Here is a 288,358-nt window from a genome sequence, read left to right on the forward strand (position 1 = left end):
CACAAGGATGTTTACCAGCTTCTTACCGGCTTTATCACCGTCTAAAAGTCTGAAGGACACCTTAGATGTTCTCACAAGCTCATCAAAAATATCAGCATCAACATCAACTCCTGCAAAGTCTTTAGGATCAAATTGGCTCCATGCGTAAGTTGAGCTTTGTTGAAACTTAGAGGTAGAAAGTACCATAATTAAAACACCACTTTAGTGCGATCACAATTTTATTTGGGATTAAGTCCATTTATAATATACTGAATATCTGATTTAAAAAGAAAGTTACGGATATTATGATTATTATGGCTTTTTTATATATGAGTAATAATAGTTAACTTCAACGTAAATAACACTAAGAATAAAATTACTCTAAAAGTGAAAAATGTACCTTCCTTAATGAATTCACAGAAGTCAAAACCGCCATTTTCACTGGTATTCGGATCCAGTTTGGGTTCCTTTAGACTCCACTTGAACCAGCATTTCTTCAGAATGAAACACTCTCACAGGATAATCCCAGTCAGTCAAGCTAACACAAAAATGCCTATAGTATCTACAGCTAACGTTAACTCATAAAAATAAACATTAAAAAGCCAGGTCTGCAGCACCCCTCGAAATAAACGTACTTTTGTTAATCTAACGTTAGCACTATACAGTGCATTTATACGTTGTTCCACAGACTATATTTAACAAAACGGCAAGCATTTCTAGCGACTAGCTAAAATGTTTTATAAAGCTGGTCAATGTGTAAGATGGCGCCCACGCTTCACGATTTAGGGTTTGTATGAACTCAGTATTTATTAATACGCTCCTTCATTTAGGAAATCCACGGACACGTAATTAGAGACCTAGTTTAGACCGCATCCACAATTTGAATGAACCTTACTGAGGTAACGTTATTAGTACAATGTGGTCCCGATTTATCTTAAAGTCACAAATTGATCAAATGTGACTTACACGACATATACTCCTGTGCATGTGTATAAAAATAACACTTATTTTAGCTATACCATGTGAGAACCTGATTTATCTGCTTTTTCTTCGTCTTCAAGTGAAATAAAATGGCGGACATAGTAAGTGGAGGTGTGGCTTTTTTGTTTTTACACCTCTTTGGGTTAAATTTCACAATGACACCGTCTTAAAAATAACAGCAGTGTAATTTTATCACCATGTAGTGTTTAAACTATGTCAACACTGTTCATTTCTCCCAGCCTGGCATAGGCTGTTTTTTTCAGTAGGTCCAGAAAATTTTACACAAGTGATTTTTTTTTGTAGAGGTTTTATTGAATAAAATGTAACTCTACCTATTCAATAACTTGAATATATTAAGATCAGTTTGAGGAGCTGACAGGAACGGTCTTTGTAAAGTCTACATTAGTATTCCTGTTTTGTGCGCTAAATTTATAATATTCTCCATCTTCATTTCCTCTGTTTTGTGCACACTTTTTTACAGTATAAAATTTGCTCCTTGGTTTCGTGTGTTAATTTCTTAGAAATTTGTTTTTCATTTCGTCCATTAAGTTTGCTCTTTTTTTTTAAACTAAGCTTGCTGCTCCGAGACTCTCTGGTGAATGGCTTGTGCAGTTTTGGTCATCCGCTTAATGAGCGAATGACAGCACTTCTAGGACTTTCAGAAGAGGGATTCCTGTCATCATCTGCCTTCCCTCCTAAGTCACTCTGCCTGACTCTGAGCTACTCCTGACATTTGTCCTCGTTGAAACCATTTATGCTGTAGGATCTCCTCAATAGTCGCTCTCTTAGTTGGGTCAACAGTCAGGCAGCGACTTATCAAGTTCTGCAATTCTGTACAAATTTTTCATTGGTTAGTCATGTGTGTTCTTTCATGTCCATGACATGCTAACGTTGTCAAGTATGGAAATATGTAGCATGTATTACACTTTGTGTGTTTAACAATCTTAATGTCACTGTGTTATTGGTAGTTGATTGTTCTCTCACCTGTGGATACTCTAACGTTAAAACTCAGACTGCCATGCATCATGTCTTCAGGACTTCTAAAGGGTCGACATTTGCACATCATTGTGTACATCATTACACCCAGAGACCAGACGGTTGTTGGCTCTGCCTTGTATCTTAAGTCGTTGTAGTATTCAGGCGGGCAGACTCCTCCTGTTCATGAAAGCAAGGCATATTCAGGTTACAAAATCTATTTGCAAACAAATGTCACCAGAAACTTGACCAAATGTCCATTTGTTTTCATTAAATCACTACTCAGAAGTTTGACTTCTCATTAGGCCTCATAGTAACGCCAACTCACCTATAAAACCACCCAAGTAGCCTGTACTTTTGACGAGGTCACTGCAGCCAAAGTCTATTAGTTGGACTCGGTTAGTCGTCGTGTTGATCAGAAAGTTATTCAACTTAATGTCCCGGTGAAAGACACCTCGGTCAAGACAGTGCTTGGCCCCGAGCACCGCTTGATACATCAGGCTACGTGTCTGTAATTCGTTAAGCCCAATGCATGTTGTTAACCACAAATTTGAGCAAGTCCTTGCAGGGTTCCGGATGTTCCAGGATGAGGATGAACCGATCCTCCTCTTCAAACCATTCCAGCATGTACACAATGTAGGGGCTTAATGGAGCCTGTTTCAGCAGCAGATTTGCAGCCACTTCTGCAAACAGTGGCTTTGAACAGCCAGGCTAACATTATAGAAAAAGAGTAATTAAAAGTTCAATATAACATTTCACTTCTGTTTGCAATGTAATGTAGTTGGTATTTAATTATGTACATTAAGTTATGTCAACTTACTAGTTCAATATAACGGTCTCTTTCACACTTGTGGATGATTTTGATAGCAACCTGCAAAAAATAAATGCAATCAATGAATAAATAAATGAAATTATAAGTATGTTACAAATGGGTAAACTGATTATATTGAATCTGCAACTTTATACACATATATACACACACATATATAGTCATGATCACAAATATTTCTATTTAAATTGATATTAAAAATGTTTTGGTCTAAGCACTGATCGATATCTTCTATATACATTTGGTGAATAAAGCGGTGATTCCTACCTTCTTGCGTTGATTTTTTGAAGTCCCCTCGTACACAGTGCCAAAGCCTCCTTGTCCAAGCTCATCTCCCACTTCATAAATCTCATCAAATGGTACTGCAAAAACATACAAAGAGAGCATGTTAATATATGAGATTCAGTCTGACATGAAACCCTGTGGCAGTGCTAGAATAAATACACACATGCAATTCACATCAGATACATGGAGAATAAATATGCTCAATGTTTGAAACTAATGCTACGCCCAAAATTGAACACAAAGCACGTTCAAATTCAAATGTAGTACCTACTCAGTATGAGATTTAGAGTTCACCGTAAGTCAACATGTAACAGAAGGATTCTTTCAATTGCTTTTAGTCAATACTACTTTGTCAACAGTTATCATTTACGTTTGGAATACCGTATGAGGAATTATACATACATGTATACGCACACAGACAAGTGGAAATAGACTCACCTGGAGTTGGACGGCTGAAACAGGCTGCTCGGGTTTGATCCTTGATTCGTCTATGCTTGCAAGCAGCTGGAAATTTTGGGAGTACTGGCTCAAGAGCTGACGGGCCTGGAAGAAGATCAGCTGAATCCTGCAGACACGTTGGTACAAAACCAGGCGGTTCTTGACCAGGATCAGGCAAACCAGACAGACGATCTTCTGTAGGATCAGTCAGATCTTGTAGAGCCATGGTTTCATGGACAGATGGATCCGACTGATGATCAGCTGAATTCTGCAGACATGTTGGTACAAAACCAGGCGGTTCTTGACCAGGATCAGACGAACAAGACAGATGATCTTCTGGTGGATCTGTCAGATCTTGTAGAGCCATGGTTTCATGGACAGAGGGATCTGACCGATGATCAGCTGAATATTGCAGAGCCATAGGTTCAAGAATGTTTGGATCCGACTGAGGATCAGCTGAATCGGAGTCGGGCTGTGCACAAAGAGGAGCCACTTTGTTGTGCTTTTTCCGTGTTGATGCACATTTTACAGCCCGCCACAATCTTTTGAAGAGTGTGAGAATGCGTTTCTTCTTCTTTGTGTTTGTTTGATTTTCTAAAAAAAACAGAAATGGAGAGTTAAGAATTATCACCAGATATTACAAGGCACATTCGAACATACTTGTAGGTATTAGATAAACACTCAAAAGTGGGAAAAACAGGACAGAATTGAATTGACAGTAGACATACCTTCAGCTGGCTCGGATCAGCTGGATTTTCATCACAGTCTATCGGTGTGATGCTGGACAGATATGGCAGAGGATCAGGTTGATCCTGTAGAGTTATTGGCTCTAGACCGGACGGGCCTGGCTGTGGATCAGCTGGATGACAGTGTGCTGCTGGTTCGAGATCAGAAGGACCACACTGAAGATCAGCTGAATCTGTGTCCGTCACAAGCTGAGGAGGGGCTGTTTTGTTGCCTCGACGAGTGCTTTTCACAGCAAGCCATGTCTTCTTGAAGAATGCACAAAGGCTTTTCTTCTTGTGTTTAGCTGGTTTTTCTAAAAAAAAAAAAAAAAAAGAAAAAGTCATACACACATTTAATATATTAAAAAGGAATTGTTGCAACAAAACTATTTCAGAGAAAGGAATTTTTCACAAGCTTGTTGTTCACCTGCTGGGCTGTTCTCCATAGCTGCTGCTGCAGGAGAAGCCTCTGGATTTGCTCTGAAGGGTCAGTGATGTTTTTTCTCCAGCTCTTATTGTATTATCTACTAATATTGAACTCTTTTTAGACTTGAGCTCCATTGATTACAGACAGAAACACTGGTGCTGTAATGAAGCGCTGGAAAACAGTTATTTTGAGTGTTTGTTCACGTGATAATCTTTCTGCTCTGATTCTCACTCAATTGATCACACTAGATTAGATTAAATGTGAGGCGACGATGAATTTATACTGTGGAATGCTTCACTGTGACGTCACGGATTTCACGTGACCTCACGTGTACTCTGCACGTGCAGCGCAAGGGCCTCGCATAAACCGCATTATTTGAAAAGAGTAGGCTATTATAAATATTTTAAAAACAATTGTTCATATAAAAAGCAGAACGCAATATATAATCGCAATTTAATGCTAGACTCAATAACACAAAAATCCCAAAGCGAAATAATTAAAGCTGCAGTTCGTGACTTTTTGCGCTCTAGCGGTTAATAAACAGAGCTTCTTGCGGAAGAACACTGCAGCCGGAACTACTTTTATGGGTACGTCTACGGCGAATCACGCAGGTATGGGGCTACTCCATGGCACTTACTTACCGAACTAGTCCGAATATAAATGTAACCCGTTTACCGGAATTATATAAATAAAAGGAGGAAAAATATCTACAAGGTCTGAGCTCACCAAATATATGCCTCGGGTTCGGGGTCTTACACTAAACACAGAATTGTATAAAAAAAATAATTGTGCTTAAGAAATGTGTCTGCACTCGCGATTCAAATGTCAATTCAGTCACCAACTGCTTGAATAAAAACACATACACAGAAATACGTTTCAACAGGTGTTATTTGTATTCAGTGTGCCCTCTTTTTGTTATAACACTATGCAGTGTAATTGTCACTTGGTTGACAAAAATATATCAAATATATCACAATTGAATAAAATAAAATAAAATGAAATAGACAGTCCAAACTATCAGAAGAAATGCGTAACTCCTGAATCAGGTCGAAATGTGTTTGCTTCAGTTCAAATTAGTGTAAGTGTATGAACGAATGCCTACAGAATCCTCGCCGAAACCAACGATGAAGAACCGTTCACTCCTCACGAACGAGTCCTTGAATCGTGCGATTCACTCGAGTGAACTCCAATTCGTCTCTCCTGGCACGAATCCAAAGATCGCAACGTGATGAAATCATCCACTCCCACCAAGCACACACAGCACACTCCAAATCGCTAATGCAATAAAAGAGTTCAGGCATACAATTAAAGAAGAATATGCAAGGATGGCTATGAATAAGCGAGGCGCATGAGTGACGTCGGCCAATTGATTTAATAACAATTAACTTGGATAACTTGAAGTATAACATTATTTTTCACAAAACGAGTCCATAACCATGTTCAACAATTCTTCTAACATAACAGAAAAAGTTTGCTCTTATTACTCTATGCACTTTGTCCGTTTCACGAACCGAATGATTCATTCACAACATCTTACAATAACAGAACATACAAATCAAATATACAGAAAATAAGAGTACTTGAGACTTACGTAATGCAATAAAAAGTTCAGGCATACAATTAAAGAAGAATATGCAAGGATGGCCATGAATAAGCGAGAGCAGAAGTACAGCTCGTATCTCTCGCCACGAGCTGGCGCATGAGTGACGTCAGCAACCATCGACACACCTCTCTAATTAGTAATTCAATTTGACAACAATCAAATAAAATATATTTATATATTTACTTTGCATGCCTGAATATTACTATACATTAGAAAGAAAAAAATACATATTCAATAATATATATAAAGAAATATCACTGACACCTTTACTAATTGCATAACTCCATTATTTGAGTGGGTTACATAAACACTTATTAAAACACTATTGGTGAACTCGCTTAGTAATTTTGTATATTCTGAACATAAAAACGTCTCAGACTGCAGCTTTAATTAAACTCTGTAACTCGACGGAATGTATAAATTTCACCCGTTTTCTAAAGACACTTTAAAACTAACGCTTGTTTATACAGACAGCTCTGCTCACACGAGTTAATAAAAAGCCCGCGTGGTTTCATTCATCCCGAGTGTGTTTTAACAATTAATTGAAACGACGAACAAACACAATGGCTTAGGTTTGATTTCGACATCCAAAGAGGAAAATAGCGGCTTAATGGAATAGCTAACGGTTCATGAATACAAATTTGTATTTTACATTAGGATTTTTTGGCTATCAAATAACAATTCTGTAATGTTGGTAACGCTAACGATAAGAAGAAAGTTTAACAAAGACTTAACTTCATTTTCTCTGTCAATCAACAAAATCACGTCAGCATCGCCACACTGCTGTTGCTATAGTAACGAATTCAGTTTTATCCTGCGTTTGATTGAAAGAGCTTTGTTGCTATATTTACTAGTTGTAGTCCAATTTAGTGCTAGCCCTTGAATGAATGTGTGTATGTGCCTTCCCCGTGCCGCTGTCCAAGATGGCCGCCGCCTTCCCAGAGGCGCTTCACAAGATGGCCGCCGCCTTCCCAGAGCCGCTTCACAAGATGGCCGCCGCCTTCCCCGAGCCGCTTCCCAAGATGGCCGCCGCCTTCCCCGAGCCGCTTCCCAAGATGGCCGCCGCCTTCCCAGAGCCGCTTCACAAGATGGCCGCCGCCTTCCCAGAGCCGCTTCACAAGATGGCCGCCGCCTTCCCAGAGCCGCTTCACAAGATGGCCGCCGCCTTCCCCGAGCCGCTGCCCAAGATGGCCATCGCCTTCCCAGAGCCGCTTCACAAGATGGCCGCCGCCTTCCCAGAGCCGCTTCACAAGATGGCAGTCGTCTTCCCAGAGCCGCTTCACAAGATGGCCGCCGCCTTCCCAGAGCCGCTTCACAAGATGGCCGCCGCCTTCCCAGAGCCGCTTCACAAGATGGCCGCCGCCTTTCCAGAGCCGCTTCACAAGATGGCCGCCGCCTGCCCAGGGCCGCTTCCCAAGATGGCCACCTCCAGTGCCCGCGCCTCGTGCAAAGCCTCCAGTGCCCACGCCTCGTGCAAAGCCTCCAGTGCCCGCGCCTTGTGCAAAGCCTCCAGTTATCCCACCCTCCCACCATCCTCTGCCCTCCACTTGGAGCTCGCCACGGGTCTGCCAGTCTCCATCGCCGCCGTGGGTGAAGGATCCCTCGCTTCACCGTCCCGCCACGGGTCTGCCAGTCTCCATCGCCGCCGTGGGTGAAGGATCCCTCGCTTCACCATCCCGCCTCCGAGTCCCGGACTCCTCCTCGTCTCGTAGACCCGTCGGCTCCCCCTGGGCTTCTAACTCCCTCCTCTCCACCGTGGTTCGTCATTCCACCAGCTCCACCAGGCTCCAATGTCTCTCTGGCTACGCCTTGGTCGGTCGTCGACCATCCGTCGCCTCAGGATTCCTCTCCTCCAGCTTCGCCTCGTCCCTCCATCCCTCCGGCTCTGTCAGGCTCCTCCCTCCCCCCGGCTCCACCTCAGTCCTCTGTCGCTCTGGTATCACCTAGGACATCCAATGCCTCTGTGTCACCCTGGCTCTTCGGCTCTCCGCCTCCGTCTCCTCGACCACCTGCTCCGCCGCTGCCGTCGGTCGGCCCTATGGGGTTGATGGCCGCATAGGGAGCTCTTACCTCTGGGTGATCGGTGATCACTTCCTCCGCTGCTACTTCCTGTTTAGGACTATAAATTCAGAAGCAGGTCACTCACCTGCAGGTTGCATTGTTCGCCTGTACTGTTGTTGTTTCCGAGTTTCCTTGTGTTTTCTGAGTTCTTGTTTCCCTGGTTTTGACCCTGCCTGTCTTCTGATTCTGTGATTGTTTGCTGCCTGACCTGACCACTGCCTGTTTTTGGATTTTGTTATTGCCTCGCCTCCTATACATCTGTTTGCCCTGTTTGACGCCTGCCTGTTTGATGACCTTGCCTTTCTTCAATAAAAGCCTGCACATGGATCCGCACGCCTCAGACCCCTCATTCGTGACAGTAATAGATCTCCAAACTGGATTGCACTGCTATACCCACACATTCAATTTAAATTCAATATTGATTCTACATTCTTACAACACAAATGTCGAAATGTAAACTGTAATGCTAATGCTATACATTTTTTTAGTCATTTTTAGTCAAAGATTTGTAAGAAACTGAAATTAATGTTAGTCAATCAATAGACATAAGGAAATAATAAACACACCTCAACTTGTTCACAGAAATAATGGATTTAAAGACATTAGGCTCTATTTTCAAGCATTCCTACTGTCCCTGATGTTGCAGTGAATACAACAGAGCAATATAATAGCATGTAATACAATACATTTATTATAATCCAGTGGTTTTCAATCCTGTTCTTTGGGATCCACTGCTCTGCTCATTTTGCATGTCTATCTTCTCTGACAGCTATCTTTTCTGGATCCCCAGGAATAAGTTTGAAAACCACTGGTATAGTTGAATCAATTTTGATTAGAAACATTCAAACCATTTTTGTAATGGTTAAAGTAAGGTACATTAAAGGCTTTTTATCTTTTATATTATTTTAACATTTTGTGTCAATTACCTGTGTCAACATGGTAGACAAGTTCTATATTGCTATATATCTATACTAATAATCCAGTATAAATTCAGCATTGTATTAGGCTCTGTTTAAAGATTTAAAGGGACAGTTCACACAAATTAAGATATGTTTGATGAAACCAGAGAGCTTTCTAACCCTGAATGGGCATCAATGCAACTGAAATGTTCCCTGAAAGCATTGACAGAAACAGCAGTTTACATCTGTGTGATTTAATTTGATCTATAAATTAAATATAATTAAAGAAATTAAACAGATTAAAGTTTAATTGATTTAAAGAGAAAAATATAAATGCAACGTAAATAGCTAGTAAATATTAAATATAATATTTAATAAAGATATATATGCATACATATTTAAATGTAATTAAATATGGATCTATTAATCTGCATTTGCATGGATTTTCATAGAACTTCGGGTTGAAGTTTAAAGTGACAGTTAGTTCAGAACATCTAAGGAAGCCAAAAAAAATGCTAAAATGAACATAGCATCGAGCGGGCAGTGTAAATTGAATGAGATTAATCTCCTCTCAAGAGAGTAATGAGTTGCTTAGTGTCTGTATGAGTGGGCAGGGCTGCTTAAATGGACTTTGATAAAAAAAAGAGAAGTATGGGCATTGGTGATTTGAGTTGAGGCTGAACCGTAAATGAGTTTATGGAAAAAATTGGATTCCGCTAGATATTCATTGATGGAGCTGACTTGTTTTTTGGTTTTTTGTGATATTAAGGTAAGAAATTAATTAAGTGATAGACAACAGGGAGAAGGCAAGTTATAGGTGGAAAGGAATGCTTTAAAGTAGCAAAATTGCCATGTTCTGGGTGAAATGGCTTGGAGAATCAAATCAAGTGAAGCTTCGAAGAGAGGTCTTAGGAGATGATTCAGAGGTATATTAGTTCTGGATAAGGAGGTGCTGGGGTTGGCAGGGGTTCTGCATCTAGGGCCAGCATGCTGAATTTCTGAGAGGATCTAGGTCCTGATACTGTTTGAGATGGGGGGAGGATCCAGAGCGAGGGTGTTCGGTGGCATAGGTAGGGGCGTGGCTGTGGATAAGGCGTAGGATTTAAGGTGGGTAAGGGGGTGCTGGAAGGAAAAAAGGTCATTTGAACTGATTGCAAAGGCAGGCTTGCACTTTGAAAGGCTACGGGGACAAGATTGGAGGAAAAGTATGGAAAACAAAGGGGGTTGTTCATCAGTGGAGGCGGCCTCATGCTTTGGCCAGCTCCGCAGGTAGGCAGAAAGCTAGGCAGAAGAAAGAAGTGGGATAGGGGGTGCCATAGCCTGTGCCATTAGTGAAGGTGGCCTTGCAGTATGGTCGGCTCTGGTGGCAGGCAAATCTGTGGGGAGGTGGGGAGGAATGCTCGGCCTGCGCCGGAGCATTATATTGAGGCAATGCTGGCTGGTGTTTGGGAGATCGGGAGCTGCTTGTGGCTAAATCTGGGAGTCGGCCGGGCTTCCTGAAGGCATTCTGCTGCAGATCTGAAGATCAAAGGCATGACCCTGGAACTGTAGTAGTCGCCTCGGGGCATTGATAGTGAGCATCCCCGGCTTGACTTTTCCCTGGCCTTAGCCGAGGGAGTGGGATTTAGGTATGTCGTTCCTGTTTGTAGCGAAGCGTATAGGGCTAGCGGGAGATGGCCATAGCCACATTTGTAAATGCCTGGTGCAGGACACTGTCCATTTCTCCTTGGCTGGAGTGAAGGAGAGAGGCATAGGAGGATGGTTGTGGAGAATGTGATCCTCTGCACCTAGGAGAAGGAGCAGTGGTGGTGCTGAAAGACCTATGGCCTTGGGATGCAGTTGTGGGATCAGCTGGACGTTGGCCTCTTGAACACCAGCTAGAGACACTGCGTTAACGTAGTTGTTATCTTCCGGATATAAAAACACACCAATGCTGAATCGAGAGATACCAAGGCAGGACATTCTAGATAATTTATAGCAGATTTCTATTGGACTGGAAAACAATATAATCACTAATGACATACTGGCTGCGTAAATTATTTGTGCATGCTTTTCCCAAAATTTGTTTATAAAACAGTTCTGGGATCTTTGTATTGACCAGCGCAATGTACGGTAGAAGACAACTGGCTCTAAGAAGCACTGTTCACAACATCAGGCAATGTGTCTGTGATTCATTTCCATTGATCGATTTGTGCACTCTTTTTCAGGGTTGAAGAAACTCCCAGATGAGAATGTAATCATTTTCCTCCTCAAACCAATCTACACTGTAAGGGCTTAATGGAGATAAGTTTCATTACCAGATTTATAGCCACTTCTGCAAACACTGGCTTGTAACATTCATTCTAGAGAGAGGAGTTCAGCAAAAGGTTAGCCGACTAAGGGCATGTTTGATTTTTCAGGACGTATCAAGAGTGATTTTACCTGCTTCCCATCTTTGATGTATAGAGTACTAGATTTATCATTTGCATTTGGATTCCTGGATAAGCGATCAGACATACAGCATGTGCATAAATACACAGACTTGACCCAAGGCAATCCAGTAGGGTTAACCTTTAATTGAGGATCCTGCAGCGTCTGTGGATCTTTGAGGAAACAGGGTTAACTTTGTTGCACTTCTTGCGTCGTGTTGTAGTATGTTTTATAGCTTGCTATATTCTCTTGAAGAAAGTCTTTTTTCATATTCATTAAAAAAATGAAATGCATAAATAAATAGAAAGGTTAGAAATTAACAGATGAGACCTGACGTGCAGATATTTTTGTGGGTGATATATGAGATATTTTATTATGTCTTGAGGATCACTTTGATCTTGTTGAGCGAAGTATTTCCCAGTACCATTTAAAGGGTTGCTTTGGCAGCGACGTCTAAGAAGTGAGGTAAGCCGGTTGACAGCAACGTCATTTGTGCACACGTTCAACAAGGGAAACAAAGAACAGGAGAATAGAGGACGCTGTGATCGGAGCTATGTTTTGTTGTGTCTCACGGGTTTCACAATAATGGACATGAGGACTATGAATCTCTACATCAACTGGCAGTGCTACATGTCACTGAGCAATATACAACAACAACAACAACAACAACAATAACTAACAGTAGCAGATCTACTCCTCCAATACCAAATACAGTAATATTGTCCTAACCTTTACCATGCTAAAATCTTCGGAGAGTTGTTCTAATAAAAATGAGGGATTTTGTGAATTGTGTGTTCCTGGAAGAAATCTCAGGACAGCAATTGACATGTTTAAGGGGGTTCAGAAGCAGTGCTTCCTGATAGAGAGAATAACTCACTGTTAGATAACATTATTAGGTGGTTTTGTCTGTTGCTCTCTGCTCTATTATTTCAGGTTATTAGTGGTTCCGTTCATTCTTCACCACAGCTGATTGGTTGCTTCACATACCAGTACTTCAATCAATCCTGTCACTCTGCTCTCCAGATTGCTTGCCTTACACACCAGTACTTCAGCCAGTCCTGTTATTCTGCAGATCTGGTTCATTTATATTCTGATTCATTGCTCGGACTAACCAATCTCCACTCTCCAGCTGGCTTTTAAAAGCTGGGTTTAGGGACTGATGGGCAGTCTTGAGACTCACTTTGTTTATGCAGTATTATCGCTTTGGTTGAAACCAGTGCTGGGTATTCAACATCCAACGTCTTCCAAATTCGAGTTTGCATACACCCCTAGACCATCATGGGGTCATAACGCTCACTTCGTAGTGGTCTTTGCACTTTACACTAAAAGAAGTTGAAAATAACAGGACCTCTATGGAGCCATACCACTAGGTTTAGGAACAAAGTTTTTTGAAACAGCCTGCTATTGCATTTTGTAATGTGCAGGTGTTTTATGTATGTATTGTTTACATGGTAGACAGTGACCATTGCTCTGCAGACTGTGACAGCATCAGTCAACATGACACTGAAGCCTCAGGCGGCTACAGCATGATTACATGTTAATTTGACTCTCCACACCTCCTCCCCACTATTTACTCCACCCTATATCTCTCTCTGTCTCACTATCCCTTGTTGCACCAACACGGACATCTCTCATTTTTCTTCATGTCTTGCTGATCTCCGTTAAATTCCCTTCATCACCTCTTTGATCTTCCCATCTTCTCGTTTTCATCTGTGTTGTTTTAACGCAGTGGTTTGATAATAATCAATTACAGGAGATGAAAAAGAATTTGTAGCTTTGATGAAAATGTGTGCAGTTGGGTGGAGGCTGTAGAGTGTGTAAAAGCGCTGATGTAAGCAGGAAAGAACAGGGACTGCAGAGAGAGGACCAAGCTAATGATGTATTGATCTGACACAGCCGCAAGGCACACACCTCTCTGTCGGGCTGTAATGTGTGTGTATTTGCATGCAAGGTGTGTTACTTCCACATCGGAATGGAGATGGCAGTGTGTCTGGGCATATGCGCAGAGGAGAGGATGTGAGATTATTTTCCTATTAAGATTGATCTCATTCGTGATTGCGACTGTAATGTTTCCCTCTAGGACCAACAAGAACACTTCCTCTGAACTGAGAGGAACTGAGCCCCTCTGGTGGTTGACTACCTGCCTGAATGAAAACTTAATTATACAATCTGTTGTTGTAAGAAAACCCACTGCTCTGCATGGTTCTACAGTCCTTTCATTTACGACAAATAGTAATGTTCTCCAATTTACTCCCATTCACGTTCAGATCACTTGCATATCCTGAAGATCCACTTATTCAAATTATGCCTAGCTTGAACAGGGAAGTAAACCTTTGGTGTTTTTGCCATTATTCTAATGGGCAGATACAATATATGGCACATCAAACCTGACATAAACTATATTTGTAATCTGGTCCAGATTACTCCCATTCACTCTGGATTCGTGTCACTTGCATATCCTGGGATCACAGGATAATTTTTGAAGGGTGAATATATAAAACGTAATGCAGCCACCATTATTTTAAAAAATACACAAATCTGTAAACTGCTTCAGATTACTTGCATCCACATTTACTCTGGATTGAGATCACTTGCATATCTTGTAGATCCACTGGTTCAAATTAAACCTAGTTTGATCCTTAAAGGGTTAATACAAAAATGTATGACTTTGCCCATTTGCATTCACTCTGAAATCAGATTACTTGCAGATGACTGCAGTGTGCATGTCAAGGAAACATGTAGTGCAACAAAATACACATTTAATAACATTTTTACTTTAAACTCACATCATAATGTCAGTCAAGTGTCTGAAATTACATAATTTTAACGCTTTTGATCATAAGAATCATTGTTTATAACTATTCTGTACATTAATAAAACATTTTAATTACCATTACATTACAAATGGACTTTATTTTTTTGCCACAGTTGTGTGTTTATTGTGTATATCCTCTTTTTTCTGAGCTACCGTGATAGTTGGGTGCCTTTTTCCATATTAGAGATTTCTTGGAACATTCTATTACATCTTTGAACTGAAGCTTAGAGGCAATGAAGCGCAACTCATTAGGAAACACTATACACAACTCATTAGGAAACACAATAATTCATGCTTAATTTTAAAACCAATTACTACGAACACTTAATTTAGCCTGCTTAAGATTGCTTTCATTCACATTCACTCCGGATTCATTCTTGATTCAGATCACTTTCAAGAGTTGACTCTTCGTTTAGTTTACAATCTAAAGGGTTGAAACAGTTATGGAATGCTAAATTCAGTAAATCTTACAACAGCAAAGAAGCTCTGCAGCTCAGCTCATTTCCATTCAGATGTTTTCTCCTCTGATTTAATTTCATTCACAACTCAAGGGCATAAAGGGACTGAAAATCTCTCTCACAGAGAATTTTATGAGCAAACGACTGTATTTAATTTGAGAGCGGGATAGTTTTATGTCGGCAGTCATATCCAACCAAAATCAAATATTTAGAAAGTGAAAAATAACAAAAGTTTGGTTTCTCGGCGCACTCAGCACAAATTGTATCTGGGTACAGAACACCCAGGGGTGCTGCTTATCAGGAACGATCAAGAGTATCCACAGCCACTGCTCCAATATTGATTTGGATTAAATCAACAAGCAGACGTGTAAACGCTAGCCCTAATCTCCATGAAACCGATTATCAGGGGATGAAGAGGAGAGGGGTGTTAAGAGGAAAATAAGAGAGAGAGATTTCTGTACCCGTAAGAGTAGTTTGTGCTGTTTATGTCGAAAAATTACTTGAGGCAGATTTGTCATTAGAATATTGATTGAGTCTGGGCTCTCTAGAGTCGAAAGCAAAACTAGATTACGACAGGAAAAAAACCTGCAGTGTTTGTGAGAAGCGCTCTGCGTATCTAATAAGATGCTGTTGACCAGACTATACTGTATAAATATTTTCTGGCAGATTCATGTTTATTTAAAAGCACAAGATAGATTTGATGCCGAGTCTGAGGTGAAATGAAATGGCAGCATCCAAAACATTTTGAATTAAAAAGAATAAAACACAAGCAGAAGGCTGTGACAGCATGTTTCTTAATATCTGCGATTCATTTATTTCTTTTCCTTTTTCTTATATTTGTCATTCAGCTTTGGCGTCTTAAACACACACGTTGGTTTTTGTGGTTTATGAGGACTCTCCATAGGTGTGTAATGGTTTTTATACTGTACAAAATGTATGTGCCATTGCTCCACACCAATCCTAAACCTACCCTCACAGGAAACTGTGCATTGTTAGAGTAACAACTTTTACACCTTTTTAAAAGCTTTTTGAATTATGGGGACAAACTGTAATACCTCTGTCATAAACCACAAATACACAAGTGCAACATTTTTTCAGTTAATTTTAATTGCAACATACTTTGGTGGCACATTTGTTTTATGCACAATATAGCTAAAGTAAATGAAAAAAATGCAGTAAAATAAAATTGAATTAAACAAGAACTTTCTGTTTCCTAAAAGATATCTGTAGTTAGCAAGATATGTTTTGTTGATAGCAACTTACACTGCCTATGTATTTCAAAAAAGCAAGAGACAATGAAGCCAAAATAAACAGAAATCAATGAACAAGTTTTGCGGTAGCTGATGCATAACCGCTCAACCCTAGAAGCGCTTCCTTTCTATAAAATACCATGCTTCCTCTAGGCTAGCTGTCATTATCTCAGAGAGTAACGTTGCAAGAAATGTCAGGGTTTTCTGCTCAAGGCAACATACAGTCACGACATGAACGTGTGCTTCTCACATAAAGCTGTTGGACTGTCCCTTGTGGAAAAGAAACATACTTTGCCATAAAGACTTTTTTAAAAAGAAACTGTACTACTGACAAAAAATGTAAGATAAAATAAATCATATTTTAATGTAATTTCTTCTAAACCCTGCTTGTGGTGCATATGTTTGTAAAGATGACATTGCATAGTACATTTTTAAAACTTAAAACTAAATGTTATAATCAACAATACAGCTAAAATGATAATACGATGATAATTAAGACACAGTGATGAAAGGGAACACTTTTTACTGGCCTCCTATTTCATTAATCATTATTACATGATGGTCTGCAAGTACAGTATTAAGATTTGAAGTACAAGTGGACATCCGATACAATTTAGTACACTTTTACTTTCTCAAAGAGCTTATTTAGGACAGTCAGTGTTGTAGTAGAGCAGGGAAAATCAGTGTGCCCTTTTCACCGAGGACAAGTTCTCATGACTGTGACACCTCAGCCTCTACTGAAGCTCTCCACAATCATCTTGTGTAAGACCCGCACTAGAAATCAAATGGCTCATGAAACATATTAAGTGTAACAAAGACATTTGCCTTGGCAAACAAATAATCACGGTAGCTATGTTTCAGTCATACTAGCTCAAGGTGATCAAACTATTTGTTGAAACATAGTAGCTGGCTGACCAGTAAATGGGTTTTCTGGCATGGCTGCTTTTTCCCCCCTCCCTTAGCCAATCATTTATAACCACCTTGCATCTCAGTCTTTGCTTTTATCTATTGGTTGTCGATGTTGTTTTCCCAGCCCCCACCGAATGTGACCAGTCTCCACTTTAAGCTGGTGAAGCAGCATTCCCACCATTAGCTATCAAAGCCTCGTCTCACAGCCGATTAACCTCTGCTGAGGTTGAGCCCACCTCTCTTTCTCACCGAACATCATGCCATCCATTTTTTTCCCGGTTTGACAAATATACTTTTGCAGAGTGCACGCTTGCTGTTTACACCTGGTATTAAGATGCGGTTTGATGAATCGATCACAAGGTTTAAACTGCTGTTTTAATCTGTTGTCTGTCCACTTTATGTGGGCTTTTTTTTCATCTTGCGCAATTTAGACATGAGTCACCAGACAATGTTGTTGTTGTTTGCTCCAAAGCTATTTTTAAAATGTTTAATGGAAATGTCTACACATAGTCAGAATTGCACTGATTTTTACGTACCTTACTGCATGTTTCACGTTTGATTTCGTGTCCCCCTTAAAAGTGTGTCGAGGTACATTTATGCCGTGAGACCAGGTAATGTTTTTCTTTTGTTTCATCAATTTGATATATGTTATTTTTTAAATGAAATCAATACGTGTAGGTGTTTTTGTTTTACTCCTATAATTCATTTCATTCACTTTTTCTCCTGTTGTTTACGCAAATTGTTGGAAACCCAGCTGTGACCTGATCAGCCATCAGACTGTTTTGGGACCTGAACCCCCAACCCCCTGGTTACAGGATAGACTCTCTATCCATTAGACCACAACTGCATCACAGTGATGCTTGGCATGTGTTTAGTCTCACATAGCACACTGTAGAAACCAATAGTGTCTAATATAAAGCAAAAGCATCACCTCTAAAACGCGTTAAACAGCAGTACTGTATATAAAATGAGGATGCACAAAGCTAGAGACATTGTATAAACATGTTGAGTTTCCAGCAGTAGTGCTCGTGTGCCGTAAACTCATAAATTTGATCTTTCCGACATGACTTGAATGCACATTTGATAGGATGTTTGGGCACATCAGGGTACTCATTCTATAAGCATTAGATTGGACTAAATCAGTGCAAGACGATTAAAACTTCAGTTGGTTTTTGCAGTTGTACAGAGACGCATCTATTTGTTAAAATTTCATTTGAACTCAGTTTCAGTTAAACTCATGGCTAACTCACATGAGCTAAAAGCCAAAAATACCCATAACGTAGAAGTAGGCTTCATGTTTTACTGAAGTGATCAGACTTTGATGTGATCTTGATATTTTCAAACTTGAAGGAAACTGTGCTATATCTAAAAAATACTGACAACTAAATTGCAGCCAGAGATGCTGACTTCAAAGCAGACTACCAACAGAGCGCTGATTTATCAGTCCGTTACTTCAGCATTTTGCTTTCAGTGGGGTCCATAACAGTAAGAAAAACGTCAGACTTTTCATTTACAGTGTTTGCACACGGTTGCTCGAAACATTCTGTTGTTGTCAACTTCGCTAATGAGGCTCATTAAAGAGATATTTCTCTGAGGAAAGAGAGCGAGGGAGGCAGAGATGAGAGATGGAAACAGAGGGAGATGTTTGGACATAGCTTGACAAAACCCAAGAGAAATCACAGTCATTTACTATTGACCCAACAGATCTGACGTCGTGATAATCTCTGAGCCTGAGGAGAGCTAGGAAACGGATATTACATTACACTCGATAGCCGCTCTGTCACAGCTGTCTTTCTCTCTTAACACGTAAGATCAGCTTCTGAAAGCAATTAATACCACAGAGTTAATAATACAGTTATTTCTGTAAATTACAATTATACAGAAATTGGAAGAAGTCTCTTATGCTGCAGCATTTCTTTGGCCAGTTAAATTATTCCTGTGTTCAAGATAATTTGTACGCCCAACTTCAATGATCATAATATGCAGAACAGCCAGATTTAATATTTTATATTAGGGGTGTGACTAGTCGCGTATCATGTAATTTACGATTATTACATTTCCGAATCATCAAAGTGATCATCCTTGTTAGTGGACACTTGAGTAAGAAGGGCGCGTCGTTTGGAAAGCACTTGTCAAAAAGAGCGATGTCATTTCTTCATTATCTTCAGTTGGGATGTTGCCACGACAACATTCATTTGCAACAGTTAGGCTAACAATAAAAAGACATTTATGGCATTGAAACAGCGACATCTGCTGACGCAAACAGTGCTGCGTTCGTCGTCATGGGAACATCCCAGCTGAAGATAATGAGGAAATTACATTGCTCTTTTTGACAAGTGCTTTCCAAACGATTACATGATGACACGCACATGCTCTGCTCACTCAAGTCTCCATTCACAAGGGGACAGGGATGATCACTATGATTTTGAAAATGACCATGAATCGTATGATACACCCCTATTTAATATACATGCAATGGGATTTCGGGACGAATCTATTTTCTGGCTGGCTATTCAAAGTCAGACCAGCAGAAGCTGAGAGATCAGCAAACGCTCATTGGACAAATCAGTCAGTAATTGTATTGTTTATTCACTATCGCATAATCCGAAATCGAGTTTGACGGTCGATGACATATCCGCATGAATATTCAGAAGTATTTCCATGTAAATGTACTCGGAGAGAAGCGAAGAGACAGACAGATGTACACATGCACACTTCTCTGCAGCAGTATCAGGTGGGTTGTTTAATGATTGCCTCATCCCCTCAAGCACTAAATAAATGATGAGAACATTGTTAAAATTCTGCTCATATTCCTTCTAGCTTTCTCTTTTTCTGTCTCGTCTGTTGCACAGACAGGTGCTGTAACTTCACAACCCTGCCACCGAATTTTAACCTCACAAAAGACACCGGGCACCGTCGCATGTTTTAGTGCATATTCAGCATGAAAAATACATTTGTGTTTTTAAGAACAAAATCATCAAGACATTTTCCTCTTCAAACTGGAGAGGACGCCGGTGCTATCACGGATTATGGACCCATATTTTGGTCAGATGTGACGGTTTAAAGTTCAAATAAATTTAATGAATATATTTCCTTGCAAACAGCTTTTCAAAGTATTAACTGGAGTGGTGTGGATTACTGTGATGTTTTTATTAGCTGTCATTCTGACGGCACCCATTCGCTGCAGAGCGTCCATTGGTGAGCAATTTATGCAATTCTAACTTTCTCCAAATCTTTTATGGATACCAAGCAGACTTCATCTTGGATGGCCTGAGGGTGAGTGTATTCTCAGCCAATGTTCACGTTTGACTACTTTTATTAAAGGCGCAGTAGCTGGTGGAAATAGCCATAAATAAAACAAATGCAATGCCTTCAGTTACCTCAATCTGATTGGAATTTACAGCCATAAACATTTACAAACTGCATTTGTGGCTGTGAGTAATACGTGCTCTTGATATTTCGGTTCACATTTCCCAATGTGTCTGTGTGTCGATGAATATCACATCGATTAATCATCCGATTGTGGGATTTGACAGTTGATTGGCTGCAGAAAGGAGTGGGTGTGGCCTGCTTACTTAAGATACTCTATTAAGCACTGGATTACTGCTCATTAGCAGCTGATTGACAGCTCACAAAGACTAAATGGACAAGACCTCTCATCTCTCATGAATTATGGAGCACCTGAAACTACATATAGGGTCAGTTCTGTCGCAGACAGCCGTGCTGAAAGAATGTATCCTAATATAGCATGTAGTTGACCCTTAATGGAAATGTTTATAACTGACTTTTGCTGCCGCTTATCAGTGAAGAGATTTTTAACAGAATGTCCTGTAGCTGGAGGAAGGGTTATCATGAATTCAGAAAGCAGACATGTTTTGCATCTGTTTAGGGCATGGCATTATATGCAGTACTAGCCATTTTTACACGTCAGAGCTACACAAATAATGTATATTGTCAAAAAAACCTATATAATGGTAATCATTTGCATTTCCAGGCTCCCAGAACGCTGTTGTCACGTAAATGAATGGACAAAATGCATAAAGTCTACTTCATTTAACTGAAGAGGATTTTTGTAGACAATTTGATTAGTTGGTTTATAATTTCAATAAATTATAATAAGGTAGTGTGTTCAACTTTTACGTTTGCAAAAATAAATGTACTTTTCTTCTGAAAAGTCCTGTAACTGTCCAACGGAACGGAACTGAACCCTAAACACTAACATAAACACTGAAAAACTCATAGAAAGAACACTTAATGCCTAAATCTACTCTCCTAATGCAGTCCCTTGTGAAGCATGATGGGAAGTACAGATTCAGTTAGTTATGTCAATAAAAATGGTTTCAGTTGTAAGTATAGTAAGTGTGCACAACTTTATTTTATTTGTACAAAATATCGCTTTAGCTCAGTTGAACAAGAGGCAAAAAAAATGTACATTTACAAGTTCGATTCTTAATTCTTAACTGTTTTTTTCAATCAATTTAAAGTTTCCACGGACATAACAGGTTCTTTGTGGTACCATCAGCGCCAAAAACAACCTTTATTTTCAACTTGCAGCAGAATGGCTCATATATTGATAAACATATGTATTTCTATGAAATATCTCCCAAAAATAGGGTAAATTCATCAATTTGATGTGCTGTGTGTCTAGCTGAGGTTCCCTCAGGACAGATAGAGTATGAGCACTCACACACAATCTGCCCAGCTCTAATCCTGTTACAACCCAACACCAAACCACATTAGTGTGTGTGTGTGTGTGTGTGTGATCGATCTATCATATTTCTGATTGTGAGTATTTCCTCCCTATTATTATTGTATTATAATGGTTAACCTCTGTGAAGTATTGCGTTGTGGTCTAAGGACAGGTTGGTGACAAAAACAATGACATTATTTGATAATACAAAGAGGAAAGAAAAGTATTTATGTCGCATTATCTCTTATTAATTTGAGTTGATATGCTGCTGTGTATCTATCTATTAACTAATGGCACGCACATTTGTGGGATGTTTTATCCAATGTTTCAGGAATCAGTGTTATGTCCATAAAGCAGTTCAGGTTTCCCTGCCTTGCCAAAACCCTCTGAGATGCCCTCCCTACACACACACACACACACACACACACACTAATTACATTACAGCTCTTGGCTGTTTCTCAGCTTTCATCATGGTCTCACACCTGTTACCTAGTTTCTCTTCTTCGTCTCATCCTCGTCCACTCATTCTTTCGTTTTACTTCTGCTTGCTTTCAGCTGCTCTTTGTTTCCATCAGCATAAAATAAATAGTCCTTGTGAATCACATGATGACACCGGCACATCTGAACACGGCCCCGGACATTAGGTGTGGATCTTTGATGCTCTCATCCGTACAGATGATAAATGATTCGTATTTTCAAAACATCTCAAACCTGAATCATGCACAATAGAAATGAATCCATGACCTTATGAATAGCACATCCATCCATTAGTATGCGGGCATTTTAAAATGCATTATGCAGCAAAAGGGATGTGTGTGTGTGTGCGAGAGAGAGATAGAGAGAAAGAAAGAGAGAAGGAGAGCAGCTTAATGTAATTTAAAATAAAATGAGATATTGTGTCTTTCCAGTGACTCATTAAAACTATAGTTATTTATTTAAGCCCCTTTTACTAGAAACACTTTTATTTTCCATTTTTGTGCGTATAGGGTTTTTTTTGATCAACATAATTTAATGAGAACATGTAACTAATTTGCAATGCCTGGTTGTGAATTGGAAATTTGAACAATGAGTCGTGCAATTTGTAAATATTTTACATTCCTAATTGCAATTTTTACAATTTCGCACAATTTTGTTGAGGTTTCATACAAATCACCACCATTTCAGATCATTTCTGAATCGATCACAACAACGCACTTTTGTAACAGAATCTTAAAATACATAACCTGCCCATAGAGGATAAAAAAAGAAATGTGATGAAGAATTATTTTTGCATTTAATTTTTATATTATTTTACAATATGTTAATTTCGTTAACTGCATTGCCACTTTTCTGTGTTTTAGTTTGCTTGTTTTTAGAAAAATCTTCAGTAATTGAACATTTCCCGAGGTGTTCGGTTTGAATGTTCAATTTTTTCTAGTTTAAAAACATACTTGTGTCCTGCAGATAAAGCTTTCTCAATCCGCTCGAAAGGGAGCATCAATAACCTGCTTTTAAAAACAGAGAGTGACAGAGATGCATAGAGAGGACAGAATCTAAACCAGAGAAACAGAAAAAGCAGAGGGGAGAGAAAGAGTGCGAGAAGAGAGAAAATGTGTGTGTGTGTGTGTGAGAAGGGCTAGAGAATGTAGATTTCTGTTGCATCCTAAAGTATTCCTCCAGTCAGTGCGAGCCCTGTGTGTGTGTGTGTGTGGTTTCACGGGGCGTTAATGTCTTTGTGTGCCCCTCTCTCTCTCTCTCTCTCTCTCTCTCTCTCTCTCTCTCTCTCTCTGCAGTGGGGGAGTTTATTCAGCGGCTCACAGGAGGGGACGAGACAGCAGCAGCAGCCCCTCACCTGCCTGCTCGCCCCTCTCCCATCATCCTCTCCTCCACCACAGCGATACTGCTCTGAACAGGACCGCAAATTCATCCCAAAACTGGAGGAACTGATGCAGTCTGGTGGCTTTTTTCCATAAACGCCGCTTAAGGATTTTTCGGGAAGAAAAGCATGCCAGCATGGATTACTCAAATCCTGGCCGAACAAAAGGACGCGGCACTCTTGGGAGAAAGAAGAGAGAGAAAGAGGGATGACACACCTATCCCTCATACCTGACTTTCTTGCTTTCAGAGTCTCATGCTCTTTTTTTATTTTTTCCTCACATCTCCCACGGCTTTGTCACACTTGTGGCGACTGAAGGGTGTGTTGATGTAAGATGCACTCTAGTTGAGGAATACTTTTGAGACTGTTGCATTGCATTTTTTTTTCTAATATCTTTCCCTCTAAGTCTCGCGAAAACTCTCTGAGGTTGTTTCAGGTGAAATGCTCCGGTCTTCTGTGTTTGCATGAGTGTGTGTGCTAACATTTGACCCGTCTGTGTACGTGGGCGTGCGAGGGCGACGCCTGTTAGCGTCTCAGTCTGTCTGGCACATTACTGCAGCATGAATGGCTAGCCTGCAATCTCAAACAGCAGGGCGCGTGAAACGACACCAGCCTTTTGACAGTTTAATGAGGTTAAAGCTGTCCGGTCTCTCGTGAAGCGCGTTCCTGTCAGAAACCCGTTTGTTTGAGAGCCAACATTTGGACAAATAGTGCCGTAGCTTAATAATAAGTCGAAGCTTTTTTTGGGGTAGAGTTTTGGACTTTTTCCTCAGAAATTAAGCAAGAAGTGAAGAGAAAGTGTGAAGCGGACCAAAGGAGGAAAGCTAAGTAGACCGGCTAAGAACAACTAGCTACACAATGTTTCTTTTGTAAAGACTGCTGCCTCAGATTTGAGCCTGCGATTGGATGAAGATTTATACGCACCTTCGGACAGCTCGGCTTTTGAACAAAGTGTGCTTGCAGAACCGCAAAGCGTTCGTTAAACCGAACGTCTGATAATTACATTTCGCAACCCACTGAGCTCCAAAGGCACCCAGCTGGTATCTTATTAAGAAAGCTATTGATTTCTATGTGACAGAGCACCAATGATCACTATTAAGGGCTTGTGTTATTTAATTGAATTTTCCTTCATTGATCTGAATTGTAGCTGTTGAAGAATTGGGTTAATAAGAACCGTGATGCACTGAGCTTTATTACAAAATAAGCATAAATGCTTAATAGTTGCTCTTTTTCGAAAATAAAAGTTCAATGTATATGAAGCAGCTCCTTCGAATGCATCCTGCTTAGTCGGATCTGGTGGGGTTTGTTGTCCCGAGAGAGTTTAAAGTGTCACAGACGGGCAGCCAGTCGAGGGAAGGATGTTTGCTGTTGTTCGCACCTAAGCAGAAGCGTTTAACGTGTACGTAGGAGTGCGTGGGATTGAATTTTCCTCAAGCACACTGACTCTCTCACCTCACGTTTTCATGTGCAACCAGTTTTTACCATTTCATCCAGCGCACAACGCGCGTGTTTATCTCACTGAACGCGATGTGCGCTACACAGTTCAGAGTTTTTGAAAGATGAGAGACTGACAAGAAACACCTACGTGAATCTAGAAACTCAAGCAGAAGTTCAAAGCGAAAAGCTCCCGGTGAAAGTGGAACAGGTGGAAAAGCACAAAGCCGAAGTGAAGCACTTAAAATCGCTCTTTATGGATATGTGAAGGCGTTAAGCAGTCAAACTCTTTTTCGGTATCCACAGCAGTTGGTTAAATCTGGGAGAGAATCATGGATCTCACTGTGTGTAGGAAATGCGCAAATCAGTAGCAAGAGTCAAGAATTTCATCCACAGTTTAAAACACCCGACGTTCATGAGGGCTTCCGCAGCAAATAGTTGTGTTTTGATGAAATCCCCTGTGTTGACCAATTGTTGTTTTTATTTTCCATCAGAAACATTGGCAGATTAGAATTTGGAATTGAACTGACACTTCTTGGAAGCTAAAACCTGAAACAAAGCCATAGATTTCAGCAAATACTGTGAGGCAAACGTAATTTCTGTTCTTGGAATCCTCCTCCTTGTTGGTCTCTTTTGACCAAGCATTCAATCTTTCCAATTATCCTTCCATCACTTTGGAATAAAACATTGAACGTCGCGCAGCCACGTACATGCAGCATTTACTGATTTAGGAGTAATTTGGATGTAGTCCCAGAAAAGCGCTGGTGGAAGTGGCCTTGATAAAAGCGTGAGAGCAAGCACAGAAGCGTAATTTCATGCTGAATTCCCTGAATTAAGCACATCAATGGGGACAGGAACAGAAGAAGTGCTGTACTACAACATTTCACATCAAGCACAAATGGACTTTTTTTACATACTGGAATTCATCCGTTTTCACGCTCCACAATAGACTTGAGATATGACAGTTTGGACTTCTTGAGTTTTTTTTTAGTTAGGCAGGATGAAATGGACTGTTTGAAAAGCAGAAACGCTGACATTTATTAAAGAAATGAGAAAGGCTTGTTCATGGGTCTCTGAACCAGAAATGCTTTGAACTCTGCAGTTCTCCTACTGTGAAGCCGAGTGCGTTTGTTGAACTGCGAAAGCTGACCGAACTGTCTGTGGGGATCTGGGATATGCTGCTTGGCTGAAGTGGCACAGCTGTTGCTCTGAGCAGGGTTCGTGGGTTCAGACGTCAGGATGGGGTGTAACATGTGTGTGGTGCAGAAGCCTGAGGAGCAGTACAGGGTCATGTTCCAGGTAAGAAGCAAACCTGTACATAATCGTACTGACTGCGGGGTGTAAACACACATCAACACATATATTTTTCACCTTCCACTTTTCTTGGATCATATAGTTTGTTTTCTTGCTTATACACAAATATCTAAATCTATGTTCGCCCTACAGGCAAATGTGGCCCAAATTTTTTTTACATCTAATGCGCAACACTATTTAACGTGCCACTTTGGTCAGAGCCGCAATACTGCTTATTTACATGACTTTATATTTCAATTAAAATATATTTTGATTAATATGATTATGCTTGCTGTGATTATAAGCTCAATCGCATTATTAGATTTCATTTGGTGCTGTGAGTATTTAACACATACTGCTGCCGCACAGATAGCCTGTGGCAGATCTATGCAGGTGGAGCTGGGGAAGGTGGAGGGTTTCAACTCTGAAAGCACACTGCAAAATGCACAAGTGGATGCCAACCGGCCATTTAAACGTAGAGCAGCAAGCTCATTGGCTGTCTATGCAACATGAACCAGTTAGCGCTATGTCCTCCATGTTTACTCCTGAATGACAGCAAGTGTTACAAAGTACCCATTTGTGCTGCTTTTTTCACTGTTGCCGTGGGTTGTTTTTTAACTTTGTGGGTTGAACGACCCCACTAACACAAACACTATTTTCCTCTCCCAGGATGCAATTTGGCTTCTTTTTGTAGTAGTTTTGAGAAACATTTGGGCAGATTTTGTTGTAAAATCCTGGTAACTCTGTTCATATCATTCTTTTGCATCTGTGGGTCAGTTGTGAACCATGATCTGTTCACACTGGTAAATGTGAACAGCAAATCGTAACAAAATGTATATACAAAACAAAAAATATGATATGGGCAAAAATGTTAATTGAGCACTCGAGATGTGAACATGTGAATGTTTGCCAGTGTCTAATCAGCTATTAATATGAGAGACACCATTTAGTGGAGTACTGAATGCAACACTGTCAGATTACCTAATGTCTTAGTCACTAGTGAGAAAACATTACAGTGCAAAGTATCTAATATTACGGCGCTTATGATGTATCATGTCAGCACAAACAGGCTACGCAGAGGTATGCTAATACACATTTTTTCATAATGTTTGGACCGAGCAACTTCACTGGGCAAACATTTTATGCTCCTACACCTTCTACAGATGTTATAAATGCATACAAATTGAAAATAACGTGCAATGAAGTGTCTGAAAACATTACATTCAATACATACTTCAGAATATTCTTTTGAAGCATATTATTTTTATGTAATGAGTACTTTTTTGAAACCACTGAATGCTAAAGCCAGTCGAGCCAGTAGAATTGGTCAGCCAAACACATTTCAGCTTTTCTATAGTACACCTACAAATTCATGTGAATTACTTAGAGCTGTGCTACATCTATACATTTTTGTCAGCGTGATTGTTGTTATTGTTATGTCTATATTTGCTGGAGTAACTTTTAGCAAGGCCTCTCTGGTTTCATTGCAAGCAACGTCCATGAACATGCTTTAGTCTGATATTTGTGCTCTCTCATCTCTCTCTCATAACCACGTCCACACAGCTTGCTTCTTCTACTGCTTGTTTTTCTCTTTTTTGCTTGTTTGCCTTATTTTAATGATATTTAATGAGCTCTATTATCCCTTATCAAAACATCCAAGCCAATCAAAACATTTCATTTTCAGGCAGCTTCATGGAAGTAGCACGCATTTCTCTGTGGCTTTGACTTACAACTCTTTTGGGCTGTTAAATATTTTATTTGGGTAGTAAAAAAATGCAGCAAAGACTAGCAATGAATTTTTATATCGTAGTCAGTGTCAGAAACTATAGGGGTGACTTTGAGGAAAACCATTGCTGCAGTACGTGCTTTTCTGATTGTGATTGATTAGCATTTTTATAAATTATTATGTTTGGGAGTACTTTCGTGCTCATGTGTGTCAGTATTAGAAAGTCTTGTCGATAAAAGAAGACCGATGCTAATGAAGCCAATTAGCAAAACAGCTAACCTTTAGTGCTAACAAGCCGCACAGAGAGAGAGAGAGAGAGAGAGAGAGAGAGAGAGAGAGAGAGAGAGAGAGAGAGAGAGAGAGAGAGAGAGAGAGAGAGAGAGAGAGAGAGAGAGAGAGAGAGAGGTGTGCAACCATCTAACTACCAACATATTTAAGCATACAGATTATTTATTGATTCATAACAAAAGAGAACAAATATCCAGTGGTGTGCTTACAGAGATTTAAGTGCTGTTTATAATATATATATATATATATATATAGCCACAATAATAGCAGCATCACATATGGAAATGAACCATTATATGTGACGCAGCTATTATTGTGGCTGTTCTGAGCAATATGTTGTTTGCAGTACTCGAACCGGCAGCTATTTTTCCTAGGAAATTGGCCAAAAGGTCTAAATCCATAATGGACCTGCTTCTGGCAGAGAGATGAGAAAATTAGCTTCAGTTATGCCATTCAACAAAGGTCAAATTAAATGAGGAAAAGTGCTGTGAAAAATACAACATCATAATAACACGCATTCTTCTCAGAGGTCAGCTGAGTTAAGAAAAGCAGTAGGTAATTTGCTCTGAATTTTTTTTTTAAAAAGGTTCCGTGAGGAAAAACAGTCAAGACGAAATTGAAATCACAAATTGCATTTGTGAAAGACAAATTTACCTTACTTTCACTGGGCAAACTAGTCCGGTCTGACTAGAGCTTTTCTCTCTAATCACGTTCAATACAGACATGAGCAAAAAAAAAGGAAATCTTTGCTGGTGGCGAGTTACCAATTTTTGTGTAAAATCTAAATTGACAATACAATAACTATTTTCTTGCATTTACAAAATAAGTAATCATTAGGTTAATACATTAGTTACATTAGGTTAGGTTCATGTTATATTGCCTGCGATACGGGTAAGGTTAAGACTTTAAAGATGGGTTTAGGTGATACAGTCAACAGTGAACTTATAAGATATAATTGCATACATTTATCACAATAAATGAAATACAAAGAAAACATGTACATTATAAGTCTGTTGTTTCAAATGATTGGTTTAAATGTTAGTACATAGTAGTTTGTCTTCATAAAACTGATTCCTCTCATACGTCAGTATGTGTTTAAATACATATTAGGCCAGATTTACCAAACAGGGCAAATAAGGTTGAGATGCAATCCCAAAACAGCACCGATGGGCTTGGACATTTCTACAGGTGATGTACTGAACAGAGACCAAACATCGCATTTCCATAATGACCGACGCAGTCTAGCAAGCGCAGCGCAAATTAGCGTAAGGATATGCTCTTCGTGCATCACAAATAAATACGTATGGAATAAAATACATACGCTTTCTGTTCTCTGTGCTTCTCCTAGCAACAACAAATGCAGCCGTTTCCAGCGCAAAATAGTTTAAGCTTGGGCGTTTAATAACGCATAGCGTGATTTATTTAAATACACTCCTGCCATAAATTGTGTGTCTGAAAATGGAAACTCCTACAAATGCCAAAGCTATCTTACGACCGATTCGAGGTGGCTGATTTGTATGAATTTGTACGACCTCGCTTTTTATATGATTTGGGAAAACCCCATGCAGTGACGGGCAGGTTTAGGGGCAGGTTTAGGTGTTGGTCATTCATACGAATTAGAGCGGGGGCTTGCTTTTGGTCATCTGTTGTTGATATACTTTAACCGAGAGAAATTCTGAGTAACAGTTCAACATATACATGTATGAACCGTTCACAATAAGATGGATAACATATTTTTAGAAAATGGTGAACTTTAAAAAACGACCATAAAAAGTGCAGCACATTAAACATATTCCAGGTCACTTATTATTCAGGTCTCGGCTTGAACCAGTGACCCCTAAAAACAGAGCGGTGTGAGGCATGAGGATGATGACAGGATAGGAGGAAAGAGAGGAATACATTACAGAAAAGAGCTGTTTGGACTCCATTACTGTTTGAATCAGATGGAGAGAGGAGCGATAAAAAGGTGAGCTGTAGGATAGAGAGATGAAGGATGGATAGATAGCTTTTTTTCTCTTCAGCTGTTTGCCCTTATACGACGACAGTAATTGATTTCTACGCATCACAGAGCAGGAATGAACTGGTGGACCTTAGTGGTTCCTCAGGACCCGGCGGGGGGCGTCCCGGGCAGCGCCTGACTGCAACTCTCACGTTCTCTGCCGAGTTTAATCTCAGTTTCATCTCACCACGATTTCCAGATCTGTCATTTTTTTTAGGCTTATTACTTGTCAAAGAAATGAGACGTGATCAAAAATGTCACGCTGTCGACTCTCAGTGTTTCCGCAACTCCTGAGACTGAGCCAAACGCGGCGATAGAAAAGATATAACTGCATGACAGATTAATTGAGAGAAGAAAAAGGCAGCAGTATGTATTAGCGCGTATTAGTGGATTGCAATGGCATTTCTGCTTTTAGTTAAATCCATTTAAATATGGTTGATATTAGGTTTTAGCAAGCAAATGCTGAATTAAAAGCAATTTGGAGCACAGGACAACAAAACATGAGCTATTTCAATTTAGTGTTTCTGTTTATGCACTACAAAATAATGTAACAAACACACACACACACACACACACACACGATTCATATTCTTAGAAATAAAACCATCCAAGCAGCTCACAACGAAACATGCCATCCAAGTCTGTTGCTGTGTTCAGTGTCTTTGACTTTCCTGGGATACTCGTTGCTGAAAGACCCTGCTAATTAAGCTTAATTAGGAGATTTTATTCCCTTTAATCCATCCAATTACAGAAATTGCAAGTTGTGCCGTACATGTGGAGTGGAACAGTAACCGTAATGATTTGATCCATCATGCCTTACGCTCTTGCACCTCAACCAGACTAAGGCTAATTAAATAACTTACCCTTATTTATTTTGTTTGGCCAATACGTTTCTTTTATGGTCTGTTTGTCTACGGTATTAAACCATGATGAAATGGTTAGGCCTACATTACTGTTAAATGGGGACAGTGAGATTTTATATATGAAATACAGTACTTTAATTCAGCAAAGTTGAGAGACTTTAGGTTTCAGAATCCTTTAAATGCGGTTATTTTGGACTTTATATCCATAACATGATCTTTAAAAAATTCCATAAAGATATGTTGTTGTCAACATTGATACAATAACTACTGTAAAAATAAATAAAAATGACTCTATTAATAATATTACCTTTTTTTAATTGGATTTATTTTATTTTTAAACAAATAAATGCCTCCTTTGTAAGACTACAATCTTACAGTCCTCAAACTTTCGACCAGTAATGCGTTTAATAGTAGTAGTTAATTAGTGTTATAGAAGATCAAACATTGCTATTAACTTTACACATTCTGTAAAGAAACGCATGCACTGAACGTGAATTTGCCGGCTGATGCTGCTCCGTGAAGCTCTTTAATGTGCATGTGGTTCAGTTTGCGCGCCGATATCACCCTGTGGTTAACTGAAAGCTCATTGTACCAGTTTCCGCTGTCAGTGATGTGTATGATTTCACAGCACAGTCATTTCATCTGAGGAATATGACAGCTCTTTGAGAAGGTGATAGCTAGAGACTAAAAGATTTAAGCCCAGTCCCATTTGTTTATTCTTGTTTCAGATTTATTGTACTCTCAAAGACGACAATTCATTTATTCTTTATATTGCGCCGGAGTTGCAGAAATATGAAAATTGCCATCGTTTGTTCTCCCTCGTGTCATTCCAAACCCATGCGACATATTTACGGGAACACAGCATAAATTTCAAGAATGTTTCACGGTGCCCTTTTTTAAGACGTTCAGCCACCAAGGACTGTCAAAAATAAAAACACATAAGTAAATAAAAAACAAAGCCATACAGGCTTCCTCAAATGGACTGCATGCTGTACTGTGTGAGTTAAATTATAACGGAGCATTTTGGGCCTTAAAAGTAACTAATCTCCACATGTTTTTACTGCATGGAAAAGAGCAGCATGGACATTATTAAAAACATCTTTCTTTCTTTTTTTTGATCGAGCAACTAACTATGGACTAATTTTGCATTTTTCAAAATCTGAATACAAATAGCATCTTAGTGTCATCGTACAAAATCCATTGATTCTCTAAACGTGACCTTGCTGTATTTACGATGTATGCCACAAAGCCATTTCCACGTTGAAGATATGATAACATGGAAATGAGCATCAGCGACATCAGAGAAAAGATCCACACACAAATCCTCTCAAAGCAGGAAAGTGTGTTTATCTGATGTGGGTGTTCAGTGTTTCTTCAATACGCCGAGGCACATGTGTAGCTTCCTTTCCACTGGCAAAACCAACCGCAGAATAAACACCATCAATCTGCCCAGCACACTAGCGCTATCCAGCACCCCATCAATCATTCTGAGAGCCCCTTCCTCTCTCTCTCTCCTTCTCTCTCTCTCTCTCTCTCTCTCTGAGCTGCATTGCAATAGCATGCTGTAACTATGGCAACCAGACTCATTAAGCAAGCAGAATGAGTCGTCTTACACTGGTTTTTGAATAGTTGCATTAGTATTAATGAACATATGGCACAAGTAAGTGCTCAAAGTGATCAAAGAATCACTCTGGCTCCATCTAACACACACACACACACACCTCCACTCGGCCACGCCCTTTCTTTCTTTCTGTCTGTCTGTCTCCTAATGCCAGACGTATCCTCACATCTCGTCTCCTCTCTCATATGCCTATCAAAAGGGTTTTGTTGAAAGTTACATGAATTTTTTATTAACAAGACGTTCAACTCTTGTTAGTGGTGCCGTTAGCTGTTAGCATTGCCATTCTTCTCGGGGGCAGCTGAACCTCTTTCAAGGATATTCCATTTTAAATCTGCTGTCTTTCCCATCACTAGACAAAAAACTGCCTAATCTGTAAGTGCCATGTGAATAACGATCACAGAGACAGAGAAAATCTATACTGTGATGGCCTTTCATTGATAAAAATGCTTTTCAAAATTGGTGTTTACGGTATTTACCTGCAGGGGTTAATTGGACCTTGCTAACTTAATACCGTTTGCTAAATGAAGAAACAAATGTACTATTGCTCATGCTGAGAGTTAGTAATTTGAAAAAAAGACGTTTAAAGACCCTTAAATACTCAAGGTGAATTTTTCTAAGGGGAAAAAAGAAGTTTGAAATAGCTGAAGAGCAGTTTACCGTTAGCAAACATCCCGATGCTAGCCACAATGCTGAGAGCGGTGTTTAGGTGAATAAATAGATGAGTAAGTATGCGCTGTGACAAAAATGACAGTGGTGAGAAAACGGCAGTTAAGAAAGCACCAGATGAAAGCAGCATGGACATTTTTGCATCGGATCTAGACTTTGGCGCTCCATTAAAGTCCAGTCACGTTTATTTATGAATATTGTTTTATAATAGGTTTAAAGAAAGCAACATTAGGACATGTGTCCACCAAAGCATTTTTGTGCTCTGCTGAAAACGCTCAGTTTGAGCACTTGAGAGTGCAGCTTTTTTTTTTTTTCATTGAGATGCTGTGGTTGCTATGATACGGAATATCCACTGAATTAATGGCAGACGTGTCGCGAATGAAATGTTTCTCCAAACATTACAGCAATTTGATCTAGTAAAGAAATAAAGGAGACAAGCAATTTTAACTTCTCCATTGTTGTTCAGCCGTAGTACGATCAGTAGTCCCACCCCTCCTCCACTGTGATTGGTTAGCTGACTGAAAAGTGACAGTGATGAGAGCAGCATTGTATCAAAATTCAGAAGTTTGCGCCATGAAGAAGATGCTTAGTGCTTGACACACTCCTGGCATTTAACAAAAAAAGTCACACTTCGCCTTTGGGAAAAAAACACCATCAATGATGTTAGTTGTTCTTATACATTTCTTTTTTGACTGAAATGTCAAATGCATAAGTTAAGCATACAGAGTACATGTAGCTAGAAAATCTGGCTGCAATTGTGCATTATATGGCAACTGTTGAGGAAATTTACTTTGCACGCTGTATGTGCATACTCTAGTGTACATATAAAAAGTAAAATTATACTTAAGTATACTTTAGTCTTTACACTTTCAGCCTGGCAGCTGATAAAACGATAAAATGACATAGAAAGGCATATCAAAATATTGATTCTTGATTTAAGCCACTAAGCTCTAAGCAGAAGCAGAGAAACACGCTAAAACACTCATCTCTTCTTAACACTGCATAGCAATCATCCACAACACCCCATCAATATGGTGCACCTCTCATACTTTTTCCTAGAACACATAAAAGTCAACTTGGAGCCGTTTCATCCTTTTGCATAATTTAGGTGAAAGGGATCTCCCAGACCTCTGAACACACAGACCTGTGTGCAGACGGCACATTTGTAGCAGATCATATCACAGGAGCGTGTTAATGAGGGTTCAGCAGTATGTGTGTCTAATTAATCCCAGAGGAATTAATCGTCAGGGGAGGGATCAAGATCTACTCAATATGGAAATGAGTGTCAACAGTGAGTTCATCCTTCACCTCATCAGTATGTGCACCAACAGGTGTATCAGACATGTGGGTGTGTGCGGGATAAATGAGAGGGTCAAAGGTCAAGTCAGAGGACTGCAATGCAGATTATCTATGTGCAATAAGATAATAGCCCTCCTCCAAAAGAGATAAAATAAATAAATAATTCAATATGGTGGGTGAGCATGAATGTCAATGTAAATATATTAATTCAATAAGAGTTTATTCTTGCAACAGAGTCACATTGTGAATTTAAAAACATGCTTAAGACAAAAACCAACCCAGTCTTATTGAAAAAATTGCTTGTATCAAAATTTGTGCAAAATTATATTGCTTTTTTAAACAACTTTTGTTTTAAGTGAAATTTCAAGTGAGTGATGCTAAAAGGACATAAAATTAGATTCAAAATTAATGTTTGTGAGAGTGGCAAAATGTTTTGTTGGTCGCTGTACATATTTGTCTGTTGAGTCGTGCTAAAATTCTCTATTATGCTTACAGCCTACACTAAACCCTACCCTAAACCTAAACAATAGTGTTAACAAAAGCAACCTGGAGATTAAAAACCAAGCATTTGCTACAGCAACCATGCTAATTACCTTGCTTCTACAAGTCTTTGAGCTGTTTATTGAGTGTCGTGACTTCTATTTTAAAGGACTGGTACCCAAGCGCTCCTCATCTAAAATGCAGTGCTGTACCAGGTGTGCTTTGAAGCAAGTTTACTCTGTCAGAAAATTCATACATATACAGTGCATCATAGTCAAAAACTGTCAAAATGTTTAGTTTGTTTACAATTAATGTGCTAGAAAGTATCATATCATAGTGTTTTGCAAGGAAATGTGAATGTGAGTCTTTAATATTCAATGATCTGCTCCTCTAGTCATAATTTTAGAGAAAAGCAATAAAAGGTGTCATTGGGGGCAATAGGTACCTTGCGACATATAGGGCCATTGCGCATTGGGTGTCCCAAGTTCAAATCCTGGATTGTGGACCTTTCATGATCGCATCCCTTGCCCCTCCCTCTTCACTTCCTGTCATTTTCTGTCCTAATAAAAAGGGTAAACACACACACACACACACACAAATCTTTAAATTAACAAAAAGAACTATGAAAGTTGTTGGTGTATTACAATCATTATGTTTATGTCTCTAACTGCATTTATAGGTAGCAAAAATTAGCTAGGGTGATGAACACTATTGGAATCTAAATTATTTAATTAAAATCTCTCGGGTACCCAGGAGTTCTGTTATCAAGATCGTACAGGGGTTGGACAATGAAACTGAAACACCTGGTTTTAGACAACAAAAATTCATTAGTATGGTGTAGGGCCTCCTTTTGCAGCCAATACAGCATCAATTTGTCTTGGGATTGACAGATACAAGTCCTGCACAGTGGCCAGAGGGATTTTGAGCCACTCTTCTCGAAGAATAGTGGCCAGGTCATTATGGAAAGCATCAGCTGGTGGAGGAAAATGTTTTCTGACTCTCTCCTCCAAAACACCCCAAAGTGGCTCAATAATATTTAGATCTGGTGACTGTGCAGGCCATGGGAGATCAACTTCACTTTCATGTTCATCAATCTACTCTGTCAGCAGTCTTGCTGTGTGTATTGATGCATTATCATCCTGATACACGGCACCACCTTCAGAATACAATGTTTGAACCATTGAGTGCACATGGTCCTCCAGAATTATTTGGTAGTCCTTAGCAGTGATGCCCATCTAATACAAGTACTTGGTCTAGGGAATGCCATGAAATTGCAGCCCAAACCATCACTGATCCATCCCCATGCTTCATTCTGGGCAGGAACAGTCTGGGTGGTACGCTTCTTTGGGGCTTCTCTAAACTTGCTTCTTGAGGTGCACATTTAATTCTGCAGTGAGTTGGGCAGCTGTGGTTTTATGTTTTTTGGATACAGTCTGGGTTAGCACCTGCACATCCCTTTCAGACAGCTTCCTCTTGCGTCCACAGTTCAAATCACAAAGACTTACTGTCTGGGTCACAGATGCACCAAGCAAGACATGCACCAACAATTTGTCCTCTTTTGAACTCTGACATGTCACCCATAATGTTGTGTGCATTGCAATAATTTCAGCAAAACTGTGCTATTACTCTGCTAATTAAACCTTCACACTCTCTTACTGGTGGAATGTGCAATCAATGAAGATTGGCTACCAGGCTGCTCAGATTTGGCCATGAAAGCTCCAACACTAAATTGCCCAGTGTTTCAGTTTCATTGTTACTATATTACAAGATTCACATTTAATGCAAACAAGGTTAGGGTTAGGTTTCCAATAAAGACTCCAAATAAACAGCCGCATGAGAATCTCAAGAGATTCCATACAATGAAGGTTACAATTTAGTCAGCCCCCTATATTTGTGTGAAACATGACTGTTAAGATGGTTTCTACCTATATAGAGCATTCCAAAGCTAATTTGGTTTTCAAACAAAGTAATGTTTTAGATATCAAAGAGAAAGAACTACTGAGAGCCGCAGACTAAACAGCAGAGATGTTTAGACTCCCTCATGTACTGAGAGACTACAAAATGAAACATTGAATCTCCGTTCAAACAAAAGCTGATTGCACAAACAATGCCTGCTGTAAAGTCATCCAATTGGTTTGTTTTTCAAGAGGCTTTCGTACATAACTTTGTATTTCATTTGAATAAATCCATAGCAGCAGGCCCACAGTAGGAAAAGATTGCTCCGCTTCATGGAGCTTCAGCAGATATGTATTCCCTTGACAAACTGTCTGCAGGGTATGATATGAGTTCTGCATAGTTAATTTTTACATACAAAACAGCCACAGCTTTCAAGTACACGCTGCATGGGTAATAAAAAATGAGAGCATTAAATCATTAATCTCAAATAGTTTACCAGCTGCTTTCTAGAATGGAAGTAAATAAAAAGACACAAAGCACGCATGTATTTTTAATGTTCAGATATCTATAAACTGTCAAGAATATGCAGATGATTTGGGACAAATTCGATGGAATGGAATGGAAATTAACCAATGCTCTAGTACTATCTCAGAGACAAAGAGATACGTTACTGCAGTTACAGGTTTAATAATTCAACAAAAGTCTTTAAAGGTGCATGTGAGAACGAATTGGTGCTCCCAGCTCTGTGTGGTTGTATCTAGAGAGCGTTTACTCTGTCAGACGGAAGTCCCAGGAGAGCGTGCAGAGCATTAGTATGCTTCCCAATGCCTGCACACTCTCAGATGCTGTGTGTGCTCCACAAAACAGGTGTCAGTATGCCGTAGTACACACACGAGGTACCATTAGATGCTAAATAAACCCTCTTAGAAACCCTCTGTTGCGCACAACAAAGATTTAATCCAAAAGACAGACCACTTCATGTTGCTCAGTATGGCAGCTCTAAGAAAGCAAGTTATGTCTTTCCACTTAAAAACTAAATTTCACAGATCTCACATCTAGAGCATTTAAACGCTGCACATAAATGTTGTTCTCCATGTTCACGGTTTCTTTAGTTTGCAGAAGATACTTTGAAAATGCACTATATGGCAATGTATCAATGGTGTTTTAAAATATGGGACCTCTGAAGCATTATAAAACAGAGTAACACAAAAAAAAACAAAAACAATAGTACTTAATGTTAATGTAAATGACAACTTAAATATTTTAGTTGACTCAACAAAAGATTTTTAGGAAAGGGGTAACAAGTTCATTCAAGTTGAAACAACTATTGTTTTTTACAGTGTATTCAGTAAATCTGCCTAAATTTAGACGATTTAAACCATTTCATAATTGTGATTTCGGTTCGGTGTAGATTAATTACTATTTCAATGTAAATTCGAGTTTGAACTCAGTAAGAATCTGATCATTTATTGTTACTATCATTTACTGAAGGAAATTTTTGCTGGACGGTTTACATGCAAATTATAGCTGAACCAGCTCAGCTGGTCTGAATTAAGTTGAAGCTGCAGTCAGTTATTATTCCACTGCTTTATATATTCCTACAAGTCTCCTTGTACCGCTGTGCTCCCGGAGACACATGCCGGTGGCAATCTGCACCCAAGACCATTTCTAAAACCTATCAGAGAGCAGGACTGAACGAGATAAGAGGCAAACCAGCCATCTCACCATTATTACTCATCCCATCAACTACTTGAGCCTCGGTCTCCCCGCACAGTGAGCTAGCACTGGCTTCTGATGCAAAGCTCGTTTTACAAGCAGCATAGGTATACTCCGTTTTGGCCAGACAATTACTTTATTTCGTGTGATATTTGTGTGTTCTGTGTATTTTCCTGTTTGAAAAATAAGTGCCCTTGAGAGAGGTATGATGAGTACGAATTTGACAGCAAGTTCCTGTTTGACATGGTATATAATTCAGACCTCTTTAATGACTGCGTGGGCTTGACTGCATTAGAGATAATGAGATGGGAAAACTGGACATCAAGTTCATACAGGTTACTTTAACAGTGAATATTTGTTTTGTACGTGACATTAAAAGCTTGCTATGCATATGTGACTTTGAGGCAAGCATTAGCGGAGATTCAAAATTAAACAGTGCTTATTGTAATACTAATGGGTTAATATATAAAATACAAATGATGATAGTCAATAATAACAATAGAGATAAATCTCAGTTTAATTATACCCATAGGTTGTGTTTAATAACCAGTTTGATGCGCGGGACCCCCTGTGGAGGCAGTCGTGGTTCAAATGCCGCTCATGCATGCAGTCGAGGCTGAGCTAGTCTCTGCGTATCTCCTTCATCGTGCTCCTATCCCTTCCCCCTGTTTTGTCTCTCTCTGTCTGTCACCTTCTTTGAACTTCCCCTTCCATCCCCCTTCTGTTCAGTTCTGCGGCTTCATAAGGAAAACTGCAGACCAGTCGCTGTCTTTGTGTCTTCGCTCCACACCTTAGCTCGGCTCCTCCGCAATCATTTATCTGTCTCTGGATGTGTAACCCTGCAGCCACGGGAGCGAGCGGACGTGCAGCTCGGGATGTAGCCCGCATTACGCACATCTGAATTAGCGTCTAGGGACACGGTTATGCCTCCGTGCTGGAGATGAGGACATCTCCTCTGTAATAAATCATTGCTTACTGTTAATTAAACCGTCCATCCGAACTACGCTCCAAGTATGTGTGTGTGTTTATAGCTCGGACTAGGGAAGACGTGTTAAACTGTGTGCATGATTGCGTTTATGAAAGCCAGTGCCCCTGACGGTCGTATCCTTGGAAATGATATGACAGCGGAGAAAAGTGGCCTTTACAGCAAGACTATTAAAAACTGGGGGGACGATGAATCCTCAAACCCAGCGTGGCAAATTTGGGCACAGCAGAGCAGCTGTAATATTGTGCGGAAATGGATTTTGGAGGGACAGACTGGTTTGTAAAGAAATCTCCAGACGACAGACAAGGTCATTGTCAGCGAATGTCCCACTTTGAGTCTGTGCCCATGCAATATTGTGGAAAGAACCGCAGATTTCCACAAAATTCAGACATTAAAGTCAACTAAAAGAGCCATTCGCAAATCGCTTTAATCTAAAGAAAGAACGAGACCAGTGATGTTTAAAAATGGAAATTGCCATTAGTCACAAATTGAAATATAAAATATTTGAAAGATTGCTGGTATGAATAAAAATGTGATGGTAGCTATTCTATGCCATACTATGGAGGTCAATGGCTACCGTCAGCTGTTTGGTTTCCAACATTCTTCAAAATATCTTCAAAATATCATATCTTTATAGTTATAGCATTTGGTGTGAATGGGCCTTTATAGTAGCAGTTTCATCAATATTATGGAATAATATTCCATAACCGAACCTTGATGACATCAGTGGTTTACACAGAACACGCAATTCTTGATTTGACAAGAAATAGTTTAAATAACACCAGCAAAATCGAGTCAGATGAATATTTTTCTTATAAAAAATGTATCAATTCGCAGCAGGATGCCTTTATTTACCCCTCGGGGCTGTGTGAGGCATGTTTTATTATTTGTTTATTATTTTGTTATGCTTTATTGGACTGCTTTTGCAATTTGGAAAAATAACACTCATTAACTGCTATTATAATGCTTCACAGAACCAGGACTTTATTTTAGCGTCTCTTAACTAGTTCGCTTATTAGCATGCATCTTACTATAATATTAGCCGTTCATTAGTAGTAATTAAGCACTTATTAATGCCTTATTCTACATGACCTTATTCCACATCCCTAATCCTATCCAGTAGTTCAATTTAACTACATTACATTAATAAGCAGCAAAATTAAGAATTTATGGAGGGAAAAGTCATAGTTAATAGTCAACAAGTGTTACCTATTCTGAAGTGTTAGGTAAGTGTTGGATTCATCTGGAGAAGAAAGTCGCCATACACCTAAGACGCATTGATGGAGAGTAAATCATGGGCTAATTTGAATTTTTTTGCTGTTTGAATAAGCATCATACACTTTGAAAACGTTACTTGAGCTTACTAGACTCTCAGGTAATTCAGATCACAACAAGCTCACACAAGATCTGTTTCTTGTAGACGCCTGACAAACGAAAACATATCTGTGTTAAAATCAAATATGTGTAATGTACTCCGACTAGACCGAATCAGCCTCTGAAGCTGTAAAAAATGTCAAATTATCAAAAAAATGTAGGTTCAGAATAGGTAACACTTGTTAGGACAATTCCCTCAATAAACTCCTATTTTGCTGTTTATTAATAGTCAGTGTGGTAGTTGTTAAGTTTAAGTATTGGATAGGATTAGGGATGTAGAATAATGCATTAATATATGCTTAATTAGTACTAATAAATAATATTCTAATAATTTGCATGCTAATGAGGAGTAACCGTAAAATAAAGTGTTTACCAAAAATAAAAAATACAGAAGTGTAGTGTATTCCAGCTACTATTTAGTTATTTTATTTGTTAAATATTTTCGTATGTGAAAGGTTTAACAGATTCAGTAGGTTTTGGGGATGTTTATGCAAAGCCTTCAAGGCACAAATGGAGGCAACTCAAGTTAAGTTCCTCAAGTTAACATCTTCTGTCCGGCCTTTTAATGCATGTGCGTCTGTGAGGAATAACTTCACCCATACTAATTCTTCTGCTCGACGCAGTATTTGGAGCAGCAGAAGTTAAATCCAGAGTCACTGGAGGAGGAACGCGAGGGAGGAGAAGTGTTTTCTGGCTGTTGTTTGATGAAGCCGCCCACTCTGACCCGAGCCAGAAACTCACGCTGTTTCCATCAGAATCCTGCTGAATATTATCACGCTAATCCCTAATTACCAGCCTCTCGCTGCAGGGATTACCAGTCTCATACCTCCGCACAAACACTGAGGAATACTGAGGAAGGGATCGCGGTCGTGCATACGCTAGTGCTTCGTAAGCCTCTGGGAAAGGTCAGAGGTCAAAGACGATCTCTGTAATCGCTTCACAAGCTCACAACAGACTAGCTCATTTGAGTGCAGGTATTCTTGCGAAGAAGTAGTGCTCTTAAAAATAACACACTTGTGAACTGAACGTAATGTTTTCGGACACTTGCATGCTTTTTATTAAGACTCGAGTACATCTTTATAGGCAGAAATAAAGGTACAAAAGCTGTCACTGAGGAGGTACCTTTTCAAAAGGTACACTTTTGTACCTATTAGGTTCAAATACGTAAACTTTAAGCACTAATATTTTAATTTAAGGTACCAAAATGGACCCTTTTTGAAATGTGCTTAAAAAGTAATGGAAGTGAAAGCTATTTAAATTCACGAAGTTCACGTGGCTATTTATTTATTCAGTAAATATTATATTATCTGTAGTGTTTTCAAATGATTATTCATAATAAATCGCATTTAAAATAAAAGTTTTTCATACATAATGTATATGTATGTGGTGCATTTTAATTGCTTCTATAAATTATATTTAATATTTTTTTTTTTGCATTTATAGATTTTATACGTAATAAGTTATATGTAAATAAATACATGTAAATACTTTCAAAATATAGCTATACATTTATATGCATTTATATATATATAATTAATCTTTAAAAACTTTTAAAAGTTTTTAGAAAAATGCAAGTAGAAATGCACATTTAACAATTAAATGCACTTCAAAGGTAGACAAGAAATGTACTTTCATGAAAATATATGCGATGATGTATTAATTACATAGAAATACAGTACATCTAAGATGTAAATCAGTCATTGTGTATTAACTAAACACCGTCTTAAATATTTTCATACTATAGGGTTTATCTGTAATATACTAGATGTGTGATATTAAACCCTTAAACACACACTTTAAAATGGTTTTCTCTGCAGATACTGAGTGTTGTGCTCATTTATCACCATGAGACTTCATTCTGCTGAGTTGTTTGTAATTTCCCGTATTGCAGTTTCTCGACTGTCTCCTCAGCACTAAATGAACCAGACTTTCTACTTGGATATGCTTTTTTCCCTCCTCCTTCTTAATTCTCCCTTCTCTTTCTCCCACAGAGGGGGCAGATAAACGGCATGCTGTGCTCTTTTAATGGGGAGGTTGGAATAAAGGTTTAGTGTTTCTGAGTGTTGCGTGGTTGTCGTGTGACTGTCGTAGAAATGTTTCGATGTCATACTGTGTTCAGTTCTCACGTCAAAAGGGCTAGTTTGCCCAAAAATGAGAATTCTTTTATCATTTATCCACCCTCGTGTTTCAAACCCTAATGAATTTCTTTCTTCTGTGGGACACAAATTAAAAAATGTATTTTTTCATTGGTTCTAATAGCACGGACAGTTAAAACATTCTTCACGGTATCTTTTTTATGTTCCACAGAAGACAGAAAGACATCGGGGTTTGGAAAACGAGAAGGAATAAATGATAACGGAATCAAATTTTGTGGTGACCTGTCCTTTTAACCACATTTGTGTGTTTATCACGTCTGGTTTATGTGCACCGATGACGCTCTATATTAATGTCTATAAATGTGTCTTGTACTAACAAACAGTCGATCGATGCATTTTTTATTTATTTTTTTTACATTGTGAATGCTTCTTTCTTAAATTATTGGTGATAATATTGATAAAATATTGGTGCAAGACATCATTCTCACTTGATTCATCCGTTACAGTATTATTGTCTGTACATTCTTCAACTTTTTTCTATTAAGTCTGTAAACTAAAACATCTATTAAGAATGATTTCGATCATTTAAAGTAAATTATAGGAAAAATAATGAATTCTAAATGAGAAACGGAAACATAACAGAAATGTTACATTTGTAACTGAAATAAGTTGAGGTTGAAGTCCTAAAATAGAAATTATTAATTCATTAATAAGACAAAAGCACATCACTAAACTACTAAAACTACTAAAATCAAAATAAACAATATACAAATAATGTTAAAATAACACTGGTAACAATCACAGTTAATTAGAATTCATTATTATGTATTAATATTTATATATTTCTATATATTAGATTCACACCAAGGTTATTGTTGTCACCTTATACAGACATGGACAAAATTGTTGGTACCCTTTGGTCAATGAAAGAAAAAGTCACAATGGTCACAGAAATAACTGTTATCTGACAAAAGTAATAATAAATAAAAATTCTATAAATGTTAACCAATGAAAGTCAGACATTGTTTTTCAACCATGCTTCAACAGAATTATTTAAAAAAATAAACTCACGAAAACAGACCTGGACAAAAATGATGGTACCCCTAACTTAATATTTTGTTGCGCAACCTTTTGAGGCAATCACTGCAATCAAACGCTTCCTGTAACTGTCAATGAGACTTCTGCACCTCTCAGCAGGTATTTTGGCCCACTCCTCATGAGCAAACTGCTCCAGTTGTGTCCGGTTTGAAGGGTGCCTTTTCCAGACTGCATGTTTCAGCTCCTTCCAAAGATGCTCAATAGGATTGAGGTCAGGGCTCATAGAAGGCCACTTTACAATAGTCCAATTTTTTCCTCTTAGCCATTCTTGGGTGTTTTTAGCGGTGTGTTTGGGGTCATTGTCCTGTTGCAAGACCCATGACCTGCGACTGAGACCAAGCTTTCTGACACTGGCTAGTACATTTCTCTCTAGAATTCCTTGATAGTCTTGAGATTTCATTGTACCCTGCACAGATTCAAGACACCCTGTGCCAGACGCAGCAAAGCAGCCCCAGAACATAACAGAGCCTCCTCCATGTTTCACAGTAGGGACAGTGTTCTTTTCTTGATATGCTTCATTTTTTCGTCTGTGAACATACAGCTGATGTGCCTTGGCAAAAACTTCGATTTTTGTCTCATCTGTCCACAGGACATTCTCCCAGAAGCTTTGTGGCTTGTCAACATGTAGTTTGGCATATTCCAGTCTTGCTTTTTATGATTCGTTTTCAACAATGGTGTCCTCCTTGGTCGTCTCCCATGTAGTCCACTTTGGCTCAAACAACGACGGATGGTGCGATCTGACACTGATGTTCCTTGAGCATGAAGTTCACCTTGAATCTCTTTAGAAGTCTTTCTAGGCTCTTTTGTTACCATTCGGATTATCCGTCTCTTAGATTTGTCATCAATTTTCCTCCTGCGGCCACGTCCAGGAGGTTGGCTACAGTCCCATGGATCTTAAACTTCTGAATAATATGTGCAACTGTAGTCACAGGAACATCTAGTTGCTTGGAGATGGTCTTATAGCCTTTACCTTTAACATGCTTGTCTATAATTTTCTTTCTGATCTCTTGAGACAACTCTTTCCTTTGCTTCCTCTGGTCCATGTCGAGTGTGGTACACACCATATCACCAAACAACACAGTGATTACCTGGAGCCATATATATAGGCCCAATGGCTGATTACAAGGTTGTAGACACCTGTGATGCTAATTAGTGGACACACCTTGAATTAACATGTCCCTTTGGTCACATTATTTTCAGTGTTTTCTAGGGGTACCATCATTTTTGTCCATGCCTGTTTCATGAGTTTATTTTTTTAAATAATTCTGTTGAAGCATGGTTGAAAAACAATGTCTGACTTTCATTGGTTAACATTTATAGAATTTTTATTTATTATTACTTTTGTCAGATAACAGTTATTTCTGTGACCATTGTGACTTTTTCTTTCATTGACCAAAGGGTACCAACAATTTTGTCCACGTCTGTATGAGCTTTATACAGTACACTCTTAAGAAATAAAGGTGCTTAAAGGGTTCTCTAGAAGAACCATGTTCCACAAAGTCAAAGAACCATCTCTTTCTTATCTTTCTTTCAGCCCAAAGAAGCTTTTGTGAAAAAGAAAGGTCCTTTATGGAACCATTTAGATAAAAAGAAACATTCTGTGGCACCGTGAGCACTTTTATTTTTAAGAGCATGTCTAATAACAATGTCTATGAACAATGTGGCCATTCATTTGTTAATGAAGCTTTTGGAGTCATGCCCTTACATTTGGAGCCGTGAAGGAACCCAGAGGTGATGCGGTGAGCGTGTGTGTGTCCAGGTGAGCAGCAGAGACCTGACGGGGCTGTCTCAGGAGCAGAGCCTGCACGCGCTGCGCTGCCGGAGGAACATGAGGTGGGGGCCGAGGAGGAGAGCGGCTGCGGCCGGAGCCGCTGCGGGGACGCCGGGGACCGCCGACTGCGTGGACAGCGGGACGCAGACCGATATCAGCTTCCAGCACATGGTGACATTAGGCAGACCCGTCCATCACAACAGACCGCCGTCGCCTCCTTCCCCTCCGCTGCCGCCCATGCCAGAGCCATACCTCTTCAGCCAGCTGTAAGTGAGGCTTTCAGAGCGCCGTTAGAGAACATCGCTTTGACGATCAATGCCATGATGAATATAACACAAAAATACCTCTTCAGCTGTCTGGAGGCTGTAAAAGGTTAATATTTTAAGACGTATCTTATGCACGTCATATCAAAAATAGTATAGAAATTTAAAATAGCTAATAATCTGTAAAACGTACCTTAATCTGGTGATAAGTATTTTCAGCATCATGGCTCCAGTCAAACATTTCTTATTATGTCGTAAACAGTTCAGATTTTTGTGTAAACGTTGTTCTATTTTCAGGATATATTTGAAATAGAAATATAACAAGATAAATGTCTTTAGTGTCAGTTTTGATCAATTTAATCAATAGATTCTTTCATAAAGGTAGAAATGGGTTTGTTGACATTAATGTATTAACTAACATGAACAAACATTGAACAATACATTAAATACAGTATTTATTCATCATTAAGTTAAAAACACAATCATTCCTTGTTCACATTAGCTAAAAGTGCATTAACTAATATTAACAAACAACTTGTGATGTTAATAATTAAGCATTTATTAATCGTTAGATTGATAAACGCTGTAGAAACATTGTTCATTTTGAACTGATGTTAGCTAATGAACCTTATTGTAAAGCGTCACCAAGAAATCTTACAGACTCCAAACCTAGTGTACTTTTTTGACACAAAATACTTTGTCAGATACTTTTTGTAATGTTTTTTCCTTCTTTTCGAAGCATCGGTGAGAGTCTGAACCTTCTGTAATAGCTGTATTTATGCGCCTCGGTTGTGCTCGGTGTGAAAAGATGGATCTCAAAATTACACAGTCATTGTTGGAAAGGGTTCAAACACAAAAAACACTCCAAACTTTGTGGGAGCTGAAGGATTTTTCTGAAGAACAGCGGGATGTTTAACTGTCCAGGACAAACAAGAGACTCACGGGCAACTATGACTAAACAAAAAACATCACGCAGCTAACAGCACTGTATTACAAATCTAGGGGGCGTGTAAACTTTTGAACGGAGTAATTTATAAATTCAGCTATTATTTACTCTTGTGGACTATATGTAATCATCTTTTAAGTAACATATCTTATTCAGGTCAGTACTAAATAAACAATAACATAACTTCGGTCTTATTTTGGTAAAATAATGAACATTTTGCACATTCCGGAAGGGGGATGTAAACTTTTGACCGCAGTTAAAAAAAAATGTAAATATCATACGGAAGTATTTAATTTATAGATTTTTTTTAATACTTGACATTTAATTTTATTTATAGGAGTAAAAAAATTCTCCTTTACAGCAAAAGCACAAAATTATTTAGTCACAAATCACAATGAGGGGAAAAAGGGAGCATTGATTGCCATCGTGGTATTAAAAATCATTGTGGTGAAAAACTGTATGTCATTGTAGTTTGACACTGTGTTTCTCCTCAGCCCTCCTATTGACCACGTGTACTACGACCCGACGGACTACTTTGACATTACTCAACATGAGGTGGACAGACAAGATGACCTGGAGTATGAGGTCAGCGGCGTCTCTTCAAACTTTGTTTTAGACTGAAATGCTGCTGGACGAGCGTCTTATCTCTGTTTGTTTAATTCTCTCCGCATCTGTTCTTCTTCAGGAGGTGGAACTGTATAAATCTTGCCAGCAAGATAAACTGGGTTTAACGGTGTGTTATCGCACTGATGATGAAGAGGATCTCGGTATCTACGTGGGCGAGGTGAGAAATGGGGAATAATGGGATTCTGCTGACCGATGAATTATGAATGAAGGCTGAGTGAGGACTGTGAACCTACGCCCTTATGTTTCAGTGTTTTAGATAAATCATCCTTTTAAAGGAAATGTCATATTAAATCCAAAACACTGTTATATCTCCTGAGAATCAATGTAAACAAGATAAATCCACTAGAGCTTGACAATTACAACCCATTTACAGCGTGCTATTTAATACATGGGCTAACAACTGTATATTATCTATCCTTGATGTAATGTAAAATTAGTTTAGTTTTTTTAATTCCATATCGAGAGACAACCAAGCAATTTGTGGGTTAATCGCCTCAGCATTGGTGCTTGAGCATTCGGACCAGTCTGACGCATGGCATAACCGTTATTATTGTTTTCGCTTGATTGCAGGTCGCTTTTAACCCTGCAGTGTTTATAAATCGCAGAAATCACACATTTACAGCAAGAAGAGATATTAAACATCACGGATGCTGCATCAGTGGTCGCAGCTAAATTTCTAATAATTCTATCGGTGGAAAAAAGGGGAAGTTTAATGCGGTTTAAATTGAAAATTTGCATGGATATTTAATATGCAACGGAATAGTGTTAAAAACATATGCTGCAAATATGTATTCCTGGACCACACAACCAGTCATGCATCATCTGAAAGCTGTATAAATAAGCTTTCCATTGATATATGGTTTATGAAAACAGGACAATATTTGCCAGAGACTATTTGAATATATCTTATTACATACATAGTAATAAGACAGTAGAGATGGATGTTCATATCGCTGTCCTGACTTATAATGCACTCCAACCGGGACTACTTGCCTGCTCATATACAGTCTTTTTATATCAGTTAACTTTTTTTATTATAATTTCTCTCATAGTGTTAGTGGCATTATTATAGATGCATACATATCTATAGACATACTGTTACTGACGTTCCTACTGCATTGCAGTAGACGACAGAAACATCAACACAACGTCAGATTCATCCAGTGTTTCTCCGCAAGGACCTAAAGCATACTTCCAGTTCTTTGGTAATGAGCAGCTTCGGGTTTGAGTTGGATTTAGCTGGAACAAATAATCTGTGTGTTCTCGTTGCAGGTCAACCCTAACAGCATTGCTGCTAAAGATGGCCGAATCCGTGAAGGAGACAGAATACTGCAGGTACGTCCTTAAATAACACTTTAAGTGGAGGTCAAGGTTTGAGGCTTGAACAGTATATATATATATATATATATATATATATATATATATATATATATATACACACACACACACACACACACACACTACCAAATTACTTCCAATGTTTATCATTATCTTTAATATAAAAATAATTATTTAGCACTTCCTTGAAGACCACATTGGACAGAATACATTTAAAATCTGAAATAACTAATTATCCTGTTTGCCTATTCTAAATAACATGTTTTACAGGCAACAACTGTTTGTAACTTTCTGTAATCGAGCAGATTACATTTAGCAGCTTAAGGGAACTAAACTAAATTTTATGATCTTGTATTAAAACGTTAGCTATAAAGGGTTAGAGATATAAACTTTATAGCCCAGTTTCACAGATGGGGCTTGGATTAAGACATGACTAGCCCTTAATTAAGATATTTAGGCAGCTTTTATTTAAAAAACTGACATACTTTAGCATTTTAGTCTGGGACTAGCCTCTGGGAAACCAAGGGTATCTGTGAACCTGGACCACAAGGTTCAGTTTTTCTTTTTATTGAGGTTAATACATCATCTGAAAGTATCATCTGAAATAATAATAAATAAGTTTCCACTGATGCATGGTTTGTTAGGGCAGGACACTATCTAAATTATATCTTAAAGTTTGGAATATCTTCATGAAACATGATCTTAACTTAATATCTTTATGAGTTTTGGCATGAGAGAAAACGTGATCATTTTGACCCATTGTTGGCTATTGCTACACTGTTGGCTATAATGCTACTTAAGACTGCTTTTGTGCTCTGGGGTCACATGTGATGTGAAATGATGCATCTGTGTTCAGATAAACGGGATGGATGTGCAGAACAGAGAAGAAGCTGTGGCCATCCTGACCAGAGAGGACAGCACCAACATCTCTCTGCTGCTGGCGCGACCAGATATTGAGGTGAGACTCACTTCGAAAAAGTAACCGAATAAAGCATAACAAACGCCGTCAGATATGATCGTTAATCGCTTTGGCAGTGTTCCCTACAGAACTGCAGCAGGAGGAGTGTGATCGAAAAACATGCAGTCAATTTATTGTCTCTGAATCATTTTGAAGCGACCAGCCTTTATCTCAGTTCAAAGCATGAATTCATAACTCGAGTAAATATAATTTCTTCCGCTGTGGATTTAGTAGTGGCACAGCGACGCTGAATGACAAAGCATTGCTGAAGCCATTAACGGCGACAGATTCGGTATTCAGACATTACGTGAAGTGTATTAAGGCCTGCTTATTCGAGCGGGACCAGACAAATGTGTTTTAGTGTACAGGTGGACACACGGCTCCATTCTGTTCTCTGTTTACAAATGAAAGCAGACAGGAAAGGTCAGAGTAGGACAGAAACCCCGACGAGGAAATAAATGGAGAGGAGAATGGCAGAGAAAAAAAAAAAGAAAGGAGAGGCAAGGACACACGCGGTCGGTTCGGCGGTCTTTTGTTCTACTCAAGGTTACACTTGAGAGAGAAACACACTTAGAACATCCCATAATAACACTTCCTACAGCGGAGAGTCACCGTGTCCATTCAATGTCCTTCGACAGATTTCCACGGCAGACAGAGTTCGGAGTACTGTATAAAAGTATACGTTATTATGCAACAAACAAGTCAAACCGTAGCACGGTATATTATCACATTCATCACAGTGTATACATAAACCACCTTAGAATTGGCATATTCATTACTGCAGATGCAGTTTAATTGCATTGTGGGATATATAGCGTTCCATGCAGTGTATTTTGACAAGGCAAATAAATCGGACGACGAAGCCACAAAAGAGCAAGGAGAGAATATCTGTGTAAATATTTGTGTAAATTAACACAAAAATGATGAATAACGTCTTTCTTTGACTCGCGCTGCGTGGGAGTATCTTTATTGATTGGTCCCAAACCTCATTGTCTGTCAACATGCTTTAACAACCAGATTTATCATCTTTAGCCCATGTGGAAGCCATAGCAACAGTCCGTATCCCACTGGTAAATATTTAAATAAAACATAATGCAAACCCCGAAGGAACGACCCGGTTCATGAATACAAATAGGCCAAGTCAACATTTGAAGTCTGAGGCATGCTTATGAAGTTCATTTAGCGTGATGTTATTTGACACAAAGCTGTGCAAGGAAAACAAAGTCATCTTAATTTTAATAATCCTGATATATTAAGTATGGAAAGGTGCTGATCTGGAACTCACAAAGACAAATAATTATCTTTATTAAAGTGCCTCTATTATGGATTTTTGAAAATCGCCTTTTATGTCACGTGTAACAGCTCTAAGTGAATGAAAACATCCTGCTAAGAGATATGTCTGAAAGTGCACCGTGTATGAAGTTCTTGTCTCGCAACAGAAAGAGTCGACTCTGAATCATTGAAACAAGTAATTTTTAAAACGATTCTCTAGCTGTTTGACGTCAACATGAAACATTAGTATATTGGCTGCCCACTTGTTGGTCTGAATGAAAATGTAAATTCATTCTTCACCACTAGGTGCTGCTTTTGTAGAGTTAAAATATCTGTTTCTACGGTAATGCCGTACACAAAGCAGCACCGAGTTCACAAACGCTGCTTTATCAGACGTTACACACATGATGAGATTAAAATGAGACCAATCGACCAATCACCAAAGATTAGAGTCACGCGAAGGAAGAGTTTGGGAAAATTAATCGTTGAGCGAATCGTTTAGTAAAATTAAACCCAAGGTAAAATTAAATGTATAAGACAAGTGTTTTTTGATCTTGCATGCTAAAATACGAACCTTTCATAATCCATAATAGGGGCAACTTTAAAACTTGATAAAATGTCTTTATGTACACAATTTGCCTGAAGAAAATGAAAATCCTGGCAAATGTATGATTTTGGCATATCTCAAAAATCTAACTGTACAGTTAGTAGAAAATGATTAAAAGCAGAGATGAAATTATTCCACAGATTCCCCAGTTTTTAGGATTTAAGGTCAGTAGCACACAAGTGTGTATGTGTGTGTGTTGTGTGTTTTACGGACGCTCCAGATGGTGTGTGAGCCCTTGGGCCAGTATATTCCCCAGCACAGGTGGCTCATTTGAGAAACGTCTCACGTTTAAATGTCTCCTACAACAGATGGGAAAAGACCCTACAATCATTTACAGTCTCCAGACTTGGGTTTACTCAGACATACAGTGCCCTCTGCTGCTCTTTTAATGTGGTTGCTGGAGGGTGACTTTTTTGGTTCAAATGTGTTTAATCTACCCCTGGACTAGTAGATCCCATAAGATAAATTACATGATTGCAATAAATTATTCATAAATTATTCATTAGAATTATCACTCAGGGGGTTAATTAACCATGCATCAACCAAGTCTTTGGAAGTCTTCCAAACATATTCAGACGCACAAATTCATGCTATTTCTTACTTGCATGTAATGTTGGGATTCCCAAACTATCTGAACATTTCCTGGGTACTTCAAGAAAATATATATTTTAATAATTAAGTATTACATTTTTCACATTGAATGGTCACATGACATTGCTGGTAATTTAATTAATTATTTTTTTGTAAGTTAGTTTTTTTTTTTAATGTAATTTTCATTTTACATTCTTGTAACTTACTGACTTTCATTAAACTCACAAACCTCCTGCAGTTCTGTGAACCTCAGTTTAGGAAATCTTAATGTAATATAATGTTTAATGCACTTTGTGTTGTTAATAACAGTACAGTTTTATATTTTCTTTTGTATTTTTATATCAGTATGGTACAAGATTATCTTATTTAAATTATTGTAATAAATGAAATGTAGGTCAAAAGTGATCTAAAAGTAAACCCAAATATATTACCCAATAACCCAACGTAATGTAATGAAATGTATTACTTTACTAACAACAGTTTTTAAGTAATCTTTACAGCTCTGAGACGGACATAAAATGAGTGTGTCAGACAAATGAGTCATGGAAGATGGAAAACCACTGCTTTACGCCAATCAGAATGTTGTTGTTTTTTTTCATTACCTGGAGCATGAAAGCAGTCATAAGTAGCACAGGTATATTGGTATATTTGTAGAAATAGCCAACAATACACTGTATGGGTCAAAATGATACATTTTCCCTTTATGCCGAAAATATTTTTTATATTAAATAAAGATCATATTCCATGAAGATATTTGGCAAATTTCTTACCATAAATATATACAAACTTGTAATGCTAAGAACTATACTTAGACAACCCTCAGAATCCAGATATACAAAATATTAAAGCTTATTAATTTAGTTTCAAATAAAAAAAACTTAATTTCCAAAAATTGACACTTATGACTGTTTTGTGGTCCAGGGTTACGTTGGTCTGCACACAATTCTTAGCATGATTTTAATATTTTCGTTTCTTATTTTGTAATATTTCTTACATGCGTTCATGACAGAATGAGGCAGATGATCTGGATTTGGAGTTGGGCGTGGGCCTGGATCTAGAGGACTTGGAAAATGTCTCGAACTCCCCAAGTCCTCAGCACCGCAGAAAAACCAGCTCTGTGTTGAGCGACATCAATGGGATCCGAGCTGGTCGGCCCAACCTATGGCACACGGCGCTCAATAACAGCCAGGAGCTGGACAGCGGGGTGGGTCGCACCGATGAAAGCACGCGCTGTGAAGAGTCCTCCGAGCTGGCTGACGATGCCACCAGCGCATGTACAACCAACGCCACCAATACCCCCGGCAGCTTGCGCAAGTTTCTCGCTGCTCAGCACGGATGGGAATTTCACTACAGCAATGACTCTCTGCTGGGGCCAGATGGGGTGGGAGTGGCGGATCACGGGGCCCCAGAGTCACTGGGCTCGGCGACCAGCAGAGCGCTGATGCCAGGGTTAACCGAAGAGGAATACGAACGCTACCGAGAGCTACTGGAAATCCGCTGCCTTTACGAGAAGAACGGAAATGCACTTTTTCTTTTGGATGGAAGGAACCACGGCGGAGGAGGTGACTTTGCAGGAGCAGGTGTTCCTGTAGACATGAATTGCAATGAGAGCCTGATGCAGCACGAGATTGCCCTTCTCGACGAGGAAATACGGCACCTGGAGTTTAAGTGGCGCAATGTTTTGCGGGCTCAGAAGATGCAGCAGTTGCGCCAGCGCTGCCTAAAAGTCTGGCCAGCTGACGAAGAGGACGATGAAGAAAAAGGAGCAAAGGCAAGGTGTGGAGGTGCAGAGGCCATCCACCACGACCTCTCAGATATCAATGAGATCCCAGAAAGGGAACGCTCTGATAAAGAGAGCACGAGTGCTTATAATACCGGCGGGGAAAGTTGCAGAAGCACGCCTTTGGCGAGCGAGCGATACCCTTCGCCGTCTGCAGCCGGGGATTCCAGTGCCTCTGCAACCATGCGACCTCGGACGCCCCGTCACAGAACAAGCCGGGACAAGAACCTAAATGTACCGTCAGACGCCAAGAAAAAGAGTGAAGAAACAGTGGACCACAAAACCTCTACTCCAGCACGGCTCCGGAGCGGCGGGAACAGTAGAAAGGGCTTGGATGGAGCACGAAGGGGGTCGCATACAAACGGATCTCTCACTACTGGAATCACGAAAGGGGGAAGAAGCGCAGAAAACAGCCCATACCTGTCCCGCCGCCGCTGCAGTACCACGCTGCCTCAGCGCTACCAGAGCTGCATGCAGTTGAGGGACATGTCTACAAACGACGGTCCAGAAGTTAGGGACGCCAACGAAGAGGCTCCTTCTCACTCCAATACCTTAACTAGAGACTCCACAGCTGCAACGTCTTTGATCGTGCCTCCTCCACTGCCTCCAACGTCTCCTCGAATGGAGTGGAAGGTAAAGATCCGGAGCGATGGATCGCGTTACGTCGCCAAACGCCCGGTAAGAGATCGTCTGCTGAAGGCTCGAGCCATGAAGATTCGAGAGGAGCGCAGTGGAATGACCACAGACGACGACGCGGTGAGCGAAATGAAGATGGGACGCTATTGGAGTAAGGAGGAGCGCAAGCAGCAGCTGTTGAGAGCTCGCGAGCATCGCAGACGCCGCGAGTTCATGATGCAGAGTCGACTGGACTTCTTGAGGGAGAAGGAGAAGGAACAAGACTCCGGACCTCAAGGACAGGCTTCCATACTCGAGCTGAGCCAGAAAAAGAGTATGAAGAAACGCAGCCGACGCATCTTGGACAACTGGATCACCATCCAGGAGCTGCTGGCACACGGGACCCGCTCTGTAGACGGGAAGAAAGTCTACAACCCTTTGCTGTCCGTGACCACTGTTTAATAATTGGTGTGGAATGAGAAAGATATTTGGATTAGAGAGTTCACAGATTATTTGCGACTGTCTGGCGAAGATGCCTTGCAGTTTAATCAAGAAAAGTCGATGATGAATATAAATGTACGAGACAGAAAGGCTAATGGCAAATGAATGTACATTTTTCGTAATTAACACGAACTCTGAGAGCATCTCTGTTTCTATACATTGCTTTACTTTGATGCTTCATATTTCAGATTCACTCTCAGACTTTTACAACTCTGTGGTGGTCTCGAGCATTTACAAACCTGCTTAAAACATGAGTTTCTGTCATAAACACTTTTCAAACTAAGAACATTTGTGACCCTGGACCACAAAACAAGTTAAAAGGGTATTTTTGTTTTATTTTGAGATTAATACAACATTCAAAAGCTAAATGAATAAGCTGTCCATTTATGTAAGGTTTGTTACGATAGGGCAATATTTGGAATCTGAGGGCGCAAAAAAAAAAACGAAATAGAGAAAATCACTGGGTCCAAATAACATTAACAATGCATATATGTAGGAAATTCACAAATTATCTTCATGGAAAATTAACTTTAATATCCTAATGATTTTTGCCCTAAAAGAAAAGAAAATACAGTGTATTGATGACTATTACAAATATACCTGTGCTACTTAGGTCAAATTTTAAAATAAAAAAGTTAATTGGTCTGTTGCTTGAACTGACTAATAGGTATATCTCTTTTCAAGACTAGTTAACTGAAGTTAAGAAGCATATTAACATATTGGCCCAGATCTAATATCTTTTGAAGAGGCAACCTGGTGTTTTGGCTTAATACGTGTGGGTTTTCTTTACTGGTAAATGTAAAAAGTTTGCAAAAGAACAAAAAAAGAACAAGGCATTACTTAACTGTTGACTCAATGAGTTGTTCACAATTTTTAAAGCACATGAATCCATTTGATAAGAACCAAAAAGCACACTGACAAAAAATACAAAAGCAGGAATTTTTCAGCACACGTATATAGGCACAACAAAAAGTAATGTTGTCAAACACTGACATTGTCCAAAGAAAAATTATTTGAGTTTATATTTTTGTGGTACATTTGTCAGCACTTAAGGAATAAATCAGACTCTATCGCTCTTACCCCTGGTTTCACAGACCAGGCTTAAGTCTAGTCCAAGACTTAAATGTAAATCTGAGCTTTCAACTGAACTGGACTTGCACTGACTGATCTTAAAACATGTCAGTGCCTTTGTTTTGTTTAAAATGCACCAGTAATGCTCTGGCAAAAAATTACTTAAATGTCCTAATTGAGGCTTAGGCTAAGCCCTGTAAATAAAACAGGACCTTAAAATTATTTTGTTTTCAGCTTGAAACCACATTTCAAACTGGCTCTTTGATATTGTAAAAAAATTGCATGTTGTCTGGGAAATGTTTAAATTATGTTGTGTGAATCTGTCGAGTGACGTTTTTGCCGTGTCTTCTGTAATTCATGTCAACAGGACATTAATATATTGTGTCCAAACGTTCATTTAACATCTTGCAGGTCTAAAATTAAGGAATTTCTGCTCCTAAATGTTTTTGAATAAAACTTTTGCAACTTCAACATCAGAGTTTCACCCATTATTTGTTAAAATCTTGAAACACTTCAATACAGAAATCAAACATAAACCAAAACACTACAACATGATGTCTTAAGCTAAAGACCTTTTTTAAATCAAATAAAAAAACATTAGTATGAGTGCTGTGAAACGATTAATTGCAATTAGTCACATCCAAAATAACTGGTTTTGCTCAAATAATATAAGTGTACTGTGTATATTTATTATGTATATATATATATATAAATACAAACACATGCATGTATATATTTGAAGTGATTATACATATATATACATATACATATACATATATATATATATATATATATATATATATATATATATATATATATATATATATATACATATACATATATATATACATATACATATATATATACATATATATATATATATATATACACACACAAGCATATACATGTAAATATTTTCTAAATATATACTGTATGTGCTTATATATATATATATATTTATACTGTACACAAACATTTATCATGTAGACAAAACTTATTTTGGATTAGATTAATCGTTTGATAGCACTAATTTATATGTAGTATTATTCTTTGACCACTTAAATTTTGCATTCAATGAAAAACAACAGGACACTGGATACCATCTCTTCATTTATTGGATGTACAATTATGAAAAATAATAATCATAAAAAAGACTGGAAGCCCAAGATTATTTACAATCGTCCTTTGATTCTGTGGCAAAGTCTCTCAGAGATTCCATTGTCAGTCTCATGCTCACTTGCATCATGATATGTTGAGCTTTAAAAAGACGTTCCTCTCTAGATATGACAAAAACATGACCAAAAAAATTAAAGAAAAAAAAATTACATACAGTACATACATATACATATATAGAGAGAGATATCTATAAAAGCAGAATCATTCAAGTATCAAAAGACAGACCACCCAGGATTACTTTACAATTCGATATCGTTTAGATTTGAATCATTTAGCCAAGAATATGATCTGAACGGTCACTGTTGTATTTGCTAACGTGATTAGTTGTGCAAACACTGCGGCTGTCACAGGTGCTAGCATTAGCATCTGCTTGTATTTAGCACTGCACCCATTTTTAACGTACCATGTTAAAAATGAAGAAAAATAAACACAAATCTAAATAAAAAGTACCAGACTTAAAATCCTTGTAAACTAGGGCTAAATGAATACAGGAATATTTCCCATCTACACCTCATATTTATGCATTATTATCTACACAAAACGTAAGCACAGGTTCGTCCATGACAGATGACTACGCAAATTAAATTGTTTTTCATGTTTTCGTTTCTATTTTATTAAATTTTTTTTTTTTTGAAGACATACCCTGCTTTCTGCAACTTAATCGTTAAAGGAAAGACACAAAACTCTACACATAAAAACAACTCGTGGTTGTTTGTAGTGTCACATTAACGCAATTATTTTGTATAAGAAATCACAGTATACGTGTACGAGTCACTACGAGTACCAGGATCCGGACTGTACCATCCTCATGCCATCATAAACGTATTAACTTATCATAATAAGACGTCACAACAAAGAGTATCTCCCACGAGTTTCTCCAAACCTTTCCTATTGAAACTCGTACCGTAGTTCATTATTCTTACGTTTGAATGGTCTCGGCCCATATTGTTTAGCTCGACAAACATTTGTATTGAAGCCTGTTGGTCACCTGACTTAAATACTGACGGTAAGAATCAAACCTACGGATGGATTGATGGTAACTGCACATCAAAAGACGAGACCGCTCTCTCTGATCAGTGTTTTGCTGAACCGGAATCAGTGTTTCTAACTTAACTGGATTTGTTTTCCAAGTTATCAGACAAAATAAAAGCATCGGCGCTTTGTGAGATGAAAGACCATCGGTTTAGACGACAAAAATCACAGACAAAACGGTAGCGTGTAGACGCTGCTTCACAATCAGAGTAAAAGAAAACCCGAAGAAATCAAAGCAGAGGCAAACGTCAACACTGGCTCTTGTTATTGAGGGAGAATACAGTGACTGCTGCGTTTCCAGTGTTTGAAACCTCCGATGTGTCAGAGATCTGATAAAAGCGAGATGTTTGGTGAGTGTGTGAAACTGGACGGGATGCTTTTTGTTTGTCTTTGGCTCGTGTGTTTAAGGTGGAATAGATGGGAGCTCACTGCAGACTTCTGACACTTACGTAGATCTATATAAACACACACACACACACACACACACACACACACACACACACAATACAAGTGATGTTTTATCCACAGTCATGCCGTCATTGGCATCCCAACTTTCCTTTCTGTTTGGCATCCGACACAGCGGTCAGCTACAAGGAGACATACACACACAGGGATTAAAACAAATCAAACTAATAAACGTGGGATACCATTTAAAGTTAAAAATGATTTTCCTAAAACCATTTCCCCTTTGGACCCCAAAGACTTGACTGGCGAATTGGTTATATGTGATATAACTAAACATACAGTTCTCTTTTTGTGTATATATATTTTGTGTTTTAGCTAACTGAGTAGACCTTTAAGAACTGAAAACACTGCATGAATTTAGCTCAGATTTTTACTGCGATGTAAAGTCTGTGGGATACAAATCATTGCATGATGGGTACAGACCCTGATTTTCAGACAGTATTTCATATATTTGCATTCATGTCACACCGTTCTGCCCACGCCAGGCTTTATTTTGAGACGACAGACATACAGCAGACTGATTATAGACTATTAAAGTACTGTTTGATTATCAATAGTTATGTGATCAGCTATATAATCATGCCACGTTGTTTTTGGGCTTTGCAAACCACTAGTCTTTGGGGTGCAGGGAATATGATTTTGAGGAAAGAAATGAATATTGCACAGAAGCAGAAGACTGTTAAGGGAAGATGAGGAAAACAACTGAGGATGGAGAGAGTGATGTTAGGCTGCATGAGATACTGATTAAACTTTATCCATATTTGACCTTTGACACTGAGCTCTGTTTTCTTTTTGTAACAGCCCTTTCTGTAGTCTTTGCTGTATTCGGATGCAACAAACAAGAATGGCTGCCAGTGTGTTGTTATATGGAAGACCATTTCCACCACAGAAAACTAATAAATTAAATTAAATTAATACCATAAATGAGATTAATTATGAGATTAAAAAAGTCAATGAGATAAAATGTTGAAAATTGAGGAAAAAATACATTATAACTTTAATTAGTCATTGACTTTTTATCTCATCTCCAACTTGTCAATTTCCTTTTTTTTTTTTTTTTTTAAATCAGATTTAATTTATGCCAACTTCCACTTATCATAATCGACATAATTTTACCTTTTCATATCATGTTTCTGATTTTTATCTCAAAACCGCATAAAAAGAAACTATACATAATATTTGTGACGATGTCCAAAGCATTCCTTTAACAAAACTGCTATCAGGCTTTCAGATCTTCATGATATGTGATGTGCTGTGAGTTTTTCAATAAATGCTACGAATTCGTAAATGCTTAAGCACCCATAATTCACGAGATCACACCGGGATTTTTTAAGGCTTGTGAAGAATATACCTAAATAATTCCACCTTTAATCCCAGTGAGAAGAAAATAAAATCCAAACAGATTTTCCAAGACACTAGAATGAAATAGCATACAGACTTGTACAAACTCAAGTTCACTACAACACTGATTACAGTCTGCTTACTGGGCACCTGATAAAGCCTGAAATAAGCAGCCAGTATTACTTTTTACTTGGATTCCTTGACACATTTTGAGCAGGCGGTCAGCTCAGACAGCTCTTTGTGATTTGGTTCAGACATTTAGGCCCAGCCTAGTTTGCCAACTCAGACTTAAGACAACGCATAATATCACAGTGCTAAACGCAAATCCATAAACTGGCAGCAAATTAAATTTACAGTGAGGTACTTCGATTCCAATTCAATTAACTTGTAATGCACTCTAGCACGCTTCTGCCAGCTGTCTAATGTCTCATCTGGTTGTGAGGGATGGACAGAATGTGTGTATCATCTATTAGATGTGCATAGTAACATAACAGTACTAATAAAAACCCATCTAGTCCTCACAGCCCATGATAAAAGGTTTAGATGCCCGTATGCACGCTAAAAGAAGCCCAACAAATGCAAACAAAGCTGACATCTGACTTTCCACAAAAAGGGTACAAAATGGAGCTTCAAACCCGTGAAGTCATTTGTTTTCTTCATAGCAAAGCGAAAAGTGGTGCTTGACTTCCCTGTCTACTGTATACTGTGCAGTTATTATGAGATGATTATGCAGATATTACTTTTATATGAATTGCTGCTTAAATATAGTTTTTAAAAACCTTATGTGTGTTTGATAGAATTAAACCAAATATAAAACAACAATTATTCAATAATTACGTTCAATAAAAATGTAAACAAAATCATAATAAAATATAAAAAAAACTTTGTATAAATAAAAAAATTATAATTGATAATAAAATGAAAAATCATAAAAGAAATAACACAGTGTTTTTTGTGTATGTTATATATTTTTATGTTCTGTATCTTTTCGCACATTACCATCTCTATAAAGGGATTGTACAGTACATTTCTTTGACAAGTGTTTAAAAATGTAGAGTCCTTTTTCTCCCCCTCTTTTATGTTTGTTTATTTGTTTTTATGGGACTCAATATTGCGATATACTTATTGATATTACGCCTTTGATTATGTAAATATGAAACATTGACAATGTTTGTACTTCCCTGTTGTGAATGGAAATTTCAATAAAAATAAAATATAAAAAAAAAGAAATAACACAGACTTAGCCTTAAAAAACCTGCTGCAGTTGTTAGCTATTTTACGGCATATTTTTTTCCTCTTTACAATAACTGAGTCAAATAACAAATACAGTTAATAATACATTTTTGTACTATACTTTTATACTTTTCCCTCATCGTGCTGTAGAAAAATGCCTTAACGAGGTTACAATTTTGTGAAAAATCAATCTAAAAAAGTAAATCAGATTGCACTCAAATTGTGGGACATTTTTTTTTATATGCTTAAATATGTATTTAAAATTAATTATCGATTTGGTCATTTATGTTTTAGGTTAATTAAAACATTGCTGTAGTCTGTCAAACGTTGGTCGTAATCAGAAAGCCAAGTCCTCTTTCCATGCTATGCTATTTTTACAACACACAACGATCTACCAAACGTATTTACTGGTTTCTCTTTAGGTCGTAAATATGTAATTTGTGCCTTTATTCAGAAAAAGTACCGCACCAAAATGTACCGTTTTCATGGAAAGTGCCTTTTACGGTAATCCTTGGCGGTGTGGACTGTTTTGATCTGATGCTACACGTTTAGTGACGTCCAGTTGTTTTAGCTCAGACCGAAGAGGAGGAAGAGGAAGTCTTCGTCGGTGTCTCATTGCGGTCGAAGCCTGGTGGAGACGAGCACCACAGAAGGAGAAAAGAAAGAAAGTTAAGAGAGTTAAGAGAAAGCCCATCAGCGTGGACGATGGAGGGAGAGTCCTTTGAGTGGAATGACAAGGAAATGTTAGTCTCTTCGCGTTTGAAGCAGGAAGGTTAAATGACGAGATGTTCTGGTCCTCAGCAGAGCTTTACTTTGGTTTCAGGCCAGTTATGATACGACTACAGGGCTCCTAAACACCCGCACCGACTTAAAGGGGAAATGTGTTTGTCTCGGCCTCGGGGAAAGGGTTGTTGGACAGCCCGAGCGGAACTAGGCTTCAGGACAGAAAGAGGTGAACGGAGAGCGAGGGGAGGTCTATCTAGAGAGTGAAGGCACAGAGCGAAAGGAAAAGGTGTGAGGGGCGTCCGATCAGAATATGGTGGTCTCGTACTTGGTGCTGACGGTGCGCTTGGGGTCTTTGGAGTCCAGGATCCAGGTGGCGCTGCTCTGAGCGTGAGCCTCCACATCCATGGCCTCCACCTGAAACGGCAGCGAGGACGACACGTGAGATATTAACATCACGTCAGGCGATCTTAGTGTTACAGTGGTTTACAGAAGACTAGTTCCTCTCAGGAGAGACGTGATTACGAGAGCTTTGGGTCGGGTTTCAGATTAAGGTTAGAACTGAAGCTTTCAAAAAATATTGAACTGTTAAAAATGCTGGGATTAGACAAAAATAAATGTGTTAATTGACAAGTCTGTATAACCCAGAGCGTTCAGCGATCGTTCAAAAGTTTAGGATTGGTATGATTTCTTTTTTTCTATGTAGCATCTTATGCTTTCCTAGGCTGTGTTTATTTGATAAAAATACAGTACAAACAGCAATATTTATTCACTTCCCTTTCTTTATTACTTCATTTGAATGTATGACTGCCTAGTTATTTAAATATTTTTGTATATGTAGATGTGTATTTATATTATTACTATATTTACGTTACTCTTACTTTCTGTCTGACCTAAGATGATCCAAATAAAAGCACACACACACACAAAAATTAAACCCATAATTAAAAACAAATAAAAACAGTAATACTGTGAAATATTACAATTAAAATGAACTATTTGGATATATTGTAAAATTGAATTTATTCCTTGAATTTTCTACATAATTATTCCAATATTCAGTGTCACATGATCCTTCAGAAATCAGTCTAAAATCATTATCATCAATGTTGAAAACAGTTTCTGCTTAATTTTGCTTTATTTAAGAACTGGAAACATTTTTAGTGATTTTTTTAATGAATAAAAAGTTCAGAAGAGCAGCAGATTTTTGAAATTGAAAGGTTTTTCACTTTTGGAAATATTTAGTTTTTTCAAAAAACTCCAAACGTTTGAACGTTCATATACTGTATATATCGTAGCCAATGCATTTAAATGTGTGCTTCTTCAAAGAACCAGCAGGGAGCTCCACAGTACTGCTCACAAAGATAGATATGGATCTGCCACTAAGTCATAGAAAGAGAGGAACCATGGGAATTTCAGCTATTGAAGAGAGGAGGTGAATAAAGGATGAGCTGGAAGAAGGAAAAATTAAAATAGAGCGATGAAAAGTCTCAAGAACGAGAACAAGAATACAGCAAACCAACAGAACATCTAAACAGAGTAGTGACTGGGCTACAAGTTCACACACAGACAGATGAATTTTGTGAGGATCAGTCAGGATTAGTGATTAATTGTGAACAGGGAACAAATTAGTAGAATTAATTTTCCTGAGAACATAATTGTATGTTCATGTAGAGTATTGACAGCCTTTACAGCCAGGGATCCTGAACATTCTCCATTTCAAAATTCCATACTGTACAGGAACCCATGATTAATACTTTACTTAGTGATACCTTCAACTAGCAGGGATGCAGTCATTTGATTAAAAGTGGGAAAAGACATTCATGTAATTACAAAACATTTCTATTTCAAAAGAATGCTGTTGTTTTGAGCTACCTATACACAGAATCCTGAAAAATATTTTCACTTCTCCACTAAAATATAAAGCAGAACGACTGTTTACAACATTGATGATAAATAATCATATATGCAAATCAGCAAATTTGAATGATTTCTGAAGGATCATGTGACACTGAAGACTGGAGAAATGATGCTGAAAATTCAGCTTTGCATTAAATTAGTAAATTACATTGTAAATATATATTATACAATAAAAGTTATTTTTTATAATAACTGTTTTATTGTATAATAATATTTCACTATATTAAATACAAGCACATATTTACATAAACACTTTTTTTAAAACAATTTTAATTGACCCCAACCAGTAGTGTACTTCTGATTAAATGTGCTGTATGTATGTTTCTGACTTTTCTGATGCCAAAAAAACGAGATATGTTTGTAGGTATTTAGGAAACATGTTTACATAACCGTTTCTCTGAAAAATAATGCTATATCCAGTAATTCTACTCTGAAATGTGTTTTGGGCAGATTCCTGGTCGGAATTGCGGTACCCATTTTAACCACTAGCTGGCAATATTAGGTACTGTACCTTTAAATGTCTCAAACAAAACACTGGCGTATTTTTTTTAAGATTCAAACAAGCTCTCAAAATGTATAAAAAAGTGTGTGTGTGTGTGTGTGTGTGAGCTCTCACCCCTGACTTGCGCATGCTCCCTCGTGGTTTGGGGACGGGTCTGCTGCTCTTGGTCTCGATGATCTCGGTGGGTCCCGCTGTGCTCTGCTGCTGTCTGGTCCTCTGGGCCTGTAGTGCCAGCTGATAGGCCACTTCAAACGCCTGTCCCAGCGTCAGAATGATCTCATAGGTCAGGTTCTGTCAGGGAGGTGGAGACACGGTAATTCACAATCACGACGAGGTGCTTAAACGACAATCAAGAAATGATCAAACGAGCTCAAATGACCTCAATCCATCTTCAGAAGTTTCTTTCATAGCCTCGTCAACAGAATCATACATCAATACATTTATACAGCCCTCCAACATTACCCCGCACTTAAGAAGCATTTAAACTCGTGAAGTACGTAATAACAAGCTTAGCTATGTCATACAGTGTAATGAAGAGCAGCTTTTATATAATTACACATCAATGAGTCTGCAAAGGGATGCCAGGACAGCTGTAGATACTGTAATGTGTAATGAAGGCTATGAGAAATCTCTTTGGGGTTTAGGTTTTTTTTTCTTTCCTCGACAAAAACAAACGCCACAATATTGAACAAACTCTCAGATCCTCCACAATATAATCAGGGCTTGTAACTTCAGACTGTTTCTCTTTTTTCACAATCTTTTGAAGATACAGAACTGCATATGTAACAAGTACACAATTAACATCATTTGACAAACTTTGCTACAAGGGAGCAAAACTCGCATTTTAGAGCGTCCAAAAAGTAATGCCTGGCCCTTTTTAAGCTTTTGTATGCAATGAATAATTCATGGCATCTAAATTAATAAAGCAGCAGGCTAAGCAAATAAACAAACTCTGGAATCACATTTCTCAGTGCAGTCTGGATTAAAACGTGATCCAATACGAACCAAACTTTTCGTATTAAAAAGTAATTCCAGTGTATGGTTTCGTTGTCTAATAACTCTTAACACACAGAATAAGCTACTTATTAATTCTTGTAATTGTAAGCTGATCATTTAATTATCAGTTCTATTAATCCCTTGATTGTTTAATTATGAAATGAGCTGCTAGTTGCTGCTCCACGTATTCAAGGCAATGATAGGTCTAGTGTGTGTGTGTATCATTCAGGCAGCTGTATGATCAATGTAATTTTAATGGGCTGCTGCTCACAACCTCTCCTATAAAACTCTTTGTGATACTATCAGATGCCTGGCAATCAGCCCACGGCGCTCTGCACACCACGGAAAAAGAGAAAGAGACTCTCAATGCCCAGAAATATGAGAATTTCAGAGCAGTAATTCTCAACCTGTGGGTCATTAAACAGGTCTGTTATGAATATCACAGACAGACATAATGTGAAATGCAAATTTGGTGGTTTTTAATCTAAATTACATCTGCAAAAAAGCTATTTGCAGTTTGATGGGGTTTTTTTTCCCAAATACTGTAAATCAGCATACAGAGCAGAAGGAAAGCAGCTGAGAACCACTGATGGAGAAAGAGCTGATCTCTTATGCGGTGGCATGATGGCGGTGGTGTTTGTCTCACCACATCTACGGTGCTGAAGACATGGCAGTAATGGTGGCTGCTCTGAAGATCTTTAGTGATGTAAGCAAACGTGCAGAGGTCCTCCGGGTCCTGAGCTGCACAGGAGATGTTCCTGATCTCATGTTCTGCGATGATGTTCTGCACACACAACCCAAGAGGAAGTGAGCCAACGGATTGAAGAACCTCAACAGAAACACATCACTGCTACTTACAGGAATAGATAAAACAATCAGTTGATGCTGAAAATACAATTAGATGGATGAGACAGATTGAGGGAACGATGGGAAGGGGATGGATGAACGAATGGTTTGGGTGAGTCGGACTGGGGGGTTAAGATGGAGGGATGGCATGGGATAGGATGGGTGGGTGGACTGGTTGCAAAGATGGAGGGAGGGACAATGGATGGATTGGGTGGATGGATGGGTTAGAGGGATGATATGCAATGAGTTGGGGGATAGATAGCATAGACTGGGTAAGAGATGGCTGGATGGATGGCATGGGAAAGAATGGGATGGCACAGAATATACTGGGTGGATGAACTGGATAAAAAGATGAGAGGAAGATGGATGTAGGGATGAATAGGATAGATTGGGAAAGAGGTGGATGGATGGGTGGGGTGTTTAATGGGATGGATTAGAAGGATAGGATGGAGGGACGGCATGGAATAGAATTAGAAGGATTGAGAGGATGGGATAGATTGAGAGAGATGAATGGGTTGGAGGAATGGCATGGGATGGATTGGGGAATAAATAGAATTGATTGGGGGAGAGATGGATGGATGGATTAGATGGAGAGATAGGATGAATGACATGGAATAGCATAGGATAGATTGGTTGGATGGATGGGATGGACTGCTTGAAAAGATGGATGAACGGAGGGAGGGAGGGATAATGGTTGGGATGGACAGATAGGATGGATATAGTGGATGGAAAAGGACAGCATGGCGATGGATGGATGGATGGATTGCAATGAATCGAATGGAGTAGAGGAATATGGCGGAGGGATAGCATGGAGTAGCACTGGATAGACAAATAGAATGGATGGACAGACAATCTCTCTGCTGGAAAAAAATTCTATTATTGTTATTTTTAGAATAACACTTAACAATTGAGGCCAATGCAATGTCTACTGACTCAATTAATAAAACTTTAATAAAAACAAATAAATGAAATTAGGAGCCTTTATCAGACACCCGTGTCCTTAAGCAATGGGAAAATGACAAAGAGCTCAAGATCAGCCAAGAGTCACTCAATAAATCTGAGGTCCTCAGTGTGCCTGTTTATCAGTCATGTGACGTGATGAGCTCACAGAGACGCCCGTGAGCCAGAGGGCTTCAGTTTAATGACCCGCTGTTTATCTGTCTGCTCGGGGCCAATGACAGAGGAGAATGATGTCATCACCTTGTTGGCAGCGTCAATGAATTTCACACCCTTGTACGTGATGGAGAGGATGATGGTGGGGATCTTCCTCATCTGCTCCGTCGACCTCTGAGAGAGAAAGAGAGAATTATAGGATGTTTGACAATGCAAAGAAAGAGTTTATTTTTACTCATAAACTGACATCTTGGACAGCTTTGAATAAAAAAAACTGTTGTTAAAACCCAACATATATTTACACACACACACACACACACACACACACACTAAACAGTAAACATAATTCAAAAGTAGTATTAGGCACCATGACAAAATTTGTTGTACTAAATTTTAATTTAAAATAGTGTATTATTACTATTACTCGTTTATAATTTAATATCAGTTTAAAGAAATAATGAATTCGTATTTTAGGTAATGAGGAATTGAGGGGAAAGGGAGTATTTAATTATTCTAAAATAAATGTAATAATGCTAAATGGTCCTTAAAATGCTATTATTATCATTACCAATTCTATTCAGGGGTGAGATGTGTAGTTTCACTGTATGATTCACCAAACAGCCAATGCTAATATTTAAGGGACAGATTTCTCCTGCCCTTTCTGGCTCCCTGTTTCAAAACATTGTGTTAGTTCTGACAGTTTATGCTTTTGTCTTTTTTTTTTTTCATTCAAGTGCCTGTCCCAACTGACTCAACGGTTTATTTTAACCGCACCCCTGCACTTACGGTTCTGCTTAATTATTTAACCACTTACACACCGACATAAACGGCTGCTTATCAGAACAGCCTCTGAAGTGCAGATCTGCAGTCTGTCAGTGCGATGAAGCGGAAGTCCACTTTCAACTTTCTGGACGGACCGCGTTAGTCGTACATTATGAAACTGTCCTTTTTTTTGTGCTAGTGCCCCGTAGAGGACTCTCATGGGTGGCGTTTTCCCTGACAGTGCTGCTTGCTGCCCGTTCCAAAATATAATAATAATGCGAGCGTCCTGGCGTGACTCCTCACAGGAGACCTTGAGCTCTCATTGGCCGAAGACTGTGTGAACACCTACCCTCATTTTAGCACAGGCGTCCTGCGTCGACTCCGTTCCTCTTAGTTCTTTAATGAGCATTGAGCCCAGATACTGCAGAACGAGCGGGTGAAGAGAGACAGAGAGAGAACTTAAAACACATAAACTAAACGCAATCAAAGGCTCGGGTGATTTCATAACCAGTCACCTAAATATGAATTACGACTGTTATTATGTAAGGGCGATGTTTATGATCGAAATATTATTACGTTGGCCTCGTAACCGCACGACTCAAAGATGAGCTTCTCGGGCTGATGGTGCCAGTTCTGGACCGGTGTGTACGGTGCCGCCAGACTCGGGGGTCGTAAGGTCAAGCGGGGTTCCCTCTGGCGCTCCTCAAATCTCTCCTGTGGGAGGGAAACGTGCTTTTAGGATAAACTGACCACAAAGTGCAAGATTCGGGCAGAAACAGAAGGTTTCGTGGAGCGGGACTCACTTGTGGTCTTTCGTTGGGCCGCTGTCGAATAGCCACGTCGTACTCAGAGTCTGGAGCTCTCCTCCTCCCAGAATCGCCTGCAGGTAACAGGGGGTCCATGGAGCGCGTGTAGGAGTCTGAGTGACTGAGAGGAGATGAGGTCTGGGACATCAGATCCTGACACTGCAAAAGAAGCGTTCAATGAGGGAGAGCAGCCAGCCAGAAAGATGTCCTTGCTCAGAAATGAGAGAGAGAGGGAGTTTACAGTGTACTGCACTTTGTTATAGACTCTAATCGGGGCTGATGCCAGATTTCATTTGTTGGGAATAAAAACGAGGCCGTGAGGGACAGAAGTCTGCAGTCTGTTCAATAAAGCAAACCGTTTTCAACCTGGGAGAGAGAAACACATAGAAAGCACCAAACGTCCTCTAAGCTCCTATTGGACAAATAGAATTGAATTTAACAGAATTTCGCATTGTGGTAAAGGAGTTAAAGTAAAGCTGAGTAAAGACTTAAAGGAATAGTTCACCCAAAAATTTTAATTACCACACAATTTACACATTTATTATATTATTATATATATATTTTTTATTCTCAAACTCAAATCACTGACTTGGAGCAATACTAAAACGCTGGTAACGAATTAAAAGTTGAAAGCTTCACAATAATAATGAATGCAGTTTACGTCACACGTGGAGTCAGAGGACAGGCTGAACTTGACTCTCTCATGATCACACATATAGCCGTTTCCATTTGCATTATGATTTTAAAACAGTTTGTTACAAAAACCCCTTGACCTGCTTCAGAAGACACATGTGATAACCCTCTGAAGGTGTATAGGTTAGTTTCATGATGGATATATTTAGTTTACGGAGCCTCAAAATAATGGCTGCTATCCACCAGCATTACCAAGCTTGGAAGAGCCAAGATACACTTTTAAAAACTCAAGAGTGTTTGTTTGAAAAATAAAAAGTCATATAACCCTAAGATGGCTTGTGAGTAAAAAAAAAAAAAAAAAAAAAAAAAAAAAAAAAAAGTCATTTTTGAGTGACATATTCCTTTAAAAGTTCCATGAAACATACTTCTACCTTTTTCATGCAAATGCACTTTATGTATTCTTATTTTAGGGTGAGATAAGACCAAATAAATTTCAAGAATTCCCTTCTTTGAGAGACACCTCGATGTCTGAGCAGAGGAAACAGAAAAATGTTGTCTCATACGTTTCTAAAGGAGCTGATTTAAAATAGAATTTCAAATAACACTTTTTTTTACAAAAAATTAAAGTTGTTTTTATTTTGAATTTTGAGAGGTTGGCTGATATTGTAATATTATGCCAGCTTCCTATGCTATCTGCATGATTTAAGAAGTCGACATATGAGGTTTCTTTAGACAAAAACACTCTTTGAAATCATTTGCTGAGAAATAGAATTCCCTAAGAGAGCTAAAACCGGCATAATTGAATAAAGTATTAGTTTAGTTTTAAAAGCGATATTAGAACGATTCTGGAAGGTCCTCTACTGCTTCATGTACTGTATCTCATCTCAGCAATTACTGAAAATGTTCAGCTTTTTTCCCCACAGTTTGGTTAACTTCATGTAGTTTGTCGCTGGTTCTCAGACCCCACTCTTTTTTCCAGTTGTTGACGTCTTGAAGACGTGAGGGTGGTGCTTCCTTTAGCCTCAGCTTGCTCAAAAAAAATGAACGGATGTAACTTTAAAAGCACTTTAACAAAGATGTTATTATTTTTATCATTTTTGTATGAGCATTGTGAGATTCACCCAATAACCCTTCTGTTCAATAGGTAACACGGTTTTCTTCCTGGATGATTCAGCAGAGGAAACAGAAAAAAAAAAAAAACATCTTGCAAATTTAAAATAAACTAAAACTCTGGAAAGCATGGACTGAGAAAATAAGAAGTGACCCAATTGTTAATCTTTCGAATAAACAAAAACTTTCGAATTTTTTTAAACATAATTAAATTAATATACATTTACAGATCAAACACTTGGTCTATATAGTCTGGCAAATTATTGTAGTTGACTAAAATTACGTGTCATTTCGGCAAAAATGTATTATATTTTTCTAAAGAGACCAAACAAAAAAACACTCAATTTTGAAGAAACCAATTCCACTCTTGTTTTTGTTTACTTCTAATAGGCCTAGAATGTGTATTTTTATTATATATTATAGCGTACAGCAGTACTTACTCTGATCTGAGAGAGCCGGGGTGGTTTGACCGGAGGCTCCTCGTACGGACGTTCAGCTAATGACGCAATAATCCTTTTCCTGTGGCCCAACAACGTGATCTTCAACACCTACAAACAGACAAAGACGAAAATTACTCAATGTCTGTTAAGCAACATAAATACTCCGCACTCAACCTAAAAATTGAGTGTCAAAAAAATTTCTTTTTAAATAAAGTAGACTACTTCATATAATACTTTTTCCATTTCAAAATCCTCTCGATTTTCCAAACCTCTCAGTATATTTTCAGACCACATTTAACACAAATGGTTCGTACAACAGTATATAGTTTTAGATTTGGTATATAGTACGGGTTATTTTTTTTTTTACATTGTTTTATTGACAACATATAGAGCCCTTAAAAACAATGATTACAAAAAAACCTGACTTTTACATGGCTACAAGAAACCTGCTTCTTTGAGTAATTATTCACAAGCGTATGGGAAGGTTTTGCATGATTACGCATTACAGTTTCTAGTTTTACATAACCTACTTCCTTTGTGCATCACTGCCATCTTACTGCGAATAAAACAAGAGCATGGGTGAGCATGAAATAAAAGATCTATGTGATCAAAACTGGGATTTTCTTATTGTAGTGTCTCTGATATCAAGGCCTAATTTCCAATTTAACACATCCTCTGCGGTGGCACACCGACCATGAAATGGGCTGATGGCATAAAATTTGCAAAGAAAAAAAATGGCTTTAGGTTAGGGCATCATGCCATATTTCAAGGTCGTAGGTCTTTTTAACGCATGCTTTGTGGGCGCCAAGAAACCACATCACAAAATGGGCTGAGAGCACAATAGGTGGCTCAATGTGCATCGCCCTATATGACAAGTTACTTTCTTTTCCGTCATAAAAGTGTGCATATATGGATACACAACTACTTTTCCATACTCTGCTTTCTTTGTTTCATGCTTTTCCAAACCTGGAAAATACTTAAAGGGTCATGTGATGCTATTTTAAAGCTCATTATTTGGTGCGTTTGGCTGTTTTTCCAGCAAGCACAGTCTGCTCTGATTGGCCAGCTGACACATTATGGCATTATGATTGGAGGAACACCACAAGCGCTCTTTATAAACGTAACGCCCATTTCCATAATTGTGAGTTCAAAATAAATCGCACGGTACCGCCCCTTTAAATCAAATCCCATGCTTTTCCAGACCCCTACAGGAACCCTGTACGCTGTAACAGTTTGAATGCATGGAGCGCTCACGTTGACGATCTCCAGCTCCCACAGGTTCTTCACACACTCGAGCGTGCGATAGCCACTGGACAGGAAGTTCTGCAGGTATTCCTGGAGACCCAGGACATCCAGCCACGCGGCGAGGGACGTGCTGCCGTCGCAGCCTAGCGCTTTCACCTGCGCACAGAGACCCAGAGCGGATAAACTACCGGCTCACAAACAACAGTTACTGTTAAAACCATGAAAACCTTACGAAGTGATCATTAGCACGTGACCATCCTCGGCAGAGCGTTGTAGACGCACACAAACCTTTGGTAGAGAACGTGCGGCGCTGAGGATCTTCCTGCGATGCGCCGGGTCCGTGATGCCAATTTCTCTCAGGTCCTGCTCTTCCATCACGTCATTTCCCTGCACAAACGCACGTAAACATCTTTACACAGAAAACAAGGTTTCATTCACTGTACAGCAGAGCGCCACAAAAAAACAGCAGCTTTAACGGTCATCTCTACTTTCATTAACAAACATCAGTCTCAGCTTTATGGATTAAGGACACTATATATATATATATATATATACACACATCAAGCAGGACAGAGGCACACATCTCACATTGTTTGTATGAGTGTGTGCGTTTCATGTTTCCTCATTGATCAACGCCATATACTTTAAACACAGCGTGTCTACCACAGCAGCATCAGAGCGATCGATGGAAGACAGCGCAGAGAGCAATCTGAGGTGCTGATCTCACAACACACACACACACACACACACTCAATGCCTTTATACACTCCATTCATTTAGCAGGAAGCACTGTGCTTGACCTTTCATGCAAATCAAATGACGTCTAGAATATAATAAATCTGATTCAGACAGAGTGACAGCAGTGAGTGCTGTGTTTTGAGATGTTGAACTGTGAACTGACGGATATCTTGTGCCCAACAAAGTGTGCCTTAGTGTTAGCGTGTGGCCATTACATGAACCACAAACTGTATGCTGTGGAGAAAATAATGACTCCTTTGAGCACAGTCTATCATTATGTGCCGATTGAGAGAGAAAGCCCGCTCTAACAAAGACGCACACTCAAAATCATTCGGTTGCAATCCCCACTTCAACAAGAGCATCTCACTGCAAAACCAAAAAAAAAAACATAACCATACCAAAACATAATAATAGGCCAATGATAATACAATTTTAAAAAAAAAATCTAAACAAAAACAAACAATATAACACTGACAGAGTAAACCACAAACATGATAAAAAACTAAGAAAAAAAGCAAACCACAACAAAAGGCAAGAATCAGCAACAAAACTAAACTAAACAATGGCAACAGAGTAAACCATAAAAAAAAAAATCAAAATATTAACAAGAAAAAAGCAAACCACAAAACAAAACCGACAAGCACTAAAACACTAACAAGAAAAAAGCCAACCAAACCAGTAAACAAAACCAACATCACGGGCAGCAAAAACCACGTCAAAAAAAACCCCAAGCTGCTAAAACAAAGGATACAGTAAAATGCAAACAAAGGAAATAAAAAGAAATGCGAAAACAAAAGAGGTAAAAAAGCAGACAATAATCAAAAGCTCACATCAGTGTCTTGAGAATGTACAGCATGGAAAGTGATCAAGTCATCTGTTTATCTGCTTTAAGAGTTCTACGGGAAAATATTACAGCAAAATCCTGCTTTGATCTCCTGGCACCTCGCTGGACAGCCAGAACTGTAAGTCATACCGTCGTGGCTGGTGCAAGAAAACTGTGCCACGGGTAATAATCATAAACGTCCTGTCCATCAAACTAACGCTTTCTGATCCAAGACAGACACCGAAGGAAGGTGCGGATCTGCTCCGAATCAAATAAAGACGCATCTACCGCTCTGACGAACAGATCTACACGGACACGCGCAAATCACGCCACTGTCCGTCATCGTAAACATCAGCCGTCCGAAGCGCTTCAGCTCTCATCTGCTCATTCTGTGATGAAGTGAGCGGGCAGATGGGGAATGAGCTCGAAGAAAACTGCCCGAATCATTTAGAGTGAAGAAACGGCAGCTGAATGCAGATCAATCCGTCTCCGTCCACTTCTTATCTCTCGCTCGCTCTCTTTTCAATCCACTTAACTCTTCTTCTCTCATTATCAGCCTTCACTGAAATCAGATCCGTGCGGTGAGCAGCACGCGTAGACGGTTCGTTCTTGTACGGATGGGATGATGCATCTCCTGGCTTTTCTTTCGATGCGTCGTGATTTACAAAACTGCGTATACTTAACATTTTAACCCCCAAAACAGCGAGTGTGCAGCGCCGATGTTCGCACCAGCTCACGGCTCCAGAGGTTTGAAAGTCTTGAAGAAATCGTGTTTTTTTTACAACCATCCAATTTCACGAAGACGTCGGAGAATAAAACTTTGATTCCACTTTTTGGAGAGATTCCTCGAGCCGGCTGAGGAGAAACACACGCAAAGCAACAGCTCTTTAAAAAAAAAAAAAAAAAAAAAGATATCTGCGGAAACCCTCAGTGGACATCTCCTTCGTGTGGAGGAACTTGAATTAACTTTGAAGAACGAGTGATGTTCAGACGGTTAGATGTCTTGTTCTAATGTTGAGAAAAACCCAATAAAATATATTGGATAAAAAAAAAAAAACTTTGAAGAACGACGCGGACGCTTTTACGACTACAGAGGAATTCGTAATCACTTCGTAATCACGCGGACGACATCAAGTGATGTCTCATTCAGAAGCAGCAATTAAACGCTCGCTAGTTCAGAGCACCTGCACTTCAGAGTCAGTGAGAGAAAAAAAAAAGAAAATCACTGTTAAACACGGATGTCCTGATGCCACGTTTCTGAGCCAATATTCAATTATTGAAGACGACATCTGCTGATACTGACGGTTTGGTGCTTGCTTTAAGACACTGATAACGACGCAGCTTCAAAGGGAAACGATTATTATAAAATAACCTACGAAAGGAAAGACTAGATAAGAAAAAAAAAAATTAAGTACTCTTACATTTTGAGAGAAAATATATTAACAATGTTTAACATGAGCAAACAATGAACAATGCGTTTATTAAACTGACATATAATGAAAATACAGTTGTTCATCGTTCACGTTAACAGACACAACTTCTTAAAAAAATTTACTAAAAGTGTACTAAAATTAATAAATGCTGTAGATGTATTGCTCATTCTTAGTTTATGGTTACTGATGTTACCGACGTTAGCTAATAAATCTTACTCTTACTGTACAACATTCTAGAAAATACAAAATAAGTTAGAAAAACAATAGCCATATTTTAAAAGTCCTAAAGGTTTGGAGCCAGTAATATGTTTATTTTGAAAGAAATCTGCATTTATATGCTCAAAAATTATACTAAAACCAATTAAAATTGTATGTCTCTTGTTTATCAAGTTTTCTTGTGGAATTCTGGATTATTTTATAAAAAAAAAAGTTTATATTTAAAACAGAAATCTTTTGTAGTAGGTCTCTACTTTTGATCAATTTAATGCAGATATTCTGAATAAAAATATATAATTAAAAACAAAACAAAAAAAACTTTCATATATGTAGGACCATACATGTATCAAGTACTGTATACATACGCAAAAAAAAAATCTAGCACTTAATTTTTTTTTTATTATATAAATGCAAAAAATTTAAAATGATAATTTTTTTTTTACTATTATTCTTTCTGGTATTTGCTGTTAAATTACCTGTCTCCCTGTCATTCACACACACTGGTTCCCATGTTTTATAAGGATAATTCATTTACGTGGTAGTTTTTAATATAGCAGAAACTGTATTTTCTATCCCTTTACCCTAACCCTCTCAGATTGTCAAACATATGTATGATTTATAAGAAGAGGTACCCACATGGTCAAAAATTATAGCATCCTTATGGATGCTACACACACACACACACACACACACACACACGGGTGGTACAGGTCTGATCATGATACCAGCTCTGTTCTCTGACCGGTCAATCTGAAGTACCATTCACTGACCCCAAACATAAAGCTAATTCCACTTCTCACCCTCTCTTTGAGTGACTTTGTAAGTCAGTGGTGAGGAGAATGCCAACATCCTCCGGCCCTAAGACCTAAGCAGAATTTTACATTTAGGATTTTTCTGCACCAAAAACATTAACACTTTTGCTGCTATTGTACCTTTAGGATGTCTGTATGTAAATGACATCGTTCTGATAGGCCAACCTCTCTCTGTACGTGAAAATATGAATGGAGTTCTCAATAATAATATAATAATAAGATACACTTCTTCAAAGAGACGCATCTCATTTCTTCAAAACACTGGCCTTGTTCTCAAATATCTGCTGAAACAAATGGATGTAATAACACTTAATTAACCCGTTTAACTGAATATTATGCCTCTACCTCTCACATCTGACAAACGCAAATTACAATTCCCATAATGCACCTCTCAAAATCCACTGCGTCCTCAGATTTTCACATTTTAAATGCTTATTAATACTCAAGCACGAGTAAAAATAGCAATTGGACGCGGAGTCTGCGAGACCTGAAAACACAGCCCGCTCATCTCAATTATTGATCAAATATCTCATCCGCGATCAAAGGCGGTCGCCTGCTTTGGGGTGAATTTAGGAGAAGTGGGATGCGGGGACGATGACAGGATGAGAAGACGGAGCGGAGCGGGACGCGGGAGGTAATGCACTTCTGGAGAGATGCAAGGCGACCTCACCACAGGTATCCGAATGAAAGCGGGACCTCCGAGTCTTACTCCTGCACTCCATCTCAATGCAAATGCATTTGGAATTAGTTGGGAAAGGAGGGTAATGGGGAGACCACCATGCCCGTCTCTTTCTAGTACAGCATGCAAATTGCTCCGGATCTGACTTTCAGAAAGTCTTTAATATGCGTGAAACCACATCGGTTAGAGAAGAGGTGCGAATCCTGAAATGCATGTTCTCCAAATAAAATGAACGCAGAGTAAGGCTTGCGTCAGTTCGGGCGAAACGTGAGCAAATTCCAAAGTATTTTTGGCAAATACAGCAGCATTCAAGAGATTGGGGTTTTTAATATTTGAATGTTTTTGAAATTCTCTTTTGCTCTCCGAGGCTGCATTTATTTGAGCAAAAATAGCATAAAATAAGTAAAAATATTAGAAGTACATAGAAATATTATTAATTTAAAATAACGGTTTCTTTTGAAATTTATTCCTGTGATCAAAGCTGAATTATTACTCCAGTCTTCAGTGTCACAAATGGTTAATATGAGTGCAAAAACAATGCATAAAACAAAATACATCAGAATTAATTATAAAATTATATATTGGTTATAGTAAGTCTTAAAAACCTAAAACATATATAGGAAAGGTTCCTAGTTCATTTTAAACCAGACAAGTTTTTTTTTTTTTTTTTTTCTTCCATCAATTGTCAGCTAATGGCAATCTACAAGGAAGAAAAAAAAAAAAAAAAAAAAAAAAAAAAATGGGCCATGCATGAAACCTTCCAGATAAAAGGTTGCTAGATTTTAAATGATTGCCTTTAACATTTTCTTGCATTAGCAACCATTAAAGTCACCACCCGAAGCCCAGCCTTCCTTTAATATATTGAGGAAAATACTGGAAGACTAAGAGAGGAAAGAGAAGAGAGAGAGAGAGAGAGAACTACAAAAGAAATAAAACATGTTTATGCATGTAAAAAAACAAGCTTCCTGCAACCAATATAATCTGAGAGAGAACATATACTCAATCCTCCACTCTGACATGAAAAACAGAGTCAGAGCACAGAAAGATGAAGTCTTCATCTCCAAAAAGCACTGGGGAGGAAGTGGAAAAAGGCACAAAGACGGGAAGCAGCTTTACAGTGATGTTCAAAGCGTTCTGCAGCTATTAAACACATCGACAGCTCAAGATGCTAAACCCGCTGAGCTATTAAAATAGTCATGTGAAAAATGCCTGCTTCTTTCCAATCAGCTCACTGTAAAAAAAAAAAAAAAAAAAAAAAAAGAAAAAGACTGACCTTTTTTGAAATTTCAAATGCGTGGAGATAAAATTGAGGCTTTTGCTTAAGAAGCTCAGTGAGGCTGGGCTACAGTATGATAGGTACAGAGCGGCATATAAACAAATCTAAGCTGAATTCATTCAGAGTGAAGTATGTAAGAGACTAGAGCGCTACGATCCAGCCGAGATTTATTAATCCTGCATATATAAATCAGAGCAAGTCCACAAATGCATTCAGGCATGGTAATCTGAATGCAGCAGAGACTGGACTCCTGTATCAGTAGAAGTGTTATAGTGGAGTTGTGCTGAACACTCAAATTCAAAGGACGTATTATACGCTTATGTGACCGCATCATGCCATGCCACTGCTTCTGAGCACAGCGTCACATCATGAGCCGACTAACTGAATAAAAAGAAACGGCAAGCAAGAGGTTTTTAATATTTATGAAAGTCGTCTCTTCTGCTTTACAAGGTTGCATTTATTTAAAAACATTAACTTAAATCTATTAATTTATTAATTCAATTTAAAATTACTCTTGTACTTGTAAATATATTTTTAAACAATTTAGTCCAGCTGAATTTTCAGTACCAATATTTTCTCAGAATTGAAAAAATAACTTTTTTTTTTAAATGAGAAATCTAAAGTCTAAGTGCCTAATAAAGGTATTGATTTCTTTAAAAAAAATGAATGAACAAATAATTAGTGTTAATTAGAATGAATACTGTTTATATATATTGAATTATATTTATATGTAAATTATATAAATATATACACATGTAAATATTTTACAAGTATATACTGCATGTGTGTATGTATGTATTTAATTATAAATAGTATACACAGTACACACACACTTATGTAAACAAAAACTTTAATTTTGGATGCAATTAATCAAAATTAACCATTTAACAACACTAAAGTCTTTTTTTTGTCAAATTGGATTAGAAAAATTGCATCATTGTATTGGCATCACTATGAACTACTTTATGCCTTAGCGCTACACTGGGCTTCAGAGTCATTATAAATAGCCTAGCAAGCATTAATGGATTGTAGCCTGATAACGCATCTATGTAAGAACAAGGAAATGATGTTTTGAAGGATCTGCAGAGATGGATGATGCATCAGGACAATGTGCACACACACACTCACCTACTGCTGACCAGCTTGGCTATAAAACCTTCATTACTCCTGCAATGAGGTGGCGCTCGGCGTGGAACAGAGGGCGACCAGGGACCCGTCTGTATCTCTGATTTACAACACACACATCGCCTCCCTCGGCCAGCTGAGCCTTTCAACCGCATCACCATCAATTCTCATTACCTCACATGGTAAAAACAACACAGCCCCTTAGAAGGCATCAGGCTTCTTTCATAAAGCCTCATGGGCTTCTCAATCTGGAGAAGAACCTGTTTGTGGGCCATGTTCCAATATATTAATCCTCAAAAACATATGAACCAACAGCCAAAAAGAGAGGAGCTTCTGTAGTGTAACCAACTGCAACTATAGTCATACACTATTTAAGAAAAGACTGTTATACACTGCTTAAGAAAACGTGTTGTTCTTCTGGACGCCCAAAGTCTCAACGTCAGTCTAAGACATCCTACTCTCTAGATATGACTTGTGTCTCCTTTCAAAGAAATATTTTGGCCTGTTTAATCATAAATCAGGTAAAATTCATTTAAAGAGTCACTTAAAGTATGACCTCACCTTTATTAAATAAAATAAATGAATAATTAAATTTGAGGTCTCATTCTTGAAACGCTTAAAATACCTATTTTCCAGAAGCTAGTGTTTTAACAGACTTATGTAGTCTATAGTGATTGAGCTGTGTCTAAATCAAACTTCCACTCAGAATCCAATCTCATAACAACGTACTAATTAGGTTGGTAATGATTGGACATTCAGGGCCTGAATAAAGACCAGGGCATCCGCCTTGATTAAGTGCATATATTTGCTGTGGCAAATCATGTTAAGACCAAAGAACTCCTGCTGTTCATTTGACCTCCCAGCTTAAGAATGCTGACAGTTCTGCTGCTGCTACAGAAGCTTGCTTGGCTGTAGTTTCACTCCGCTACGGCAGCATACTTGTAAACACTTAATGCTTGTTTATTCAAAGTACTAGAAACCTCTAAAAAGTGTTTGCATGAAGGCAACATCAAAGTAACTGGCCATGATCCATAACAACTAGAATCAAAAATGGTATGCAAAACATACATAAGCATTACTTAAGTAATTAATGATAACTTAACTTAAAGACAATCGGATTTTATATTAAAAAATGAATTTTATAAAAAAGAAAGATGCATTCATCTTCAGATACAACTTAAAAGGAATAATTCACCCCAAAATTAAAATTTTGTCATCATTAACTTCCAAATCTGTATGAATTTATTTGTTCTGCCAATCACATATTTTGAAGGACGTTTGTAAACAGGCTGTTTTGAGTCACCACTGACTTGAAAAAACATGTTTAGAACTACTTAAAGGTGAGTTAATGACAAAATAAAAATTTTGGGGTGAACTATTCCTTTAACATATTTTGGATGAAGATAAAGAGGCTTGTGACAGGCCCACTGACTGCCAGTAATGAAAACCTGTCAAGGTCCAGAAAATTTATCCGTCAAGTTCACTATTTTTGTTTTCTTATAAAAAAGTGTTCTCACTGATTCAATAACATCACAGTTGAACCACTGATGACAGATTGAATATTCTGACGAAATATCTTTTTATACTTTCTGGACCTTGAAAATGTTCAATGTAACGTAGGAGACAACTAGGTAGGAGTTACTCACCATGAAGCGCAGGTCGTCGAAGCCATTGAGCAGCAGCTTGCTCTCATACTGGGGAAGGCCTATATGCTCCAACCAATCCCCGACCGGCTGTTCAAGGAGCCTCCCGGATCCACCTGCAGACAGAGGAAGGCGCTTGAGCAGTGAGAAACCATTGAGACGGTAGCATCGGCACTCAGAGGAAGAGACGTGGCACTGCCACATCATCCTCGGCCAACAGTGCCGAGAGCACAAACACCAGGACGGTAGAGGCGACAGGATCCCGGCCGAGAGGTGTGGCCACTCCCACAGCTGGGGAGAAACCACGCTAGCTAAGAATGGAGTGAGCTGTAGCTGAACTTGAGAAGAAGATTTGGCCCAACAGTGGGACTGATCACAGATTTAGACTCCGCATGATGTCTCTGTTGAACTGGTTTACATTTGAGAGGCTACTATACAGTACAACTGGGTGCCAAGACTGGCAATTATCAAAGTTTCCATTTGAGCCCAGAAATCACCCTACAAATCAACGGTTTGATTTCACAACCCAAAACGTCACAGAAGATCATGTGCACCATTGTAATCAATCCAGTTTCCCAAACAGGCTAGCTTCGGTAATTTTGAGTTTGCAGATCAACATTTGAAAGTCCTAATTGACTGGGGTGGTTAAAGAAGAAGAGCACAGTAGAGGATCAGATGACTAAAAGTTCGGTATTCTCTCATGGGCGTCCATGTGAAGGAAGATGCACAAGTAAACTTCTCAAACAGTCATTACTCCCAAGCAATGTCTACCGATCCCTTGAACTGATTTGGAGTACTTCACAATCTCCTGATCTCCTAAGTGTGACTAAAAATTGCTATGAGACTCGACCATAAGCCTGGAAACTCTTAACTTGAGTACCACACTCCTCATGCAAATGAACTTCTAATCCAATCTCGTCGATAGTGCGACTTAAAAGCCAGGCAGGATTGCATGACTTGCACTGCACAAAGTCACTCTGTGATTCTTAGGATCAAAGCTACATGAGATGTGGGCAAAAAGCTTTTGAGTCTTGGCTCGAATGAAACTCTTGATATAAACTTCATTCCAAAACAAGAATGTCTGACTTTGATTAAATTTAGATGTAGAAATCAGCACAAAATGCAAGCCTCACAAATAAACGTTGGCGTAATCAAAACCAAATTAAAAGCGAATAGAAAAACCAATGAGAAATAGTATCCATCCGAGTCATTCAACTTAATTAGAGACACCCAACAGCAAAAGTACAAGACTTGCTTTTCCAACACGACAAAGTCTCCCAGAGTCTTATAGAAGTCCGAACGGAGAAAGTGGGTGCTTGTCCCACATCAGTCAATCCTCGGAGTACGTTGCAGACATCTCGTTATCCCTCCAGTTCCTCGAAACATCGGGGCTGCTGTTGAATTAGTAATGCAAGGTCAGTGGGGTGTTCGTCTGCTCCAGAGAATGCTGGTAGAACTTGACACACTTGCGGTGCGGACGAGTCTGGATGTTGTAAGAAACGCAGCAGTAATCCGAAGGTGCGGTCTCCTTGTTCAACCGGACGCTGTCAATTCTGCTCTGCAGCGCTCCTGCTCCGTCTCCTCCTTTCTCTCCCTCGCTCCTGCTCCCCCTCCCTCTCCCTGTCTCCTCCCCTCCCTGCCTCGCTCTCTCTTCCCCTAAAAGAAAATGCAGGCCATTATCTAAAGACTCATCAAACCTTTGTCCCGTTCATTGACCCAACCAGGACCATTATCAGTATCGTTGACTATGGTAACAACATTAAAGGTATTGATAGTGTTTACCCAGAAAGCAAAGCATAAACACAGAGGCATATGCAGAGCTTCTAGGCTGGACGACTTAGCTCTGGGTTTATTGCCAAGCTGCAGGGCAGTTCTTCTTCTAATTCCCCTGACAGTCATGCATGTTAATATTTTAGCACCTTTACTCACATAGACAGAAACATAGTGGGAAAACTCTGCCAACAATCCTGTTGCAGTAGTTTATTAATGAAATACTTCTTGTTCTTGATGTGACAAATGCCTTAAAGATTAATTCCAAAAAACACCAGTTACTGAGTATTTCAGAGGCAATCGAAGTCAAAGTTCTGTACTGCTCAAAAAAACAAAAACAAAATGCATTTTCACACTTTAGATTCCAAAAAAAAAAAAAAAAAAAAAAAAAAAAAAAGCATTTCGACTAGCTACAAGTGGATCAAGATTAGCATGCTTAGAGTGTTCTCTGAGGTATTTAGATGGTGGTTTGCTGGCTTTGAACAAAACGTCCCAGATTTATTTTTCCATTTTATTGCTTATCCAAAAATCTTAAAGCTGAGCACTGCTCCTCAACAAGCCACATGATTTATGGTATCATTTATATATAAAGCATAAACAGTGCTGGGTTTTAGCAGTATAATACTTTGTTTACAGTTTTCTTCAGATTTCCAGCAATAAATGCTGACTTTAGTAAGCACTACTAATAAAATTAAAAACCAAGAGTCATGTCCAAGTAGGATGCCCGCAGGAAACAGGAAATGAGGTCAGAGGCAGTGCCATGTGACCAAGGACAGAGAAAGGACTGGTCCTCTAGCTAGGCTTTGCTCTTATATGGGCCAATGAACCTAGTTGGAACACAAAGGCCCCTTGCAGAGACACACATCACTTGAAACAGTGTTTACAGATTTTAAGATACACTGATGTGAGAAAGGTGCTTTATTGAAGGCTTACAGCAGCTTTCCTATCCGTTTTTGCAGAAACTGCCAAACGGGGGCGAATGGTACAGCAAGCATGACGGCCCCTCTGGTCTCGGTTGCTGTAGTTTGGTTAATTCCAGAGGAAGGTCAATAAGCTGCCTCCATACAGAACAAGGTCACGCATCACCAAGGCGGAATCGTCAAGCGTCTCAGCGTCCATTGATTTAACTCTCAAGTGTCCCCTCGTCCTTCAACGGCACGCTGGGATTTCTCATTCTCCATTTAAAGGGCCAGCCAACCTCATATCTCCTGTTCACTAATGTAACTCTTGTGGACTTGGCCTTAGCCTTTCTCTTTCCCATCAATAGGTTATTGAGTTTCATTGCTGGATTGCTTAGTCAGGTCCTATTTCATATGGGAGCCGATGTGAAATCCAGGAGGACACTTGATGGTCAGCTATAGGAGGCCAAAGCTTTGAGCACAATGAGAACTAACTGAACAAAAACAAAACATTCTTTCTTCGCTTCTCAATTAAAGACAATCCTCTTCATTGCGACATATCAAATATTGTTTCGGGTGGAAACATCTCCCATATCTAGGGATGAAAAGGGGTGGAAAATTTCTGGAAACTTGCCAAAAATTCCCAGACGCTTCCAAAAAAATCTTGGAAAGTTTCCTAAATATATGGAAATATATGCAACCCTACTCATGTCACATTGCCACACTCTCGTTTCATGCAAAAGCTTCTGCTATCTTCCTTTATTATTATAATTCATTATATTACTATAATGGATGTAGTATAAACAACATACTTCTATTTTCTGCCGGATCGGTATCAGTCAGACAGGGTTGATTCAAATCCAATATTATGCATACTATTCTGTTACTATTAAGCCACACAAAAGGCATAAATGCATTAGAAACCACAATAAAGTTTTTTTAGGCTAAAAAATTTAATTAGGCTAACAGTTATTTTCATGTTTTTGCTAATAACCTAAAAAAAAATTGGTAACTCTACATAATAATGTATACATTTCATATTTCTAAAGTTCAGTTTAGAAACAGTTGCTTATTTATTTTAAACAAAAAAGATATACCTGTGGCAGGGCACTCCTGGTCTTTGGAGAAGTCGATGCCTGCTCCAATTAGGGTCATGATCTTCTCAATCTGTAAGCATAAAACAAAACACAGTGAAAGCAAATGAAGACACTAACCACAGCGCAGTTTGAAAAAAGCAGCTGCGATTTATGTTAAAACTTTGCATTCATGATTTCCCAGCAGAGCAGACGAAGCAGTAATGCAGCAACAAATCCGACTGTGAAAACACCATCTATCATCCCAAGGTTATAGAGTCATGCATAATGCAAATAAGAAACAGCGAAATATTCAGTTGCACCAGCCCTGACCAATACAGTCACAGGCGAACTGACCAAGTGTCAGTCAACTACCCATGCTTAACCATGAAAGACAATCTAGAGTCCAAAAACCCAAGAAAGTAAACACCAAGCCATACAGGTAACAAGAAAACAACATGTCCAAGATGCCATTTCATATAGTCACCATGATCAATCACTAGTCCAACCAGTTAAATGTCAGACTACAAGACACTGTCTGAAGCGAGATAAGGGTAAAAGTAGGAGTTCGGCCTTGCATCTGAATATATCAATGCAATTTAGCCAAGAAGACATTTCTAAAAGTTAGCAAAGTCTAACAACATGTAAGCAACTCTTCACTTGAAGTCAGCATTCATCGATCATGACGTCCTCGCCCCTCAGTGACTGACAGACTGCTGCGGTAACTGAAAGGACACTGATTACACAACATCAGCACAGTCTGGGCTGTCATTTCAATGTAGAAATTCATTCATTCAAATTGCAAAAAATGAATTCATAACATCAAAAACAGGATGTATCCCAGTCACTGAGATTAAGATCTGTCTTTAGCAGCTGATGAGTCTACTGATGTGTGGAAGCAGCTCCTAATTCTTCAGCACAACAGTGGAGTTATGTAATATGAAGACAATGAAGGAGGTGACGAGGCATTTGAAAATGCCGCACAGAAATTCTTTTAATTGGAGGATAATGCGTCTGTGTGGCTGATATTAAACACTGGCAAAAATTCGAAAAATAATGAACTATGAGTTAGTAAAAGAAAATGTTTCATTTTAAGTGACAGCAAAGCTGCCAAGCAATAGCTTATTCAAAATAGCAGGGTTGAAAAGACAGAAAAAGGAGGGAGAGTTTGAATCCACCGCTACTTGTTTCTACCAAGAAAAACTGGCCCAAGAGAGAGAAAGAGCTGTGAGAGGACACTATATATATATATATATATATATATATATATATATATATATATATATATATACACACACACACACACAAACAAAATCACAAAAATAAAGTTCCATCATGATTGATTGCGTTGTTCAAAACACATATGACTGACTTTAGTGGAACACAAAAGATGATATTCTGAAGAACATTCAAGCTGCTCTCTTCAGTGACTTCACAAGGACTTTTTTCGCATGAAAAAGAACAGCATAAACATTCTATCTCTTTTGCCTCACACAGAAGAAAAAGACATGCTGGTTTGGAACATCACAATCATTTTACATTTCACATGCTATTTTTCCAGTTTTATTTCTATTTTATAGTTTCAATCATTTGTAAGCATTATTTTTACATTTTTATTAGTAGTCTTAATGTTGCATTTCAATATAAAGTAAATAATTTGACAATTTTTTGCATTTAAATTAACATAACAGATTTATAATAGTTTTGGTTCTAGTTAAAGTGATAGTTCACCCAAAATGTTGGTAACCAAACTGTTTTACAAAAATATATAAAGGAAGTCAACAGAAACCAAAACCGTTATCACCATCAACATATCAATATATCTTCTACTTTCACAGAAGTCAGAATTCAAAAGACATGGTGATGAGTAAACTGATTTTTTTTTTGTGAACTACCACTTTAATAACAATGGAACCTTGTAACAAATGACTCTTGTGGGTGTAAACTATTCCTCTGCAAAACAAAACCTCTAATTAACTTTTCTACGAGTGATATCTGTGCAGAAGGGTTGGTCCTTCACGATCTCTACCAACCGACGAGCAGCAGAGCAGAGGAACAGCAGACATGGACAAGAAGCCAGAGGATGAAAGGGAGGGTCTTACTCTTTGGGGTGGCCGATGTCTCCATGGAATAGAGAGGGAATGCCTCTGTCTCTGCAGGGAGAAAACCAGCTTCTGTTCAATTGCTATTTTTTGCTTAAAGGGAGAACATAGTTTGACCCTTCACAACGGCACAATTGAGAAACCTTTTAATACATTTAATGGGAACTAAATATAAACGTGACCTCCAGGTCGCTTTGACACCTCGGTGACCGTGTTTCCAGGAATAAACCCTTTGAAGACGCGCAAACACTTGAATGGCTGTCAAAAAAAAAAGAATAGTCTGGGAAAGAGGAAAATGCTTTGATCCCAGCGCTCCGGCTCCATCTACAACAGGAGAGTATTTTTGATACAAGGATAAGCTGTGCGAAGTTTTCTCATTCCAGTCTCATCCAGAATCCATCAGAAGGCAGACGAGTCATCAGTTATGTCTGACATCTCTCTGTCCCGCAGCAGTTTTCTCATTTTCAATATACAGTGCATCTGCCAGAGCGCCCACCGCACATGAACGGACATTCACTTCCTGTCTTTTACAAATTTTCTCACCTTTATACCCAGTGACCAAACCAAACGAGTTAGCAGACAACTAAAACATAAACGCAGCAAAGAACAGCCTCAGTATTAATGAGTCCGTACCGATTTCACCCTGATTGCTAAAGATAAATCGATACGCTTAATGTGCGTTCATTTATGAACCGTGAATGCGTTATGCACTGAGGAATCTTATTTTGGCTCTATTTTTGTATTTCTCCGTCTTGAATAATGCAACGTTCTGTGCAGTGGGTTTTAAACATGATACAGCGTGTTCAATCAAGCTACCTTTCTGGTAGGGGGAAAACATCAAAATGTGAAACAAACAAGCATGTACGCGACAGGAAAGTGCAGAAGCTCTGAAAGACGGCGGCAGACGCAACATTTAAATGAAGCTCTGACTTTTAACCAGACTCCCCTGCGCCGCGGTCGCTTCGCCTCTTGTGTGTAAATGCGAAGTCTCTCATATTTATCTGCATCAGAACTCTTCGATATAATCAGCGTGTCTGCTGACCTTATCACACAATTGGAAATGAAATTAAGATGAATAACGAACTGATGTCTATGTCAGCCAGTGATATATATATATATCACTGCAGATAAATGCGTAAGTGTAATTAGCCGGGGCAAATGTTACACGAACAATTACATCAAAGTCATATTTCACCCCAAAAATTCAAATAAAGACTTTTTTTTGGAGATGATACTCTGACAACTAAGCTTATTTAACCCATGACGCCATATGGATTTATTAAAGAAGTGTCTCATTTCTGTTCCACCAAACGAAAATCATAATATAGTTGGGATTGAGCAAACAAAAGAAGAAAACTAATCATTGCCATCTAGAGGCAATTCAACACGGATGCTGGTCTAAATGCGATGAGACGGCTTCCTAAAAACAGACAGAAAAATCTCTCTCTTAAGTGTAGCTTACTTGAGCTTCCTCAATCATCTCTTCCTGTCTTTATCTCTGACTCTCTAAACAGAGGCGGAGATCTCCAGAGGACGACTCCACAAGCTGACAGGGTTAGTGCAGATGATCTGTGCTGCATTCAAATAAGGCAAGGCGAGTTATAATCACACGCGCGTTATGCACGGCTCAATTAATGAACCAAACTGAGAAATATTGCATGCAAGGGAAATAAATGAGTGAATAAATGCTAAATAATTAAATGTTTTCTGCATCAGCAAGAGAGCTTGCATCATACGGTATACTGCTTGTGTTTGCAAAACAGATCCCCCCCCAGCGCGCACGCGCACACACACACACAGACACACACACACACACACACTCTTCTAAAAATAACAAAATACTAGCTTTAAAGGGAATATAACAATAGAAGTGCACTGCTTGTGAAAGAACACTTCTCTGGGTCAGTGAGGGAGAGAGAAAAAAAAAAAATCTAAATCTGCACAATTCTGTGCAATAGGATTTAATATAATAAAACATGATCACTCAAGCTGAGCAATAACGCTCTGGTAGCACAAAGCTTTATCAAATTTGGAAAAAATTAAATAAACATGCAAATAACAGTGTAGATAACTGCACATGGAAACATGCAGCGCTAATATAAATAAATTTGAAATCTGACTGGTGACCAGATTACAGCAACGAACCCCAACCGAGATTTATTTTTAGCAGTATAATTATAATTATTAGTCTTTATTTATTGCCTTTGACATTTATTAATCGGGATTATAGTAATGGCAGGAATAAGGTGACAATTTTCCTGGTAATAACAAAAAAATACAATAAATTGTTGTAGTTATAAAAGATGCCATTGGTGTTTAAAAAAAACTATTTGCAAAGCCATATTTTATTTCGAATAAGAAAATAACCAACTGACATTCATAAAGAGGGTATTCTCTCTATGTATGTTTTGTCGACAGTTAATTAGTTGTGAATGTGTCATACTTCATATATAATTATGTGTAGCAGGATTTTGGACCAATGACATTTCCCCGTGGGCGGAGCTACTGAGTACAATGTAAGATAAACAGACCTTAAACGTGCTATGAATTATGTCCATCATATTACACCGTGCGAGGTTCAAATATAAATGATTAGAAACATGACTATTTACTGTAACAGGAGTTTGTTGGTAAAGCTGCCTGTAGAGCGGTTCAGAGAGTTGAGAGGTATTAGTTTAGTCAAGTGCTCCGCGGCCTATGAAATGTTCATGAAATGTTCTGTTTGATCTTCGGTCTGACACATTAAATGCGACTCATTGTCATGCATGAAGAATACGGCTCATGGGGTCATCCTATAAAATATCTCCATCCCATGACCCACATCAAACCCACAAGGGGTAACAGAAAATACATAATTGAATACAATCAGCCTCTGAGCAGACAGTGTTTAAATACACACACACACACACACACACGACCTTGAGATGCAGGCCACTCTCAACCAAATTGTACTGAAAACAATTCAGATTCCCATCAGCAGACCAGCAGACAGCATTAATGCAGCTCGGTAAAGAAGATAAACCAGACCTGAGAGTCCAGCCTGTGATCCCCACGGGTTCAAAACGCACACACACCTAAACAATGTTATTGATTCTCAGGGTCTGTAGTCAGTTTCTTGAGATAATGCAGAGAGCGATTCATTGTGAGGGGCCGGTAAGGGCCTCTTCATGGTAAACGGCTCAAACAATAGCCGAGTCAAAGGCCGTGGTGGAGTCACAGGTCGACAGCTGAAGTATAGCCGAGCCGTGGGGAGCGTACGGGGAGGACTGTGTGTGTTTGTGGCCCTCTTCAGAACAGATCAACGCTGTGCCACTACAAAGACCCCAGGCATCTGGCAAGGCTGGCACGGGCGAACAAAAGGGCAAAAGGACTGAGACCGAGTGGCAAGAAACGGTCACAAAAGAGCCGAGCTGCCATCCATTCAACAAGTCCAGACTCCTGCCAAGACAGGTGCCAGTCGACCCAGACAGCCTTTCTCTCTAAACAATGTTTCGTCGCAAACACCGGCAAAAAAAAAAAAAAAAAACGTTCGGGCACCAAAAAGCGGAAATCTTGTTCACGGAAGGCTGTTTCATGCGATAAGTGCTTGAATGTGCCTAATTGGTCAGTTTAGGACAACGCTAGGTTAAAGCAAAGACTAGGAAAAAAGTTCTAGGCAAGACAAATGAAAATATAGTTCGCATGATAGTCTTTGAAGCATGCAATATTCTGGCAAAAAAAAAAAAAAAGTGTTCTGTCGAACAACAAACCGAAACCCTAAATCTTCAAACGTATATGACAAACTCGTTTCAGAAGTTTCGAAACCATAGCAAACATTTAGGCACAACAAAAAGTAAAAAAAAACAAAAAAAACGCAAATTTGTTGTATTAAATGTTTTTTTTTTTTTAAAATAAATAAATAAATAAATAAATATGTATATAAACATCTCATTAAAAAGGTTTGGAGATTCAAAATTATGACAGACAGACAAAATCTGTAACTACAGTAAATATACAGAAATAAATCAAATTACTGTGTTTTGTCAGAAAGAAAAAATGTATTAATAAATGATTATTTTGCAAGCTAATTGCAGAAATGATTGACATTGGTGTTAGAAAACGTTGAGGGAAAATCTAAATGATATCAAACAGTTCTGCAACATGCAATGTAAATCACATTTAAAGAAATAAAAAAAAAAAAAAAAAAAAAAAGACTCGTTTTGATTTAAAATTAGTGTCAACCTTTGAGTAAACTCTCTCATTAAAAAACGAATCGACCAAAACAACAGCTGGGAGAGAAAAGATCCGTGAAGATGCCCGTGACATCATTCTTGCTGAGTTTTCTATCGCATCCATCTCTCCAGAGCCGACCATACTCTTGGATCCTCTCAAGACAATGTGTGGACGTCAGCGTTAAATCCCGCGTACACGGTAACGGTTTTAAAAGACAACGTCATCATGCGTCCAAAGCAGCCGATAGGTAGAAAACAATCGCACTCACAAACGCTGGTCGGGTGGCAGCCATTGGGCCGGGACGGGCCGGCGGGGGGACGAACACATAGACGTACGGACAGGGACAGAGGAGACACGACTCGCTCCTTCAAGTCCCTCGGGCTGAATGCACATCCACATCCAGACCAGACCTCCCCTTCCTAAACTTGCTGGCCCATACAGAGAGCTTCCCACACGGTCTAATCCTGGGACGGCCCAACCCCCTGCCACACACACACACACCCTCATGCAAGTCAAAATCTCCTTTGTATGAAAAATTAGACCGTGTGAGAGTGTGTGTGTGCAAAGAGGAAGAGCGTACGCACACACACACACACAGAGAGAGGGAAAGTGATGGGTGTTGTGCGTTCCTGCACCCACACGCTGTCACTCAGGGCAGTGAAGTGTCCCGGACCAGCCAGCCGTGACCGCTGGGGGAGGAGAAAGAGAGAAGCAGACAAGAGAAATGATGACAGACTGCTGTTTGGACATTAGGGACTGCAGGACTGACTGTCCAAACACAGAGACAACATATGGACAGAAACTCTGCTGCGACAGCCTTGTGTTGATTTAAAGTCAACGGGAAACGTTCGCAATCATTCCACATCTGAGATTTGATGCATTTCAGAGAGACTGAATGACACATTTTTAAAGAGAGAGATTTGGTCTTTTTGCCATCGGGAATTGTTTGGAGCATAAAAAAAATGTATGTTTCTCCAAGAAAGTGAAACCTTTTGGATTTAATGATGGGGAAAAGATTTTAAAATATATACTTTTGGTAGGCGGCTGTTTTATTTTTGCTTAAATTCTATTTTTCCTCAATGAAATTTTTCAATTACAATTTAATGATTGAATTAAATGTTTGCAATTTTTACAATTCACCAACAATGTATTCTGTTTTAAATTACTACATTTTTGTATGTATTTATCCGTATTAATGGATTAATTAAAATAATAATAAACAAATATCACAATTGATTAATTCTATTAAATTTATTTATTTTTTTTTTTTAAGAAATTCTGCCTTGTCGGTTATGGATTTATAATTAAATACATATGCATATGATAATAAAGCATGATTTGCTTTCAAGATTAAATTTAACTTTGGGTACATTGGGATAATATATACACATTAAAAAAAATCTAAGAAAATACATTTTGATTTCATGACGACTCCCTCAGCTGATTCTATGATTTGCCATAAATCAAGCAAGCGCTGAGGCTGGTCAATTAAAGGGTGTTCATTAAGAGCGCAAACTCTTCATGATTCACTCTGGGTGCTTGGCTTGCTGCTGTAACTCACTGAAGCGGCAAACAAACAGCCCCGGACTCATCCTGAGGCTTTCACAAGCCTAGAGTTTACCTTCACCAGAACAGAATTGATGATGGTCATCAAAAAACACTGCCTCTGTTCCTTTACAAGCTCCTGATAGAAAGATAGATGTACATATAGATAGAGAGATTCCAGCAGAGGGCAGGAGAGAGTAACAAACACGGGCAGAGTACGAAAGGAACAACGTGTGTTTTCTAGTGATTGGAAAAATTCCACCCAAATCTCAAATGATTGGCTCATGAGCAACAGAAACACGCTAAACGGCGTAAAAGAAAACAATGCAAATAAAAGAAAAAACTGACGCAGCTGACAATCGAAGAAAACTAAATCGTTATCAGCAGGTGAGTCTTCTCTGCTCCCTGACCTCTCTTCATTTCACATCCGATGTCTCCGAACAGCGAGCAGAAACACCACAGGTGCCGCTACAACATACTATTTCCAGACTAAACTGTTATTGTTAGAGGACATGTCTCCTGACCCACTGAGTGAGGTTGTCCACATGGTGATAAAGTCGTGAAAGAAGCTAAACGGAGGGGAAAAGAGAAACGTGGATGCAGCAGATCTGGCAGATTTTGAAAAGTTTAACACAATTTCACTTTTTTCACGAACGGCAAAAGACACTTTCCACCAAAAGGCCACAAAACGGGGCTTAAAAAAAAAAAAAAAAAAAAAACTTGTCTTTCCTTTTCGACAGACGTTAGGTTAGTTAAAGGAGGTAAATTCATGTTACAGATCTCATGTTAAAACAGCTCCTACTGCTTCTTATCATCTGAATATCGATGTAACCGAATCATTTCAGCTGAAAGAGTCAAACATACAGAAGCAACAGTCTCACAATTCCCAATTTTTTTCTTGCAGTTCTGACTTTTCTGACAAACCTGCGAATTATGGGAAAAAATTTGGAACTAGAGGGTGTATACTTGCAAGAAAAAAAAACTAACAAATCTGAATTGTGAGATAAAAACTCGCAATGACCTTGTTTTATTATTTAGTCCCGAAAACCGGCTTCCAATACAAACATGACTAATAAGCACCAAAACAGCCTTCGATACTTCTCAGCGATTTATCTGTGCACTTGAGTGTGTTGGTCAACAGTCTTGCATTACCTCCGACCGGCTCGTCTGTAAGAGTGTAAGACAGAGTGTGATGGAAACTGTGTCCCTCTGGGTTTGTATCCAATGTCTAGATCTTCAGATTGAAGCCAAAGCAATGGTAATACAGGATGCTAAACTCTGATTGGATTACAGACATTTCCTTTGACTTTTTTCCTCAACTGGACACATGCGATCTCTAAAATAATGGACATGTGTGATCTTTAAAAGGAATGATCCAGGCTGAGTTAAGCTTAAGCAACAGCATAAACAGCATTTAGCGGTAAAAACCTACAAAGGAAGCGTACTAAAGGTTTATGAAGCCAGAAATGTGAAGTAAGGTTTTTGTGGTGGGACTACTGTTGTAGGCATATGAAGCTTGTCATGTACCTAAACGCAGCAAACGGCTTTTGTTTGGACTGTTTCTGGCCATTTTTCATCATCTGACATCATAAACATATGCAGACCCCAGGAAGACGACAAGTTTACGTTCTTCTGCAGATTCAAGACAATCGTCTGGCAGACTACCTGCTCAGCTCCATGTAAACATTGAATTTACGGCACCTCCTTTCTTGGAAGCAACCATGCTCGGTTTACGGGCAACAATGTTGTTACGACAAAGTTGAAAGCTGGAAATAACGTAAATAATAAAGACAAGGTGTGTATTGAAGCCAAGGCATTCCATGTACAGCAGCGTGATCCACGGAAAGAATTCCTGTTTCAAATTCCAGGAAAACTATCACACAACATCAGATCTTAAACTAGAAAAAAGGATGCTTGTATGAACCTGCTTTCGCATGCACATTTCAGTACACAATGAGAAACGACACGGCGAAAGGTCACCATTTACCATTCATTTTCTGCATCTCATAAATTTCCCAATGGCCTTCTGGTTACTAACAATTATTAAAGATTCTGTGAATTGCTTTAGTTTTGATCACTTTCAATAAAAGATTTACTTTCAGTGACGCACCCAAGTGAAAAATCACATATGATTATATGATATTTTTAAATGTGACGTAAAAATTAAAGTTCCTCAAAAGCAATTTGAGCAATTCTGACAACAAACAACCTATTTTAAAGAAATGTCCCTGAACTACGATCTTTACAAATACTGAATTATTAGAGAATGATAATATTTCAATAAACCTTCAAACTGACTTTAATCTAATGCAAACTCTCCAGTATGCTACAAAAAGAAATCGATAAAGGATTTGTTTAGGATTTTCAGCTCATTTTCTCTATCAATGGAATTTTTGAATCTCTGATTTATTTCTATAGTTACACTTTAATTTGATAATCCACTTTAGACATTCTACTAACTATAAATAACTTTGTAACTACACGTCAACTAATTACTAATCTGCAGCTACATGTCTACTAACTCAAGCACTGAGTTACGCTGTTTGGGTAGGTTTAGGGTTAGTAGAAAAAGTTGACAAACTTGACCTGATAGTAACCTGTTATATGTTGTAGACCCATCAAAGTAAAGTGTTTTATATTTAGCAGACAGTCTACTAATACTCTAATGACTGCTAGTTGACACGTAGCAGCAATGTTGCTCACTGTCAGTAGAATGTCTAAAGCGTTATCCTATTCATTGGTTTAATACATCCGGGCCACAAGGGGGAGCTCTTACCTCGTCCCATTCTGAAGTGAACGAAGGTGATTTTTCCAGTCTTCTCTTGGTGGTGCTACAGTTGGACACTGATTCACTTCGGCCGCCCAGCCCCGTCTCTTCCTCACCGGGTGGGGACACTAGCAGGTCGGAGTCGGACTTCGAAAGGCTTCGCGCTAGCTTGAGATCGCCCGGTGGAGGCATCCTTCTCGTCAGCGGAGAATCACGAGCCGGTGAGCTGTGTTTTGATGAATCCCGCGGCTCTTTGTGGACCGTGGCATAGATAGCTTTGGGGTCAGTGTCCTGGAGAATGGTTTCCATGGCGACCGACGATTTGGGGTGGGCAAGGGGGGCGGAGCTGGCGGATGTCGAAGTGTTGGAAGCCTCGCCGGACTTCACTCCAGAGGACGGCAGTCTGAAAGCTTCCTCCCGACAGTCGACCACCGGCGAGGAACCGTGAAGCAGACCAGTGAACTGCTCAGGAACGGCAGCGCCTGTATCCTGACCGTGTGAGGAGCTCTCTGTCAAGAGAACAGAGGAGAGAGTGAGAGAGTTACAGACGGACTGGGGAGCCGTATCTAGACCAGATAACATGAAACCGCCCACTCCACTACTGTCCAGTGTCTGAAACAGATCTGTTTTTGTTTTCTGCCTGGAAAAAGGGAGGGAGAAAAAAATGCAGAAAGAAAGAAAGTAAGTAAGTTGGGCTCACCAATTCCAAAGTGCCCGTGTTAGAAAATTCCAAGCGCAAGCTATGAGCAGCTGACTTTTCTCCATAGAGATATGTTTGTGACTTGCTTGTTCTATTCCCTGTTTCTCTCTCTCTTCCTCTCTGTCGCACTGCTAACAAGCACACAGCTTTATAAGGCTTGCTTCCAGAGAAGTTATGCCTCACTACGGATTCCCTTCATTATGAGTGGCAAGCTTGAAACAGGATACCACAGAGATGACTGTGAAAGAAACACACTCGCTCTTTCTCGCAAACACCACTTTGCCACACCGTCATGAGCTGGGTTCTTAAAAATTAAATCCCTACTTTGTGATTATGAAAAATCCTTGTTCCAGAACAGCACACTTACAGATCTTTTCTTACACTCTCTCTGGCCTGAAACATACTATAGGCAAGCTTGATTTCAAAGAGGATTGCGTTCTCAGCCTCGCCACAGGGGGTGCTACAGTCTAAATTAGCGAAAATTGTCTTCTACGTTCACTTTTCTATTTTAGAGCAACTACTGTCGTGCCAGAGGAAAAGTTTATACAGAATCTATACAGTACCATACCCACCCGAGAGTTCCTAGTGCTCAAAACATTCTCAAGGTACTTCGATGTCAAACACTGACCAGTCGAACACACTTAATATGCATGCGTATTGGCATTACTTTGACCGTAGAGTCCACTTTCTCATACATTGGTCCATTATGTACAATGATTGTATGTTATTCGTCAAACTACTTTTAAATTACAAAAACTACTAAAAACTACCTTCAAAACCTGGCAAAGACGCGTCATTTTTAATCGAAGGAGAGAAACAAGCCACAGCACAGCTGGTTTAAGCACAAGTATTTACCAGAGTGGCTGTTATCAGCATCCGGATGCCAAATAGGAGACTTAATGCACTGTCAGTGGTTATTCAAGCATTAATGGCAAGAAAATGTAGCCATTTATAATTGAAAGTGGCCATTGATAAAGTGTTTCTTCTGTTCTTAGAAGGTATAGTACATAAAAAAATGATCAAGTGAATTTTACACACGACAGATGGCCCGTTCTGCGAAAAAACTGTTTCCATTGCAGTTCTGCTAAATTTTCCTTTTTTCGAATTGCTGGAAAAAACACTTAAATGTGACAGCAAAAACTATCTTGCAAAGTTTTTGTGAATTATGCATATTTCCAATGCCCATATTTCCAATTTGCAATAATTTCAATTTGAACAACTTGAGGGGTAATGGAATTGCGCTGACAGCAAGGTGGATAAAAGTATGTCAGAATTTAATTCATACTAGTCATATTAATACTATTTAGAACATGTTTTTTTTAATTAAATGTAGGAGCTACTCAGACCATATGTGATTTTATAGCTAGACATACATTTAGGAAACTATATCTGTGCAATTGCAATTTGTTGGCCCACATTCACGTCTGTTTCATGTGTGCTCTTGCATAAATGTCTTCTGGTGAGAATGCTAAATGAACTACAAAGAAAACACTCCAAGTGTATATTTGCAAATGCAACAAGTGAAAAGCACTTGTCGGGTTCGGTTCTCTTCTGCATATGTACTGCACTTCTTTTCTGGCAAACACGCACATACAGGCCAAGAGATAAATCCAACCCCAGGTCTGTGACACGAGCCAGGCTGCTGGGCAAACAGCCACCATACCAGAGATATTCGGGTGTCGCGTATGGTGTTTGGTGACAAGAAAACCAAGTCAGCCATGTCAGAGCAATCCTGAATATCCAGAGCAATCCCGCATTACTGAAGCGGTAACTTACCAAGGATGTGATACTGTTACTTTTAGATGCCAGTGTCAATATAATAGCTAGCTAGCTGTAAGCTTGTCAAAAGTTAAAGTTCAGCTTCGGTCGATACAATTGGATAAATAGCAAAAATGTTAATATTTCACTCCACTTTCACAGTAGGTTCACAGACCTCACATCCTTGAAAAGAGTGCATAAAACGACATTAGGAGAAAAAAAATATGAAATAACAAACAACACTAACCTTGGGGGTCACACTTTCAAGTCCAAAGCAAAATTTGGATCTTGAAGAGAAATCAGAGCACTAGGACCTTTGTTGCAACGTGCATTTCTGTTCAAGTAAACTCAACTCAACTCAGCTCTAATATTTGGTTTACGAAAACTACAATGCAGCAACTCTCTCCTGAGAACTTCATCTCTCAAGTTTTCCAAGGCACTGGGAGTGAATAAACCGCCCACTCTGTGAGGCACTGACGTGTGCGCTGAAGGAACACACAGAACCATGAGTCCAATCACCTAAATCACACACACGCAGGCGGCTCGGGACTCGAGTCTGTGTTTGCGACCCCAACCTTAACCTGTGACGTCAATTTAAATCAACAAGGCCCTCTGGAGAAAGTGAAGTCAGCACAGTTCTCCATCCAAACCCAAGGCTTTATCCAGCATTTCTCCAAGAGAAAGTCAGGTGTTTACTCAAACAACATGCCCGTTTCCAGTAACTACAAGCATGCACTGGTTAAATCATTCGATGTTCAATGAAATGAAAGCAGTGTGAGCATGTTCCAAGCCAAAAAAACACCATAGCTCTGTTTCTAAATCTAGTACACTGAAGTCTATGCATTGTCTTAATGTGCAAATCGCTTTATTTTATCACTTTTTTTAACCATTCAAGATCTTCTTAAGCCTGGAATACATGTTTTCATTATATTAGCCTTAAATTCTCCTGCATGAAGTCATTCATTAAACATCCAATCAGCTTTCGCTTTTGCACAGTTCTTTACAACCCAAAGCAGCCAGAATACTGATTACACTGCATGCTAGCTTTTCCATTTCGAACACGGCCAAGCACACTTGAGCAATGCTGACATCTGATGAACTGAAGTAATGTCACCCCTCAGAATGTTCTGGAGAAACAGGGCTGACTTCATCCTTCAGCTGTTGTGATCTCCTCGGCTAAGCGCTAAGAGCTTTCTAAGCGTGTGCCAACTGCCAGCGGCGTTTATTAAAAGAGGGAAGGGACGTCTAAAACACACAACATGATTTTGCACTTAGGGTGAAGCTTTCATCTCCAAAGCGCTAAGGTCAGACCCTCCTTCAAGTTTTCAATACATCGACGCACGGCGCCCGCTGTGAGAAAGACCCTGACGTGAGAAATATGACGAGCTCACGGCCTGTTATTTGGGTGTGTGTCTACAGGCTGATTTCCTGCAGGGTAACTGACAGGTGCTGAGCGCAGGCGACATAGCAATGGAGGTGGCAGCTGAGGTCTCTGAAGCTTGGCGAGGGACGAGAAAGGCAAGGAGATGAGGAGAGACGCTTCTGAACACAAGTTAATGTAAATTACACTGACGTTTATCACGCTTAATATTATAAAAGCGTAACCATGTTAAAACATTTTGCATCGTTCGACAATATAATGGTTTTACATATCGATGTTCTCTACGTTTCTTTATAAGACTCACCTTTAGAGTAGCAAGCGACAGAGTCGGAAGGGTCTTCTCACGGTAATGCTAACTAGAGTCGTATTACACCGAGTAAACATTGTTCTAAGTTAAGCAAGGATTTCTGAGCGATGACTGTGAGGATCGGGGAGGGACACGGAGACAAACCGGGACAAAACACATGTGTCCACTTTTGCATTATCCTACCAATATTCCTGTTGACAAATGTAGATATTTTGAAATAGATCGCCCAAACATGAACTACAGGACAACTTTTGTGGTACTTGTTAGTTTTTTTTTGAGTTTAATTTTTTTAAAAGAAACAACGCAAACATAGAAATGAAACACTGAATTCTAAATATTTTTCGTCATCTTATATTATTATTATCTAGGAACACAAAGTTACGCAAGAGGGCTCAAAAGTTTAGCGAGCAAACGTAAAATGTAGCCTGCAAAATGACGTTTAACGAGTAAACGTAAAAAAACAAAAAATTAAGTTTAGTGAACAAAACCGAAGGTTTACATTTAGAGAGCAAATGCAAATATTTATTGGACGAATACAAACGTATGGCAAACAAACAAAAGTTTAGCAGACAAAAAAAAGTTCAGCGAAGAAACAAAAGTTTAAAAAGTACAGCTCAAAATTTTATTGGAGGAATGCAAGTTTAAAAAGCGAACACAACAACAATTAAATAACTTCAATGAGCAAACAAAAGTTTACCAAGGAATGCAAAAGGTTAACGAGCAAATACTAGTTTGTTTGTTCGCTTCCGTTGTCCTCGTTTCCAAGTCGCTTTGTATAAAAGCGTTCTTTCTGAACGAAACGCAAATGTTTTGTAAAGAGAACAAAGTAACATTTTGCGAATGATTTGGTGAAAGGCACGAAATCTTTTCAAGCGAACGCAAAATTTTAAAATCAAGCAAAAAAAACTTTATCAATCGCAAAAGCTTTAGGAGCGAAACGCAAAGGTTTCTTGAGGAAACGCAAAAGTTGAAGTAGTGAAAACAAGGTTAACGGGTAAATGCTAACTTTCTCACATGCTAAGGGAATTTTGTCAAATAACGCAAAAGCACTGAAATACATTTGTCGCTTTAAGGGCTCCATATAAATTACATGAGGATGAATAAATAATATTTAATGAGTTATTCCTTTAAAAACAGCCCAAAAGTCTTTACCAGATGGCAAGCATTTTAAAGAGTAGAGAACATTTCTCAACTTTCTTGATATATTTTTGACTGCTAAACAGTATTTGTCACTCAAATGGTTATTGTTATTCAACCAAGGCAACAGCTCCGTAAGGAATAATTCAGATTTTTTTACAGCTCCATTAGCAAGTAAGCTCCTTAAGCATTCACACTCACCTCCAGACGTCTGTCCGGGGCTAAAATGAGGCGCAGGCGGCAGCAGACTGTTTGTGTTGGACCCTGAAGGTCGTAGGTCAATGTGTGCAGTGGTCTTTCGCTGAAAAAATAAAACACACACACCGGTGCCTGCATATTAAGGAATGTCTAGCTTTTTTCAGATGCACAATCGCACACAAAACAGAGTCTATAATCACACGCACAAAACAGATGCTGCATACAGAGATAATTAACTGTCTACTGCACACTAGACAGTGTTCGGACAGCGTGACAGATGTGAGACAGCAAAAAAAAAAAAAAACCAAGCGATTAAAAACAAAGCTCCGTTCCAAAACCTTATTCCGATGCAGGCAGCGTTTTTTAAAAGCGTCGCGGGATCCAAAGGGAAACTCAATTATGCTGCCTCTTAACGGACTTCTAGCCAAAATCTGTGGCCAATAACTGTCTTCTGCAAAGGTGGTAATAATAAAAATAATAATAAATTAATAATAAAAAAAAAACTCCAATCTAATGAAATTCAAAAGGGCAAACGAGTGAAATGTGGATTATAAATGTCACCAAATGCTTGTGTACTTGTAGGGAGTGAGGTTTTGAAGCAGCGAGCAGTATTCTCACCTGAGGTAGGACACTGTTGGAAGACTTGCCTGAGACGTCCGCATCTGGACAAAAATACTTAAAGGTTACTTAATAGAAAGATCGAAAAACAAAAGGCAAAATACAGCAAATAAATGGCTTTATGACAGTCGGTAAAACAGTTGGGAACTAGTTAAGTCTCACTAATAACTAGCTGCTGATTAGCAAGGCTATTATTGACACACTGTACTTATAAAGCACATATTCTGCACGATAATGGCCTACGATTCTAATAACTACACAAAACCTCAACTACCACCTTATGAACTATTAATAAGCAGCAAATTACAAGCTTACTGATGGAAAAAGACATAAGTAACGGGTTGATAATGAGAAGCATTGGACTTTTGGCGATTTATGACATCCTGATTTCTTCACCTTTTATTAAAGCATACACGCATCAGTTAGTTTTATATTATAGGCCTATTACCCGCAGTACTTCAACTTTTTTGTCAGCACTTATATTTTTTAGTAATTTACATAAAAACAGTAGCATACTATAACAATACCGTTTTGTCATCACCGTTTGCTCACTTTACAGACAGACTAGAAAGCATCTGTTCTAGCATCATATGATGTGCCAGCAGTTTTTTTCCTCGACGGCACCGCCATAGACGGGAAAGTCCTGAGCGAATCAGCTCGCGTTTAACAGACAAAGAAGCGAGGCAGACCTATGCGGTTTATGCAAGGTCTCAGAACGAGGAGAGCGAGCGCGTACCCGTTCTGCCTTGCGCGTTGTTGGGGATTTTGGTCTGCGCGGTGACTAAGAGCTCGTACGTGTGGTCTTCCTCTTCCAGAGGCTCGGGCCGCTCGTCCACGCTGCTGTTGGTGTAAACCGCCTGCAGAGAGAAACGGAGAGAGACTCTGTGATGCAGAAAACGCCAATATAAACGCCGCTTTTACGAGCCGTTTTAATAACAGCGGATAACAGCGTTGAGTTCGAATGGCTGACATTTATACGACACAGTCCGAGGAGTGATGCTTTGCTGACACCCCAAAAACTAAAAAAAAAATGTAAATAAGAAAGCTTTGTGTGAAGTCTGGCCCGCTGCTTCGGTTCGGGGTGGGAGCGAAGCGTTTTAGCGCTGGTCATGGGCTCTGAGTCTTTCAGACAGGAGGTTTGCTGTGTGTGACGGAGATCTGCTGCATTAATATTCATGAGGACGCTGTTTGATTTGGGTAGACGTGCGGAAACAGTCGGCGAGATGGATTCAACAGCCTCTCTAGTCGCTGTTCGGCTCTCTAGCTCGCTCCTGCTGAAAATCAACGTCCATTCAGCGCACCGTCATACAGAAACAGAGGGGGCCTCTGTGTAATACTGCACTTTCATTTTTAGAAACCCCTATATGCAGTTACATTTATAATCACACTGTTGACCCATCCCTTAGACCTTAACCCACCCGTATCAACCAAACCTGTCCCTAATCGACCCGTCTCCACCAGAAGTGTTTTACAACACAATAAACACATTGTACTCACTTCTGATGCAAGTGCATAGCAGTTAAGGCCATCTAATGTAAAGTGTGACAAGAAACATCAACAAAAAAGGATGTGGTGTACCGTGTACTGTAAATATTAATATATATATCCAAACACTATGGTATTACTACCATGATATCTCCACAGAACATGAAACCTCAACAGGTCAAAATAAAACAAATGAGTGATTATGAGTGAAGTTAAACGTCCTTGTTGGTATCTGAAGAGATGACTGAACATTTTTAGAGAAACGTTCTCTTTGTGAAAAGTGAAAAGGAGACAGATGCTGGGGTATATCGCATCCGCCTCGTGGAAACACCTGGCCATTTATAAGGGATTCTTGACTTGATTTGATTTTAGTACACTGTGAATCAAACAATGGATCTCTGAACTGGACTCTTACCTCAGAGCTGAGATCCTCGTCCTGACTCTGTGGAGGATGTCGCTCTTTCTGTAAGGAAAAAAAACACTAACTCGCTATCACTCATGTCTTTTTTGAAAGAAACGCTCGAATAAGTCACTGTGTGAAGGCTCCATCTAGTGGAGGAGACTGTGCTGCACTGGATCTTCAGACTTCAAAGACATTTATTAAGCATCAAAGGCTATTTTCATTAAAAAAAATACAGCAAATAGACCATTTTTAACATTAATGTGATCGTTCTAAAACTTATCCTAGCAATTTTTTCGGATTTAAAAGAAAGCTTTATCAAAGAACTGCTTTATTTCTTTAAAAAAATAAATAATAATTAAAATAGAGCAAGTTCAATTAATTATTATTAATAAGGACTTAATAATTAATGAATACTTCTGCCAAGCAATACAATTCATTAACTGGATGTTTACTGCAGCCAAGAAATACATTAGCTTTTCATTAATAAAGCATGCGTGCCGATTAATATTTTATGAAGGCTTATGCAGTCAGGGCTATAATTTTACAAAAAATATTTAATTAATCGCAGGCTCAAATCAAAACGGCCCCAAATGCAACATCATATTTCTTAAACAATGAAAGATTGATGTCAGGGAGCTAAATAAAAAGAAATACTTTGGTTTTTGATGTCTCTCACACACACACACACACACACACACACACCTTCCCGGCTTCGCTGTCGGGTCGTCCCGAGTCTCTGTCCGATGACTTTCCGCTGGCCAGGCTGTCCAGAGACACACAGGAGGACGCCTCGAACAGGGCTTCATACGGACTCTCTTCCACAGGCGTCGCAGCCAAACCAGATATGAGCTCAGTGACCTGCTGCTCCATGTCTCCTGTCAAAACACAACCTACGCTTCAGAACATCTGCAGAACATCTGGCACACCTGCACCACGAGCAGCGGCCGTTTGATTACATTAACTCTCACATCTGGACAGCTGGACATAAAGAGAAAAGCTACTTACATATACATATATATATATACACACATATACATACATACACATACATATATAGATACATACATATAAATGGGCATATGTGTGTGTGTGTGTGTGTATATACACACACACACACACACACATATATATATATATACCCTTGTTTACCTGAATACCTCCTAGCGTTTCGAGAAGCACCTGATATATGAAAGTGCGCTCAAGCTTCTGACCTTTTCTCTTGGGGCTCAGGCTCTCTTGAGGTGGAGGCACCGGCGGAGGAGGGAGGCCGGAGTCTGACGGCCGGCCGCTCATGTGAGCTTCGGAGAGAGAAGACAAGCGTGAAAACGCGGGCCTCGGAGCGGCTCAGGCTCGGTGACGCGCGTGATGTCAGGTACCTTGTATGAGAGCGGCGATCTGTCGGCTCTTCTGAGAGGGCATGTCTCTAACAGTGTCCAGCGCCGTTAGATTCTTACCGTCCACGATATTCACGTCGATACCTGAGAAACAGCCCTGCTTACAGTTTCAGTCGTCAAAACCACAAGCAATCTGCGGATCGGAGTTTGTTTTTTACCTGCGTTGAGTAGCTTTTGCACTACTTCCGTCTTTCCGAACAGAGCCGCTTCATGAAGGGCGCTGCCTTTCTCCGTCTGTTAAAGAATAAAACGATCAGGGTGAGACGTTTCAGACGCCCGGGTGAAGGTTGGTATCTCCCGTGCGCCGCGTTTTGGGTCAGTTGGCGGCGATAAGCGAGTCCGATGCGGCGTATCGGAACCCAACGGAGATGGGACACGGGCCGGACAAACTCGTTTTCACACTGCAGCGGCTTTCTCAGCGTGTTAGCAGATGGCGGGTTGTTACCGTTAAGCGTGCGAGCAGACGGGGGTGATCTGGCGGCGTGCTAAAGAGCGCTTTCTTTAAATCACGGCGAGAAACCACACTTCCCGTTTTGATCGAGTCATTTCATAGCCACTGAAATTGATCTACTGACGGATCGTGTGACAATTAAGACTGTAAGAGAGTAATGTAAGAGAGTAATGACGCTGGAAATTTACAGCAGTTGATTACATTTTTACAAATATTTAAAAAGAGCTTACATTAAAATGTTATTTTATTTTACAATATGTGACCCTGGATCCCAAAAGCAGTCTTAAGTAGGACGGGTATATCTGTACAAACAGCCAAAAACATAAATGCTATGCTCCATGAAGATATTTGGTACATTTCCTATCGCAAATATATAAAAACCAATTTTTTGTTTTGCTGAGAACTTCATTTGACGACTTCAAATGTGATTTTCGCAATATTAAAAAATGTTTTGCACCCTCGGATTGCAGACCAAACAGATATTCAGCTTTCTGACTGCTCCAGGGTCACATATTACGGTTTTTACTGTATTTTTAATCAGATAAATGCAGCCATTGCTGAATATAGGAGACTTTTTAACCATTAAAAAAAAATCTGGCCAATATTTTGCTGAACTAAACAAAAAAAATATATGCACGCACACATTACAACAGATGCTAAAACGACACAAAGGAAGTCATAACATGAAGTAATACAAAATTTTGACATTTTGACAAGGTCATTTTAGTTAGTCCTTGCATACAGAAAATATAAATAATGCAGCACAGTCAATACAAAACTAATCCGCTGTTCTGTCCCGTTTACATCTGACCGTGTTCTGCTGAGATCTCGCTCACCTGGTAGTTGATGTCCACGCCGGCGGCCAGCAGCACCTCCACCACGGGCAGGTGTCCGTTTCGGGAGGCCAGGTGGAGAGGGGTGTGTTTCTTGGTGTTGGAGCTGAGCAGGTTGGGATGGGCGCTGAGCAGGAGCTTGACCACCTCCAGCCGGCCGTAGAGCGCTGCCAGGTCCAGCGGCGTCTCGAACTTGTTGTTGCGCATGGTGGGGTCGGTCAGCTCCTCCAGCAGCAGCTGCACCACCTGAGTGTGTCCGTACTGAGCCGCACAGTGCAGCGGCGTCTCGTTGTCGTTGTTCTGAGGACAGGAGAGGGACATGATGATGGACAGAAAAGGGGGGGGGTTACTTCAGCACGGATCGAAAACAATCGGCCGGATCTGAAACCGAGGGAGACTCCAGTAGGGCGTAAAGCTATGTGACTCTCTGGCATAGCTTTGATGGCTTTTTGGAGAAGGAATCAAAGGCAGAGCAGAAGATTCATAACTTTTGGGACGAACCACAGCGGCCGAACACCTGACTGAATGGAGGAATTGACACGAAACACTGATGGCCTCATTCATCCAGTGATTGTACGGAGAAAGACACACAGAGCAGAGAAGAACATGCAAGCTTGACCGCATGCAGACATCGTGATCCACAATCATACAAAACATACTGTTCATTAAAAAAATAGTAATAGTTCAATGTTATTCAAATATGAGATATATGGATTTTAAAGTGTTCTTTTTTTCTTTAAAGGCACAGCTGAGGTTTCAGCTCCAGTCTTCTGTGACACACGGTCCTTCACAAATCATTCTAAGAGACGTGTTATTTGTGGTGTTGAAGACAGTTGTGCTGCTTCCTTTTTTGTGGAAACTGATACAAAGTTGAAATGGATGACATTTATTTGAAAAAGTAAAACTTTTATAAAAGTTGTACCAAAGATTTCTGTCCTCGCTAGATAATGTAGACTGAAGTATGAAGCTTAAAGCCCTTACCACTAGAGGGCGCTCTTCTATTTGCTTTGTTAACTGAATCTGTGAAATCTTCAGTGTGTGGATATGCAGTTACACACTAAACGCCCTGCAGCGCTTCAGCTCCGAGGATACACACTAGGGGAATGATTTCATACTATTTGATTGAATGTGAATGTGTGTGTGTGTGTGTGAGAGAGAGAGTGTGTGTGTGTGTGACAGCAGTAGGTACAGCAGCAGATGCCTGATGCACAGAGAAAGAGGTTGTGAAGGCCTCTGGGCGGCCAGCAGCTGGCACAAGCCACATCATGTGTGTGTGTGTGTGTGTGTGTGTGTGTGTGTGTGTATAGAGATTAGGGGCGTGAATGAAAATGAGTGGTTGTGTGACCTCACCCCAAAACTATCAATATATAATCAGAGAAGGTAAAGCATGCTGTAACGCACACACACACACACACACACACACACACACACACACACACTCCATTGCACCCATATTGTGAAAATACATAATGTAATTCATAACATTCATGTAATTATTTATTTGCTTTTACTATTATCTGAATATGGATGCAAAAAATATAGCACAATTTTTATATTTTCATTATTCATTATCATCACAAATTAAAATAACTGTAGAGTTTATTTTTAACATTTTAATCTGAATAGCAATCTGAATATGTTTATTGTACATTTTTATCTATTAATACAAATTTTAACCACAGTTTATTCAGATTATAATTTTTGCTGTTGTTGTGGTTATTGTTTCAATATAATTACTAGATAATTAACATTAATTTTAAAAAGTGTAGTATTTATTCATTATTATTATTGCTGTAGTTGCGGTTAATAAAAATTTTTTAATTATTAATTGTACAATTATTATTATTAGTAGTAGTAGTAGTGATACCGTGTGTGTGTGTGTGTGTTTGTGTGTACTTATTTACTTGATTTTCAGATTTGTTCTTGTTTTCTTTATGTATTATATAATCTTTTTTTCCTCATTCATGTAATGAACAAAGCTAGCAAGTCATGGCTCATGACTCAAACTGAATTCAATTCAACTTTTCTTTTCTGTTTTTCCTACATGTATAATATGTAGATTTGTATCTTCTATTTTATTCATGTCTGCATAATATATTTCTTGCTTTGGCGACGCTGTGATGTTAACAAAGCTCATTTAAATTGAAAAACTGAATAGATAGAGAGAGAGAGAGATAGAGAGACAAAGAGAGAGAAACAGAAAGAGCGAGGTCAATGGGACACCGAGGGAGAACAAAAAATACACCTGTCGTTTCCTCTCACAGACGAGAAAACCAAAACACAGCAAGCCCTTTATTCTCTGCGCTGAGAAAAAGAAAACCACAACACACACACACACACACACACACACACTAGAATCAGATCCTGTAATATCAGCTCTCACATCAGAGATCACAGCATCCCTCTCAACTCTTCACTTCTCTTCACACAACAGAACGACGAGACATGCTCGATTTCATGAACCCTGAAGGGAACCAGCTCTAAAGTGCTAAAGGACTAGCTTCAGCTATAAAGCCTGATGAGAAAGATGACACGGTATGTTTTGATTTAAAAGGATTGGTGCTCAGGAGCTGAGAGACATGCTTCTGGCTTTCAAGTTCTCTTCTCCCTCTTCTTCCTTCATATGTTGACCTTCTGCTGTTATGGTAATGAAAGTGGTACGAAACAACAGCTCGACTGAATTCTCTTCTCTTTTGTGAGTTGATTTGGATAAAAAGGGTCTTCTAAACGAAAGCCAGTCCTGGGAATACGTGGTTTTGCAAACATTTGCTAGCCTTAGCTGCTAAACGAAACTCAGAGATTTAAACGTCTCCATAAAGCCTCTGATCATAACTGCATGGAAAATGGCAACCAGCACATTTCTCATGATGTGTTGTCGATCATATGAGGGTGAACGAACAACGACAAATCATTTCTGTGTAGTCCTAGAGTGATGGGTTTTCCTGAGCTCAGCTCGTCTCAGAGAACCGTCACCCCGCATCTGGTCACATGACTCCATACGTGAGCACATGTGCCCTTCTGAGGGAGCACACCACGTAAACACATCACTACAACACACTAGAAAACACAGAGATGAGCGCGGCCTGGCGTGTGGGCATATGTGGGGATTATGATATGCAGAGAGCCAGGTCAGAGCACATGCGTGCGGATGAGGATAATCACTGCTGAAAGCTGACCCCCCACGTGATGTCATCCCCATTACATCATCAGCACATAACCTGAGAGAGGGGGAGGGGCGATTACATCATCAGTGTGTGCCTGCGGGAGCAGCTGCTGCCACCAGAGCAGAGCACGAGAGGAGCACACACACTCGCGCGCACTCACACACACACACACTAACACTCACTCACACACGCTCACTCACTGACACTCACGCTCACTCACAAGCACACACTCCCTGACACTTGCACACACTCACACTTACTTACACACACTCACATACAGACACACACACACACACTCACTAACACTCACACACTCCCTGACACTTGCACACACTCACACTCACATACAGACATGCACACACTCACTGACACTCACTTGCACACACACACGCTCACACTCCCTGACACTCGCATGCACTCACACACTTGCTCACAAGCTCACTCGCACTCACTCACTGACACTCGCTCTCACACACACACACACGTTCACACTCACGCTCACACTCCCTGACACTCGCACGCGCTCACACTTACACACACTTACTAACACTCACACGCACTGACTCACACACACAGACACACACACGCTCACACTCCCTGACGCTCGCACGCGCTCACACTCACTTGCTCACACTCACTTGCTCAAGCTCACTCGCACTCACACACACACACACTCCCTAACACTCACACACATGCTCACACTCGCACGTACACACACACTCAATGACACTCGAATGCACTCACACTCGCACACTCACTAACACTCGCACTCACACACACACACTTGCTCACAAGCTCACTCACACACTCATACTCGCTCACACTCACTGACCCACGCTCACACTCTTACACACACACTCACTCACAGACACACACACGCTCACACTCCCTGACACTCACTCACTGACACTCGCACGCACTCACACACACACTTGCTCACAAGCTCACTAGCACACTCTCTGACACTCACACACACTCACTAGCACTCACTCACAGACACACACACGCTCTCACTCCCCGACACTCGCACGCACTCACACACACACACACTGAATAATTCTTAAAAAAAAAAATTGCTCAAAATGCTAATCATTTTAAATATAATTAAACGTTTTCCTCTCTAATAAGTAAACTCTCTCTTTCTTTTAGGTTGAAATATAACCTAGACATGTTCTTGCCAGATCTCAGAAGTTCAGAGCAAAAAGAAAATACAGACTGACAAACAGGAACCTGCAGTCATCTCTCAGTTTCTGTAAGCATGTAAACACACGTGGCTCATATACGAGCGTCATCTCTCTGGAGGAGCGCTTTCACATTAACCAGAGAGATGAGGGTGTTTGGTTCCCACACATAAAAGCTTTCAGAGCGAACTTGTCCTCGCCACACAGCTGATGTTATTTTAAACAATTAATGTCACGAAGAGACCACGAGTCCTGAAGCACGCACAGTATAGAAAAACTAACAAGATCTGCTGCTTTCTTTCTGAATTAAGGTTTTTAGGTAAAACCGCGTTATGTTTTTACAAAACATTTAGCAGCACAATTGTTTTTTAACATTCTTAAGCAGCAAATCAAGAAACTAGATCGATTTCTGAAGGATCGTGTGTCACTGAAGACTGGAGTAATGATGCTGAAAATTCAGCTTTGATCGCAGAAATAAATTATTTACAATAGAAAATATTCATTTTAAATGGCAGTAATGAGACATTAAATATATTTGCAAATATGAACGTAGCAGAAAACAAGAATTCTAGCTAACTTAATTCACAGAATTATAGAATTATAGAAAATAAATTGGATCGTTCGAAACACCAGAGTTGGACTTATTATAATCTAAACAAATAATGCAAATCTCAAAAGGTGCATGTCTTTTAGTCCTTTAATATACTGTAGGTCTTTAGAAGGTATCTTTAGAGATAGACGGAGGTTTAGGAACAGACCCATCACGCCGATTAAGAATTATGATGACAAGGCGATATTTTCTGTAGGTTTTGACGCAGACGGTGCTAACTAGGTCATCTGAGAGAGGTTCCCCACAGACACAATCAAGGGAAGTGGAGATGAATGTTTCCTAAATAAGGCTCACAGCAGGCAGGTGAACTGAGCTGTATGAGCAGGTAAGTGTGTGCTTGCTTTTTTTCCTTCACACAAACTTTATAAAAGCTTTTTTTTTTTTTTTTTTATTTACTGTTCACATAGCTAATTATGTTTGCTGGCACGTTCACACTGGAAGTAGCTACGCAAGTCCCAGGTTCCTCCGTGATTTTAGAAAGATAGAGGTTTTCTCATTTATTATGCATTCCAATAGAGAGCTTTTCCAACATGAACGCATTCATCCTAGAAAACACCCAAAAAACTGAAAATATTCAACGCTTGCTGTGGTCATCACAATTAAGCAAAGCAGTTTTTTATTATTTATTGTATTATTTACAATATTATTTATTACTAATGTTTTTTTAATATTGTGAATTCTATTTTTATTATTTGATTTATTTTCATTTTAACAACTTTTCAGTTGTTTTGCGTTTTTAATATTTCTATATAGCTACTTTTAATTGCAGACAATAGAAAGAAGTGACCAATATGACAGCACTGACGATAATAATAATAACAATAACCCACTTAAAATATTAACAAAACTTTTTATAACAAAAAACTAAAATTTTTAGTTTTGCACTTATTATCATCATCATTATTATCATTATTATTAACAAAAACAACAACCCACTTAAAACATTAATAAAAAATATTTGAGAAAAATATTATTATTGTTATGATGATGATCATCCTTATCATTATCATTATCATCATTTTTATTATTATATTATTATTATTACTATTACTATTATTATCATTATTATTGTTATTATGATTATTATGCTGCAGGGAATCGGTATATTCTCCTCCATTCAGGATTCATGTCTCTCTTCTCCTGGTGTGCTGCCGGGTCCAGCCATGACACGGTTACCATGACTACACTCCACCTCTCTCCGGCTGCGTCTCTATCTCACCCCTCACACTCTCTCTGACACTGATGCAAGCCGACGGCTACACAGAAAAGCTTCTTGACTCTGTGTGTGTGTGTGTGTGTGTGTGTGTGTGTGTGTGTGTGTGTGTGTGTGTGCGTGCGGCGCAGCAGGTATGCTAGAAACACCATTTAACAATCACAAAACACCCTGAGTGACACACACTTCCTGTCAGCTCATGAATTATTCATCCGGACTTCAGTCTGTTCAGTTGTAACCCGGCTGACACACAAACGCTCGTGTACGACAGCGATCTAACACTCCTGTGAAAGCCCTCTGCGCTACTGAATGAAGATCTCCAGGACGTCCACGCATTCAGTCAAACACAAAATACAGGCTAAGACTTCTCAATGCTCAAAGCCATCTGACTGATGATTCAAAAAAACATATTTCTACCGCATTTGAAGTTAAAGGTTTTGCAGAATGCACTGACAAACATATACCATAAACGCAGTTCCTTTCTAGCCTGCCATTCATTTAGTTTGAGAACCCTGTTTGAAATCCATTGCTTTAGAAATTTCCTAAAAAAAAAAATGCACATTTGAGCTTAAATCACGATAAAATTTTCTTGCAGAAAGCAAGACTGCAAGCACAGCGGTCAGACCTCTTTATAAAATATACATCTTCACACATATACAGCATGTGGGTGCTTATATAACCCACATCAGTCACAAACATGAGGAAAGGGTGAAGCGGCGCGCACCATCCCGACACAAACCAGACGAACCCAGGCGTGGCGTACAGAGGTAAAGCGTGCAGGGCAGAGGTCAGAGGTCATGGGTACACACCTTGGCATTAATATAGGGGTCAAATGGGCCACAGCGTTTGAACTCAGTGTGGTCTAGAGCGCTCTGGGAGAGGGGAGAGAACAGGAAGGAGATGTGTTCACACACACACACACACACACACACACACACAAAATGAACACAATGACTCACTGTTAATGAATGGCATGATCAAACAGGCAAAAGAAACCACAGGCTGGCTTACAGTCCGTCGAACGATAAACGTCCCAAACATTTAAATGAAATTAACCGCCAAAGCGTTCTTCATTTGACCAATCGGACGAAGGACAATAAACCAACCTGCGGAAACGACAAAACGAAATGAAACAAATGATGCAAATTAATTCGCCACAAATTAATAATAATGAGAAACAATTCATGAATCATTTTTGGCTGCCGTTTCATTTCATTTGGAGACGTTTCGTGCTGCAACTCAAGCGATGACGGAGATGTTAAATGAAAACTGTGATTGTTGTTACTGAATAATATTGAGCGCGTCGCTGCAGAATAATAAACGCATGAAAGCCTCTCCAAATTATGCAAAACGAGAGCATTAGCAGACAGGCCGTCCCTGCTTTCCTCTGGGGGCGTTTCAGACAATACAAACCAACCCTGTACAATAGTAGGCGAGTACAGGTGCACATGAATATTCAGCTTCGTTTGCTGGAAATAAACGGGCAGCGGCTTCCAAACGGAACGGTCGGTGAAAATGTCAGAATTGCCCCGTGAGCTTCTTCGTGTTCCTGCAGGTAAATGCTGTTTACGTTGACAGGTGTTTAAATGCATGGTAACTGGACCTTCGTGGAGCTGGAAATACGTATTATCAACCAACGCCTGTGTTTGCTGTGATAGCGCTAACTTAGCCCTGTAATAAATAAACCTACTTTTAAAAGGTTCCCCCAGGATTTATTCACCCTCAAGCCATCCTAGGCGTATGTGTACAGCTGGAGATATATAGAAACGCAACTAGAGTTATATTAAAAGCTTTATGATTGAAGTGAATGGCTGTTGAAAATTTTTTAAATCCTAAAAAGTGCATATATCCATCATAAAAAGAGCTCCACGCATCTCAGAAGGGTTGATCAAGGCCTTCTGAAGGAATTTTTGTGAGGAAAAAAAATCCATATTTAAAACGTTACACACTGTAATCTCTAGCAAGGCTGTAAGAAAAATCACACACACACACACACACATCTAGGACGGCTTGAGGGAGTTGCTTTCGGGTGAATTTCTCTCTAAGTTTGAAACTAATGTAATGTTTTTGGACACTTAGTTGAATTTCATCTCCAATTAAATTACAAAAACCAAATGTATATTAAATGCAAAGAGTTCTGGGTTTTATTTGTGCTTTTCTAACCCACCCAAGTACATTATTCCAAAAATATAATGTGTTGGGTCGATAAATAAATGACGCGTTAAAGCATCTTTTTTGAGTTGTGACGTCGTAATAAAATTATGTTAAACCAACAAACTACATTTACAAGTTAGAGGAACTTAATTTGTATTTTAGAACAAATAATTAATAACGTTGCTTAATCAATACACACATAAACAAAAATGAGGTTTCTCCTGTTGTGGCCCTGAAACCAATTCATCTTAGTTTCGGTTAAAACCAGCAGCTAAAATAAGACGTGTGAAATATAAATTGTATGCTATAAAAACAATAAGTACTATTAACATTTCAAACAGTGCACTACATTATCGTCACATGAACTTTACATTAATTCATTAGAGCAATTCAGCAAATCATCACATCAAAGAAAAAATATATTTTATTCCATATTTGCATTGAAACTTGCACAATGCCAGTGTTTATATTTAAATATCGGTGGTTATTGGATCTACCTGAACGCGGTTAATCTACAACTACAGTATCTTAAAGTTCACTGACGCTGCATTGATTGAAACTTCATCAGCGGATGCAGGCAAAAGTAAAACATTCATCTTTAACTTTACACCAAATTTCGCATTCACCCAGATGGGTTGGAGTAAAAATAAACTACCGTTTTTACCCATAAGACGTCTGGGTGAATTTCTAATCATTTTTAAGGCTTTTATTAAGGGTGAAATGTCACTGAACTTATCTTTACACACACACACACACAAATCACACATTCAAACCGTAAATGAGAGCAGTGTGAAGAAGCTCTAGGAGGAAGTGACAGTCTTCTAGATAAACTGCAGCTATTTTTGAGACGCGTCAAAAAAAACGTCTGAGCTTGAAACTACCGAATTCACGCAACAAACGTCAACAAGTGGAGAAAAAAACGCGTGTATTCACAGCGCAAAGAGCACAGGCAGTGTTATTCTTCCTCTTTACCGCTAGCTGTAGCACAGAATAACCACGAATCCGAGCAGAATCGCGCTGCCCATAGATATTATGCTGTAAATATGCCTGTGACCTGAGGTGAAGGCTGCTCAGACCTGTTCATTGAGTTTGGGGTGAGATGGACCCTGATGGATGAGGAGTTTGACGATTCGCTGGTCTCCCTTCCACGCCGCCAGGTGCAGAGGGTAGCAGCCCTTGTTATCGGCGATGTTCGTCAGAGCCTCGTTCCGCAGAAGTACTTCCACCACCTCACTGAGAGAAACACAGAAACACGCGAATAAACCCATCTAAAACCAAACAAACGATTATCCTGGTGGGGGTCAGAGGTCATCTGGTCTCACCTGTGTCCATTTAAAGCAGCGTGGTGTAGAGGTGTGTATCCAGTGCTGTCCACACAGTTCACATTCGGGCCCCTCCAGATGCTGTCAAAAAAAAAAAAGAAAAAGTTAAAAGTAACGGTGCCTGCTAATGCCAACAAAGCAGTTTTTCATTTACTGTCAGAATGTTAGACTGATTGAGATCATGTGACCAGTAATGATGGAGTAACGATGCATCACTGAAATAAATTTCATTTTGCGATTTTGTAACAATATTACTGCTTTTATTGTATTATTTTATTGTAAACACAGCTATGGTTGGAAGACGCCTTGCAAAAAATTTAAAGAAGGACAATTATCCCAATAGTTTGAGCAATAGTGCATTCAGCGACCTGTAAAATAGCAGTGTTTCTTCTCTTTCTGATGAATATCCGTGACTTCTAGGGCGTGAACTAATCAATAAAATCCATTAATACCGATAATGTAAACGATTATTAGGGTCTGACCACAGTGCAACTTCATCCGGCCACATCAAACTACAGCACCGTGTAACGCACATCATGTCACTCAGCGGCCATCTTTGAAGGGCCTCTCGGGCATCCAAGTGCAGCTCCTACCTCTTTGCATTGGGAAACATCAAATTCTCCCAAACCGTACACTAAGCTTACGATTAAATTTCATATTCGAAATCCCCGATGAAACCTGACAACGCTGAAGCTTCTAACGGCAGATGCGGTGAAGCGCTGACTTCGCAGATCCGTGATTGGCTGTTTTATTTAGAAGGCGGGGCTTCTTGTGATCGATCGTCTATTTCAAACATTTCATTTCCTCCCCATTCAAAACTATACGAGCACTGGGTCTTCCGTAGTCTTTGTCTTTACTGAATGAGCGCCGACGAGGCAGACGCGTGTAAACAAAGAGTAGAGAAGAGACACTCATTGTGCTGAAATATCTGCTGCTGAATGTCAAATTAAGCTAGAAAAGTCGACATGTTGTACACTATTTTGAGGAACTAAAAAGACAGCATGTAATTCTGAATATAAATATTAGATGTTTCATAACCGCCTTTAATAAGATAAAGAAGTGACTGATCAGTCAACTCGTGATCCTGAAGTAAATGACTCTTACCTGTTGGTTACTGTTTTTATACGTTTTTATTCGTTCTTATATTATTTACATTTTAAACTATATTCACTATACAGTGTCTAACAAAATTATTAAAACAAAAGTTTCAACAAAATACGCAAAATGGTTTTTTAGCTTTCTGTATTGGTTAAGCCTCCAAAATTCGTAAGCTCTTTAGTAACGGTAGTTAGTTATTTTTAGCGATGTATTTTTTCAGATACCCAGTTACCTGAAACAATGAAAGGCATAGGAGGACATTGTTTAGCACCGTTTTATAGCGTTAGTACAGTCGACACGTTTGTTTGAAGGGCATTGCACAGAATGCGTTTGTCAATTAAAAAAAATTATTTTTATCTGATTAAGCGAAACAATAATATCAAAGTAATCGTTAGTTGCATCCCTAGAAAAGTCAGAGTTATTAGTTAACAAGTTTGACCTATTCTAAAGTGTTAGAAAACGAGCTTCAAAACGAGCTTAAACTAAAATGAGCTAAAACCTGGGACTGCTGAATGTTGTTGTGGACAATGTGGGGCTTTCGAGTAAAAAATCCCTACCATTTTGACCAAACAATTTTTCTGTGACTTCCTTTTATCATGAATCCTGAATAAAAAAATAAATAAAAATCATACAATTCTTTGCTGAAGAGAGTGACTATTTGTCATCTACTAAATGTAAATCATACTTGTATAAAAAGAGAAAACTTGAATGTGGCTCAGTTAAAGATTCAGTATTTTGAACCTTTATGCACACCGTAACCAGAAAAAAAAAGATTCATATAAGAGCTCAGAAGAGGCTGGATTGTGGTGCCGTCCCTTGCTAACCTTGTGAGGGTCTGGACTCTGAAAGCCAGTGTAATGTATGATTCATCAGGCAGCTAACGCCATGGGAATGAACATCACAGAACATCTCTGAGTCATCTTCCTGCAGGACGCTCAGCTCCTGAAGCAATCTGCTCTAGATGAACTGCTCTAGTCATACGTGAATCTGGTGCTATTGAGCGACCGCAGCGGGTGTTTGAGGTCACTGGTGGAAAACAGGTAAACAAGCTCTGCTGAGATAGATATATATATATATATATATATGTTGAAATAGACGTTCATATTCACAAGCTGACAAGTTGAGTGTATCAAGTGGCTTTAGTCAGAAAAATACTAAATATTGAGGGTATTGTGAAGGTAATGTAAACTGAATAATTATATATTCTATTATAATATACAATAATAAAGTATTTGTATGTGTAACCTAAATAGTTTTATTGTGCATTACAAAAAATAAATCATTTTATTAATTTCAACTATGACATTTTCTCGCTGATATGCCCCCAACTCGGAGCTATACACACATATACTACTTTTATTATTTGTTTTTGCTCTATTAAAAAAAAAAAAAACCAAACAAACATGCAAGCACGTTGTTTACAATATAGAAAATAAACAAAGCTTTCATAAAGTTTTCAGATCAAAAGAAAGAAATATATTTTTCAGCCTACAACTCTAATTTATAATTTATTTGTAAGCTAATTGTCAGATATTCGTTCCTCTGAATTTCATAATAATCACAAATATTGAAACAAAATATTTTTTTACTGGCATGACAAGTTTTTTAGCAGTTCATGTACAATTTTAAATTGTATTTATTTTAATAAAGTCGTGAGTAGTAATAACTCGACAGTTTTGGGTTTTTTTAATAAATGCACGCTAATTAATAAAAAATTGCTGATTCGATGCATTCCAATTCCAATGAATATTCAGATTTTATGTTATTTTTATTTATTGTTATTATGATCCAGCTCCTGTATATGACCGGGATCTCGAGATAACCTCAAAAGGCACTCGCATTCATTCGGATTATGTTTAAATAAATTAAATGGCCTTATCCAGATTCAAACTGATTCAATTTCAACATGACCATCCTCGGCCCGCTTGCAAATTGCCCGAACAACAAAACAAGCAACTCCTTGTCCGTTCCCAACCGCGCGCGCTGAAAACAGCCTGAGGCTCTGCGCTCGACGCAAATATGTTGACGGACTGGAATCGCGTCTCTTGCTGTAGCCGTACGCGTCTTGCATGGGATTCGGGAGCTGATTCCCGAAGACGGCGGCTTGAAGAGCAGAGCGTGATCACGTGACGTGCTGCCTGCGCTCGCTCGCCGTCAAGACAAAGAGACACAAATGAAGACACAAAGCGCACAGACAAAAGAGGAAGAGGAAAGGAGAAGCCGGCGGCAGAGAGGCTCTCAAACTGTGCTGGAGGCTCCACCTCTCTCAGCTTTTCTCGGAGACAAACATCTCACACGGAGCAAGAAAGAAAAAGTGCTGCTCATTCACAGAAGATGCAATCAACCAACATCATCTGCCCTGCTTTCAATGATATTTGACTTCAATGTAGACAAAAAAAACAGCTGTTGACTTTCATAATAATCAGAAATATTTACTGAGCTAGTGCATTTTATAATACGTTCTCATCTAAACATAATTGACTAAAAGACAAGAAGACACAATTAAATACTCTCTTTACGGCAGTTTTGTGCCGTGATCAGATAGGAAGTAACAGACCAGTGCGGTTTATAAAAGTCTGCTCGGGTTTCTCATGATTGTCAGGCTGAATTCGTAATGTTGGCGTATCATTAGCATCCTGTAGAAACACAAAACTGCAAAACATGAGTCATATATATATAGGCATATGAAACCCTGTATGAATCTGGTGAATATGAATATGAATATGGTCTCTCATATTGGGAAGTATTGTACATCTCCAGAAGCAGGCTAAATTATTGCATTAGCATTGGAAAAATTAAAAACTGAGACCCGGCTTGCTCTTTCTTTCTTGCGAGAATACCGTTTAATATACACAGAAAACTGTACTTGATAATGGGAGTAATGTAAACTTAAGCTATACGCGCTTTCGAGTAGTTATTCTCCAGCCAAATGCGGAATGAAAACTCATATTTCTATCATAGTCATCCACAGGAAATTATAATACAAGATACATTATTACCTATAGTAAAATTGTATATATTGTATAGTAACATTGTATTATGCCTTATTAAACCGTAACATATCTTGAAACTAAGAAGCTCTGAACACTTTTATCATAAAAACGGCTCATATCAGTATTGATTTGTCCTGTCATGTTACACTACCTCAAAATCTCCTTTAGTTCTTATTTCCTCACAATTTCCTTACATTGTGCTGCACCAGAAGTTGCGGTGGCCACTGATACTGAATATAGAAACGATCAAGTCTATGGTTAGTATAAAACAAAACTAAAAAACCCACTGTCGGTACAAATAAAATCAAATGCAATTAAAAAAATAAATGAATAACATGCATTTACAATCGTTTTAAAACTTTTGCACACTCTATAAAAAAATCGAAATTTTAACTGTGCCTTTTAAAAGCTTTCCTCTGATTACGTAACGCCTTCCAATATAGCACATCGTAATGAAAGATAAAGAAATATCTTTCAACAAAATCTGACATGTTCCACCAAAACGGGCATCTCCGGCCCGCTGTGCTGTATTGTAATAGCGCCATGGCAACTGGAGAGCAGAAAAGGGTCTGGCAGGCGAATGGACGGACCCCGTGAAGCCTCCACCATGACACTGCTGTTCTACACAAAGACTATTTTCTACTACCCCCCCAAAAAAGTACAAACCTCAATCGTTTCAAGTCTACAAAATGGCATGTAAAAATAAGCAGCTCCGATGCTTTGCTCGGGACAAAAATGCTTCTCCGACACTGGAACGAGGAGGGGGAAAGAGGGACGTCTACCCAGCATGCTGTGCGGCAAAATTGAATTCTTCAAGTAGTTCTAGCACACTTTGGAAACGCTGAAAGACTGAATAAAAGTTGAATATTTCAAAAGCTCTAAACACTAACAAAGTTGGACTAGACTAAACATACCAATAAAAACACCAATAACCGATGGCCAATAAGCACTATTCATAGCCAGTGTTTTCACTGACATGGCCGTCTCTCCTTCAACAACCCAAAACTACACCTTCTTTCCCCACACAGACATCTGTGGCCTCACGACCTTGCAGCATATTTCCTCTGTGAAAAGATCAGCCCATCACAATATATTAGGAGACCCAGCGACTTTGAAGGAAAGGCGGCTTGAGCTGGCATAAACGCCCAGAGCTCTGCCCTCGGCCAGCTTCAGCCCCACTGAGCACAGCTCTGACTGGAAGCCGGCAGGGAAGCACATCCATTCAGGACTCGGATTAAAATAATGAACAGAGAGAGGCACCTTACATAACGGCTCTCATAATGTCAACATTTAAGCCATTACGGAAAAAAGCTCTGCATGTGGGAAAAAACCGCATATGGTGGTTTCAGTGATGGGAAGGGACTTTAAAACTGCAGTTCGTCAAGCTACTATTAACTCCTAACTTAAAGAAACAAGAAAAAGAAACTGCAAGATATGCATTACGTTATTTCAGGAGATACTAATGCAATTTGCGTGCGTTTTAAGATGTTTAAGCAATATTGTTGCATGCATGTGTTAATAATAAGTGTTCTGATTTATGCTTTAAACGCAATACTGCACTTATATCTTTTTTTGCTCAAATAATGAAAACAGTTCCCGATGTGGTAACAGAAAATTAACTGTATTGCGCTATATAGTGCATTTGAGGGAGCAGCGTTAGGGAGAACGTTATCAGTTAATCCATTAAGGCCCTGCAGGGCACAGATCAATAACTAAAGAACCACTACAACGCACTGAAAATAATGCAGCACAAAACACTAAAGTATAATCATACATCTGCAGTTCTTAATTTAATACCAAACGAAATAAAGCGCAAATCATACTTGATTTGATACATTTTGATACAAAAGACAAGGTAAAATGTTACGGTGACCTCCAATGAATCAGTGAGGGTGATTCAGAGTGTTTCAGTGAATCAAAGAAACAGACTTCGAACTCTTGAGATACAAGACGTCAAACACTAGACAAGTCTGGAAGACCTTAATAAGCCCCCAAAATAAGCCTCAAGTCAAGGGCATGAGTCACCAGCACTAGAGGATCATCTTCATCCTCTTACAGTTCTTCAAAGATGAACCGAACACAACACAAGTGAAATAGAGGATAAGGAAAGTGAGAATGTTTTTTTTTTTTTTTTTGTTTTTTTTTAAGTGGAGGGGCAGTGGCTTGTGTGTATAGGACCAGCTTTAAGATTCTGGTGTCAAACGGAAAAGCTAATCCCTAATTTCCCAGTGGGGGTATAGGCTTCAACATCTAAAAAAAAAGGTCTAAAAAAGACTGGTTTGCTGTAATTTGGTGCCACTTAAAGCAACGAGGAAGCAAAAACAGCAAGAAGAAAATTCATATGTGATGCCACTTGCATGGTAAAGAAAGCTGTAGATATGATCTGGTTTAAAGTGAATTAGGGGTTTTTGAAAATGATCTGTCACACAGTGTGTAACGGCTCTATGTGAATAAAAACATCCTTCGAAGTTTAAAATCGGAACTGCGCTGTGTATAAAGTTAATGTCTCTCAAAAGAAAGAGTTGATTGTGAAGCACTGAAACAAATCCCAAGCCGTTTTATGTTGATGCCCACTGGTTGACCACCTGTTGGTCTTTTAGCGTTGGTCTGAATGAAAGTGCAAAAGGTGTCCCTTTTGGAGCGGTAAAACTTTTTGCGGTAACACTGTACACAAAGCAGCGCTCTCACATGCAGCTTTTATTATAAAAAGGAAACGAAATTGACTAATCACCACAGATAAGAGTCACACAATGAATCGTTGAGCGAATCGTTTGGCAAGTCAAAATAAATACATAAGCGTTTTTGACCTTGCATACATGTCAACCTGTTGTTACAGACTCCCAAAACCAAAATATGAACCTTTTACTACCCATAACAGAGGCACTTCAAGGGAGGTGAATAAGCTAGAGAATGGAGCGAAAACATACTTAGACCCGCCCCTCTCTACAATTCTCATTGGTCAATGAAAACGTGCGTCACCCAACTACTGTTTACGTGATGATGTATATTCCACTATATCCCGCCAATGCGCTATAACAGCAAGTGGATAAAAGAGAGGGAACAGGTGAGGACATGTCTAACGCAGACCCGGATATCTTCGTGAGCCAATTAGCTGGGTGGTGGACACTCTGCTGGGGATTAGCCATATCCCACGGCACATTGCCAAAAGAAGCCTGATACACGGTGCCCAGTGCCAGGGCATTGGAGTTTAATTAAGTGTACTGAACCCAGTGCCAGATGCATCACTGGCACACGATAATCAGAATTCCCTTCATCCACTACCCTGCGGTCTGTGCCATACAGGCAGCCTGGACGACTACTGTGTGCAGATTAGATGTATACTGAAGAGCATTGCTTTAATAGGCTTAGGCTGCGGTGAGATGGGATGGGTTAAGATGATAACGCAGCTGCTTATGTTAATGTGTCGTCAAGTTTCCAAACTTTCTGAACAAAACATTTCTGTAACATTTCCACACGCTCTATTTTCAAAAGTTGGAGTCTGTAAGATTTGTGAATGAAGCCGTCTACGCTGAACGCGGGCAATGTGGAGACGTAACACATGCTCAGGCCGTGGATATCAAACACGGCAGCTCTGTCGGTTCCAATCAGTTCTTCACACAGAGCAGAACAAATCAGTTAATGTCAAACTGTGTTAAAGACACTCAAATCAATTGGATATTAACATTGACAGCCCCAACAATTAGTCAACGTTTTGGACGACATGTGATCCGTACATGCCAAGCCCCACAGTTTGTCATACCTTTGATTTGCAGATTAAATTGCAGGTTGTTCTTGCAAAAATTTTGTTATGCATTGAGTGAATGTAAATCAAATAAGACGCGTGTCATTATACTGGGTCCATACATTCAGCCTTAAAGTGACAGTGTGTCAATTAAGTTAATCTAACAACAAATCACAGTTTTAGAGAAGATTCATCTAGGTTTAATTCATACAGTGAACACTATGCAGTGTTATTTTACGCTGAAAGGCATGGTAGATTTGTCTCAAAAACTTTTAGTTATGAAAGTCTCTTCGCATCCTGACAGTAGTCACTTTGCTGTGATATCAAATAGGAATTCAAAGGTGTACTGTAAAGTGGCTTTTTTTCTCTTGCGGTGATATGAAAAATGACCTGATACCTGATTCACAAAATGTATCATCAAAACTATGAATTTTGAACTTGGTTGAGCCTCTAATAATCAGACATCATGTAACTCTGTAGCAAATTTTCACAAGTTATATGAATTTTGTAGGCACTAATTCAAAGCAGCTTGGTGGATAAAATGAGTTTGTGAATTGAGGTACAGGATGTCCAGAGCGCATGTCTAGAGTAATAATGAAAGTACCAGAAACACTGAGTCATTGTGAGTTTTACTGGTGACCCTAGCACTCATGTCAAGCAGAAAACAGATTCCTGGTGTAGGTGTCAAAACGGAAAACCCACCCCAGAATCACTGAAGAGACCTCAGACCCGATGCCGATACATGATGACCAACCAAACGTCTTGCAACCAAAACCAGTGTCATACTTTAGACCAGCTCATATTCTCATGGTCTTGCCCTTATGGACTCAGAAGCATGCAGACTCGGTCTTGCTTTGGATTAGACCCTATTCTGGTCTTGGACATGGCTTGAACGAGCAGCTTTCAACTACAGCGCTGACCTCAAATAATAACATCAGTTCTTTAATTCAGACTGACCACAGGTGAGAGTCTGATGGACATCATTTTTGGAGAAGGAAACGACCCACTTCTCTCCTCTGGAAATAGAACACTTCTGTTCCAGTTTGGCTGCAGCTAAACCAAGTTTCGCGTTGCTGTGCCGAGAGACTTGAACAAAGTGTAACACACATACTCAGGTTGACCTCTTCTCTGACACAATTCAGCATGCAACAAATCAAGGGTTTGAAAGGCAAGAGACAAAAGCGCTCTCTAGAAGGACACAAATATGACATTTATTTTAGAAAACATCAACCTTTTTTATAAACCACAACCTCCGTAGAAAAGAGAACACCGTCTCTGAGACATAAAACCACGACATCCATGAGAATAGATAGAGACTTGAAGATACAAACATGTCATAAAAAACGGTCACGTGTTTTTCCCAACTGTAACATTGTGCTGACATTGAAAAAAAATAAATAAAGCAACTCGGGGATTAGAACAAGCTATCTAAACGTCTAGACAAGACTGTGTCCAGAAAGGACATTACAGAGACCAACTCTTCTGTGTCCAAATAAAACAGTGTTTGAAGTTGGTAAGTAGGAGTAGGTGGTGCTCACAGCAGGTGGGTTACGGCCTGCCAGGAACTAGAGGAAGCGAGGGGAAAAAACACCATGAAGGATGAAGAACGGTAAGCTGCTAAAGAGCAAAACATGAGCTGTTCTTTTAGATGGTTGCACAAAACTGTTGTTCAAACAGAAACTACTTATGCAGAATTTCTAAGAATCTGAATTCATTTATGAAGTTCCCCCATGTTTAAATAGTTTTTGCAGAATTCTGCCGATTTCCTCTAAAAATAATCAGTGGGTCAAGATGTGAAAAGCAGTTTTCAAATGACTACCCTTGATTTTACACATAAACCTTTGTATGAAAACCTATGAGCTGTTTTGCTGTCTACTGCCTACATAAGCAGCATCATAAAAAGAAACAGAACCTCTTAAGTGTTTCAGCATTGATGATAATCAAAACTGTTTTCTGAAGAATCGCGACACTGAAGACTTCAGCTTAGGATTCAGCTTAGATCACAGGAATAAATTACATTTGAATAATTATTACAGAATGAGAGACTTTTCAAATACTTTTTATCTTCTATAGAGTTGTGCTGATAGGAATCGACTTTAGTGATTGATTTGATGAGTCTGACATTAGCATTAGCAAAGCTAACATAACACCCTCTACTAGCATGTTGTCACATCATTCAGACATTGTTTAGTGAGAGGTGAATTGAGGACGTTCAGATCAACAAACACAGGAGAAGCTAACAGAAGCCAATGTTCTTCCCTTTGCTCAAGTTTATACTGAAACCAAAAAAAGGGGAACGTAAATCATGTACTGACTTAATAACTAGTGCATCAACACTTTTCCTTGCAAGATTAGTCCGCAGGATTTCAGATACGTTTTCTGTCAGAACATAAACGTTTTTGCACGTTAGCGAGCATTCTTGTTTTTTGAGAAATGGCCATTCTGTTTTTGCACTCCTAGAAAGAAAAAAAAAAAAGAGGATCTTCTCGTCCGGTTCAGTTCCTGGAATGCCATCCTGATGGTGTCAGATTCCTCATAGCCCATTAGTTGAGAAAACAACTGCTGAACTCTGAATGGAGTTTCCAGAGATGCTTGCTGTAATAACCACCTTAAATTCTCAAGTAACATGACTGAAAACTCCTAACAACTTTCCAGCAGTAAATGCATTTCAAAGTGAATAAACAAGGTATCAAACTATTTGTTTGGCCATCCACAGCAGTACAGTTTGAGTTACCAGTCAATGCACTCCAGACTCAATCTGTTAAAGATCTCCTAAATTTAGTTCAAACACAGATAGGGTGATTTGGCTGTCAATTACGACATAGCTACAGGAATAGCCAACAACAAGCTCTAATGTTAATGTTCAGTTCCTGATAAACCACATTCCAGTGTGTGTGTGTGTGTGTGTAGCCAAGTGAGGGTAAATGATTTCAAGTCAAGGATTTTGTCAGTCACTCCCAGTGCATTGTGGTTCATAACCAACAATCAACACAGAGCACTTCCTACTGATCTTATCCTGAAGCTTTAATACACATTTAAACGCACACCCAGCGATAAGAGCGTACAAGAGGAAATATTTAAATGCGAGTGTGTGGAAATAGCCACTGAGAATGACTCAAGGGTGTGAAGAGTGTCAAGGGTTGAGAGTGGGAACTGTTAAATGAGCAATCTGAAATTACCCTCGCTTAGTCAAGACGAGTCATTTTACATTTTAATAATTATTACCAAACTATTTTATATTCAGCATACCATATTTGATCAAATAAACAGCATTGGTGAGCACAAGAGACTTCTTTCAATATTTTAATGTGTGCAAATAATGTTAAAATCAAGCATGGTATAATCTAGGACTGGGCCACTGGGGTGGGGTTAGTGGTTGAAATAAAATACCTATGTTGATTTTACATTATGCATGAATATGTTTATTTCATGCTTTAAAAAGTGCAGGTAAATGCCAACTTCAGCCTGATAGCATTGAAAGTGTACTTCTGACCTCTGAATGCATGTTCACTGTCTGCACAAACCGGCTGCCCAGAACTATTTAAATACACATGTTGACGAGCAGATGATAAGATTTAAAAAAAAAAATAAATGGATGAATTAATGCTCTAACTGAAGAAATTAAATTTTGCACCATTTCCAAACCAGATGTGATCTGATGAGGTAAGATTCAAGAAATTGATACAGCAGCAAAATCAATCACACATAACAGCCAATAAGAACCACCTGTGGGCGGGCTCTGTCGGTGCAACCACACTACTGTCTCACTAAAAGACAAATAGAGCACATGTGAAACAACTGAAACATTATTCAAAACACATACTAAATGACTGCTACAATCTGACAGGAGGTTTTCTTTACAGCTGTGACTAACGATTTTGTTAAGTATTCGTTTGAATAATCTATCAATTACAAGCTCTTATGTGAAATCTCCCATTTCTCTTTTATTGTAACTATTTGAAAGCAATTTAAAAAAAGCTAAACTATTTCAATATTATGCAGAACACTTAAGTACCTCAGATAATAAATACTAGTGAATAATAAGTATTCATGAGTATTGTAGTTGCAACTAGTTACAACCAAAACTTTAACCATAGAGATTTTTTCTGTGCATTGGATTATCATGTCACGTCTGATTAAAAAGCAAATAGGTGAAACGACAATTGGTTACGGACTTGCTTAATTTGGTTGAATTGGCAAAAAAATGTCAGGAGCTAGTTTGCTAACTAGCATACCACACTTCCAACGCTAAACGTTTCACTGAGGCCTGTGGAACCTCATGCAAGCAGACGTCATCTTGGCTGGATATAATTGAACAGATTTTGCCCAAAATATAGCCAACGAGTGTAAAATGAAAACAGGAAGTGATACAGATCAGTCCTTGATCACACAGTTCACCACCAAACCACTCAACAATGAGGTGTGAAGCAGCCACATCAAACAGAGCTTTGTGTGTTATTCACACAACACGAAATCGGGAAACAAAACCTTACCTCTATAAAGCGCCAACTATCCTACAGCAAAACTCTTACAGGGTAGATACAGTATAGCGCATTTTAAGCTGCTTGACACATTTTAGGTTGAATTGGTCATGTCTTCTAATTTGTTGCGTATTAATATTTAGTAGTTTAGGTATAGGTTTGGATTACAGGATCTAAAATATGTTCGTGCAAAATAAAACGTTATAAGTACAAATAAACAGCCAATATAACAGTAATACGAATGCTAGTAAGCAATTTGTTAATGGTTAGTGGTGATTAAAATAAAGTGTTACCGTTAGTGTTGTGGAAAGTTACTTTTAAAAGTAATGCACTACAATATTGCGTTACTTCACAAAAAAGTAACCGTCGAGATGGAGAGAGGATTACTTTGCGATATTTTCTAGTTAATTTAAAAGTGAAGCATTACTTTATTAGTCACTTGAAAAAAGTAATCCAATTACTTAACTCAAGTTACTCGTAACGTGTTACCCCCAGAACTAGTTACAACTGAACTCTTTGTTGTTACAACGATTGAAGCTGCATGACGGTAATACCAAACTATGATTTAGCATGAAATATTCAAAAGCACGATCACCAACCGATTACGAAAAAAATAAAACAGCGAAAAACTAAATACAGCGGCTTCCTCGCAGTCTTAACGGCATGCCTACTGCGTTAAACCACTTGTTCGAGTGAGTTCAGCGCGGATTGTTTCTCACTTTTGCTCTCCGTTTCACCTCGCTTCATCTTGACAGTTCTGTCGTCCGCGTTAACAGCGCAACCACACTCCCGTTCGGTTCCCAGACGCTGCGGTTCTTCAGGAAGCACCTGCCCTTTCATGTCCCCCGCAGGAATCCACCACAACACTGGCCGTCCTTCAGAGAAACTTCCCTTCGCCAGGTTTTGTGGGAATCAAAAGTGACAGTCTGTGCGAACAGCATCTAACGTGATCTCTAGATAAATAACACTCAGCACTTTTACAGAAGTTTTGCAGACGGATTCGGTGTAGCACACGTAAATGGTTGAGGTTGAGGAGTCTTCCCAGCAGAGGAGATTGCACATTTGACTTTAAAGCTCTGAGCCCTTTGGTCGCAATGCATCTAATAAAACCTCTAGAGAATGTATTGAGAATTCAGTCCAGTCATACAAGCCTACTCTCATAACAACGTTAAAAAAACCTAGAGTCAAATGGCTCTTCACTCAATACATTTGTGTTATTTGATGATATAATTATGGAGGAACGTGTCATCTTAAGCTTAAAAAGGCACTCAGCACGTGATCTGGAGTACAGACAGCATCGATGTTTGTCTGATTGTTCGCACACTCCTTAAACTATTGATGAGTCAAGTAAAACCAGAGCAGTGAACTTAACTAACCTCTCCTGAGCTCAAACAGTCAAATAAATAGGTGGACAGTCAAGCATTTGACAGATGGACAGACGAGTATATCTCAGAAGAATGTTGAAAACACATGTGGACACAATGTGTATAAGCAGATGAGCTCACTTATGAACACCGGTGAGGCAGCGTGTCCAAATCTGCAGACGCCGCCATGTTAAAACGACATTCCAAGCAGGAGAGAGAGAGAAAACTCTCAAAACTCAGACTCTTTCAAAACAAAACGGCAAGTCTCAACTTGACGCCTCGTTCCACGCAGTACACAGAAAGCAAAAAAACTGTGCAAGTGCTGCTCTTTGGTTTCCATTAGAAAAACTCTGGTGCACAGAGACAAGTCTTTCCATCACTTTGCAGGTATGTTCACGGCCGTAAAGAGAGTTCATCCAAAAATTCCTTTACCACTTACTCACACTCGTGTCTGCTTTAAATTGAGTTATTAAACAGCTACATATTTCCATATTATGAATGAGAACCACCACAGCTGTCAAACAGGATTTTCAGTGATTTCTATACTCATTTCACACTGTTCCTTATACAAAACTGTCATGTGACTTTCAAAGACTTGGAATATAGCATGTGAGCTCTACAAATCACTTTTTTTGTCCTTTTTGGAGTTTGACAGCCATTGCTTCTTGCACATACACAGTGTACGTTCTCGAAAACATTTTTGGTGTTCCACAGAACATAACACGATACAATCGGAGCGAAGAGAGAAAAAGGAAGTGTCTAGTGTGAGGGAACAATTTGGGACTATCCGAGTGACAGGGCTTTGGCAAATGCAGGATAGCGTCCACAGAGGCCTGAAATGTCAGCATTCAATGAAACCAAAGCCACTCCGGGCTCTTAAATGAGTACAGATGTGCCACTACTGATGAGAAGAAGCTCATCTGAGAACCACTGCAAATACAGAAGCAGCTATCTGAGCATTTCAGGAGATCCGTCCAAAACACTGCTTACAAGGAGCCCACTTGCAGCTAAAGCATACAGATAAGAATGATATCTAGTGCTTCCTCTGTATATCAAGACGTATCAGATAATCACTTTGTGCTCATCGTTCAACCACTCTGGGTGGCCGATTACAGATTTAGTAGCTGCCATTTGTGTCAGTTTCACATCTACCAATAGCGCTCCTAACACATACATCGGTTTCTGATTCATGAAAAAGTTCATTTAAATTCAGTTTAAAGTTCATTTAATTTCCAGCGAATTGGTATACATCCCATCTCTGTGTGAATCAACAATATGTCAGCAATCAAGTACATCTTTAGTTACCTGAATTTGAATAAGTTACTGACGATCCTTATCAGTTGAGCACTAGCTAAGTCTACAATACCCTGGTAATTTCACATAGGTCTAATCCATTGGCATTGCAACATGGCGCATTCAATACGGCACAGTGATTATGACGCTTGCAGATCCCTGACATCAAATCTAAGAAGGCTACTTGTCATGTACAATATGACTGACACCGGAGACCTAAAAAGTGCGACTTTTAGTTTAAACTGTTAATTGTTGTTCCATTTCCAATTTCAATGTATTTCTTTCTTCATAGAAATGTGCCTAGACCCTGTATTGATTTTAATCCAAGTGTGTCAAACTCTGCTCCAACACACATACCACGTACTCTTCAAATAACCTGAAGCGCCTGATTAGATGGATCAGATGATTACTGCTTCATCAAAACTCTGCTGTGTTTGATCATTACACTATGCAGCACATACCTGTGGTGACATTTCTGGACATTATACTACTTCCTGAATATTGTGTGACATTTTTAAAGTCAGTTTACTCCAAAATAGATGGACGTAAATGTGGTTTTATATTTTTGCATGCGTCACAGCAGCTCCAATAAGCGGCAGTAAAAGTTTAATACTCCTATTACTTTTGAAAATAACGGACCACCTACAACAAACCTAGCCGAAAGCAACCGTTTTAGCTTACACCTGCAAGTGTTTGATCTGTGTTATCATCACAAAGGCTCCTGACTGCAAGTGCAAGGCTGTACCGGGTGCGCAACCAAGCAAGTTTACCATTTCAGAATATCCAAGGAGCTGATTATGTTATTCAAATGTTAATTCAAATGTCAAAACGGATTAGTTTACAAATAATTGTTCACTGACGAGCTGCTCAAATCCACTTTGATGAAATGCGCATTTCAACCATTATCGGTGCATCCCTACAATTAACCAAAACAAAAAAAAGACACAGCTTTCTTTATTTTTTTCTTTTATATCTGTTTCTTTTTATTTATTGTATGAAAGTAAACAAACTGTTATTGGTTGTTTGACTGTCAGTCAAACAGCCTCATGTGTGGGTCTTGGCCAATGAACGCTACCATGAATCCCAGACCATCTTAACTGACACTCGGTATAGCGCTTGCATATCATTGCCCTTTTGTTTATTTTTATTGCTTCCATTTCCTCAGTTAAGTCACTTTGGATAAATGTCTGCTAAATGTCTAAATATAAATGTTATAGTGTTTTAAGGTCACAACCTGAAAGTAAGTCTTTACTGATTTGCTTGAGTAATCATAATGTGTATTATTAATGCGTGTTTGATTGCCACTGATGTTCTGCAACTGGCCTTGTTATTAGGTTAATAAGAGCAGATTTGTGAGGGACTGAATCTCACTGCCACTGTAAACACAAGCAGAGTAAGACACACTCACGCCACAAAAGGCTATTGACATTTACAATACACACACGCCAAACGACAGGCTGCAAACACAGCACTCCCTTTAACACCTGCCAATAATTCAGTCTCTGGTAAGTAAATACAGATTGATGCTCTTAAAGATCTCTGGCCTGTGAGCAGAGGGAGGACAGACAGAGAGCGGTCTTTTATTCTTCTCCTGCTGGCACCGGTTCCAGACGATCATCCGTTTATTTACCTCCGACACACGCTGAGCCGGTCTTTCTCACCATAGAGCCCTGCCAGACATTGATCCACCGCGCCAGGCGAGACACACAGATGCCAGTGGACACAAAGACTTCTGACGGGGAGAAAGGCTGGGCAGGACGGATGGCACGATTTCTGGCCTCTGCATGTAGACCAGTTGATAAATTTGCGGAAGTAATGGGAAGATTCTGTGCGTGTGGGTCAAAAATGGCACGTGTAACAAGGTGGATAGTTACGAACGATAACGTATCAGACGTCCATACGGACGTTTAACAGGCAAGACGCAGCAAACCACATCTACGAAGAGCTCAAAATCCAGTCCGAGACATATTCAGACTGGACTTTGATATGCTAAACTGAATCAGAGCTATTCCAAAGCGGCTCAAGTGCATGCAAATGTGATCGGCTCTCCTTTCAAACACTGCATCGAGAATAATTTGCATCTGTATCACACTCTCCCGCACAGCAACATTGAAAATACATGTGCAGATCACATCTGGCAGGGAACGTCCTGTAGCTCAGTATTACGACATCGCCGTTTCTGTGCTTGGTAATGGATGGGACGACGGCGCACATCGCTCACGCTTTCGTGACTTAAAGAGGAACATGTTTACGTTGCAAAAAAAGGAATGATTCCTTGAGCTGCTTTTTTTTGAAAGACAACAGTAATGCAAGGGTTTAAGAAGAAGAAACGCACTTGCAACCAAAAATACAACAACAGGGGCTTTAGCTAATAATAACGGTAAGGTTTTGAGTCAAGATTCAATTGTGCTAATGGCCACTTTTTGACCACTGTCTACAAAAGCTACACTGACCACGGCCTACAAAACAAAAATCACATAGCACAGGTATATTTGCAGCAATAGCCAACAATATATTGATTACTGATTTTTCTTTCATGCCAAATATTATTAGTATATGAAGTAAAGAACATATTTTGTACCTTTCCTATCTTAATTTTTGATTAGCAACTTCATTTGGACAACTTTCAAGGCGATTTTCTCAATATGCTGATATATTTTACCCTCAGACTCCAGACTGTATATATGTGTGTGTGTGTGTATATATATATATATATATATATATATATATATATATATATTATTTATTTTTTTTACATTTGAGCGCAGTTCGCCTTTGGACGACTTCCCCCGGAGTGTGACAACATGCCCCGCCGCAGACAGCACAGCGTTATGCAGCTTGTAATGCTCTTTTTTTCCCGGGAAACGTTCACCGTTTGTATCGTTGGGACGGTAATGTCTGTGTGTACGCGGAAAGCGATTAAAAGCCTGAGAGGTGTCGGTGAAGAGTAAAGTGTGACAACTAGCCCCGCTGGGTCTCGGCGTCTCCTGCGCGGTTTTCTCGTCTTACCTGAGCAGACTGGAGAGCGGGTGTGAAGAGCTGTGCCCGCCGCTCCCAATATTCCCGGTTGATCCGGAGCCTCCGGCGGCGGCCGACCCGACCGACTGTCTCTTCCCGGACAGGAGCTTCTCAACGGCGACCAGATTCCCGGTGCGCGCCGCCTCCAGCAGTTCCTGCTCCTTCCCCATCTCGCAGCGAGCGGGAGGAGCGGCGGAGAGACGATCACACGGCCACACGAACCCACTGCACGCCTCTCCAACGCCGCAACACGCATCCACGCGCCGCACGACGCGCTCTCTTGCCGCTCCGGTGCGCTCGGTCCGGCGGCGGCGGCTGTGTCAGGGTTCTTCCCGCTCCAAGCGCATCCGCTCCGGGGAAACTTCTCTCCCTGCGCCGCGCAAACTTCCTCTGGCACGGATCGACACGTCACTTCCTCGACGGGCACGCTCCTCGGTGACGTCGCGTTCGCTCCGAATCACGCGCAGTCGTTTAATTACGCTAATGATGCTGGAGCGGCGTCCGCGGGTTTCATTATCGTGCTTGGTTAGTGGAGGAGGAAACCGGGACGGTTTATCGAGGGTGTATGAGAAAGAGCTGCGGCTGAGAAATGATCAGAGGAGTCTCTTATTAAAGTTCATTTACGGGACACACAGCGACGTAATAAGATTTCTGCATTTTGCTTAAAAATTTTGGTTTTGTGGGCCTATTGGTCCTATTCTTGGTAATTTTGTAATTAAGCCGTATCTTGAGGATTTTAATCTTATTAATGTAATATTATAAAAATGTGTACCTACAGCCAAATCGGTTTTTAGGGAAGTTTTGATGAAGAATTTAGGTAGTCTTATAATCATTGAATCACCAACATAAAGAAGTTAAAGTCAAATTTATTAATTAAACGTTTTACTGATTGTCCTTATTTTTGGATTGATTTTATATATATATATATATATATATATATATATATATATATATATATATATATATATATATATATATATATATATATATATATAAATATTTATTTAAGGGCTTTAATTTAAGCACAGATTCACAAGCATCACATAATAAAATTATATATTATTTGTATCGTATAAATAAAAAATAGATATTTCTAACAATTTATGTGGCATATATATATATAGATATATATATATATTATATATATATATATATATTACAACAGAAACACACAAAAATAGATTATTTGGGTGGAATGAATGGCAATAAATGATAGTTAATATCGAAAAATATAACAATGTGTTGAAAGAGACATTTCTATTAATAAATGAATGTAAAAAATATATATATATTTAAAATCCTCAGTGTGCATTACTACCCAATGAATATAACATTTTCTGAAATGCAATTTTCGAACATTTTTAAAATGTCTATTTTTTTAATTGTGTAAAAAAAATGTCTTCAAACCCCTGGTGAAGAAAAACCGCATGTCACGTGTCATTCAGTACGTCTCCCAGCGCCTGTCGGGATGGACGAATCACAGACAGGTTCGTGTTTTAAAACCTATGTTTTAAATAGCACGTGCGAATTCGTGAAAGTAATCGATTTAAACAATTACGGTTACTTTAATATGTTCAATTAGACGAAGAGTTGCTTGGGTTCGAAAGCGTTTTAATGAATGATTCGTCTTTCTGTGCCCCTGAGAGTGTTATTATGTGTCAGAGAGCGCCGCCCGACGCTTCAGAGATCTACAGCAGCGCGCGAAATTAATCCGTGGACGTGGACTCTTATTTTGAAGCGGACCGGAAGTTGTTTGTACCGAGTCTGAATTCCGTCTGGAGACGGGTATTTTGAGGAAGATACTTTTTTATTTGACTCCCTGCTCTTCTTAAGCGCTGTTTTCTACGCGGTTGTCGGTCTGAGGTATGTTATTAATTGTTGTTTGCGCAATAAGCGGATATTAGCATGCAAGTTTGTTCAAATTCAGACCTAATCGAATGTAAATGTCTATCCACAAACCTACCACAATGTAAATATCGTACTGTGTCAGTAAATATAGCAACGAATGCTTTGCAGCTATGAAAAACACTCATATCTCAACAGTATCTTTTCTGAAACAGCTACAATGAAAGCCTTAAATCATTTAATGTATTCAGTTATCGTCAGCTAACGTAGTGTATGGCTCATATCAAAATATGCAATGAGTGCCATATTACAAATAATACAGATATAATTTGAAAAAAAAAACAGCCTTGTCCCTTATAAAGAACAATGAATTAGAGATACGAGAATGAATTAAGAGGCTATATTGAACAAAAAAAGATATATATACATTCAAATTAATGTACAGGACATAGGCCTCAAAAATAACTTTGCGGTATCTTCAAATTTAAGTTTAAGTCACGTGGAAAAATGCAATAGATTTAGTCTTTGTCAGAATTATTGCACAAGGCAATTGAACCGTATCGTGAAAAATAGAATAAATAATGGCGTAGTTGGGATAGTTAAAGGGAGAGAGTTTTTATGTTTTTGTCAGCCGAGCATAAACTAAATGAGTGTGTTCTGCACTCTTTATTGAACTGACCTCCTCTGACTTTAATCCGTCAGCCCGAGCATGGCAGACCCGGCCCGTGTGAAACCTGACGCAGGGTTCAGAGAAGCAAGCGGGCCCACAGAGAGAGCCAAACCGAGCGAGGGGCCCGGGGACGCTCCGGGGGCCGGCGGTAAAGCCTCTGAACCCGCTGCTGTCCAGGCCGCTGCCAGAGAGGAGGGCAAAGCCGTGAGTCCGTTTGTCAGTCGCAGAGACGAGATATGATCCGAAAGAAATGCATTCATTCACGATTGATCCGCTTGCGCTTCAGAGGTCCGCAGAAGATGCTGCCGCCGCCGCCGGTGAGGAAGACGAAGAGGGATCTTCGTCACTTCATCCTCCTGCTGCTAAAAAACTGAAAGTGGAGCACGACAAGAAGAAGGAGAAACGCCATAAAGTTGATGAAGATGAAATACAAAAGATGCAGTAAGCTTTATGCGATATACGATGCTTCTTAAGTTGCGTGGGTTATTCTGTATTAAGATGCAAAACTGCTCATTTTGATCCCGTAGAGTTTTAGTGTCCTCGTTCTCTGAAGAGCAGCTGAATCGCTACGAGATGTACCGACGCGCCGCTTTCCCAAAGGCAGCCATTAAAAGAGTGAGTATGGAGTGACATAAGAACAAAAAAGATGTCTTTTGAACTTGCTATCGGGCAATCCGAGAAAAACAGGAACGCAACATTTATTATAACATACTAAGCGTAATAAGATCCTTCCCTATTATCCTAGAATTTCTAACATGATGTCCGGAATGTATTTTTGTGTTTTCCAGCTGATTCAGTCCATCACAGGATCCTCCGTCTCTCAGAACGTGGTCATCGCCATGTCAGGAATTGCCAAGGTGTTTGCCGGGGAGATTGTTGAGGAAGGTTGGTAAGACACTAAAGCACGATTCGGCTATAAAGCGCGTGGCTCATTCATTGATTTATTATTATTTTCGTTTCCTCTTCAGCTCTGGATGTGTGCGAGAAGTGGGGAGACACGCCTCCTCTGCAGCCCAAACACATGAGAGAAGCCGTCCGGAGACTGAAGAGCCGAGAGCAAATCCCCAACACCAAACACAAAAAGATCATCTTCCACTGAGCTCCAGGGCCGCTTGTGACTTCATTCTGTTTCAAAGGACTCTGGGAGTGTTTTTGTGGGGACGCCGAATGGACGCAGACATCTTTTTTCAGATATCTGTTGGGAACGCGCTTTTTGTTATCTGTCTCTGGTTTTATCCACAGTCTGGAGCATGTGACAAAAAAAATCCTGTTAATGACTTTTAGGATGATAAATATTGTACTATTCCTAGCTGTCGCTCGAAAGTAAGTATACCATTGAAATGTCTGTTGATTTGTTTTTTAATCTGTTTTATTTTGGGAGTATGCGTGCAGTGATGTTTTGTGTATTATATAAAAATGCCATCTTTGGAGTTGAGGCAGAAAAAATGAAAAAAATAAATATTTTGGTGAAAGTCGGTGTTTGTTTTACTTTAAGACAAGATAGTCGTAACGAAGCTAGACTAACCGATTATGTTTGACTACTAATAATACAGATCTATACCCTTTGGCTAGGTTTTGTTGCTTATTGCGACACCATGCTAAATTTATTATAAATGACTTATGTTTACATTATTATTATTATTATTAGTAGAAGTAGTGTTGTATTCAGATGTCAGTGTAGTTCTTAATCTAAATAACTAGCCAGGCCGATCAGAAAAAAAAATTACTTGCAGTACTTAAAATGTGTTTCACTGTTACATTAACGAACCAGCAAATAACACAAAATACACTTTTAATAAAACCGTTATTAAAGACCTTTGACAATGCAGGGCTTACACTAAAGAACACATCTCCCGCAGGAAAAACACACTCTGTCCCAGCTCAAACTGTGACCTAAAACACTTCTGTTTCTACTCTTCTACCCTCTGAAGCTGCTTCCCTTTAATAAAGGTCACAATCCAACAATACTGTACAATAAGAGTGTGGTCATATTGTTGTGATGTTATAATTTCTTTGCTTTATTACATTTTAAACAGATTATTAACATTTTCAAGGTTACATACACCTGAAATGATGTACCAGAAGAGCATACAGTTCTAAAATAAATGTATTAGTTAAATGTATTTGCATGCATTGATGTAATTGTACAGTTTCTGTTTATATCAAACATACAGCTTAAAGTAGTTTTGGCAGTAAAAAAAAAAATAAAACTAATTTACAGTATAATTTACAACATTTTTTCCCTCATCTGTTCTGTACATTAGGGCTTTATGTTAAAACTCTTGTTTGATTAATTAAATCATTTTAGTGTTGGGTGTCACTAAGCTATTTAAGTATCACACACAGTGTTTTTATCAAGTCTATTTACTATTGCACATTTCTGTATTTTAACTGTACACAGGTTCAAATAATAAGTTAGATAAGTAACATGCATATCATTTAACTTAATAAATGCTTAAAATAAAAAAAAATGTGATCACTACCATTACTGCAGCGGCGCTATTTCTCTTTCTCTTTCACCTTGCACAGTAGTTTTTTCTTTTCCATCTCTATTTTTTAAACCTCTCTGTCCCTTACTTGTACTAAAGCAAGCTAAATTTGTTTACCAACATTATTTACCAAGACCTGATGGGTTCTAAAAAGAGGTTTAGGAGAAGCCTATCCTGTCAAGTCCTCATCATCAAAAGTATTTAGCATCCATCATGTAAGTTCACACTTGATGATTACTTTCTAAATATGACTTCATGTAAATATGAATTACATCTCCTGATCCTGGCCTTCGGGACTGACCTTTAGAAAATACACCTCCTACCTTAAGACAGTGTAACAAGTGTATGTTCCTTACACCCATTAAATGGCCAATAAATTAACTAAATATCAGGGAGCATTAGCTTTTCCTGTTTATGACAGATAGCAGTGTTGTTTTGGTTTTCGTTTGTCATTTGTAGATAGCTTCAGGAGAGAGTCAGTACTATAAAATATTAAAAAGAAAGATTAGACATTTATATTAATTTCAGAGGCATCGATATATAATATATATATGTGTGTGTGTCAATTAAAAATGTAATTTTAGCTAAGTGAAAAGTAAAAAAGAGCAAATGTAAAAAGAAAAAAGTAAATGAGTAACTCACGGTAGTTTTTCTATCTTACAGTGTGGATCCATTTGTAGACCAGAATTCAGCTTTATTCCAGAATCACCTATTTTATTATAGTTCAGATTTAGTTCTTTCAGGTGTGTTTTCTTAGACCTCTTAGCTGAAACCAGAGCAGCACAACCTTCTTCTCCAATACAGCAGAATTCCAGCCTGAAGAACATGGAAAGATAATTTCATTAAAAATTATTCATTATTAAGTATCTGAATTATTATCTGAGTACTGCCTAGTATGCAAATTGTCTCAAAAGTGATAAGAAATAATTGCACTTTTTTATAAAGTCACTGTAAACAATATCTATTAATAGATGTTAATAATATTACAGTAACAAGTGGGGGGGGGGTTAATTAGTTTTGTTACTCAAAGTTCATGGCTAAAATTATTCTACTTGTCTTTCACTGAATACTATATAGAATGGACAGATCCTTACAGAAAAGCACACATGAGGTGACTGTCATTTTATTTAGCCTGTAAGTCTCTTTTCAGTCTGGTTGCCACGCTCAGGTAGCAGTTCTTCTTATTGGCATCAGTGCCAATTCCTCACACTTAGCAATTATCCAAGAAGCTAGGACTAGACCAGGAATTTAGAGACTATGCTGGGTCTATCCTGAAACATCTCCATCCTTGAACAAACACAACTGAACCAAGCAATCTTCAGGAGCACTAGATAATTACAGAACAGGGTGCTTGATCTGGGTTGGAACTTGACTCCACAGATAGGTAGATCTCAACGAACAGGATTGGGCATCCCTGGACCAATGCAAATATATATATATTTTCTATGTAGGTAATTCACATAGTTTTATTCAGTTTAATAAATATGAAACATCTGCTGAAAGTTTTGAAATTGTGCAGTTCAAAGATTAATTGCAAAATCTTTGGAAGAACAAAAACATATCACTCACTGCAGTTTCTCCAGTTTACAGTTTGGATCCTTCAGTAGATCAGAGAGCAGATTCACTGCTGAATCTCCTGTATTGTTTCTGCTCAGATTCAGTTCTCTCAGGTGTGAAGGATTTGAGCTCAGAGCTGCGATTAGAGCATCACATCCCTTCTCACTAATACTGCAGCAACACAGACTACAGAGAGAAGAAACACATCTTAAAGTTTTGGGTGAACACATTCATTTAAGAAAAAAAGTGTACTACAAAATAGTAATAAATAAAAAAAAAAATTAAATAGCCGCTGCAATTCCAGGGTAACTAATGCAATGATCGTTAAGAGGTCCAAGTATCCTTTGCAGTGTAAACACTAATATGCTTGCCATATGTCTTTATTAGATGTAAAATGCTGTTTTTGTGTGTTTGTATTAAGATTTAATACAAAAGGAAAGAAGGAAAAAAATATATAATAAATAAAATAATATAGCATGAGTGTACATAATACAATCCACTTTTAAAATAAAGCTCACTATAGTCTTTCCAGTTTACAGTGTGGATCATTCAGTAGATTGGAGAGCAATTCCACTCCTGAATCTCCTAGTTTATTCTCACTCAGGTTCAGTTCTCTCAGGTGTGAGGGGTTTGATCTCAGAGCTGATGCCAAAGAAGCACTGCCTTCCTCTCCAAAGCTGCAAAATTCCAGTCTGCAGAATGAAAGAGGGAAAACAATCTTTTTACACAACATATAGTGTCAGTGGTATGCTCAGATTTAGTGAAAAAAAAATTCTGTAATCAATTACATTCCCCACAGCAAAAATATGTGGTGAAAGGTAAAATAGTTAAACTTACTGCAGATTCGCTAGTTTACAATGCTGATCCTTCAGTAGATTAGAAAGCAGATTCACTCCTGAGTCTCCAAGAGTATTATTGTTCAGATTCAGTTCTCTCAGGTGTGAGGGGTTTGATCTCAGAGCTGAAACCAGAGAAGCACAACCTTCCTCTCCAATATTGCAGTGAGACAATCTATAAAGAATATACAGTTAGAAGAGCCTGTTTATCCACTGCAGCTGATTCTGTCCATATATTGCTCAATTAGACAGGAGACTGTCTGAACCACATTTAAAATGACAAAACTGCACTTCAGCTTCAGGCTACAACTAATGATTTTGAAAACAGGTTGTTCTATTGATAATCTCTTAGATTTATTTGATATAATATTGATGATCTAAAGATTCTCATTTGTCAGTGATTTAAAGTGCAGTAAAGTGATATTGGTTTAAAATCATGGTTTAAAGTCCAAGATAATTGGTTCGAATGCTCTTTTTGTCCCTTTGTTGTTGTTGTTTTTTTACTTTTGGATCTAAATTGGCTGTAGCAAATTAGTGTATTGCTTTAAAGTTGGTCCAAGATATAATTTCTGATGAGCATTACTATGTAGGTAGCAGGTCAGTGGTCAGTTATAAGGCAACGGCATGGTCATAATTTATATTTGACTCCTAAGTGCTTTAACTGACCGATAGGAATCAAGTAATCCATACTTGACTTGTTTAGCAACACAATAACAAGACCTAATACCTAATAACACTATAATATAGTTATATACTAAAAGAACGCACTGTAGTTTTTCCAATTTACAGTGTGGATCCTGCAGTAGATCAGAGAACAACTTCATTCCTGAGTCTTCTAGTGTATTCCAGCTTAAAATCAGCTCTCTCAGGTGTGAGGGGTTTGATCTCAGAGCTGCAGTCAGAGTGGCAAAACCTTCCCCTGTGATATTACAGTTATACAACCTGCAAAAACAGTAACATCAGATCAGTTCAATTTCTAAACTGTTTTCAAAAATAGCCTAAAGAGAACAGAAAACCCTTAGCTAAAAAGATTAGCTTAACGTCAGGATTGTAAAAAGAACAGAAATTCACAAAATGACAGGTAGCATGTTTGTCTATCTTTTTTTTTTTCCTAAAATAATATGCATATATGAAATCTGAACATAAATGTCAGAAAAAAAAAAAACATCCAATTAAATTCATATAGACTATGTTTCATTGATTTAGGACTTGACAGACCATGTCACTTTGCAAAACACAGAGAACAACTTGAATAGAGCTGGGTATTGTACCAAACATTTCAGTACCGATAATGATACCTTGAGTTCGATACCAGTTACTGAATGACACCAATTTTTTTAAATCAGATGACATTGTCTCATAGTTTTTTTTAGCTTGTTGACATTTATACAGACTCAGAGCCTCATCTCCTGAGCCACCGTACATACAAACACAATATATCCAACACTATAAACCAGTCCAAATAGTTTTAAAGAAGTTCAAATAGTTTTCAGTTTACACATCTGTTATGCTACCTTTACACTAGTGCGTGTTCATTTTAAAAGGCATATAGCTCAGACAGACATCATCATTTCTATTAATCTTCCAAAGATTTACTGATGAACATTAGCAGCTAAGCTGTATGCCTGTCTTTTTCTCAACACTAGTTCTAACTCAAAAGGAAATAATATTTTTTTTAGGAACATACATGACCAAAACACATATTAGACAGCAATCATTGAAAGTTATTACAAACACTTTAAGTAAATGCAAAATATAAATCTTATTTATTGTCTAATGAAGCATAATGCTACAGTGTGATCAACGATCATGTAACGTGCTTTAGGTCATGTAGTAGACTATCGAGGAAGATCTTTTCAGAAAAGCAGTCGAAATGCTAGTACGGAAAAGGATCATTTTAATTTTCTAACAATAATTCACCAATACTGTAGCTTTTGAAGGGTGTTGCGATGCATTCACAATATAGTGTCACATGTGAGCCACATCTCTGAGTGTAACCGGTGTAAACTAGGTGTGTTCAACTTGACATGCTCTGTACATGTTTGAATCGCTCTTGCAGATGTCAATCTGCGCTGTGACACTTCTAGCTAAACACACATTGGCTAGTGCTGCAGTCTTATTGATTCACTGATGAACGTTGATGAACAACGAGAGGTTTTGGATACTCAATGATATCAAGGCAATTCAGTTAGTACCTCAAAAAAAATTACAAACATGAGGATAAAATACGAAGTCATAAATAAGTAATAAATAATACAACAGACCCCCCTTTTTGTGAGCTATACTTGATTCATATGCTAAACAACTGAAGAAAAAAATAATTGTTTAACTATCCTTCAGGATATCTATGTCTACTTCATTTATTTTTCACACTATTAAATATATAATTTGTCTACCCTTATTTTTGTTTATCATACATTTAACCTTGCATATAAAAATTGCTTTACAGTCTTACTTTAGTGTCTCCAGTTTACAATGTGGATTCTTTAGACCATCAGAGAGCAGATTCAGTCTTGAACCTTGCATGTTGTTGTAATTCAGTTCCAGACCTCTTAGACATGACGAGCTTGATTTAAGAGCCAAGGCCAGTGCTGAACAGCTCTTCTCGGTCAGATTACAATCACTTAGACTAAAAGAGAAAGCATTACATTTATTCATAAATACCAATTTAAGTATGTTGTAGTGTCTGTGCAAATGAAGGAATGTTTTGTAAAACCACATTTTACGTGAAATACGCAAATTCTGATGAGATCACGTTAGTCAATCAGTGCTCTGCTGGAGAAAAGGTAAAATTCTACTACATTTTTTAATCAACTTGTGTAAATACATCTAAATGCCACCTTACATGCAACTTCTGCAAGGATGAACTTTGTTAATAATGATTTCATTTGTTTAGTAACAGCCTAAATGTATTATTATTATTATAATTGACTAATTAAATGTCACTGCAAACTGACCACACAGAATATGAAGAACATGAAATAAGAATTAAGAATTAGTCGGCTTTTTATGGTAGGCCTTAAGGTACCTGCACAATACTCAGCAAAATATTGTTTAATTATCTTTATCGATAAAATCACCAAAAATACTGAGATGTTATTTTTTTTTGTCAATGTCAGAAACACAAAAAAGTACTGGCACAAAATGATTTGCAATGGTCGTTTGTTTAATTCTTCTGCTTCTTTTTGGATGAAAGTTATAAATGGCCATTAATCTAAAAAATCCGTCCAAATTATCTGGTGGGTGAAAAAGTTAGTTTCAATCCCTTTTTCCAATCTAATATTAAACATTAATAAACAAGAAAAATTTAAGCACAATATTTTAAATAGTACAATACTTACTCAGCATATCTGGATGCCTTGACAACTGGCATCAGCCTCAGAAGACCTTCTTCTGATTTGCAAAATTTACTCAGTTTAAAATGATCGTTTTCTGAGTTTAGCAACACAAACACCAGAGCCGACCATTGAGCAGGACAGAGTTTGGCTCCAGAGAGACAATGGACACTTCTGCTCAGGTATTTTTGAACTTCCTTTACTAGTGATTGATCATTCATTTCATTCAGACAGTAAAACAGATTAATGGATTTCTCTGGAGATGGGTCCTCCTTGAGCTTCATCTTAATGTAATTAACTATTTCCTGTTTGCTGTCAGATCTACTTCCTGTCTGTGTCAGGAGGACTTGTAAGGGAGTCTGACTTGACTCCAGTAAGAGACCCAGAAGGAAGCGGAGGTAAAGGTCCCAGTGCCCATTCTTACTCTGTAAGGCCTTGTCTATTTCACTCTTCAATAAATCTGTGATGCTACGTTTAGTTTCATTATCTTGAAAAATAAAAAGTAGGTTGAATAAAGCAGCAAGAAACTCTTGAAAGCTCAGATGAACAAAGCTGTACACCTTCCCTAGGTACTGCCCAAGCTCCTCTCTAAAGATCTGGGTGCAGAGTCCTGAGTAAACGGATGCTTCTGTGACATCAACGCCACATTGCCTCAGATCCTCCTCATAGAAGATTAGGTTCCCCTTTTCCAGTTGTTCAAAAGCCAGTTTTCCCAGTGAAAAGATGTTCTTCTTGGCCTGCTGAAGATCCACCTCATATTTCCCATCATATTTCTGGGTCTTCAGTTTGATCTGATAAGCCAGGAAGTATGTGAACATTTGAGTGAGAGTCTTGGGAATCTCTGCATTCTCTGCTTCACTCAACACTCTCTCTAAAACGGTGGCCGAAATCCAGCAGAAGACTGGGATGTGGCACATGATGTATAAACTCCTTGATGATTTGATGTGTGTGATGATTCTACTGGCCAGACTCTGATCACTTATTCTCTTCATGAAATATTCATCTTTCTGAGGGTCGTTGAATCCTCGCACTTCTGTGACCTGGTCAACACACTCAGGAGGGATCTGACTGGCTGCTGCTGGTCGAGAGGTGATCCAGAGGAGAGCTGAAGGAAGCAGATTCCCCTTGATCAGGTTCGTCAGGAGAACATCCACTGAGGCTGATTCTGTCATATCACACAATACATCATTGTTCCAGAAATCTAGAGGAAGTTGACACTCGTCCAAACCATCAAAGATAAAAAGGACTTTGAAGTCATCAAAATCTTTTTTGCTGAGTTCTTTTGTATAATTGAAAAACTGATAAAGAAGCTCCATCAGGGTAATATTATTCTCCATCATCAAATTGAGCTCTCTGAATGGAAGTGGAAATATGAAATGAACATCCCGATTTGCCCTTCCTTCAGCCCAATCCAGAATGAACTTCTGCACTGAGACGGTTTTTCCTATTCCAGCAATTCCTTTAGTCATCACAGTTCTGATGGACTTGTTTTGTCCAGGTGAGGATCTAAAGATGTCATTGCATTCGATTCTTGTTTCCAGTGTCCCTGGTCTCCTGGATTCCATCTCAATCTGTCTCACCTCATGTTCATTATTGACCTCTTCACCCTCTCCCTCTGTGACATACAGCTCTGTATATATCTCACGCAGAGGTCTTGAGTTTCCTTTATTTGACATTCCTTCACTGATTCTCTGAAACTGTCTTTTTAATCTGGATTTGTGCTTTTTCATACAAAAGGGGGCATGTTCTGGAAGATAGAAAGTAAAATCTTTGCAGTTACAAATAAGTTACATTTGATCAAAATAGCATCAGAATTGTTTAGCATCAGAAAACCCTAATAGACTTATATAACCATATACACCACTACAATATACTGCTTATCACTGGAGAAAAAAAAAAAACATTTTTCTTGAACAACTAACTAACCATACACTATGGATCTTCTTTCCCCAAAGCCATATAATTTTCTTCTTAAATGAAAATGAATTATCTGGCAAAATTTACATTCATTCTTCCATTTTTTTTTAAAAGCAAGCTTTTCATACTTGAGATAGTCAATATGACTAGTAAGCCAATTCTTAAATAATTGCTATGATGGCTTTTGTTCTACACTCTTAAATGATAGAAGTATTTTCAAATTTAATGTTGATAAAGACTTTAACATTCATGTTGATAATGCAAACGATCCGTTAGGACTTGCATTTACAGACTTATTGAACTCTTTTAGAGTCAAGCACAATGTCACTCAGCCCACTCATTGTTTTAACTTATACAGTAAATATAATTTTATTACATGGAATTTATCTTACTGAAATAGGTAAGGGATGTAATATGACCAGAGCTCTTACTTATATGTAGATTGTTGGCAAGTTCTGTCTGGTTCATCTTCCTCAGGACATGCAGTGTGATCTTCAGAGTCCCTTCTCTGACTTGGTTCTGACCAACCTCCTCCTCCTGCTCCTCCTCCTCGCTTGCAGAGCATTCTGGGTAATCCGGACTCAGCAGTTTCTTGAACATCTTTAGTTCTTTCTTCATGAGAGAAATGCTTTTGTGCTCAAGCTCCTGAAATCAGTGGATACAATTATAATTGTAATACTCTTTTAAAATTGCAAATAAAATTGGAATTGGAACTTCTTCTGAAACCACATGTTTAGCAAACAACTGCAATGCCTATGGGAACATAGGTGGAAAATGTAAAACAAAACAAGTTGTTACAAGTTGTAAAAAACAAAACAAGTTACATAAAATAGAAAATCTCATATTTCAGACTAAAACCCTTTGAGTAAAAATTATAGAAATAAATAGTAAACTCCTACCTTAAAAATAGAGTCCAACTGCTTTCTAGTGGTTGGAAGGACATTTTCTGGTAAATGTCTATTCAAGGATACAATTCATACATGAATTTGTCAGTATTTGTTAATTTATATCTTCACATCAGTGTTCTCTCTCCAGGTATAAAGCATGAGTCTGTTCTCACCCCACAACAGCAGAGGAGTCTCCTGAACTGAAGTTTGTTGGTTCATCCACGGACTGGTCACTCTTAATGGACACACAGCTGGGTTTTGGAAACTGACTGTAATATAAGAAATGTAATACAATAATCAAATGCTATGTGAGATGACAATCTCCCACAAAAGTGCTTGTTTTATTGTAAATGTTCAAGTAGGCAAGCAATATCAATAAAAATACATAAATAGGAGTGTACTTTAAATATTGTTTTAAGCCATGAATATATTAGAAAAACGGCAATTATTTGACATTTGACAAAATTAGTATGAAAATGAATGTAAGATTAAAAACCTACCAGGAGACTTTTAAACAAACTTTAATAACAAGAAGACTAGTTCCTCAAAGTTTGACATCGTCTATCCTCACCTCAGAGCAGAGTCTCCTGACCTAAAGTTTGTTGGTTCATCCACGGACTGGTCACTCTTCACTGACACACAGCTGGGTTTAGATTTACTGAAATAAAACAGCAATCAGACATGTTTTCATCCTTTAAACTTACTAAAAACGTCATTCTCCTTTCTGTATCATGGTTTACAGCTATCAAATCCTAAAATGAATACATGTGTTCAAGAAATTCTTGTTATAATTCTTTTTAAAACTGTGTTTAAAGCTTCTCGGACAATTACACGTGTGGTCATAATTATCGTTACCCTTCGTAAATATGATCAAAAAGGTTATGAAAATAAAACACATTAGACACATTAGACAAATATACATTGGTTCCCCTAGAAATTCTTAAAAGATAAAATATATGTGAAGTATATGTAAAAATTTTCAAGCCATGGTTTCCTGTCTCCACAGCTGGAGAATTAAAGAAAATAGCAGAGTCTCAGGTCAGAAAACCTTTAAAAACTATATCAAAAAGCAGCTACACCACATGTTGTTTGGGAGGGTTTAAAGAAAAAAACTATTCCCTGCATATTCAGTTATCAGACATGACTGGAACCTCAAATGGGACTAGCTTCTATGTCCTGGTTAAACAAACAACAAAAAAAGCTTTTTAGCAGCAAACATTTCATCCTCCTTTTACACAGATTTGAACTGTTGTGTCGAACCGTAGTTACACAGGATTCGAACCAGAGCTCCTCGTCTCTCAAGAACATCTCAGAACATCAGTACTCCGTGATTTACCAAACAAACCTACCGTCTATGAAGAAAACATAGATATGAAGCTGGATGTGTGTGGTGATGATGTTTAAAAGCATCAGTTTTCAAATATCCCAGCATATTAATTTTGCCATAACATGATATTCTTCAAGTAATGGTGTGAAATTTAGGCTACATTTGTGTAAAAAGGAATATGTTTTACAGTTTTTTTCAGTTTCTTTTGAAAACTGAAGTGACTGTGTCACGCTGAAAATGCACCGAGATCTGTTTATGCCATGAGACCAGGTAGAACAATTCTGTACTTCTGTACCAAGTCATTTAGCTATGCAGTCAGGCTGGTTCCTCAAGCTGGTTCCTGTAAAGAGTCTTTCCTCACCTCATGACAACAAAAAAGTTTGTTGGTTTGTCAACTGATTCTTCACTCTTCATGGACACACAGCTGGCCCTTCAACTGAATATTCAATTCAACATTATTATAAATAACCACACACACAATATATGAGGCTCTTAAACTCTTAATCTTAAAGTTTACATTTGGTTTGTCTTTGCTTTGCTTTCTTGAGACAGAGTCTTTTTGGAGGCCATGACAATGTTTAAAATTTGGGTTTGGGGTTTTTTTTTACTGGAGAGAGACTGATCGCACACATGTATTATATTCGGATGAAAACTCAAAAAGACTCAATATTTGTTTGTGCTGCTGTTGTTTTACACATCAAATCATATCAAAGGCAAAACAATATACCATATAAAGCACTAGTATTAGACAACTCACTGTAGCTAATCATTTAAGATAGTTAAGATAATGCTCTTTAAGATTTATGGGAGAAAAAAAACTAAATTGTTATCAACAGCAGCAATTTAGAATTACTCATTCGCACAAATATTACAAACATATTACAGAATACCTACTACAGACATGTAACAATCCTTTATTTACCTGATTTCGTTCTCTCTTTTTTCAGACAGAGTGTAAGTCCAAGCTGTGATACTCACTGTATTTATCTTCTTCTCGAGTAATTCCCCAAAGGAAGTTCTTCTTGCTTTACCAGTTTTACTTTTGCTTTTGAGGAGGAGCGTAAACAACATTTCAAAATACAGAAAGTATTTAATGTGCTTAAGAGTTGCTGTGACGTGTTTGCTGTGGTCCACCTTTTTTTTTGGCTACTTTTCAATAAGCCACTGATGTTTAATGCTTTGCTGTGCATTAATACTTAATATCAGTCACGTTAAAGTGACTCTTAAGCCAGGCATACACGGTGAGATTTTCATCTGATTTTGAGCCAAATTATTACTTATGCTCTTTTTTTGAGTTTGGACGAATTTCCGCTTCGTTGCGCGTCGCTTGTCTTGCAGAGAAGCAATTAGCCTCTCAAACAAACAATTTACAAACTGCATGAGCGTAATGCCCGTGGAGTTTTAAAATACAGAAAGTAAATACAGACCAAACTTTCGGAATCTGTCACAGCATAAACGACACACATTCTCACAGAGGAGATGAAAGACACTGGTACTGGGTAAATCCCTTATGGCCAATATATGTACAGAAAAAAACAATGACAACAGAATAGAAGTATTTTGTGTTAACACATTGTTTTTGGAATTTCCCTGTCTATAATGAACGTTTTATTTCCATTGATGACATATTCGTTAAGATATTCAGTGTTCGGAGTCTGGACATAGACTAGGCTAGATCGTGAGCTTTTGGCTAGTACAGTGTGAGCTGATACCTTGCTGAAATCACAGAGTGTATGCCAAGATGAATTAGATGTACTCCCCTAGTTATGCTTGGAGACTTCAATATCCGCCTAGATCAGCAGTCGCCAACTTGATCCTGGAAGGCTGGTGTCCTGCAGAGTTTATCTCCAACTTGCCTGGTAGTTTCCAGTATGCCTAGTAAGACCTTGATTAGCTGCTTCAGGTGTGTTTGATTACGATTGGAGCTAAACGGCCCTCCAGGACTGAACTTGGTGACCCCTGACCTAGATACTCCTAGATCAAATTCAAATTCAAATTTTATTTGTCACATACACAGACATACGTAGTACGACATGTAGTGAAATGCTTTGGCCATCAACCCATCCACATACAGATACAAGATGGGGGTAGACATGACGGGATGACAGAAATAAAGAAGTACAGCATTACATGAGGAGAGGTGAGGCGAGAAAAAAAGCCAAACCCAGACTGTGCTCCTAAGGGACCACAGTGTGGTAACGGAAAAAAAACACCTCAGCAATAGAAGCACATAGTTTAGACACTTTGACAACATGTAAGACAAGGTAAGTCTCTGGGTTGTTGGGATCCTACACAAATAATCATGTTTTCAGTAAATATATGTACTCCAAAATCGTGACTCATATTTTCGTTTTACATGGAGTATTTTGATATAAAATGTTCACTTAGACAAGCATCATATCGTCATATAAATCACACCCGCATTTGCAGCATTAAGAAAATGTTTTTACTCAGAAACAAGAACCAAAAAAAAAAATGAAGGGAATGTTTCTCTGATTACCATCTGACATATTAAGGGCTGAAACAATAAAATTGTGGATTTAATTAATTTATTTAACCAAAAATACTGTAAAAAAAAAAAACGACCAGAGAGAGACAGTCCCATAAACATGCAAAAGATTATTAAAAAAATGCTACGCTTGTTATCAGGAACACAGTAAGTACATGCTTGTTTTGTAACGTTCGAACAAGGCTATCGGTGCGTCAATAAAATATCTTTAATGCTTGAGACGGGAGAATATGATATATTGGATGTGTGATATTTGCCTATAATACAGATTCAGAGACGACAGATTAAACATTTAACAGACATTTTCATCCAAAGCTATTTAAAATTGAGAACAATGCAAATAATCAAAATCAACAAAAGAGCAATGATGAAAAGAGTCTCAAGAATTTTTAAATCATATATTAAATAAAAATAAAATAGAATGGATAAAGTTATATATTGCATAAATAAAAATGAATATACAGAACGCAGGTAAAACCTACCGGTAGCTAATAAAACATTGCCATGTTGATGACTTCTCCGTTTAATAAGTGCACTGATGTTACAGAAAGACAGAAGACACTAAAAGCTCAACTTTTAGAAACATTTTATTGATCATCATCGGTCTTGACATATTTTCACATAGTTATGGTTCACAGAACCAACAAAATATCGGTTTAGTTTTAAATGTTTTGTTCCAGGACTCTAATGGCGATAGCAAATGTGAAATTGCGTTCATCTTAACGAAGAGATTGAATTTTTAACCGAAACCTTGAATTTTATCGAAGTGAAGAGCGCTGAACATCGGTCATTCGATAAGCAGAAGACAAAACCAAGATATGACCAAGCACAACTCAACTGAACAATATAAACCCCGATACTCACGCAGTCGTAACGTTCTGCTCCGAGACAAACCGCCAATCCGACATTACTCTCGATAAACAACGGCAAACCCCAACTGTACCGAGCGACCGTCTCGAATCCACATGCAAGCAAAGAACTGCTTACATATGGGCCTTTTCTCGAAAAACCCAGTCATTAAATCGAGACGATTGCTAACAGCAATACCAATCCTGATATCTCTCGGGTCAATCGGTGAGTTCGGTGAGAAATGTTTCAGATTTTTGATTGCTTGGAAAATCTGAGCTTGGGTTGAGACACGAAGCAGAACAAATGACATTTTTCCACTTCGTACGAACAGATCGACGTTAATGAGGTTAACTTTCACTCGGAGGTGAGCAGAGCAGTCGTTCAGTTCTCCAGAGAAGAAGTGTAACGAACAGAACATTCGTCGTTCTGGACGGATCGTTCGATTAAACGGCACACACGGAAACAGAAGTCAATTCAGTACCAACGACACAGCTAAAAACAATCAATACAATTAGCATAATCAGGTCAAGTTGCTCACAGGCGATACTCATCAACGGTACGTTAGCGATGACCCTTAAATAAAATTAAATAAAACAATTATATAAAATAAACAGCCTGTGACCTTCATGATGTCGCACTTGTGAAATATTTCAAGTAAAGTCATGCATAAAACACCAAATGTTTTTTTTTTTCTCCCATGCAGTGAATGAAGTTATTTTCGATCGTAAGAATATTATTTTCATTTCTACCGTCTACAGAAAAGTCTTTACAGTTTACACCATCGTAACCGTTATTTCTCCAAAGGTTTCCGGAAGACAGAAATCTCTCGATACACTAAACGGAGACTGTTTAGTGTGAGTGAATGCTACACGTCGCACTGGAAGCTGAAGCAGGGACACCACGACACCGGAAAAATGTGGCGTGTTTAAAATAACCAGACATGTTCTGATGAATCAATCCAAACGACTGAAGACGGCTTTGTTCAAACCCGCAGAGCGACACAGAGGGACGATCTGTCTGCTTCATAATACTGATTTAACGCAAAAATGGGTCCGGTGACCAGAAATGTGTCAAAATGCAGTAGCACCTGTGGTTCAGTTAGTTTTTGTTTACAGGACAGCGAACAGAAACACTCTCTTTACAAAAAAAATTAAAAAATTAAAAATTGGGGCAGCAAGACAATTTGTAAATAATAAGAAAAACTGAAATGCACCATCCAATTACAAAAAAAATTCTGTCCATAATTTGTATATAAAGTAAAAACGTACGCATTTCAATGGTATACTTCCAACAAAAAAAATAAATCTCTCATAAAGTAAAAATAAATGTGCATAAACGTTAATATTTTTCGTCTGAACTCTACAGATTAGTGAAACATCCCAAAGTGACTTTAGTGTAACAGACTATGATCAAAAAACACACATTTTTTCATTAAACGGACCGAGTGTGTTACATTGACACAAGCGAGCATCGTAATACTGAATAAAGCTGACTTCCCATCTGAAGTGCGTGTGACCGCCGGCATTGGCACTGGGGTTTCTCCGTGACTCTACACTAGAGGAGATGGACGCCACCGAAGACAGCACAGTGAGTACCATGACTCTGAGGATGTGTTGGTTAACACAAGTACCTTTTGTACACTGATCCTCAGACGAAACTGTGATATATACAGTGCATTTAAGTCAAAGTGCTTTTGTTTCAGCTCCTTTCATGAACACACACACACACACACACACCAACTGTACTTTACACACTGAACAGCAGCCGATAAGAAATGTACAACACACTACTTGAGTCAAATCCATAGCTCTGTTCCTAAACCTAGTAAACTTTAAGTGAACCAGAAGTGTCTTTGAGGGGAACGTGATTAGCTGAGCACCCAGAACACGTCTTATTACGATATCCGTTAAGCTGGTAACTGACACAGATGTTACAAATCGGTTAAATTCGCATTCACATTCTCTACATTCGATTCAATCCCACACCCGATTCATTTGGACATGGGCTACGTATATTTCTGAGCAGGCGTCCATTTTTTTTCTTGACGAGAAAATCCTTAACCAGTGCTGTGAACTTATAGTTGATAAATTACTTTAAAATTTTTAATATTAAAAGTTCTAATTAGCGACAATCCAAATGAAAAGTAAACTGAATTTTTAGACGCTTTTAAAAATGATACTTATGTTAACGCTCCGAATTTAAAATACAATGGATGAGACGGCACTAAAAGGTTTTTAAGTAAAAATATGCCGAATGTGATATGATGAAATAAGGGTTTTGCAGGACATATCGATTCTGAGCCTAGATTGTAACAGCAGATGGCGCTCTAATCTAGTTTGTATCCATACACTCAAATGCTCATGAAGAAGTGCTGAAGAGAGAGAGATTCCAGAGAAACCGTGATGCATTCGAAGGAAAACAAAAAAAACAAACAAAAAAAAAAAACAATCGATACTGAAACATTTCTCGATTCACAATGCGATTTTTTGGAGGCAACACTATTTAGTTTTGTTAATGCATTAACTGAAAAATCTGACTTAGAGATCAATTCTTGGTTAATTAAACCGATAATATCAGCCCAGCCCTACTATTTAGGGTTCTCTCTAGGTTCTGGAACAGAGCTTGTATCTACCGGCGTTACAGGGCCGTGGTACCAAACAACATTTAGAAACATCTACAGAAACTAAAAGCTGTACACGGTCCTTTTGTGAGACTAAAAAGGACTAATGTGCAAGAAGCATGCTGACCAGAAGTAAAGAGATGATCCAGTGTGCAGCGAAGAGGGTCTGTTTCATTGACTTGATTCAGTCCTGGGAACTTGGTGAACCGGTGTAGTGCAGCCAAATACAGGAAGACTCATGGAGGATCCACACAGAGACTGAAGAGAACTGGATGGCATGTGATTTTACACTCGGACGTTAGAGATTAAAAAGGTACAGCAAGGGATGGACGAGAACTTTGGAGTCAGAAGAGGCAAACCTCTTGTTCTTCTGGTTTATCTACAAGACATGTTTTCTGGTGCCTCATTTGGACAAGTCTGGTTTCTTTCCCTTTGAACATCATAAGGTGAAGGAGGGGTTGTGTTTCCTGACTTCCTGTAGCAGGCGCTCTCGGTCAGACAGAGCTTTCTCTAGAGCTGACTGGACATCAGCGAGTCTGGACTCCAGAGACTGGACCAACGGAGAAACACAAGCAGATGAGATTCTGAGATAGAAAAAAACGCTCTTTTGAAACGCACTATAAAGCCCAATTCGGATGGGACTAGTTTTCCTGTATATTTGTTTCACACAGATGTACGTTGCGAATAACGTACACCGTCCGAATCTGCCACGTCTGTGTTTTTCCTCACACAACCTTAACCTAATTACAGAGAGAATTATCTACTGTATTTTGCAAACTGGTCTCGAAGCTACCAAAGAAACCTACTGTCTATAAAAGCACAGATATGAAGCTGGATGACATCAATTTTCAGATCTGCCGGTATATTAATATTGTTATAAGTCATAAAACGATATTCTTTAAGTAAAATTAAGCGAAAATCGGTAAACTTTGTGCAAAAAGGAATAAAAGAGTTTTACTGCCTCCAGTGTCCATTTCTTTTGGAAACTGCAGTGATCTGTGCTTTCTGGTACGTATTTCATGTCTCCCTAAAAAGTGCACCAAGGTACGGTTAGGCCATGAGACCAGGTAGGTTTTTTGGCAAACTGAGTAAACCTGTTAGAAATCTAATCCAGAATGCGAAAGCAAATAAATAAATAAAGTAACCACACAATACCCATGTAGCCATGCAGCTTCACCGAGGTAATTTTACTAAACCTGCGGTTATATTAATGGTAATAAATCTGAATGACTATAAGCAATGAACGCATTCAGAGCATGTGATCTCTTAAATGTACAAAGCAGATCCTCCTATCTCTGTAATAAACACAGATGCTAGTCCCGTCTTCAACTGGTACATGCAGACGTGATAAGAAGCGAAACTCAAACGTATTTTAGAAACTAGTCTCACCCGAATAGGACTTAAGAGGGAATTTTAGAGAGCACTGTAGCACTACACCTTGACCAATAAATAATAAAAGACATTTAGGTTTCAGACATGTAATTAAGAGATCAAATGCTACTGCTGACATCGGAGTCTTCTCTCGCACTCGAAAGAAATCGTAGCCAAGCACTGGAGAATTACAATTACTCTATATCTTGTAGGCTGGAAATATATAAAGAGATTGTTTTATTTCTCTGAAAAGGAGCACTAAAAACTTACGGAAACCCATTCTGGCCACATACGAAAGCCAGGCTTTCAAAAATCACAATTATGGCATAAAAAGCACAATTATGAAAGTTTTACAATTGAAGTATTTTAAAATTACGACATAAGTCATAATTATTACATATTGGCACTGACCAAAAAAAAAAACAAAACAAAACTAGAAATTGACAATTATGATAAAGTTGAGAGGATAAAAAGTTTAAATTATGGGCTACAAAGTCAATCATTACAAAAACTTAATGACAATTTAAATTGTATTTTGTCATAAATATCTTTTGCCTTTTTATCTCAATATTGACTTAGTATGTCTGACTTTATTTAGTATTGACTTTATTTTTTATTATTATTTTCATGTGGCTACCACATAAAGCTCATGCGTGCTAGTGTATAATTAAAATATGGTGCGTCAAGATGCATCATTACATCAAAATGTCCAACCTGCCATCATGCATCTGGAACTGCCATGTTAAATTAGTTGTGAGTGAAAATAAGACATGGGAGCAGATGCTCATAATGCAACTAATAATGCAACATTCCATTGTGCGTGATCATTTTCTAATGATACCTTGTTTTGCTCCTCAGCTCTGAAGCAGGACGGGCCAGCTCTATCTTCGTCCCCGTCCGTCTCGATCCCTGATTGGCTCTGTGCAGCTGCATGCGTAAAAGTCCAGAGGAAGCAAACGTTAGTTTAACAGGTGACAACACAGATATCCTGCAATCTGAGCAGCTGCTGTAACCCAAACCCAAAGGACTCACGTCTCAAGCTGAGGACTCCGTCATCCAAACGCTCCAACACAATACCGTCCAGAGAGAAGAGCACAGGAACTGCTTGAGGAGCGGTCGGGTAGACACGAGGACCATCGTCCTGTCACAAACAGAACAGAAGAACGCATTGAATGATTATCTGGTGGCCCATCAAAGGGAACGCCTAGTCTTCCATTAGCTTCGATTATGGGCATCATTCTCACCTTTAGTGTAACAGCAGTGTCCCGTACCCACAGTCTCATTGGCTGGGGGTCTGCGCTGAGCTCATCTTCCAGAAAGGGTCCAAGCGTGTTTAAGGTAGAAGCCAGGAGCTCTGCTTTGCACCCAGTCAGGCACATTTCCATGAAGCCCACGCTCTCAGACAGAGGAGAGTGTCTACCCGCACGCGGGCCCATCTCCATCCTGAGGGCCGCTGCTGGGGCACAGGAGAGAGACCGGGGCCCGGGAGACAGAGGAGCATTTGGGGAGGAAGAACCAGCTGCTGTGAGAAAAAAAAAAAAAAAAAAAAAGAAAGTTAAGTGCTATACTGCATGTATCTGCACACGCTTGATTTTAACATCAGTTTGAGGATCAGTTGCCATAGAAATAAAGAGTGTGAGAGAGGAAATTATATGGAGTGGTTGCAGATCAACATATGGTTTGAGGAGCAGATTGCATGCTTTGAGTCGTGAATAATTAGTGGTTGGAGATGCACAAGTTCCTGACTTCATGTGCAGGGAGTGAAAAGGGAAATACCATGAGCACTATTGGTGTGTCACGTGATCTACACCTAAACACGATTATTCAACTTCTCTGTTTCGTACCATGTGCTTGCGCACAGGAATTGTACTTCTTAAAGGAAGAGTTCACTCAAAAATGAAAATTATTTCAATGGAAGATACAAGATAAGACATTTTAGCCCAAAAGCAGTGCATTTAAAAATGTCATGATAGATTTGTTTAATTAATGGACTGGAGTGGTGTGGATTATTGCCATGTTTTTAGCAGCTGTTTGGACTCTTAGTCTGACGGCACCCATTCACTGCAATGGAGGGCGAGTGATGGAATGGTGAACTAGTCCTTTAACTGGGTGATCTTATGAAGAAGATAAGTCTCCAGCATGTAGTAAGTCTCCAGCATACTACATTATTTTTGTTTTAGATTGGCTTTATTCAGTAAGAAAAATTTGTATAAACATATTTGTGCCTTTTCGTACTGCTAAATTTAGGGGTGGACCTTTATGCTTTATTTCTAATGTGATTTGTTATTAATAATTTTGTGCAAGTTCATACAAAAAAAATGTTGATGTATGTTTGCTAGGATAGACAACTACTTGAATATATGGAAAAAATATCTAAATAATGAGAAAATCACCTTTAAAATTGTCCTGAAAAATCATGAAAGTCATGAAACATGATCTTTATTTATATTATATTTGATTTTTGGTGTAAAAGAAAAATAATTTTGACACATAAAGTGTATTTTCGGCTATTGCTACAAATATGCCCGTCCAACTAAGAGTGTCACATTTATGTTCACATTTTTAGCATCCTAACCCTGTGTCAGTCCTGCCAGCAGGTCAGTGACTTTATGGTTGCCATGTTGTTTAGGCAAAAGCTCTTGGGCTTCCAGCGCCACCACGATATCTTCACCACGCATCTCCATCAGGCACCCCATTCGACTCAGACACAGAACTAACACAGACACCTGAGGGGGAAGAAAAAAAAAACCTTTATTAAAAATCACACAACCAACTATGATAAAAGTAAATGCTGAAAGATTTTTAATCTTTCCTTCACCGATCAGTAAAGTACCTACCTGGAACAATTTGAATGTGTTCAAATGTGACAAACACAGATCCCGGATAGACTATGTTCTGAAAGTCTGTTAACATTTTATTTTAGTTATCTAATTATGTACTTAGTAGTAGCCATTGTATTTACATAAAATAAAACATACTTATGTAAACAGCCTGTATTTACAGTTTGTAATTATGTAGATGTAACACTTAAGTACAATCACGATGCACTTTATTTTAAGTAGCTTATGTCAGTTTAATCGAATTTATGAATATGTTGTATACAGTGACAGAAATTCTCTATACACATAATTACAAACTGTAAGTACAGTGGCTACTACTAAATACATTCTAACTTGGTTTTACGGGCACCTTAAAATAAGCGTTACTGGAAGTTTTAATTTACAATGCAATTTAAAACTAAATCAAAATGTAAACTGTTTTCCTTAATCCAGTTCTTGAAGCTTCTGAAATAATTATACACGGTCGGGTAATTTAGGAGTTACAGCAAAAGACATAAATTAGAGAACAGGAAATAAGAATAAATATACAGCAGAAAAAATATATATATAGCATCAACAGTCAAAGTAATATAGTGTATAATTTATATTACAAAGAAACAAATAAATGCTATTTTTCAACGATTCTGCACAATTAAAACTGCTTCTCCATGCAGAGTGGCAGCTGATTAGCCATCTAGACGTGCTACAGATAGATATAACTCACCATATCTTGAGCAACGTCTTCAGTGCTCTGAGACAGAGAGCTGCTGAGGTCTGCTGACGACCCGCCTTCTGTTCCTGGAGCCGGGCTGACACAGCTGCCCGAGACCCCCGTACCATTAGGACGCAGAGACTCCACACCAGACTCTGAACAACACAAACACACATGACTCAGACACCGACGGTTACAGTTCTAGCTTTTAAAATAAAAGGGCAAGTGCTGTACCAGAGTCCATGAGGATGACGAAGTTTTCGCTGATGTCACTATCGACGGACAAGCCATCGTCCGCCAGACTACTTTCTAAAATGGCACTGTCACAGGAATTTTGGGAAGGCGACTGTTTCATGGACTGAAGCCGCAGGTTCCCCATTACGGAGGGACTGGACTCTTCTGGCCGTGCACTTTGCTCCCTACAGAGACATGAGTTAATTTACCACACTGTTAGGTAGAGTAGAGCAGAGGAAGAGCAAATGATTAAATAGTAAAGGTTAAGACAGTCAATTAGGTTTGTTATTAATTACTTATCTTCACGTCATTCCAAACCCATAAACTATCATTTTGGAAACACAAAAAGGATATTTGTAATGAAACTTGAAAAACTTCTCTCCCTCCGTTGAAAGTCAATTCCACCACAAGCACCAGACATTTTAAAATGTTTATAAAGACCTAAACGTTTATATGAATTACTTATGTCTTTACGAACATGAATCAAAATTGTTGTGCAATGGACTTTCAAAAGAAGGACAGAAATCTAGAGTGTTTCATTAAAAAATATCTTCATTTTTGTTTTGTAGACGAATACAAGTTTGTAGATTTGTATGAACATAGCAGTGAGTAAACAGTAATAGTATTTTCATTTTAAATGCACTCTCTCTCTCTCAAGGGTTAATAACATACGAAAAATGAACACATTTACTGTAACTAACAGTATATACAGCCCAGCGTGTCTAAATATAGACATTCACTAGAATAGCCACAAGCAGTATCAGCTCTTTTCAATTATGTACTGTGTGCACCGCATGTGAGCTCCTCTAAAAGATGACCAGACACTCAGAAACAAAAAATACACTGTTTCGAGCTTAACCACAAATTAAATGGCTCCGATCAGGCGATAATTTCTAGGATGGAGCCAACAATGGCTAAGTGATAGAATAGCTTTTTAAAATTAGCAACTGGCAGGGTTCATCAGCAGTCCAAGGAGATAAAATATGATCTGTAAAATTATCTGTTTCGGTCACCGCAACATATTCCAGATTTTCCACATGAGTAAATTCCATAATCATAGCTCTTACTTGTTCTGAGGAGTGAAGAGTTTAGTCATGCCAGATCCTCGGCTCAGGATGCTGAAGGCATCTTTCGTTATGGACAGCGCACCTTTGGTGAGATCCAGGGAGGCGCTGAGGGCGTCTTTGGTGACGCCTTTGGTGGCACTCAGGGCACTGGACAGCTCCCCTTCCAAGCTGAAAGTGGAGCTATGACGGGACAGTAAAGCAGAATTCCCTGGAGAAAGTGGAGGAGGCGAGGAAGTAACGGCAGCCTGAGCTTCTCCATCCTGCCCCGTTGGTCCATCCATTCCTTCTTCAACAGCTTCACAAGCTTCCTCTACCGAACCCTCCTGCTCAGCATCCTCTTGACCCTCATTCCCTGCTGTCCCGCTGTCCTCCAGCAGGTCAGGCTCACCAGCGAGGTGGGACGGTGACAAATCAGAGTCGGTTAAGCTAGGACTGTCCGTTTCCTCAGGAGAATGGGCTTCTTCCACTGGCTCGGATGTCGCAGGAGGAAGCAGTAGAGCAAGTTCTATGGCCTCCATTAGCATTGAGACACAAACCGAAGGGGGATCTGATGCTTTATGTTCAGGTTGTCCCAAACCCTGGACGTCCTTGGTCAAATGTCCAGCTAGTCGGGCAAGGTAGTCCTTCATCCGCAAAAGAGCTACGAACTGGTAGTGGTTGAGCCACATTTTGACAGGAGTGATGGACTGGGCTAAGATATGAATGGAGGCCATGGGAGAGTTGACTAGATGTTCGGTTTGGTGAACTTCACTAGATATGACATTATTTACACCCTGCAGTGAGTCTGGGAGGGGTCGTTTAGTAGAAGCGGTTGGGGATTTTAAATCGGCATCTGTACTTGAGTCTTTTTTGAAGGCAGAAGGGCGGCACATCCACAAGGACATGGCAAAGGGCTCCACGAATGGAAGAGCTTTCCCTCGGAGCCCTCGACGAGCCCCCTCAAACCCTAGAGTCACTCGGGACAGACTGACTGACCAGACGTCCTGAGAGCGAGATGGCCGTTTGTGCGCTAACGACAGGGACTCGTTTTCCAGACAGTGTTGAAGGAATGCAGATGGCAGGGGATGAAGGACGCTCTGATCGCGAGGGAAAGGTTGGCTTGGCTGGGGATGGAAGAAAGGGCGGGCGGAGAAGCTGCTGTAGGTGCTGTTGAGGTCCAAATGGGAACCGTGAGGAGCGTGGCGTGTGTTGCTCAGGACGATCTGAGGAAGACTGATGCTCAGGGACTGAGGGCGGTCTGGGTGATCCAAGATGGAAGACTCCAGAGGAATGATGAGCTGAGGAAAAAAGTTTCAGTTGAAACACTTGCGAGATGTCATCAAAAGAATAAAGATGTCTGTTTTAGAATGGAGGGCTTTTTGAGGCTTCATGTATCAATCAGGTTACTGAACTTTTTAAAGTGTTAAAGAGTTAAAAAGAACATTATTTTGTGTATTTGGTGTAATGTGTTAACATGGAATCACATTATTTTCCACTTGCCATAAATTATTGTTGCTCCTCTCTGCCCGGTCTTTCTGAATCGCATTGTTTTTGCATTTTACAAAGCTTAACGTTCTGAAATGTGCTCTGATCGGCCAGCTATCCAGCGAGTCGTGATTGGCCAATACCTCAAGTGTGTGACACAAATGTTAAGGCCCTTAACATATTTGGAAACACACAGCGTCTTGTTTTTTAACTTTTAGAAAGAATATTACTTTATGGATTTCGTCTATGTACAAACGGCTTGTAACGCTCCGAAGACAAACGAAAACATAAAATTGCATCATATGAACCCTTTAAAAATGCAAATATCTATAGCCATCACATGGTTTATGTGCATTTTAAAGTATCGCATTACCAACAAAATAATAAAAAAAACCAAAAAGAAGAAATGGAGAAATTAGCAAAACAGTTTTTACGCTCGCTTGAGGTGGTTTTTGATGAAAAAGGTTTAATGCGAATAATGGGAAATGAAAATATAATTACCTAGTTAATTCCTCCATGTGCAAAAAAAAAAAAAAACATGTGACATTGTGCTATGTAACATCTTGTTGCACAGCATCTGAAATGTTTTTGTGGTCATTTGTCAAAGTATTTTTTGACTCCTAGACCTGACCCAGACTGCATTCCAAAATCGACAGGCATCCGCCTCCGAAAGCCATGACTGCTTTTATTACGTTTCGTCTGCTCGGTCTGAGGTGCAAGTATTATATATGAAAACTAATATATTCAGTAATCGTATAATAGTGCCGGGTTATCAGGAAGTGGCAATTTCGTTCTTGCTGACTCGTTGGATGGAAAGGTGCTTATTTGCCGATGTTTTATGTGACACGCCAGTTTTGCGTACAAGTTAAATTTGCAACTTTTGATGGAAACCCGGTTTACGATGAAGAAAAGGATAATTCTTAAAAAGCAGCACCGAAAGCTTCTTAGGAACATCTTAATTTGCTGCAAACCACATAAGATCAGTTGGTTTACCTTCAGCTGTGTTGCATCCAGGCGGATATCAATGTGTTCGTCCGTCTTGCTGCTGTCCTGGAGGTGATAAAAGGCTTTGACCTGATCTAGCGTCCTGTGTAGACCCCGTGAGAACAGAGTCATCCACAAGACACTTGGGGCATCCAGACACAGCTGTAGACCATTCAGCTGGGCATAAAGATTAGAGCAGGGAACTAGAGAGAGAGGAGGAAATAAAAATGATTGATAATATGAATGAAATGCATTAACCATAGTGATCAGTGAACGTGAAGATCATAGCTAACGCACCGGGAAGTCCAGGGTTATCAGGGAAGTAGTATTCAGTGAACTGAAGGTGAATTGCAGGAGTGTTGTCTGGGAGATGTAAGGATTTACGGTTGCAGGAGAGGAGAGACTGCGTTCTCTTGCTGTGACGGCCTCCAGTGGACACCTACAGCAACAATGGGTCTTTAATAACGGATACGTTTTATTTATTGACTTTAGCTTCTCAGAAAAAATGACCAGCTTTTGTAGCACAGAGTGTTCTGAGATTTAGTTAAATCTGAATTATTTTAAGAAGCAAAACTCATCGCACACCACTATTTTAAAAAAATAAATATAAATTCATTCATTAATTAAATAATGTGAATTTAAATCATTTATCGAACGACTTTCCCCATCACATTTTATTCACCCTTGATCACTTCGCTTTAAGAGTCCACACTTATGTTTCATTTGAGCTCCCGAGACAACTGTAAACACGAGCAAACATGCATTATATTAGTGACAGCACTGACGAAATGTTGAAGCCCTAAGGACACATGACATTAAAAATTTAAAGTGTCACATTGTCTTGTCGAGGCAAATTTTTGTTATTCTCATGTTACACATGAATGCATCAGAGATTCTTTGCGCTCATTTCCTGAATTAGTGTGACGTGTCCAATTCATCTCAACGAAACTCATCAAAATTGTCATGTTGCCCTTGAACTTCCCATTTCTGTTCTTAATTTGTTAACCACAGCATAACCAAAGCATACCATCAGCAATACATCACATGCTGCTTTATCCTTCTGTTGCACAAAGGGATGACATAAGCAGATTTCATTTGTCCGGCGAGTATAAAAAGTTTGTATAAAAAGCAAGAGTATACAAACTTGTGGTAAAATTAAAAACAAATACAAAACTTGTGCTTCCTCTTTTAGCAGACTTTTACCTTTCCTGTGATAGGTTTAGATAAAAGTTGTTGAAATGACATTTTCCACAAGTGGGATTCAAAAATAACTGAATACATACTTTTTGTTTAAAATGAATTAAAAAAGACATTAATTTACAACAAATGGACAGATGGCCTTTTAATCTGAACTGTATATAAGAATATAAAGGCTGTCATTCTCAGTGGGTTTCCATGATTCTTTATGTCTGTGTAGAGGTGTCTCAGACCTGATGGATGTCCAGGTCGTCCACACGGATCACCATACAGCTGGAGCGAAGTCTCTTCAGTGAAGATCCTAAGGACGGGGCGGCTGCTGATGTCCGATGTGAGGTCTGAGACCGCTCGGGACTCAAACTGGACAGAGATTCTCCATCTGTGTAATACAAAACAAGACTAAGAATCTAACAAAGCAAACTCTCAAAACAAAACATAGCCAGAGACATACATGAATTTTTTGAGGAACTGATGAACCTGTTTTTGTGTTTAAGCTAAGACATTAAAAGAACTGTTGAGGTGACAAAGGTACAATTTGTTACACTTTAAAGGGGTCACATGATGTGATTTCAAGTTTCTTTTCTCTTTGGAGTGTTACAAGCTGTTAGTTCATATATAAGATGCAAAGACTAAAGTACCGAAACCAAAGAGATATTCTTTATAAAAGTTATGACTTGTCCACACCCCCCTAAAACGGCTCGTTTAAAAACGCTCACACTATTCTACGTCACAGAGTAGGTTAATTTTGAAACACAGCCCAAATATTTACACAAATAAAGAAGGCGGAGCTATTATTCTCGCTGTAGTGTTGCTGCGGGCGCCATGTTCTGGAGACGCTTTGTTTTGTTGTGAAAGCGGAACTACTTTTTTGTGCTTTCGAAAGAGGACACAACTAGAAATCAGTGGCAAGTTCCAGAACAGTATAACACCAATATTACAGTGTGTTCAGTGCATTTATGGAGGACGGATTCCTGAAACCTGTAGATCAGAGACTATAAAGGAAATTCTCACTCTGCAAGGACAGTCTGCTGCTTCTGACTCACAATCTTGAAGTAAGTTTTGTTCTCATGTTAAAAGAAGCTGCTACTTACTATTCAAATTCAAGTTTCTAGCATTGTAGTGCTTGTGTTTGTCATTTCTCTGATCACAACATGGTTATGTTTACAATGTGCAATGAAAAGTATTAAATGATTAAAATCACCAATTATGTCCCCACTGGATGCAAAAAATGTCTCGTTTGTGATGTGTTTTATTGTTTTGGTGACATAGCTCCGTGACGTGGCATTACGTGCTAAGGGCGTAACATTTTGTCACACGCTTGCATTCAGTCAATCACAAGGCACTGGATAACTGGCCGATCAGAGCACATCTTGCTTCTCAGAACAATGAGCTTTGTACAAAAAGAAAAGCGTGACTTAGAGGAGAAACTAGGGCTGGGCAATATACCGCACAACATATTCAAGCGCATCTCATCAGTAAAGCCGGTTCTTTGTAAATCTCCATCACCTGTTTTCAAATAGGAAGTTAATACACAGTCATAGATCACTGAAGAGCTAAGTGACATCACGTTCAGTGTCGCAGATGATTCATTTGCGTTACTGAACCCGTAGCTTGTCAACACAACAATGTACAATATGTGGAAAATAGATTGTATTTTAAACTTTACACCGCATAAACACAATGCATTACACCAAATACACAAAATAATGTTCTTTTTAGCAACATCATATGAACCCTTTAAAAAAAGACTGTAATGATTTTTATTTTCCAAATAACATGCAGATGAATTATTCCCAATAACAGCAACATTTATTGTTGGATTCGGGATGGGTAGACATTCAGAGAACGGTTACCCTTGATTTTTTTGGCTGGAGAGTCTTTCACGGACACATTTGGCTCTGAATGCGGTCCAGGGATGGCCAGGTCCTCCACCCTCCTCTGAAACTCCTGCAGAAGTTTGGTCGCCCACTGAGCATGAGACTCCATCGCCCCGCAGTGACGCTCCCAGTGCCGACAGCCATCACCTGTACACAGCACATGTCACCAATCAACGTCTCTCAACTACACATCTGCCTCTTACCCTACAGTCAAACATTCACACAATACACTGACTTCAAACACCTTTATAACACAAACATAAAAGCTGTAATTTTACTGTAATATGATCAAGTAAATGCAGTTTTGGCCAACATGAGACACGAGACGGTGTGAATTTTGAATGCTAATGAATATGCATGGCATGGTCTGAGGTAGAAAAGTAGAATGAAGTCCTGTGCAGAACAGCTGTGTGTATAATCCGAAGCTCGCATGAAGATTAGAGTCAGGTAGAGTCACCTGGTCTGTGGAAGGGGTAATAGTCACAGCCCAGCTTCCGGAAGGTCAGCTGCATCGCACCCTGTGTGCCTGGAGGAGGAGCTTCATCTGCGTGTACAGCAGATAACCTGTCATGTTGAAATATCTAACCGCTAACAACATAAGTTAGTTTAGCTCTTTCAAGGAACACTAAATACAATATTTTTTTAATTGTGCAAACTGCACTTTAATATAAAAATCCATCATTTAAATAAGCCAAAAGTGGTTTAAAACCATCTCGTTTCTCGCACCAACAGCCCCCTGACTTATTAAAGAGCAGCTTAGCTGAACGTCTTCCTGAATATGGCTTTGGAATGGCATTGATTCTCCGCGAATTCATTACCGCAATCCGAGGAGCTGTCGTTGCAGATATGCAGGTCGAGTCGGGAGATGAAAGTGTGGTAGGATGACTCTTTGACATCGTGGAGGTCAAAATAGTCGGCCAGCGTGCCGGGGGTCCCGACCGCTTCGGGTGGAGGAGGTTCAGTCCACAGAGAGTGGAGCCCAGGAGAGGGAGGCGCAGTCTGACGCACGAATACAATAAGACATAAATAAACACTCGAGCACTGAGTCATCCTGCTGAGCTGTTGTGTTCAAAAGACTCACTAAACCACAAAAACCTGACTGACGAAGCGTGTGCCAGCTGCAGCACAAGACAAGGGTTTCTTTTCTGTGCCAATATGAAGCTTATCTGGTGAATCATTAAGCTGTTTTCATAACAGATTGATTCAAAAGGCGCAGTGTGGCACCTGTAGTGTTTCAGCAGCCATGCTCTTCCTCTGCTGGGCGGACTTCTCCATGGCTTCACTCAGAGACTTGGCGTAGTGGATGATGGCCTTGAGCTGGGAGTCTGTGAGCACCCACAGCAGATCGTCCAGTATGAACAGCAGCTTAGAGGCCAAGACATTGCAGTCCTTCACCTGAGACGAAGCACAGAAGGCATACATTATTGAAATCACAACATGGATTAGTGCAATTATCATGAATGCTTTTATTTCATTAAAAATACGCACTGCATATTTCAAAGCGAAGCAATGCAGTGGTCATTTAGATGAATGCTGTTCATCATAACTTTCTGGACAAAAATGGCCAGGATCTTCCAAGCAAGATGGAAAAACTATGCAAACACGTGCCTGTGGCAAACATTGCTATTAAGAGAGAAAAAGCTTGAACGGTCAACTGTTTTCAAAACATACCCTGCGTTTGAGAGCGATGCGTATTCGTCCTTGATTGGTAATGAGGCGCAGGGGTGTGCTGCCCAGATCCTGCTCGTCGCTCTCAATAGCATCCGCCTCTATGCGCAGACTCTGCCAGTTGATCTCCTTGAACGTTAGGACCTGCAGGACGCCAGAGACCGTATGAGGACAAAGAGCATCAACACAGGCTCAGCTATGACACTCAGAACTGCCTGTTCATTTATTTTAAACCAATTATCTATGAATCATATCATACAATCATATGGGGTCTCCACTCCAGTAGATAATGTGACGTATTCCTTTATGATAAAACAGTTTTCCTTTTCAAATCCATCTTTATTTATTTTTTTTATTCATGCACATAAATGTCACTGCCATCAAATAACTGTGTAAACGATTAGCAAGATTTAAGAAATGCTGTACATTAGCATGCAAGATATTGCATTGAAAATGTATTGAAATACGTAATATTCTGTTTTTCGTCTTTTCTATTTCTTATACTGTACATAACAATATAAAAAAAATACAGGGATTTTCAGTAAATGACAGGGATGGGGTGATTTCGCAGATCTGGCATCCCGAATATACTCTACATATCTCAAAACGATTGGCCTGATTTCATCATCTAATGGCTGTCTGGAAAAGCAATTAAGCGGGGACTTTTCATGAGCATGTGCTTCTGCGAGCGAAGAAAAGCAAGCGAAAGAGGAACAAGAGAAGGAGAAGTGTAGAAACGCTTTGATCTGACATCTGTTGATCTCTGCTCTATGACGGCGCTGCTCTTTGTCCCCTTTTGGATTACGTAACCGTTGCTATTTTTTCTCTAATGATTCACTTGCTCTTTAAAATGAAGAAACGAACAGTTAAAGGTGCTTCACCGTTGGTTTCACCTCTGGGGGGATCCCTTATCATGCCATAAAGCCACATTTTTGCACTTCTTCAAGGTAAACGTGGCAACCTCTGGTGCTTCAGCGCTTCACATTTAGGACAGTTTTAGGACAGCCTGCTTTTACTATCGTTTCACAGCAGGTACTGTGGTGTACGTCTGTACCTCTCCTCTCTTGGGATGTGTAATGCGCGTGTAGCGCAGGTCACTCTTCTGCCATTTGGGATTGAGGCTGCAGCCCTGGAGCTGCCAGAGCTCGAAGGAGGCGTGAAACGCTCGGGCCTGAACTTTAATGGTGATGGAGTTGATGATCACAGACATTCCCTCCACGACCTTCTCAGCAAAGCCATATTCGCTGCGGAGACGAGAAACAGACCACAAACATCCATTAGACAGACCGGATCTGACCTTTAATCCAGTGCTGCTATCGTAAAAAGAAATTACATTTAAATTTTGCCTTGGGTACATTTTTACAATACTATAATTACTAAATCTGAAACATAAAAGAAGAAACATAAAAAAAAAATTAATAAACAAATAAATAAAACGATGTAAAATGAAACTATACAAATAAAAACTATTTAAAAATACCAGGTCAAAGTAAAACGAAACTAATTTTTTCATTTCAAAAGTCACAAAACAATAGTGTTATAAATAGTGCTGCCTAATGAATAGTGATTAATTGCATCTAAAATGATTATGTAAAATGACTGTAAAAATAACAGATCAATAACTCTGCAGTACAAATATGTTTTCCTGAAAAAACAAGTATAATGAAACGACGAACTTCCGCCTATAAACCATTATCAAAATGATGATAAATATATATGTAAATGCAATAATCACCTTTTTCACATTAAACCATTCGCAATTCCTTTTTATCTGTGGCCATATTTCAGACTTTTTGAGATATTTAAGACTTTTTACCTTACGTTTGATAAACCCGAATGGAAGACTTTTCAAGGACCCATGGGGACATTCAATGTTCTTAAGACTACAATGTTCTAATGATATTCGGTTCTTTACGTTTCCCTTCACAGCCTACAGATGCTCACCATTAGAGGAATCGTTTGTTTGTAGAACAAATAGTGTGATGTGTTTTACTCTGACATTACTTGGCATTAAGTGTCTGAACAAATAACAGTATCGATGCTTGACTTAGCAAGTAACCCTAATGAATCTAAATGTGCATAATGGAGAGGAGGTCGTAGGGAGGTTTCGCCACTCTCTGTGGATCTGGTTCACTGAAGGAATTACAGCAGATGATTCTGACCTTTGTCCTGCAGTAATGGCAATCGGAGAGGGGCCGTTTGGGGGCCGGGGCTCCTCGCAGGTCCTCATTTCAACTTCTACTTTATCCAGGAACTGCAGAAGGAAAGAGAACAGAGTTCAGGCAGAATTTAGTAGGTCAGAACTTCCGATGCTCTCGGTCACTAATTTTAAGATGAACTACGCAGCTCGAGCCATGAATTATTTATGGAATATGGAAATGCGAATCTCCCAGCAATCTCCGGAGCAGCAAGTTCTAGGAATCTAGATAGCATTAGCTACGTTTAACTATTTAATAATATCCCATGTTGTGGTGGTAGATTATTAACCATCGTAATGCATTCAAAATCTGCATACTGTACTGTCCTTTTGGATCATTAATATAATTTTTCAGTCAAAAAAACATGTATCTGATTAATACTTTGTCATTTCAAATTTCTTATTGCTTTCATGTTATTACTACATTTACATACTTTTTATAAGAAATGATTTTAAATGAAGAACATCTTTGAAATGTTACATTATCCACAAAAAAAACCACGGGGATGTAAAAATCGGGAGAATGTATATTTGTAAACATCTTCAATTTGAAATCAGTTAAATCAATTTATAACTCATGACTGATTAAAAAGACATTTATGAAATGTACACATTCACTCCACAGCATCAACGTACAACAAAGCAACATAAATATTACTCTTCAATGGTCAAATATTCAGTTTACTTTAACTGTGAAATTTTCATTTGGACAAAATTTTATTTTAAGCTGATCAAGACCTAGAATTACTTAACCTTACAGTCTGCAGTGGTTCACTGAAGTACTTCATTCATTCTCCTATACTTTTATTTTTGCATTCACTTTTGCTTTCCAACTTCTTATGATTTTGCTTATTCAAACCTAAAAACTCACACCTAAAACTATGGAAGAAAGAGATGTAGGCCAGGCCATTGAAAAGCCTGCAATCACTGTTGGACATATCTCATCGGATGCCGTAGCATTCGAGTGAAAAGCACACTACTAAAAAAAAAAGAGTACTTTTGCAGAAGTGAAAAAGGACAGAACATCATGTGGTAAACAGGGGGATGAAAGAAATGTGACAGAAAAAAAAAAAACATGACGTAAGAGGGAAACAAAAATTTCCCTCTTAGGGCAAAAAAGGGGAAAAAAATCTGAAATTACCAAACATATGGGACTGGTCTTCAGCTTTGTCCATTGTATCTGACAGAGAAAGCAAAACACGTTTGAATGCCAATGAATTAGCTTGAATCTCAAGGTGATCATTTATTACAAACTAATAGCGTATTAACAATAATAGCACGTACCCGTATAGCAGCTTTGTTGCAGTAGACGCGGGTGACGGCCAGCCAGGTGGGCAGATCCAGCATGTTCTGCAGGACCTCCTCATCCAGCTCCAGGTTGGACAGCTGTCCCTCTCCCTTCAGCGTGCTCAGGTTGATCTTATCCGGGGAGAGGTTCTTAGTGAACCTACACAAGACGAAACAACCACCCATTAGATGGTTTAGAAGTTATAATAGGGGGGAAAAAACTAAAGAACTAATTAAAATAAGTATTGTTGTTCTCAGCATTCTTTATATTTATGTCAGTTTCATACAGTTTTGAATTATTGTTTTTTTTTTTTAACCAGTTGGAATTTAATGACCCAAAAATGTCATGTGGTATAACCATCAAACCTAAAATAATATAGAATAATTAATTTTGTGTAAACTCAAACAGACGTCCCGGGCTCAATTTTGAATTGAGTTGCCAAAATATTAAATGGCATGAATGAAAATTGACTGAATATTGCCTATTTTGTACAAAATAAAAATGCACATTTTTATGCGAGATTCAGAGTCAACATTTAGAGAGGTAAAATGACTTCAGGAAGATGGCGGCATCACAGTGTTGTTTTTACAGAGGCTGTCAGTAAAATCGGTTTAGTTTAGCAATCTTTGTTGCATTATGTGGCAATAGTGGCCATTCCAAAACAGGGAAAGAGCATTTTTCAAGTTTTTTGTTTGCATGTCTGTAACTCAGAAAGTCTTCATTTAAGGCCCTATATAGTTTGGTTACAGAGATACTGGAATTTTGTCAATTGTATTTTTTTGGGGTAACTAAGGACAAAACTTAACAACCAATAAACTCTAAGCTTTTAGGTCATGGGAACACATAATAATCATATTCCTCTAGCTCATTTTCTCTCATTCCCCTCTCGATCATTTCTGATGCTGCTATATTTTAAGGTCCAATCACAAAGACGGTCATTGACTAACAGCGGGTAATAAGATTACACCATTCCTGCAGTAAGACTGCTTTAAGCCCACGGGAGCGTTTCTAACCCCTGCCCTCGAAACCTGCCGGCATCGCAGACACAAACATACAGAGCAAATCTAATATTCACTGCACACCGCAAGCTAAAACCGGAGCTCAGGGTGAGCGCTTCAAACGACTGAAGGGTTTCATGCATTTGAATGGGAAATCTCCATCTGTTCGAAGACTTCAAAGATTAACCCAAGCCTTCAGAAGACACCGTCGTACTGTATCACCACAACACTTTAGTCACGTTTCAGTATGCTTCGATTAACTTTATACGCTGCACTACATGACTGTGATATTCTATTGAGGATAATTATTCCACACAGAGAGAGCTTTTCCCCAAAACATGGCACTGGCAGAAACTAGAAGTCACTGTAGAGTTTGCTTTGCACTTTAGAAAGAAAATCACGTTTCCCAATTCTGATAAAGACGGAATATGGAACAGGCCATTATAGCGAACTAATGCCAAATTAACACTGCGATGGTGTCACAGAAGCACTTCTATGGCATTCAGAGGTCTTTACGCAGACAGGTCCGAGGTGGCATGAATGCATGTACATAAATACTACCGTATTCCTTGATAGCAGCGGATGAGGAGGGTCAGAGAAGGCTTAATTTAGTCTGGATCTTAAGCACCATTACCTTTACATAGAATTATGAGAGGCACAGAATAGCCTTAACACATACATGTAAAGATGTCTTAAAGTTAAAACCATAAAAAAACTACAGTACTTCAAATAAATAAAACTAATTTTATTTCAGATAGATGCCTACAATACTGCCATATAAGTAACAATACTAAAATAAAAATAAAAACGACAAAACGCATCGAAAACAGAAACTAACATATATACACCAATTATTATGCTGAAAAGGTCCATGATACTAATATAACGTGATATTAAACTAAACGGGGGAAGAGGTTGTAGAAGATGATGAAAGGTTTTTCTTCTCTGAGGGTTACAGAGCTGTGAGAACAAAGAGGACTATGGGACAAACAACAGACTGGCGTCTGGAAACCCAGCATCTCTTTCTGTCTCCTGAGAGTGAAGCAGCCAGGTGTGCTGGGAAGGATGTGTTTACCTCACTCTTTCTCTTTCTCTTTCTCTATTCTTCTGATAGGGTTAGACACTTCAAAGTAGGGCTGGGTGACTTAGCAAAATAAAACGACTACTTCGTTACATAAATCCATATGTATATGCTCATAATTTTTATGTATTAGATGCAAAATAAACATTCTTTTGTTTCACTGAATAAAGTAAGTCGTAATTTTAGTTTATGATTAAATATGCGCGACTAAACAATTAAGCTACATCCCTATCATGATGTTTCTCAGGAAACCTAATGCAAATAAAATTTACACTAAATTAATAACTTTCTCATCAAGTCCTCATCTTCACTTATGTGCTAAACCCCATCTATAGATATACATTTACCTACATACATTTTTTACATTTACAAAAAATGTTTCCTATAACTGTTAAAAAAAACTCACACTGTAAACCGTTATTTACTGCTGCGACGTAAAGCTGACTTATCATCATTACACCAGTCTTCAGAGCCACACGATCCTTCAGAAATCATTTGATTATTAACAAAGAGCTGAAAACCGTTGTACTGTTTCTTCTATGATGAACAGGAAGTTAAAAAAACATTGTATTTGAAACAGAAATCTTGTTTCATTATGAATGTATTGTCCTGATCAAACACGCCTGATCCAGAGCAGTTCATTAGTAGAGACTTCGAGACGAAATCCACGATCTGAGCTGTTTGGAAAACAGTTGAGAAACGGTAATGAAATTTAACGGCCAAAAAAATCCCGTTATTCACGTTTAATTTTATACTGCCAGCAAAATCATCCTAAATATTTGATACTTCAGAGTAGCGACGCACACACTGAGAGTGCTGGCTCACGTCTTCTCACACCATCATTATACATTCCTCCTTCCTTACGCTTCTGTGGCTCCTCCGTCCCGCAGACCTCAACAAACAGTGCGAAAACTAAACCGAACCGTACGCCAGACTCTCAGTAAAGTTCAGCGTTCTCGCTAAAAGCTTCCTTCCCGGAAAACTCTACAAACAACACATTCTTATAAAAGGACAGTTTCTGCAAGATTGCGGCATCAAAGCCTCGGGGTGCAACAGTTAAAAAAAACTCAAGATCACCTTTTCCTTCTTTTATTTACTAGGCCGGTCACATTAAAGGTGCTGTATTTTGACTCTACAAAGGCATAAAAATACTATATTACGTCGGTATATATTTAAGAAACAAGTTAAAGGAATTTTAAAGTAATATGGTTTAAAACACATGATTTCAGCACAATCAAAATAAGCATTTTCAAAATGATCTCTGGGGCATTTTGAGCTGAAACTTCACAGATACATTCTGAAGACACCAGAGACTTATTATGCCCATTTTCGTAATATGTAATATTATACGTCTCCATTATGGGGCTTGACTTTAATTGCCAATTACCTTCAGTTTATGGCACAATCACAACCCACCGTTTCCCAGTAACACGCGGTACAGAGGGAAGGACGTTCTCGTTCTAGGGAGATCTGACCCCTGTAAAGCACGATTGAATGCGTACGTTTGAAGGCCTCGACGCCGACCGACGTGGATTAAAGGTCACAAAGCTTCCCTCCTACAGCCCGAGAAGCAGAAGGTCGCTAGTTCAATCCCCAGATGGAGCGAGCCACGAGCTATCACATGACTAAAGCACTTAACCCTGAGTCACTCCAGCAGGAGCGTCCTGGATATCCGTATCGCTTAGCAGATGAAGAAGAAGCTTGATCTACTCCAGCGTCACTCACACACTGACCAAACTCTAAATGAAAGAAAAGCAAACCAACACAATGCTAAAGCAACGCTAAGCTGATACGATATACTGGTCTCTGGTCTTCATATTACCTTCAAAATCTGAGTGACACCAGTCATAATATATTTTTTTTTTTTTTTTTTTTTCCAAAGTGAATATTATAAAAGGTCCTGTATGAAATTCAAACATTTTTCTGAAGTTCAAAAAATTGGCATCTAAAGTTATCACCGTGTTTAATTCTGGAATAAATAAATTAAAAAAAATACAAACACAATGTAAAATCTGCAGCTGCCTTCAGCCATGAAATATGCAGGTTCAATTCTCTCGCTATGAATTTTGCATGCATATTCCTCAAGATCTGTGTTTACAAGCATGTTCATGAACTGAGTAAAACAAACAAACAAACAACAAATAAACAGCATAGATTAAATAGTATTTCTAACCATTCGGTAAACGTTTTTGGGTCAAATTGACCCGCAAATATATAATTACTCCTCCAGTTGAAATGTTAAACTATGGTAAAAAAATGATAAACCTAATCACATATGATCAAAAAAAGAGCAGCATGTCTGCTCCTCAACTAAAGTGGCGTTATGTCTGTAGCACAAAAATGATAAGCTGCTCAAAGTTTGATATTTAGAGATGAGCTCAGCTAAAATCAGTTGTATGACCACTAGTTCTAGTGAGGTTTGCCTTAGTTAACACTTCTAAGGAGAAGGTCCGTGTGTGTGTGTGTGTGTGTGTCAACAAGCGAGACAATATGATGGCTGTGTGACACAGTGAGGACGGAGGAGAGGCTGATCTGGCAGATCTTCAGGCCTGACTCAGAACAGCAGGAACCAGCATGTGTTTTTACTCCCACAGAGAGCCTGCTGGGTAATCAGAGCCAAAACACTGGAGTACAACCACTTCAGCCTTTTGAAGAATCTCGCTCTACTGGGTTATTTATTTTTACATCTCCGTTTCAGCGTTATAGCAGATTTTTATTAAGCGACTGAAGGTCAAGATATTACGGGGACGCAACCGCTGGAGCTACCTAAGGTTAAGTGACTTAAAGGATAAACCTGCGCAATTTTAACCAGCTTTGTATTATTACAATGTCTTTATGTAAACGGGCAAAGTCGTTTGACAGCTCCGAGGTTTTTTTCGTGAAGACTAACTACCAGGTTTTTAAATAACAAGGATAAACTGACGCACAGCCTTCACTTATTATCCAAATCTGCTCCGGGACAACCTTTCCTCTAAAACTAAAATCAGGGCAAAAGGCTTCGAGTTCAGCCAAACATCTCGTCTTTACTGTACAGCATCTCGCAGCTGAAGTTCACTCAAATAATGGGTATTATTGTTGAAACCGAAAAAAAAAAAAAAAAAGTTAAAACTTGAATAATAAAATGTAATATAAAATGAAAAAATAATTTAAATATATATATATATATATATATATATATATAAATTTATTATAAAATTATTTCAATAATATTCATTAAATAATATAGGAATAATAAATTGCTAGAAACATTATAAAAACATTAACTCATAAAATTATGAATTAAAAAACTGTCATTGTTTACCAGAGATACTGAAATCACAGTAAGCCAAATATGACATATTTCTGGACCTTCAGATCTTCAGATGAGACGAAAATACTATCATCTTGCTCCTAAAAGCAGAGAGACTGTCAGGATCTGATAGTATGGTAGGAGTGGTTGATGAACAAAACTCCAGGACGACAAAAACGGCTACCATCTCTATTGAACGCTCCCTTGTACTTCTGGTTAAAGCACTATCGTGCTAATTATGAGTTTTCCCAAGTTAACCCAAAGAGAAAGGCAAGTTTAGCCGGCCTCTGCTCTGTCACAGGCCCAGTGTTTGTGTTCTTGTGTGCAGGTGACCCGTGTTATTCAGGCAGTGATGCTGCAGTCCGTTAGCCCGTCAGCTAACTGGTCCTAAACGTGCTTTTATACTAAAGCCAGACGCCCCGAGCACAGGTTGTGCCCCACCGAGCGGCTGTGTGTTGTTTATTAGCGGCGTCCCGTGATAACAGTCCGCGAGTCGGTCGTCTGAGGCGGACACCGATGAATCAAAACACGACACTCCGCGCGTATCTTACCTGGACAGGTGCTTCAGGATCTGCTTTTTGATGATACCGGCCATCCCGTCAGACTAGCTACCTCTCCAGCATCTTCGGAAATCTTTCGCTGACACACACACTCTCTCTCTCTCTCGCGCTCGCACACACACTCACACACGCGCACAAACACACACTCACACGCCGCTCACGACTCGCTGCCGCTGGCTGCCGCCGTCCAGCGCCGCCTAGCGACTGCCAATCAGAATGACCGCTCCGGCCGCGTGTCAAAATAAAAGACCTCAGCATTGCCAAGAGTGATTGCACACTTTTACTTGGCAATAAAGCGCCCACACAGGGCGCAAGTAAAAAACATACAACAAATACAGTGTTATGGGTAATTTACAGAATATAGACTCAACCAGTAGAGGGCATCAGCAAACTTCCAATGACCAACTTCAAACGTGAAAGCTGACGTGCTTTAATAGAAAACAGTTAAGGTGCAGTCATTAGATATGAATTATATTATTGGATTTCAACTACCCAATTAATTTAGCGATTATCGTCGATTTGATTACAGAGACCGTCATTCTACTTATCGGTCTATTCTCAAGAAGAACAGTGTAGAAAATAACTAAGTAGAACTTTACTTGCATTATGTAAGCACTATTTTAAAATGGAAACTGTATAGCTTTGTAAATATATTTAGATTATTTATTCAGATTAATTCGTTTGACACAGTTTTTATTAAGTCAAAAGGCTTTTATTTTGAAATATTTGAACACGTTTGAGCGGAAGTAAGCTTGGCCTTCGCGCTTCCTGATTGACGTAAATACTCTCCGATGGATGCTAAGAAATATTCAGATCTCACTGTTATTTTTAGATGGTTGTGTGTTGAGTCAATTTTTTAAGGTGATACAGGAGGTATGCTACGTATGTGTTACTCGCCCGTTGTGTGCGCAACAAGTGTACTTGTACGCTTAGAAATGGAGACGTTAAATCTATTGCTTAATAGATGGGATCTCCATAAAGAGCTAAACAACAAGTGCAATGTCAAAGTATAAAGTCGGAAAGCTGTCATCATATTCTGATCTTTACATTTATATCGGCTTATTACTGTTCTTGTCAGGCTGACATAAATTAGAATTGATTACGATTATTAGCTGTTTTAGTGGAGATGATTTAATTTGTGTGTTGTTGTGCTGTCAGATTGACACTTATTGTGATTTATGATATTTGTAAGGATTAGGCACAAACCGTAAGACATCGTTGGAGAATATTTACTTTGCAAAACAATACAAGCATGTTCACTGTAGAGTTTGAGTTGATTTTAATCGGACTGCGTTCCTCTGCTTTTGCGGCAGGCACCTGAAAACCCCACAATGCCTTATTTTGGCTCGGAGGAGACGGTGAAAGAGCTCAAGCGAGCACTGTCCAATCCAAACGTTCAAGCAGACCGCCTCCGCTACAAAAACTACATCACCAAAGTCATCAGGTCCGTGAAGTCGTCACCTTATTTTTAATTAAAGAGACCGCTTTCATAAGGATTCATTAATAGCTTGAACGAATGGGGACTGGAGTTGTCGAGCACAAAAAGAACAAAACATAAAGAATCACGGGAAACCTGTAAATATCATATCCGCTATTTCCATTCCTGAAGTTATTGAAATTAATGAAACAAGGGTAAATGATGAGTTGCTTGCGTAGTGTGCCGAATATAATTAGTTTGCAAGACACAGATGGTGATGTGAGAGGGATTTAACAGAGTTAAGCCAAATACAGTTTTGGAGATTTTAGCAAAAAATACTTAAAAAACGTGATATAATTCAGCCATAATATTTCTCACCATGAAAATAGCCAGAGGTTAGACACAAACAGTTGTTATTTATTAGCAAAAAATAAATAAATAAATATATATATATATATATATATATATATATATATATATATATATATATATATATATATATATATCTCATAGTAGTAGTCTGTAATGCATATTTTTCAAGCCTTATGAAGCAGCAGCAATAGTAGATTCAATGAGACGCAGAACAACATTTAAGTCATTATCTGTTACAGTGTATATCTTTCCACCACAGTTAGAATGTAATAATAATACTACTAATAAGACAGAACTTGTGAAATGTTGTTTCTTCGCAGGTACATGACACAGGGCCTGGATGTCTCTGCTTTATTTATGGACATGGTGAAAGCGAGTGCTACGGTGGATATTGTTCAGAAGAAGCTGGTTTATCTGTACATGTGCACCTATGCCAGTGACAAGCCTGACCTGGCTCTGCTGGCCATCAACACGCTCCGCAAGGACTGCGCTGATCCCAATCCCATGGTGCGAGGGTTGGCCCTGAGGAACATGTGCAACTTCAGGTTCGCATGTTGTTTTTGTCTCCCAAAATATCATAGATGTGCCCTTTTCCTGGCACCTTAGTTATTACTTAACTATACTGTAGCAAACACCATAGCAACCACACAAGACACTCACAACAGCAGCCTAGCAACACCCTAACAAGCAATAATCTAGCAGCCATACAAGACACACTAAAAGTAATCAGCAACAGCCTAACAACCACCCAGAACACGGCAACAACATTCAACGTCCAGCAACTACCCAGGATACATTAGTGATCACTTCACAGTAACTTACCCAGAATACTGCAACAACATCATAGCAACAACTTAACAAGCAGCGCCCTAGCAACCATCCAAGGCACCCTAACAACCAGCCAGAACATAGCAAACAATGCGTTAGCAACAAACACTGCAAAAGTCGGCTTTGAACACTATAACAAGTAATACCCTAAAAACACCCTAGCAATCACTCAGCAACCCTAGTAAGCATTCAGAACATAACAACAGCCTAGCAACCATTAAAGACAACATAGACGTCACATAACAACCCCTTAGCAGCCATCCAGAACACCACAACAGTCAGCCTTGCAACATGCTAGCAAGTAGCACCCTAGCAACCCCCCAGGACACTTTTGCAATCACTTAGCAACACCCTTGCAACCATTCAGAATTTTACAACAACAGCCTAACAGCACCTTAACAAGCGATGCCCTAGCAACCATCCAATACTCCATAGCAACCCTTTAACAATGACCTAGTGACATCATTCAGACAATACTTCAACGCACACTGTCTTGCTCTAGTTTACACTCTAACGTGCAAAGCCCTAGCAACTACCAAGGATACCTTAGAACACTGTAACAAACCTTAGCGACCAGCAATCACACAGGACACTGTATTTAGCAACACTAGCCAACACTTAGAACACAACAACAGCCCAGCAACACCCTGAAAAGCATTAAAGGAATAGTTCCAAAAATGAAAATTACCCCATAGCCAGAGTAAATTTTTTAAAAACTCAGACTGTGTTTCTCTGAAAGAAGCACAACAGCAGCCCAGCAACACCTTAGCAACCATCCTAGACACGCTAAGAGTCATTAACAATCAGCCTTGCAACACCCTAGAAACCTCCCAGGTGACTTTAGCAGTCACTTAATATACACCCTGAGCACAACGACAACATTCAAACAGTTCCCCAGCAACAAACACTGCAACAGTTGACCTCGCTACGTTCTAATAAGCAACACCCTAGCAACTACCCAGGATCATTTACCAATAACCTAGCAACTTCCCAGAGCAACATCTTAACAAGTAACATCCTAGCAAGCATTCACGACACAAAACAACGGCATAGCATCTCCTTAGCGACACAATAGCAATCACCTAGCAACCGTCCAGAACACCACAATAACAGCCAAGGTATGTCCCAGCAACGTTCCACAACAGCGCAGTTTTGCTTCTAGCATCCAAACAAACAACGACATGGCAACCATCCAGAACTATCTTAGCAACGCCTCGGCAATCGATCGAGACACCTCAGCAACACCCTAGCAACCATTCAGAACACTGTAACGAAATAGCAAGCACTCAAGACATCGTTCAGAACAACACGACCACAACACCCTAGCAGTCGCCTTGCAGCCAAACAGCCCGGTTATTTTTCTTCTTTTATCTCGTATGCTTGTTTTTCAGGATGCCGGGGATGACAGAGTACATAGAGCAGCCCATTGTTGCTGGTCTGCAGGACAAGGCCAGTTACGTAAGGAGAGTCGCCGTGCTCGGCTGCGCCAAAATGCACAGCCTGCAGCCCAACAACGAGATCGGTAGAGCCAAGCGTTCCCTTTATCTATATTACTACGCCCGAGGAGGATAATGCAATAAATATTGCTTGCTTATCGTAACGCATGCATACGTAGCCAGAAGCAGAGAGATTTACGATTTTAGGTACGACTGACATTCCCTTTAAAGGAATCTTTCTGGTTGAGGACTAAAAGCACGTCTTGACTACAAAGAACACGTTTTCAACAGACACATACTTGTAAACAACCTGTTGGATTGCATTTTTGTTTAAAAAAAGCACGCTCAACCGCAGGACAAAGTTAGGAAATGTTTGTTTACAGTGGTATTTCCTATATTTCCTAAATATGCCGGGTTATTTCCTAGCCTTTCTCCAAGGGTCTGCTTGATGTTTTTATGTAACGAATGCAGAACCAAAAACCAAAACCCTCAGGCCATCCAGATGAGTCTGTTTCTTCATGGGAATGGATTCGAAGAAATTTAACGTGCGAGTGTCTGCCTGGTGAACACGCGTGAATAAATGAACGCTGTGTGTTTTAGACGGCGCTGTAGTGAACGAGCTGTACGCGCTCCTGAGGGACTCGGACCCCGTGGTTGTAGTGAACTGCCTTCGAGCTTTGGAGGAGATTCTCAAAGATGAGGGTGGTGTGGTTATTAACAAACCCATTGCTCATCATCTTCTCAACAAGTGCGTGCGGTTTTTGCTTTTGTGTTATGTAGCTCGCTACTAACGTGACACCCTCGTGCTGTTTTAAGAATGTCAGAAATTTAGTTTAAGGCAAATTTGACTTCATCTTGGTTCAGTTCTTACATATATTCGTAATCAGTATATTTATGAAATATCATTTGTAGATACCATTATATATTTTGGGAAGATGCTTCCAGCGTTATTTTAGTATATTTAGTTTTGTATGATATATTTGTAGTATATATATTTAGTAATATTGGTATATTTGGTTGCCAAGGTACTAAAAATAACCCCCAAAAATTATTTGATTCAAAATATTGATAAAAACTATAATGGTATCTAACTAATACAAAAATAGCACTGGTCCATTTGTATACTATTATAGTATTTATACGTTTTCCGTTTTTTTGTTATAGCATCTATTTTTAATAGTTTAAATAGTTCAATTTAATTTCCTGTTTTAGCCGTTTTAAGTATAAACACATTTTTTCCATCTCATAATTCAATTTTATTTTTATTCCAGCTTTAATGTTTATTGACGTGGTTAACCAATACAACACAGAGTGGCATTTTTGCAGGACAAAGTGTGTTTGACCCGTTTGCCTGATTTTCAGAATGAAGGACCTGGACAGTTGGGCTCAGAGTGAAGTCCTCACCTTCCTGCTGCGCTATCGTCCTCGCAGCGACGACGAGTTGTTTGACATCCTCAGCCTGCTAGACGCCTTCCTCCAGAGCGCTCACGCGCACGTGGCGGTATCCACGCTCCGCCTCTTCCTTCACCTGGCCGCCGCCCACCCGGCCGTGCAGGCCGACGCCCTCCTGCGCTCGATCGCGCCCCTGCTGGCCGCTTGCGGCGCCGCGTCCCGTGAGCTCCGCTTCGCCGGCCTCTGTCACGTACAGCAGGTCATGCGGAGTCAGCCGGGCCTGTTCGGCACGCAGTACAAACGCTTCTTTTGTGGGTACTCTGAACCCGGTTACATTAAGTTTCGCAAGATGGAGATCCTGGTGGAGCTGGTGAATGATGAAAACGTGGCTTTGGTTTTGGAGGAGCTGAGAAGCTACTGCACCGATGTGTCTCCCGAACTGGCCCAGGCAGCCATTGCCGCTATCGGTACAAGATGCTGCTTGTTTCTCTCGTTTGATTCAAATATATTTCCGGAGCAAATATTAAATTGGAGGTTGTAGGGCATTTTGTACAATCAGTGTGCACCCATTTTAGCAAAACTATTTATTTATTTATCATTCATTCATATATTTGAGAATATATTTGAGTCTGAATATAGTTCAGAATTGCATTCAGTAGTCACTATAAATGAACAGATTTAATTGTTTCATTTTTAGATTAAGTAAAAGGAAATAAACAAACACAAAAATCGAAAACATTAAGTATTTTTGCCATTTTTTTAAAAGAGAAAATCAAATAATAGCTGGCTTGCATCCAAAGTAATTTCATGTAAATGTTCCTTATCTGCAATTTTATTTTTTATACATTTAATTGAATATCATTCTAATGTCAATTTATTGTTAAAATGATAATACTTATTTAAAGCTATTATTTTTATTTTACTTTTATTGATATATTATTAATTATAATATTGTTGTATGATTTTAATTATTAGATACATTTTCGATCAATCAACACAGGCAGAGAAAAATATTTAAGGGTGTTAGTTCATGCTAAGATGATAATATATGTTTGTTTTCACAAAAGTAAAGGGTACCCTATTCATAGAAAGTGCAAAAATATGCAGAAATGCGTAATAATCGAAAAACGTAAAAATTAATATACTTAAATATATAGAATAGAATCCTTATTGATATTTATAAAATATTTATAAAATATTTACTGACTGAGGTTAACTTTAACATTTAATATTTATACTACCAGCAGTATGGTATTTTATATCGCTTGTACAGTAATATTAATCACACTCTGTAATTGCAACTTTGCTAAAAAGACTATTACCGTTAACTTTCATTTTCTTTTTTTTTGTTTAAGGACGTATTGCACGAACATACAGTGAAAAGTGTCTGCATATCCTGACCGGACTGCTGGCTCTGAAACAGGATCACATCACGTCAGGTACGAGAGAAACCGTTTTTTTATATCTTGTAGTTAATGAGTAAAGGAGAGTAAAGTTTCTTTGTTTGCTTCCGAAGTAGGTACTGTTTGCTTTTCACAAACCTTTTAGCTGGCCCTTTCTCCAGCCTGGATAATAGCTTTGTTTTGCTAACAGACATAATCAGTTCACAGAATTAACTTCTCCTGTGTGTGTGTGTGTGTGTGTGTGTGTGTGTTTAGCCGTGATCCAGACGTTCAGGGATTTGGTGTGGTTCTGTCCTCAGAGTACGGCCGCCGTGTGTCAGACCGTCGAGGCTTGTGTTGACGGTCCTCAAGATAGCGAGGTGAGACGGTCCAGCCGCTTTTTGTTTTGACCACGACGAAATCCTTTCTGAGGAATTTGTGCCTTGGATATCAAGGTTTTGTTTGGAAAAAGACACTTTTTCTTTCCAACTCTGACTTCCGTCTTTACAGAAGACAACAAAGCTTATAAGAGAAAACCAGAGGGACATCCGACCTCCTCGTTTAGAGAAACATCTTGATCCTTGACATTGCAAATGTGTGTTTGACCAATCAGAGAAGGTTAAATCCTTTCGCTGTTGTTCTCAGGGAAAGCAGGCTCTGTTGTGGCTTTTGGGAGAACATGGCGATCAGATCAGCAGCGCCCCCTATGTGATGGAGGGCTACATAGACGGCCTGAAGACCGAGCTGTCTTCGGCCGTGAAGATGGAGCTGCTGAGCGCCTCGGTCAAGATGTTCCTGTGCCGCCCCGCCGAGACTCAAGACATGCTGGGACGTCTTTTACATTACTGTATTGGTGTGTATTGCATTTTTACAGACAATGTCAAATAGAAGAACAAAAATAATTGTAATTGAGATCTTCTAGAAGTCTAAATAGTAGTCTATTAGTCTACTATGCTAGTCATTTATGTGCACTTACATCAGTTTTTGGTGTGTGTGATTCTTTCTGAGAAATGGTTCACCGATGTGCTACTTTGACACATTTGGTCTTCTGTAATTGATTTACACTATTGTCTGGTCCACTGCAGAGGAAGAGAGCGACGTGTGTGTGCGTGACCGGGCTCTGCTGTACTACAGACTGCTCCAGCGGGGAGCTGAAGAGACGAGGAAGGTTGTAACCGGACCCAAATCTGATCCGTCCATGAGTGTTCTCACCGGACGCCAACAAGAGCCCATTAGTCAGTGGGCCTCTACCTTCAACACACTCGGCCCTCTGGCTGGACGCGACTTCTGCCTTCACACGGCCGCTCTACCAGCCGCCGGCCAGCCATCCAGCGGTGCAGAGAAGGAGCTGTTGCCAGGTAAAGCAGATTTCTTTTAATGGCTTCGATTGTTGGATTATCTTAATAACTATGAAATAACATCTCAGTAACTGTGAAAAGTGATACTTTAGCGTTCACTCTATTATAATGTGTGTGTGTGTGTGTGTGTGTGTAGTTTTTATTTCATTTTACTTCAGTTAGAATGTGATATTATATATATATAAAGTGATAAAAATGTTTAAAATATTTGTAACGATAAAAATATCTAACCACAATATATACACACACACACACGCTCCCATTAAAAAAAAAAAATTTAATGCTTTAATAATAATTTTTAATTACTATTTTTTTTAGTTAACAATTATCCTGATATTGACGGTTACCTTTTTTTTAATTAATTTAAACTATTAAATTAATAGTGGTTTAAATACATCAGATTTCTAACATAAATATTACAATTATAAACATTACACATTTAAATGATAATTTTATAATAAATACTAATACAGCATCATACAACCCACTGGTGTTTCTCTGTCTAACAGAAAGTACAGATGTAACCCTCTCCAGCCCAGATGACACGGAAGAGGAGATCAGTCTATCTCTGGGTCCTCCTCTATCCCATGAGACTTTTGAGAAAATGTGGATGGACTTGGAGATTCTCCACACGCAAACTCTGGGTTGCCCCCGACCCAGATCGGCTCCGGATGCGTTGCAGGCTGCCTTACAGCTGGTGAAGATCCAGACTCTGGCCTTCACTCCGGGAGACACTGTGCCGTGGAAGGCCTACATCTACACCAGGAGCGCTGGGACCCTGATCCTCGCCGAGCTGCTGCAGGGGGAACCCCAGGGCCCCGGCCGTGATGAAAGCCTGCTGGTATCAGTCAAACAGCAGCCCGAAAACCAGCGTGCCACCAGAGGATTCGTTTCAATACTCAAGAGTGTGCTGCAGACTCTTAATGTTGACGGTTCATGATATTCAGAAGCTACTGCTATTGCTTTAAGGACGATGTGCAGTGTATTCCGGTACCCAAGCTGGAGCATCTCCAACTTTCTAAACACAAATGCCTACCAATAAAACAGTAGTTGGAATCACAGACCGTTTTTAGCACTTTACTGGTTTAAGCGCATTCAAATTTAGCACACGCGTCGAAATAAATCATTTCTTTGCAGGTATAAGGAAGTTCATCAGAAATAAGGAAGCTCAGAATTGCTTTTTCATGCAGGTTGCCCAACAGATCCGCGTTGTATGTCTCGCATGCTTTTCACAGAAATGTCAAACAACTTATAAATGTGTGGCAGCGGTCTTCTGTGTTTATAACAGACCGAATTCCAGAGCGAAGCCGAGTTTTAATGGTGAAAGCGAGGTAAAGGCTACCACGGTCCACATATACAGAGATATACTGGTTTCTCAGTAACACCATGATAATAAACAAGTGTGACATTGATTTACGTGGTTATTTATGTCCCGGTGTGATTGATTGAGTAAAGAAAGTCTATAATGAAGCCAAGAGATCAAAACTCCTTTGACAGCAGTGGTTTTTCTCTCTCTCTCTCTCTCTCTCGACGGTAATCCCTAACTCACATGACAGTCTCAACAACCTCTGAAACATTTCATTCAACCTTTGCTCGGCTGAGGGAAAGCCACTCCTCAGGACAGCTCTGGAGGAGCACCAGCACCGGGGTAAACGCGCGAAACACTTCACTGAAGGGAATAAAGACCCTATCAAAGGACACTAGGAAGTGAATGAACTCGCGTCGAGTCCCCCATACACGCCGTTTTCTCGCTTTACGTTAAATATCGTTTTGAATGGTGTCTTATATCGCTGTACAAGGCTGTGATAGAAAGGTAAGTGGATTTAATTTATACACGGTGTGTTAAAACCTAAACTGCTTATGTAGACACACACACACACACACACACACACACATATATATATATATATATATATATATATATATATATATATATATATATATATATATATATATATCCGTTTTCGATGTACTTTCGATTTGTTTTTGTTTTTTTACATAGTAACTGTTTCTAACGTTCTAATGAAATAAATAAATTGGCGGTTAGAATTTCGAATAGATTTTAAAACATTTCCGCATTCCGAATTTAAAATTCGTCATGTTCGTTTTTATTATTATTATTATTCTCAGTTAGAAATAAGAATAATTAACCCGTAAGAAACGAGAGATTGGTTCTACTGTAACAACCGCCTCCTACTACTAACAACAACAACAGGCTAATAATAATATAATAATAATAATAATAATAACGTTTTTTAATATACAGGATCAAATATGGTTAGACTGTTCCTTTCACGTATGCCCTGTAAAACCTTATAGAGGCGTTTAAACAAAACAGCTGCCCTCGCTTGTTTAAATTGCAAATAAACCTGGTTTTCAGAAAGGCAGCGTCCGAGCTCTGAATGTAGTATCTGACAATCTAAGACCAGTTTGCCTGGTTTGGTCTCTTTATGTTGTTATGTTGGTTCACTTATGGTAATCTCCTCAGAAATAACAATAAATGGTGCATCCCTGTAACCAGGTGTGCTCGCATTCAATGCAAATAGAGAGCATAATAGAGCAAAGTTCACCTTTACTTACTAGGAAACAGTCAGTCGTAGTTTAAAGAAAAAGCAGTGTTTTTATCAGTAGACATGCATGATGAGAGATTCTTTTCTAGTAAACACACAGTGATTCTTTTAACACAAAGCTAGTTACTTTTTTAGCCTTTTGAATGTTTCGCCTTTTCCGTAGATAACCTAATTTGGTTTTTCGAATCAGAATAAGTCTATACCTGTTGCTCATTAAAACAACAATAGCTTTTATAGTTTAAATCAGCTTTTGGCCTTAAGCAAGTATTGACGTGCTTTGGGGAAAAACCTGTTTATGTTAAAGCACTAACAGTTTCAGAGGGGTTTCGACTGCTTACGTTTTATTGACCAGACCGTTTGCTTACGAGTAATTCTTGCCGGGGGAATATTACATTCCACGTAAACATGTTTTTGTCTTACCAATGGGGAAAGTCACCAGGTTCCTGGTTTTAGAGGAGAAATTACAGTATCTAAAATGAGCAAGAATCCTAAATTCACTAAATGAGTCCTGGACATGTTTCTCAGCAGTATTAAACAGAGGAAAAACCACCAAGCGCTGAATATGCATGCCGAGAATGATCCTGAAATCAGATACCGTTGGCTTATGCCGATCTGCCGTATTTATTGATAGTAAATATGTTCGTATTTCACAGACACTCCCTTTGCAACTTTTCCCTGCCGTGTGCACGACTCGCTTGTTCCTCTGCTCTAGATGACAGTGTTGAATGTGTGAGCTGAATGGTTCATAATCGGCCATTAATTATTCAAACTGGGTCATGTGAATAATTGAACAATGCAGCTACTGATTAAAGATAATCAAACATATCGGAAAAACAGCATTTCGAAAAGCTCATCGCGCGTGTTTAATGTCGGCGGCGCAGCACTGAAGGGCCTGTGTTTCTCAGCAGAAGAAGGTGTGGGATGAGATGCCATCTGAAAAAAGTCCTCCTCCTAGCAGCCGGTCTTCTCGTTTTGACCAGGGTCTACATCTACATGCGGAGAGCAGAATCGGGAAACCTCAAGGTAACCGCTAGCGTGGTTATTAAAATATCGAGACCTAAAGGTGTAACATTCCTGTTATCATTAAACCCTGTAGGCACGCGCGTCAAACTGGTTGATCTTTTATCTGCAGAAAGGAAAAGGTGCAAAAGAATGTCAAACGGGTTTGGAATGGGATTAGGGTGCAGCGTCATTTTAAGAATCTTAAGAATCTAACGTACGATGAAATCTCAACGATGCTCATAGCATGTCAAGTTTTCGGTTCAGTTGAGTCATACTGCTGATGATTCACAGTTAACTTGGATTACAGCATCTCTTACAACGGGAGTATTTCCCGTTATGTTAAAAAGCAGTTTAGGAGAATAGTGACATAAGAATAAGTGTATGAAGCCATATATCAAGATAAAAGCCATTTATTTTTTTGGACTCCAACTTTCGAATATACACGACTTTTTTCAGTAGGCCATGTACCCACATGACAGCCCCTAACCACTGCAACTAACTTGTCACAATGTGAATTTCCTGTTATGTTTGCAGTTCTCTAATTTTAACCCCTTAAAGGATTTGTTGAAGTATCAGAATGGTTAGTACCTTTTAAAGGGGAAAACGCCTCAGTGGCAGACTCTGGACCTTTATTTCCATTTAGTTCTGAGCAGGGTAATTATTAAACTGATCATGCAAAAGTTAGAAATTGTCAGGATTTTTTTTGCTTTGGATAAAAGCGTCTGCTGAGCGAATAAATGTAGATGTAAATGCAATCTGAGGGCACACTTGGTCCCTTGGTGGTGCTATAAAAAAACAAACAACAACATAAAAATGGCTATAAATGCGCACCCATTTGTGCTATTTGCATAAAAATTGGCGCGTACAATCTCGGTCCAAGGTGCATCAAGCGTCTGTTAGGACATTTGCATATCTCAAAAAACTTGGCTTCCATTGGCTGACGAATTTTGATAAAATTTGTTTAAGCCAGGGTAACGGACACCAATCGGAAAATTGGACCAAATTCTGTGGGTCTGTTTGACTCACGGTCTGTAAGAAATGGGAGTAAAGAGCGCAAACATTTGTACAATGTGCGGTTTCTCGCACATATACACATTATTCATATCATACATATCCTAATTTCTGAACTTTGCCTCTAAAACCACTGCTGTCAGTCAAATAGCTTGGTAAATGATTGAGAAAAAGACAAAACAAAAACTTTTGCAAACTAGGTTTTTTTTGCTCAATCTGCAAACAAAAACACTCCCTGAACCTTCCAGATCAATAATTACGAAAAAAAATGTTTTTTGAAAACGTGGTTTTTGACCTGTCCAAATTTCCTAAAAATCTTATAAAGCTTCAAGTAAAACACAAAACTTTATGAAACCTGGTGAGCACATGTCACGGGTGATTCTAAAACAAGCATGCAAAGTTTAAAGGGCAGAGGTGGTGCTTTACCAGTCATAAATGTTATTGACATTGATAATTGTTTTAATGGTAAATTGCCATAAAAGCTTTTTTTAATCGAATTAAGTGGTTACATGCTTGCTAAAAAATACGTAATGTCTTTTTTTAGGTGCTTGAACCCTGGTAATCGCTGCTTGCAGCAATATTTATATATTGATTTATTTACTACAGGGGTCACTGACCTGGATCTGGGATAAGGAGACTTGGGTGGAGGATCTTAAGGGCCATTATCTCCATTTCAATGTTTCCATTAAAGTTCTGGCAGGAGTCTTCCACCCATCCAAGAGTGAGTTATCTACATCTATATAGATCAGTGGTGTCAAACACACCTGTTGCGTTTATTTAAGGTTGAAGCTTTAAAGGTTTGACCCTTGCTGAAATTGACAGTTTGATACAGTTTTTTTTGTTTAGGTTCTTCTTACAGTTCCAGGAGATGTTTTGAAGATGTGCTGTTTGTTCTGCAATTCTGCATAAATAGTAATATAAACACGGTACGGTCTATAGGGGCCTCGCCACATTTAAATTGATTATCTATGCACATGTAGGCAAAAAGGATGTCTTCAGTCAGGTTTTTTTGCACCGTTTTTTTCTGAGGTTGATAATGCTTCCTGTTAAAATGTGATAATGCAGCTATCTGTTGGCAGCTGCTACTCAGCTACAGATCTACAAGGTCCACACCTACAAGTTTTGTTCTCCAGTAAAACAGCAAACTGTCCTTGAAATAACAGCAATTTACTTGATAATATATCTTGAATTATAGGCATAAAGTGTGAGCGAGGGGTTTGTAAAGATTTATTTACTTCAGCATTTATAAGATCTACAAGTAAAATATGTAATATTGTGAAATATATTTAAAATATGCATGTTGCATGTGTCCCTGTGTCTTGTGTTTGTTTGAGTCAGCTTTGTATTCATCTTGGGACTCAGAATCAGTAAAGTAAAGTAAAATGAGTATGATGCAAGCTATGGTAACGTATACCATATACGTGGACTCAGATATGAACCTATCACGCTCATTTCCTGGACAGTAATCTGATTACCTTTTAGTGATCTGGACTCGATGAACCTCTTTTTACATAATGGTCTTGTGACGTTCTCAAGGGACATTTAATGAGTTTGTGGAGTGAACACTTGTGCCGAGCAGATCCTCCTTCACTGTGAGTGTCAAGATATGTGGGATTTGTAGTCTCGATGTCTGACTCAACTTGAAAAAAGGCTTCAATCAACTTTGGAAGGCGCAAGGATTAACTCAAAGCATGAGATTCTTCATCACTGAAGCAATTTATTGAAAATTTTTCTTCAACAATTCGATCCTCATTTGCTCATTTTCAGTGTTTTCTCAGATGCTTAGCCTTAGATACTTATTCTCAGATGCTTAGCTTAATAACCTATACAAACAAACAAACATGATTATATATATCACTACACATAGCATCATTTAAGATCATTTAAGCAACATTACTGGGATATTCACAGGTTAGATTTTAACACAGTTGCTAAAATGAGTCTTTATCCTACCGGTAGCGTCTCAAAGTTGATGGGTACATTGGGGCTTTTCCTGGATGTCCTTGAACAAACTCAAGTCGCTTCACCAAACTTAGTAACCAAGTGAAGGATTTGCATTTCCCTTCTTTGGTTTTGCAACCAGTAATAGCACCAACTTGGGTAGGATCGTGAAAAAAATCTGGAGAAGCACATCCACAAACACTCTCTGCACGTTGATAACTACACACACCTGCTTCCATGTGACATCACGTGCAGTTCCACCGGCCAATCAGCTTCCTTGCTCTTTGTTTGTGCTCACAACCAATAGTTTCACTTTTTTTTCCTTTCAGATCTTAAATCTTATTTTATCTGATAGATTTGTGTCTTTGTTTGCACAGTGATGAAATATATATTTTATTTTCCTTACTTGCATTTGGTTTAACAGTGAGAGAGCCTACTGTAACCGCTACAACTACAGCTCTGGTGGTCACAGAGCTTGTCTCGGCTACTAGACCTGTTTCAGGGCAGATGAGACTAGCATCCAGTGTGGAACTGCTGATGTTAGTGTGGGATCCAGCTCCACAATGTTATCCAGCTCTGCCCTGACTCCCTGCTTTGTTCTTATTTCCAGCTCCATCTGTTTCTTCCTGGTCTCCAGCTCCACTCTGGTTTCCTGCTTTGCACTGGTCTCCAGCTCCATCTGTTTTTTTTTTCTGGTCTCCAGCTCCATCAGCTCCACCCTGGTCTTCAGTTACACTCTGGTCTCCAGCTCCACCCTAGATCTCTGCTTCACCCTTTTCTTCAGCTCTGTATTGATTCCCTGCTTTGCCCTTGTCTCCAGCTTCATCTTCTTATTTCTGGTTTCCAGCTCCACCCTGGCTCCCTGCTCTACCTTGTTTCCCTGACCCTTTTGCCATGAGCCTGGCACTCCATCTCTTACCAATCCTGTTTCCTGGACTTTTATTTTGGGTTTATTCGGTTTGGTCTGGAACATCTGAAATCAGCTTCTTTGGAAAGGGGGGTTATGTAACATGTTTCATAAGTCATCTTATCATGGACTTCATATTGAAACTATGTTTCCAGTGTCAGCTTTTGTAGTCACATGTAGTCCTTTTGTTTATTGTTTCCTCCTTGATTATCTTCCATGCCTCTTGTTATCTCGTTAAATGTTTTAGCCCCCTGTGTATATAGCTTGTATATTTAGCTATATAGGTTGTTTGTATGTTTTATAATCTCTCTCTCCCTCTCTCTCTGAAAAATAAGGCAAAATACTGAATAAGAAAACTGTATATTCACATCCTTCGTTGTTTCGTTCTGTTTCTCAGAGTACCTGACGGTGGGCCTCTCGTCAGTGAAGAGGGAAAAGGGCAGTTATCTCCAGGACACTATTCAGTCAATCTTCTCCGCCTCCTCAGAGGAAGAGCTGGATCAAATAGTCGTCGTCGTTCTTCTTGCAGACTTTGATGAGAGCTGGATCCAGCAGACATTAAAGAAGATAACAGAAGAATTCCACAAGCAACTGTCCAAGGGTCAACTTCTAGTCATCCACGCCAACGAAGACAGCTATCCTCCCCTCAAAGGACTCAAGAGGAACTTCAATGACGCACCGGACCGCGTGTCCTTCCGATCAAAACAAAACGTGGACTACTCCTATTTGCTGCATTTTAGCAGTAATCTCTCCCAATACTATATCATGCTGGAGGATGACGTGAGCTGTTCCAAGAACTTTCTCACCAGCATGCGTGAGCACATCGGTTCTGTGGGCAACACGAAGTGGGTCACACTGGAATTCTCCAAACTGGGCTACATCGGGAAACTCTACCAATCCAGAGATCTGCCCATTCTATCCCGATTCCTTTATAATTTCTACCAAGAGATGCCCTGCGACTTCCTGCTGACGCATTTTCACCGATTGTTGATGCAGCAAAAAGTCATTCGTTTCCGCCCATCTCTGTTTCAGCACATGGGCACTTACTCGTCATTTAAGGGGACGTTCAACCATTTAAAGGATGAAGACTTTGTTGAAGAAGTTGCCGATAACCCTCCGGCAGACATTAGCACGAATATTGAAACCTATCAGTCCAATTCTGTGGACAAAGCTTACAGCCAAGGATTAGAGTATTTCTGGGGTGTATCTCCTGTTGGCACAGAAAACAGCATTTTAGTGGTTTTTCATGAACCGGTTCTCCTCTCTCGTGTCCAGGTAGTAACAGGATTGGATGGGAAAGATGAGCTGGTCAGTGCTGATGTGGAACTTGGCAAAATGCTGGTCAAAAAGGAGTCGGAGGTGGAGTGCTCTGGATTTGAGAAGCTGGGTTCTCTCCAGGAAGGCCGCTTTAATGAACCGGCTGTTCAGAAACTTGTGCCGGCAACCGTGGCGTGTTTACGAATCCGAGTCACTGCAGTCCAAACGACTTGGGTTGTCGTGCGCAAGATCCAGGTCTGGACTGTTAAAGCGGACCGGACCACTTGAAATATTTCTGCTGTGCATTTCTTATCATGACCTTAAAAGGCTCAAATTAGACACATTCTTGGTAATCTGTATGTGAAGCAATGATGTCATTACACTGCATAAAATAATGGAAAAAATATTTTTAAAACAAAATATATTTACTTAGGCATACTATATTTTCTTTAGGAAACTTTATCTAAATGACTTTTATTATGCTGTTCCCATTATAAAATATTTCTGTTGCTAATAGTATAAACATTTTAATAAACTTATTTTTTACTTAAAATGAGCTATTAAAAAACCTTTTTGGCAACTTTTTGCAAGGTTTTCCAAAATGATACACATCAAATTTCATACAAATAGTTTTTGTTCCGTTTTTATTTTAGGTAAAGGTTTGGCAATTTTCTTTGGTGTTTTTGTCAACATATCTGCATAATTTTTTGGGTTTTTAATCGACAATTTAATCTCATATTTTATTTTGGTATAAGTTTATTTTGTTTCAATGAATTATTATTATTATTATTATTTATGGTTTAAGGTTTAATTAACAATAGTAAGCCTATTTTGAACTCTTAAAATGCATGAGGCTTAAAATTATTTTTATAAAAAACATGACCTGGGTGTTGGATGTGGTAAAAGAGGATGCCAAGATTTAAAGAGCATTTTACAGTCAAAATATTTACATTTACAAGTCTTGTAAAAACAGAGGATGGTTTGTAAATTACGCCCCCTAGGGATGATGGCTTTGAATAACTTGAAATACAATTCCTTAGTTCTATCACTCCAAGCACCGACAAGGGCAAAATGCTTAAGCTAGTTTACATTCAACACACACACACACACACACGCTGGGTTTTTTGGGAACATTCCATGGGCATAACTTTTTTTTATAATGTAATATTATTCCTTTTATTAAGCTGTTTCTCTCATGGGGACCCACAAGGACTGAAAAATGTCCCCACAAGGATTTTGGACATTGCAATCTTTGTATTGTAGGGTGTGTCTTCGTTTTGCTCAGTATTTGTGTGCGCTTACATGCGTGGTATTAACTCTTGTTGAACGTTATACTGTATGTTTTCTCTCTCAGGGACGGACGGTAAAAAAAGAACATATGTATACTACGATTAAGAGATAATCGAACAGCTCGGCATCACAAACTGATATCATAGTTTTGCTATATTGTATACACAACAGCCAATTAAATTCATTTCATGTTTATCATGCACCCTGTCATCTTTTTTTTTCCTCATGTAGTCTGATGCTTTCATCTGTCTATCCATCTGTCTTTCTACATGACTTTATATATACTAGTGGCCAAAAGTAAAAAAAAAAAGATTTTTTCTTTGTTTTCTTTAAAAAAAAACTCAAAAACAAGTGAGTTTTTGGTGCTTTTTCAAACTAGGGTGTGTTAAATGTACTTTTATCAACTTCAGAATCCCAAAAAATTGTTAAGCAGCACAACGTTTGTAATAATAAGAACCATTATTATTAATTGTGTACCAATAATAATTGAGCAAATGAGCAAATTATGACGATTTCTGAAAGATGAAATACTGCAGGCAATACTCAGGCAATTCACCTTTGATCACACGAATAAATTTTGTATTACATATTAAAGTCACATTTCTTTCTTGTCGTTCCACGCTTTCGGCTGCCGGTGCGTATCGTGTATAGCGCGCATCTGTATTACGAGACATAAAATCTTGCGCATTCCCCGTTGACCTCTGACCCGGGCTGAAATGCGCTGGCTCATGTATCCTGGTTGACCTAGTTCTCCCCCGGAGCCCCGGCGTGTATCACGTTGCCCTCTAGCGTTAGCTTCCACGTCTCCGGGCTCAACGTGACCAGGTCGACTGCGAAAGTGACTGATTGCACAACCGTACATTGTCCTCCCGGCGTCCTCTGAGCGAGCTTTCATTTATAAAGGGCTCAAATGACATCCTAATTATATAAACAATTACATAAACGCTGTGATTATTGAGGCTGACGGCGCATAGACTGATTAAGTTACAGCTGGATTGGAGACAAACGCACACCTGGCCCCACGCTGAGGAGCCCGCTACGTCCCAGCAACAAAACTCTACAGCCTTTGTCTTTCTGGACATCGTTTTGAAGGTCTCTCTGCGGTGAAGCGAGACTGAACTTGTCTTGTTAAAATAGCAGCATTGGGGCTTTCATATTCGTATTTCCATTTTAACTAACTGATTAACTTTAGTCTGCTGTGTGTAAATTTAGGTTGCGTTGCCAAGTATAAAATATATAAAAATGTCATCCGTTTAGTCGTACTGATTTCATTCGAGTCAAAAGTATAATAGTAACGCAGATCTAACGCAACAGGCTGATACATATTTAATATGAATCAACCTGAATACTCACACACAAATATTCAAAATAGATGTTTTTTGCATTTAATGTCAGCAACATTTTCATCATACTTCCCCCTTTTATTTGAATCTTTGTTCAGAATTTTTATCTTTATTATTTTTGTAATAATTATGTTATTTTTATTAGACTTTCTTTTGCAGTTAATTTAATATATATATATATATATATATATATATATATATATATATATATATATATATATATATATATGCATACATATATTCTAAAAAACTATATATATATATATATATATATATATATATATAAGTAGATAAAAACCAAAGGCACAAGCTCAGATCTGTGTGTTATTCACCTGTTCGTGACCTTTAGTGTTAAATAGCATTTTTTATTATAGCATTCATATATTTTGCAATGAAAACACATACCGATCTAACAACACTTCATGAATAAAATTAAATATCTTTAACATGCAATCCTAGCTTTTTCATTTACTTCCGTGCAGCAAAGTAAATAACTAATGCATTAATGAAGTGCAGTTATTACCTCAAGTGCTAATTTGGTCAGGTCCTTTCTGTCATATAAATCATTTTATTGTACGATCGTCATATCGTCCTCTTTACCGAGCGATGTTTTGGATGTTGTATTTCAGGGCCGATGTTTTGAAGCATGCTTTGGCGGCACATGTCCCAGCGGCCGAGAGCGGAGCTTTAGCGGGGATTAGACACTGGAAACAGCGTCCAGGTGAACCACCGAACACGTGAAAACCACAGCCAACAGAACGTGACTGTGATACCTGCTGACTTCTGACAACTCTGTGACTTTTATAGGGCTGCCATACAATTAATAGCATCCTAAATTGATCACGTACGTATAAAAAAAAACACATTCATGCTTACATTTACGAAAAAAACGTTACTGTTATATATTAAATATATCTATATAATTTACACGAATGTAAGAGTACACATACTGTATGTACACAGATATTTAATTTTTTTCAAAATATTGCAAAACAAATATACGCAGAACACACGTTTATTATGTAAACCAGAACCTTACGTTGGATTAACCGCGATAAATAGTTTGGTCATAATATAGAACAAAATCACGCATTTATTCTATATATGAAAAATGCAAATAATATGATATATTTGAGTGATTCATAGCTGAAATTGCATTATATGCTAAGTTCGTATGTCGAGGTTTTCCTGTAGAATTGACGATATTTAATCAAACTGTTGAAATGCAGTTACCGTTGATAAATAGCGATGCAGATTCGCCCGTTCCCCGTGGAGATGTCACGTTGATCCCCGGCCTGAAGACCCTCCCTCCACCGCACCGTCTGATAAGAGCCACGCAGATCATTTGGGATTAGCGCGGGTCTGAGAGCACACCAGGAGCCCGGTGAAGATGAGGATGCTCTTCTGCGGCGTGCTGCTGGTGCTGGGAGGAGATGTTCTCCTGGCCTGCTCTCTGAAGAACTACACGCTGTACGTGGAGAGACACGAGTGCGGTCACTGCATGGCCGTCAACACCACCATGTGCGGCGGAATGTGCTTCACGCAGGTAAGAGCCGGCTGGCATTCACACCGGATCACGTTTTCTCTTTTATTAAGGAGCATTGTCGCTTTTGAGGGGTGTGTGTTTGTGTTAGAGAGAGAAAGACCTGTGAGTGAGGCTATAAAACTATCAAAATAGCATAAATTTCATCAAATAACTTTTTCTGGTCAGAGCTTACAAGCATATATGTAGAAAAACGAAAAACACCAATTATGAGAACAATTATCTCTCAAACTATTAGGAGATGAGATGTGAGATGTGTAAAAAATTAACACACACACACACACACAAAAACCACATGTTGAGTTTTATGTTAAATTGATATATTTAACATATTTATATTTATCTTTATTAACTAGCTATCGGATTATTTATATTACTAGTACAGTATATTGGCTGTATAATAAAGCAGCCTGTATATAAAGCAGATATTAATGTGCATTATTATTCTGCACCCCATACCTAATAACTCCAACCTGCTACTATTAGCAAAAAATGTATTCAAACAAATAATTAGTGAGAACTGATCTCCAAACTAAAGTGTGACCAGGATTTTTTTTATTCTTAAATCAGAAAAAGAGGAAAGTATACTGTACATTTTTCAATTAAACAGTCAAGCACAAATATGTAATAAGTGATAAACAGGCTCAGTATAAATACATAATATATAGATTAGGTATACTGCATATATAGATACTAGTCGCTTATTAGCATGCATATTACTACAATATTAGACACTGATCAATGCTAATTAAGCATATATTAATGCCTTATTCTACACAAAGCTATTCTAGGTCTATTAAATGAAATCACAGTTAATAAGTGTTATATTAAATTCAGTATACGTGTATTGTGTGTGTGACAGGACACAAACGTGCAGGGATTCGTGGGCAAGCGTTTTCTGATTCAGAGAGGATGCATGCATCGTTCCGTGGTCTATCATTCTGCTAAGATGCCCGGCTGTCCGCTCCACATCGACCCGCGCTTCTTCTATCCGGTGGCTCGCCGGTGTCACTGCACAAAATGCGACACCGTACAGAACGAGTGCGTCTACAAGCCAAAACTAACTCCTGCAAAGTGCTCCGAGCTGCTACGTGCCGTCTGAACCGCTACAAGGTTTCCTTCTGATTGCCTTTATTTCCACTTAATGTCTTGGTAACGTTTCCTTGAGGTTTTATTAGAAAGCGTTTCAGGTACAGGATGCATGAACTATATGGTTAGTTTTGCAACAGTGTTGTATATGTAACACACACACACACACAAAACTCAGCTATAGTGCCTCGCAGAAGAGAGACGATGTTTGCTGTGGATCTTTTGTCTGTTTCTTTTTCAATATAAACGTCTGCATTGATCACTCAAGTCTCATTTGCTTTAACTGATATTATAACACGCTGGTTTTGAACAGAAAGAGAAAAACACTATCACCAGAGCACCGTATACTACACAAAAATAGCTAATATAAATCCTCACGATATTAATAAAACATTCTTACCTCGAATTTGATTTTTAATGTACGAGAGCAGTTTAAAAAATTACATTTTTAGGTTGAATCGAAAAGACTTGTCGAGTACAATTTGTGAAAAATGTATCTTAAACTGTTGATGATGGCTTACACGTTTTATTATGGAGTCAAGTGTATGAATGACGCTGTGAAAACTGAAAAATAAACATTTGACTTTTTCATATTATGGAAATCGCATATGGATTTGGGATTCGCGTGATTTTGCTTTTCGGAAACGAAACCAGTTTTGATTCATAACTAGTACGGTCTGTGTTCATAATATATTTGTAATCCGTTAGGCCGTAACTCGAAAGCAGAAGTATTTTTATCTATGACACAGTTACGACATAGTTAACCAACAACAACAAAAAGAAGTTCACACCATACAGTGCAAACAAGGAATATGAAGATGATTGTGGGAAGGCAAATCGTTTTGTTAGTTAAAATTACATTTAGCATTCAGCAAACATCAAGAAATGTTAACTTTTTACTGTTTAATACGTCACTGACTGAACTACATTTGTCCAGCTTGCCAGATTGATGTTGTTTCAACTGTTGTTTTTTTAACTTAATCAAAAAAGGGACATACTATAACGTAACTAAATGAAATCAATATTTATAAAAGTTAATACGGTACGTTTTTTACTGTAACAGATGCATTTTACTCACAATCAGTCTACCTAAAATAGTCCCTTGGAAGAAAAAATATGCATCTCTAATTTGTACATTGTCAAAATCCATTATTTAAATCCGTTATGTATTGCGTTGACCTTCATTGAGTTCATCTTTATTGGTTTATTGAATATTTATTACCGGTTTATCTATAATTAGATGAAGCGAGATTAAAGAATAAATCGTTTGAAGTGTCTCGATGGATGGCGTAGAAGTAATTCAATTCAATTTGTTCAGCACTATTTATATTTATATACACTATTACATTTTCGAACTGAAGATAAAACCAACGTGAACATATGACGATGACTTTTAACGTACCGCTTAAGAAAAGTTCCAAATCTGCGCCATGAAAGTTTTCGTGGCAGTCAGTCTTTTTCTTCAAAAGACTAAACCTTCTAGAACTTATAAATGCATTTGAATGAGCTCATCTATAATCCCGAGTGTGTGTGCAGTAGTGTAAGTGTCTCCTTGCATGCTTACTGTAAGAAGATCCTGCTCCTCTGATTGGCCGCGCAGTCAGTCCCAGCTGCCTGAGGCTTCTGGGAGTGGTTACCGTATATAACCCTCTCTGCTGCTCTGCACAGCGACTGCGCCTCTGTCTACCTCAGTCCTCAGACCAAACCACAAAACCTCTCACCATGGCTCAACAACCAATCAGGTATGAACCAGAACCACTGTTTGTCGTGTTGCAGGGCTGCATTTCATTAATCAGTTTATTCACACTGGGACTGTAGCAATTAAATAAAATGGAGGTGTTGCGAATTAAATAAACGTGTCAACCTGACATTGCCTTTTCTTCTGTGGGTTTAAAGGTTTTTGAGGTATTGATTCATTCATTTGCACTATTGTGTTTCTCACAAGCCTTCCTGCCAAGCTTATCAATGGTGGAGTTGCTGGACTGGTGGGTGTCACCTGTGTGTTCCCTATAGATCTTGCCAAGACAAGACTCCAGAACCAAAGAGGAAGCCAACAGGTTTACAAAAACATGTATGTTTGCATTGCACATTTGTCAAATTTTGCAGACTTTCAATGCAAAGCAAAGACTTTAACACTTTAAGTTCACTCAAACATAAGATAACAGTTTCTTGGAAAGAATGTTACTGAAAGTAAGCTGTTCTTCCTGAAAACTCGTTTTTCCCAGAACACTGTGTATAAGTGAAAGGGGTGTGGCTTTCATTCGTGGTGACTTAACTATAACTATAACATATTATTTTGATTAGGATGGACTGTCTGATTAAGACTGTTCGGTCTGAAGGATACTTTGGAATGTACAGAGGTAAGCAGTTTTAGAAATTTGACCTTCATTTTTTTTCCCAAAAAAATCTAAAGCCCCTGAGGCCATCTTCATGATGCAACATAACTTGCATGTCAGCACTTTACACCATTTACATAAACCTGTGAAAGGCACCAATCCAAAGTCAAGCCTGTTGGTTCCTCACTTTTAGAGATTTAATATAGTTTAAAAAAAAAAAAAGTCTTATTAAGTCTTATTAATGTCTTATTCTACATGACCTTATTCTAGATCCCTAATCCTATCCAATACTTAAACTTAACAACTACCACACTGACTATTCATAAGCAGCAAATGAAGAATTTCATTCATTGAGATAAAAGTCATAGTTAATAGTTAACAAGTGTTACCTATGCTGAAGTGTTACGGAATTTTCTAACAAATTGTTTGTTTCAATACCAAAATTTTCATTTCAACTTTTCAAACATTTCCAAAATCCCCGCAGGTGCTGCAGTCAACCTGACACTAGTGACTCCTGAGAAGGCCATCAAACTGGCAGCCAACGATTTCTTCCGTCAGCGGCTCAGTCGGGGAGAGTACGTTCCCTCCGCTTCTATTGTTCAATACTCAATAACAGGTCAATGGAAGGGTTGAATGATCCTCACCTGTGTTTCAGACTCAAGCTGAGCGTGTTTCAGGAAATGTTGGCTGGCTGCGGAGCAGGGATGTGTCAGGTCATTGTCACAACCCCCATGGAAATGCTTAAGATCCAGCTTCAAGATGCGGGGCGACTTGGTGAGGCATAAAAACTCACCCAATACAATTTTCAGCTCCCTCTAGTCTATATTCATGACATAATCTGTCATCAAATACTCATTCCTGTGCTTTATGTCTTTCTTGTATCTAAATATTCCCAAACTAATTTTTGGACTCCAGGACTGGGGATCATGTCATGCATGTCTTCCTAATTTAATACACCCGATTTAGATCATCAGCTCATTAGAAAAGAGCTGTATGAACCAAATATGTCAGATAACGGAGACATAAGATATGTTCACAGCAGTCGAGAACCACTGATTTAGTAGACTTGTAAAGTTTGCAGGAAGTGACTTGACGGACTGTGCCCTCTTTTACGTCCAGTGGCCCAGCAGAGGAAGTTACCTGTACTCCACACTGTGAAACTTGGGACAGCCAGTCCGGTCCTGAACTGTTCGTACAATGTGGGTCCTGTGTCTTCGATCAGGAAAGTGTCAGCCATTCAGATCACACAGGAACTGCTTCGCACAAAGGGCATCCAAGGACTTTACAAAGGACTAGGAGCAACCCTTATGAGGTACGACTCTATCCATAAATGCTAATGACAATCTATTCCAAATTCAGTACTCTTGCTTCAACCCAAAAGAGAAGTACCCCAGTACCTTTAAACTGAATACCACAAGAAAATATTGGTGTAAAGCAGGGGTGCCCATTCCAGCTCCTGGAGAGCTGCTTTCCTAGAGTTTGCTCCAAAACATCTGCCTGGAAGTTGCTAGTGATCCTAAAGACCTTGTTCAAGTGCGGTTAGTAAAACTGGGACTAAACTCTGCGGAAAGATATCCCCCTGGGAGCAGGATTCGACACCCCTTGTGTGGGATTGACCCAAATTGGACATCATTGTTGGACCAGCAACAACTTTACCGTCAATAATTCAGTTTTACAGTCAAATTATGCTAGGACCTAGCCTATCATTCCTTTCCGATTTTAGGGGTAGATGGGTGTATTTGTTTGCTAGGTACATTTGATAAAGGCGCTGAACCAGGAACATCCAATTTCTTTGAGTTAACTCTCGAGACATTAGTAAAACAGACCTTGTGTTTTCTTCTTACAGGGACATCCCTTTCTCTGTGGTTTACTTCCCACTGTTTGCCCACATCAACAAGCTGGGCAAGACATCTGAGAATGATGATGTGCCTTTTTACTGGTCTTTTATTTCGGGCTGTGTGGCTGGATGTATAGCGGCTGTGGCAGTCAGTCCTTGTGACGGTGAGTTTTGCCGAAGAACACCTGTTTGAGCAAATCTTAAAGTATGTGCGCAGACTAAAGTTGATCCCATCTCTATCCAGTCGTGAAAACCCGGCTGCAGTCACTCAATAAAAGTGCAAACGAAGACACCTACAATGGCGTTGTGGATTGCATCAGGTAAAGCGACCCGGTTAATGGACATTCTGGGAAAAAGAATCAGTAACCATTAATGCAATTTTCTCCTGCTCTTTGTTCCTACAGAAAGATAATGCGCAAAGAAGGCCCGGCTGCTTTTCTGAAGGGTGCCGGCTGCAGGGCGCTGGTCATTGCTCCGCTCTTCGGAATCGCTCAAGTGGTTTACTTCATCGGCGTTGGGGAGTTTCTCTTGGGACAAACCCCATTCAACCTTTACTCTGTCTAAGCTGTGAAAACAACCAAATTAAACTTTAAAGACCAGCGCAGCTATGATGCGACTAATTATCTGAGAACAAACCAAACAATTTGTATGAGAAGGCAAAATCGTTCAAATCTGCGCCGTACAAAAACATATATCTAGCATTACAGGTTAACGTTATTTTTCTTTTTAAGTTTAAATGTTTCTATAACGACCAAGTTATGGGACATCATACACTCAGAAAAGGTACAAAAGCTGTCACGGGATAGTACTTTTTCAAATGTACCAATAAGTATTAATTTTGAAAGTACTACCATTCACTTTTCTCCGTGAGGGCACAATTTTGCCATCTTACACAAACTATTATGTGTCGTATAATTGTTAGAGTTGAAACAAATGGTTGCTGGAGAAGACTGTCAAAGGCTTGGAGTTTAACTTCCTGTCTTTACATGCTAACGGTAGCATATTCGACTGGCTTATTCAGGAAGCTATATCATTGCACATGTTTCTTTTTCTTTTGAAAATGTATGGTCAGAGAGGTCAGATTTATCCTCAGTGAGGATTGATTTGAAAGCGTACGGCCATGACTCGTGCATTCAAGGGCCAGAAAATTGTGTCATATCTTTTTTTTTTTTACATGTCATCCATTAACAGTTCTGTCCTACCTTTCTTGTGACGTTTTGCACATGCACAGTATAAAGGAGGCACTGCTGATTAATGTGGACATTAGCATGGAGACATACCTATGAGGACATTGTTATACAATATACATAACTCTAAAGAGACACACACACAGAGACAGGATGTTTGATTCCTGCTGAAGTGAGGCTTTGCTTTTACAGAATTAAACAACATTCTGTTCAACCTAACCTTGTTAAACTGTCATACTTAAGAGTCTGTGCAAACATCTTGAACCATTCCAGAAACTTGAGTGTGCTAAACAGAAGAAATATGGAACAAAAATACAAGAACAGTGGTTTGACACAAGGACCATAACTAAAATATCTGTGCGTTTTGTTCTTGTTGTGCCTAATTTTGAATGCATTAAATACAAAATACATTTCAAAAAGTTTCTTGAAAGTTCTCAGCTGTTTTTTTTAAGTGGAATGATACAAATGATGACTTTTTTTGGGGTGAGCTTTTCTCTATTAGCGCTTCTAGCTAATTTGGCTATGATTTAAAAAATGGAACACGTCGAACGCAAAACATTAACAAACCATTTTTAAGATGAGTGTACAGTATGTAAAAATGTCTGATAAGCTTTGTAAGCAAGGTGGCGACCTTAGAAGCAGAACTAACTCAGAACCAGAAGTTCAAGATAAAATAAATGTAATTGTGAGGTTATCAGTATTGTCATATAAAATCTGTTTTTATTTTTAGCTTAAAATAGAATGGAATAAAAGCTTCATACAGGGTGTATTATATTATGGTTGCTTTAATGCAAAATTACAAAGTTAAAGAGTCAAACAGAGCAGGAGACGCAGTCAAGAAAACTCTGAAGTGCTTGGTGAGTGTTAACTAAGAACACATCTGTGTTGGTGAAAAGTGCAAACTGTGCACTGCAGCTGAAACTTTAGACTGATTCTGCCCTAGCTGCTTCTTGCATGCACTTGGAGCAGACGTGCATTTCATGCCAGAAAAGTCCTGCTTTAAAGCAGCGATGTGGCCAGCGCACGTTTCCCAGCTTTTCAAGGAGGTTTATGGAGAGACCTTTTTTTTGTCTTTAATCATTTGAAAATGCGCAATTTTCCATTTAATCATTTAAAAGTTTCGTATAAAAACAACTACGGTATTTAACGTTGTTATTAATTCTCAGAAAGATTTACTGAGGTAATGACATAAAAAACATGACAAAATAGCATGATCTGTATTTATAATGAATTAAGTAGCAGAAGCTTTGCTTTTCCCAAGCTGGAGCCAAATTCACACTGTGTAGGCATTCACACACACACACACACACACGTCTCAATCCCATGTCATGTGATACAACATGGATTCAATAACATTTCACTTCCAGAGCCTCGCGCTGCAATCGGTATTGATGTCATGTGATGAGGCGGCCAGCTGAGGTCATGTGATCAATACTAGTCAGTCTGCTCGGGTCACAGACGGCCGGCAACATCAACGCAAGAAACTGGCAAAAACGCAAGAATCAGAAACTTCAAACAAGTTTATTTGTTCTCGTGCTGCAGTGTTCCTGAGAAACCCGAATGCTGTTTTGAACTTGCTCTCCAGAAAAATAAATTAAAACACACAAATTGTGAGCACTAACATCGAAAGGCTGCAGTGTTCTGTTTACAGTACAAAAAAAAAATCTTGACATTGCTTACACAAAGTGTAGGAATAACACACTCATAGTTTACGACAGAGCCTCTACTCGAAAGCCGCGCTACATGCTCCGTACTAGTTATCGTACAGCCTGAACAGGGTTGCTTTTGGGCACGAGGACGGATCTACTTGAACATTGAATGCGAACGGAACACTTGTTTCACGTGTTACACTCCGTTAGCGTCGACTACGACGTATCCTAATCGCTACTCTAATGCCATTTCATCTTGAGGAACTTCAGCAGTGACGCACCAGCAGAAATACATCTGACCAACCAACGGCTGCCCTATTATAAATAACAAAAAAAGAGATTTCGTCCCTTTTCCGATCCCTTCTCTTAAAACAACGACAACGTTCAACCGAATACTACGTTGTTTTTTCGGGTTGAATAAAAACAAAGGCACCTTCAAATGCATGATGTGAAACAAAAACGGCTGTACACTGGGCAAAACTGCCTCTATACACATTAACCGCACAAGACAGATGATCACGATCGCTACAACTACTATGACAACTCGTGAAACTCTCACAGATATGTACACAGAACGTAAGACTGAAGATACGCTCACATTTACCGTCGCTTAGGAACATTTTACAGGAGAAATGCGGTCATTTCAAGTTTGGGTGAGACAAACAGAAAGCTGCTTGGCTTGTAAGTGACTTCTCTTTGACATGCAATCGATGCTTTGATAAAACAAGACATTTTTGACAATGTGTCGAGAACATCTGGACTAAGCCAGTTTCTATATGCGATTAAATACTTCAGTGTTCATTTCAGAAACCTGGATTCGATCACTTGAAGTTGAAGACTTTTTTTTTTGTCCAGTACCAAAATTTTAGGTTAAAAATGTGGGGTTCAGACCGCATTGAAAATCGGAGAAACTAAATCCAATTTAAACCTCAAAAAAAAAATGGCACGGATGTGCTTTGAGTGATCCCTTTTCCCTCTCTCGTTACTTCACCGTCCCATCCGACAAAATCGCTAAATCAACTAAAAAAACGAAGCAAATGAACGTGAGTACAAAGGTATTCACATGGACAGTCTCCCAATTAGTCCACCAATGCATTTATAACTTACTCATGCATCTTATATAGATATAATAACAACTCTTTAGTCACACTTTACTTTAAGTTGTTCTTGTTACATGTTACACGTACTTCCCATTATAATAAAAAAATAATAATTATGCATCATTTCATGCAAGTAAGCCTAAACCTACCCAAACATGCAGTTCGTTAATATTAAAAGTACTTAAATGTACAATTACACTGTAACAAGGACGCCTTAAAAGTAAGCGAAACTAGTTCTTCTTCTAATAACTCCACTTAAGGACACTGCTTGAACCATCCTTGTTTGTTGAATGAATTAAGCAAGTGATTCAGATGTCGGTCATGTCTGATCCGTTTCATATTCACAGCGCAGATGGTTGGATGCAACCAATTATAGACGGTAGAAGGCACAAGACAGTGTCAGTGGATCTTCAGGGTCTTTACTTAGCTGCGTGTGTAAAATAACCAGGCAACTCTACACCATAAAATCCAGCTTGAGAATGAGAAGATTTGGCTCCATCGTGCCAGAGAATACCAGGCTGTACCGTTATCAGTGGAGGCTTCAGTTGAGCCAGGTTATTGCATAACAGAAACCCGATCATCGGTGTTGACGTGAGTTCAAATGCATATGCGAATATGTGTTAGTGTGCCTCTCCTGAAGTGGAAACTGCGTGGAGGGATTCGGAGGGCAAGCAAGACTTAAAGGGACAGTTCAGCTGAAAATCACCCTCGAGTTGTGACTGCATTTCGAGGAATGTCGGTAACCTTATAGTTGACACCATTGACCTGCATTGACTTCCATAGTATTTTTCTCCATACTGTGGAAGCCAATGTTTGGTTACCAACATTCTTCAAAATAACTTTTGTATTTAAAGCCAGAATAAAATAAAGTAAATGCACAATATCACAATTATGCCTTCCATTTCACAAGTTTGACTTTTTTCTCAAAACGTGCAATCCTTACTCTGAATTGCGAAACAAACTCGCAACTGTGAGAAATGAAGTCAGAATCGCAAGACCCGCTGTAAACCGGCAATTCTGACTTTTTTCTCAGTATTGCTTCATATAAACTCGCAATTGTGAGTTATAAAGTCAGGATTGGAACAACATGGGTGAGAAAGATGATTTTTGGGTGAGCTGTCCCTTTAAGAGGGCTCACTGGATGGTATGGACACAAAGGTTCTTCTGAAGATCACCAACATGTGGGTTTTGTGCGCATGTGTGCATCTTTCGGTAAGCATTTGTTTGCATGTGTCGGTGACGTAGAAGACCACCTTGTTTGTGTACAAACGTAAAGCGAAAAGCATCCGTGGGTCCTCTTTCCGCCATTCCCAGCGGCTGCGGGTTTGCCACAGAACCAGTGGCATCACATTACACAATATTTTTATCTGGCATGCGAAGCAACGCAGCAACAGCCTGGAATAGCATCAATACATAAATGTGCAAACTCTCTGAAAGAGCAGATCAGTGTGCACCAGAAGTCGAAATCTAAATTATATTAAAACGAACTCGTGTTTGTCGCAATTGGAAGATCCAGCTCTGCACCCAACCAGCAGGCATTAAAAATAAAGACGATCCAGCAATCTGAGTTTAAACAACTAGGACCGGACTAAACCATTGGTTGGTTGAGGTGTACAGGATTATGAAAGCGGAGTTTGTTCTCGGTTCCTGAGTGGCAGAAGAATACCTTGAACTAGGTTGGAATGTTCTAGTTGTATATGCAAGTCCAGCAAAAGTTAAGTGTCAAAGGTGAAAGGTCATGTTCAGGTGAGGAAGACTGCGTTAGATCACCTCCCTGCTGTTCCGGATGGCACAGCACAGGACCATACTGAAGATCATGCCAATAATCTGTAAAAAAGAGACAATTATAACCGACTTCCTTTTTAATCCACACTTTTCTGTACATACAGTGGGCCCCATTTACTAATTAACCCCCCAAAAAAGAGCGTACTTTCATATCTATGCAAAACTTGGAATTTATATATATTTGTTGTAGAGTGAGACTATAATGGTAATATTTACTAATATTGTAATATACATGTAAATTACAAATGAATGCAGCCTAACTGTTTGCGATTACAAGGCAAACGGGTGTTTCTGGGGAGAGATATTTTTCTCTTTCATGAGATCACTTCCTCTCTGGCCGGGCGCTGTTTGTAAACTCTAGGGGCGTGGCTTCTCAACCGGGGTGTTTTTAGGGGCGTGATATTCAAACGACGATTGTTTTCATCCTCCACATTTATCAACGTGCAATCATTCACGCAATGTGATTGGCGGCATACGAACGTTTCACGAAACACGCACATTTGCGCTTGTTCCTACGTTAGATTGATAAATGAGGCCCACCATTTGGGGTCAGTAAGATTCTTCTAAAAATGTATTACTTATTTCAGCAGGAACTTCTATTATTTTTATTATTGGATAATAATGTATTTTTTAAAAAGACGATATTTTAAACTGATATAATATTTCACAGTATTACTGTAATTTTGATTAAATAAATGCAGCCCTGACAAGCATAATTGAGTTTTTCCAAAAAACATGTATATATCAGTGTACATTCATATATTCTCACTATTGTATATTGTTTGGGGTTTGTAAGAGTTTTGGAAGAACTCCATACATACGTAACTCTCTCTAAATATGGTGGCTTCAAAGTTAAAAGTGTTTAAAAGTATTCAAATGATGATGTTTGAAAGTCAGAATCAGGATAAAAAAACGACTATATTGACATAACAGCATTTACCATGACTCCCGCGATTCCGATCCCAACATAACCCACGATGAAGAGCTTACTGTTGAAAAACTCTTCAATGGCCTCATGACACGTCTGCATAGAGTCAAACAGATCGATTGATAACATGCATCTCGGTACCACAGTTTAAACAGACGCTACTCAAGCGCTATACAGTTCTACAAGCGCCAAACATACTGGTGTTCTGCTAATTAGATAAAGAACGGTCCTCATCTGTGCTTCAGTCGTTCTCACCTGGTTTGACGCCGCGTCCAGACACACGCTGCTCGAGCCGCAGCAGTTTAGCTGAAGACAATGAAGCGATACAAATGTAAATCTTTCACGACAAGAAATTATATCACATTTATATCAGTGTTGTTACTGATAACTGAAACTGTGCAGTTTTTGGTAATTAATATGCTTTAAAGTTTAAATAAGAATATGAGAAATATTAACTAGGAAATAAAAAAAAAAAATTAAATAATTATTCAAATTAAATGAAACTAAAATAATACTCTAGAAGAAGCACGTTAGCTTTCTAAATAAGCATTGTACAGAAAATATTATTAATTGGAAATTGATTTTGTTAATATTTTCCACTTTATATTTGCTGTTCCTGATTAACTGAACAGAGAGGCAAAAAACGAGGTAGAAAGCGTTGACTCACAATGCTGTGGTAGGACTTGACGGTGGTGTTACTGCTATTGTTTCTTGCCGATTCGTCATAGAATTGTTTTATTTCCTTAATGATCTAAAAAGAGAAAAGTCGGTCTGATTTGATTTCGACTGAACTCTGAATCAACACGAGGGGGGTCTTTTGGGGTTTAGCGTTACCTCGTCTTTGTTGAGGAACCCAAACACTCCTGCAGCGACTTCTGCTCCAAAGATGACCAGAAGACAGGCGAAAAACTGCCAAGGAAGAGAGATTTCAAACGGCATTTTATTACACACACAAACATTCCAGGTGTTTCTTCATTTCTTTCTATTCTCAAATCAGAATAAAACAACAGCACGCTCACAAACGATACCGTTTTGTTAACTCAAAGTGAGAAGATATCACCCTCACCAATCCCAGAAGGCACTGAGACTCCCTCACGGCTCCACAGCAGCCGAAGAAGCCCACCAGCATCACCAGACCCCCAGCCGCAATCAGGATATAGACCCCTGCGCAGGACACAACAGCACACACACACACACGATATCACTGGAGATCCTTTTTAACTCATGCATTTCCAGTCGGTCCTGCTCCAGCCAAGCAACTGCCATTGATGTCAATAATCTTCTCTTTTTGGCACTACGTTGCTGTGGTTTCAGCAGAACGTCATGTACCGAGTCGCCAGCAGAGGGAAGCACAAGCGTTACATCAGTCTCTTCGGGAGATGTTTGAGCGCAGCGTGACCGCGCGCGACCTCTCAGGATGATGTCACTCCAGCATCTTCCCCCGCCTCGTTACGGCAAAACAGAAAGAGAGAGCGATTCCCAAAGCCACAAGTCTGGTGCCTGACAGCTTCGGTCAACATCAGGGCACGAAGAGCTTCCTCAGACTGAGCCGGTATAATTGTGCCACGGGAGACCTGGGACAGGTGGGAAGTCTGGAAATGAGATCGAAGCTCTCCTGAGAGAGACTGCAGGGGATAATGCAACCCTTTATCATTAAACGGCATCAAAAGAGTAATTGTTGCGCTGATTGCAAAGTCACCCTCTACTAGTGTATCACGTTCAGCATTCAGAAAGATATGAAAAGGTACGCTTTTTCCACCTCTTATGCTCATCGAGGCTGCGTTCGTTGGATTAAAGTTAAAAGCGCAAGACAACTTGTTTAGTCCCTGAATTAATAGGGTGGTTAACAAATCTGTGACTAACTCAATGACAGTCACTCATTGGTGAAATAACACTAAAGCTGCAAAAAAAATCCCTGTCACCAGTCACAAGCTGTTCAATTAAACACCAGCGATCCTCACGACCACATGATTTCAGGAGTCATTTGTATCTTTAGTCCTCTTAATGCTTAGGTTCGGGACCGTTCAAAAACCGCTAGCCCCACCGCACGTGCAATTCTTTTCGCCACTATCTCGAGCATTTGGGAAACAGAAAGAGCAAAACTGAGATGAAAGGAAACAAAGCGTGACAGAGAGAGTGAACGCAACCTTTGTCCTCCCTCCCGAGGAAAAACATTCTCGTCGCGCGCTGATAATATTTACACCGTTGCCACAGTAGCTGTGGAGAAGACAAATCTTTGTCATTGTGGACCGTAATCTAAAAGTCATGTGAAATGTGCGTGTGGACGGAGAGCACTACGAAGCCTGGTTAACGTCAATACTGTCAGATGGTTTATTCCGAACAATTAAGGTTGGGCTGGTTATCACGGTCCAATGAACCCTATTGGATGGAAGAAATAGCGGGAATACCGTAGACGCAACCATTCTGATTGATTTTCGAAAAGTTTCGAATTTTCTGTCGCTCGTCGGCATGATATCTGAGGCTAGTCAACCCCGGCGAGATATTATAACTATATTATTCTGGTAGCCAAAAAAACCCACCCAAAAAAAGTCCAAGACGTTCCTGAATCAACAGTACAATCAACCAATCGGATTTGAGGGATAATTTTTTAGGAAATATCTGCTCTGGGGTTACGCTAACAAAAAAAAAAAAAAAGATTTATGAATACCACTTTTATTTCATTTATACTAATACTAATATAACAGCCCCACTATGTTTTTAAATATATCTAAAATAAGTTAAATATAATATATAAGAGAGAAAATCTATGTTACCAATGTTACTATAATCTACCTTATTACTATGTTGCTCTCAAGGTGAATAAATAATGACAGAAACAGACACGGGCTAGTTTTAGAAAGTCTATAAATATAAATCTACGTGGGTTGTGTTTGTACCTAACTGAAAAGAACACAACTGTATGTGATGCAAATGTGACTGCGGTTAGCAGGCTGAAACGAGAAAGATGACAAGTTACGAGAAACGACTTTGACTTTGTCGCCGGGATCTGGTTGAGGTTTTGAGTCGTGCTCGTTCTCACCGGCTTCTCCTTTCTGCTTTAAGATGAGGGTGATGTCAGCACCCAAACCAAGCTTGAGGAGGCCGTTTGAGGATAAGAATATTTCCTGACATCATGAAGCGCCGTTCTCCTCTGCATCTAGATATAGCACTGCACGACCTTCTGTATCTCTCTCCTCCCAGGTTGAACTGTTGCTACAGCAAACCTGAAGTCTTGCGGTTTCCTCCATGAATGCGCAACTCAAAATGTAACTTCCTGTTTTCAGAAGCACCGCCCTCTGAAATGCGCTCATTTCGCAAAGAGCTCTTGAGGGCTGGGCAGAAGGCCGTGGAAACTTTGCCACCCTGAGTGGCCTCAGATGTTTCCATCCAGTAAATAAACACTAGAGGTCTGTCTGACGCTGCTTTTTTTCGGTTTTACAGTGGGCTTCAAAACTCTGAAACTACACAATTAAATGTGCACATTCTTATATATTTATATATAAATTTATATTTTGCATGACTGCAATATCTATAAAAATATCCAAAAAATGTTTATGTTTGTGTAATATTTTTAACATAACCTTTTAAAATGTAAAATGCATCAGCGTAAGAATATGAGTAAAAAGTCTATAATAAAAATAAGTTACATAACAGAAAGTATAATTTTTTAAAATAATAATAGAGTAAATATAATTAAAAATTTTATTATAAAATATAAATTTGAAATTAATAATAGTAACAATATTACGTGTTCTTCCTCTCTGTCGAATGATGTAAGTTTCCAGTTGCTAAAGAGTTTGTGGTTGTCTTTGACATATTTTTTGTTTAATGATTTGTCAAATGTTTCCTGTTGGTGAAAGATCTGGACGGCAGCAGGCCAATTCAGCCCCGGACTCTTCTACTACGGAGTCGCAAAGGTCTACAAGGCCTTCCCTGAAAAAGGCGTCATCTGGAGGGGAGCATATGTTGCTCTAAAACCTTTATATAAGCTGCCTATACCGTATGCACTTATGCACCCCCATACCATCAGATGCTGGCTTTTGAACTGAACGCTGATAACACGCAACATGTTCACATATGGCTTCCTTTCCTCTTTAAAAACTAGTTTTATTTGTCATCTGCAGATGGCTCAGTGGATTGTGTTTACCTACAGTGGTTTCTGGAAGTATTCCTGGGCCCACGAAATCCAAAAAAGGTCTCTGGCCTTGTCCCTTACGAGATTTCTCCAGTTTCTATGACTCTTACAATGATGTTATGCACAATTCGGCGTTGAGCGTTGCTTTTAAAGTATCCCGTAATCTTTTTTACGCACTCTTTTACAGATTGGAGAGCTTTTAAAGCTGATGTCACAGGCCTGATGTCAATTAAGAACTTGGATCTGAACCAAAGCTTAATTGGTTGCTAGATGTTCTCCCAACTTTTTTGAGACCTGCAGCAGGCATCGGATTTGAAATGAGCTGCTGTCTGCGTGAAACGAGGATTAAAGTGTAAAATGCTACGATCTCAACGTTCTATTGCGATTGAAATATTGGCTCACGTGATGTGAAAGTATTTTTGAAGAACTGGATGCTGCCTTATTCAATACTGTCTGTACGACCTTGCCAAAATATTATGAAAGATTATCAAACAATTACAAGTCAAGTGTCAAGTGGCTTTTCATTGCTTTATTACTTACCAATAAAGAAGGTATCAGGTCCGCCTTTTCCTAGAAGAGACACAGTATTTGGATCAAGCCTGAGCCAGAGGCCTACAGCCAGAACCAGCGAGCCGATCAACTGCAAAAACAACAGAGAAAAATCTTTAGAGGATGTCCTTTCAGATCCAGAGAACACAAACGAGGACGTTTTAGAAGAAACATCGTCGATATGTGCTAAATGATGTCTGTTCAGTTCCTCCAGATCGATTGACAAAAATGAGTTTTTGAGCAGATTTAAAGCTCTGTACTCCTCGTTCTTCCCGCAGTTATGGAGAGGTGGCACAGATATTTTCCACTCTGGCAGGATCCTTTCACTCTTAAATCTGAGAAATGGCAGCTGAAGGCCAAGCCATGAAAGGAAAAGCAGGCTGTAGAATTCAGCCACCATCACCATTAAACCGACCCTAATTACTGCTGACAAGGATAGCAGACGCTCATCTGTTAAAGCTCATTCAAAACCTCTTTCGTTTGATTCGATTTAAAACACGCTCTTAGGCTCCTGCCACTCCTGGATACGCGTTAAGGGTCCTTAACAGTACAACTACTACTAATAAAATGATTACTAAAGCGTTATTTTCTACCAGTAGAATTATAACAATACAAATAATAAAATAAAAAATAAAACTGAATTTGAGTGCAAAAGAAATTCCATCTGGTCTTAAAATGTAACTTTTGTTAAACGTTTAATAAACTGCTGTTTAATATTGTACGTTTTTTTGACCAGGGATGCACCGAAACCGAACATTCTGTACGAAATTGGCCCAAATTTTTTAAAATTATTTTATTAATAAATAAAATAGAGTTATTGTGTATGATTTTTTAATTAAACACAATTTGAATGAAACTGAATTAAAAAAAAACAAAAAAACACTTAAGCTTTTAAAATAACCACTTTTTACGGAAAGTAACAAAACTGGACAGAATTTAGGTTATATTAATAATGATAACACTTTACAGTAGGGTTCATTTGTTAACATTGGTTAACTGCTATAGATAACGAGCTAATGATGAACAATAGTTTATTAATTGATTTATTGCAACATTTACTGACGTAGTATTAAAATCAACAGTTGTGCTTGTTAGTCAATGCACTCTGAATGAACTTTATTATCATTAACTAACATTAAGATTGATTAATAAATACTGTAATAAATGTATTCACTCATTTTTATTCATTTCCATGCAATAGAAAGCAGCCGTTACGAGAGGGTATACTGTCTGTAACCTGTCTGCGTGTATTCGAGCAAAAAAAAAAAAAAAAAAAAAAAAGGAATTTGGAAAATGAAAAAAAAAAATGGGAAAAAATGTAACAGATTTCATAGGACCCTAAATTGGGTAAAACATGTTAAAATGGGCTTTTGTGTGACGCCAGCACCTCTGGGATTTCTCCGGTCTGAAGACTAAAGATGATCCAAGGCCGTGAATAATCAGATTACGTATGAAAAAAACTAAATCCACGAGGATGAGCGGCTCTTTCCTCGGCCTCTCCTGTCTCTACGGCTGTCATATAACGCACCCCCCCTCAAACACTCGGCAGCGTAACATCATCCCTCCAGAGATCTCCTCCGGCATCAGCCAGGGGTTATCTCTGAGACAAAAGACCAACTGTCTGTCTGTTACACACGCCACTGTACAGGACAATGAGCTCTGTCTGCACGCCGGATTGAACAATACATGCAACGAAATACAGACACTTCAAATATATGCATACATACAATATGTGTGTGTATGCAAACACATGCATGCATATATTATGAAAATATTTACATGCATATATTTTATATTATATATAAATATATTTCATATGTAAACATAGCATTTTTATATATATATATATATATATATATATATATATATATATATATATATATATAAAAGATGAATTTTAAATATTACTTTTTACTAAGTAATCATGAATAATTATAAATAACTCTCAAATAGTTTGTGTTAAATTTAAACGCCACAATGCATCAATAACAAATAAAAAGACAAGACAAATAAAAATAAAAAGAATAACTAATAAAAAGACAAGAAAGACAATTAAAAAAACTGGAAAAACACTTTAAATGAGCAAATGTCAGAATGCTAATATGAGTCAGCAGGTTTCCGCTCTTATAAATCGCCCGTCGGCTCGCTTTCGGCTTATTTTGCATATGCATATGGAAAACATATCGGTTTTTTTCAGGTTTATTGGGAGTTTTATGGCGTCCTTTTCTGAGAACTTTTTATGCAATTTCCATAATTTGTTGCAAAAAAACCCTAAAAAGACTCAATCAACAGACATCTGCGCACAATATAACCTCCAGACCCTGAGATCATACGTCTGCATTCCCTAATGGAGAACTTACAGCAAACACCAAAACAACAATCCTGATGCTGGGAAAGAAGGAGGGGCCCCTCAACATCCTTATGGAACAAGAAAAACAGAAAGACGGGAAAAGAGAACGAAAGAATCGGTCGAGCCACGAACCCGGGGAAAAGCTGATTAGATCTCCTGCTGGAAAACAGAATCGGGGAAGTTTCCATGAAGCACACACACACTGTACCGCTCAGATCCTAACACACTAGTTAAACTAGTTAACCATCTAATGTTAAAATACATTATGGGCTTAATATATAAGTAAATGCATTTTAATTGCAATTTTTATATCAGTAAATACGTCTGCCATTGTTTGGTCTTAAAATGCTCACGGGCGATGCTTTTTTGTAAGAACGACTTTTGTAAGAACAAAGACCTAATCCTGGCTTAATCTATTTCCTGTCCGCGGCTTGAAATATACGTGCATTTTAAAGATAATCGATCGCTTTCAAATGGTGTAAACGATCTATGAACGCATACGGTGCCCTTGTTGTTGTGACATACGCTGTAATGATTACGGTATTGAGAGCGTGAGGGAGGAAAGACAGAGATCTATTGTCTGATGAACGGGGTGTGGCAGAACACACACACACACACACACACACACACACACACACACTCCCCAGACCACCTGCTGTTCCCTCTGCCTGTATTTGTAGTCTTACATTAGCTTCTTACACAAGACTGAGGTCTGATTTGACAAACCCAAAAAAACACACACACACACTCACACACACACACACACACACACTCACACACACACTCACACACAGACACACCAGTTGTGGTAACTTCTGTCTCTGGACTTAAGGACTTAAGTAAAGTAAAGCAAACTCGCTTAAAACACTTGTATTTAATAGTATTTATAGAAGCATTGAACAGAATTGGAAAAAGCACACAAAAATTGACCATTATGTTTCATCTACAATTGCACGCTTTTTTCAGTTAAATGAAAACGCAATTATTTAAAAACAGTGATTTTTGACCCACTCACTCCATCTAATTTTAAATGAAGCATCTGAAATATAAAGCCATTTCTGTTAAAACGTCTATGTCATGTATTTAAATATAGTTAATTTCACCTTTGTAATGATGAAGTTGCAATTTAGTAAATTATATTATATTATACTATTAATGCAATAGATAACATACTACAGTAAATTAAAATAAAATATTTTACATGATTGCTACATAACACGGGAAAATATGAGACATTATTAAAACATTATAAATTCAATTATAATTAAAAATGCATGATTCGATATTAATATGAAGTGCACTTAAAGTGTAAAAAAAACCTCCCTTTTATTTCATTAATATAATGTTATCTACAGTTTTTTTAAGTTTGAAGTACAGCACATTCAATACAATTAAGAGCATGCATTGTTCACGCGTTTATATTATAAAATTGGAAAATATATATATTTTTGTAGTTTCAAATTGAACGTCTGGGCCCATAAAAAACTACAAAGGGCATTTCAAAACTAGCAATGACACATAAAGGGCTGTTAAAATTGACCGAGACCGTTATGAGGCTTTCATATAACAAAAAAACGAAGGATTGATTAAATCTAGAACATCAAGTGAAGTGAAGAAACACACACACACACACACACACACACACACACACACACACACACACAGACACACAGACACACAGACACACAGACACACAGACACACACAGACACACACACACACACACACACACACACACACACACACACACACAGACAGACACACACAGACACAGACACACACAGACACACACACACACACACACACACACAGACACAGACACAGACACAGACACACACACAGACACACACACAGACACAGACACACACAGACACACACAGACACACACACACACACACACACACAGACACACACACAGACACACACAGACACACACACAGACACACACACAGACACAGACACAGACACAGACACACACAGACACACACACACCCTACAGAAATGAAGTCATTCAAACGCCTAATGGTGTTTACCACAAAGCCACTCCTGTCCTGTTAGCATCAATTACAGGAGCATTATCATAACTCATGCTCCTCTTCCTCTGCTAATGTGCCGTTGTTCTTCAGATCAGGTCTTTACGGTCAATAGATCAGCTTGTGATTAAGATATAAACCACACCTGAGCCAGTCCAGTCCAGTTTCATTAATAAAGCACATATTAAAGCCCAAAACTTGGCATTTTTCCTGCTAAGATCTTCCCCCCGTCCTCCATAAACAGCGTGCGCTTGCTCCCAGCACGAAGCGGCTTTGATCAAACATCTAGACACACCAACTCCGGCGGCCTTTTAACATTATTTCACATACTAGTTATAACGGAGCTAACCAGCTCCTCGGTTTCCTCAGCTTTCACCCGAGGTTCACTAACATTAATCCAAGGGGGTCATATAGTTTTGCCCCTCGCTCTTTTATGCCTTCCTGTCCGACAGATGCACAACCTGCCCGCATCATTAATAATAAACGAGGCTCTCTGATTGAACACCCATCATGGGAACGCGACTCGCTCTCAGCAGAACAAATCATCCAAGATGAGACGATTTTCCTTCGGACATACTCGTAAAGACCAACAAGTGGTCGGAAGGCATGCTAATGTGTCACGGGCGAAGATCCGTGAGGTGAAGGTGGATCCAAACAGGTCGGACATCTAAACTCTGCCCATTTTCCACGACCGAAGCGCCAGATAAAAACTGTGACCGTTCGGAGATCCTGAACAAAGCGGAGCTCGCTTCTGCTCCATCGGCGCGAACGTTGAAGCTAAATTTTGAGGAGAAGCAGAGATTGTTAAATCCGAGAAAAAGAGGGCTCAAATACATCTTCAGCTCTTCTGTTTGATAAACGAAACCAGCATGTTTTTGACCAAGAAGCAGTGTGTTTTGGGTCACTAACGACACACGGGCATTCACGCTGGTTAGCTAGGCCAGGATCGTACCAACCGACCCTCTTCCATCCCCGTTCCCCGCTGGCCCCTTAATCAGGCTTGACACTCTCACACTTCTATTCTTCGATTCTATTAAATACAAAGACAAAGGCCCGGTCTGTCCACCGGCGTCTCCGTCCAGAGCAGCCCGCCGCCGGGGTGTTTTGAAAGGACACTCGATGCAGCGTGAAGGGAGATGAAGTGCCAGCAGAGCCTTAGAGGAACAGAGACAGGAGCTTACGGCCAGATTTGATTCACAAAGCCTCCTTCGAAACGTCTTCGGCGCCGATGCGCGGTGCAGGTGTGGAAGAGGAGGACGTTGCACTGGGAACGCAGGAGCTTCAAGGTGCGCACGTTTGGTAAAAAAAAAATTTGGATGAGCTCATAATTAATGTTTGGAATGAAATGCACGGAAATAAAGTGGGATTACGTCAAAGCAGAAACTGTAATTAGGCACTAAACGTGCCAACACCGAACTGTCCGACTGTGGCGGACGATCTATGCTTTAAAGTATATTTTGAGATACATTTTTAGGTCTCATTTTTATATGCCTCGTACAGTACAATCCCAGCTGAAGGAAAAAGTCACTTGTCGCAAAAGAACTCTGGCGAACGACAATGTGGAAAAAGCGGGGTAATGTAGTATAAAATACTAATAAATCTTTACAAGAGTGTTGTTATTGCGGAAACAGAAATGGTTCCTGAAGTTCTTATTTAATGGGAATTCGGGGCGTTTCTGTGCGACGCTTTAATGCAGAAACCTCGTTCACGTGAAGAGCTCCGGAAAAATGACTCCAGACTTAAAGACAAGTCTCTCAAAACCTTTTCGACCAATGGCTTTTCCGGTTGTTTGAGTGACGACTTTTTAAGTTTTAATTCCTTTCGGTTTGATCACTACTTGGAAATTACTATTTTAAAATGACTCTGTATTATAATTATATTGTATTATAACGTATTACACTTAAGAAACGCTTGAAGAAAAATAGATAAAAATAGAAAGAGCGATTATTATGACACTTAACGCATGATTAAATTCAGAAGTTTATTCGCTCTAGAAAACTCCAGGAAATGTAATGTTCCTCTGAGAAAACTGCTTGCCGTTCCATACGTTTTTGGCAAAAAACTGCCAGATTATGAAAAAATAGCCAGCCCTTCATTAAAGTGTGTTTATTCAGTCTCTCCTGGTTCAACCTGTCCTGAATAACAATATAATTTCAGGTCAAGATCATTCTTAATAATCGAATCCAGCATTTACCGAACGAGTCGGTTCATCTGAGTGAACGAATCGAGACCGTTTATGAATGGAGTGAATTAATGGACTGAATGAATCGGGCATAAAACCGGACAATCACGAGAGTCGTTTCGAGTGACTCATTCAATGCTTGATTCATAATAAACCGAGCTCACAGCTCCATCTACCGGCGCGACCGCGAGGGCTGAACGGGTCTGAACGAAGCCTCTCAGTGAAAGGAGTCGAGAGGTGAATCAAACACAGAGAGCCAGTGTCCGGCTGCTGCCTCCAAACAAACACACACACGCTGGAGGAAAAAGGGGCGGATTTTCCCCCAGTGGAAAATCTGATTTGAGTCGTGCGGCAGCGAGATCTCAGCCTGAATGCAGCCTTTGAATGCCTGCGTGAAGCGCGTAAACACGCACGCAAACACATAAGTGCACGCAAAACTCGCGCAACATACTAAAACACTAAAACACGGACGCGCTGCTTACCCAGAATATAAAGTTGAACATGAAGAGGAGATATTTCACGCACTTCATCCCGCCTTCGACCTTCCCCATGGCGTACGTGTGATCTGACGGGGTCTTCTTTCTGATCGGTCCGGCTCGCGGCGTGAAAGGCGGAGATGCTGTCGCGCCGCACGAGCTCTGTCAACATCTGCGCTACCAGCGGCGGCGGCGGCGCGTCGCTCGGGCCCCGCCCCGCGGAGTAATGTGTGAGGGGGGACTGCGGGGGGCTCGGACGGCCGACGCGGCGCAGAGCGGCACCGCGCGTCGCTCGGGCCCCGCCCCTCTGAATAATGTGTGAGGGGGGACCGCGGGGGGCTCGGACGGCCGACGCGGCGCGCAGTGGCTGCAGAGCGGGCGTTTAAAGCCTTTTTGTGTGCAGTGGAGAAATACTGAACACAAGCACATAAACGTTCAGAAGCGTTTCACAGACACTCCCGGTCTTAAAAACATTCTAAAGGGGCATTACATATGAAACATCGCAGCGTGAAACAGATATTTCTTCTTTATAAACATATTCTGCAGGTACTTGTTGTTCGGATTACTTTTTAAGTATCCATCTTCTTTCCTGGCCGTTTGTAAGGCTATTTTAAAACTGATATTTCTACATATTCATAAACATAAACCTATTGTTTATTTGTCCTGGTGTTTCCTTTTTTCCTTTTTTTTGTCTTTTCTCAGTGCCTCAATAACAATTATATATATATATATATATATACAGCAAAATTCAAAGTGTTAAATTTACACTAGTAGTGTGGAAATCAACACTTTTTCGGGGTTTATATAGGTCCACACTGAATCGAGTTAATTTTACACTTTAAAAAGTGTACATTTTTCAACTCATTTAGAGTGTTATAAAAACACTGTGAGTGTTCACATTTAACACCATTGGTGTGTTTTTCTTTTAGTGAAAGTTTCCATTTACACCTATTAAGTGTTAAAACTACACTAAGTGTGTCAATATTTTAACACTAATGGAGTTGTTTTTAACACTAAAATAATGTACATTACCCTAAGCCTAAGGTAAATTTTCTCTATACTCAGTTCAAATAAATAGTCACAGAAAATGTATTTATAAAAAAAAAAAAAAAAACAGATAACACACCCAAATCGACTTAACCTTTTATTTTTTAAATAAAAAACATAAAATCACGCAACCAGTCAACCAACCAGCTTAAACCAACATACAAAAAGGTACAATATATTCACCATCTGACCCATATGGAATTTGTAGATCAAAAGGTCTGTAGAATTTCAAAGCACTGGCCTTAAGAAGTCCACTCACACCGCAGCATCTCTGTACTTTAAATGCATGGTAATGTTCTGAGAAGTGTTCAGTAAAAAGCTGTTCTCCATCATCTACTCTTCTTCGGCGACTTGGTCCTCCTATTTCAAAAATCTCAGAGCGCCCCCGTTTTGGGTTCTTCCTTGACAAAGTTTTAAGGCGCCAAGAGATAAACCCGGTCCCCTTCTCTGGATCATAAAAATGTTCCTTTTAGAAAGATAAGATGTTTTAGTAAGGTATGACATCAGCATATATTCAGCAAAAAGCATATATTCATATATAATTTAAAATGTGTTCTTACATAGCCCTTTGCTGAAAATGGGTCTCTCAAAGAAGGAAAGAGACTAACAATTCCTAAAGCATAAGTCTCACGCTGTTTGCGGGTGGGGATCCTCCTATAAATTGCATATATATAAAATATTTATTTTTAATGTTGACAAAGCCTTTATGGGAAGCAATTTGTATTTATTGTGTTTGTGCACTGAAATCTTACCCGTAAGTCTCTGTCATGTGACTGACAACAATATTGACAAGTTGGCGTCTGGTGCTGTGCTTCAAAGTTTTAGTTGCCTGGTATTCCTCCAAAACTTCCTCACCACCAGATTGTTTTTCCAGGGCATCTTGGATAGACATTAAGCATGGTTGTAGTAATGTTGAATAAAAAATGTAAAATGTAAAAATAAACAAATAATAATAATAATAGTAATAATAATTATTCTGACAAATTAACCATAAGGTAAAACATGTATACATACCTGTTTTGCCTTTTCAGCATCCAATGTCTCTCTGCTGCAAGCCCGTGGAGACTGCCTGTTCACTGCTATGTCTGCCTCATCATAGTCAGCTGAAGAGACTGAAAGAGTATCAGTGCATGTGCTGGGGGTCGAGGATCTTGTTGGTGTATTCACTGAAACAAAATCAACAACAATTTTCAGGTTTCTGAAATGCCTTTTTTCTGAAAATTTCAACAACTTAAATTTTATTTAATTATATTTAATTTCCACTACTATACTAAATGTTTAAGGGCAAGTGTGTTTTTAGTCACCATTGTGTGTTATTGTTCAAGGAAAATCATTTGTTACATTTCTGATTTTAAGAAATAACATTTATTGTACAGATCATAATTGTCTGAAGTGTCACTGCTTGCTTACCCTCTGGCAGGCCAGCAGAAAGTTCTTCCAGACATTTAACAGTTAAACATAAATGTGGATTGGCTTCAATCAGTTCTTGGAAGATGTCCTCCTCCACATTGGTGTCTGTGTCATCAAAGACTTGAAGAGCTGCAGAGCTTGCAAACCCAAATTTGCTTTTAACTGAAAAATAATTATATCAAATACACATGAACATAAACATTTAAATTTGTTTTTATCTTTTAGTCAAAAATTAACTGATTTTATGCCTCTAACACAGCCGTTTCCCTCTCTTTCTCTTTAAATTAGCACAAGCTTACCTACTTACCTTCAGTGAGAAAATCTTGGAATGTGAAATCATTAGGCAATTTCACAAATTTCTTCACACCTTGACAATGCACTTTCATCAACATGATGATACTTGCTGATAGAAAAAGCAAAGAGTCACATTAAGATAAGCTTGAAACTTCCGCGTTTCAAAACGGAGGCAGCATGCATACGACGTATTTGTAATATTTCAAATGTTCTTCAGTTTAAACTAAACATCGCGCGCCACTGTTGACTAAACGCGCGAACGCAATATGAGGGTATAGCACGAACAAACATGGAAAAATATTATACCTGACCTGGGAATAAAAGTTTCACAAACAGTTCCTTGCTGAACTTAAACTGCGTTATTAGCCGTCTTAGTCTGTACTAAGCGCGCTCCGTTTCGTATTAATTCCTCGGTCCATACAAAGTTTCGTTCCGTCATTGCACATTAAGCGCGCGCACACACATTAGATATTTCAAATATAGGTTGTGTTATTTCCGTTCGTCTGTTTTAACGCGCGGTTTAATAGTTAAAAAATAACATCTGCCACACATAATCTTGAATATTACAAAACCAAGGTCGAACATAAAAACTGTTAAAGTACTATTAACTATGCTAGTAGTTGATAGTTTTTAATCTAACGTACCTTTGCAGCTCTCTCGTCTCGAGTGGGTTGTCTACTGTGTAACGTGAAATAAATGAACATTAGAACAATGCAAATAGATAAACATTACCATAAATGTAATATAAAAGTGTAAAATATAAACATTAATAATAAAAAAAAGCAATTAAAAGAATATTATACATCTTAACACTGCCGTCTTCACGTGGCCGTCCGCCATTAGACATACAGGAAGTAATGTGCAAGCACCGGAAATTGGATCTACTCATCAGAAGTGTTGTTTAACTTAACACGCTGTAATTACACTGACTCCTAGCATTGATTTACACTGCAAGTGTTAATGTCAGAGAAATCAACACCAGAATCAACACTTTGTAACTCTGAAAAATTAACACTGGAAAAACAACTCGATTGATTTTGCTGTGTATATATATATATATATATATATATATATATATATATATATATATATATATATAAAAACAAGGTTCATGTAAGATATAATATATATATAACACATGCATGTCATTTTATGTGCAAGACTTCAGAGCTATTGTGCAAAGCATTTCTTAAATTCAAGTCACTTCCTGTCAGCTGTAGCAATAGGTGTTTTCTCGCCGCCCTTCTCACCAGTAACTAACACTGATGCCATAGCTCGCTTGAAAATGTTATGGCAAAATTTTATATCGCACATAATAAGATTAGGTCACGATTTCACCAGTAATTGTTCTGGAAACCGGAGCCGCTTGAGACGATCAATAGTTTAAACGGTCAAAATGGCAACATGGGCGGCACTTTTAGTGAAGAGGACGAAAAGCCTGCCAGCATTACCAAACATTATCAGCATCGCTTCGGTCTTAGTTCCTGTTCACAGCACAAAAAGAATAAATGCACTGGCCACCGGTAACTCATTAAACCTTTTGTGAATCGCACTGGTATAAAGGGTTCATGCATTCATCATATAATCGTGTAGTGCCGAATGAGATGTATTCATTTTATTTTTTTTTTTCAAATTGGCCATCTGGATTTTTTTTGCCTTGACAGAGAAGGTGGGTGAAATCGTGTTTACTGTTTCCAGTTACAGATTAATGGAGGATACTTCAGAGTTCATTAGATTATATTTCTCATTGGATTAGTGTTGGTACGTGACCCTCCCGAGACACGCGTCCGTGCTATTTTTGATCAAAGCGGCCAGGGGCCCTGCACAGTGTCTTGGTTAATTTACCTTCATTACCGAACGAGCCGGGCAGTTCCTAATCCAATCACGGAGCAGCTGTAATTGACCTTTCAGAGCTCGCATGTCTCAGTTTAAAGCAGCGTAGATATTATGACGTAGCACCAGTCAGGACTGCACGCAGACGAAAATATATATCATTTCATAAATGACTTGTCATTTAGTTTAGGCAGAGGCTATTTGCACTAAGTGAAAATAGCATATTTTCTTAGCATAGATGCTATTTAGCATGGATTCTATCTTCACTCGTTGAAAATAGCAGCATTACTGAAGTGAAAATGGCATTTTCTGATATACTACTATAATATGTTGGGGACAAAAAAGACACTCTTCGAAATTGATTAACTAGGCTATATGAAGTGCTGTGAAATATACATTTTCTGCCTCCACGTCTTGAATAATAAAATGGCTACGTTATATTTAAACAACGTGTTTTTGAAGTAACCAAGTTACGACTTTATTTCACTGTTTGTAGGGACAGACAAACAAATGCAGACAAATATATTGAAGGGTGAGCACCAGAAAGACGGAAGTGACCAATTTCACCAACTTAGAGTCAACAAATATATAATATATAACATTTATTTTCTGCTGTGTTTGCTGTCAGGGTGATAAAAAAAAACAAAAAAACAAGACAAACTAACAAAACAAACAAGCAGAAAACCCGCCAGACAGCGCTCGTCACCGCCACAAGGATTCAGACGGCCAATCACATCGAAGAAGGGCGTGGCTTTGTTTCAGCGCAACACCGCGGCGACAGTGTGTGAGGTGAGTATGAAAACATTTGTTATTTCATTATTTTATACAACAAATATACTTCATACAAAATGTTAAATAACCAACAGTATATTGGTATACACGAAGAGGTAACAGTAACGTTCTGTCACGCAAACTACTCGACGACCGTTTGAAATTAGGGCAAATCGTTGACGTGATTCACGTAATTCGTAACCGAGTGTCGTAAAGAAAATGTAGTTGTTTTGCTTTTACAATAATTACACGAATCAACTCCTAACTGTATGAGTATTTTCGAATAATATATTATTTCTGAATAGTTAAACGGATCACGAAATTTTTTTTTTTACAAATCACCACATCTCACCACATTGTTTACTGTAAAAAGTAGAGACCTATTCATAGTGGTGACCCTCAGGTGACTCTTTCTTGGTGATATGTTGTATAATCAGTAGGGGGAGACAAACTGAGTCCTATGAATAAGTTACTATCACACAACAGTGATGCCTTCCTTTTCTTTTTTTATCAGCAGGTGTGAGTGAACTGTTTGCTTTGCTCAGTCGTCCATTGAGCAAGAAAGGTAAAAAATTAATGCTTATTCTAAGACGTTCATGCATGTCAACCTGTTGTTGGGGACTCCCACACCAATGAACATTTCATTACCCATAAAAACAATTGTTTGCGCCCTGATTTGAAACCAAAGTACAGTATACACAAGATGTACGTTTTTGATGAAATAATGACTTTATTCGCCCTTTGTTGTTGAAATACTCTTAATAATAAAGCCATGAAGTTTCCACGAACCTTCAACATCCTTTTCAACATACAGAGGTTCTTTATAATGGAAAAAAGTTTATTCGGATAATTAAAAAAAACCCCTTTACACTAAGAAACTGACCATTGTGACTGATTTTGTGGTCCAGGGTCACATATATCTTCCACAGACCCCATTCTGATAATCCAGAGGTTAATGTGGCATCGGCTAAAAAATACAAACATCATTTAAAAACACAAGAAAACACTGTCCGCTCACGGGGTGCTCTGTAGGTCGCACAGAAGTCGACTTACTTCCTTTGAGAAAACTCATCCCAGAGTATGATGGGGCCCGTATCCTGGCAACAGGAAAGCCATATCCTGGCAACCGCAGGAGAGAGAGAGAGGGAGAAAGAGGGAAGACCGAGGGCAATAGTTGAGCTCGTCCTTTGAGATTCACAGAAGAACAGACAATTATCCATTAAGAGCTCTGCCTTTATTTCTGTAACAGAAGAGCCTAGAATACATTACAATGAGTGTAAATGGGGGTCATGGGAAGAAATGGGAGGCGGAGAGGTACGCTGACCGGTTACATCATCTCTGTGCACCAACTGAAGTGAACTGAAGGCCAGAATACTAATATATATATATATGTGCCTCTCACTCTGAAGAAGAGTGTTTTCATGTCTCTATAAGTGGGCTCTTGCCTTTTCTGGAGCGACAGAACGATATGAGCAGATGTGCTGTTAACCCCTAGAGACTGGAAATAAGATAATCACGTAATGATGTGCTGCCGCGAGTCTGTGTGTGTGTGTGTGTGTGTGTGTGTGTGTGTGTGTCTGTTTGTCTGTGTGTGTTTGTGTCTGTTTGTCTGTGTGTGTGTGTCTGTCTATGTGTGTGTGTGTGTGTGTCTGTGTGTGTTATTTTGTGCAATCCTGTTTATAGAGGACATTTCTCATGAGTGGCACTCGGGTCCAATGACTGTCTGCTGCTGCTCTCTTCAGTGTTACTTTCAAACCTAATTTATCACAGCAGCAGGTTCTAATTCCTAACATTTTGGTAACGGAAGCTAAACTTAATTAAACATTTCTGCAACAAATCAGTAACCTTATCTGTCTTGTGTTACCAGTAAACGCTCATGCGAAGGCTGGCATGCTTGAAAGTGAAGACCTTTATATTTAGGCTCAGAACAACAAATACAGGATTTCAAGAAAGCCGTGACTGACTTTAACAAGGAGAACTCACCCACTAATACAGAAATATTTACATGTGAAAGACTGGAACATGATACGTAAACCTGAAACACAAAACCGTTTCTCATATTAATTTGCGACAGTGTTATAGTTAAGCACTCTCAATATAATGGGATAAGTTAATTTTACAGTAGATATACCAAAAACACACTTGAATAGGTTTAATTAGGATTTATTTTTGTTAGAAAGAGAGATGTGTTATATAGCTTTGTACAACCGGTTAATGTGATTTTCTGGCCTTAAAGCGTTATGCTGCCTGATTTATTTTTATTTTATGTTATAGTTTTTCTCTACAGAAACTTAACTTGTGGAAAAGTGCTTTTTTTGCAAAAATCCATACCATTTAAATCGTAAACACGCTGCGAGACGCACCTTTCATTCAGAGCAGCGTGGACACGTTTGACCACAAGATGGCGGACTTACTCCATTTACAGCAAAACCACAGCCTTCAAACTCAACAGTTTGCTTTCCTAATAATAATATTTGAATAATACTGTTTTAACTGTTTCTGCTGCCGTTCAGGAGAATGGCATTTCGATGAAAAGCCATTTAGAGTTACGAACTAAGCACGATATGAAGCCGTTTATACAGGACACGTCGTGCGTGAGGCGCGTGAGGCGGCGTCTCCTCAGACGAGCACAAGCCTCGGCTCGACGCAGTCCTAGCTTCTCTACACTGACAGGAGAAGGTAGTGAGCGGCACATGTGTCTTCGTCGTCTTTATGTCATCTAATACTGCTCTATTGTTGTGTGTGAAACTCTGACAGGACTCTGAGCTCGCACGGCAGGTTACCGTTACATCTGAGGTGCGCTTCAGCGCGTTTAAGGGCTTTAATCCAGTCATAGCGACACCGACACTGAAATAAACCGTCGAAGGCGCTTTTGTTTAGGACTTGTGTGCATGCCCTCGACTTCAGAAACTTTACAGTACATATGCTGAAGTAATACTTACTCTGTAGTCATTTTCATAATGCATGCCACATTAAGATGCTATTATTGGTGACTGCATGAGACACGCACCCTCAAGGTATTCCAAGCCTGTTTTTCTTCACAGAAGTGGATATTTTGTTGAGCAAAACATTTTTAAAGCAGCCACTGACTTCCATAGCATTTTTTTTCATACCATGGAAGTCATTGGCGTCTAGTTTGCTTCCCAACATTCTTTGAAATATCTTCTTTTTGTGCGTTTTATCAGAAGCTCATATATAACATAGCAGCGTATTTAAGGTAACACTTCAGAACAGGTAACACTTGTTGACTATTAGCCATGATTTTTCTTTAATAAATTATTAATTGCTGCATATTAATAGCGTGGCGTTTAGGGGTGTGGAATAATGCTGTGTAGAATAAGACATTAATATGCACTTAATTATAATATTCTAGTAATATGCATGTTAATAAGAAACTAATAGGTGCAACTGTAAAATAAAATGTTAATGAGTATACTAATGTAAAAGAATAGATCTTATTGTGAGGAGTCGTCAGTTATATTCACATATATCTGGCTCTTATGTTTTGTGAAAACATGTATAATGTAATATACACAGTACAGTATTTTTGTTCATTAATGTCTTTACATGCATCTTGTTATAATTATTTTATATATACAGTAGTTGACAGTAATTACTATTGTACGTTTGGATTCAGAAGGGATGTTGTGTTTTAGATAATAATTTGTTACTTTTATTCAAGGACGCATTAAATTGATTAAATTTGACATTTATTATGTTACACGTGGTTTCTATTTTGAATAAATGCTGAAAAAAGTTTCACGGTTTCTGCAAAAATACATTTTTTGACAGCAATTATGTTCATTTTGTTGCAGCAAATCAGCATATTAGATTGATTTCTGAAAGATCATGTGAAGACTACTGATGCTGACAATTAAATTACATTTTACTAAATATTCACGGAGAAAACAGATTGGAATAATATTTTGCAATATAAAATAAAAAAATAATATGGATGGTGTGAATATATACACACACACACACACACACACACACACACATATATATATATACACACACATACATATATATATATATATACACACACACACACACACACACACACTGTAACACTAAATAAGCATGACTGGCAAAATAATTTTTTGGATGATTTTTTTTTTTTTGTGCTGCCTCCGAAAAAGAAGCACTGCTTTACATAAACCTTTTGGCACTGCTTTAATTATAATCTAGACATGTATCCTAGTTCTCCACTGCACCGTCCCACAGTGTGGGTGAGTTCATGGTTTCTCATCACCTGCCCCACACACACTCATTCTCTCCCGTGGTCCTCTGTGTCTCTCTGAACTCTGTAACCAGAACACATAAACATCTTCTTGCACGGACAGAGGTTCAGTCAGGACACACTCTCTCGAGATCCAGCGCCAGGACCTTCATTAATTCACGATGCCTGTGCGAGATTCCAGATCCCGTGCCTCGTGCTCACAGCTGCTTTGATTTACACACCATCTCCTTCACGGCTGGAGATGATTTGTCTTTGCCATTGTATATCTTCTGGAGGCGAGCGAGTCTAGCTGGCGATCCAGGTCACCTTGCACGGCCGATTGCGCTACGAGTCTCATTTACTTGAGCCCTTGTTATGATCCAACATGGACTGGAAAGGAAAGAACTCGAGGGATCCCAGCTAGTCCCTCAGTAGCTTGTTCCAGACAATATATTCATCGGGAAACAGACAGCGAGACGCTTTATTTTGAGCGCCAACTCGACGTCAGTGGATGAACTTATGATTCACGTTCGCACTTCTGAAGAAAACTGTTGCTGCTATGCACTATAAACAGCAACGCTTTTTAATTTGACATTGGATCACAAATGCAATATATGAGACGTGTTTGTCTTGCTAGGTCAGCTTTAACATCTTATATGAAGACATTATATTTTAGTGAATTACTACGCATTTAGGGAGACATTATATTTTTGTATGCACTTTCAAGAAGTTATATTTCAGTATTCTATGAAAAACGGTATAATCGAATAATTTTGTTATAAAACAAAAAACATAAATGTGTTTTTTTTTAAGAAACAGTCCTCAACCAAGGACATAGCATAACATATGGATGAAATATTTATTATTATTATTATTACAGAATTTATAATGCACTAAACAGTGTAAAGACATAAATTAAATAAAGGCTTAAGAGGCTTAAAAAAGGACTTTAACAAAAGCCGGTACTGTTATTTACATGGCGTCTGCAACAGTTTTCAAATTATACATGTATTTTATATTCCAGTACTGCTCAAATGGAAGTGTTAGCATTTTAGCTTGTTTAAAGTTGCCTTAGGTTTTGCTGTACTTGGAAGACTAGACTGTCGGTGTTCTCGTTCATCTTAAATGTTTGAAACACTTCTGGAAGTATGTGACCTGGATTCTGCTATTGGCGCAGAAGGCTAATCGCTAAAGCTAACAAACACTGACACCCCGGGTCAGTTGGATGTAGAAGGTGTAGAAGAGAAGATCATTTGTAATATTTAATTCCTGTTTATTTATTCATATTTCTGGACCAATTCAATATGCCTGAATCCAACTTTATATGTATTATCTTAATGTTGTTGTCTTTGAAATATGGTGAACCAACAGACATTTATGATAGTAATTTCTAGTAAAACGTGTGTCATGTATTTAAAATGATTTGCAATCACATATTTGTAATGATAGAATTGTCATTTTGTGCATTTCGTGACATTAATGTTAATATTTAATGTGTAATATTAACTATTAGTTAATAAGTTTACTTCTTTAAAGCACAACAAATGATTTTTAATACATATTATTAAAAAAGCAAAGTGCAATTTTGTTTTTCAAAAAGTGTGTTAAGAAACAGTGATGAAATCGCATCTTGTTGGACTTATATTATCTGCAAGTTTACAGTTGTTGTTCTTTTAACGTAACATTTTAATGTAATACTACTTCTTTTTTTCATTGGAGGATAATATGTAATAATTATGTGGATGAAATCATAAAACTCAGTGTGACAGATTGGATTTCAGTTAAAAGAGCCATTTGAACATTTGCTGGACCTGCCTGAAAAAACCTTGCAGTGCTTTCCATTCTGAAGCCCTAATTCCTTTGAAGGGTTTCCCCGTCTTTGATGGGACGAAGATGTATGGGGCAGAAAAAAAAAACACTGTTCCTTGGAACATTTATTAAATCTCGCTGAGCATTATATACACAGCACAGTTAAACCTGTTCAAACAATTATTTGAGCGAAATGTATATCAGTTGTACCCTTCGAAATCCTTCATTCCAAAGGGTCCTTTGAAGTATAAATTCCTGTTTGGAAACAAAGCGAAAGTCTACGTGATTTGAACCCAAGTACAATTTCTGATAGCGTTCCTGCAGCTTAAACGGTAGAGAATGCTGCTAGCAATGGATGTCATTTGCATTAAATAAAAGCATCGACTCTTACTTGCATGGCACTGGGGGTTCGTTTTAAACTTTGATCTTAAAACAAAGATTTTCTAAAAGTTTTTGGAAAATTTTTAAAAGCTGAAAATGAACAGCGCACTACTGTAACAATCTCAGAAAATATGTTTCTTAAAAGGTGGTTCACCCAAAAAGGCAGTCAGTAATGACTCCTGTAGACCTGAAACCTGTAAGATCTTCCTTCATCTTCAGAACACAAATTATGATATGTTTAATGAACTCCGAGAGCTTTGTTAAAATGGTCCGTGTGCCATCAGCGGTTCAACCTTGATTTCATGAAGCCACCAGAATACTTTTTGTGTGAAAAGACAAGAAAAAGAACTGTTTTATTCGGCTAGTTTTCACAAAAAGTACGTGCCACAGCATTCTGACACTCGTGAACGTGCATCGATGACCGAAACCGGAAATTAGAAATTGTCGAATGGAGGCATTGTTTTTATGTTATTTGCCCACAAAAAGTATTAGCGACATGACTTTATGATTGATCCACTGAAAATAGTCACACGGACTATGTTATCCACGAAAGGTTAAGTGCAGCTCTGTGTGCAGGCCTTATGGAAATTCGTAACTATTTTACGCGTTGGCGAATTACTGTCTAACCTGCAATTCTTATGAACGACAATCTCATTTCTAAATCTTCGTACGATCTGCTTATGCCCCACTGATGGTCATGTATAGAGGTGGACCTTCATGCTTGCTTTTTTTCGTACAAATAAATACAAAATCGACATCCTTGTAAAATAGTTAGGTTTTCCCACGAGATTAACTCTTCACGCTAAACTGTGAGTGGGATTGAATAAGATTACGACAGAAGCAGTCTTGCATTGACATACTGAAGTGAGGTGTTTAATAAATAAGAGCATCAACAACACAACAAAGCTTGCTTTATGTATACTGTATATACACATATATATATACACACACATATATATATATATATATATAGATTCATATTTATATTTATATTCTGACCGTATAAACTATATAAATATGTCATGCAGTCCTCATAACTTAAACGACCAATAATTTACAGAGTGAGGTAGGGTAGGAGGGGACTGGGTTGCGATGTCATAGAGAGATCAGAAAAGGGGCGGAGTCTCAGATCACCGACGTTGGCAGTGCGGCTGCTGTTATTACTGACGGGTGGGAGGGGCTTACGACAGGAGGCTGCAGTGGATTGGCCGAAACAATATATCAGTCAGTGCCTCCATGAGTTGCGGCTGAGGACGCACACGCAAGCGGCGTTGATTCGGATGAACCTCCAGGCGATCTGGTTTTTGTAGGACGTTAGCGCCCGCACGTAGGTGTGCACGTTGGTGCAGTAAGAGTTCCAATGCTTGTTGTCGATCCCACGACAGCTAGAGGTTCCCGCTTTGACGCCACTGGCTCCCTGCCCCGGCTTGGGGGCCCCGACGGGCTTCGACACGCGGCACGTGGTCTCGTAGAACATCTGCTTCTTCACCACGTTGTTGATGCGAACGTGCGGCAGCACCGTGACGTCGTTGCCCGCTAAGTCTGTGGCTCGGGTCAAGTTGCCGACCCAGTGCTCTTCGCTGTCGCATACAGAGTACTCGCCGCGGTGTAAGAAGTCGTTGGCCTTCCGCCGGACCCGCGGGCGCCTGGGGCTCCCCGTGTCGTTTTCCGCAGGGACCACGTCGCTGAACAGCACGCGAGGTGAGCGGTAACGCCGCTTGTTGAAGAGTTTGGGGTCCACGTCGGGGATCGGGTCGTCGTAGTGCGAGTCCTGCTTGGGTGAGTGATGCGCTGCTGCATGCTGATTGGCTGGCCCCTGCGCCTGGGTGTGGCCTCCCATGATGAGTGCAGCCTGGACGCTGATCAGGACGAGCAGGACCAGCGTCAACGACCTCATGGGCACTCGTCCTGCAAGCGAAGGCACATCGAAGACGGTCAGGGACAGGGAAACGCGCGTTTGTCAAGGTTTTAGAGGCTGTTTGCTTTCTGTCAGTAAGGTGGCCTGGCCGTTTAAAACGGCAGCAGGAGTAAAGAACTGTTCATATGGAAGATATTACTGAGCTATGCATGAAGAATCTGACATCTGTACGAATTTCACGAAAGCTGTCGAAAACACGTCCAGGGCACATTTCAACCAAAAATCGAAAGGGAAAAAATAGATTATGTTTGAGAGTTTTTTAAAGACTATTGATAAACCAACAATTTGAATAACTAATCAGTGCTGTCAAATGGATTAATCGCAATTAATGACATCCAAAATAAAAAAAAAATTGTTTGCATAATATGCTGTATGTGTGTGTTCTGTGTATATTCATTATGTGTGTTTGTATATGTATACACACACATATATACAGTATATATAAAGTACTTACATGTATTTACACTGTTTATGTCACTAAAATATATTTTAAATAAGTATATTCAATATAAAAACAACATGGTTTTTCTGAAATATTTACATGCATGTTTGTGTACTTATACATAATACATAAACACTGCACTCATACATGTATGACGTAAACAAACACTTTTATTTTGGATTTGATGAATCTCGTTTAATCACTTAACAGAACTAGAATCGATTCGAGACATTACACGATCCTGATTCCTAATTTCTTTGTTTAAAAAATGCACCCCAGGCAGTGTGTGAAAGTATATGGTGTTATAGTACAGACCTGTGCGATTACTGACCTGTGAAATGTTTAGAGTTAAAGTGAGGGCCCAGTGGGCTGCTAGAGCCGGAGTCCAGTGCAGGCTGACCCCCAAGCGCCTGCCATCAGGACTGGCCTGTGTGTCTGCTGCTTTCTGTAAAACACACACACACACACACACACACACACACACACACACAGCAAGGATCTTTAGGTATTCCTGGTGAACAACTACCACACGCTATAATTAAATAAGTCAAGACTAGGCTATAATGACATTTTCATATATTGATGTTTTGCAGTAACCTTGAAATGTACTGTTTTTATATTTTTAATCAAGCTCATGAACCATTTTTAAATCATACTGTTGTAATCGGAGCTCATTTGTATATGCAGTCTTGTGGCGCTCAAAGATGTAGTCCGTATCTCGTTTTGTGTTTAAAAATGATATAATAACAAGTAGACCCAAAATCTATTTTCTAAACCGTGTTTTTGAGTCACTACGGTACTAATAAAAGCGGTTATAATAAGCGTTATATCCGGACTATTTAGACTGGTCCCGCTGCGGAGTAGCCCGGTACCTGCGTGCTCCGCCATAGACGCAAACAGAGAGAAGTAGTTCCGGCTATAATGTTCTTCCGCAAGACGCACGCGGTTTTCATTTCTAGACCGGCAAAAGTTACGAACCGCAGCGTTAACCTTCACATGCTTTATTGTGCAGTAAAGTGAAATTACAATACTGAAGACAGTTTAACAATAATTAAAACAGTTTTTAATATTGTGATTTTTTTATTTTTTATTAAAAGGGTAAAATAGATGTGAAAAGTACTTCCAAACCACAGAAAGGTCAGGGTTCTGCTGTATTTATTATTAGTCACTAAATCCGCCCGCAACATTTAACCAGCCCAAAGTGTCATGCCATTAAACGTGTGATATTTGACACTTCATAATGAGACCTCTGCCCCGTCTAAACCAGAAACCAGAAGTGTTTCATTACAAACCATCAATCAGCCCGAGCTTTCTCTACTGATATTAAAACCGCCACGTTTCCAAACTTTAATAGAGTTGGAAACAAACAAGGAATTGATTTAAAAGATAGCGCAGTAAGCAGATCTTATTACTGCATCGCCAACAATAAATTTGATATGTGAACTAAATTGGATTATGATTATTATTACCTGCTTGGCTTAAAAGCAAAAGAAAACATCCAAAAGCAATCCAAAGCAATTTAGTTCTAGTCCCTGCAAACACCAGCCTCTTCCACATTTACACCATGAATGAGAAACATCCGTACGAAATTTATTTGGACAAAACAAAGCAAGCAGACGAGTTGATTAGTAAGGTAGTTCTCTCGAGACGGTCACGTTTACTGTAAAAGCCCGTGAAACAGAGAGACAAGCCCGTTTCCAAACACCGACACTCTGAACGGGCTCGATGCCAGGCGCGCGCTGCCATAGTCTCGTGGTCCGCTTGCGTGCAGATTTATGCTGTTTATTCTGAATCGATAGGGATAGCGATGGAAATGCATTGCGCGGCGTCTTCGGTCACAAGTGGCGTTCGTAAAGGTTTGGCGCGCGGGCAGCTTTCGCCGTTTTAAACGGCCGCTTGAAGACGCAGGCCTCAACTTGGATATTCAGAGGATAGTGAGCAGATGGCCTGCAATCTGCATGCCGTGGCTTTCAGCTGATCGAGCTTTGTGTGTGACTGTATGACTGTGTGTGAGATAACAACAACAGGAGGCTTTTCTTACGTTCACTGTGAAAACGGTAATGTTGTGAAATATTGTGATAGGTTAAAATAAAATGTTTTCTATTTGAATGTATTTTGAAAAAAACAGTAATATTTTGAAATATTGTGATAGTTTAAAATAAAATGTTTTCTATTTGAATGTATTTTGAAAAAAAAAACCAAAAACAGTAATATTGTGAAATATTGTGATAGTTTAAAATAAAATGTTTTCTATTTGAATGTATTTTGAAAAAAAAAAAAAAAAAACAGTAATATTGTGAAATATTGTGATAGTTTAAAATAAAATGTTTTCTATTTGAATATATTTTGAAAAAAAACAGTAATATTTTGAAATATTGTGATAGTTTAAAACAAAATGTTTTCTATTTGAATATATTTTGAAAAAAACAGTAATATTTTGAAATATTGTGATAGTTTAAAATAAAATGTTTTAATAATATATTTTGAAATATAATTTATTAATTTTATTTCAACATCATTACAGTCTTCAGTGTCACGTGATCCTTCAGAAATAATTACATGCTGACAATGCTGATTATTATTATTATTATTATTAACGTTGAAAACAGCAGCTTCATATTTTTGTGGAAACAAACATAAATTTGAAACTTTTTTCACGACTCTTTGATGAACGATGCACGTTTTGTATACTATTAATTTCTCCCAGATTGAAAAAACAAATAAACAAAAAAGATCTTAAAACAGGAATCGTTATAGATGTCTTAAAATGCCTAGGTTTCACCCATTCGTCAGCAAGTTTTTAATCAATATTATAAAAGTATGATCATTTACACTTTTCTATTGTTTAGTAAGGTCAGAACAAGTAAGTTCTTGCATAAATATGTAGCTGTTAAGCTGAATGATGATTTGGCTCATATTTTAACATATTGCGAGGTCATCTGGAACATTAAGGTAAACACTTCTCTGTGTATTATGATCGATCTTAAGCACACACGGTAAATATATAACATCTAAAAGATAAACCGCAGATAGGAAACCTGCTTTATTTCCTTTCGCCACTAGAGAGCAAACGTGCGCTAACGTTTCATTCACACATCTGGGAACAAACACAGGCCTTCGTTGTCACTGCGGCTCCGCGAAAGGCAGCGAGGCACAGACTAAACTCTCAAGAAAACAAACAGGACGGAACCAGAGCTCAAAGACAAGACTCTCTCTCTCTCTCTCTGTGTGTGTGTGTGTTTGTGAGACGGAGCCACACCCGCTGTTCGAGTCTGGGGCCGCTCTCACACACATGATGCTGCCCAGACGCCGCCTAACCTAACCTAAACTAACCTAACCTAAACTAACCTAACCTAAACTAACCTAACCTAAACTAAACTAAGCTAACGCTGAGATTTCACGAGTCTGAAGTCTGTATGAACGCCAGCAGTTAAGGGACTGCTGTGTCTAAATATTATGACAGTGAAGTTTGTAGTGTTTTAATAAAATGAACAATAATGTTAATATAGGAAATCTTGTTGAAAACATGTCGTGCTTTTTGCGTTTGAGATTTCATTACAATGTTTTAAATCACACCTGGTTAGGGATGAGCTCATCCAACAGCATCTTACATGTATATATCATGCGCATTTATATATTTAGTATACTATTAATAATAATATACTGTTAATTAAAAAAATTAAAAAGGGCCACTAATGTGCACTTAAAGAGAGGTCACTTTCAGGACTTTTTCTTAACAGACTTGACTTAACTTCTGACTTACAAAAAAAGTACACTTATTAAGTACTAAATTGCGACTTTGTTACAAATACAAGTACACACACACACACGTTTATTAACACCACATTAAAATAAAAAGAACAGTGGCTCAACTGATACACAACAAATTTCATTATTAAACAAGCTTCACGTTTCCGCTTTTAAACTGATCCATGTTTAAGAGAACATTGCTTTAAAAGTGCTAAAACATCAACCAAGTTCTCTTATAACCTGTATGTCGCGGTTTGAAGAAATACTGACCGCCTGACCCCAACACACTTTAAGTCCCCCGATTATAAAACGTTTGGATCCTTATTGGAAAGCGGCGTCTCCAGCACAAAGATCTCTGCGGAGGGCCGCGGCGCTCCTCACAGCACATGTGCTCCGTGTATAAACACACACTCATCAAACTGATACACAGCCACTAGCCTGCAGTCCCGCGCCGCCGAGTACACTTTGTTTTTCGAATGCTACATAAATTAGCTCCGAACTCCCTTTGGCGAAACCTCTGTAAACACACCGCTCAGCGCAGCCACCGAGGGTCAAAAGGGTTTACTGAAGACCTCCATCCTGTGCCGCTCTCGGTGCGCTTTTTCTTCACTCACAGACTTTCCTAGCGTCTCACATTCATCACACGATACAGGCTGGTACCTGAAACGGTCTCTGGCAGAAATTGGTGATGACAGGAGGGGTTTCTGAGAGATTACAGTGGTTTGAGGTTTGCGGTTGTTATCCGTTCTGTTTATTTGAAGGGTAAAAATAACACAAGACATCATGGCCTACCTTCCCGTAGAGGGAGAAAAGGAGGGAAAGCTGAGAGGGAAGCTGATCTGCGCATGCGAAAAGCAGATATTTGCTTTGTTTTCGCTGCGAAAAAAACATTTTCAAGTCACTCAGAATCCAAGAACATGTGGTGCTCTGTCGAAAAACATGCTTTTGTATAATTATGCAGTACTTGTACTACTACTTCTCTGAAAATTTGCATCACACTGCATAATGAGCGAAGGCCCAATTGATGCCAATTAAAACACTTAAAAGAAATGCTGACAAGCTGAAGTGCCTAAATATTCACTTTAACAGGAATTCCTGAAAAACGTCCCTCCCATTTAACTACAATAACGGCATGTTTTCATATGAGCTTTTTATGCTTGATGACTTGGGGGAAGCCGCAAATGAGCCTCATAAAGCAATGCTCTTAAATCTACTTCGAGCGATTCATCTCCATTAATGACCAGCAATGCTGAAGCAGACATTGTTCAATTCGTTCTATTTTTATAAGGGGGAAACTTTGCGCTAATTAAAGTTAACGTGCCGGTTTGTCTTAGCAACAAATAAAAATAACAAACTGAATGTGTTCATGGCCAGTTTTTTTCTGCCATGTAAGCTCAATATGGCACTCTGATTTGGCAAAAATAGCATGTTAATACAGATACAAAAGATTTTTACTTAGAACGTCAATCAGCAAGATTGAATTAAAATGAGCATTTTGAAGTAGTAATTTCTTGTTAGATGTACTCCAATGATCGGCCTCATTTACAAATTATTATAATTTTTTTTTAATTCCACAAAAACATGTACTTTGCTGGTGAGAGGAAGGTGTACACAACCACAACATTGCTAGTGAGAAATAGCGATGCTATTAAATTGCACAAAAATATCGACTAACAAAGTATCTGTAGCAAAGGATCAAAAACCAGGCACAGGGAAAATGCTCAGCAGTGTTAGCCTGGGCAAATCAAGATTTCGCAATGAGTACGTCTGTGATCAGTGCTTAAATAGGGGAGCTGATTGGGAACACCTTACAGGTGATTAGTCTCAGGTACGGGGTGGAAATGGAGTCCGACTGTAGTGCGACTGAGGAGATGAGGTGACCTCTAGTGGTTACGGGTGGAAGCTCAGGAACCAAATCATGACATGGGCCTTCCCCAAGGAACGGCTTCCAGGAGCGTTATCACAATCCAGCAGGGTGGTGGAGCGCAACCAAAACACATGGAGGGAAAGATTCAAGCTGAATACCCCATAACTGAGGCATATCCAGGGTGGAGCATGAGACCACCAGGGCGGTGCGGACATAGCAGGAGCTTGCCACAGCTTAGCAGACGACTGGACAGGAGACCCTGGAAGAGACTGAGACTGGGGGAGAGCAATGATCCTTCAGGGGTGGAGCAGGCAGAGCTGGAGCCCACCAGGGCTGATCAGACAGAGCCAGAACCCTCCAGTGTGGAGCAGATGGTGCTGGACATCCTAATAGGGACAGACAGACAACTCAGACAGAGCAGTCACCGGGACAGAGGCTTGGAAGCACAACTAGTTCATAGACGGCCTCAATGGCCTGAAAGGGTAAACAAAGAGTTCATAATTGGTTACTACTGCCTCTAGAGGTTCTGCAGCAGAAGCCGCCACCTCTGTAGGACCTACAGCAGTCTCCTTGGGAAATAGAAAGAGTATGTTGTTAGGCGCCCTCACCTTGCAAGGGTCTGGACTGAGCATTATCAATTCTGTAGACACAGCACTGAGCATCTCTACCCCAAGAGGTTCTGCAGCCTCAGCCACCACCTCTGGGGACATCACATCTCAAGATGTTCTGCGGTGGTGTATGCAGCCCAAATGCAACATAAAAAAATCCCCATCATGGGAAGTACTTCAGACAGGGGAATTAGTTCAGGAACAGGAGAGTAAAAGTGAGTGCGTTTGGGGATGGCGGCAGTGCGTGTAGACACCAGTGGTGCATCCCTCATGTTATACACCAGACTGGAGCATTAAAGATTTGACCTTGAATATCTGGGTGTGATAGACAGGATACGACAAGACTCTGGATGATCAGCTGACAAGTCATGTGACTCTGGATGATCAGCGGTGATTTGACCTAACTTGTGAAGATCAGCGATGACCGGACTTGACTCCTGAAGATTAGTGATGCTGTGACTTGATTCAGGGAGATCAACAATGACTTGACTGGACTGGTAAAGATCAGCTGTGGTCTGACTTAGCTCATGATTGGCAGCTGTGACATAACAAGGCATTGTGGTGTGCGCCATTTTGTGATCAGCCTCTGCTGTCGCCGCAATCTTGTCAATATACTCGGATGCATCAGCCATGAACGTGGTGTTGTGGTTCTCCTCCACGGCAACTGACTGTAAACGATGAACCCTCAGTCAATAAAGCCATTTAAACTACAATTAAACCTCCCTTCAGATAACCATTCAGTCCAAAACAAAAAAATGTCCTTTAACACCACGAAAGGGTACCCAGGAAGAATGTAATCCTCAATGGATAAACCTTCCTGCCACAAATCGAGCAGCTGCTTGGCTGGGTCCATACCTGGCCAGAGCCCTTTGGTAAAGGATCAGGCAAAGTGTTAGGCAGAGACAGGGTCGATATCCAGGCAGAGGTCAGGGCAGGCGGCGAACAATCAGAATTAACCGGTGAAACAGTCCAAGATTAAAAACCAGACGAAGCAAACATGGGAAAAACGCTCATAACTGCTCTAATGGTTACGGGCGGAAGCTCAGGAACCAGATCATAACAAGCGGTTTTTAGTAGAAAAAAGATAAACAGTAGAAGAAAAACATAAATAGCCTTAAAAGTCTTTTTAATTTATTACAGTATGCGTTTAGTTGTATACATTTAAAAAAATTACGTGTTATAACACAATATCTGGATGACTTTCCCTACTTCAGTAAAATAAATTCTTACAGATCTTACAATTAAGACTTCTTACAATTTTGAGTTGATAACTCAGAATGAAACAGTAGTACTTCTGTAGTATTTTGTGCTGTATGCATAATAATATAAAAACTAAAAAGTATGAAAGTAATGAATGAATTTGTAAATTACAGAAACACAGTCTACACTATTTGCACTTATGTTCTTTGACATAAATTACGTAACACAGCATCAAGGTTAGAACGGACACATTTATTTTTTCTTTCTCACTGAATACATGTCAGTAGGTTTAGCAACCTGTTAAAAGATTTTGTTGTGAGTGTCAACATTGCATTTTGTGAAAGCGCATAGCTCTTCTGAGGTGCTGACAACACATCACGGGTAATGAAGCAGTGCTAAAGACAGATGGACTTTTTTTATCAACAAATGACAAAAGAAGAGAGGGGGAGACAAAGAGAAATGGGGAGAATGAGAGAGAAAGAAATGAGACATGGCAGAGCATTTGTCCGACAGACATCACAGAGTTATTCAAATATATATTACATTGCAGAGCTCCTGAACACTGTGTGTGTGCACTGTAAAAAAAAAAAAAAAAATCTGTAAAATTTACAGTAAAAAAACATACAACCTTAATAAATATAACTGATAAGAAAAACTAAGAAGAAACATAGTGATTGTAAAAAAAACATCAAATTCAGAACAAAATTTATTAAAAAAAATGTAATTTTTATTTTATTTATGTTAAAATCACAGTCATTTTTTTTTATTTCTGTGTAAAATGTCAGTATGTGTGTGTGTGTGTGTGTGTGTGTGTGTGTGTGTAAAAGACTGTGTAGCAACAGCAACATGTATTTTGCACTGCATGTGAAGTTTTAAACACGCGCAAAACACACACACACAAACACACACACACACACACACACACACACACACACACACACAAACACACACACACACACACACACACACACACACACACACACACACACACAAACACACAAACACACAAACACACACACACACACACACACACACACACACACACACACACACACACACACACACACACACACACACACACACACACACACACACACACACACAGAAAAAAGAATATATCTTAACCTGGAATACTCCTGTAATCTGTGAATGCAAAATTATCTGATTTCTTTTTAATATCTAATCCTTTTGTAATCATTGTAAGCAACTTCATAACAGTTTTGGACTCAACATAGTTTTCAAAGTTCTGTCATTACACACATTCATGTTGTTACTTTCTTTCTTTTCGGAAGAGAAATAAAAAAAAGACATCAAAACTTCAAAGCTTCCAAAGTTGTTCATATGCCTGTTGAGGCAAATTCATGAGAATGAGTAAATACTAAAATTAATTTTACTCCCATTAATTTAAAATAAAGCATGTTTGTGAATGACTGTGAATAAGCAGTTTTTTTCCTAATTGTCTTTTTATTTTAATAGAACGGTCAAAAGTGAGAAAACAGGAAATTGGGGGAAAAAAAGAATTCATGGGACATTATACAGTTTGTGCTTCATCCTACTTCGTGAGATTCTCTTTCCAAACACAATATATGCCATGCATCAAATCATGCTCGCTGTATCTTGAGATGTACTTGCTGACCATAATAAACTGAGCAAACAGAGTGGCAGCACAACATAAACTGTGTAAAAATCTCATGCACTTTTGCAAGTCTGTTTTAATTTTCCTCTAATCATGAACTGTAATTGTGGCTTTCTTTTTTTCTAAGTAAGAATAAAGGGACAATGCAGCAAGATAAATAATATTTTTTATAATTGAATACAGTAATTATCTCACAATGAAGAAGGAAACAGAGACGTCACGTTGGATATGACAAACTGGGATCTCAATGTAGTGAGCGACTTACAAATGAGGACAATAGAAATAATCAAAATCATCAAAATGATATGTATCAGTTAACCTAATGCAATACACGTATCAAGTTGTTCGTTTTTTAGGGGTGCAGAGTTTGAATTTAATGCAAGACGCTATTGGTAGCCAGTGCAAATGGATAAATAAAGATGCGACGACTTTTTTTTGCAGCTCGTTAAAAATTTATCTTGCTGTCACATTTGAGGGTTCATTGTTAAGGTTTGATAGAACTGGCTGGAAGAGCTGCCAAGAGAGCATTACAATTAGAACAAGAGCTTGAACGAGTTGTGAAGAATGCTCTGAAAGACACGGCCTTGATCTTCTTGATGTTGAACGAAGCAAATGTGCAGGACTGAGCGGTTTTTGCAATGTGGTCTGAGAAAGTCAGCTGGTCATCAATCACAACTTAAAATAAAGTGTTACCAGTTAGACAAGATGATATGTTCATCAGGTTGGAATGAAATGTAGAGTTGAGTGTCATCAGCATAGCAGGGACAAGAAAAGCAATGTTTCTGAATGGCAGAAGCTAGTGAAGCCATGTAGAAAGAGAAGAGAAGATGTCCAAGAACTGAGCCCTGTGGCACCCCAGGAGTTAGATGATGTTTTCTGATAAATGTTTAATTGATAAATTACATTACAGTCCAAATGTGATCTGTTGTTATATGAAAAAAACAGTTCTTCTGGTGATTCTTCAAAATGTCTTGATATAAATAACAACATATAAACATAACATAGCAATTAATTTAATGTGTGGACTATTATTGCACTGCATTAAATTAATGTATTTCATAAGGGAAAAAAATGCATCCGTGGAAACATACTGACCTGAACACAATGCCCTGACCTGTGTCTGCACCATGATCTCAGGCATCCATCACACATTGCATAAAATAAATCTTTCACGGTTATCTTTGGGGAATAGGCATGAAAAGGAGACATCCGCACACAGAACTCAGGAGAGATGTGTCCGAAAGCTGCACCGAACTTGAGGACTGACTGTATTTGATTCTGTTGAAGAGAATAACAGTACAGCCTCCAGATGGAATACCAGCATTATTATGTTAAAGATGAGTTGCACAAACACATGTGGCCACAGATACATACAGTACATATACACATATGGATGCCTGTACACCGTAAATTTCGCAGAAGACAAAGCCGCAATTGCGACAGCTGTGAAATTGTATTGTAAACACAGCTGCTGTTTTGTAGACAGTACAATAGTGAACAGGAAGCAGAGAAAATTAGTTTAGGATGTGAGAGAAAAATCATTCTGCTCAAAAATTTGGCTGAAAACTATTACCTGCAACTGTGTCCAGATTCCTTAGCTAACAAAAATTACCAACCTATTATTATTATTTTGATCGGAAAAGATATGATCAAATAAAACATAGAATCAAAGTGAATTTGTCGATTTCTGCTTGTTTTGATGGTGACGCTGGCTGTTTTTGTATGTGGCACATTCTTTGGCTCAGTTACATGATGGTTGTACAGGCTGTTGTCTTTGTCAGAGCTCACAGGCATGAGAAATCACTTGAGGTGAGCTCTCCAATAGCTCACAGGACAGCCAAATGTTTCCCAAACAAACCTAAAGACTTCCTGGATAGGCTGACAGCTAAGATCATTTAGAGCCTTTCCTCCAAACAATTTAAACAGATGGAGACGAGTGGACAAGGGCTGTCAGTGAGCATTGTACAACATTTGCGTTCCCCTAAGTCTTGGTCAGAAATCAGGGCTGCTTTTAGAATTATATAACCATTTCTTGATTAAATCTAAAACATCATGCACAACTCCCACTCTGAACAGTTGATTTGATATGGCTTTGAGCCTTGTGTTTGGTGCCAACACTAAATTATGGGAACATTAGTTCATTTGTTTTCACATTGTACTGCAGCCAAGTCGGTCCATTGCTTTTTGAGAAATTTAAGGAGTTTCCGACTTTTAAGTGTACATACGTGAGTAATTAATAAAATAACACTAAAGTAGCTAATGCACAAATGAATCCTTGAAAAAGACAAATTTACTCAGTGGAGCTGCTTGCTGAAGGCTGAAGCATTGCTCAAAGGTGACGTGTATAATTTTGTTCAGTGCCAAAGTATGTTTTAATATCCCAAGCTTAATATATAGAGAGTCGCATTTAAATAAGCCATTGGTAAGCTGACTACCTAAAAAGTATAAACACTGTAGACTGTTTGTTTGAGAATCCCAACCTGGAGTTCTTTTGCCAAAAGTAATGTTAGCCAGCTATAGTCACAAATTACGCTATTGCTAACATAGTCCAGCGATTCTGCATTTCCTCAAGACTGAGCATTTGCTAACAGCAAACTTGTGCAGTTAAACTACACTTTGCAGTCTATGGTATAAAAATGGATGGTGTTTTGTGGGCCAGAAACATTTGAAAATAGGTTTTGAAGTGCAAGCATATTAGCTGTTTTATTCTTTACATTAAAGCAGTATTGCAAACTACTAGCCTAGCATGAACGATACAGCAACTTTTCAAAATATCCACGTGAACAGGGTTTATTTTAACATTTTAGTGTAAAGGTAAAACCTCTGTTCTTAGTTTATCCAAAGAGGCTTAAAAATAAGGAAAATAGAAGCAATTTGAACACATTGCCAGGGTTTCTTTCAGGACAGCATCAAAGGTAGAGTGTATATCAGCATAGCAGTGATATGAAAAGCCATGTTTCTGAATGACAAAACCTAGTGATGCCATGTAGATGAAGAAGAGAAGTGGTCTAAGAACTGAGCCCTGAGGCACACAAGTAGCTAAATGTTATGACTTTTTAACCTCTCCAAAAGACCTATCTGAGAGATAAGACTCAAAGCACTGGAATGCGGTTCCTGAGATGCCCTTTGCTAGTAGTTTCGATGGGAACCACGTTAAAAGCAGCGCACATATCCAGCAAGAATTGGAAATGTAGTGACTGGTTTTTTAATATTGTTAGACAGTGGATTAAAAAAAATCCTTTTTTAACCATTTAACATTCGTAGACAAACTAATTCCTGTCACACAAATTAAATTGATTTTCATTGACAAAATTGACATGATTTTCTAAATAAGCGTTTTGGTTTGCAAAGAGACTCCTTTTTCCCACAACGTGTCTACCACAGATCGCATTTCAAGAGGAAACGTAGTAATTTGTGCCTAAGCTAAACATTTAACATTGCTAGCTAGTGCGTATTTAAAAAAAAGGTTTCCTTTTAAGGAAAGAAAATTGTACTTGAGCAGCAAGTCCTCTAAATTAGCGAACCTGACTATATTCACCAAAGCTTTGAGAGGAAGCTGTAATTAGCAAAGGGTGAACAGTAGCGGCTGAATTAAACTCGTAATGACAGACATTTTAAGCCCAAGGCGAATGTTTTATCAATTTGTTTCAGGTGATTTTGGCATGTCTCGTTAAGAGGCTGTTATGTTGCTAATTGAAGTCTGAGCGAGGTTGAGATTGTATGGTGGCATGAGGAAGTAGGAATCATTTTTTCATTGACAACTCAATGAATATCATTCAGTGCAATTATGCAAAGAAGATGAGCTAATACAGCACGATTTTAAAGATTATTCAAATGGTGGCTGATTGCTAACAATCTTTCCACACGGTACAAGACATTGAAGCTTCGGCTTCGGTCTGAAATGAGCCATGATATTTAGTTTCAAGCAAGATTTCATGGTGCTTTAATGCCACTTCTGAATAAGCAGTAGTTTTACTGGTACCTTACTGGTATTAATGGACCTACTCCAGGGCTTCAACACTCATACACCGGAGGAATTCAATAAAATGAATTATACCTGTTAAGAACGTCATGTATTTGCCCTGTTTAGGATGCAGCAGACTAGCAATGGCCATTGATAATGATGCAGCACTGTGTGCCAGGATTTTAGTGCCTGGTTGAACTGGATTTCAGGTGGTTAGTGGATAAGACGCACATGCAAAACCATGTGCAACTATGAGTTCATTCCAGCGAGCTGCCAAGTCTGTTACAGAAAACGTCCTGATCCTTCAGCCTACTATTGCTAGAGATTTCTGGCTCATGTTCTTTGGGAACACATTTGTTTGTCTCTCCTGTCCCATGTGGCTCATAACGTCTCCATGGCCTGCGAATTTCAGAAGTGTGACGGTGTTTAAAGTTCTCCTAATGAACTCTCCCAAACTGTCATTGCCAGTCAGGCCTCGAGAGAAATAAATCAAATTACTTTCATTGTTTGACGTTCAGAATCGTTCCACTGGTTTTTTGTAAGTCCTCGCTCTTTGTTGGTGGGAAAACCTTCAACTTCTGTCTAACGTCTTTTCCATAACATTGGAGTTTTACAGCCTTGACATTCAACAATTTCTGCATGACACATGGCTATGTTTTAGTCAATGCTATGCTATATTTCCCCTCAGTTGGTGAGAATTTGATTGTTCACTGTGGAATTAGAGAGGGGCTTGCCAAGCACAAATTCTTGTCGTTACGCTGTTGGGAGGAGAGCTGCACTCGTTCCTCTTGACTTAGTCTCAATGGGTTTAACATCTTTCATTGTGGCCATTCTTGTTCAAAACAGTTGCTTTAAACTTGACCTTCGGCTGTCTTCACTCATCTTAACGTAATTTACCATAGCTGACAGCCAAGAAATATATGTGGCTTCATGCATAGCCTTCTACCAGACGGCTGACAGAAAGATTCGTGCTCAAAGAACAGTTTTAAAAAGTTACTTGAAAGTGAATGGCGTCAAACTACTACACTTAACTCTTTGCTACTCCTAGTGATAATACTTTTTATGTCGGTGGATAGACAGACGTGATGCTTTTGAAGAACATTATGGCCCTGCATGCTTACTCTGTCAAAACAGAAGTACAATTTAGCATTAAAAAAGGTATTGCGCAAAAAAATACATTAAAAGAAAACTTTGTTTTATGCAAAACTTCATACTTCATTGCCCCATACTTCATTGCATGTTATTTGAAATTAAAATAACATTTGTTGTAGTTTAATTAGTTAATTAGTTTAATTAGCAATTAGTTAACTAAAGTACATCGTCATGCAATTTCGTAATTATTTCAAATAGTATGACAAGCATTCTTGGTAAACTAAAATATGTTTTCATTTCTTTTAAAATGTGCATGTTATAATATTAAATATATTTGTAAATTAGCAATTTAGTACTTTTAAAATATATTATCTTGAAATGTAACATGTGCTTTAGTACGTTAGCAAACGCATCGATATTAAAACACATTATTGAAACAGTGATTTATAATGTACTTATAGTAAAAGTTTTATTTTGATATTATTGCAAAGCGCCCATTTTAAAACCTAAGTGGGCTGTGTCTTAGTGTGTTGAGGAACAGTTACAAAAGTGAACTCTTTTCAAGTATAGGCCAAATTTCAATAATATTACACTTTTAAGAAGCCTTATTCTTATTCACAAGGGCTGAACCCAGCTGTTCATACGTACTCCTACAAATATGAGATAAAGTGATGTACAACAGATGAGCTAATTCCTTCCTGGCTAATTCTTATCTTCATGCACACACATACAAGTGTGATTAGATGTTGGATTGATCAAAGATAATCAAATATAACTCAAAAGGTTACTTAAAAATATGTACATGTATACGTGTGTGTGTGTATAGATAGATAGATAGATAGATAGATAGACAGATAGATAGATAGATAGATAGATAGATAGACAGATAGATAGATAGATAGATAGATAGATAGATAGATAGATAGACAGATAGATAGATAGACAGATAGATAGATAGATAGATAGATAGATAGATAGATAGACAGATAGATAGATAGATAGATTTTTAACAGATAATTCTGTTTTAAACTGTTCAATTTTCATTGAGTATTAATCTCAATCAAACTGCAGGTGGGTTATTTTCTTTAAATAAAAAAAGACATAAAACAATTTAACTAACACAAAAAAAAGCTCTCTCTCACTCTATAACAACAAAAACATCTCTATATATATATATATATATATATATATATATATATATATATATATATATATATATATATATATATATTGCATTTTGAAGTACATGCAACTAAAGGTAGTGTTTAAGAGTAACTATCTCAGATATTTTTTTTTAAGTGTAAAAGTGTTTCCAGCAAAAATGCAAAATGCTAAGTAGTGTTTTTTTCATTGTATTGCATGTTGAAATTTGCACCTGAGTAAATAGAGCCCATAATTAAAAACCCAAAACTGTCTTATCCACTACTCGTATGTAGCTTTGGTCAGTTTGATTCACAAGTACAAGTTTGTTTGAATGCTTCATGTATTTAATTAACTTCCCAGCGTTTTTGGTTAAGAAATATAGAAATGAGATTAGATGTTTGGAACCGTTCCACATGTTTTTGACTCGATTAAATGCATTGTGCTTTTGTGCAGACTCCTAAAAATATGAAATGATGATTCAAGCTTGCTTTGCTCATATGAAAGGAAAATTCCTTCATAGATTCCTCCTAAATAGAGAGATTCGATGTTCAAGCTGTAATCATGGACTGCTGGTGCTTCTGAAAATCAAAGTTAAAGTTATATATCTGCGTTACTGCGTATATGAGTCAGAAACCTGTTCTGTGAACAACCTGTCCAGACTAAACAATATCTGAGCATAATGCATACATAACTCTGCTGTAAGAATGATCTCAGAGGAGAACACAAAATGAGGCTTTTTGGAATGAGGAGATTTTCCAGCTAGTGAAAACTAGTTGGTGAGCTTTTGGTTAGCGTGACTAACACCCTTCATTCAGGTCCCCATTATGGACTTTTGAAAATGACGGTGTGTAACACAGCTCTAAGTGAATGAAAACATCCCTCTAAGACTTAAATCTGAAAGTGCAGAGTGTATAAAGTTATTGTCCTTCAAAGGAAAGAATCAGCTCGAGTCGTTTTTAAAATCTTTCAGCAAGTGAGGGCAAAATAAATGCATATCATAAGTAGGGCTGTCAGACGATGAAAAATTTCAATCGAATTAATTACATAATGTTTTGATTAAGTCATCTAATTGATCACAAAATTAACCGGACTGTGAAAATACCCACAAAAGATTATTTAAACTGCCATTTTTTTGTATCAAGTAGACATTACAAATTGCAGCTTTTAGAAATATTTGATTCACCAAAATGCATTACACATAAACATTTAGGCTATAACGGCCTGACGTAAACTATAGAACATAGAAAACAATTTGAGAAATATCTCAAAGATCACAAGTCTCTGATAACCAAAACAGCTATGTTCAATGCAGTTATGTTCCACAAAAGAAAGTAGGTTAAGCCATTGAGGTTTGATTAAATGATGACAGAAATCATTTTTTGGGGAGTGAAATATCTCAGTGGGTGGCACAGACAGTAGACAAATTATTGAATAACAAGATTTATTTTTAATTTCTTTGCATACAATAAGTATACTGGTCGCATAAAATTTAGATTGAACCACTGATGACAGATGGACTATTCAGATCTTTAATACTTTTCTGACTCAATGGGACAGTCCCAAACCTCCCGGTTTTCATCAAAAATATCTGAAATCGTGATTCAAAGACGAACAAAGCTCTTACGTCTTTGGAACGACATGAATTTAAGTGATTAATGACAACATTTTCATTTTGGCAGTAACCTTTTAAATAAACGTCTGGGTATTTGAATCATCTGTTCACACGATTCGTTCAAAAAGAGAATCATTCAGAAACGTAACACCGTGTGTTGCTCAGAGACACACAACAGTTCTGCTGTGACTTTCAAAGTAACCATGTTCTCTGCAAAACTGATAAAAACACATAATATGGGGTTTGAAATATTTAACACAATATCAGCTTAGCTGCCCTCGCTGCTCGTCAGTATCACTAGTAAGGCATAAATATGACACAAAACGACATGAGAGATATGAGACATATAAACTGACAGACCTAAAAATAAGACAATGATAATGTTTTTGGCCTCGTTGTTGTTGGGGACTCCCCAAATTAAAATATGAACGCCATATATAGGGGCACTTTAACCAGAGCTCATCATTGCGTCCTCAGTTCGAGGGATTTAACATCAAACATCTCTTCCAATTATGTGAGGGATGAAAGCGGGGAGATGGCTCGTCATCACCGTCTACAGGTCGTTGCCATCGAGTGTTTATGGCTGCAGGAAATGGGCTCTAAAGCCGTACGAGCGTTCATGTCGAGCAGCTGTGAGCGCCAACAGAATGACTCAGGCCAGAAGATCACAGAACGACTGGCCAGACATGCTCTGGAAAGGTGCGTGATAATTCTTCCCGAGGCCACACACAGCGGAAATGTGAGAGGTTGCAGTAGATCCCATAGATCTCAAGGCTGTAAATCCAATGTGAAATCCGTTTTGTGGGAAGTTACACATCGTCACACATACGGTCTTATATAAGCACGGTGACAGACACCATGAAGGACGTCTACCCGTTTTTTGAGGTTTTTTTTTCGAATTTTTAGAAAATCGTGTGAAACAGTAGATAGACATCACAGTCTTATTTGTAAAAGTCTTTTACAGAGTAAGTATTATCACATCTACGTCTCAAACGATGTTTTGTTGGAGAATAATCTGAAGTGGAAATTTAAAGACAACTTCCTTTGTCTTCAAGTCTAAATTAATACAGAATGTGGCATGTTTTTGTGTCCTAAACACACAGTTGCTTATCACTTTACTACTTTGTACAGTTTTAGATAATTACATCTTTATTGGAATTGATGCACCTCCATATAATTAGAGGAGATGTTTTATGCTAAATCCCTCGAACTCGGTTAATAATAATGTTCTAATAATGTTATTTAAAGTTTCACATATCTTGTTTTTCTTCAGTGAACTTAAAACATCAACACTAAGGCTTTATATTTCATTTTAAGGTCTTGACTACAAGTTAATGTTAACTATTTAAAAAGATCTTTTAGGGAAAAAAACATTCAATTGTGGCAGAAATTGTGGGTCAATTGTACATTTTTAGAAATTTGTCAAAATCATTTTCATTCAAACTTGAAAATATTTTATATTAATTCAATATGGATTAATTAATTCTGTCTGCAATTTTTCCTTTTATGAAACAAATAAAATACATTTCATTCTTACACGCACGTTTGCATTTGCATCGATTTGAATGCATTGAATCGTCCACAAGATCCAGTTTCACAGAAAGTAGGAAGTAGTTATCATGTTCCGCTAGTTTGACAGGTACGGTTATTTTTTGCATGCTGGACTGATTTGTATTTGTGTTAAACAACACAGGAAAGCTTTGAATGTTTTCTGTCCTCATTTTAATTGGATGATTAGTACTTTTAAAATGATTTACTTTTGGTAAAAAAACCTTGTTTGTTTATAACGAACTGGTGAAATGTAATAGTGAACAGTTACAAGACTACAAGTACATGATCAAACTCTTTGAACCTAGAATCTCCATGTTGATTAAAAAAAAAACAAGTCCATGGACATGTTATGCAACCATGCAATGTACACACCGAAAGCGAGCCATACATTAAGCCACACGGTAAAAGTAAATATTCTCACAGATGTCTGAATCATCTGTTAATCTTAAACATGAAATTACTTGTCTACTTACCCACCTGCAGTAGCAAAAGACAAAGTAGTAGCGTAAAGTCAGGGCCCACAAGGGGAAAGTGGTTACGGCAAGTTCAAAGCCCACTGATTGTGTGTGTGTGTCTGTTCTGTGTATGTTTTGGAGACAACCTCATGTAGAGACAAGCACTGCGAAACATGTCATCTGTCTATGAAATGAAAACAGAAGTACAGTGGGTGGGGTACAGGTGAAGACATCATGCTCCGCGGTCAAGCTGAAATTAGGGCACATCACATCTGTTAAGCAAACTTCTCCCAGTTGTTATTTTAGTGGCGATTGTCGACGCGAAATGAGTCATTATAGTCACTTGTGTACATAAGTCCAAACGCTGTCAGGGATCGGATGAAACACGCTCGCTCGTGAGCTGAACCTAAGGGAAGATTCAGATGTGCAAGAGGGATAGATTTAACCTTGAAAATGTTTGCAAACTATAAAAAGGACCTGAAGTATAAACAGTGCGTGGAGGTCTGAAAGCCTGAGGCCGCGAAATCTGGGATTTAAACATGGACTAAAGAAATATTTCAGAATCTGTACTTGTAAAATGATAAAAGCAATATTTCAGAATATGGACTACTATGTCTAATAAAAATACGTACGTTTATGAAACAGGGCATATGAACCATCTTTCTACTGTTCTTGGTTCTTTAAATCAATGGTCATTTACAGTCATTTAAGGTTAAATATAGTCATGCAGAATAAGGTAATACTATTTGCTTTATAAGTTTTTTTATGTTCTTTATAAGAAACCTACTAATAAACAGCTAATATGCTAGTGCGCGTGTACTATAAAGCAATTAAGTAATAGTGATTTTGAATTGGTCACTAAACTAAAGCATTATTTTTAATATAGAAAGCATTTTACTATGCTCAAATCTTTAAAACCCTAAAAATGCTAATAAAAAAGAAAGGTTAGAATAAGGCACTAATATGTGTGTAATAAACAATCAGTATGCTAGTAATATTCATGCTAGTAAGCTACTAATTTATAGTGAGAATTAGTCCCTAAACTAAAATGTTGTCATCGTTTGTGATGCAGATAGCAAAGAGTATTTAACTTCTTTTTTTTTGGGCTGGAAAACAAAATATGAGATCACTTATGATACATAAAAAGGCCGCTGTGTGTTTAAATTGTGTGATTCCTGCAAAACAAAACAAAACACAACAAAAAAAGAAAAAAGGGCAAGTACTATCAGCCTCTTGGGATGAAATCCAAAGCTTGACAAAGAATTTTATGATGTATTTGGAACAGACGAATAATGTTCTATAAACATTTTGACAGAAATCGCATCAGGGTTTTAAATGAGAAACAGGTTTTTGGAGTGTGTTTATAGGTTTCTTACGAGTGGCTTCAAGATTCATGAATACATTCAAGCATCTGTCTGGGCATGTAAACAATCCTCTTCTTCGTACAAAGATTTTTTTTGTTACATTTGGACAATATTGCACGACCTAAATGTGGTTAATCTGCACTATCAAAGATTAAACCTATCAATAATATTGCCTAGACTTCTAATTTGCATATGGTGCCTTCACCGAAACCAAAAGGACATGTTTTTGTTATCTGTTAGTGCTCCTCTACTGACGTTGATATATTCCAGCATCGCACCTCATTTTACAGTCATTCTATTAATTTATCACTTTCACTTCCCTACTCAAATGTTGCGTGAATCACCATGGGAACCATTTTCAAGCTCTTGTGTGGCCATAGGGGGCATTAAATTTTGCTCTCTGTCGAAGGTCGGCCTTCTCTGCACAAACAAACACGGCTTATCCTAAACAGAAGCGCTCCGAAGCGAGCTCAAATACTCATAAAACTGTCTTGGCAGTGCATACAAGAGCCCCAGGGCTGTCCAAACTCCGAAATCCATCAGAAGATACTATATATTCCAGATCGTTTCAGCCGGGTGCCAGAGAGAGTCGAACAGGACCCCGGAGTGCGTGTTTGTGTCGGGTTTCTGCAGAAGTATTTTGTGTGTGAACGTGGAATGTAGGGTGAGTAAAACTAGATCCACCAGATGGTCAGTGTGCTCTCGTCGAGCTGTATGGTCATTTTATATATTCACGGCCAATGCCGGGACTAAGCTATAGGCTCGAGCCTTCAGCCTGGGTAACTTAAACACCCAGGGGAGTTGCTGGCAGTGGCCCACCTGCCTCATTAGAAGCCCTCATTACCTCTCATTACCACAGCGGCACGCTACGCTACGTGAGCACAGATCTACAGAGAGAAACCTTTAATTCAGGCTCAATGGGAAACCTGACCCTGCTCATGAATAATAATAGCCGACATCATTGTATGGAAGGAAAATAGCACTGTCCATCTGCCTCAGGACAAGAGAGCATCTGGGAATTTGAAAGGCTTCACTCACTCAGTGTCAAGTAAACGTTGGGTTCTATCCAAAGCGACTTCAAGAGGGCCGTCAACCTGCATTTGGACAGGCAAGTGTACATATACAGTTCTGTGAAGTACATAATGTAGGCGACTTTATCTTTTACAGATGTTGACTCAATTGCCCAACCTGTACTGGACTGTATGTGTTAAAAAAAGCACGTCTTATTTGTATATTCCAACTTTCCCCAGTCTGTTACATCATTCTGCCAAATATTCATACAATCCCTTTACTTTCTCCCTCCCGTTTGCATATTCAGACTTCAACTTCAGCCTGAAGCCGGCTGATATGTTAACCACAGCTCCTGTCCAGATGAAAATGATAAAAATCTGTAACGCGTTCCATGTCTCGGAGAGGAATGAAGCAACGGCAGCGAGACCCTCTGGTTGTGTAACATGAGTGGTTTGACGGATAGATGGAAAGAAAAAGAGAAAGGGGGAGGTTTGATGTTTTAGGGGTCTCTAACTTCTAAGCATACTTCTGCAAAGGCTGGTGGTCCTCAGCACCTAGCAGACCTCCAAGATTATCTCTGTTTCAACTACATGTCTTCTCACACCCCAGAACGCTTGGGTTTTCATAATACCACAAGTTATTCTTGTCCAAACCACACAGTTTGGTTTGGAATTCATTCAGAAACAGTTTGGGTTTTTCTTCTTTTTCTCTTTACTTTTTATTTTTTTTGGAAATTGATGAAGTGAGCTCTGCTTCTGCTGGTCCTCTCCCCTCCAGATACCATCTAGTATATCACTCAAGTTATTTCTTTTCAATGCATGCATTGCTTTGCTTGTCAACAGCACCTTGAGTCTTCCTGTCATAGGATACGGGCTCATTTCAGATTAAAAGCTTCCCTTTTGCTTGTTGACAGGCAGCAAGACCATTCACCAGCTCGAAACTCATACTTCAAAACATCAGCACCCGGTGCTGCTTACCTCACAGCTGCTCTCCTCTCACGTTTGTGAAATGTCAAAATCCCCAAGTTGGTTGTATTCCAGCTCTCAAACTCTCCACAGGTTTATCCCCAATGCCCGGTCCTGTTCGGCGTTACAAAATGCGAGTATCCAGGTCCTGTGCCATCCACTACAGCCCTGCTCCCACTCTCTCTTAAGGGAAATTGATTGTTCTGAAAGTTGGAGTCCCACAGCTACTCCCCTGACCTCCACTGCAGGAGCCAACAGGTCCTAGTGCCTCCCCTTTCCCTCCCTCTCTGCCCCTCCTTTCTCTCGTCACGTCTATAGGCTGCAGAATCCGTTGCGTAGAGCTGAGAGTAACAGGAAAGTGGAGCTTTGTTAAGGCCCCGTTCACAAAATGATTCACTGCTGTGATTTGCTTGGCCCGTATTAGCCATTCAGATCTTGACATTTCCCTAGTCCTGTTAGTCATCGTTGGAATTACTTACCTCAATAGTTGTTGCAAACTCTTTTCTTGAGTCATTCAGTCACGATCCGTTTTGCTCTAGAAACGCAAGCGCCTCGGGTATTTGCATAAGAAAATGTGAGACGGCTGTATTGCAGATGCAGAAAACGAGAGACAGAATAAAGGAATGACAGAAATGACGTTTCTTTTTTTAGTACAACTCCCACAAACAAAACCACGATGGAGAATGAAAGCCAGCAGATGGAACCGCTTCAATTGGGGCTCCAGCTATAGTTCAGAGGCCCTGAGTTGAATTGAATTTAAAGAAGAATTACGCTCACAGGAAGGGCACTTGGCCGACTGCACTAAGTGAGTATGACATGAGGAGTTTTCTCACAGCGACCAAAAACCTGGCATTAATAATTTTGATGGGAAATTCCCACACAGAAATGTACATCTCTTCAAATTAAAGTTCGTCCAGTGGTTCCATTGTTTTATTCATGTCCCTGTTGGGTATTGAACTTAAAAGCATATATAATGCAATTTGATACCCAACACACCCAGCTTTGAACTGGGCCAGTCCACTCATATATCATAACAGAGGGGTCTCATCTCATTTTTACCACTGTGTCTTTCCTGCAGCTCTCTGACTTTAGTGAAAACAATGTTCAAATATTCGCATGCCGCAAGAACGCTTGAAACTTTATTTCGCGATTCATTTTACTGCAGTACGTTTTTCAAATTTCAAACACTTCAACCCTGTTAAAACCTCTCTAAAGTGATTTGCTTGTGTTTGCTGTTCAAGCTTGTTTCTAGTGGTCTACACTAGATGTGGTGAGAAACAAAATGTTGCCTCTTTTTATGTATAATGTACTCAACATGCTTACAAATCCATTTATAATTTTTGATTTGACTTATTTAGTGTAGACAGCCTCTAAGCCGTTGTGGCGTGGTGCTACATGACAATGGTAATGTCTGGTGTAGACTTGATGTAGGCGGAAATACGTATGGTGCTATTGAAAACATGACACTAAAGATACTGTCCCCTGAGACTTTGAAACGCTCAGAGTTTAAGTCAATTAGACACAAATATACAAGCGATTAAAGAAAGCTGGTATAGCCACATGTCTTTATGTATAGTCTGACTATGGCAGTGTAAGGAACTCTTCTGGCCTAATAGTTCTTCAAAGACATGTCAATTGCATTGTCAGGGACTGCCCTTACAAGACCAGTGTTGAGTTGGAATGTGACCCGGGAGACACCCAGACCTCTTAACCCTTCTGACTGGTTCACGGCTGGAGAGGTAGGAGACAGCAAAGGTCAAGTGTTGTTGTATTTCAGTTCTGCCGAAGACATAACTGTGTGTAGTGCACCAGCTGGGGTTGAAGATTCCAGTCAGGATTGCTTTGGCAATGATATAGTACTTAACTTTGATAACCCAAATTCTTTACCCGTCCAGGCATTACCAAGGCCTGTCTCCATAGTAATGGACCCAAGATGGCAAAACACACAGTATTTATTTTATAGCATTCTCGACCCAATCTGACACTCCCATGTGGCTTTTTTTGTAATCTAATGGCTTCACGTTAGAACATTTAGACCCAAATGTATTTTTTTAGAGTTCGGTTGGTTACATTCGGCAGATGCTTTTATGCAACAATGATTACAGTTGCATTAAAAGTGTACATGCATTGCATTCCCAAACCCTCTTTTTGCTAGCTTTACTGTTTGAGCTAAAGTAAATGGGGCGTGCATTAACCATTAATTCAAATACGAGTCACAGTTATAAATGCATTATTTTCAAAAAATGAACCACTATTGATGATATTTAATTTGCATGTTTGCGTTATAGTTTAATGCACTTCTCACAGCAGAATGTCTCCAAATAAATAGCCCCCAGAGAGCAGCTTAAATTCTTTGCATCTTTTGCAATACCGTGGTTTGGACCCAAAAGCTCAATGTGAAATTTGACCAGTGGGACTAGTGGAGGGGGTGGAACTAAACTTACATGCACATGGTCTATTAAAACATGGATGGAGATTTAATACACAGAAGCTTTATTGTCCAAAGTCTTATCATCCACTTAACTGCTGTACCACAAGAGTATGTACTATATTGACTGCGATGAGGGTTGTGGTTAATGGAAGTGGTTGGACGGGTTTTCCCGAATGATGTGGGCGATGCACATTAAAGTCTTCAGGGTATGTGATCTTGAATGCGCCCTTTTTTCACTATGTAGTCGAGCGTGCAAATTTGACAACCTGCCAGTCATCTTTACTCTCGAGCCTGGAGTTCTTTCTAGGGGGTTTACCCTAGCAAGACACTGATTGTAGTCAAATACTGTAACTCCTGTAGGGCCATGAGGTGGAGTCACTGGCTGAGGTTAGAGCGGTTTGTAACGTCAATGGGGCGTGGAGGCACAAGCCCTCTGATTCAAGGAGCACTGCAGAGGGAGAGGCCCAAGGTGTTTTCATGTTTATGGCTTCCATGTGCTGGCTCTGTGCCCGGAGAGCTGAAGGCAACGAAAGGAAGATTCTGAGAAAAAGATGAGTCCATGATGAAGGTCTTTCACGCTCGATCACATCTCCTGCAATTCCTTCTCGGCTCTGATGTCACGATTGACTGTGAAAGAAACTCCTCTGTGGATGAACGAACGAAAATGCAAAGATGTAGATAGCTCTCTAAGCAACGGCGTTATCTTTTACTTGCAGCGTTCAATTCTTCTGATATATTCCGGCCTTTATATGGTTCACTGCGAATGCTTGACAGACATCCCGTGAGCGTGACGTGAGAAACAGTGCTGTCTGATTCTTCCTAGTAAAAACAAGCATAAATGAATAAATAAATAAATAGACAGGCAGACAGACGGATAGATAGATATTAAAATTTCTTTGTTTTTGTTGTTTGGTGAGTGATGCATTTTGAAGTGTCATGCAGAAAAATGCACAAGCTAATAATTACACATACGCCATAGCTTTCTTTCTTTATAAAGAAGCAGGACGCTTAAGGTAACTTAAAAATATATGAGATTATTGTGAGTAAAGAAGAAAAAAAAGTGAAATATAGGTTTAATTCAGCATTTGGCTCAAATAGCTGTGAAATAAAATAAAATTAAATAAAATTAAATACAAACTGGGAATATGTATTTATTTGTTAGAAAATACCATATGCCTGTTATGGTTTCAAATCATGATCGGAAACGTTTTGCTATAAAATAACGCATAAAAAAATGAATAAGTTCAAGTTAAAAGAGTTTGAATGGTCTTGTCACCCATCCAGTGAATGATAAAGCAGATGATGTGATTGAGTAATGTTAATTTTCCATCAATTTAAAGTTAATTTAATGCAGTTTCAGTGGTTTAGTGTTACCTTACCGTATCTTCACAGTCTAATTTCTCATTACTTTTCAGAGAAATCAACAAATGGTTTGCTAATATGGGATAGTTTAATACTGAGATGTCACATGTCATCTCATCAAGTCAAATAGCAAGTAAACAGTCAAACAGGAAACTGTAGCAAAATAATTAGCCCATGTTGCAGTCCTGGGCTGTGCTGTGTAATTGAGCCAGGCCTCCTACACTCATGGCTGGGTCAAGAGCTGACATATCGCTGCCTCCTCTTCACTCATTGACTCCTCATCTTCTTCATCCCACCACTCTGCGCTTCAGAAGCTCGCTATTGTCCCGCCAAGGCCGGCAGCAGAGAGCAAACACCCTCCTCCACACACCCATCCAGCTCTTCATACACTCGCCTGCTCTCCAGACACTGCCGGATAGAAGGATTAAGCAGAATAAACCAATGCAACAAAGACAACAACAATCCTATTCTATTCATTTAATCAATGCTATACGGCTTGTATTTTTATATTGTACTTTTTTGAAGTTTCCCTTACTTATTTAGCTTTCGATTTATTAGAAAGGTAGCAGCGTTGCGATTTATCTCGGAGTTGGTTCTAAAATCCCTATGGAGAAAACGAATGGAAAGTATATTTCCATAACCAAGAAAAATGAGCCATGGATGTTGCGCTGTGTGACATCTAGAAATGACATTTCTGCATGCTTTTGAAGGTAACCACAAACAATTGCGGCGGAAATAAAACTCGATCTTGTGTTTTTGGTTGCCATGGAGTCAACACAGTACAACAATGAAGTTAGTTTATTCAAGTAGGCAGCACTTTACTGACAGAGCCAATTATGAATCCTCATTCTTTAAAATGATAGTATACCGTGAATTGTGAATCACAGTAGTTATTAGCAGTTATTAAACGATAAGCTCTGCGTCACATACAGGGGTTTTGGCATATTTAACTGCTTCAGAACAGACAAGCCGAGTCAAAGTGACAGCAATTAGACGCATTCCTCAAATGCCGAGTCAGCCCACAAGTCCTGCGAGGCAAATAGGGAGTTCTCATTCAATACTGTGCGTGGTGCCATCACTGATTTACCCACTACCTAATTTTTGCCGTCGGAGGAATAATGCTGTTTTTAAAGCCAACTTTTTCAATGCAGAATATTCATGCATTTAGAATAAAGGGTAAAATGTGCTATTAAAAATACAGTGTGAAATTCCTCCTCAGTGGGAAAAGAGCACTGTCAAACTGCAGAGAATACATTAAGCTGAATATGTGATTGTTTTCGACTTTACAGTATCGAATAGACAAAAAGATCCGAACACAAGACATGCCAACGTTACCCAATGGGTGGTACGAATCACGAGAATACAGATAAGATATATTTATATATATATATATGACTACGCCTGAGCGCGTCACACAGCGTAATTAAACCATACCCCATCATAATGATACATTGATGGCCTAAGACATGAAAAGAGCAGTTTGTGTGAGAAAACAAAGAGTTTTTATATTGTTTTTTTACCTCTTAAACACCACTATGTCCAAATGATATGAGGGCGCTTGCTTCCGCTGTTTCAGAGTGAATTATACCTTTATGGAATGGAATGGAATTGAAAAAAATGGAATGGAATGGATCCACTTTTATTTCCATTCATAAATCGAAGAGACTTTGAAAATGACGTTAAATAAATTGACTAATTTTTTCACCAACTGAATGAATTAATGAATCATTCAATCTCAAGACTTTCTTTTTATAATATTGAGATTTTTCAGTGCACATCCCGATTGTTTCTCAGCAGATATTTCTCCATGAGACTATTATTCCTCTTATATTCCACCAGCAGGCACATCTAAATGTGACGTTAATGCGCTCTGACTGTTTGTGTGTAGAATATGTTGGAAACAGTTTAGAAGAAGATGGGATTTTCCATTCCATGAGCCTGTCTGCATCTGAGTCATTGTTTTTAAGGTGCAATCTTTAGGGTCTCGTTCCCTTCGCTTATTTATATATGACAATAACAACTGCAAACAAAGCGACAGCATCAATAACATTCTTGTCAACAATGAATGCAAAAGCTAACAACAAAAAAGCATCCTTGTAAAAAATCCAGTGGCATCTTGGGTGAATTTGCTCTTTGGGCTCTTGCCAAGAAAAAAGCAGGCCTCATAATCATCTGCTTCTTCTGTTTTTGACGATGGAAAATGTTCAAAATACGAATGGAAAATGACCAGACCTTTACTTCCATCTCTTTGTTTTGACAGCTTTTGGTATGGTAAAGTACACTCTCAGAAGTAAAGGTACAAAAGCCGGGGCCGTACCTTTTCAAAAGGTACATATTTGTACCTAAAGGGTCCATTTTGTGACCTTAAAGGTACATATTAGTACTTAATGTGTACATATTTGAACCTAATAGCTGCAAAAGTGTACCTTTTGAAATGGCAACCTTTATTTCTGACAATGTATGAAAAAAAACCAAGCAGTTTAACGGTTTTACATGTGCTTCATGGGCAGCGTGCAGCCTAACATGCTTCAACAACTTCGTGAAAACCATTAAAGTGAGATTTGTCTGAGGCTTTGTTTACTTTGCCACACCTGCTATCGGGGAGAACCGGAGGAAATCCCGATGGTTTATCTCACGTCTGATTCAGACTACTCACTCATTTCATTTTTTTCATTTATTTCAGGCGGCGTGAACATCTCCAAAATGTCTATCGATGATCTGTCGAGTAGCATACTGAAGCACACATAGCATTCTGAAGTGTGTTATTTGATATTGCATTGCGTCAGGGGTGTCAAACTCGGCTCCTGGAGGGCCGCGGCCCTGCACAGTTCAGTTCCAACCTTGCGCAAACACACATACCATGCAGTTTTCGAATGAGCCTAAATGACTTGATTGGCTGGATCAGGTGTGTTTAATAAGGGTTGCATCTAAACTATACAGTGTTCTGCCCCTCCAGTTTGACACCTCTGCGTTACATATTAAAAGGATACTTGATTAAGGAATGAAAATCTGCTGTTGATTTAGTCACCCTGGTCGTTGTAGGTGACAGTGAAGAAGATTTTTAGTTAAAACCGTGGTCAGCAGTTTTTATGTCACTTTTAGAGTCAAAACGCATATCAATGACCACAAAATTAATATCAATGGCTCTTGACGATATATTGAGGTCTCACAGTCAGTTTGTGCAAGAAACTGAACTTTATTTACAACATTATTACCTGTAATCCAGATCTTTTTAGTGAACTGAATAAACCAGTTCAGCAAATTGGACTGAAGCATCAGTTGTTCATTTGGTTTTCTTTGGACACAAAAAGTATTCTTGTGGCTTCGTAAAAGTACGATTACGTCAAATGTCACATTTTAACAATGTATTTGCTACGTTTTTGGGTCTTGATCATGGTAGTCCATCTTTGCACAATCAGGAAGCTCTCGGATTTCATCAAAAACATCTTAATTTGGTTCTATTTATGATTATGATTCTATTTCTCAAGTGAGAAATATTCCCTGTATGTGTGATCAAGTTATGGTTATTATTTAATACTGTAAAATCACAACAGTCGTCAGCATAATTTAAGTAAAGCCATTGTGTTAAATTGAATTATATCATAATTCCCGACACCTGGTGAGTAATTTCCTTACTAAATCCATTTTTATTTGCATTTAGCTTTTGGCTAGCGTTAATTTACACCCTGCCCACAATGCTAAGCTGTACTTGATCATGTAAAACAACAGTAACAGATCATTTGCCAACAGCATAGCAACACAAAGAAAGCATAAGCCCCAACTTGTTACACGGGTCACAGATAACAGATCAAAATAGTTATTTAGAAGGTACAAAAGAAGAGACTTGTTTGAATTCAGAACTGATTTGAAGCAGATCATAGAGCTCCACTTGTGAAAACAGCCATCCTGTATGAAGGTTCACAGCTGGAATGACTTTAGATCTGGAAATGCTTATGCAAGGAGGTGCAGGGTTAAACACACACACACACAAACACACACACACACACCAGTCATATTAAAATGTACATGTTTTTGAGTGAGTGTATGTGAGAGGCAGAAGTTCAGCAAAACTGTTGGTCCCTTGTTAAAAAAAGAGAACAATAGGAAAAATGCATATGACTGTCAGAAACAGTTCAAATCAACTCAAGCAGTTGGACTATAAACCCAGCCATGTGGTTTTAAAAATGAAAGAGCTGAATCATTGCATCTCCAACAAAGCAGTGAGCATTCAGACAAATCTCTGCTCAAATCAGACATACCATAACATTAACATCATGATCTGCTCACACCAAACGCGATGCTAAATCGGAATGAACTGAATATTTGTGAAGCTGAATGAAAAACAAATCTGTTGAACTCTTACACATATATCACCATATATCTTCTTAAATAAAAAGCTTCAATATAATACATTAAATTATGTCGTGTGTGATGCAAGGAGACGAAGGCAATCAATACAAAAGTACGTAGGAACTGTGGAACGGAATCCAGGGGAATCGTCGAACGGCTCTTCTGCCATTGCTTGCGAAACGGGATGTTTTTGTGCAAGAAATCTCACAATTTATATCCAGAACATGATGCACAATGGGCACTGCATTTCGAAGACCTGGGACAGTCTTGCGCACTTACTTCCTGTAGTGTGCAAGTGCTCTCAAGTGGCCGAGGATGGTAGACTCATGGAGGCCCGAAAGAGGCTGCTGCACATTAGGAACGAAAAGAACGAATTCAGACAATTTTACAGTGATATGTTGTGACTACTCTTACTCCATCTTATAACATTTACACCAGGCCAGTCAAACTGATGATTGTGTTAGATCCGCCAAGAAAATAATGAGTTGGAAATCTGGAGAGTGAATGACGTAGAAAGACTGGCTCTTTTTAAGACTTGTTAAGTGTTGGTTTATGCAGAGTTGGAAAGATGTGACATTATGGGTTTCTCCTAACTTCCGTCTAATGTAGTTCTTTCAGGCAGTGGAAATTGAGTTACCTTGAGCAAATAAATACAAATAAATATGTTAGCATAAGAGATGTTCTTCTTGACTCCATGATATAACATTGAAACAGTAGTTTCCATCCAAAGTTGAAATGCAGCATAAAACATTTGCAATTAAACATCTTTTCCATCCAATGAGTCAAAGAGAACAAAAACTGATAAACTCAAACTTCCTATTATTAAGTACAGAAGGACAAGTCAATTAATATAATTATTTTCATATATGATACATTTATTGCACGTCGTAGTGAGCAGATCAAGTAAATGTGGTCATTACTCTTGAAAGCGGATATCTGCTGTTTGGTAATGCAGTCATGAAAAGACAGTTCTGGGAGTCAGTAATAGAGAAATAATTTGATGACAGACTTTGCTCTAGCATTTCAGATGAAAATAACAACATTTCAGATGCAGTGGGACGAGACCAGTCTAATCAGGATTCGCTGTCCCATTGTGTAAAGTCGCATGACTTTTTAATGCTCACGGAGGAATTTATTCTGTAAATTGACATTGACATCTCCAAACCTTTTTTTTGCATAAGTCAAAAAACACCTCAGGTGAGCACAAAAACTTACAAGTTTGGAGTTTCCTTAATTTATTTCTGGTGCTATACCTCAAAATGTGCAGAAAAACTGTGTGCGTGAACTAATAGGACTAATAGTTCCTAGTCTCAGACAATTGGATGAATTTTGGCTTCCTCCAGCAACTCTGGGCAGGAAGCACATGAATAATCTGTTTGACCTCATCTTTTGCTCTTACTCTGAATTAGTCCTTCCTATTGCATTAGGGTTGGTTCGGTGACTAGGGATGTCTGGGCTTGGTCTCGTGTGAAGTACCTTACTTGAAATTGCTTTCTTATCTGGTTGTCAAGACAGATGGCTGTAAGTAAGGCTTTCAGAAACTGGCAACTTAATCTTCAAAATTCCCAGAAGTGTTTAATAGAAAGGAGGGAAAAGTTGTGGTGCTTGTGGCTGTGCAGCCAATGTCTGGAACTCAACCACATATTTAGCCAAAATGTAACACCTCTGATGCAGGTTGAGAGCATTGAAAAGTGCAATTGAATAATCCTAAATTCTTCACTTAAGACAGTGATATCACAGTAGAGCATACTGCCCCCGAACTGTAATCCACCCAATTTGGACTTGACAATCAAAAAATAAGGCATATATTCTTAAAGTGCAGCTGATTTGGATTATAAAAGGTTAATATTTTGGTTTTAGGACCTGAAACAACAGGTTGATATACATGCAAAAGACAAAAAATCAAAACACGTTCATTGTCTTATAATACGCTTTATTTTACCTTACTTGCTCAACGACTCCCAAACGTTTCGTTCAACGACTAAAATTTTTAAACCACTCCTTTTCTTTTTCCCTGAAACCAAACAAACTGGGATTGGTTGTTTGACATGTTGGTTAAAACTGCCTCATTGGTGGGTCTTGGCCATTGAATGCTGCCAAGTATTCCAGACCTTAAGCCATCAATGTGAAGGTCTAGCTGTGTGAGACTACTGAACAGGAGCTAATGTCAATAAAAAAACAACACTCAAAAGTGTGGCCTCTAGTGGCCTTCATTGAAAATTAGCTCTCTGTTAATAATTGTCACATTCTGTCAACCAAGTGTGAAGGAAATAGTTAGAGAAGCTGTAGCTAACCATGAACAGAAAATTACCTACTACTTTTATTATTGCTCTGATATCTGTGATGGGCATAGACAAGCTGAAAAATATAAATGATTACACAACCTTACTCCACCCTTAGTAAATGCCCAGGAATTCTATGTGGCATTGTGCTACCAGTGCTTTGGGGAAGAGGGTGACTCATTCTGTCATAAAGAAGTTTTGACTTTCTGCTGTATGTGACATTCCCTAAGGGCAAGAGAACTGAACCAGGGAAACCCTCTGGAGAATATTCTATTGAAAAACACTCACAGAAGCAATCCCCAATCCCACACGCTCAGACTGTAAATAAGCCTAATACGCAGACCTTGCCCAGATCTCGTCATGGAGCAAACTATCAGCATTGTGAACTTTGCATAAACCTTAAAAGGAATACATAGAGACACATTCCACATAGAGACGCATAGAGATTATAAACGCATCTGTTGATAGTGTTATGTATAGTAATTACAACTTAATAGAAGATATTTAAAATGACTTAACATATTTACATTGGAAGTGTGCTCAAGTTATTTTGAAACACCATCTAATGTCCTCAGCCAACCAGAGTGGTGTTTGCGTTTAAAAATTTAATTTCCCTGGTTGTTTAAAATGATAGCAAAACACCTGCTTAACTGGAAGACTTTACTTGAAGGTTCGGACTTAATTTAAGAGCAAAATGATCAAATTGATCATTGACATAAACACAGCACGATTGATGATGTACAGGGCAAAATATATTGCACCGTTTAGTATCCCCCACAAACAGTCACCACATCTTTGGCAGATGAAAAGCCTAAGTGTCTATGTGGTTTGGAAATGTCAGCCTTATTAGCTGCTTTAGCACCATTGTGTGTCTTGTCTCTTGAATTTGTATCAACTGGTGCATGAACAATGACATATGAAGCTCTGCTGAAAAATTACTAAGATATGAAGTTCGGATGTTCAGAGCAGCATCTGTTTTACCAATCGTTAGCTCTTGGGGAAATGACTTCAATGGGAGGAAAAACAGGACAGGCTTCGGGACGAGGTGAAGGCAGTTTTTTTTTTTTTTTTTTTTTGAAGGGGAAGTTTCTTGTTTCTCCCTTTAGGACACCATTCTAAGTGAAACATCTCTTCCTTTCTGTCTGTTTCTCTGCCCCTCACTGCATGAGCCATAAACTGTCCACCCAGACTTCAATGATCTCTGCCAGAGCAATGTGAGGGCAGATGGCTTTTGTTTGAGTCTTTGTGGCGTCATGGAAAAGCATTGCTTGAGTTCTAGCAAGACCGGGGATGATCAGAAAGCAGTTCTTGACACCAAGACTAGAGAATCAGTCTAGTGATCCTGGATTTTAGAGGCTGATTGAGCAAGATTACACTCCTAAATACATCTAAGTTGGCTTCTCCTAAGAGTTAGAGAAGAATCTTTTTCCCTGAAATGATGCTTTGCATCAAAAAGTAGGCCAAGTCAAATCAGAAGTCAGGCCAAGTCTTTTTGAACACAAATATAAGAACATCCAAATTTGCTTGATATTATATTTTGAATAATTCTTGTGATTACTCTCATCAGTTCATTGTCTATTCCCAGAACATTTATTTTAATATTTACAATTTGAGTCTTAAAAATATCTAATATTAAATGTAAAAATCATTTATATCTATCCAAACACTCACTTTTTTAGATATTGGATAAACATGCTTCTGGATTACGATTTAATTGCATTTGCTTAACCCAGTTGTAACGTCATGCACCAATTCTACCAGGAAATCTTGCCCAACTTCTCAGTCTTTTTCAACTGTACTTTGTAGGTTCATGACATTTACTCTTCTCAGAATTCCAGTTCTAATTTATTAAACACATCCAATCAGTTTGACAAGATATCCAACGATACAGTATCCAAATATACTAGAGCCAATTATTGATTATATCTTCCTTTAAACTCCTAAAGCAATTCCATAACTGTCACAAAATCTCCAATTTATTCAATTACTGTAACAATTTTCCAGAATGAGATCACTGTCTGATTCATATTTACAGGACATGATGTGAAACAGTGGAATATCCAGTGTGGGTTATGTGAAAAAAAGAAGAAGAAATTTTACCATTAAAAAGAAACACACATCCACTGTATTCAAGCAATAAGGCCATAATAATCATTATTGTTTTTGTAAGAAAAACACAGACTGACAATTCCCAAAACAGTCGTGCTGGCCCAAAACAACAGAGCTTTGGGTATTTCAACATACCACTTGATAACTTGCCTGAATATCTGATATATGGTCAAAGTTACCCTGAGAGAGGGAGGACTGGTTAAACCAAATTGTCATTGTACTTGGGTTTAATAAGCATAACATTGCTTTGGTGTCCAACTTATCTTGACTGGCTATAAGTGTGAAGCTACGAGCCAAAACAGAGTACGGTGCTTGCCACACACAAGTGAAATGAGAGTTCTGGAACTCCTAACCGAAAGGATAGACAAATACTTGCCACGCTATTGACATCACAATCATAACCATTTACGTTCTTGTGGTTCAAAGCATGATACATGCTCCTTTCCACATGCCCACAAGTAATTTCTCTTAGGTTTCCATCGGTAATTGTTCTGGTCTCCACGTGGGAGATCAGCAAGGGAAAGCTACAGAACTCCTGAGTCACTCTGTCCTGAAATTAAGCAGTCACACATCATACAGGAATTGAAGTCTACTGTGGGTTTTATATTCCCACCACAAATAATGGCTACGCAAAAACCTCTACAGTCTGTTTCTACTTAATATTAATATTTCCTTTGTCTCTGTAGTGAGGAGAGAAAATGGCTTGTTGTACTACATGACCTCAGTCAGCATTTTCACGCAGACTTTATGGAACACATGAACTTTAACAGTAATTGCTTTGAGTGGTTCCACACCACGACTCTCTATTCTACTGGCTGAGCTTTATTCTCACACTCACTGGGTTTTGATGACTGGGATAAAATCAGCAGCATCAAAGACTTCAGCGAGACACTGAATTATGGACAATTGCTTGCTGAGGAGGATTTGGACAACAGGTATTCTATTCAGTCCAAACAAGCCCCCATAATCTTCAACTTTTTTAAACTCCTTGATCATTTGCTATTCGGCTGTGACCTCATTAGTTCCTTTCTTGTTTCTTTAATGAATAATTCACATAAAATTAAAACCGTCTTTATTTATGAACTTTCATGCTGCTCCAAACTGAAAAACGCAAGAGCAGATACAGTATATTAAAGAATCTTTAACTGCTTTTGTCCATACCCTTAGGCTGATGGACAAATTTTTTAGGAATTTTTGCCAGGCACAACGGACAACCAGGCGAGCCCATGACCAATCTTAATCACACAGATTAAGATTTGTTACTCATTTTCAATGGGAAAGTGCCCAAGCAACATCGTTCAGAAAATAGCTGGAAAAATAGGTTAATAGTTTGTCAAAGTGGTCCAAAAGTTTCTTGCTCCAAAAAGGACATTTAAGGTAATCTTAAACTAACCAACAACTCCATTGTTTTCTGAAAATTGTTGGGGAAATTATTTTTAAAGTAATGCATTACAGTATTGTGCTACACCATTAAAATAAAACATCTATCTGGACTGGGCTTGCTTTTATGTTTTTAAAATAACAAGTTACATTTTTGTCACATTTTTTCTTCAAATGCATTAGCCCATATTTTATGGGCATTTTGCCCATTCTTATAGTTGGATTGAAAGATCAAAAGTCACCAGTAAAGACATTACAGAATACATCTCAATAAATTAGAATGTAGTAGAAAAGTATATGATTTATTTCAGTAATTCAACTCAAATTGTGAAACTTGTGTATTAAATAAATAAATTCAGTGCACACAGACAGAATACTTTATAAGACCAATTAAAAATATTTTTATTGAATTGTTGGCTTTCTGGACAGGATGTTAATTTACTGTACATGTACTCAACACTTGGTTGGAGCTCTGTTTGCTTCAATTACTGCCTCAATTCGGTGCGGCATGGAGGTGATCAGTTTGTGGCACTGCTGGGGTGGAAGACCAGATTTCTTTGACAGTGGTCTTCAGCTCGTCTGTATTTTTTCATCTCTTGTTTTTAATTTTCCTCTTGACAATACCAAAGGTCTGGTGAGTATGCTGGACAGTGAAGCGCACCAACACCATGGACATGGTCAACTTTTGGTGCTTTTGGCAGTGTGGGCAAGTGCCAAATCCTGCTGTAAAATTAAATCAGCATATTCAAAAATCTGGTCATCAGAAGAAAGCATGAACTGCTCCAGAATTTCTTGGTAAATGGGTGAATTTCAGTGATGTTGGATTTAAAAAAAACACACACAATGGACCAACACCAACAGATGACATTGCACTGCAAATCATCACAGACTGTGGAAACTTAAAACTGGACTTCAAGCTACTTTAGCTGTGTGCTTCTCCACCTCTCCTCCAGACCATTTTGAAGGCTCAGGAAACTTTTGCAGGTGTTTTGAACTGATTATCTGATTTACACGAGTATATAATACACAAGTTTCACAATTTGAGTTGAATTACTAAAATAAATGAACTTTTAGAATGACATTCTAATTTATTCAGATGCACCTGTAGTTAATAAAATAGGATCAAATACATATATCATGTGTGTTAACATGTATTTATGTTTGCATTTGACTGTAATGAAATCTGATACTCCTTTTACTACTTACTAGAAAAAGCAATCTGATTATACAACTTGTTTTACTTGTAATGGGTTGCCCTGACACTTTTTCTTAAGGGATATGGGTATCAGTGGAAATGAAATAGCATATTGCAAAGGACAAAAGTAATCTCATTGATTTCATAGCGATCTTAAAACAAATGAATAAAGAGCATTAGTAAGCAAGGACTGGGGGAAAAGTGAAAAACGATTTTGGAAAGATGGAAATGAAAGGAAGGGCAATAGGTTTACAAAGTCGATGGAAAGGGGAGAGATGAGATATGCAGGAAGGAACAGAAGAGATAACATCAGATTTTGACACAAGACTAAACAGCGCTATGAGCGTAGGTAATAATACAGGTAGATGTGAATGATGTGGGCGAGAAGAAAACATAAAGATGATAATCTAATAGATTGGATCTGGAAATTATTGTTGTTGATTCCCTTTTCACTGTCTGTAGAACAACTCATTTGATTGAATAAATAAAAAGACAAAGAGAGAAAAAGGGAGTGAACACTTCAGTACTTCAAATACCAGATGTCCTGATACACACTCCATAGTTGGTAGTTTTAATGTTCCATTTTTCAGTCAATAAAAATCACCAATGAAGGTTTGATTCATAGGTGCATCTCAAAAACAAATAACTAAATAAATCATATTGCCAATATGACCATCCCTAAAGAATACATTCTGGGTATCTCTTGTTCTCTGAAACCACAATAATGGAGAAGACTGCTGACTTGGCAATAGCCCAGAAGACAATCATTGACATCCTCAACAAAGAGGTTAATTCACCGAAGGTTGTTACTGAAAGGGCTGACTGTTAACAGAGTTCTGTATCAAAGCATATAAAATGCAAAGTTGACTGGAAGGAAGAAAGTGGGTAGGAAAAAGGTGTTCAAGAGACAGGGATGACCTCAAGCTTGAGAATACTGCCAATCAAAGCCAATTCAAAGAGTTTCACAAGGAGTGGACTGAAGCTGGAGTCTCCACGCTCATCTTCAGGAAAAGAGCTACACACTGGAGAACTGGTAGAAGGCTGCATTGACTTTTGATTGTGTTTCATCAGGTCAAAACTCAATGCCTTCTATCTGGTGATTTTGGAGATTCACTTTTTGCTTTCATTTGCTGACTGTAGCACCTGCCCACAGTGACAAAACCACTTGTGCCCTGCTGTCCATGATATCCCTGTGCTTGATTGGCCGGTCAACATGCCTGACCTGAAGCCCATGTGGAGTCTATGGTATAGTTTGAAGAGAAAGGTGAAAAAACGACACAGATGAGCTGAATCTCAGCAGAGACTGATCTCTTCATTCACTCTTTGATCATCAAAAACATACATACTTTGCATGTAGCGGATATAGAATTGATGAAAGTTTCATTTTTTAAATTGAGTTGCTTTTTCACATATTTGATCTTTTTTTTTTTGCTGAACATAAATATCAAACATACAACACTTGACTGAATGTCCACATCCTTCATAAATGATTGTGATTTCTAATGATGCTCTTCCCTCTTCTTCTCATAACAGTTATTGATGGTTGACAGTCCTTTTTTTGGAGTGTTGTGTGTAGAACTTTTGATCACCTAATGGGACAAACATTTTAGATTCATAAAAATATAGGTTTTATGTTTCATATAGTTTTTTAATATACATTTTGGAGCTTTTTAATACTTTGTCATTTGAAAATGACATGGTCTTTTTTTAGTAGTTCTTAAAATATGAGAATTTTGCTTCTAATCTTCCCGTACATATCCGGAATGCTGGATCTCTGTCAATCTTTAAGAAACTGCTGAAAACTCACATCTTTCGGCAATACCTGACCTCATCATAAAAAAAAAAAAAAAAAAAAAAAAAAAAAAATACTCTCACTCTCACTGTCTCTGTCTCTCTTCTTATCCCCTTGTTTATTCCTTCCCTTCTGGCATGTACTAATTTGAACACTCCTGTGACTGGGTGTTATAAGCACTTACACTGTCTGTTTGTCTCTCTAAAAAAATGAATCGCTGTTGTACTCTCAATTGTAAGTCGCTTTGGATAAAAGCGTCTGCAAAATGACTAAATGTAAATGTAAATGTAATTATCATCAGTCGTTTTACAAAATACACTGTACATATACTTATTTCTGTATTGAAACAACTTTAAGTTTTACTGCCAAATGAAATGTAAAATCATAATTTGATTTGGTATCTTAATTAATTAAGCTTTCTTCATCATTACACCCGTTTAGAGCACATTAGTTTGTGAACATGATGATTGATGGGAAACGCTTAGCCTCATAAAATCGCTAGGTCATAAAATCAATTGTGTGATCTATAACTGTTCACTGCTCACACCTACATCCACCGTTAATGATAACATAATAAATGGTTTACAAGTGATGCATAATTACATTTTGTGAGAGCAATTTGCTTTTGAGTTTAGAAACGAAAAGCGAAATTCCTCGTAACATGCGTAACATTTCTTTCTTACAACTGAGAAATTCTCCATCCACTTTTCACCTTTCTATGAAGGATGGATTGTCAGGATTTCCTTTTTATCATCCTCCAAAGTCAGCCGTGCTACGCACCAAAAATGGTTTCATTCCCTCGTTTTATAGGCTTGTTAAGATTTTTGCGCTGAGATTTTAAAAGCCAATGACAGTCGGTTGTCCAAGATGTTTAACCGCATGAGTTTTACAGCGGTGCAATTCTAAACACTAAGCTGTACGTTTGACCTCTCTTGACGTTCACTGTAATGGTTAATCAGTCTATAGACTTAAAATAGCTTGGGGGTGCATCAGCCAACCACAGAACCACAAACTAGTCTCTACTCTTCTAATGCATTCTTATCGGCTGAACGTTATGCATCACTTTCCATTTCTGTGACATCAGTGAATTTCTGAATCCTTCAGGGGTGTGAGTCACTGATTCTTTAGCTCATTTCAATGGCATTTTAATGGGACGTGTCGGACAGAAAAAAATATGCATAGGCAGGTTGAACACCTTAATACGCATATCCTTTACATGGCCTTTCTGTGGCCATGTAATTTTTTTGAAAATGAGAGAAAAAAAGTAGATAAATAAATATATATGTTATATGTTAACTTATTTGTTATATGACAAAAGTTTACAATTTTACATTACAGTAACTATATAAGATTTGGCAACAGAATAACACCCCTGAATAATAAAAATGAAATATATTCCTCAGTGCCGGGTAATAATAGAGATCTGTTTAGCATTTAGAAGTCCTAGTGCACTCATTTACGCCTTATAAAGTTGATTATCCGTCGTCTATCGGAGAGTTATTACATCAGTTGCACATTTTTGACAACGAAAGCCTGTTTGGAATCGAAGGAAAGCTTTTCTCGCCATTTAGCGTTTAGGAGAAAATATAACATTCAGAGATGCAACAAATGCCTAAAATGCATGCGCTCGAGCACGTAACAATACTGTTAGTACAATGTGTTTTGTGTTAAGTCGGGATTAATGAAGACGATCGCCTGAGTGAAAAACAGCGAGACATCAAAGCGGCAGTGTGTTCTTCTCCCGCACAGCTGCTTCCCGAACACTTCATATGCGTCTAACGTGGTCAGTATGCGGTGCTGGTTCCATTTAACATACAGTAAATAAACCCACTTCAGGCAAATGTTCCTGTTCACAAAGTCATTTCGACCTTCTGGTTTGATTGGATGTTATTTGCCGATGCCGTCGAAAAGTCATGATCACCGTTGCTGTGTTGTCCTGAGCTTCGGCTAAATGTTTATCATCCATTAAATGTCTTTCGACTGTGTTTGAGGTAAAGGACTGGAAGCTGCAGACGTAAGCACGGATCGTGCTTCGAGAGCCATCCAAAGAGCGTGTTTGTTCCAGTTTTTTTTTCACAGGTTAAAATGGGATTTCAAAGCAGACGTTCTCAAGGAGACATTTGGAGACATTTCCTGAAATCAGACATTACATCAGCTGAAATCATCCTGTAGTCTGAGCGTCTCTGAGTCCAGCTGGACTCCTTCAGACAAGACCGAGATAGCGATTTGAACCGTCGGAGTGCCTCTATATGCTCGTCAACCGAACATCAAACTGCTGAAGTAGAGTAATTCATAATCATAATGGCAATAGAGCCAAACTCTGCATGATGCAATATTACAAAATGCCTCTTCATTCAAGAGGCTGCCTGGCCATAATAGCAGCAACTGATAGCCGTTAGTGGTGGTCCAACAACAAATCCTGACAGGGCAATCAAGTTTCCACTTCTATGGTAAATCCCCTCATTTTTTGCCAACATGTAATGCAAGCAATTACAGACCGTCCACACAATGGCTGCTTTGTTTTCACAGCTCTGATTTTCTCTGAAAATGATACACTCAAGTATGCCAGACACTACTGCTAGAGGAATAGCACACTACTCTAAATTTCTTTATAGTGTGCATAGTAAGCAAATATTATGTTTTATGCATAGAACACCCAAGTAGCCTAATATATTAATAACAATAATGATGTAGTCAACCAGGCAATGGAAGTAATGGGATTTCTCAAGTAATGAACGAAACAAGTAATATTTGCAATTTTGTGACTGGCTATTTGATGAAACTGCCAAACGTTAAGATAATTTACATATAATTCAAGTAAGAGATGCGCGTGTTCAGGTCCCTGATGCGAAATATTATATTACATTATATTAGCAGGGGGCCTTTATCCAAGATGAAGCCAAGTTCAAACTGGACAGATATTCCACGAATACAGTACAGTCATAGCTTTTATTTGACAGTTTTTTGTAACTGTGCATGGGATCAAAAGAAATTGATCTTACCTGTTATAATCCACCCTATAAACCATTACACATCAATGTTCATAAGATGAACACAACACCAATATTACATTACATTACTATTAATAAGAAGTCCTCCAATGTATTTTCAATACAAATTATTTAAAAAAAATCTAAAACAGGTGCTGCTAAAAAAGTGGGCGGGTAATATTGCTCTCTATAACACACCTTGGAATGTTTTCGACTGACCAATTAGAATCAAGTATTCCAGAGAGTCGCGTACTAAATCAAAATGTGATATAATCATTGTTATTACCGGGATGATAACTGTATGCATGAAATGTAAGTCAACAATTGCTGTTTTTTTTAAGTTTCTAATCCGAGAGCCAATGAAATGCGCATTTCAATTATTGACATTTGCTTTATGAATTATATAGCGATAGTGATATTATATAGCAATTATTATGTGTCGACGCAGTTGTCTTGGGTGCAATGTTAATACATTTCTTTCATTAAAGGTAGCTAAACTCAAAGCTGCAAACCGCAAAGCTATCTTTTTTAACTCCTTAAAATGTTGAACAACATTTAAAGAGTTAACACTTCGCAAATGTCAATGAGTTCACAATGAATAGAGCTTCTCCAAAAATAACTTGCCCTCTTTTTCTCCAGGTTTCTGTTTAATCCAGCCATCTTTTCGGTGTGTTCCTCCCATAACGAGGTCTGGTAGCAATGACATCCCTTTTTCCGATCAAATAAGTCAGACATGGTGCAAGTGGACACTTTACTAACTCTTAGCACAGCTGTCAGAAAATTACCAGTAAAGGTTTGACAAAAGGTTTGTCATATTTTGTTCCAAACCTGTATGGTTAGCTTTGTTCTGAGCCCAAAAGATGTTTTAAAGAATGTTGGCGACCAAACAGTTGACGGCAGCCATTGACTTCCACAGTATGGGAAAAAATACTATGGAAGTCAATGGCTGCCGTCACTGTATTTAATAGATTTAGCGTTTTTGGGTGTGCTATCCCTCTTTCAACACAATGCGATGCATAATTCTAAATATATGCATGCAGAAAATCCCTTATACTGTAGTAACTGGACGCATGATTTTATATTACTTTTATAATAACAGTAATAATAACCCACTTCAGACTAAAGACAGTCTTGTCTCATGTCAGATTCTTGATACCGTCAGCTGAGGATGATTTGGAGGAGTTTTCTCATGTGAACCACTATTTGACAATAATAATATACAGCTGTGGGAAACCTCAGCACAGTGCCAAACCCAAGGCCTTGAACTTCTGTAAAGTAAACATGGGATTTTTCCCGATCGGGCAAAAGTTGCATTGAATATCTGACAAACTTAATAAAACTATTCACTTGCCTTTGCGTAAATGCAAGAGTTTTCAAAGCGTGCGTTAAAGGTATTCCAGAAGCGAAGAAAGGTGAAAGACAGACAGTCGCCTCGGATTAGTCGTGTGATTAGTAGGTAGAGCTACATGGATGATTACATCAATTTTCTCATAATAAAGGTAAAACTGAAAATCATTATCAGCTGTGGCATATCGGAGCTAAAGGTTAAGGGCTTAAATGTGTCTGTGGCACAGTCATAAACACGGCTAAATTGCCAACATGTGTCTAATTAGATTCAGCACTGTTTAAGGAAAAATATCCTTTGATTATACTTCGAAAAAGCTGAAAAAAGCTGGTTTGGATGTTTGAACGCTGCTCTAAAATCGCGATACCTTGGGAAGTTTAAAATGCATGCTATTAATAAAGTTTTCGGTTGTATGCAGTTCGAAAACACGTAAGAGTTTGTGGAAGCTCCATTCAAGCCTGTTGGTTTTCTGGGCGTAAAGGTAGCAAATACGCACCACAAATAAAAAATACCGAATACACTCTTTACAATGACAAATGACTAGTTAGCGCATTTTCTACTTACCGCTAAAAGGGTAAACTGTTTACAAGAACTGCATTAAAAGGGCACATCCTGGGCCTCTAGTTTAAATCGCTATAAAACCTGGTCTAGAGAGACTAGTTGTATTTGACTGCCGTCTTTATTTTAAACCAGCCGACTGGAAATGAGTCTAGTGTGTTTATAGAAGCAAGGTCACGCTCAAAATGATCCGTCATTTGCCAGAAAGGATTCGCCAAAGCACACTGAGAAGAAAGATATAATGGACTATAAAGAGATGTTGCACATACACCCCATTACTGTAATTGTACCGGCCTCTCACTTTGAAGACCACTGCTTCTCCGTGAAGTCATGCATCATTTATGAGCAATCGTAAAGGAATTACGTTCCGGCAGATGCCACGAGCGAACGGCTGTAGGGATGAGAGAAACGTCATCTTCACAGCTGAAATGAAGACATGGGACAAATTAATGAAATGCTGGTTTTGTTTCTCAGCAGGCTCCTATAAAACAGTGGCTCCCAGTTGGTGGCCCACAATCTAAAAATGTGTGTGAGTCACAGGGAAAATATATATATATATTTTCTATTTTTTCTATGTTGTGATTTAAAACATTTGATGATTGATTTGTTACTGCTTGATTTTTTAAGATGGGATTTTTAACATTTTATTAATTTATCATTCTACTGACAGGCCTATTTACTCACAAGCGTATGCATCTAGTACTATAATGGCAACATAGACGTACTATTCCATTAATTAATATTCTTAATTGAAACATTTAAGAAATTTATAAAACATTATACGATGAGCGATGCGAAAATGCTGGTATGAAAATTAAGACTAATGGTCTGATTCAATTTTTGAGAAGTTTGGGCAACCCGGCCTAGGTAGGCTTCTCATGTAAATCAAAAATAGCTGAATGATTGATGAAGAGGTTATAAAGGTTCTCTGAAGGTAGTTGGTGGCACTAGATTATAGAGAGTCTCAGTTAGCTGTGTTTAATCTTGAGTCTGTTTTTAGTCTTTGTGCCAAATTTCATAACTTTCCCACAAGCGGTTTTATGAGCTTCCAGAGGAAGATAAAATGGCAGAAATAAGAAATGCAAAGCAATCCTCACATTTTGGAGTCTCAGAATCTCTGACCCAGTCTACAAATAGACATTCGCTGGACGAACATGATTTCAGTTTGACAACAATTGGCTGCCGATGAGAGCATCAGACACTTGGAAGGGCACAGACTCAAAAGAGACACGCAAGCCAATAATAAACCAAACTACTCTAGAAATGAATGAAAAATACATTTTATACAAAGTCCTAATAACTGTTTGGTTCCCACTTGAAGTCTGATGTGAAATCCGGGATCCAGTTGACATCTATTTTACGGCAAATCGGGTCGTCACTCTTTAAACCAATTAATCAAAATGCTATCTTTTAAGTATGTGGCAGTCTAGATGAGGTCGTTTTAAAAGCTAGCCTGCACTCATCCATCACTGGCCTTTCAACAACGAGTAGCTTGATTTCATCCCGGCGTCTCGCATGGATTACAGTTTTGACGGTCGTAGATTCATCTTCGAAAAGTAGGTGCGAACAATTCATTTTAAAGGCCTCTGATTTTCCGGGACGCCGCGCTTTCCTCTCGCGTGGAACTAAAACTGGCACCGACTGCCAAATCCCCGCGTCCTGTCGACACGTACCTTCATCAACGGCTTATCGACTCCACGGTCTCTTTACCCTGTGAAGGTTTGCAGTGATTTCTGAGGCACTATTTCGAAAACGGCAGACACACAGCTCAAGAACTGAGGATGTTTGGCCATCGAGCAATTATTAATGGCTTGCTGAAGCAGATGTTGTTTATTTGGCTTTTACGAATCGCAGAAGTTCCTTATCTCCTCTTAAGAGTTTGGAGGAAAAATAGATCGCTAGTCCTCAGAACGGGATTAGCTTAATGCCGCTGGTCTCTGTGAGGAGGTCACGGGATGGTCGCTTTCGGTGTTTTAAAGGGTTCCTGCTGTAATTTATGACCTGAGGAACATGACAGCAGCTCTGACTCTTCTTCTCGTGTTACAAGTATGTCGGTGCCCAGACAGATTTTTTTAGTGGCCTGGCAAAACAGTCAAACAGAGCAACTGAAATGGAAAAAGTCAGATTAGCCATCTGTCAGCCTGGCAGGCACATTAAAAATATAGGCCTTTAATCGTGTGACGTGTCTTATTAAGGGAAATTACAGTTAGCCATGGCGGTTATTTTACAGTTTTGAGGTTTTGAGGGGGGAAAAAAACAACTTTTGAAGCTTTTTCAATTAAATTTCTATATTTAATTAACGCAGTGTCATGCAACTGCTTTTTTATATTTAAAAAAAATAGTTTTTTATTTTACAAAATTATGAAATAATAATACTAAAAATGTTCAGACTTTATCTTCATTGCATGAAGTTTGTACGGATGAAGAAAACAGTATAAAATATTTCTTAATAAATGATTTGCTCTTTATGTGGTTACTGCCAATTAAGACATGGGTTACATGTGGATGAACCAACAGAAAAAAATTATGTACAATGTACACACACACACACACACACACAAAACAACAATATCTGTCTTGTCAGTTTCTGTTTATTTCAGAGAAATTGAAAAAACCTGAAAAACATCCTTATTTTTCATGTCCTGATTACTAAATGGACTAAAATGTCTGTGAATTGCCAACAGTTTGGCAATCAAGTCCATTCATTTCCACAGGAAAGCTGATTTATAACAATAACCGATAAACCTTTAAAGACTGCGAGCTCTGAGACTGCTGATCAAACATGTTGGTTTAGCTCATGGCCTATAATGCTTTAACACATACTTTTGTATATAAAAAAAAGAATGGAGTAAACTTCTACAGAACCAGTGCAGCTGGACCAAAGTGGATGCAGATTGTTTTCATAGTTTGCTGAAGGTAATGACCGAAAAGCGGATTGCTTAGCATTCCGGCGTAGTGCATGACCAACCAATCACAGTGTGCAAGAAGGTGAGATCTAGGGTGCAGATGCATTTAACGTTTGAGGACCGTAGACCACACGAACAGGAAAACAGAGCCAAGGGAACTTTCGGCAATTTAGAAATCCTGGAAAAAGAGGACATGGCCTGTGAGTAAAAGTGGATAACTTTCCACGAAAACATTAACCGATGGTGGCTAATGTGTTATGATCACCGATATTTAGTTGCTAAGCTGTAAATGCCATAACCCTTATAGTATGGTTGTTCCAGAAACAAATGTAAATAGAGGTTTTGTGCAGAAATTCAAAGGAAGTGTTTCTGGCCTGAAAGCTCTTCAAAAAGCTTTCTCGGAAGAGATTTTATAGTGATAATTGTTTAGTTCAAGTGTTTATGTTGCCCAGCATGCGTGCGTGTCGTTGAAAACAGCCCTTGCACAATGAGAAGCGTTGCCTCATTCGCTGTTTTCCTTCTTTCGGTTGTTTCGTTGTTTTCAGGCTTACAAAGACTCTAACCGGGCAATTAATTAAGCAAAAGATGAAAGCAAACCAGCCTATAGTGCGACAGCCTAAATGAATGGCCACGGGGGGAAAAAAACAGAGGATCGCTTGAAAAAAAGGGGCTTTCCCTTTTTCAAACATCATCTATCTCTTTCACGGATCCGTGAAATCAGATCCAGGTATTACATGTTGAGCTCGAGCAGAGTCAGGTCGCCCGCCGAACACCCCTCCTCCTCCCGGTCGGCCCACCTCTGGGTAAGACATGAACCGAGCTACCTCTCGCTGTATCCTTCTCATCGGCGCGGATCGGGTTCCCGGCGCTTTGAAATCGAGGATGGGATCAAACGGCCCACAGCCACTTATGAAGACAGCTCAACTAGTACAATGACTGCTAATAAGAGCTCGTTTGACTCGGCCTGAGACCAGACAGAGAACCAAGAGCCCGGCCATTGTGTAAAAACTGGCTCGGCCTTTCAGGATGCCATTGTGTGTGTAGAGGCAGGGGTTTCGCTGTGGGATAGTATGTTTGGGGTTATCTCTTTTTTTTTTCCGGTGCGAAATATTTCACTTTAAGTGTTTATTGAACTTTTCCCCTCCTTATTTATCTGATATTTATCTCAAATTACGTATCGTGTTTAATAGCATTCTGTGACTGAATCAATATCATTTTTTGTTCATATTTTTGCATAATATTATATTACGCAACTAATATTATTAAATACATTCATGCATTTAAACATTTTCAATACGCATGTTTTATATTATAAAATGAATAAATAAAATGTGTGTGCGAGTGTGCGTTCGACTAAATGTTCAGACTTTTAAATTATTAATATAATTGGTATTTTGGTAATGGATTTTCATAGTTGGCCGGGTCAAAGCACACACACACACATATGACCTTCATATAACTTCATGTAAATCAAACTATATAACCAACGTATTGCCTGAAGTTTAAGAAACACTTACATTTGAGAAACATTCAATGTATGTAGCCTATCTCGCCTCCATGAAAGAATAAAAGAAGATGTTTACTTGACATATAGGTGTTAAGCGTCCTTTCTCTCCGTTCTTGTCAAGGCTGAACATACCTGAGACGTCTTGTCTATAATCATTCACTGCATTTGTAAGCAGCCCCATCTCCACCTTCACAATTAATTGAGTCTTGTCATATCTGGTATGCATTATATTCCTGCAACGCTAACCTCTATTTTTAACCGTTTTTAACCTCTCCTCGACTTTAATAAATGACACGATTCACTTTTATGCCGACGTGACGCGCGATTATCTTCCCCCGTGGCATTTTCTAGGTCAAAGGTCTCCATAAGCTACTCAAAAACCCGATTCGGAGATGACGTTCGCTTCAAAACAAACCAGTCAAGCTTTTTTTTAAAACTTGTTTCGCACCGTAGCCCGTAGAGGGATGGTTGTTCTCATTCCAGTCATAACAACGATCTGTCTCTGTGTTCTTTAGGAGACGTTGTTTTTCTTGTGCTCGGAGATGAGAGCCATATAAAGTCTATAAAAGCAGTGGATGTGCATTAGAGCCGCGGCGGCGTTTTCCAGCGCTTCGCCGACATCCTCGCAAATCCACAAACAAACAGCCTCTCTTTCTCTGTCCGTTCTCGCTTGTGGTTCACCTGTTGAAAGTCGGCTTTGTTTAAAGCGATCGCCATGGCAGCAGAATTTGTTAGCAGCGAGCTTGTCACGCCATGCGAGCTCCTGTTTGTTGAGACTGTCATCTCGGCCCGACAAAGCTAGGATCTCCAAATGTTTTTCCTCAATTTTGGTGCTTAGCGGTGCTTGCTCGGGCAAGCATTCGACGCGCAACTCGTCCCACAAACGTGTACGAGCCTTCAAATCAGCGCTGGATTCCCATATAAAGGTTAAAAAGACCCCACGGACTTATATGTGGAGATCATACTATCAGAGAAACCCGAGGGTGCTCCTGAGAAAGAAAACGCAGCTAGCGTTAGCAGCCTCGCAGCTACATGCTAAAAACATAGCAGCACAACAGCAACCGCTCACGTTTTCTTTATTAAATTGAAACATCTAATGAACGAATACGCTCTAAACTCCATCCAGAGTGGGAGTTTAGCACATGTATGCGTTATTTTTCCATTGCGCCGTCGCTGAAAGGAGCCTACAGCCAAACACGCAACACAAAACGCACGCCCACATATATCATGTATGTCTCATAGCAGACTGACAGCGAGAAATGTGTAGCTTTCAACATGCTCTCATAACCCAGAAGATCCCTTTAAATGTATTTGTCAAACATAATTTGCAGGTCCGGTGACTCATGCGATTAAATATCAACCTGTTTGCGGTTTTGAGACTGGGTGGAAACGAACAATTCTTCTTTTCCGTTCGGCGGGCCGGAAAAATGTGACTTACTGTAAATGACGCTAAAGCGAATAAGCGAATGCCGTTAAGACGCATTTCATATTGAATTTGGCTGTCAGACTGTTTGTTTAGGCGGCTTGCAGTCAGAGGATGTTTAGCGAGCACGTGTCAAGCCCTCTGGGCATTCATAAGTCATCACTTTTTATTTGTTAGGGCAGCCCATGCGGGGCAGATGGTCACAGGATACAACGCAGACAGGATCTGGAGGCCAAATGGTGAAACCAATACCTAAGCAATCTTTGTTGTTGTTGTTGTTGTTTATGTGATACTATACAGTATGCCGAACGTGAACGGGATGATTCAGTCTTTAGGAATTGGTTGCTGGCATCAAACCCAGATGTTTCTGTCATAGGAAACTCAATAGCTCGTTTTTAATTTCGCCTAAATTAAGTTGGTTTTGCTTCCTCTTAATCCTCAAAATGATCAAATTTAGTTATACATCATGTTTTGTGTTAAAGTGTTAAATATATATATAATTAAATAAAGTAAAAGTAAAGTAAATAAATAAATAAATGATAATAATAATAAAAACATTTGTATGTTCAATTTTCTTACTATAAACTTTGGTAATAAACTTCCAAAGTCTTTTGAAAGTATAGAAGAAAATTAAAAGGTACATATATTTTCTTGTCAACTTTATTTGGCTACTAATGTTATTTAATGAGGACCTTTAAAAAAACGTATTATATTTGCTACTACATTTTTATCTTAAAAAATTTTTGGCATAGGAAATATAAGTTTATTAATAACTGCAAACTTTCAAATCATATGTATTGAGAGAAATCTCTCTCGCGCATACTTTTATTTATTTGAATTAAAATAATAATAATAATAATAATAATAATAATAATAATAATGGTAACAATAATAATGCAATAGAAATTTAGAGAATAATGAAGTTAAACGTCTCGTTTGTTTAATAATTTTCATTATGAATGAACTAAAACATTTAATGTGTAGCGTTTCACCTCGTGAAGTTGACGAAAAAAACTAAAGCATTGTATACCTGATTGCTATTGACTTCGTGTCTTTCCCTGAAAAACGTTTCCGTTTCTATCCATGTGGAAAGAGCACTGTCTCAGACAGAAGTGAAAACAGAGCAGAGAAAGCAGGAGAAGAGCAGAAAGGCCGTATCCAAGGCTTTCGTCTGCTGCCCCCGTCCGGTGCTGAGGTGTAACAGCATCACCCTCGGGTGTGTGTGTGTGTGTGTGTGTGTGTGTGTGTGTGTGTGTGTGTGTGTGTGTGTGTGTGTGTGTGTGTGTGACCCTGCGGTCAGCGGCGTTCACAGCGCTTTCGTTACAACTTTCACACCGTATTCCAGTCGCAAAATACGCCATCCTTAAATGCAGTGCAGCTTTTTCGGATGTTTAATGTTCAAGAAGAGCCCGGGCAGGCACCTCGGCTCACCTCGAGCCCCCCGGTGCGGCGGGGTCCGTCGGGGCAGAGGGGGCAGGTTTTGGAAACAGGAGCTCTCATTAATACAGTAACAAAAGCGCTCCTGTTCCGCTCTGC

General features: G+C 38.8%; 12 protein-coding genes and 1 long non-coding RNA gene across 30 annotated transcripts in view; 7 read left to right on the forward strand and 6 right to left on the reverse strand.

Annotated features, from left to right (window-relative positions):
* The window catches only part of LOC122329174 (serine/threonine-protein kinase pim-1-like), a 10,833-nt gene extending 6,979 nt beyond the window's left edge, over window positions 1-3,854 (reverse strand). Inside the window, 8 exon segments of the mRNA XM_043225372.1 lie at window positions 1-165; window positions 1,706-1,791; window positions 1,945-2,115; window positions 2,264-2,456; window positions 2,458-2,646; window positions 2,756-2,806; window positions 3,032-3,126; window positions 3,488-3,854. The exon segment at window positions 1-165 is cut by the window's left edge and continues 23 nt beyond it. Coding sequence (XP_043081307.1) covers window positions 1-165; window positions 1,706-1,791; window positions 1,945-2,115; window positions 2,264-2,456; window positions 2,458-2,646; window positions 2,756-2,806; window positions 3,032-3,126; window positions 3,488-3,854 — 1,317 coding nt within the window.
* A 15,552-nt stretch (window positions 3,855-19,406) lies between these two features.
* Window positions 19,407-20,159, forward strand: LOC122328887. Its single transcript, XR_006247851.1, has 2 exons — window positions 19,407-19,777; window positions 19,896-20,159. It is a non-coding gene; the product is annotated as an uncharacterized LOC122328887 (long non-coding RNA).
* Window positions 20,160-24,339: 4,180 nt separating this feature from the next.
* LOC122328845 (PDZ domain-containing protein 4) lies at window positions 24,340-57,233 on the forward strand. 3 transcript variants are annotated; one of them, XM_043224877.1, is made up of 8 exons: window positions 24,340-26,321; window positions 43,220-43,273; window positions 46,182-46,459; window positions 47,897-47,987; window positions 48,088-48,186; window positions 49,302-49,364; window positions 50,224-50,325; window positions 53,805-57,233. In XM_043224877.1, exons 1-8 carry the CDS (start codon window positions 26,262-26,264, stop codon window positions 55,650-55,652), a joined length of 2,595 nt encoding a protein of 864 aa, XP_043080812.1. In that variant the 5' UTR covers window positions 24,340-26,261; the 3' UTR covers window positions 55,653-57,233. The 3 variants fall into 3 exon arrangements, with proteins under 3 accessions (XP_043080812.1, XP_043080813.1, XP_043080814.1); XM_043224878.1 differs by having other exon boundaries at window positions 43,220-43,261; XM_043224879.1 differs by lacking the exon at window positions 43,220-43,273.
* A 626-nt stretch (window positions 57,234-57,859) lies between these two features.
* Window positions 57,860-134,952, reverse strand: LOC122328834 (ankyrin repeat and SAM domain-containing protein 1A-like). 6 transcript variants are annotated; one of them, XM_043224839.1, is made up of 28 exons: window positions 134,508-134,951; window positions 116,528-116,608; window positions 116,282-116,438; window positions 113,861-113,923; window positions 106,887-107,183; window positions 105,758-105,833; window positions 105,582-105,683; window positions 105,417-105,503; window positions 104,908-105,080; window positions 104,218-104,265; window positions 103,054-103,174; window positions 102,318-102,361; window positions 101,703-101,802; window positions 96,228-96,727; window positions 87,695-87,745; window positions 85,617-85,686; window positions 81,854-81,966; window positions 73,394-73,492; window positions 73,115-73,261; window positions 71,861-71,968; window positions 69,675-69,836; window positions 69,448-69,585; window positions 69,221-69,292; window positions 68,197-68,283; window positions 66,797-66,934; window positions 65,269-65,445; window positions 63,061-63,149; window positions 57,860-59,557 (listed from the first exon to the last, which is right to left on the reverse strand). In XM_043224839.1, the coding sequence occupies exons 1-28, from the start codon at window positions 134,684-134,686 to the stop codon at window positions 59,554-59,556; spliced, it is 3,483 nt and encodes a 1,160-aa protein (XP_043080774.1). In that variant the 5' UTR covers window positions 134,687-134,951; the 3' UTR covers window positions 57,860-59,553. The 6 variants fall into 6 exon arrangements, with proteins under 6 accessions (XP_043080774.1, XP_043080773.1, XP_043080772.1 ...); XM_043224838.1 differs by lacking the exon at window positions 57,860-59,557 and adding an exon at window positions 59,564-62,637 and having other exon boundaries at window positions 134,508-134,952; XM_043224837.1 differs by lacking the exon at window positions 57,860-59,557 and having other exon boundaries at window positions 62,644-63,149; window positions 134,508-134,952.
* Window positions 134,953-136,221: 1,269 nt separating this feature from the next.
* Window positions 136,222-138,503, forward strand: taf11 (TAF11 RNA polymerase II, TATA box binding protein (TBP)-associated factor). Its single transcript, XM_043224936.1, has 6 exons — window positions 136,222-136,379; window positions 137,064-137,235; window positions 137,318-137,472; window positions 137,559-137,646; window positions 137,820-137,916; window positions 138,000-138,503. The coding sequence occupies exons 2-6, from the start codon at window positions 137,071-137,073 to the stop codon at window positions 138,128-138,130; spliced, it is 636 nt and encodes a 211-aa protein (XP_043080871.1). The 5' UTR covers window positions 136,222-136,379; window positions 137,064-137,070; the 3' UTR covers window positions 138,131-138,503.
* A 519-nt stretch (window positions 138,504-139,022) lies between these two features.
* Window positions 139,023-150,863, reverse strand: LOC122328836 (NACHT, LRR and PYD domains-containing protein 3-like). 6 transcript variants are annotated; one of them, XM_043224846.1, is made up of 15 exons: window positions 150,302-150,401; window positions 149,897-149,997; window positions 149,741-149,815; window positions 148,624-148,710; window positions 148,226-148,321; window positions 148,065-148,122; window positions 147,597-147,810; window positions 145,255-146,995; window positions 144,369-144,542; window positions 142,682-142,855; window positions 141,915-142,088; window positions 141,596-141,769; window positions 141,090-141,263; window positions 140,163-140,336; window positions 139,023-140,002 (listed from the first exon to the last, which is right to left on the reverse strand). In XM_043224846.1, the coding sequence occupies exons 3-15, from the start codon at window positions 149,791-149,793 to the stop codon at window positions 139,933-139,935; spliced, it is 3,363 nt and encodes a 1,120-aa protein (XP_043080781.1). In that variant the 5' UTR covers window positions 149,794-149,815; window positions 149,897-149,997; window positions 150,302-150,401; the 3' UTR covers window positions 139,023-139,932. The 6 variants fall into 6 exon arrangements, 5 of the variants coding, with proteins under 5 accessions (XP_043080781.1, XP_043080782.1, XP_043080779.1 ...); XM_043224847.1 differs by lacking the exon at window positions 149,897-149,997 and having other exon boundaries at window positions 150,302-150,422; XM_043224844.1 differs by lacking the exons at window positions 149,741-149,815; window positions 149,897-149,997 and having other exon boundaries at window positions 148,065-148,089; window positions 150,302-150,854.
* A 1,594-nt stretch (window positions 150,864-152,457) lies between these two features.
* uhrf1bp1 (UHRF1 binding protein 1) lies at window positions 152,458-178,353 on the reverse strand. Of its 4 annotated transcripts, none has more exons than XM_043224730.1 (22): window positions 178,155-178,353; window positions 172,232-172,394; window positions 172,089-172,127; window positions 170,913-171,004; window positions 169,805-169,994; window positions 168,754-168,894; window positions 168,307-168,477; window positions 167,901-168,081; window positions 167,540-167,626; window positions 167,059-167,229; window positions 165,439-165,584; window positions 165,036-165,068; window positions 164,306-164,447; window positions 164,018-164,211; window positions 161,561-162,837; window positions 160,494-160,678; window positions 160,272-160,414; window positions 159,304-159,454; window positions 157,973-158,247; window positions 157,761-157,869; window positions 157,570-157,655; window positions 152,458-155,907 (listed from the first exon to the last, which is right to left on the reverse strand). In XM_043224730.1, the coding sequence occupies exons 1-22, from the start codon at window positions 178,196-178,198 to the stop codon at window positions 155,797-155,799; spliced, it is 4,131 nt and encodes a 1,376-aa protein (XP_043080665.1). In that variant the 5' UTR covers window positions 178,199-178,353; the 3' UTR covers window positions 152,458-155,796. The 4 variants fall into 4 exon arrangements, with proteins under 4 accessions (XP_043080665.1, XP_043080664.1, XP_043080666.1 ...); XM_043224729.1 differs by having other exon boundaries at window positions 157,973-158,250; XM_043224731.1 differs by lacking the exon at window positions 165,036-165,068.
* A 561-nt stretch (window positions 178,354-178,914) lies between these two features.
* ap4b1 (adaptor related protein complex 4 subunit beta 1) lies at window positions 178,915-187,760 on the forward strand. 2 transcript variants are annotated; one of them, XM_043224364.1, is made up of 11 exons: window positions 178,915-179,036; window positions 179,477-179,607; window positions 180,273-180,497; window positions 182,172-182,302; window positions 182,817-182,964; window positions 183,579-184,075; window positions 184,964-185,047; window positions 185,267-185,370; window positions 185,636-185,843; window positions 186,076-186,348; window positions 186,858-187,760. In XM_043224364.1, the coding sequence occupies exons 1-11, from the start codon at window positions 178,959-178,961 to the stop codon at window positions 187,286-187,288; spliced, it is 2,310 nt and encodes a 769-aa protein (XP_043080299.1). In that variant the 5' UTR covers window positions 178,915-178,958; the 3' UTR covers window positions 187,289-187,760. The 2 variants fall into 2 exon arrangements, with proteins under 2 accessions (XP_043080299.1, XP_043080300.1); XM_043224365.1 differs by having other exon boundaries at window positions 178,924-179,024.
* A 150-nt stretch (window positions 187,761-187,910) lies between these two features.
* zgc:101663 (alpha-1,3-mannosyl-glycoprotein 4-beta-N-acetylglucosaminyltransferase C) lies at window positions 187,911-196,521 on the forward strand. Of its 2 annotated transcripts, none has more exons than XM_043224366.1 (4): window positions 187,911-188,161; window positions 189,824-189,941; window positions 191,538-191,652; window positions 194,177-196,521. In XM_043224366.1, exons 2-4 carry the CDS (start codon window positions 189,840-189,842, stop codon window positions 195,322-195,324), a joined length of 1,365 nt encoding a protein of 454 aa, XP_043080301.1. In that variant the 5' UTR covers window positions 187,911-188,161; window positions 189,824-189,839; the 3' UTR covers window positions 195,325-196,521. The 2 variants fall into 2 exon arrangements, with proteins under 2 accessions (XP_043080301.1, XP_043080302.1); XM_043224367.1 differs by having other exon boundaries at window positions 189,827-189,941.
* A 2,514-nt stretch (window positions 196,522-199,035) lies between these two features.
* LOC122328605 (thyrotropin subunit beta) lies at window positions 199,036-201,795 on the forward strand (the record flags this gene model as incomplete). The annotated part of the gene is made up of 2 exons (XM_043224369.1): window positions 199,036-199,215; window positions 200,075-201,795. Coding segments are annotated over 2 exons (420 nt in total), but the record flags the coding sequence as incomplete, so codon positions are not given.
* Window positions 201,796-201,904: 109 nt separating this feature from the next.
* Window positions 201,905-205,880, forward strand: slc25a55b (solute carrier family 25 member 55b). The gene is made up of 9 exons (XM_043224368.1): window positions 201,905-202,043; window positions 202,247-202,372; window positions 202,606-202,661; window positions 203,122-203,212; window positions 203,293-203,411; window positions 203,757-203,949; window positions 204,484-204,638; window positions 204,719-204,794; window positions 204,879-205,880. The coding sequence occupies exons 1-9, from the start codon at window positions 202,024-202,026 to the stop codon at window positions 205,036-205,038; spliced, it is 996 nt and encodes a 331-aa protein (XP_043080303.1). The 5' UTR covers window positions 201,905-202,023; the 3' UTR covers window positions 205,039-205,880.
* A 1,283-nt stretch (window positions 205,881-207,163) lies between these two features.
* tspan2b (tetraspanin 2b) lies at window positions 207,164-223,041 on the reverse strand. The gene is made up of 8 exons (XM_043225298.1): window positions 222,854-223,041; window positions 215,799-215,898; window positions 212,190-212,287; window positions 211,958-212,032; window positions 211,791-211,874; window positions 211,379-211,429; window positions 211,136-211,219; window positions 207,164-210,237 (listed from the first exon to the last, which is right to left on the reverse strand). Exons 1-8 carry the CDS (start codon window positions 222,920-222,922, stop codon window positions 210,172-210,174), a joined length of 627 nt encoding a protein of 208 aa, XP_043081233.1. The 5' UTR covers window positions 222,923-223,041; the 3' UTR covers window positions 207,164-210,171.
* An 11,390-nt stretch (window positions 223,042-234,431) lies between these two features.
* ngfa (nerve growth factor a (beta polypeptide)) lies at window positions 234,432-259,412 on the reverse strand. Its single transcript, XM_043224198.1, has 3 exons — window positions 259,205-259,412; window positions 237,306-237,419; window positions 234,432-236,522 (listed from the first exon to the last, which is right to left on the reverse strand). Exon 3 carries the CDS (start codon window positions 236,509-236,511, stop codon window positions 235,840-235,842), a length of 672 nt encoding a protein of 223 aa, XP_043080133.1. The 5' UTR covers window positions 236,512-236,522; window positions 237,306-237,419; window positions 259,205-259,412; the 3' UTR covers window positions 234,432-235,839.
* Between the last annotated feature and the right edge of the window lie 28,946 nt (window positions 259,413-288,358).

Source organism: Puntigrus tetrazona, chromosome 23 (assembly GCF_018831695.1).
Source record: "Puntigrus tetrazona isolate hp1 chromosome 23, ASM1883169v1, whole genome shotgun sequence".
NCBI classification, from domain to species: domain Eukaryota; kingdom Metazoa; phylum Chordata; class Actinopteri; order Cypriniformes; family Cyprinidae; genus Puntigrus; species Puntigrus tetrazona.

What these genes read in the sequence shown, in the direction of transcription:
- zgc:101663 (XM_043224366.1), top strand. Translation starts at nt 189,840, where the DNA reads ATGAGATGCCATCTGAAAAAAGTCCTCCTCCTAGCAGCCGGTCTTCTC. An exon ending in CAGAATCGGGAAACCTCAAG is followed by an intron (nt 189,942 to 191,537) that starts GTAACCGCTAGC and finishes TATTTACTACAG; the next exon opens with GGGTCACTGACCTGGATCTG. An exon ending in AGTCTTCCACCCATCCAAGA is followed by an intron (nt 191,653 to 194,176) that starts GTGAGTTATCTA and finishes TCTGTTTCTCAG; the next exon opens with AGTACCTGACGGTGGGCCTC.
- LOC122328834 (XM_043224837.1), bottom strand. Translation starts at nt 134,686, where the DNA reads ATGGGGAAGGAGCAGGAACTGCTGGAGGCGGCGCGCACCGGGAATCTG. An exon ending in GCGTGGACATCAACTACCAG is followed by an intron (nt 105,834 to 106,886) that starts GTGAGCGAGATC and finishes ATTCTTTAACAG; the next exon opens with ACGGAGAAAGGCAGCGCCCT. An exon ending in TCGACGACCTGCGCTTCATG is followed by an intron (nt 73,493 to 81,853) that starts GTGAGTAACTCC and finishes GCGTTTGTGCAG; the next exon opens with GGAAATGACGTGATGGAAGA.
- uhrf1bp1 (XM_043224729.1), bottom strand. Translation starts at nt 178,198, where the DNA reads ATGGCCGGTATCATCAAAAAGCAGATCCTGAAGCACCTGTCCAG. An exon ending in TGGCTGCTGAAACACTACAG is followed by an intron (nt 168,082 to 168,306) that starts GTGCCACACTGC and finishes TTCGTGCGTCAG; the next exon opens with ACTGCGCCTCCCTCTCCTGG. An exon ending in TTACCCCTTCCACAGACCAG is followed by an intron (nt 167,230 to 167,539) that starts GTGACTCTACCT and finishes TGCTGTGTACAG; the next exon opens with GTGATGGCTGTCGGCACTGG.
- LOC122328845 (XM_043224877.1), top strand. Translation starts at nt 26,262, where the DNA reads ATGGGGTGTAACATGTGTGTGGTGCAGAAGCCTGAGGAGCAGTACAGG. An exon ending in AGTACAGGGTCATGTTCCAG is followed by an intron (nt 26,322 to 43,219) that starts GTAAGAAGCAAA and finishes TTTCTCCCACAG; the next exon opens with AGGGGGCAGATAAACGGCAT. An exon ending in CCATACCTCTTCAGCCAGCT is followed by an intron (nt 46,460 to 47,896) that starts GTAAGTGAGGCT and finishes GTTTCTCCTCAG; the next exon opens with CCCTCCTATTGACCACGTGT.
- taf11 (XM_043224936.1), top strand. Translation starts at nt 137,071, where the DNA reads ATGGCAGACCCGGCCCGTGTGAAACCTGACGCAGGGTTCAGAGAAGCA. An exon ending in CCAGAGAGGAGGGCAAAGCC is followed by an intron (nt 137,236 to 137,317) that starts GTGAGTCCGTTT and finishes CTTGCGCTTCAG; the next exon opens with AGGTCCGCAGAAGATGCTGC. An exon ending in CAAAGGCAGCCATTAAAAGA is followed by an intron (nt 137,647 to 137,819) that starts GTGAGTATGGAG and finishes TGTGTTTTCCAG; the next exon opens with CTGATTCAGTCCATCACAGG.
- LOC122328836 (XM_043224843.1), bottom strand. Translation starts at nt 150,450, where the DNA reads ATGTTGTTTACGCTCCTCCTCAAAAGCAAAAGTAAAACTGGTAAAGCA. An exon ending in TGTAAATTGGAAAAACTACA is followed by an intron (nt 142,089 to 142,681) that starts GTGCGTTCTTTT and finishes TATTCTTTATAG; the next exon opens with ATTGTCTCACTGCAATATTG. An exon ending in TGTAAACTAGCGAATCTGCA is followed by an intron (nt 141,770 to 141,914) that starts GTAAGTTTAACT and finishes TTCATTCTGCAG; the next exon opens with ACTGGAATTTTGCAGCTTTG.
- slc25a55b (XM_043224368.1), top strand. Translation starts at nt 202,024, where the DNA reads ATGGCTCAACAACCAATCAG. An exon ending in TCAAGATGCGGGGCGACTTG is followed by an intron (nt 203,412 to 203,756) that starts GTGAGGCATAAA and finishes TTTTACGTCCAG; the next exon opens with TGGCCCAGCAGAGGAAGTTA. An exon ending in GGCAGTCAGTCCTTGTGACG is followed by an intron (nt 204,639 to 204,718) that starts GTGAGTTTTGCC and finishes ATCTCTATCCAG; the next exon opens with TCGTGAAAACCCGGCTGCAG.
- tspan2b (XM_043225298.1), bottom strand. Translation starts at nt 222,922, where the DNA reads ATGGGGAAGGTCGAAGGCGGGATGAAGTGCGTGAAATATCTCCTCTTC. An exon ending in ACCTGATACCTTCTTTATTG is followed by an intron (nt 212,288 to 215,798) that starts GTAAGTAATAAA and finishes TGTCCTGCGCAG; the next exon opens with GGGTCTATATCCTGATTGCG. An exon ending in TGGACGCGGCGTCAAACCAG is followed by an intron (nt 211,220 to 211,378) that starts GTGAGAACGACT and finishes GACTCTATGCAG; the next exon opens with ACGTGTCATGAGGCCATTGA.
- ngfa (XM_043224198.1), bottom strand. Translation starts at nt 236,511, where the DNA reads ATGAGGTCGTTGACGCTGGTCCTGCTCGTCCTGATCAGCGTCCAGGCT.
- ap4b1 (XM_043224364.1), top strand. Translation starts at nt 178,959, where the DNA reads ATGCTAAGAAATATTCAGATCTCACTGTTATTTTTAGATGGTTGTGTG. An exon ending in TTTTTAAGGTGATACAGGAG is followed by an intron (nt 179,037 to 179,476) that starts GTATGCTACGTA and finishes CTTTTGCGGCAG; the next exon opens with GCACCTGAAAACCCCACAAT. An exon ending in ACAGGATCACATCACGTCAG is followed by an intron (nt 185,048 to 185,266) that starts GTACGAGAGAAA and finishes GTGTGTGTTTAG; the next exon opens with CCGTGATCCAGACGTTCAGG.